The sequence below is a fragment of the Schistocerca gregaria genome, chromosome 8, assembly GCF_023897955.1.
Source record: "Schistocerca gregaria isolate iqSchGreg1 chromosome 8, iqSchGreg1.2, whole genome shotgun sequence".
Taxonomy (NCBI): domain Eukaryota; kingdom Metazoa; phylum Arthropoda; class Insecta; order Orthoptera; family Acrididae; genus Schistocerca; species Schistocerca gregaria.
This window is the reverse complement of record NC_064927.1, coordinates 472,662,548-472,950,905: the sequence shown is the minus strand read 5'-3', so window position 1 is coordinate 472,950,905 and position 288,358 is coordinate 472,662,548. Positions and strand designations below refer to the sequence as shown.

Below are 288,358 nucleotides of genomic sequence, written 5' to 3'. Positions count from 1 at the left end.
GCTGTTGGGTTTTCGTAACATTGTTGACTTGAAGTTGTATCAATCAAGAACTGATTAATCTGAGAAAGAACTTCCAGTTAAAACTTAATTACTGGTATAATTTTCAAAATTTAATCCAAATGTATTTTTTTAACTAGACTGACATCAACGAATTTGCAGAAAGTATAACGAGAAATTTAGCTTACAGAGTAGATGTTCTGAAAGCAACTGAAATGAAAGGAAAATCCAAGCCACCACTAATGAGTATAAATGTCACTGTGGTATAGGTATCCTTTGTAATTTTGTAAATAATGTTTCGTAAATAATGTCTATGGGTGTGAATATGGACAGTGTTGAGTTATCCACTGCGATAGAAACTTAAGGGCTCCTTAAGATTTCTTGGGAGTGAGTTTTCAAAGTATGTAATGCAGGTGCATGTTACGGAATTCCACTGCACAAACAGAGATAACAAGCTTGCCACTATGGCATGCACAACAATGCCATATCGAGACTAAGCCATTGTGCGATCATGACACTGCGGCGTCCTTTGTAAATAAGTGTGTGGAATGTGGCGTTTTTCTTTTCAGCACAAGCATTATAAAGCTTTGTTGTAAATATCATTTTTTATCAGGACAAAAAGTATCTAGAGTAAACATCGTAACTACGGAATTCTTATCTCGCTTCATACCGTTTTACTCATTTTTTGTATACCTCTGGCTTTGTTACTTATGTTTTCTTCTACAGCACTGACATGAAATTTTCATTTCAAGATGTAACTTTGTTGTTTAAAATATGTGATGGTACACTATGATGGTTTGAGTTGCAATGGCAATGCTATTACATGGGGCACACATAATTAATGAGAAGCTTAATGAGTAGTTAACAAAATTTATGTACACAAAACCAAATGCACACTTGCACTACCATTTGTATATCTTCAGCCATTCTCTTACTTTGTTTCCTTTCAGGAAGAAACTCATGGAATGTGAGAACCATGTAACACCAAAGATGCAGATAAAATATTTTCTGCATTATGCAAAATTTTCGCCATTTAATGTCCGTTGATAACTTGCACTGTACTTCCGATTCGGTATTACAGAAACTTCATTTAATATTTAATCGATGTAATATTGTATTTATTTTTGAATGTATATAATTCATTGTAATTATAATGAAAGTATTATGAACTGCTTGGTAATAGCTAAGGCAACTTTTTCGAAAGGTATCGAGAGCAGCGACAAAATGGTAGTGGCCGGCTGTTGTTTATCTTTGCGTATTGAGAGTCTCTGTCATGTTGCGAGCAGAGGGGAGGCAGAGCAGCTTGAGTCATGAAAGAGAGCGGAAGTGTTTGTTGGGCGCTCCTGCAGCTGCAGTGTGCAGCTATGCTCACGTCAATGTACATGCACCTCATTTGTTAGCCCGTGATTATTGAGCGCACAGTATGAGTGGACAGACAGAGGAAGCTGCAATTCCAACAATTGCCTGCCCCATAATTACACGTCACTCTGGAGACGACTTGTGGTTCTCATCGTACAGCAGCAGCAACAGTACTAGCAGCTCAGCATTGTCGTCAGCTACATTTTTCATCATCTGCACAGCTACAACACTGTAAGACTGTTAAGTGAAAAATTATATACTTACGTTGGTATTGCTCAGCAACATTTCTTTCACAAAGTATGAATAACTTTAATAATAACTTGCAATAGTTAAATCTTGTAGGGCACCTGTGTTGTCAGAGTCCTCAACATTACTACAAAGTAGGATCGTTTTCCTTTCCATTCCATCACCGAGTGTCATAAGAATATGACAATTGCTTAACTATTTACTGTCGGTTTTGTGTCTTTTCTGATGACCAATTTCAGTCTAAATGTTCTGCCTAAGTAACTGCTCATTCTTGTATTGCATATTTAGTATTTCATAATAAGTAACTGCAAACTCAGTGATTTCTGATTCATTTATTTTGTCATGAACTGTTGTGCTGAGGAAAAGCTTGACAGCCTTCTGTTGCCATTCCAGTGATTATTTGCTTAAATTTCTTTGCCATTACCTTTCTCAAGATTCTGGAGTTTCATTATGCTAGTGGGCTTGGTCCTGGTTGGATCCATTAACGATCACTTAAAAACTGAAAAAAGTGGACATTTACAAAATTCCCTTTGTGTGTGGTGCTCCATACATAGAACACATGACACAAACTGTCGAGGAGCATTGTACAGAAGACGAAAGGTACGTCCATCTTCAGAACACTTAAAATCAGGAGTAGCACACACTGTTTTCCACGGGACACTCAATGAAATACAATAGAACAAAAATTTGAGCTCCACTTTCCAGCTTTTGGTATTCAGTAATCAAAGCGTCGGTGCAAATAATCTTGCCAATAGTCTTATAAATCGTGACAATGGCTTTCAATTCGATAAAAATTGCGGTACTCAAAATTTTCAAAGAGTTTACAAAGCAAAAGAGTTTACAAACTTTCTCGACAGAAGAAGAACCTTTACCAAATTATGTCATTATTTCATAAATAAATCCAGGAACAAATTTAATAAATAGCATTAGAATGCAAAATTAATAATATGAATTTTAAGTATGCCAGAAATTTCGTAATGTCATTTATTCTTAAAAGCAACGTAATTTTAACTGTTACTACATATGGATTGTAATACATTGTATACAAAATCATATGAATTCTTTTAGTGAAAAAATCGACAAAATTTTACCCTATGCAAGAATCGATAGTGTACATGGTATCGGTTATTTCTATTAAAAAGAAGGCAATGTTAGAGGAGGGTAACTCGTTATTAAGGTCCAGGCCTGTCTGCTGACCCACTTGACATACCCCCCCCCCCCCCAAGCTGCTATTCATTTAGAGGTGTATAGCCACTGCTTCACCACACTCTAAATTTGGATCTCTTCACTTGTGTCTTTATTTAAACAAACACAAGGAGAGACATGGCGTTCCAGGCACATCTCAGTGCTGCCGCCACAACTTATTCCCTTAAGTTAAAGTACAAACTGTATGCTGTGTAGTAGAAGCAATTAAATCTTTGTTTAAGTACCTCGCTGGGGAGAGCTCCCTCTCAGTAATTGAGAAGTCAGCCACAATGCACCAGTTCTGTTCCCAGAATGTTGGGCAGAGCTGTCAGTAGCCAGGGTCTCTGTACTGTGTAAGACTAGAGTTGCACACTATCAAAAGTATGATTTGGAAATTTCAGTACAGTACAGAAATGATGTAGTAAATGGTAGGATTAGGATTAGTGGCAGTATAGATAGCATTAGTAGGGAATGGTACATAAATGAATGTGTGTGAGAGAAACTGAGATCCGACTACTTCTCTTTGAATTTTTTATTTCTTTTGCACATAATTAGAGCTGGATATCATTCAGTATTAGGCCACTGAGTGTTCGTATCCTTAAAAAATTCCATTTTATAAGTAGGTAATAAATAGACTACATTTTTATGACTACACATACCGAACGGATAATAACAGACTAACCAATCGGATCTTCAACTTCTTAAAGATCTACAAATCCAAACCCACACAGTTCACCGAAAATGATGAAGAAATGAAAAACACAGGAATTAGAATGACCATAATAGATAACAGAATACTTTCTAGAGAAGCAACACAAAAGGCAGAATTTCAGGAAAGAAAGAGGCTGCAAAAGGAAGAAAGCAGACCCATCAAGAAAAGGAATGATACTCTTGAATGATGATGGAAGTCAGGGAGCAGTGAAAATTAAACACAAAGATTTGATTTATTGTAGCCTGCAAAAGGGATGTTGTAATAAATAAGTAATAAAAATTAGTTTATCTTTTAACTTCTGCCCTTTTATCTAACCAAAACAATTACTTTTGATGCAAGTACAGTTCACATATATAAATATAATAGAATCTTTGTAATTATTGTTGGTATTTTGCACTTATTCACGTTCTTCATTATTGTCAAAGGCAAGAACTTCCTATTATTATTGATAAATGTGAAAGTTGTTTATGAATAACATAAACAGATTTTATATAATCTTGACAAAGTATTGAAGCGATATATGATAATGATTAATAAATCAGACTTTCAAAGCAGTGCGTTCAATTAACATTATAAATATTGCAAACTTTAGGGAAAGCCTACAGCAGCTAGACTGGGATGTGTATAAGGAACCCGATGCAAACTTGAAATATAACTTATTTCACAATACATTTTTAAGGGTATTTGAAAATTGTTTTCCCAAGAAAATAGTTAAACATAATTCCAAGAAAACATATAAAAAACCTTGGCTAACTAAAGGAATAAGAATATCTTGCAACCGTAAAAGAGAACTGTATCTAACAGCAAGAGGGAGTACTGACCCCGAAATTGTTCAATATTATAAAAACTATTGTGCGGTACTAAGAAAAGTTATTAAAAAGTCCAGAAGCATGTGTATCATGTCTGAGATCAGTAACTCTGATAATAAAATTAAAGCAATTTGGAATATTATTGGAAGGGAAACAGGGCAACCAAGAGCACAGGAAGACTTTAGTGCAATAAAACTGAATGACAAGTGCACTAACAAACAATCAGAAATTGAAAATATTTTGAATAATCATTTTTTAAATGTTGTGGAGAAAATAGGATCTAGATCTTCACTAGAAGAGGCAAGGCTATTAATAGAAGAGGCCATACCTGCGCAGTTTGAAACAACTGTAATTCCACCAACCTCTCCCTCTGAAATCAGTAAAATAATAAACTCACTGAAAAGTAAAAGCTCTTACGGAATTGATGGCATTTCCAGCAAAGTACTTAAAGCTTGTTCCCCACAGATAAGTAGGATTCTCAGCCACGTATGTAATAGCTCTTTGGAGCAGGGTGTTTTCCCTGATAGACTGAAATATGCCATTGTAAAACCATTGCATAAAAAGGGGGATATGTCGGATGTCAACAACTACCGCCCAATCTCTCTTCTGACAGCTCTATCAAAAATTTTTGAGAAAGTAATGTATTCAAGAGTAGCCTCCCATATTTGTAAAAATAAAGTACTAACAAAATGTCAGTTTGGTTTTCAGAAAGGCTTTTCAACAGAAAATGCTATATATGCTTTCACTGATCAAATATTAAATGCTCTGAATAACCGGACATCACCCATTGGTATTTTTTGTGATCTCTCAAAGGCCTTTGATTGTGTAAATCATGGAATTCTTTTAGATAAGCTAAATCATTATGGTTTGAGTGGGGCAGTGCACAAATGGTTTAATTCATACTTAACTGGAAGAATGCAGAAAGTTGAAATAAGTGGTTCGTGTAATGTTAAAACAACAGCTGATTCCTCAAACTGGGGTGCTATCAAGCACGGGGTCCCACAGGGTTCGGTCTTAGGTCCTTTACTGTTCTTGATATACATTAATGACTTACCATTCCACATTGATGAAGATGCAAAGTTAGTTCTTTTTGCTGATGATACAAGTATAGTAATGACATCCAAAAACCAAGAACTAAGTGATGTAATTGTAAATGATGTTTTTCACAAAATTATTAAGTGGTTCTCAGCAAACGGACTCTCTTTAAATTTTGATAAAACACAGTATATACAGTTCCGTACAGTAAATGGCACAACTCCAGTAATAAATATAGAATTTGAACAGAAGTCTGTAGCTAAGGTAGAATTTTCAAAATTTTTAGTTGTGTCCATTGATGAGAGGTTAAACTGGAAGCAACACATTGATGGTCTGCTGAAACGTCTGAGTTCAGCTACGTATGCTATTAGGGTTATTGCAAATTTAGGTGATAAGAATCTCAGTAAATTAGCTTACTATGCCTACTTTCATTCACTGCTTTCGTATGGCATCATATTCTGGGTTAATTCATCGTTGAGTAGAAAAGTATTCATTGCACAAAAACGTGTAATCAGAATAATTGCTGGAGCCCACCCACGGTCATCCTGCAGACATCTATTTAAGGATCTAGGGATCCTCACAGTAACCTCACAGTATATATATTCCCTTATGAAATTTGTTGATAATAATCCAACCCAATTCAAAAGTAATAGCAGTGTGCATACCTATAACACCAGGAGAAAGGATGATCTTCACTGTGCAGGGTTAAATCTGACTTTGGCACAGAAAGGGGTAAATTATGCTGCCACAAAAGTCTTTGGGCACCTACCAAACAGCATCAAAAGCCTGACAGATAGCCAACTAACATTTAAAAATAAATTAAAAGAATTTCTAGATGACAACTCCTTCTACTCATTGGCTGAATTTTTAGATATAAACTACATAAAAAAACTTAATCATTAGTGTCATGCAATATTTTGTGTAATGTAATTTCTTGTACAGACATCTTTTATTAACCTGACACGTTCCACATCATTACGAAGTGTCGTATTCATGATCTATGGAACAAGTATTAATCTAATCTAATCTAATCTGTGTATGAAATAGACAATTGAGAAGGGAAGTGAAAGGATGAGAGAGAAGCTAGTGAATTAAATCCACATAATGCATTTGAAAGTAGAAAATTTGTACTGGACCAGGGCTTGAACCCAGATTTACCACTTCTGTCACTGTTCCAAGTGATATCATCATAAGTCGGATGGTGCATTATCTGCAGATAGCCTACTACTATAGGCCGAAAGTAATCATATTTTTTATAAATGACTTTGTGATTGAGACTGTCTTTTATTAATTTTATGGAATAATGGTTGTTGGTGTTGTCTATATTTTTCTGCAGAAGACTTTGCTACCTTTTAATTTCGCTACCTTCTTTACCAAGTCTGATATTTTTCCCTACTCTTTGAAATGAAAATCTCACACACAAGATCTTTTATTTTTCTGCATTTATTTACAAAAAAATTGTGTCTGGCGCCAACAGTTCTATAACAACAGCCTTAAAACAATAACAACTTTGCCAGAAGTGTGTAACACCTGCAGTAATTATTTAACAACTGAAGAAAAACTACTGAATTTCTTTGATGTGACAGTGGATCATATATAGAATACGACAATATGTCGTGTTTTCACATTTACTGCAATTAATGTTTTATATAAACTTCAATAAAAGAAGATTAATCACACAATTTCACATGTGAGATGATAGCAGAACATACATAATTATGTTACTGTTTTATAGACTTATGCTGGTATTGCTCAGCAACCAAAGAAGAAGACTGGAGCAACATGATTTTACGCTAGAAAGCCCACAAGAAGAGGATGAAACAAGTATGAATACAAAAGAAGACAAATGCCCATCTATAAGTACTTTACATAGTCCTAAGTGGCTCATTTACAAATTAAAAAATTGTATCAAATTAATTTCTTTTGAGGTTTGGTTATTACTCTTCATGCCATAGTGTAATAATCACTGTAAGATAAGCAAATGACCTAACGTAGACACTATGTGATCAAAAGTATCTGGACACTCGCAAAACATACGTTTTTCATATTATGTGCATTGTGCTGGCATCCACTGCCAAGTATTCCATATCAGCGAAGTCAGTAGTCATTAGACATCGTGAGAGACAGAATGGGGCGGTCTACGGAATTCATGGACTTCGAAAATGGTAGGTGATTTTGTGTCACTTGTGTCATACGTCTGTACAAGAGATTTCCACACTCATAAACATTCTAGGTCCACTGTTTCCGATGTGATAGTGAAGTGGAAACGTGGACACGTATAGCACAAAAGCGTACAGGCCGACCTCGTCTGTTGACTGACAGAGACTGCTGACAGTTGAAGAGGGTCATAATGTGTACTAGGCAGACAGCTATCCAGGCATCACACAGAAATTCCAAACTGCATTAGGATCCACTGCAAGTCTACGACAGTTAGGCCGGAGGTGAGAAAACAGATTTCATGATCGAGCAGCTGCTCATAAGCCACACATCACGCTGGTAAATGTCAAACGACGCCACGCTGGATGTAACGCGCGTAAACATTGTACGACTGAACAGTGGAAAAACGTTGTGTGAAGTGACGAATCACGATACACAGTGTGATGGCAGAGAGTGAGTTTGGTGAATGCCTGGTGAACGTCATCTGCCAGTGTGTGTAGTGCCAACAGTGAAATTCAGAAGCGGTGGTGTTATGGTGTGGTTGTGTTTTTCATGGAGAGGGCTTGCTACCCGTTGTTTTGCGTGGCACTATTACAGCACAGGCCTACACTGATGTTTTAAGCACTGTGTTGCTTTCCACTGTTGAAGAGCAATTCAGGGATGGCGATTACATCTTTCACCACGATCGAGCACCTGTTCATAATGCATGGCCTATGGCGGAGTGCTTACACAATTATAGCCCTGTAATTGACTGGCTGCACAGAGTCCTGACCTGAATCCTATAGAACACCTATGGGATGCTTTGGAACGCCGACGTCGTGCCAGGCCTCACCGACCGACACCAATATCTCTACTCAGTGTAGCACTCCTTGAAGAATGGGCTGCTATTTCCCAAGAAACCTTCCAGTACCTGATTGAACGTATGCTTGCGATAGTTGAAGCTGTCATTATGGCTAAGGGTGGGCCAACACCGTACTGCATTCCAGCATTACCGATGGAGGGTTCCACGAACTTGTGACTCAGTTTTAGCCAGATGTCCAGATACTTTTGATCACAAAGAGTTTGTTTGTCACGAAATTTTTGTTTGTCAACATGCTTAATGGTAAAATGTATTGCTTAGTTTGATAGACTTTTCTCAGTTTGTTACATTACATAGAGATCTATGGACTATGGGCATGCTGGAAAAGAAGAGAATTGAATTTTTTGAGACATGATGCTATAGAGTGATACTGAAAATTTGATGGATTGATTTTGAAATGCTCCGTAGAATCAGGTAGGAAAGAGACATATGGAAAAGACTGACATGAAGACTGGGCAGAATAATACGTCAGGGAATAAATTCCATGGTAACAGAGGAAGCCAAAGAGGGTAAATACCATTGTGTAAGAGATTGAAATACGTCCAAAAATTGATGAGGACATAGGTTGCAAACGGTACTCAGAGTTGATGAGGGCTGCAACAGGCCAGGTAGACTGATGGAAAAAACGTCACACTATATACATGATGTCTCAGGAGGAATGGTCAATATTCAGAGAAATAACAGAAATGCCTTTTTGAAACAAAAAAACTTCATATGGACATATGTCGTGTTCTGGATGGTTTCTGGGACAGGACACATTTAATGTACATTTCTTTTGGGAGTAGTGATTTTAGAAGAGCGAATTACAGGACAGAATAAGTAACATTTTTGGAACATTCGTTTGTTGAAGACTTTGGTGACGTTCCTTTGGCCATACACTTCGCACTGTACTTCCAGAATGACAGAGCCACTCCATATTTTACCAGACATATGAGTGAACATCTTAACTTATCCTAATCACGGGATTCTTCTTGGTAGTACAATCAACTGACCACGAAGATCGTCAGACTTTATGATACTAGATTTCTGTTTTTGAGCTTGGAGGAAGTCAGAGGCGTAGAAACGAGAGGGGAATACCCGAGATGAACAGCTTGGTCGGATCACCAATGCTACTGTCCTCATCAGTGGATGTACAGAGGCGTTCAGACAAACAACACAAATTGATCTCCAAGAGGGCACACATGCACTGAAGCTGACAAGGGATGTGCAAACATTTAAGCTGAACTGTACAACAACTGAAATGTGACATATATGAGACTTAAAATACTTATTATTCATTTTTTTAAATATTAATAAGAGCTTCTCATATGTGAACCTGACAATGTATTGAATAATACTGATAATAAATAAGAATGTACATGAAATGTGTTCTATCTACAAAACCATTTCTAATATATGTCCATATGAAGTTTTCTGCTTCAAATGGTCGTTCCTATCAAACCCTGGCTACTAATCGTTACTTCTGAGGCATGCTGTATATTTCTTAACTTGTAGGAGGTTTCCTCTCAGCACATGTCTAAAATGTTATTACAAGCACACGCGATGCTGAAGAGAACAAGTTTTTGCTTACATTGAGGATGGTGTTAGATGTGGATGACAAAAATTTAAAGAAAGCTAGCAGATATTACTTTCTTTTGTTCCATCATGCCATAATAAATCATCAAACCAAGGTAAATTTTTCTGAGTACAAAAGCATCTAATATGAATTATAGGTTGTGTGCACTCAGGAAAGAAGGGGTTCAGTTAAATGGGGACACTTACTACTGCTTCTCATTGAGACTATTTCGTAATGAAATCTGTCATCAATGAAATATCTCTTTTTTTCAATCCATTATATCAGCTCATGGAGTCTGTAATACAAATATAAATTATCTACATAAAGATTAAAAGTCAATTACTTTGATACAGATAGTTGTAAATTATTCAAAAAGACATATTTTCAATAACTTCACAGCAGCCATACAAAACTGAGTTACTAATAATATACAGTTTATGAGAAGCTAAAAGAATTTGTTTGTAGTCACGTTCCACTACTCCATCGATGAATTTGGTTGTAGAACCAAATGATGCCATGGTGAGTGTTCATTAGACACAAGCGTATCGTCAGGAGTGCCCCAGGGAAATGTGATAGGACCACTATTATTCACTATATACAGAAACTGTTTGGCAGACAGGGAGGGAATAAATCTGCAGTTGTTCGCTGATTACACTGTGGTGAACGGTAAGATTTCTAAGTTGAGTAACTATAGGAGGATATAAGACGACTCAGACAAAATTTCTAGCTGGAATGATGAATGGCAGCTAGCTCGAAATGTAGAAAAATGTAAGATAATGCGGATGAGTAGGAAAAACAAACACATAATATTCAGATACAGTATTAATAACGTTCTGCTTAACAGCCACATCGTTAAATGTCTGGGAATATCGTTGCCAATCGATATGGAACGGAATAAGTATGTGAGGGTTGTCGTAGGGAAGGTGAATGGCTTACTTTGGTTTATTGGGAGAATTCTAGGAAAGTATGGTTCATATGTACAGGAGGCCATGTATAGGATGCTAGTGCGTCCTATTCTCGAATACTGATCGAGTGTTTGGGATCCATACCAGCTCGAATTGAAGGAAAATATTGAATCAATTCAGAGGGAGGCTGCTAGATTCCTTACTGGTAGGTTCAAGCAAAATGTGTGTTACAGAGATGCTTTGGGAACTCAAATGGGAATCCCTGGAGGGAAAGGGACATTATTTTTGAGGAACACTGTTGACAAAATTTAGAGAACCCACATTTGAAGCTGACATCAGAACGATTCTGCTGCCTCTAACAAACGTTGCACATAAGGTCCACAAACATAAGATACAAGACATGAGAATTCATATGGAGGCGTATAGACAGTCGTTTTTCCATCGCTCTGTCTGTGAGTGGAACAGGAAAGGAAATGACTTGTAATGGTACAGGATATCTTCCACCACACTCTATGCACTGGATTGCAGAGTATCTGTGTAGATGTAGTTGTAGAGGTATGTTATCCTAATAACAGCAAATAATGAGAGTGTTATGTAAAATGTTGTTTATGCACATTTCAGTGCAGTAGTGTAACCAGCATAATTAAATGTTGCAAAATAGTTTCCTGTCTGCATGACTCAATAGTTAAATAAATCTTTAAGTGTGATGAGAGAATCAGAATCCGCCAATGCGTGTTTACAGATAAAACACTTGTGGTTACTATAGACAATAATACACTGAACAAACACGTGAAAACCCGCGTATTGAAGTAGAGCAGAGAACATCAGCCAAAGGGAATGGTAGTCAAACAGCTGAGTTAATGTTTGTTGTCGAGAGTCATCGCAATTGTATGTACATCTTCATGTTTGTGACAAGTTTCAGTAGCTTCTCTAAAGGCAATTATGTCACATACTTTCTGACTCAGTTCCCATTCATGAGGACCATTCCATTTAGGAGGATATTTGGAAGTAACATTAATTTTTTTTCTAAATATTTTTTACATATTCTTGCACTTTTATTGTTTCACCAGTCACCAAGGTACAGGTATCAACTTGTTTTTTTATTGACCACTCTCTATCAAGTATTGCATTTATGTCACATATCATTTGCCTTGGCAGTATTAGATTCTGTTGAGAGTAATCTAAACTATCTAGGAGTGCATCATTGAAACAGATGCAAAGTAAGATTGTTCAGTTTATTTTTATTTTGTAATTTATTACCTTACTTGCAAAATAGGTGTACCACTGAATTTGTCTAATTTAGATCTGCTGTTTTGATGGGGAAATATCTTATGTTCCATTAAAAAAAAGATATTTAATATTTTTATCTCCGCAGATATAGAAGTTGTACAAAAATGCATTAGTCTTTGGTTCACCATCTCCTGGTCGCTAATCAAAATTATAAACTTCATCATCAACAACAACATTATTATCATTATCTTCTTTAGTGTCCTACCACTAGCAAGATCTGTTTGGGACATAAACCTCTCCCATCTTCCACCTTTATCTTGTGATTCTTCTTAGGCATCCTCTTCTCTTCATTTTCCAATAGCATTTTAATCTTCTCTATTTTTTAGCATTAACTGTTCCACACATAGAGTATTTCATTGGCTAGCATTACTGGTTGGTGTACAGTGCATTGCCATTTCAAACCCAACCACCAAAAAATGGTTGGTTATTTAGTTATTACCATTTGTAGAATGTTCTTGAAAGTTCTTATGTTTGTAAAGTTTCTATATTTTGAAATATATTATGTCTGTTAGTGATCTGCAGAACATTATGACAACCCACCTAGCAGCTGGTATGTCCACCTTTGGCACTGATAACAGTGGTGACGCATCATAGCATGGAAGCAATGAGGCCTTGGTAGGTCGCTGGAAGAAACTGACACCACAACTGCACACACAAGTCACCTAATTACCATAAATCCTGGGGAGGAGGGTGATGAGCTCTGACGTCACCTTCAGTTATATCCAGATGTGTTCGATTGGCTTCAGATGTGGCGAGTTAGGAGGCCTACACATCAGCTGGAACTCACCATTCCCTCCCTCAAATCACTCCATCACACTCATGGCCTTGAGACATGCCTCATTATCTTGTTGAGAAATGCCACTGTCGTCGGGAAACATGATTGTCATGAAGGGGTGTATGTGGACTGCAATCAGTATAAGATACTCGTTGGTTGTCATGGTGTCTTGCACCAACTCCACTGGACTCATAGTGTCCAAGTGAATATTTCCCAGAGTGTAATGGACTGCCACCAGCTTGTTCTACATCTACATCTACATCCATACTCCTCAAGCCACCTGACGGTGTGAAGCGGAGGGTACCCTGAGTACCTCTATCGGTTCTCCCTTCTATTCCAGTCTCGTATTGTTCGTGGAAAGAAGGATTGTCGGTATGCTTCTGTGTGGGCTCTAATCTCTCTGATTTTATCCTCATGGTCTCTTCGTGGGATATACATAGGAGGGAGCAATATAGTGCATGCCTCTTCGGTGCAGGTATGTTCTCGAAACTTTAACAAAAGCCCGTAAAGAGCTACTGAGCGTCTCTCCTGCAGAGTCATCCACTGGAGTTTATCTATCATCTCTGTAACGCTTTCGCGATTACTAAATGATCCTGTAACAAAGCGCGCTGCTCTCCGTTGGATCTTCTCTATCTCTTCCATCAACCCTATCTGGTATGGATCCCACACTGCAGAGCAGTATTCGAGCAGTGGGCGAACAAGCGTACTGTAACCTACTTCCTTTGTTTTCGGATTGCATTTCCTTAGGATTCTTCCAATGAATCTCAGTCTGGCATCTGCTTTACCGACGATCAACTTTATATGATCATTTTAAATCACTCCTATTTCGTACTCCCAGATAATTTATGGAATTAACTGCTTCCAGTTGCTGACCTGCTGTTTTGTAGCTAAATGATAAGGGATCTATCTTTCTATGTATTCGCAGCACATTACACTTGTCTACATTGAGATTCAATTGCCATTCCCTGCACCATGCGTCAATTTGCTGCAGATCCTCCTGCATTTCAGTACAATTTTCCATTGTTACGACTTCTCGATACACCACAGCATCATTAGCAAAAAGCCTCAGTGAACTTCCGATGTCATCCACCAGGTCATTTATGTATATTGTGACTAGCAACGGTCCTATGACACTCCTCTGCGGCACACCTGAAATCACTCTTACTTCGGAAGACTTCTCTCATTGAGAATGACATGCTGCGTTCTGTTATCTAGGAACTCCTCAATCCAATCACACAATTGGTCTGATAGTCCGTATGCTCTTACTTTGTTCATTAAACCACTGTGGGGAACTGTGTGAAACGCCTTGCAGAAGTCAAGACACACGGCATCTACCTGTGAACCCGTGTCTATGGCCCTCTGAGTCTCGTGGACAAATAGTACGAGCTGGGTTTCACACGACCGTCTTTTTCGAAACCCATGCTGATTCCTAGAGAGTAGATTTCTAGTCTCCAGAAAAGACATTATACTCGAACATAATATGTGTTCCAAAATTCTACAACTGATCGACGTTAGAGATATAGGTCTATAGTTCTGCACATCTGTTCGACGTCCCTTCTTGAAAACTGGGATGACCTGTGCGCTTTTCCAATCCTTTGGAACGCTTCGTCCTTCTAGAGACCTACGGTACACCGTTGCAAGAAGGGGGGCAAGTTCCTTCGCGTACTCTGTGTAAAATCGAACTGGTATCCCATCAGGTCCAGCGGCCTTTCCTCTTTTGAGCGATTTTAATTGTTTCTCTATCCCTCTGTCGTCTATTTCGATATCTACCATTTTGTCATCTGTGCGACAATCTAGAGAAGGAACTACAGTGCAGTGTTCCTCTGTGAAACAGCTTTGGAAGAAGACATTTAGTATTTCGGCCTTTAGACTGTCACCCTCTGTTTCAGTACCATTTTGGTCACAGAGTGTCTGGACATTTTGTTTTGATCCACTAACCGCTTTGACATAAGACCAAAATTTCTTAGGATTTTCTGCCAAGTCAGTACATAGAACTTTACTTTCGAATTCATTGAACACCTCTCGCATAGCCCTCCTCACACTACATTTCGCTTTGCGTAATTTTAGTTTGTCTGCAAGGCTTTGGCTATGTTTATGTTTGCTGTGAAGTTCCCTTTGCTTCCGCAGCAGTTTTCTAACTCGGTTGTTGTACCACGGTGGCTCTTTTCCATCTCTTATGATCTTGCTTGGCACATACTCATCTAACGCATATTGTACAATGGTTTTGAACTTTGTCCACTGATCCTCAACACTATCTGTACTTGAGACAAAACTTTTGTGTTGAGCCGTCAGGTACACTGTAATCTGCTTTTTGTCACTTTTGCTAAACAGAAAAATCTTCCTACCTTTTTCAATATTTCTATTTACGGCTGAAATCATCGATGCAGTAACCACTTTATGATCGCTGATTCCCTGTTCTGCATTAACTGTTTCAAACAGTTCGGGTCTGTTTGTCACCAGAACGTCTAATATGTTATCGCCCCGAGTCGGTTCTCTGTTTAACTGCTCAAGGCAGTTTTCAGATAAAGCACTTTAAAAAAATTTCACTGGATTCTTTGTCCCTGCCACCCATTATGAACGTTTGAGTCTCCCAGTCGATATTCGGCAAATTAAAATCTCCACCCAGAACTATAACATGGATGGGAAATATACTCGAAATATTTTCGAAATTATTCTTCAGGTGCTCAGCCACAACAGCTGCTGAGCTCGGGGGCCTATAGAGACATCCAATTACCATGTCTGAGCCTGCTTTAACTGTGGCTTTCACCCAAATCATTTCACATTTCGGATTTCCGTCAATTTCCTTCGATACTATTGCACTTCTTATCGCTATAAATACGCCTCCCCCTTCACTGTCCAGCCTGTCTCTGCAGTATACATTCCAATCTGAGTTTAGGATTTCTTTACTGTTTACGTCTGGTTTCTATCCCATAGTACAGGTGTCAAGGAGCTGCTCTCCTGGAAGATGCAGATTCCTACCCTCCCATTGAAGGTATTGGGATTCATCAGACAGTCGTTGTTGCAGATGTCGTGGTGTTAAGATTGGCACATGCATGGATCGTCGACTTGGAGAGCCATCTTTAGGAGTGTTTGGTGCACTGTGTGTGTTCAGACACACTTGTAATCTGCCCAGAATTAAAGTTTGATCTCAGTTCCACTACAGTTTTCTACCTGTCCTGTTCTACTAGTCTGTCCACACTGATATCTATAATGTGGGGTGGCTGTCCAACCTAATGACATCTGGACATGATTTCACCACAGTTTCGCCTCATGTTGAAGACACTCACCACAACACTCCTAAAAACACCTGACAAGCCATACTTCCGAAATGCTCGTGCTGAGTCTACAGCCATCATAATCTACCCTTGGTCAAACTCTCATAGGTTGTGTGCCTTCCCCGTTCTACACCCAGACAGCACGCTCACAGATGCTACAGGCACTGCAATCATTCCTTGCCAAGTGACACAGCTATTACCAGGACATTTTTATACCAATAGTAGGACAATGGTCATCATGTTCTGACTGATAAGTGTGGTGTATATAGCTGGAGTCTTCATCAAGGCAGGACGTTGGCATTTATAATAAATGTATTTCAGTATTAATGTTGTAGTTCATTGGCGACCCTGCTTTCAGATTTGGACTTGATTCTGATTACCATGTGAGAATTCTTCGCAGACAGACAGGTACTTTAAAACATTTACATCACTGTGGAGACGAAAGGGTTCGAAAACAGCAGTAAGTCAATTGTACATCAGCCACCCAACAATGTTTTCCAGAGACGCTGGGCCCTGGGCTCCGTAGCTGGGATAAATTCCAGGCTGAACTGAAGAAAAGATCTGTCAGCAATCAGCAGCAAGTTCACTTAGAAAAAAGACCAAAGGACAGGCTCCAATGTCATGAGGAAATGGCACAGTCCTTCACAAGGAATGTTTTGGCCCTATGGTACATGATGAATTTGAACATGAAACAAGCTGACAAAGTCTTGCACTTGATGAAAGGAGTTGCAGTAAACTTGTCTCGAGCTCTTCTCATAAAGGATGTCGCAACAATAGGAAAACTCATAAATTTTTGCCAACAGATTAGGGAAATGCAACATAAAAGTGTTGTGCGAAAGAGTTACGACGCAACCAACTGTGATAGCTATGGTAGTTGCACAAGATCACCAAGTGCTCACCTCTCTCATACACAGAACAGTAATAGAAGAGATGCAGTATTTTATGGTGACCAAAACCGTCAGATGGAGTATGCAAGAGATAGGCGCAATAAATGAAGTCCCCATATGTTTTGAGGTGATAGAGAATGTTAAAGAAGACGTGTATTGATCTTCAACATCAAACTCTGCCACAGTGGAATTTGCCTGAAAGAATCGACTTGGCCATCTTGAACCAATCCTGCAGCCGTCAAATGAGAGCCCAGCACCTGACCACTAAATGCACAACCACAACGCCAATATGTTTCAACAGTGGACACCATGGACATGCTGTACGCTGCTGCAGAGAAAGAAGATGAGTTTCTGAAGACTACTAGATTGTCATACTCAACGATCACATCCGATCTGTTTACACCAGTCAGTTGCAGAAAGTTTATAGCCACCTATGGAGTGAAGCCCATCTAAGTACCTGGATGAGGTCACTTCCCAACGTGCTGTAATAGCCATTTCCTGAGACATACGGAGGTACCAGCCCCTCACCCAGCAAGTGAATTCAGGAAAACGATGCAAGATGACTATCTATGAAAGTGAGGCAGTCAAAGAAAAATTTTTTCCAAAGACAGCGGTCACCAAGTTGTCAGGAAATCTGTCTGACATCATCATTGATGGCCAACATGTCCAGGAACTAGTCAACTCAGTGACTTCTCTTTCTGTGATGTTGGATGCTTATTGCACCTAACTAAAGAAGACTACATACCGATTGAGCTGAATGTCACAAATGGGGAAATAATTCCACCTGATAGGAAACCGTATTGCAAGAGTAAATATTACTGGGAGAACACAGCGTTCGAATTTGTTGTTTTATTAGAATGTGGTCATAGTGTTATTCCCAGATGGGGGACTTATTGCAGTCATCACATGCAGTCATAGACTGTGGAAGAGCAGAGCTCCGAATTGACGAGGTTATGTCAACAAGCACACATAATAAATACTTCTCTGGCTGGTTGTTCACTGTTGGTGATGTTGCTATCCTGCTGTCATCAACAAGACCATGTCCAATCAACCACTTTAGTTATATCACAGGTGATCGACGAGAACCTTGGATCACTACTTTCTGTGAACAGCCGTAACTCATTCCTTAAGGTATGTGTTTAGGGACTGCCGAATGAGCTAAATGCCATAGTGAAGAATTGAACACTTCTACCACTACAGAAGATACAAGCCTGACTGAGGAAAAACGTTGGAGATTGTTAGCCATTTTGTGCAAGTTTTCGAATGCTTTCAGACCAGGATTGGAGAAAAGACAGACCAAGCAGCCCACTGTAAAACACCATATCAACACTGTGGATAACTACAAATTAGCCAGCATTCATATGAATTGTCAGTGGCTAAACGATGGATAATATTGAAAAACTGAATAAGATGCTGTAAGATGGCATCATTGAACCTTCTGAGAGTTCTTGGTCCTCTCTTGTGGTTGTTTTGTAGTAGATCGATGACACATGGCGTCTCTGCATCGGCCACTGACAATATCATGAATAACGATGTTTATCCATTGCTGTCCATTGTTGACACACTTGACTTCTTGAAAAGAACGAAGTATTTCTTAGCTGTGGACATGGAGACAGACTATTGGCAAGTCAAGGTTGATGAGCTGACCAGGAAAATAGTACCTCCCAACTTTTGATGGCCTCTATGAGTTAAAAGCTGAATTGTTTAACAACCATGTTGAAATATATTCAGACTACATGCCTCCTCTGTATCCAAATAAGTGTCTCTTCATCATCCAATAAATAAAAGTCTTTTTGCATTTGGTGAATGGGATCCAGTCACACATTTTCTGACTCCATCACATTCATGATGTGAGACGTTTTCTCACTATGTGCTCATGCTGTCAGCAACTCATAAAGGTCTTATGTATCGAGGTACTTCCCTTGCAAGAACAAAACGAGAATTGATGGATAGTATTTTGCAGTATCTTGCTGCTACATAGTCACCACAGTTTTGGAAATTGCAAGGTCTCTTGCAGAAGACATCATTTTGAAGCACCCCTTGTGATGATCTCTGTTTGTGGAAATGTTTTCAAATTGACACTAGTATTTGAGGAAATTTCACATTGTGAAATCATCCACAGGATAATAACTGCTTGCCACATACAGACAAATGGTCTCCCAGAATGCTTTGATAAGACATTGGTAGATATGTTCTCGATGTACATTGATGTCAAACAAAGAGAATGGGATACTGGTCGTTATGAAATTTGCATACAGCACAGTGAAGACAGGCACGACAGACTTCATGCTATTCTTTCTGCTCCATGACCACAAGGTAGAAATGACAATGGATACACTATTTCTGTTTCAGCTGAATGATACTTAGGATGACTATGTGAAACACTTCATCACCTAGACCTAAGAAGCAAGACAGTTGGTTTCTCTTATAGACCCTGGACTCCCAGGAGGAAGAAGACGAAGTGCTATAACGCCAAGTACTGCGAGAGGGACTTGGCATGGATTTTTATGCCAATGTAGGAAGTGGACTAACAGAAAAGATACTTAAGTAATTTTTACAATTAAATTATTAGAATTTCAATTGCTCCATGATAGTTTGTTCAATTTTACAGGAAGGTAATAGACATCATATTGTTCATATACAAAGGAAAGATGCCCTATCAGCATGAGTGATCAATTGTTAAGAAAATAGTAAACTTTTATTACCTTTTTCAAAAAAATCATTTACTGCATAAAAGTTTTGCTCCAAAAGCAATTCTTTAAATTTATATGTGAAAACTCGCAGCATTTCTGTTTTTTTTTTTTTTAATTTCAGCTGGTAAGTTATTATATGGCCATATCCCAATATGTAGCACACTCATTTGGTAATAACTTGTTCTGAACTGAATCATATATAGGCCACACTGCTGTCTTGTATCATGGTTATGAATGTGTTCATTTAATATTAATGGGCAGTCTTTGTTTAATAGGTAGATTTCATCAGAAGATATATTACTATAAATGTAAAAAGATGGCAGTGCCAAATAGCCAAGTTTCTTGAAATATTGCCTGCATAACTCGTTATATCTCAGATTAGGTATTATACATTTTGCCTCTTTTCGCATTCTGAAGATCTCTCTGCTGAATGGTGAGTTCCACAAGAATATGATCCCATATTGTGGTATTGAGTGAAAGTAAGACTAATATACTTGTGTAAGCACTAATTTGGTAACTGCTTTGCTGAGTATCCTTAAAATGTAACACACAGTTGAAAGCCTATTTGAGATGTAACTAACATGGAGATGTAACTAACATGGAGAGCTCTTGGTTGTTTAGGAACAAGTCACAGATTTCTCGTTTTTGACCTGAGAGGCTGAGACATATGTAGATTTTTTTACACATTTATGATAATATTGTTCTCACTGAACATTTCCCTAAGTGATGACTGCCTGGTTGAAGGCACATGCGACCCTCATCATTGAAGAGAACGTGTTGCCAGTCCTTAGCAGTTCATTTGGTATGTTTTTGGGCCTATCTGTTCCGCGCTGCATGGTGTCATGGTTGAAAAGATGGACCTCACTACTCACATCAGAATTGAAATTGCTCATCATGCAGCCCTTTGCACATTGCACAGAGATTCGGTCGTAACATGACGTCCTGTGGCTGCACAAAAACCATTATTCAACATGGTGGCGTTGCTGTCAGGGTTCCTCCAAGGCATAATCCATAGGCAGCGGTCATCCACTTCAGTAGTAGCCGTTAGGTGGCCTGACAGTTCCTGTCTCGCTGTATCTCCTCCATGTCTGAACAAAATCGCTTTGGTTCACTTCGAGATGCCTGGACACTTCCTTGTTGAGAGCCCTTCCTGGCACAAAGGAACACTGCGGACACAATCGAAATGTTGTATTGACTTTCTAGGCATGGTTGAACTACAGACAACACGAGCCATGTACCTCCTTCCAGGTGGCATGACTGAAACTGATTGCTTCTCGGACCACCTCCATCTAATAACCGCTGCTCATGCATGATTGTTTATGTCTTTGGGTGGATTTAGTAACATCTCTGAACAGTCAAAGGGACTGAGTTTGTGATACAACATCCACAGTCAATTTCTATCTTCAAGAGTTCTGGGATTCACTGCGATGAAAAACTTTTTTTGTGTGTGTATTTATTCGAATCCAATCGCATATAAATAGAAAGATTTAAATGGTAAACAAATAAAAGAAAATTTGAATGAACAAGAGCTACTGAAAAAGAATTTTCCTCATATTTGCCTGTGCCGAATAAGATTTAAATAAGCAAGGTAATAAAGTTTATGTTCAATAGTTAGGTTTTGATAGTTCATAAAGTAGTTGGGTAAATAAAAAGAATGTAGTTTTATAGCCTTCCAATACTTAATAATAATGATTTTTTAATAAAACCTCGTTGGAGGATTTATTTTTTTATTAATAAAAATTTTCTGTATAAATCAAATTAGTTTTGAAACTTTAAACATGTTTGAGATTGAATATAATATTCATATCACTTATTGATTTATTAAAAAGATAGAGTTTAAATTAATTTTCAAATAAAAGTTAACAGAAAAGATGAATGTTAAAATCATTTGTAGATTTAAAAATGTGAGTTGATTGAATCACATAGTTTCAAAAAATTTTGTGTAATAGATACATATAAAAATTTTATGAATGTTTCTAATATTTGATTATAAAAATTACTTGAAAATTTAGTTATATATTTTAAGTAACTTTTGTTAGTTTAGTTCTATCTTTACACAATTTGATTATAAAAAATGTAGTTGAAAATTTAGTTATATATTCTAAGAAACGTTTGTTAATTTAGTTCTATCTTTACACAATTCATCTGGTGGGTATTCATCCAAAGCCCTGAAATAGTTTCAGTAGCAAATAAATCCTAAAGTCTCTTTTATGCATAGTGGTAAATTTACTGAATTTGGTATATAGTTAAATGTTAAAAATTCTTCACAGTTTAGATGACTATTTCTGATAATATCAATTTGATTATGTACATTTTTAACCGTGTTCAAATACTATAATATTTATAATTGAAAATATGTAATCTTAAAATAACAAAAGTTGTCTTAATTTTTGATCACTTAATTTAAAATCAATATGTGGTAATAATGTATTTATTTGAAACTTTCTGGTAGATTAAAACTGTGTGCCAAACCGAGTCTCGATCCCAGGACCTTTGCCTGTTGTGGGCAAGTGCTCTACCAACTGAGCTACCCTAGCATGACTCACGACCCGTACTCACAGCTTTACTTCTGCCAGTACCTCGTCTCCTACCTTCCAAACTTTACAGAAGCTCTCCTGTTCGCAGAATAGAGGCCAGCTTCATTAATAATAGAATAAAAACCAGGTTCATTAGCAAAATTAGTATCGGAATGTAAGTGTAATTGTTGGTACATTTCAGTACTTTGTACTTTTTATATATTTTCTTCTATCTTTATTATGTAAGCTTTTCTACAATTCGAATGTCCCAAAACGTTAGAAATATGTTTAACTTGCTTTATGTTTTGAATCAATGATTATTAAAACTGTTGGATACTCCAATTAAGTTTATTATAGTTTAAATCCACAAGCGATTACATTGGTTTAAAAAATTAAAAATATTTTTTATTTTTCCATTCCATTAAATTTGTTTCCATATAAATGAAAGCAAATATAAAAATTATTTGTCCAGTGTGCAATCGAGAAAAACAAATTTGTAAAGAAATTAAAATGACAAGACATAATCTGCTTTTAAAATCAGGTTGCAAAGATTCTAAAAGAGTGAAACAAAAAGGACTTCTTCATAATTAGCATATTAAAACTTATACTTGTGAAATAGGTGGAAAGGAAATTAAAAAATTCTTTTAAATATATTCATAAATGTGTGATTCAAAAGGTGAGAATTAGCTTAAAATATCAAAAATTTAAGTTAGAAACTGATTATGAAAAAATTGGTTTGTTAAACAACTAATTAAAATTCTTCTTTAATCTTCTGTGTAGCTATTTAACTCTCGCAAAAATTATTTTATCACCTTTTATTTTGTTTGGGTAATGTATCAATTCCACCTCGTAATACAACAAGTTTATCACCATGATAACTTAAAACAATTTTATTGTATTCAACTGTACATGATTCGTGTTTAAATGATATAATCAAATTCATTTTTCTATATTGTTTTATTTTGTCATTTCCACATTTTACATGATCATAGAAAGTATTTACATTTTTACATCTAATTTCTAATATCCTTTAGATCTTTTCCTCTTCTTTTTCCCATTTTAAAAGGATACATTTTCTATCTTAAACTGACATGTTCTAACATAATTTTTCCACAATTTTTGTCTTCCATTTTTCCTTAAAAGTCTTATTAACTTGCGAGTTTTAGAAAAATTATCTTAGAGATAGTAATTTCTATCAAATTCGTTTGTCTTTAATTTCATACCATTATAAAAATTTTCAGTTCTTATATTGTAAATGAAAGAATCAGTAATCATGTAAGAAAGATCTATGTTACCACCACATCTTGTTTTCCTAACATTGTGATGCAAAATCGTACATTTTTATTTTCGAAACATCTGGAATAGTTATTCCATTATATGGTGGTTTATTGAACATTATTTCAGTATTCTTGATATGAACTCCAATAGACTTTCTGGAGTACTGTAGTATGTTCGTATTTTGATTTTGTAACTTAATTCATATATTTTTTATCAATTATTATTTTAATATTTTGTTGATTTCTAATATATTGCATTGTTTCTCCACACACAGAGTTACTCATTAACTTGTAGAAATATTTTTCAAAATCGTTAGCTGCCTTTTTCTCATTTCTGTGTTAAAATCAAAATATCTTCAACAATTCCGATTTTTCAAATTATAAGATCCTATGAATTTTCTTTAATTTTAGTCCAAGATATAACCATAATTTAGGATTTCTACAATGTAACACATGTTTTTCTCTGTTACTTAAATTTGTTAATAATTTGTTTCCTCCTTCAAGCGCTAAAGGTTAATCATTATATAAATCAGGTAATATCTTTTGAAATTCCAAATTAACTTCTAAAATAAAACCATATTTATAATCATCTGAAATTCATATTTTTTTCAGAATTAAAACATTGTAGTTCAATCCAAGTGAACTTTTTAAATGGAAAGATTAAGACATTGCCCAACCATAGAAATTATCTGACTGTTATTTTAGTTCAAAATTTTTCATATATTTGTTATTTGATTTAGCACATGTTTTAATACTTTCAGAACTTCCATGTGGAATTCTTTTTCAAGAAATAAAATCATATCATAATCATGTAATAAATTTTACTTAATTTTTGTCATTTGTTACATGTAATCCCAAGATGATCCTAGAATTGTAAAATACCATGAAGGACCAAGTTTATAAGAATTAATGTAGGTATCTCTATTTGGTAAAATAAAAACATGAGACTTTGTATATAATTTAGTATATATATATATATATATATCTATTTTTTTATATTTAGTTACTCTAAATTGATTTTGCTCATTTTCAATCTATATCAGAAATTTCATCATATAAAGTTTGAATAAAAACACCCTCTTTTGATCATTTAGATTTTTGCAATTTTTCTTCTCAATCCATATATTCGTTATGGCAAATTATTTTTTAATTATTAAATGTAACTGTTCAGCTGCAAAATATTTTCCTGTTTCTCCAAACTATTCTTTTGTAAGATCAGAAGCTAAGTTATCAATACTTGAAGCCATAAATTTAAATGCATCTAAAAATTATAAAGTTAATCCATCTATGACATGCTTCCTAAAAGAAATATGTTTTTTTCGTAATTTGGTATTGCAACAATATCTTTATTGTCAATGGCAATTTTTTTTATAAATGAATGATTTTCGTAATTTACTAAATTATGTTTACAAACTGGAATAAATTTAGAATTTTGGTCATTAAGATTACGATCTTAATGCAAAAATGATGATCTTTCACTTTCTTTTCACCAAACATACATCCTTTTAAACAAATATGACAAATTTCTGAATTTCTAAAATCCAATTCTAATGCAAAGTTTTTATATTTACTCTTTCTGCATTGTGTTTTACAGAGTGTAATACTGATTTTATAGCTCACAGAAAACCATTTTCATCTTTGTCTATATGATAAGTACAGGTTTTTTGTCTTTAACTACTTTTGGTTAATTAGAATAAGAAAAACGCAAAATTGGCTCTTGTTTATTAGTATTAAATTCGAAACTATTGACGTAAAATACAGATCAAGTAGATTTTTCCTTTTATTTCTGCCATATCAGTTAACAGTTTATTCATTGATTTTTGATAACAATCTTCTAAATCAGTTGTTCTTAGTAAAACTTGCTTGTTTTAAAATTAAGTTCGCGTATTTTTCTTGACTTTTAAACTTACAGGTACAATAAAATTTCTTATTAATTTTCATTGCTCTGCATTGAAGTAAAATGTTCTATAATTTGGTGATTACTTCTTCTTTAATTTGATTAAAATAATTCTTGTGGTTCAACAACATTAACATTATTATTAATTCCATAAGTTATTATTCTTAATTTGAAAGTAAAAACTTTTCTATGAATTTGTTTAGTTGATTTGGAAAAATATTCATCATCTAGAACATTGACTCCTGGTATAATTTTCTGATAAAGTCGTAAAGTCAGTATTGCCTCATGTGTTCCAACATTTCCACGGAATCCAAACTGATCTTCCCCGAGGTCGGCTTCTACCAGTTTTACCATTCGTCTTTAAAGAATTCGCGTTAGCAATTTGCAGCTGTGTCTTATTAAACTGATAGTTCGGTAATTTTCACATTTGTCAACACCTGCTTTCTTTGAGATTGGAATTATTATATTCTTCTTGAAGTCTGAGGGAATTTCACCTGTCTCATACATCTTGCTCAACAGATGGTAGAGATTTGTCAGGACTGGCTATCCCAAGGCTGTCAGTAGTTCTAATGGAATGTTGTCTATTGCCGGGGCCTTGTTTTGACTTAGGTCTTTCAGTGCTGTGTAAAACTCTTCACGCAGTATCATATCTCCCATTTCATCTTCATCTACCTCCTCTTCTATTTCCATAATATTGTCCTCAACAACACCGCACCTGTATAGACCCTCCATATACTCTTTCCACCTTCTTTGGTTAGAACTGGGTTTCCATCTCAGCTCTTGGTATTCATGCAAGTGGTTCTCTTTACTCCAAAGGTCTCTTTAATTTTCCTGTAGGCAGTATCTATCTTACCTCTCGTGAGATAAGCCTCTACATTCTCATATTTGTCCTCTAGGCATCCCTGCTTAGCCATTTTGCACTTCCTCTCGATCTCATTTTTGAGACGTTTGTATTCCTTTTTGCCTGCTTCATTTCCTGCTTTTTATATTTTCTCCTTTCATCAATTAAATTCAATATTTCTTCTGTTACCCAAGGATTTCTAGCAGCCCTTGTCTTTTTACTTACTTTATCCTCTGCTGCCTTCACTACTTCATCCCTCAGAGCTACCCATTCTTCTTCTTCTGTGTTTCTTTCCCCCATTACTGTCAATTGTTCCCTTATGCTCCCCCTGAAACTATGTACAACCTCTGTTCTCTCAGTCTATCCAGGTCCCATCTCCTTAAATTCCCACCTTTTTGCAGTTTCTTCAATTTTAATCTACAGTTCATAACCAATAGACTGTGGTCCGAGTCCTGGATAATAGATCAGTGCACACTAGACTTCGAAACTTACATCTACATCTACATACATAGTCCACAATCGTCCATTCGGTGCGTGGCGGAGGGTACCTCGTACGACAACTAGCATCTTCTACCCCTGTTCCCCTCCCAAACAGAACGAGCGAAAAATGACTGCATATATGCCTCTGTACTAGCCCTAATCTCTCTAATCTTTGTGATCTTTCCGCGAAATATAAGTTGGCGGCAGTAACGGCTATTTCTAGCAAAAAATACATTATCTAAGCAATAACTGGCATGGCTGATTGAGTGCATTGCTTAACTACTATCGCAAGGTTGACTGTGAGAAATTTGGTCCCTATACAAAGCAGAATGTGTCATATTATGAATGTATTATGTATTCCTAAGAGCCATAAAAGATGGATATTTTTTTTAACTAGTTAAATTAATTAAAATTTTCCTACAGAAATGTGAATGTAGTGCATGTCATGAAATATGAACTCCTTAACAACTTGCTATATAATAATGTTTCGAAAAATAGTCTCACTTTTCTGATCAAGTAACAGCAGTGGATTTTGTCTTGCTGTCAAATAAAAGGATGATATGAGTACACTGTCATGACGTCTAATTTCTGGACTGGCGTCAGTGGGTTATGGAGAGATTTTCTTGCAATATTACACCTAGCTTTAATGCATATGTCCAAACACTTGTTTTTTGCGACTTACAAGAATTATACCATCTTAGTTCTCGATACAATGTTATATGTACACTATGTGATTAAAAGTATCCAGACACCAGGCTGAAAATGACTTACAAGTTCGTGACGCCCTCCATCGATAATGCTGGAATTCAATAGGGTGTTGGCCCACCCTTAGCCTTGATGACAACTTCCACTCTCGCAGGTATATGTTCAACCAGGTGCCAGAAGGCTTCTTGTGGAATGACAGCCCATTTGTCACGGAGTACTGTAGCCGTGGTCTAGCCGGCACGGTAGCTCAGCGTGTTCGGTCAGAGGGTTACATGCCCTATGTAATAAAAAAACTGAGTCAATCGATCAACAACGAACGTAAATGGATGTCTTACGACGTTCGCCCCGAGCAGATGCAACGATCAAAAGCGACAAAAATGAGATTAAAAAAAACGGGGTAGCGTCTTTGATTCATAATCAAAACGTTTTCGGTCCCGGGTTCGATCCCTGCCACTGCCTACATTTTGTTAAATTCAGGTATACATGCCGAAGACTTCCAGCATAAGAAGTCAGCCTCATTCTGCCAACGGCCTTGTCAAAGAGGGCGGAGGAGAGGGTAGAGGTTCAGGGCACTTTCTTGTCCTAGGGGTGGGAAATTGCCCCTAAAGGCGGAAGAATCAGCAATGATCAACGACATGAGGATGCAGAAGGCAATGGAAACCACTGCATTAAAGACATGTAATGTGTATCCACAGGACATGTGGCCTGTACTTGAAGAACTGTCATAATGATCTCTCCATTGGAGACTAGAAATCTACTCTCTAGGAATCAGCATGGGTTTCGAAAAAGACGATCGTGTGAAACCCAGCTCGCGCTATTCGTCCACGAGACTCAGAGGGCCTTAGACACGGGTTCACAGGTAGATGCCGTGTTTCTTGACTTCCGCAAGGCGTTTGACACAGTTCCCCATAGTCGTTTAATGAACAAAGTAAGAGCATACGGACTATCAGATCAATTGTGTGATTGGATTGAGGAGTTCCTAGATAACAGAACGCAGCACGTCATTCTCAATGGAGAGAAGTCTTCCGAAGTAAGAGTGATTTCAGGTGTGCCGCAGGGGAGTGTCATAGGACCGTTGCTATTCACAATATACATAAATGACCTGGTGGATGACATCGGAAGTTCACTGAGGCTTTTTGCGGATGATGCTGTGGTGTATCGAGAGGTTGCAACAATGGAAAATTGTACTGAAATGCAGGAGGATCTGCAGCGAATTGACGCATGGTGCACGGAATGGCAATTGAATCTCAATGTAGCGAAGTGTAATGTGATGCGAATACGTAGAAAGATAGGTCCCTTATCATTTAGCTACAAAATAGCAGGTCAGCAACTGGAAGCAGTTAATTCCATAAATTATCTGGGAGTACGCATTAGGAGTGATTTAAAATGGAATGATCATATAAAGTTGATCGTCGGTAAAGCAGATGCCAGACTGAGATTCATTGGAAGAATCCTAAGGAAATGCAATCCGACAACAAAGGAAGTAGGTTACAGTACGCTTGTTCGCCCAATGCTTGAATACTGCTCAGCAGTGTGGGATCTGCACCAGGTAGGGTTGATAGAAGAGATAGAGAAGATCCAACGGAGAGCAGCGCGCTTCGTTACAGGATCATTTAGTAATTGCGAAAGCGTTACGGAGATGATAGATAAACTCCAGTGGAAGACTCTGCAGGAGAGACGCTCAGTAGCTCGGTACGGGCTTTTGTTGAAGTTTCTAGAACATACCTTCACCGAAGAGTCAAGCAGTATATTGCTCCCTCCTACGTATATCTCGCGAAGAGACCATGAGGATAAAATCAGAGAGATTAGAGCCCACACAGAAGCATACCGACAATCCTTCTTTCCACGTACAATACGAGACTGGAATAGAAGGGAGAACCGATAGAGGTACTCAGGGTACCCTCCGCCACACACCGTCAGGTGGCTTGCGGAGTACGGATGTAGATGTAGATGTAGATTCCGGAATAGTCCCCCAGTCGGATCTCCGGGAGGGGACTGCCAAGGGGGAGGTTAACATGAGAAAAAGATTGAATAATCAACGAAAGGATAATGTTTTACGAGTCGGGGCGTGGAATGTCAGAAGCTTGAACGTGGTAGGGAAACTAGAAAATCTGAAAAGGGAAATGCAAAGGCTCAATCTAGATATAGTAGGGGTCAGTGAAGTGAAGTGGAAGGAAGACAAGGATTTCTGGTCAGATGAGTATCGGGTAATATCAACAGCAGCAGAAAATGTTAGAACAGGTGTAGGATTCGTTATGAATAGGAAGGTAGGGCAGAGGGTGTGTTACTGTGAACAATTCAGTGACCAGGTTGTCCTAATCAGAATCGACAGCAGACCAACACCGACAACGATAGTTCAGGTATACATGCCGACATCGCAAGCTGAAGATCAACAGATGGAGAAAGTGTATGAGGATATTGAAAGGGTAACGCAGTATGTAAAGGGGGACGAAAATCTAATAGTCATGGGCGACTGGTATGCAGTTGTAGGGGAAGGAGTAGAAGAAAAGGTTACAGGAAAATATGGGCTTGGGACAAGGAATGAAAGAGGAAAAAAACTAATTGAGTTCTGTAACAAGTTTCAGCTAGTAATAGCGAATACCCTGTTCAAGAATCACAAGAGGAGGAGGTATACTTGGAAAAGGCCGGGAGATACAGGAAGATTTCAATTAGATTACGTCATGGTCAGACAGAGATTCCGAAATCAGATATTGGATTGTAAGGCGTACCCAGGAGCAGATATAGACTCAGATCACAATATAGTAGTGATGAAGAGTAGGCTGAAGTTCAAGACATTAGTCAGGAAGAATCAATACGCAAAGAAGTGGGATACGGAAGTTCTAAGGAATGACGAGATACGTTTGAAGTTCTCTAATGCTGTAGATACAGCAATAAGGAATAGCACAGTAGGCAGCACAGTTGCAGAGGAATGGACATCTCTAAAAAGGGCCATCACAGAAGTTGGGAAGGAAAACATAGGTACAAAGAAGGTAGCTGCGAAGAAACCATGGGTAACAGAAGAAATACTTCAGTTGATTGATGAAAGGAGGAAGTACAAACATGTTCCGGGAAAATCAGGAATACAGAAATACAGTACAAGTCGCTGAGGAATGAAATAAATAGGAAGTGCAGGGAAGCTAAGACGAAATGGCTGCAGGAAAAATGTGAAGACATCGAAAAAGATATGATTGTCGGAAGAACAGACTCAGCATACAGGAAAGTCAAAACAACCTTTCGTGACATTAAAAGCAACGGTGGTAATATTAAGAGTGCAACGGAAATTCCACTGTTAAATGCAGAGGAGAGAGCAGATAGGTGGAAAGAATACATTGAAAGCCTCTATCAGCGTGAAGATTTGTCTCATGTGATAGAAGAAGAAACAGGAGTCGATTTAGAAGAGATAGGGGATTCAGTATTAGAATCGGAATTTAAAAGAGCTTTGGAGGGCTTACGGTCAAATAAGGCAGAAGGGATAGATAACATTCAATCAGAATTTCTAAAATCATTAGGGGAAGTGGCAACAAAACGACTATTCACGTTGGTGTGTAGAATATATGAGTCTGGCGACATACCATCTGACTTTCGGAAAAGCATCATCCACACAATTCCAATGATGGCAAGAGCTGACAAGTGCGAGAATTATCGCACAATCAGCTTAACAGCTCACGCATCGGAGCTGCTTACAAGAATAATATACAGAAGAATGGAAAAGAAAATTGAGAATGCATCAAGTGACGATCAGTTTGGCTTTAGGAAAAGTAAAGGCACGAGAGAGGCAATTCTGACGTTACGGCTAATAATGGAAGCAAGGCTAAAGAAGAATCAAGACACGTTCATAGGATTTGTCGACCTGGAAAAAGTGTTCGACAATATAAAATGGTGCAAGCTGTTCGAGATTCTGAAGAAAGTAGGGGTAAGCTATATGGAGAGACGGGTCATATACAATATGTACAACAACCGAGAGGGAATAATAAGAGTGGATGATCAAGAACGAAGTGCTTGTATTAAGAAGGGTGTAAGACAAGGCTGTAGCCTTTCGCCCCTACTCTTCAATCTGTACATCGAGGAAGCAATGATGGAAATAAGAGAAAGGTTCAGGAGTGGAATTAAAATACAAGGTGAAAGGATATCAATGATACGATTCGCTGATGACATTGCTATCCTGAGTGAAAGTGAAGAAGAATTAAATGATCTGCTGAACGGAATGAACAGTCTAATGAGAGTAAATAGGAGAAAGACGAAGGTAATGAGAAGTAGTAGAAATGAGAAAAGCGAGAAACTTAACATCAGGATTGATGGTCACGAAGTCAATGAAGTTAAGGAATTCTGCTACCTAGGCAGTAAAATAACCATTGACGGACGGAGCAAGGAAGACATCAAAAGCAGACTCGCTGTGGCAAAAAAGGCATTTCTGGCCAAGAGAAGTCTACTAATATCAAATACCGGCCTTAATTTGAGGAAGAAATTTCTGAGGATGTACGTCTGGAGTACAGTGAAACACAGACTGTGAGAAAACCGGAACAGAAGAAAATCGAAGCATTTGAGATGTGGTGCTATAGACGAATGTTGAAAATTAGGTAAGGAATGAGGAGGTTCTACGCAGAATCGGAGAGGAAAGGAATATGTGGAAAACACTGATAAGGAGAAGGGACAGGATGATAGGACATCTGCTAAGACATGAGGAATGACTTCCATGGTACTAGAGGGAGCTGTAGAGGGCAAAAACTGTAGAGGAAGACAGAGATTGGAATATGTTAAGCAAATAATTGAGGACGTAGGTAGCAAGTGCTACTCTGAGATGAAGAGGTTAGCACAGGAAAGGAATTCGTGGCGGGCCGCATCAAACCAGTCAGTAGACGGATGACAAAAAAAAAAGAAAAAAAAACTGCTCTGCAGAGAGGTATCGATGTCGGTCGGTGAGGTCTGACACGAAGTCAGTGTTCCAAAATGTCCGAGAGGTGTTCTATAGGATTCATGTCAGGACTCTGTGCAGGCCAGTCCATTACAGGGATGTTATTGTCGTGTAAGCACTCCGCCACAGGACGTGCCTTATGAACAGACACTCGATCTTGTAGAAAGATGCAATCGCCATCCCTGGATTACACTTCAAGAGTGGGAAACAAGAAGATGCTTAAAACATCAATGGAGGCCTGTACTGTGATAACGCCACGCAAAACTACAAGGGCTGCAAACCCCCTCCACGAAAAATGCGACCACACCATTGCACCACCGCCTCCGAATTTTATTGTTGGTGCTACACACGCTGGCAGATGACATTCACCAGGCATTCGCCATACCCACACTCTGCCATCAGATCGACACACTGTGTGCCATGATTTTATCTCTCCACTCAATGTTTTTCACTGTTCAATCTTCCAATGGTTACGCTCTTTACACCAAGCGAGACGTCGTTTGACATTTACCAGCGTGCTGTGTGGTTTATGAGCATCTGCTCGACCATGAAATCCAAGTTTTCTCACCCTCCGCCTAACTGTCATCGTACTTGCAGTGGACCCTGATGCAGTTTGGAATTCTTGTGTAATGGTCTGGATAGATGTCTGCCTATTACACATTACGACCCTCTTCAACTGTCGGCGGTCTCTGTCAGTCACCAGACAAGGTTAGCCTCTACGCTTTTGTGCTGTATGTGTACCTTCACGTTTCCACTTCACTATCGCATTGGAAGCAGTGAAATAGGGGTTTTTAGGAGTGTGTAAATCTGGCTTACAGACGTATGACGCAAGCGACACCCAATCACCTGACCACGTTCGAAGTCCGTGAGATCCCCGGAGCGCCCCGTTCTCTCTTGATGTCTAATGACTACTGAGATCGCTAATGTTATTGTCGTGTAAGCACTCCGCCACAGGACGTGCGGCAGTAGGTGGCAGCACAATGCACCTAATATGAAAAACATATGTTTTGGGGGGTGTCTAGATACTTTTGATTACATAGTGTACGTAGTTTTCCCCTTTCTGTACGAGTTAAACTTCTATTGTTACGTATTGATTATCGACACCTTTCTCTGATTGAACTTCTACTTGTTTTGTTGTAGTGGTAGCGAATGCTTATTCACCAATTGTTGTTAATTATTTCTGGAACATTTCTTAATTTTTCCTGCTTGAATCCTTGGGGCTGACCTGTTTACGCATATTCAAGAGAGTTCTGAGTATTCCAGTGTAGATACAGGCACTGTTTCGCCGCTTTTTCATCGAGATTTGGTGCCCCCTTTAATTCAAAGCCTTTCCACTGTATCTAAAATGACTGACATTCTTTTGCAAAGACTTTCAGGTGCACCGCAGTTCCCCCTCCCCCTTTCCCATAACAGTCTCATTGAGAGATGTGGGAATGTAATTACATTTACGTTCTTCAATGGACTGCTGAGAACATCAATATTGTACATGTTTCACGTTCGTTACCAGAATAACAACGCAAAGCGATGTAGTTATAGCGTGAAGGCACGGTGGTTGAGAAAGGAGGAAAAAAGGGGGGATTCTTAGAATACTGCCTCTCCTCACATTTAGGTTATCACATTGTTTTTGTTTTCTTAAATGTTGGATTGTTCGCTGAGTGGGGCGGACATTGTCGTAGCGGTGAGATGGGTCAGGCGAACCGACTGCAATTTCGGCATGTTGACCGGTGTGCATGGCCGCGAGACTACACTGATCAGAAAAGGTTGTGCACCACCTGTAGGTCTGAGAACGTCTCTCAACTTAGATTCCATTACTCTTGCAAATTTTCCACAGATAGACTTGTACAGTAACCACTTTCATGATTTACAGATCATGGTCGGTTGTACGCCATGTGTTTTTCTTTCTGTAATTGTCGTGTTATAAATTGAAAAATTTCCAGTGGTGTATTAATCCATAGTTATTTTTCTGTACTGGTAAACGCCCCCCAAAAATACAAAATTCGTGTGTTCTAATGACTGCTGCATGACTGCGAAGAAACACCTTATATTACAAAAGTTCTTAACATTCAATACTAGCTCCAGTACCTCCAATAAGGCTAGTGACCTGTGATAGGGCACTAGCCTCTCCCTCATTTAAGTTCCATAATGCTAACACTATCATAATGATCAGGGATCTATAATCACACTAGAAAACCTACATGTGAAGTTGAATGGTATTTCATGGAAGAAAGATAACAGCTTTCTGAAATGATTCTAGTCAGATGAAGTGGCATCTGACACGGTCCACGAAGGAATGTAAGTCAGACTGAGGGAGAGAAGTGGAAGAGCTCACAATTTCGCCAGGGAGAACAATGTTCTGGCCGTATACGAACTCGGCTATTGTGCCTTTGAGGTCTTCCCTACAGATCGCACGAATGAAGAGTAGCACAAGGGAAAGGGACTCCAACCATAGAGTGTCGTGGCATAGAAGAGCCGCCTTGAAAGTGCGGTGCCAGCGCTCAACTAGCCCATTACTTTGCGGGTGATATGCTGTGGTATGGATGCGCCGGATGCTGCAAATGTTACAAATCTCGTTGAACAGGGCTAACTCAAATTGTCTGCTCTGGTCAGTCGTCATGATAGCACGACATCCGAAACGTGATATCCATGACTCGACGAAAGCTCGAGCAACAGCTTCTGCCATGATATTGGGGAGGGGGACAGCCTCGACCCAGCGAGTTGTTCGGTCGATAGACGAGAGAACATAACGAAAGCCGTTTGAGGGGGGGGGGGGGGCGACAGTGTCAATGCGAATATGCTGGAAACGCCGATGAGGGATCTAAAAGGCGCCGAGGGGGGGGGGGGGTGAAGTGTGCTTGTGTACTTTGCAGCGTTGGCACGCGACGCAGGAGAGTGCCCATTGCTGGCAGTCCTTGTTGACATTTCTCCATACAAAGCTCTCCGCTACGAGGCAGGCGGACGCACGAACGCCGGGGTGGGCTAAATTATGCAGTGCATTGAAGACAGCTCGACAGAGAGTAGTTGGGATGAGGGGGCATAACGTGACCGTACTGTCGTCGCACCAGATCTCACCAGAAATGCCAGGGAAGGTCATGGGGACGAAGTGTAGCAAAGAGGTAGAGTCTGAAATCAGGTTTTGTGCGTCCTCGTCAGCGGGTTGGAGGTTAGGCAGTTCATGGAAGTTTAACAGCGAATGAACGGCGTCGACTCGTGAAAGGAAATGAGCAACTATATTGTCAGCACCCTTTATGTGTCTGACGTCAGTGGCGAACTGAGATATGAAGTCCATGTATCTGAAACGGCGAGGAGGCGGGTAAGCTGGCAGATTTGAAATGGCCGCAGCCAGGAGTTTGTGGTCTGTTAAAACATAGAAATGACGTCCCCCCACGTCGGTCTTAACATGCTTGATCGCTTGGTAGACCGCGAGCAACTCCCTGTCAAAAGTGGAATATTTCCGTTGCGCATTGGTGAGCTTGCGCGAGAATAACTGCAAAGGCGAAGTTTGGCCGTCGACTGTCTGGCTGAGGACAGCGCCGATGGCAGTATCGCTCACGTCTGTGGTGATGAAAAGCTGCGCATTGGGATGAGGATGCGTGATGGTGCAGGCCTCGGCAAGAAGATTTTTGAGGGCAGTGAAAGATTCAGTCATAGCAGGGGCCCATGGAACAGGCCGAGATCCAGAAGTCTTCGTGCCTGCCAAGGGGTCCGCCAGTGGAGCCTGAATCTCCGCAGCCTGTGATAGATGATGGCGATAATAATTAATTGTCCCCAGAAACCGCCGGAGCTATTTGAACGATGAAGGTCTGGGTAGGTTTAGTATTGTTTGTACTTTGTCAGGGGGCAGTGAAATGCCGTCGGCAGAGACCCGAAAACCAAGAAAAGTGACAGCAGGTTGATGTAGCTGCAATTTGTCTTGGTTGGTCTCGATGCCTGCTGCCAAGAGAGTGTCCATAACAGTTTGTACATGTCGAATGTTGTCCTCGATGGAGGACCTGTACACAAGAATGTCATCAAGAAGTGCAAAGCAGAATTTTAGTCTGAATAGCACTTCGCTGATGAAGCGTTGCCAAGTCTGGGTTGCGTTTTTCAGACCGAAGGGCATGAATCGAAATTGAAATAACCAGACAGGGTTGGTGATTGCTGTCTTCTCGATGTCTTCAGGAGCGATGGGGATCTGGTGGTAGGCCCGTTTGCAATGAATGACAGAGAACGTGGTCGCACCTACGAAGTAACTGGTAAAGTAGGCAATGTTGGGTATGGGGTAGGTGACCATAATTGTGAGTGCGTTTAGTTGATGGTAGTCTCCGCATATGCGCCAGGACCTGTCTTTCTTGGGTGTCATATGAATGGGCGTAGACCAGGTGCTGGTAGAGAGTTCGATGACGCCGGAGCTTAGAAGTTCAGAAATCTGCTTTTTAAGGTCGGAGAGGCACTCGGGACAAAGTCGATGTGGTTTACTGGAGATCAGGGGGCCCGGCGTGAGGCGATGCATGTGAACCATGCCGTTGGTGACGACGGAAATGTTGCCGGCGGCACGGGAGGCGGTTTGTTTACAATGTGAGGTGGGTGGGGCAGGCGTGCTGTTCGGAGCCACTTGGCGGATCCGATGGGAGCCGAGGCAGCGAAGTGTCCCAGGAGTCAACGTGACCAGATGGCCACCGGCCCGAAGCAGTGGCACTGTGTTTGGGTGAGCTAGGTAGAGCTCGTGAAACATTAGTGAGTCCATTGTCCGAGCATAGTTTAAGGTGCTGTCCCCGAGGGGGAGGGGTAGAAGCTCTCAGTACAGGACGCTCGTCACGCATGCGCACTCGTGTCCGGCCGAGTGTCAAATGCTGCTGTGTTAGGGGGGGTGTGGTCCTGTGGAACTGTCAGTACACGTTATCATAGGCTTGATAGCACAGTTGCGACGGGTAGCAGGAGGTAAGCACATGGAGGCCCGATTGCTGGGACTACAAGCATATTTGGCACACTTACTGACCTTGCTCTGTCCTTGCTGCAGTGTCTGTAATTCCTTTGCTGCGTCAGATAGCTGGAGCTGAATTTCGTGGAGCCAGAGAGAGAGCTCGAGATTTTTCCTTGCGTAGGCGAGCAACGTTTTCAAGCTCGACAAGGCACTTGTGCGTTGTTTCTTGTAACGTCGTCGACAGAGCCGAGCATGTACGGATGACAGGTGGGATTCGCTCGACGGAGCACAGGGGAAGTGAGTTTTGTAAGTTCAACACGTTGCGGGTGTGTTCGGATTGACGTGTTGCGGAAGATCGAGGCGGATGAGGCACTGAGCTGTGCTGAGAATGGGAGCGGAAGCACGACTGGAGTTGGCTCGGGGGCGAAAGGTGAGAAAAAGTTCAAAGTTTGAAAACGCATGCCAGTCTGCGGAAAACTCGACGTGCAATCAGAGTCAGAGCCAACTGTGTTGCAGGGAGGCTGCAGTTGTGCGAGCTGTCCAGAAGCACAGTGAGGAAAATGATGTCGAACATTGGGTGAAATGTGTGAATGTTCACAGTTCATAGATACTTCACTCAAAACGGTGTGTGGATGAGGTGAATGTCGTGGCACAAAACACTGAGGCTAGCAGTAGGACAGAGATGGAGGTTTGGCACAGATAACAAGTCATTGTTCCTGTTGCAGGCTGAGGTATTGAAGTAGGAAGGTATGTGCTGATGCTGAATCGAGGCAGGCGTGGGCGTGGTCGGATGCTGAGGAGGTTGACCTGTGAACAAAGCAGTTCCAGCCACGTGGCAGGAATCCGCGTGGTACCGCAAAGATTGCGGCGTGGTAAACCGTTGTCCTGGTGGTGGTAGGTTATCCAACGAAGCATTTGCAGAAATTGGCATTGATCCCACAGTGCACAGAGATCTGTAAGAGGTAACTGCACCGTCGACGAGGGAGGGCACATGTGGCAGGAACAAATGCATTTTATAGGCGGAGTCATGCACACTCCTAACCTCACTTATTGTTGCAGGCACGAAAACGTCCAGAAAAATCGGCGTAATCGTCGAGTGAGAGGCATCGTGTTGCAGTCCTGGAGGGTGTACATCACCCGCAACACGACACATGTCGAGCACAAAATCCGGCGTTAGGCGCTGGGCCGAAGCCATTGTTCGAATGTTGTGTTGATGTAATATATGCGAAAATAACCGACGCAGAGGCCGTGGACACAGTAAAACGGTTAAAACGGAAGACGTTACAACTCGGGGTCACAAGTGAAGTGGATGCTCGAGTGAGATACACCAAACAACACCTTATAATCGGGAGTTCATTTATTCATGTCTTCACACAAGAAAGGCTTACACAGAACTGGATGGCGGAACTACATAAAAATAATGTTTTTCTCAGTTCACAGATGATGCTCAGATCGATACTGGTGTCGATCTCATTGACGCCACAGATTCCAGACTGACAATCAACAATCATAAATCAGTGGTTGCAGTGTTTTGCAAGCCACTTCATCTTTTGTCGATGAATAACATTTCCTGACGCTGTACTTGGATTGTTTTGGAGTATTACTCCTAGGTATTACATGGTTACTACATTTTCCACTAATAGCATAACTAAACAGTAATATAGCTTTTCTCTTATTTATGTGGAATAGTTACATTTACCTGCATCCAGGTCTGTAAATCAGTTTACCTGCAACCATGTTCCTAAATCAATCATCTGTCCTCTGCAATTTGCTATAGCCCTCTGCCATTCTATTTCTAATAGATAACTGCATCACCTCAACCAGCCTCAATGAGCTCCCATATTTAGGTGCTCTACCTCCAGCTCACAACTTTTAGATATAATGTAACCATCCCTTTTAAACCCCGAAATGGACAAACCTATGTATAAACTGTACCAACCACAAATATCATTGTCTTTTACGGTTCCACTGTTGTCTTACAATTGTGATCCCATACCTATTCCTCCAGTATTGCTTCAGCCAACACAGTGAGAAATTGTGTTGCCATACATCAAGGAGAGCAGCAGTAATATAAAATAAACGGTGAGCTAAGTGAAGAAAAAATTTATGATCCAAGTAAGAAAGTTATCCATATTACCAACTAACAGCACAATCCCATTATGAGGCAGTTGCCTGTGAGATAATTAAGCACTTGGCTGGGATCTGATGCAACTTAACTGCTTAATACTTTGAAGGGCTCATTACTGTGGCATAGCTCTTGTATGTGGCAAGTGAAAGTTAATTGTATTACTGCTTAATTAAACAGTGCTTTGCTCATATCATGTAAGAGTATTTTATCATTGTTAAATTAAACTAACATTAGACTGTGATTTTGCCTTGGTAACATAAAGACAGCTGTTCTTTGCATGCATACAAAGAACGCCATGTGCCTGCTGCTGTTATGAAAAATGAAGCTTTTGCTTGAGTATTAAGCAAATCAAAATGTCTGATGAATGTTAATAAATGTTTTTCATGTTTTCTTTAGACCTTTGACTACCATTTTTATTTCAAAAACATTAGTTTGTGGATATTTTAATTAATGTCTTAGTTGGAAGTGCTAATATGCAGGATTATTTATATTTCAAGGATTTCAGAAGATGACTATATAAAAACTGCAAGACATTGTGAAAACAGACATCAATGGACAGAGCATTTCTCCAAGTTTGTAACTCATAGTATAGGTGCTCTCTATGGGTTTCATTTCAAGCATCAATTTGTGGGTGCAAGTAACTGACACAATGTGTTCAGGGGAGGTGCGAAGGCAGCCCGCTTTGAAAATCTGCTAACTGGGTTGTCTATCTGCAGGTGTGAACTAATGCAATGTGACAATATGGAGACAAGGGTTAACCATGAAGCTTGAGGATATAAGAATTCTGTTATCCATTAGGAGGCTTCCCTTTACCAGTGGAAAATTGATAAATAGTAATAACATGGAGCAAATCCCAACTGGTTCTCGGAAAACCTATCATGGGACACATACGTCCTGATGGTAATCAAACTGTTAATATAGTAAACGTCCATGAATCCACTGGTTTCTGTGAGTAATCCAATGTACAGCCACATTCCACTGGTATTGTCAGTAAATTCCAATACCTAGTATTGCCCAGTCATCTCCAGATTTTTGTAATAAGTGAGACTTTGTTGCAAATATGCAATGGCATGCTCTTTTCCAGTAGCAGTTTATAGTCTGACGTTATGGCAGCTGTTTTCACCATATACTCCAGTTTTCGTTTGTAGACTTTGTTCTCTGTTCCATTTCCAGTTTTCCTGTGCATGCATACACCACATTAACTGTACTTACAGGAAGAATTTTTTCAATAGGGAACACTTGTACATTTGACACAATGCTCCTTTTTCCTAAGACCTGTGGAGTAATGTTCTTTGTGGAAATGAATAATTTATATTTGATGGTATTGTAGACAATAATATCCCAAAGCTATACATACTGCAAAGCTGCATTCTATTTGTGACATTTGTGATGATTCCAATAGACGACCAAAGATCTGTGATCATGTGTGTGTATTACAACAATCAACCTGTGTCTATTTTGTTTGCAGTGCTACTCTACACCTCTAAAACACCTTCTTAGTGAAAAAATTTAACAGCATATATTTATTGATGTGTCAGCCTCAGTGTCTTTTTAATTTGAGGTGTAACTCCCCTCCCCTCTCCTCCCCTCTTCTCTCCCATCCAATCCTCCCCTCCCTCCCCTCCTGTTTCCTCCCCTCTTCTCCCCACCCCTCCCCTCCCCACCCTGTCCCAGTAGACAAATTGCAGAATGCAGCTAAATACAGCCCAGGTGCTGTTTTGTGGACTATCAGATAATTTACACCACACGAAAGTGATTGGCACTGAGGATAGCGAAGCACGTATTAAGAAAGTATTGTCTGTTAGGATTTAATACATTTAGACAGCCCTGTGAGTTGTAAAACTTGCACAGTATATTCCAAGGTTATAAATTGTATCTTGTAGGCGTATAATACAGTGTTTTGTAGCCAGGAAAGTTGTAAAAATTTCTACTAGATACATATAACCAAATTTATAAAATTGATAAAATGGTTTCTGATAGCTTCATTTACTCCAGGGTATGTGATTTGACATGTAAACTTGTTATATATCTTTACTCCATGATTGCAGGTGCTCCACATTAATTGGTCTTATCGTTGTTTACAATAACGTTAGTGATTTCCTGGTGTCTTCTTTTACAATTCAGTAGTTGTGGTTTGATGTTAGGTAACCACACTTCTTTATTTTGTTCAAAAACCTAGCAAAATCTTATTTTCACAACCATAAATAGTCTTCTATATGGAGCTATTACAATAGTCCAGGCAGCTATTGCATTATAACATCAATTTTAATGTCGAACAATTCCATATCATGTGGTTTAACCAAAAGGGTATTATATTTTCTCAAAATGATTCCAGTGTATCCTTTCCAATTGTTATCCAATATGCCTTTTGCCACCATGCAGGAGAAGTGTAGTTTTGTCTTAGCATCATGTCTTTAGAATGTATCATCTTTCCCTACTAAATTATATATCTATGTGGTGTCAACTCTCTCTTATATCTAGTGCCCACAGCTTCTGCCACAATTTCTTATTATTTTTTCCACTGAATAATGTTTTTCCCTAAACATATCTATTAAAATGGTGTAATACCACTGAAACGGGGATTACAAAGGACTCTAACATATGAGTGTAGGCAAAAAATTATAACTGTTACCTGGCAGATTCTGATATTCCCCATGGTATACATTCGTTCCACCCTCAAGTCATTACTAGGCCAGAGAAGTGTACAAGTTGCTTATGGAGTACGGTTTCCACATCACAATGCACTTGTCAACATATGATACAGATCTGTGTAATAGAGACCTGAATGTCTCTAAAATAGCACTCTGCACTCTGCAAGAAATAAAATGTTGTTTTTTAACCCTCTTGAAGACGGTCTGTGTCGACATGTGGTAGTCTTGTTTGTCAGTTCTAGATTTTGGCTCTAACATCATGGTTCCATAATGATGACTTTTTTGGGGGGGAGGGGGGGGGGGGGGTACGTTAAGATCACAGTGTAGTTGCAGCTATTATGTCAAGAATTGGCCTGTCTAAATATCATCTGTCTTTATATAGAATATTGATGTGTGGTGTCTAAAAACAGGTACATCCTTTGGGCATACATTATTATACATAATTTTTTTTTCATAACGCCAATGTAAGATTGAAACTACCATTTCTTCTGTATGGGAACAAGAGACATGTGGCGGAATAACATCTCTGATTGGGAGAAAGGAGGATTGCTTCCCCCAGAGGCAGTGGGGATTAGTACGCTTGTATGCTCACAATGACTACACAAGTTATGTATATTCTGCTTGCCAACAAAAAGCGTGTAAATCATACCTCTATGCTGTGTCACTATTCTGTAATCACACTGCCACTACTCTATTTCCCAAAGGCATATCGGAAAAAATTCGAAGTAACACATTCCAGACAATCAATGATAAGATATTATAAACTATTTTCTTACTCTCTATAGTTTCAATTAACTGGTTGTTAGGTATATGGAGATTGTTATATCAGAATCCAATAAAGATGAAGTATTATACAGAAATGTTATAGTAATGCAGGACAAATAAATTTTTCACAACTCCAAACACACTGTTCACTTCAACACCATCAAATATAGATATTACCAAATCAGGATCAGCTCATACAAACAATATTGTTCTACAGGTCTTAAGAAAAAGAACCAATCTGTCAAAGGCATGTAAACCATTCCATATTTAAGATCAAGTGTAAACACATATGTAACTGAACTGTTCAGTAGCATTAGAAAAATACACAGTGCTCACACATTGCCATTACTGGGGCAACAGCAGCCTGTATACATGCAGTGGTATTACTGTGATGTACAGGCAATATACATTAGTTTATATGATGAGAGACATACGTAGAGAGTTACAATTAGGTGATCATCTTACATAATTCCATGATATATATATCTTTCTAAGTAAAGAGTGTAGCTTTAAGAGATAGTTCATAATTATATGGTGGTGCTAGGCATAGAAGGTTCCTCATGGTAAGACATAAGTAAGATTTTACAGATTTCTTATGACAAACGAAAAATTCATTTGATTTTTGTGCCAGAGTATTCAATATTATTTCCACATCTAATCTGTCCATATTGGTTTATCAAAAAACTCACCTTAGTTGAGTTAAAACCTATATGAATACCATCCATATTTTGTAGTGATCACCATGCTAGGATAAATTATGTTATAGCTGACTGACATTCTTTTGCTTTTCACTTCACTTCTTTAAAATCATGCCTGAGTGAGACATCATGTTTGCTTAGGAGTGACATCTTGTGTTAAAAAGACACCCAGAATGATACTTTAATAGGTATAAGTCATTAAAATTCATCCCTAAGTTAGTGTTTTGTGGTGTAGAATAGCACTGTGAGTACAAAAGACTTATGTATGTTCCATGTCTTATTGATGTTAAGAAATGCTGTCATATACATCTTCTGGACTAAAGAATATGTTATTGGACTTCTATTTATAACTCTACTGTTGTGCTAGATTTTTTCATAGTAAAAAGTGGTATTTTTTATGGTGTACCTAGCTCGTATTCATAACTGTAATAAACATATAAGATTAAAAAATTTCCTCCATATTCTATAAAAGGGTAACACAGACAGCCAACTATTAAGATGTCAAAAAAATGTGTAGAACAAAAATATTTCTCTATGAGTCAGACTTGAAATCAGTAATTTTGTACTAAAATCAAGGACTCTTAAGACAAAATTGATATGTATAACAGATTTCTAACAGTAATCCCAGTTACAGAATTCTGACCGTTTATACCACAAGCCTCCACAAAGGAGCAAAATTGTTGAAAGTTACTCTGCTGATAATAAAATCTAGGTTTGAAAAGCTAAAGGATATGTCATAGTATATTACACCAAATGCAAATTACAATTGTGTCACTGATTGTTGTATGAAGTGTACAAAGCAGTGATAAATGCATGATTAAAAATAAATAAATAGTATCAATGTCTTTCTCTAAAAACTGAAGTTATTACTTTTCATTAGCAAACGAAATAGTGACAGAGTGGCAATCCTCTGTAAATAATAAAATGAGAAATGGTTTACATCATATCTTGTATCTACTGTGGAAAAGACATTACTACAGAACACATTTTAAATGTGTGCTACATAGACCATTGATCTATAACCCCAAATCTCCACACAGCATGCCGGCTCCCATAAGATCCAAGCAAATTAAATCACCAGTCACACTTATCAATTGTAGGTTGACACTATATAACATGCATCAAATTGGGCAAACTGGGAAGCTGCAACAGGTGGCTAACTAACCTTTTAAGTGCAGAAGAGAGCACAGCAGAGGGGAGGGGAGGGGAGAGCAGGAGAGGGGAAAGGGGGGAGAGGAGGTGCAGGGACAGGAGAGGAGGGGAGGGAAGGGGGTGGGGGGATGGGATCTGGATAACCCACATCAGAGCTTACCCCCAGCACATTGCCCCCATTCACGTTCGCAGCATGTGTTACACATGGCGAGGTGCTCATGACATTGGCAGTTGCCTGGGTGAGCCATGATCTTTGTTTATGACATCTCAAATTAAAATAAATATCCGCTGCTAAATTTCTTCACTAAGTAAGTGTTTTAGAGGTGTAGAGTAGCACTGCAAACAAAATAGACACAGGTTGATTGTTGTAATACACACACATGATCACAGATCTCTGGTCATCTATTGGAATCATCACAAATGTCACAAATAGAATGCAGGTTTGCAGTATGTATAGCTTTGGATATTATTGTCTACAATACCATCAAATGTAGATTATTCATTTCCACAAAGAACATTACTCCACAGGTCTTAGGAAAAAGGAGCATTGTGTCAAATGGACTTCAACAGAGAACAGAGTCTAAAAATGAAATTGGAGTAAATGGTGAAAACAACTGTGATAATGTAAAACTATAACCTGCTACTGGGAAAAGAGCATGCTATTGCAGATGTGCAACCAAATCTCACTTATTACTTTAAACACAATGTATGGAAAAATATGGAGATGACTGGACAATTCTAGGTACTGGCAATTACTTACAGTACCAGTGGAATGTGACTATACATTGGATTACTCACATAAATCAGTGGATTCATGGACATTTACTACATTAACAGTGTGACTAATGTCAGGATGTATGTGTTCCATGATAGGTTTTCAGAGAACCAGTTGGAACTTACTGCATGTTATTAGTATTTATCAGTTTTCCACTGGCAAGGGGAAGTCTGCTAATGGTTAGCAGAATTCTTATGTCCTCAAGTTTCATAGTTGACTCTTGTCTCCGTACTGTCACATTGCATTAGTTCACACCTGCGGGTAGGCAACACAGTTAGCAGATTTTCAAAGTGAGCTGCCTTTCCACCTCCACAAACACATTGTGTCAGTAACCTTCACCCACATATTGACACCTGAAATAAAGCCCCTATTGAGCACCTGTAGTGTGAGTTACAAACATGGAGAGATCCTCTGTCCACTGATGTGTGTCTGTTTTCAGAATGTCTTGAATTTTTTTCTGTTGTTGTCATCTGAAACCTATGAAGTACCTGTGAATAATCCTTATATTGTTACTTCTGTCTGACACATTAGTTACATTATCGTAAATTAATGTTTTTGAAATAAAATTGGTAGTCAAAGGATTAAAGAATACATGAATAAATTTTTATAAATATCTGTTCACATTTGGATTTGCTAAAAAAGGATGGTTACATTCTATCTAAAGAGGACTGGATGTAGAGCACCTAAATGTGGGAGCTCTTTGAGGCTGGCTGCAGATGCTGCAGTTGTCTATTAGAAGAAAGGCTATAGCAAATTGAAGAGAATGGATGATTGGTACAAGGAACTGGATGCAGGTAAATGTAATTATTTCACATAAATAAGTAAAAAGCTCCATTACTGTTTAATTGCGCTATTGGTGTGAATAGCTATAGCCCTGTAATACCAAGGAATAATAGTGCAGACCACTCCAAAGTAGAATGATTGCATCAGGAAATGGAATTCAGCAACAAAAAGGATGGTCCCTCTGTATATGTGGAGGTTCTGTGAAGAATAAACATTTTTAAGACTACAGTTATCAAGGCGATATGGGTCCAGTATCTGTTGTGATAATATGGATAGCCAGTGGCTATACAACACCATCATTCTGGTTTGTATAGCTGGTAACTGAATAGCTGGCTTTACATGTCTGATATACTGAGGTTTTTGTGAGATTACATGTGAACAATATATCCCAAGAGTGTATGTCCTAATGTACCCTGATATAAAGGGTGAGATGTGGGAGTGGCCTGTCATTTGCCTTCCCATGTCCATTTCTAGACAGAATATTATGCAATCCATTAAGTTGAGAGAAGACATAACTTATTGTATAATAAGTTGGAATATGTTATGGGAATTTTGCAATTTATTGACACAGTCTGCATCTGAGTTGTACATTGGGTCTGAGTATTATGTAATTTTTAATCAAGCAGAGTAACAGAATTCAGGGAGGAGGGAGACAGTCATGTTTGACCATTGCTATGAGAGGAGACAATGTATGGCAGCAGGAGAAATTAGGTCACTAAAAGTGGGCAGAAGCCAAGTGCCAGAGAGAGGCAAAAGGGGGATCTTGAATGGTCTAGAAAATTGGCATAGGAATACTTCAGTATGCAGTTTAAGGAGAGAGACTCTTGGCAACAGCAGAATGTACTTTTCCCTGCTCCTAAAAAGGAGCAAGGGATTGATGCAAAATAATCCATGAATAAACATATTATTTGGATAAGATAAAAATTCGCACAAGAGTTGCTAGTTGCCGATGGTACTAATAAAAGTATTTTAAATGTGAATGTTATGAAAAGTGACATATCTGCCATCACAGACAGAAAGTATGAGTAATGTTCTCTTGTTTGAGGAAGATTGTGATGGGAGGTCAGGCAGTCCAGCCTCATTGGTGCACTAAGCTGAATTGGTAGTTTATCTGATGTTGCAAAGTAAAACTATATACAGTCATATAGAAAGTGACTCTGATTGGTGCACAAAAGTTTTATTTTGAATGGTTACAATAACTACAAAGTTAGACATGGTTAGCACACATGAACAGAGCTTATGCCGTTTCACTGTGACATGTCCCTCTGCTGTACTGATTGATGTAGAAAGTAATATACTTACTATTGTAAATCTGTACATGTATGTCTTATCACTATACATTAAACTGAATCTAAAAGAATTTCAAATAAGAGGAGATATACGGTAGCACAGTACTATGGGAAAAATTGAAATGGAAATTCCAATGCATCTACTGGTAAATGCGGCCCACTACCCAATGGGTAGCACTCTAAAAATATTTAATAAATTACCACATTCAGCTCAATCCATGTCTTGTAAATTATTTCAAAGAAAACCATATAACTGGTGGGTTTAAAATCCATTTTCAAATATAAAAGAATGTTTTGATTTATTGATTGTGAACATATGTTGAAATTTAAAATATGTGGCTAAATATCCATAATTGTGTATATAATTAAATATCTCAGTATTATATATGAGAAATGAATTCCTTCATTCTATTAATGTCATTAGTGAATAAAGATGTGTGAGGAAGTTGCAGCAAACCACTTGGATGTGAGCATAAACTGTTAGTGATGCATATTTTCCAGTTCAGTGGTTAAACTTTGGAGTCTTTCTGAATGTAGTTAAGATTTCTACAGGCTATTTGTCATTGGCACTGAATTAGTGATTCATGGGTCAAGGTGAAGCTAATGAATCTTATTAGGGTTGTTTTTATATGTAGCAGTGTCAGTCATTGATTTGTGTCGCCAAACAAACATTTCCTGGCAAATGAGTGCTGCTATACATAGCTTCTGGATGTCACCACAACTGAGACTTACCACCACTCCATTCTATGACCAAGGATGAGCTGGAGAATATTTTTATAATAACCCACATTGTTTCTTTTGGAGTACAACAATAAGTATAAAATGACAATATTTTTCCAAGGTCACTGTAAAGAAAATGATTACCAACTTACATCACAATCAATTTCAGCATACATTTTCAAGTTGCATTCCAACATTAGGTGTGGAATAAATTGAACATCATAACCCTTACAGTTGTCTGGCAAAAGTATTATCATGTCATAACTGCAATGTGATTATGGAACTCAAAAGTGTTGACTCATAACAGCCAATGGTGTACAGATAATGTTGCTGTTGCACTGGAGATTCTTTTTTTGTGTGTGTGTTTTCATGAAAGTAAATTTTGTTCTACCAGTACTTGTGACATAAATCGGAAAGCTGGTTACATAATCACAGCAGTGAATTAATAATATTGCATAGGAAATTAGGAGGGAACACAGATGCCAACCTTGACAAATTATTTTTAGTAAATTACATTTATTTTTTTCATCAGAGCAAATTCTTTCTACAAATATTTGGCAAGAAAAATGTAGCTTATCTAGTAGCCATTTAAAAGGCTCAGAAAAAGTCATGACTATATTTATATATAAACAGTAAACTAGTTAAAAATTCTTAACTTTTGCACTTGTACTGATTTATTCCTTTAAATCGTGTAAAATGCTGACAGCTATATTTCTAAGACAAATTAATTGTAGAAGTAACACAGATAAATGGAAGAAATAATAACTAGCATGCTACTGACATAACCAAAATAAGTGGCAGTGTATCACTGTATTAGGAACATTATGAAAGTTACTCAAACATGTTGGGTGTATATGTGATTTGTATCATCTATCACTCATATCATGAGCCTAATGACTGGATATGGGGCAGTGTTTTATCAAAAACAATCTGAAAAACCACTTATCACCCAGTCAAACTAACTTTGTTTTACACTAATGTACAAAATAGTTAAACATAAATCAATTGCCTTATTTTAGCTTGAAATAATCTTCTGAAAAATTTATAAATGAATTTGGAAATCAGCAGAAGCTCAATTATTTTTTACACTACAAACATTATTGTTGACTGAAAGAGTATTTTACAACAATATATTTAAAGGCAAAATGGTATTATAGAACATATCACTCAAGTACACAATTGATTGAGTACATCTATAAACACAGTCACATTATTGATACAAAATACTTTTTCAAAATTAATTCCTATATTTTCAGCTAGTTTTTAATTGCTTTCAACATCCTAGTTAAGGATTAGGCATCTTGGCAGTGGGAGCATTTTCTAAATAGAATAATGCTGATTGCAAATTCTTAGGCCACTAGTAGGGAATGTATAATATTATGAAAAGGCAATGGCTGTAGCCTACATACTGTGGAGTAATACAGCTGTTATAATGACTACTTCTTATGATTGTTCAATTCTCTTATTAAAAGTAGTACCCTGGTAAACTTAGAATACAAATTTACTATTAATTTCTGAGTATTTAGATATATTTGTTGTTTGGAGAAATGAGACATCTGTAAACTACAAGTGGAAATTTACACTAAAAATTTGTCTCATTATAGTATTCTGGCAGGTCAAACTTTTTATTTGTTTGCTCTTTTTGTAGTGCGAATACCTCTTTTTTCAAAACATAGAAAACAGTAAAACAAGCAACTATATTCATTGTTGTCTAAAGAAATAATGCAGATACGTGAAGTTCATGAACACATTTTAATTTTAAAATTGACTTCACAGCCTTTGCATCTGGAGCTTACAGAATATACTCCTACAACAAACACTGACTATTAATACAAATATCTGAACACCACAAACTAAGAAAATGCAGCTTCAGAAAGAGACATGAGTGAAGAAACACTAATTGGGATTACACGACTGTCTTATTTCAGCCTTTCTTTTAAGGTTAGAATTTTGATTAATAATTTTCTACTTCCTACCAGTTGCATATTCTATTAGGAAAACATGCAATAACATCACCTGGAAGCTCTGTATATTATTCATCTATGACAAGAAAATAATCATAAGAAGTTACTTCTTTTCTATTAAACCACGTGTGAAATTTTGGCCTGTATTTAGGTAATGTGGCTGTCACTTTTTATCTATATATTCAGAATATGTATTCAGACCAGTTGACTGTGCTGCCACATGTAACTCAGTGATCAAATAAGTAGTTATTTTAAATAATGTGCCAGTGTCATATAATGATGCTGCAATTAAACTGAAAAGTAATAACTGTGCCAAAATGATGAATAACACAATACTTATTTTCATCTGAGTTCATTATTCAGCTAGTATAAAATTTACAAATAAGACAAATTGAAATATTTAAGGGCAAATGTGCTGTCCTGCTTTGCATCATATGCATCAAACAGGAATCCAGTTTTACTTCTCAGCTAATATTTTAACCATACATGTCAAATGTTGTGGTGTATTAAACAATGAGGAACACTTATTGTTCGCAGTTATAAGATCTGTACATGCGGTATTCTACAATCTACGTATTAAAGCAGAAAATTCAACACTTCCCAATTGTTCACACACCTGTGGTGACATCTTCAGGAAGCTGGCAGTGTAACATAGCCAGGTAGAAACAAAGCAATATCCCTGAAATCTTGTCAGGAAAAATATATAAGACATTTCTCTGTAAAACTAATACTGTGGCAGTGAGTACTGATAAAATATGTTTCATACACTTAAGCAAAACAAGAAAATAGTTTTAGTGTAAATACAGTATTACATCACTAATCCAAAATTTGAGATGTCTTGTCCGAATGAAAGAAAGTATCTAAATCAATGGCAAAATGTAATTATTAATTTTAAGTGAATGATGAACACAAAGTAAGAAATAACATATTATTAATGATAAATATTGGTACTTTCTTGACAGATATGGTACTGAAAGATACACTAATACTTCCAATTCAAAACATTAATGAGATGGAAACTACGCCACCTGTTGTGGCTTTGGTCCCAGTTATTTTGGATTATTGTAGTTTTACTGTACTGAAATATCAGCTGTTTATGGTATTCCTTATCTCAGTGTAACCATATCTACTTCAAGAGTAAAACCATTTATAAGTCATTCATGTGCCCATGACTCTACATACTCACTTGCAAGAGCTAGTACACTTGATGTGTAATTTGCTCTTGGGTTCATTCAAATACCCTTCACACACACACACACACACACACACACACACACATGCACACACACACTGTGCATAGATGCAAACTAACACTTATGAAAGCCTCTTCACATGTGATCAGACTCTAATATTTACAATTGTCACTACTTTTACTCATATATCTTGGGGTTATGGTACAAAACGACTGTTCTCCTACATCACATAAGCTGTGATTAATGTCCTAGTTGTAAAATTGTTCAGAGTCAGTTCACACTTTATCAAACACTGTTCTAGCTTATATTACAAACTATACAACTAGAATAACCTACTAAACACATAAACATCACAGTTTATCAAGACATCTCTAGTTTACACTTTTGTTTCACAGTTCTGTATGAAGGCATTGTTTCTACATGGATAAAAAATTATCCTCGTAGCTCTCCACGGTTCTGGCTACAGATCACAGAATTTTGGTATATTTTATTACCAATTTTCATGCTGAAAAACGTGTTTAACTGTAGTGCAGTTACACAAATGAATAGTGTCTGTCCAATAATTTACTGGTTCAAATGCATTGTTGCAGACATCATTAATTGATATGTGTGACATTGCTGGAGAAAAGTGCACACAAATACTGCACATACATTCAGCTGTAAAGTAGTAGGTCCTAGGCTATGCTATATGGACAATGGCTTTTATGTGTATTAAGGAAATATCTTAGTAGATGTGAATGGGGCTCATTATAATATAAATAAAATTTAAATGAAACGTTTATGGATGATAAGAAGAATCCAGCATCCTTTTCTTTAATATATATAATCTCGAAGGAAAAAGGTTACCACTGTATTTTTTAACAAACACATTTGTTGCAAAATACTGCATGATATAATGCAAAGTATCTGTGTAGCAGAATAATGAACTAAACTGATACCAGTAAAAGAAAGTGATGCTTAATGGTCCTGTTTAAGATTTACCATTCGAGTGATTTTTCTGTTTAAAATATGTGTAAGGAAAAAATCTTCTATAATGAATAGAGTAAACAGAGGCATCATATAACATCCAGGTGTGAGTATTTTTGTTCAGTTGTCACTACTTGTTATCACTATATGTCCTGAGATATAAATGTAACAATGTGATTAGAGGAATAAGAATGGCACTTAAATCTTGAAGGACTGTATTCTTGTAACAGTAAACTGACTGCATAAAAATATGAAGGCTTGTCATTGTTAAATTATCCATGACATTTGTTAGAACAGCTGTGCATATAAAAATCCACTGAAAATGATATGAGCAGTATTTGCCACACTGATTATAATTTATATGGAGAGCAATTTTAAAATTTATGTTAATGTGTATGTGTGTTATCATGTGGAAGTAGGAGTACAATGCAATACTGCAATTCAAAATATATTAGCAGATCCAGTTTTCTTTGCTTTTTATTAATGAAAGACAACAAGAGGTTTGAAATGCAAACTTCCTGTAGCTCTGTAAGATCAAGTGTAGTTAAAAATGTGAGAAGTTAGTGTATTAAAGTAATATTTTTTGGTGGTCTCTGAATATTGAAGGGCACTTGTGTCATCTAAAGGCAATACCTACAAAATTTTTACAAGTGCATTTCCAAGTGAAAATGCTGTAATAACTGATGCACTCACATTAAAAAAGTTATTGCTTTCACACATTGGTGTTCAGATATTCTTAATGGTGTTTAATTTACAAGGCACAGGCAGCAGTGCATTACCTGATCAAAGGAAGTTAAAATCATGTCATAACAATATGTGATGAATGAGTTGATAGATATGAAAATATATACATTTACTACTACAGTGAATAATGAAGCAGAAGGAAAAAAGAAATTTTTCAGTCAAAGAGTAATATAGCAGTCTCTGGATATTAAATGTATTAGAATAATAACTTCTGAAGGCTGCTGGATAGTTACTTTTCAGCAGCATCTGATGTATATACAATGGGGACATTGTTAAATCCTTTGTTGTACTAGAACACTGTATTTGTGGGAGCAAAGACAACTGTTAAGTCCCATAGTGCTCAGAGCCATTTGAACCAAGCAAAGACAACTGACTGTAAAATTGTGTTTTGCTGTGACGCTTCAATAATTAATTTGGTTAAATAGGAAATGAATTGTTACCTTCACTTTATATGGTTACTGTATTGGTAAGGGTTTTAACTAGCAAGAATGATATAAAATTATATCAATTTTGTAACTGATATAAATGAAGCAACATCCTTCATCTTTACAAACATTTAGCAAATTGTAATGTTAATAAAACAGGCATCAAAGCATTCTTACAAACCAATATATGTGCTGATTGTTGTACTGACGTTAACTACTGATTCAAATAACAGTGGAGTTAGGTGATCATATCACCTTTTAATTATGAAAAAAAGAAACCTGTGTAAGTTTAGAAAGTTCCTGAGCAATTTGTTTAAACATTGTGACCAGTTACAGGTAACATGGACGTAAATATTCTTCTTTCCCAGAATATAGTTTTCACTACATGAAAAGAGTGCAGTGCTAAGAATAAGACACCTGTTACAAACTCACTTGCTTACTTGTTTGTGATACATTTATGCTCAGTCAATACATTAATAATACTGTCACTTAACATTCATCAGCGTTTGTAGCCTTTGGCACATTTCCATCTGTGATCAAGAGAAAGTTGTTACAATGGTCACACGGATAACTGAATGCATGGTCTCAAATGTGCCATTCAACTATGACATTCAAATTCATGAGTTCTGCTGTGGAGTATTTGTGTGCACTTTTCTAGTATGATCAGTGCCGGAAGCACAAGATGAATAAGTGCACATCAAAATAATAAACACAAGCTGTTGGAGTTTCAAAGAGTTGTACCAAGAATTATTTCCTGCTCCACTGATCACGTGGTCTATTGCAACTCAAAACAAACGTATTTCTGAAGGGGTGGTGGCAGCCCCAGCTGAGCTGCACCACCTTGTGCAAGACGCTGAGGTCCGACTGCACCTCTGATGGCTTTGCGGCAAAGGAAACGCAATTCCAGGGGCTGTGTCCAGTAACGCTTCATTTGCGACTTCAGCTGTAGGAAGACTGGGCCTAGCACCTGTTATAGAGTACAAAGAACACATTCATTAATTCATCAAAAGGGAGAATTTCCTGGGATGTGGAATGAGTCAAGGTATATGTTAACAAAAGAGAAGTAAGTCACGGAAACTGAATTTATATACTGCATTAACAGTAAAATTAACACTATACTGCTTAAAGCTATTAACACTTATGACAGCTAAATTTTTTTATTAGAAGAAGGGTTCGGTTGGTAGGACATGTTCTGAGGCATCAAGGGATCACCAATTTAGTATTGGAAGGCAGCGTGGAGGGTATAAATCATAGAGGGAGACCAAGAGATGAATACACTAAGCAGATTCATAAAGATGTAGGTACTGGGAGATGAAGAAGCTTGCACAGGATAGAGTAGCATGGAGAGCTGCAGTCTCTGGACTGAAGACCACAACAACAACAACAAAGCTAAATTTAATCAAGTAAGTCAGAAAGAATGCTGGTACACTTAGAAAGCTGCTGCTTCTTCAGTTATGCTAAATAACTACCATGTATAATATTGGTAGCATAATATTTACTTAATTATGTTAGTATTTTACATCCGTAAATACAGAGCACTGTTTACAATACATTACTACTTGTCCTGCTGGTTTGCAACAAATACCACTACTTGCCATGTAGCTAACACAACTTTTCAGCCCTTGAATCTAGAAGTTTATTTAATTTGTAGGAATAGTAGCTAATGAAATATGATATTAATTTTCTTTTGCAATGACTGGGGTTCCCAATTTCTTGGTTTGTCTGATGTGAGCTTAATCAATACTTTTGGACCATAATGAGTCCTAGACAAAGTCTGTATGGAATGTAATGGAATCTAAAGACAGAAAATTGTTTTATTTGGCACAAACTTATCAGAACTTATTAAAATAGATAGTTAGAAGAGAAAAGAACGCCAAACCATTAGAGGTGAAGAAATGAAAGCTATTTTGCTTGCTTATGATGCTTGTCTGTGGGGGACTCTAAACAACACCTTCGACACCAAATAAACTCATGGGCAGAAGCTGCTGAAGTAAATGGTCTCATCTTCAGATAGAAGAAAAGTGAAATGATTGTTATGAAAAGATATAGGCTACTAATGGGACATATTGAAATGGGGGGAAACAACTAGTGATTACCATAATTTTGAATATCTTGGCAGTATTGTCTGCGATAGTAGTTCGATAGATAAAGAAAGCACTCATAAATTTAATCGGGTAGTAACTTCTGTCAAACAGTTATAGACCTAATGTGGAACAAGAAAATCCCACTAAAATATAAATGAGTCATCTATGAAACCTATTACATGCCCATACTGACATATAGTTATGAAACATGGACTATCATAAGTAGAGATCAGCAGAATTCAGGAAGCTGAGATGAGGTTACTAGAATGAATTTCCACTCTGCAGAGGACTGTGCACTGATTTGAAACTTTAGGGGAGATTAAAACCATGTGCCAGATAGGGACTCAAACCTGGGACCTCTGCCTGTCACATGCAAGTGCTGCACTGTCTGAGCTATCCATGACCTATTATGACTGAGCTAACATGACCCACTCTCACAGTTTTACTCCTGCCAGTACCTCATCCCCTACTTTCCACACTTTTAATCGGCCAGGAAGTTTAAAATTGGTGCACACTCTACTGCAAAGTGAAAAATCATTCTGGAAACAATCGCCCAGATTGTGGGTAAACTGTGTCTCCACACGAGATTTGGAAGGTAGAAGATGTAAGAGATGAGGTAGTAATGGAAGTAAAGTTGAAAGGGTGGCTCATGAGTTGAGCTTGGATAACTCAGTGCACCTGGCAGAGCATCTACTTGCAAAAGGCAGAGAGGCCAGGTGTGAGTCCCAGCAGTCCAGCACAGAGTTTTAATCTGCTGGAGATGAGGTTTGTTCGTAATGTGGTCAGAAAGACATGGAGGGGTGGAATTCAGAATGAAGAAATGCAGAAACAGGTTCAGTTTGTAAGATTCCAACACAAATAAACTGACAGTATCTGAGTGCTGTGGACACATACAACACAAGGATGCAAACAGGCTACCAAGACTAATGTATGATTTGATACTCAGAAACAAAAGATCAAGAGAAAGACGATGGTAAGGTACGAGGACACTGTAAAATCTGACTTCAAGCAGAGAGGATATACCTGGGATGGCATCGAAGAGGGCCATAATTGGTGGAGAAGCCTTGTTTGCTGACCCATCAAATAAGATGGAAAGATGGGGAGTTTGATGATGCATTTAGAAGCCCACTCATAATAGAAGAGTGTTAGGTCTAAATGTTGAAAATATAAGATAGATTACTATTCACCATAAAGATGACACACTGAGTTCCAGACAGGCAGAACAAAAAGACAATAATACATTTAGCTTTTGGCCAAAGCCATTTTCAGAAAAGGAAATACACACACATTCATTCATGCAAGCAAGCACACCTCATGCATGCATGGGCCCCATATCTGGCAGCTTGGACTAGTCCAAACTGGCGGAGACGGGGGCCTTTGTGCATGAGGTGTTCTTGCTTGTGTGAGTGATTGTATGTGTGTTCCCTCTTCTGAAGAAGGCTTTGGACAAGAGCTAAATGTGTAATAGTCTTTTCCTTATTCCTGTTTGTGACTCAATATTTCATATTTATGGTGAGTAGCAATCTCTCCCTCTCTTTATATTGTTGATATTCCAACCTGAAGTTTCTTTTGTTAGATCTAAATACAACACATACAGGACAATAAAATTTACATTCTGGCCATAGATGGGCCAATCAGGTCAAACTGACTGCCATGTAATCTTCTGCCAAAGGCATCACTGGAAGCAACATGGAGGGGCATGTTGTAAACACACCACTCTGCTGGTTGTTCTCGGGTTTCTTGACCTTGGAACCACTACTAATTGGTCAAGTACCTACTCACTTGGCCTCATAACCTTACAAAGCTCAGTGCACCTTGTACCAATGCTCCCATCAGTCCTCCCAGTACTGGGAATCAAACCCAGGTCCTTCGTGCTGATCGCTCAGCTATAGGGGCTCATAGAAAAAGCGTCAGTGATCATAAGTCAGCAATAATGGTTACCAAAATGTAAAGGCCAACCAAAACAACCAGAAAAAATATAAGTTCAGTAAACGTGATAAGGACTTACTACTGCCATTTCTCAAGGAAGAGCTCGAAACCTGTAGCTCTGGGCCTGAGTATGTAGAGGTACTGTAGCTCAATTTACAAAAGTGATTGATCAAGTGCTGGCTAGATATTTACCTTGTAAAATAGGTCAAGATGGCAGGAATTCTTCCCGGTTTCCATTCTTTGTAGAGGAACTTTTAAGGAAGCAATGACTACTGCACAATAGATGTAAAACAAAGCACAAGGCTGTACATAGAGAGATGTCTTTGGCTGTCAGAAGTGCAATGACTACCATATCATTATCTTACAGAAAGACTTCTTATAAAACCTAAAGAAATTCTGTTTGTATGTAAAAGTTGTCAGAATTTAATGTCAAGGCACTTGTGAATGACACAAGAAATGAAACTGAAGAAAGGGAAGCAAAAGCAGAAGTACTGAACTGTCTTCAAAACTTTCCTTATGGAGGAGGACACAGAAGTGCTGCCCCAGTTTAATTCTCATACTTGAGTGAGTGATATAGATATTAGTGTCAGCAGTGCAGAGAAAAGGCCGAAATCATGCACAAGGCTCCAAGGTCTGGTGAAATCTGTGTCAGATTCTATACAGAAATTGTGACTAAGTTAGCCCCTTTTTTTATTCATAATGTACCAGAGACATTTCTGACAAAAGACTCTGCCCTATAGTTGGAAAAAGCACAGGTCATACACATCTATAAGAACGGTGGCAGAAGTAACCCACAAAATCCAATATCACTGACATCCACCAGTCATATTATGATGGAGTGAATTCTGAACTCAAACATAATGAGGTATCTCCAATAAAATGACCATCTTCATGGTAACCTGCATGGATTCTGAAAACATTGGTCACATGAAACCCATGTTGCCTTTTTCTTACATGACATCCTGAAAGCTCTGAATCAAGACAATGAGGTACATACATTATCTCCTGATTTTCCAAAAGCACCCCACAAACATTTATTAATGAATGTACTGTTACATGGGGTATCAAGTGAAATTGGTGACTGGACTGAGGAATTCTTGTTAAGAATGATGCAGCATGTTATTTTGGATGGAGAGTCTGACAGATGCGGAAGTATCAGGCATTTCCAATGGAAGTGCATTGGGACTCATGCTCAGAAATGTAGTTTTCCTCTTCAAGAAATGTAGAAACATAGTATCCTATAACTACAATATCAGTTAATCACAAACAGAACCAGTGAACTCATATAAACAAGAACACGAGCCAAAAAAGTAGTCAAGCCTAGAGAAATTGAGACAAGCATAATTTAATACTGTGTAATTCCAACTCTGGACTTGATGACCAGTGGATTCAGTTAGGAAGTGAGACCACAAGGTTGGCCGGCCACTGTGGCTGAGCGGTTCTAGGTGCTTCAGTCCGGAACCGCGCTGCTGCTACATTCGCAGGTTCAAACCATGCCTTGGGCATGGATATGCGTGATGTTCTTAGGTTAGTTAGGGTTAAGTAGTTCTAAGTCTAGGGGACTAATGACCTCAGATGTTAAGTCTCATAGTGCTTGGAGCCATTTCGAACCACAAGATGCAGGTATGTTGCATCCAGGTTAAGCTACTTGCTACGGAATGGAATGTGCAGTTCCACCAAACTGGGGGGACGCTGATATCAGCATTTTACCACTGTTCTGACATGACCCACAGATTTTCTATGGGGTCCAAATCCGGTTATTTTGCAGGCCAGTTGAGATGTAATTGGGTGGGGAAGAGTTCATAAAACCAGTCAGATATCCTTCCAGCCTGATTAACTTTGCTGTCATTGTCTATATGTGCCTGTGTGAGCAATAGCCTCTTGTGAGTGTGACCATCGCCAAATGTTAATTGCATGCAGTTCCCATAGCACTTTTCTCCCACTAACAGGTAGGGACAGACTTTCATTCACTGCCTGCAGCAATTCTTGTAGGGTTGGGAAACAATGTTGATCCTCAAGCCAAGAAATGCATCTCAGACCCCTCTCACACAGGATCTTTTTCCAGCCACATTTCTGACATCACGTTTTGTGGCCATCTATGTTACATTATTCCTTGTAGATAAACTGGACAGTCTGTGGCCAAACATAAATATGTCCATCAGCTTCAAACCCGTATGGCGATCGGCATGGTCAAACAAGCTACTCTGTCACATTCTTACATTTACCCATGTTTACGTACAATGCCCGCTCGAAACATAAATGTCTCACTGATCACTACCGCCTTATGCTCATGTAAAGGCAGTATGTGCATTGTTGAGCACATGGCTTGATTGCTATGCCATCTGTAGAATTTTTATGTTTCTTCTGTGTGTTCCCACTGGAGTGATTGGTGTAAGGAGAATATATGAAAAGGCATACTGTGTAAGATTTAATGACCAGAATTACTAAATACTGGTTGAATAATGTACTGAAATGCACCTTTTTCCTGCCCAAAAGGCAAATGTCATTCCAAAAGACATACCCATAGATGATGAGACAGATGACAGCCGGTGTGGGAGCATTACTAGTGTTGTTATTGGTAACTTGGTAACCTGGTTATGTGACGTGGGATACTCAACAACATATTATCTTTGCAAACACCAGATTAACGAACAATGACACTATAGTACATCACGAAAATATTGTATAAATACTATGATTTCATCTGTCTGGATGCATGGGAATCTCTCATGCATGGTGTGCAATTTGTACTTGAGTCTTGGTAGATGATGTGTTCAGCTGTGAACCTGACAGATGCACCTCCTTTCCATGATAACTTCTAGCACCTCTGGCATTCCACCTGATACCATTGTCATAAGTTAAATGCAGTAACTCAAGCAATGACTTAGCTATAGACATCCTATACACCATAATACAATGGACACCAGACTGTCATTTACAGATGCTGCTAACTGATTGTTTGTGTTCTTGCTAAGTGTCAGTACATGTACTGTGCCCCACTCCATTCCCTCATCTCCCTTCATTTCAATTGCTGCAGTCATGCTATACCTAATAATCTAGGGTGTTGGGGTATGTTACATACAATATGTAGTAAACACACTCTTTTTACTAGACTGTGGCCTTGATGCATGATCAGCTATCTACATTTACTCTATACTTCACAGGCCAACTTTTAGTTTGTGTTTGAGGCTACTGCTGGTACTAATGTAATTAAAAGCCTTTGCTGTCCTAATCACAAATGGTCTGTGGGCAGAATGAGTGTAAATAAGCCTCTGATTTCTCTGTTTGTCCTATCGTGGTCATTTTATGAGATTGGTTATTCTTGGAATGTACACTGCCAGAATCTTAATAGTAAACTTCTCTGTGATGCACAAGATATTTCTTGTAGTATCTCCTACTGGAGTTCAATAACTATCTCTTTGATATTTGTGCACTTACTAAATGGATCTGCGATTAAACAAGAATCTCATCCCTATCCCCTTATTAATCCTGCACCGAGCGAGAAGGCGCAGTGGTTAGCACACTGGACTCGCATTCGGGAGGATGACGGTTCAATCCCGTCTCCGGCCATCCTGATTTAGGTTTTCCGTGATTTTCCTAAATCGTTTCAGTCAAATGCAGGGATGGTTCCTTTGAAAGGGCACAGCCGATTTCTTTCCCAATCCTTCCCTAACCTGAGCTTGCGTTCCGTCTCTAATGACCTCGTTGTCGACGGGACGTTAAACACTAACCACCACCACCACCATTATCAATCCTGCGTCTCATTCAGTTTCGCATAGCTTGGTGTGTTGCGATGCCAACCTCAGTATAAACTGATTGCTGAGGACAGGTAGTCAGGTTACCTTAACACATCTGGCATGCCGAAACATCGTGCGCATGACAGTGCGGTGCATGCGCGCTGGCTGCTCCCCCATGGCCTCACTGAGCAAGTGCAGTGTATTCTGTGCTCGACTGTCAAGACGGCGGCGGCGCATCACAGCACGCAGAAAGGCTGCAAATGTCGAATCCTCTGAATCCTCTTCTGTTGGACCACCTCCACCTGTTGGCAAGAAAATATGACTTAAAAATATATAGCTATATTCTTAGGCAATGATTAGTCAGTGAGGTTATTCATGCATATGAGATATTCATAACAAGATTATGTAACAATATCTTTAACATCTACTCAAGAATTTAAAATGAAGTTCGAAATTGAATACTATGATATATCTTGCCGAGTGGAAAAATTTTAATGTAAGATAAACAAGGAATTAAGAATCTCAATTATGCACTGAAATGCCAAAGACACTGGTATAGGGATACCTATTCAAATACAGAGATATGTAAACAGGCAGAAAATGGCGCTGTGGTCGGCAACACCTATATGATACGACAAGCGCCTGCAACAGTTGTTAGATCGGTTGCTGCTGCTACAAGGGCAGGTTATCAAGATTTAAGTGAGTTTTGACATGGTGTTACAGTCAGCGGATAAGCGATGAGACGCAGCATCTCTCAGGTAGCGATGAAGGGGGGGATTTTCACGTACAACCATTACACAAATGTACTGTGAATATCAGGAATCTGGTAAAACATTAAATCTCTGACATTGCTGTGGCCGGCAAAAGAACCCGCAAGAAAGGACCAATGACAACTGAAGGGAATCATTCAACGAGACTGTCAACAAGTACTGGTATGCAAACCATTCAATGAAACAGCATCAATATGGGCTTTTGGAGCCAAAGACCACTCATGTACTTTTGATGACTGAACAACACAAAGCTTTACACCTCACCTGCACCTGTCAACACTGACATTGGACTGTCCATGACTGGAAATATGTTGCCTGATTGGAGGAGTCTTGTCTCAAATTGCATCGAGCAGGCGGATGTTTATGGGTATGGAGACAACATCATATATCCGTGGATCCTGCATGTCAGCAGTGGACTGTTCAAGCTGGCGGAGGCTCTGTAATGGTGTGGGGCATGTGCTGTTGGAGTGATATGGGACCCCTGAAATGTCTAGATACAACTCTGACAGGTGAAACATGTGTAAGCATCCCATGTGATTATCTGCATCCACTCATGTCCTTTGTGCATTCTGAAAGACCTGGGCAATTTCATCAGGACAATGTGACACCCCACATGTCCAGGATTGCTACAGTGTAGCTCCAGGAATACTCGTCTCAGTTTACACACTTCTGCTGACCACCAAACTCCCCTGAAATGAACACTATTGAGCACAGCTGGGAAGCCTTGCAACTTGCTGTTCAGGCGAGATCTCCACCCCCTCGAACTCTTATGAATTTATGGACAGCCCTGCAGGATTCATGGTGTCAGTTTCCTCCAGCATTACTTCAGATATCATTTGAGTCCATGCCACATCTTGATGCAACACTTTTGCTTGCGTGACCCTACATTATATTAAGCAGGTGTACCTGTTTCTTTGCTCTTCAGTGTACAAATTACGAACTCAAGTTAACAGGTGGATTTCATTCTATACATTTCCAAAAAGCATTCAAAAGGTGGTAGTGCAATGTAAGTCTGTCATATCCTCCAGCCCGAGATGCTGGACTCGGATGTTGTGTGTGTGTCTGAGGCGTACTTGCTTGTGTGTGTGTGTGTGTGTGTGTGTGTGTGTGTGTGTGTGTGTGTGTGTGTGTGTGTGAATGTTCTGTGTGTCTCTTTTTTTACTGGTGGAGGCTGTGGCTGAAAACTTTATGTGAGTGTCTTCAAATTATGTCTGTCTGCAGCTTGACATGTCTTCTTTACGGTAAGTAGCAATCTGTCTTTTCCTACATTGATATTCCTGTCTGATGTTTCCACTGTTTGATATTCTCTACTCTTTTTGTCGAGTATTTTTGGTAATCTGTCACCTTCTACACTACTCTTTCCATTTCTTATGTAATCTTCTAGTGTTTTGTTTAGAGACATTGATCCAGTAGTCTTCTGGTTTTTGTATTTTGATTTTGTTCCTAATCTTATATTGTGTATCCTATTACATGTATGAAAAATCTTACTTACACACTCTGGGTTTTTAGTGTACTCATTCTTGTTGTTATTCAGGTTTGACTTCAGTACATTATGATGGGGATCAACAGTTCTTCGTAAAATTTCAGAAGTGTGCAAAGAACCAAATACTAAAACAGTGCCTGATACCTATTCGGTACAATGAACACAAACAAAAATTACAACTACATACTGCCATGTATATTAACTTTCTGCCGTGCTTTGAGGCAATGTTAAGCCAGATTTGAAAATGGTGATATCAGGTGTATTCATCTATATCACAACTGCATTCAGGAGCAATGAAGTGCCTGTCAGCTGGTTCAGATTGTTTTATCACACCCTGTTAGCTGTGTATGCCCGACCAACCACAAAGTTGGTTCACAGTTAGGAAAAATATTTTCATGCACCAACAAATTACTAATGATCATGAACAATCTACATTAGCAATCAGCAATTTAGACCAGCTGGCAACACCATTTGTTTCGGATATTACGGAGCACCTGCCACATCATCAAGGTCATCTTATTCTAAAAGCTGAATTAATTACTTGCTACACCAAATTGCCAGACTAAGCAAAAATGCTGTACTGAGAAACAAGGAGAGAGAATACTCTTCAGAATTTTGGTGGACTATATGCAGTGTAGTAGAAACAATTGTAGGTTTGAACAATTTATTGTTGCTTATTTGGAAATAGCATTTACTATTGCAAGTGCAAGTAACATTGGCACTGCATTAAGATCAAACAACAAACAAGTTTCAAAAGTGTCCAATAAAATATAGGCTACATTGGAGGCACCAGCAATAGTTGCCATGACATCATCGGCAGATGACCTTCCAGTTGTCTCCATACAGGAGACGCTCAACTTGCCTGACAAAATGATGCCACCACACTGTGCCACCACCACCACACAATGAGCATTTCTGTAGTGCTCCATAGTTTATGCACCACAGCTGAAATGCTGACTGGATGGGTTAGAGGGCAGTAGCAACAGGGAGGACCTACAATCTACACACATTACACTAGTGCTGTGCCGAGATTACCAGTACCTGTGGCCAACTTTATTGATTTGTATAGTCTGCAATTTGCTGAACTGGTCACGAATTAGTGAATTGTTGGATTGACGTAGGAATACTGGTTTCTAATTTTTTTTCTGCATTGCAATTCCTTCATGTGTGACAAGTTCAGCAAATTGCAGACTATGAAAACTATTCACCATGTTTGCCACATCCTGGGTATCTTTGTGGCACACCTTTGCGACTTTACTAATGTTTTCTGCTGCTACAGGCATTTCAGTTGACAGGCATTAAAAAGTATAAAACCATAAACTTACCTAAATGACAGTCACAATCTGGATTAGGGACAACAGATCACAAATTGAACAAAATGTTTCACCATCCATGGGTGCGACATAGACAACAGGCAGAAAATCATCATCTTGGAGTAAACAAACTGTACAACAACAGTTGGTTTGTCACAGCAGCAGTATGACATCTTCACATTAAATGAAATGTAAATGTAAAAAGTACATCCACACAGGCTCCAAAAACACATACATGCATATCTGGAGAAATGAGTGTTGTCCTTTCGATTACAGCTGTGGTAATTACAATGGGCATTCAATACGTAATGCAACATTTTTTTCTGAAACATGGTTGGTTTTACTTGGTGTTCCAATACATCGTATTATTCCAGTCACTTTTGGCTACAAAACCATATTTTTCAATGTAATCTTCATTCAATGTGATGGTCTTAAGGCACCTTACTGGGGGAGGGGGGGGGGGGGGGGGGGCTGTATGCCCATGTAGTACCACTCTAATGGTCAACTCAAAACCAATATCTTGCTGCATCAATAACCTCCCTGTCAGCCAGGTACTCCTTCACACGGAGTGCACCTTTCATTGGGCCAAACAGATGGGGCTGCAGCACAGATGAAGAAGAACAGTCCAATAAAGTTTTGTGAGATCCTCTCAGTTGCACAGACTTGTGTGAGGCCTTGTGTTGTCACAGAGAATGATAAGTTGGTTTGCATTTTTGTGACAGTAGAACTCACCTCTAATGAGACTGTTCACATGTTCCAACATTGTAGGAGTCACAGCTGTGTGTGTGGCTGGCTGACACATGGGATATTGGATACGTTTGTGCAACCTTGTCGGGTAGGTGACGGATACCTCGCCCGATGGCTCGCCGTGCTTTCATTCACTGCCAGGCCCCTGAAGACATTCTGCAAGTGCCTATCTGTGGTGCTCTGGTTTTCTGCCAAAAGAAACTCAAGGAAAGCTCTCAGTTTAGAATGTACCCTCGTTAGAGATGCCATTTTGAAGCCTATGTATAATTGCTGCTACTTATTGGAACCCTGTTAAACTATAGGGGCAGAAATGGGAATATTCCATAATCTCCCACAACAAATTTTTTCAACAGATATTGGCAAAGAAAAAAATGTGTTGGATTGCTCACTGAATGCTCCTCATATTATGAAATGGATTTGCATTTTGCAAATCTGTATTGACATCTGCTGTTTGCAACAAATGAAAATCAGCGTCAGAACTGGACTCGAACCCGAATTTCCACTTATTGTTTGTGGTCGCCTTAACCACTTCGGTTATCTGAGTCTCCAGGACCAACTTCCATACGTCACGGAGTCCAAAAGTACTACGCTCGTACATTTTGCGATTCTTGCAGAGGGAGAAACAAATATTTTGTCATCATTTTAGCCCATCAAGGCACGCACGCTTTATGTTGTTTCTGTATCGTCACGTTACAATGTCCTTCAAACACGAATGCGTAAACACAAACATTGTATTCACCAGAATGAGATTTTCACTCTGCAGCGGAGTGTGCGCTGATATGAAATTTCCCGGCAGATTAAAACTGTGTGGTGGAGCACTTTCCTGAGATATGCAAAGGTCCCGAGTTCGAGTCTCGGTCTGGCACACAGTTTTAATCTGCCAGGAAGTTTCATATTAGTGCACACTCTGCTGCAGAGTGAAAATCTCATTCTGGAAATATCCCCCAGGCTGTGGCTAAGCCATGTCTCCACAATACCCTTTCTTTCAGGAGTGCTAGTTCTGCAAGGTTCGCAGGAGAACTTCTGTAAAGTTTGGAATGTAGGAGACGAGGTACTGGCAGAAGTAAAGCTGTGAGGACAGGGCGTGAGTCGTGCTCGGGTAGCTCAGTCGGTAGAGCACTTGCCCGCAAAAGGCAAAGGTCCCGGGTCCGAGTCTCGGTCAGGCACACAGTTTTAATCTGCCAGGAAGTTTAATTGTATTCACCAGTAATGTATATTTTGGACTTTCAATAATTTACTTCAAGACGGTTGTGTCATTAACACATGTTTTTCCTCTCCCTGACTGCTCTCGCTTTAAACTGACGGGAATGGCAGTTTTGAAGGTGTCAGCTGGTCCCACACAACTTGTCGTCACACGGTCTCGTGTGAAGATCACAGGAAAGACGAGCTGTACATCACAGCGCGTAACACAGGAGGTGTTCCGAGAACACACAGCCATCTCTGGCAGGGAGACTGTTTCAGAAGAGTTTAATGATTCTTAACTGTGCATTGAAATGCGTGCGAGTTGTCGACAGCACACGACAAAGTTAAGACCTTTAGTGGGAGATTTTCATTGACATACTAATTTCCTGTAGGCCCTGCAGCGAGCTGAGGCGGACAAGGCGACTAATGTGACGTCACAAGGCCGTTGCGGGGCGACACGGCAGGCGTACTGACCCCAGACGGGCGCCCCGGCGTGCAGCAGCTCGCGCGTCAGGTCGGCCGCGTCGTCGAGGTGCCCGACGCTGGCGGCCAGCAGCAGCGCCGCCTCAGAGGGGCGGCGGCACACGGCGGCGGCAGCAACGCGCGCCACGGCCGCCGCCAGCGGGAACGCGGAGTCCCGCAGCAGCCTCCGGCACGCCGCCGCCAGCAGCGGCACGCACGCCGCCGGCGCCGCGCCCCCGCCACCCCCGCACCCGCCCCCGGCGCCGGCTCCCACCACCGCCGCCAGCTGCAGCGCCAGCTGGCCTGCGCACGATTCCCCTGCAAAACACGAAACAGCTCCTGTAATGCCCTGCTCTGCTGCTCACTTGTTACGACCTCTGCAGACAATTTGACAGACTTCGCGTGTTTGTCAAATTATTTGGCTACGTGCTGCTGTGTTTAACGTATTTTCCCCATTGTACTGAAGTTATGTAGAGTTGTTCCTCCGTATAAGAATGGAGATGGAATATATATGAAGACAGTAACATTTCTCGAAAGAACAGATTACTGTTGTTGACCGTGCAGCTTTTCCCAGCAATAAATGATGACTAACTGCAACCCTCAGCTGCCCACAGGTGTTGTTGATATACCTCGATGTGGACAGTTGAAAATGTGTGCCCCGACTTGGACTCGAACCAGGATCCTCCTGCTTACGTGGCAGACGCTCTATCCATCTGAGCCACCGAGGACACAGGTGATTAGCGCGACTGCAGGAACTTATCCCTTGCACGCTTCCCGTGAGACTCACATCCCCAACTGTCCACAACTCTATATATGTAATGTACCTTATAGACATTTGCCCATTCACTCATTACTCGCGCACGCTTTGGCATATACATATGGCATATACATATTCCAGACCGACAGAAAACAGGCTGGAGCGGCATGGATACATGTAACTGTAAGATTCTGGAGGAGACCTTTCTTCAGCAAAGAATTTCAAATAGCTGACGGTGGCGATGAAAACCTCTTTAAGTGATGTGTTGTTCAATAATAAATCTATGTTTCTGCGAAAAGCAACATTTCTGTATCTTCCTGGATCAGGCAGTTGATGCTATAATTACGTTCGCGATATAGATCTTTTGAATGTAATCATAGGAACACTTCAAAAGTTGTACTTCTAACAAAAAGTTGTTCCGTAATTTTTGAACAATATTGATGGCTGTGCGCAAAAAAAGACTTTGAAACTTGTAGAATTGTTATCTAAACATTGTACTGAAAGCAGTACTGCACGCGTACTGTGGGTGAAAGCGAAATAGTATGAAGAAGAAACTACGTTCTGACGTCGTATACAAAGGAGCAGCACATGAAGAAGAAACTACGTTCTGACGTCATATACAAAGGAGCAGCACACCACTCAGAAACATACGACAAATACGCAGTGATAGGAGCCAATAAGTATTATACAGGCGTTATTGTTTCAAACGTACCTGCGACAAGGGCGTCATAGAGACGATCGTAGGCATCCTGAATTCCTGCTCTGCCCAGAAGCGACACGCCCTTCTGAAACAAACAAATATTTTCTACAGTTTCTAGCTAAAAATCTGAATTTTGGAGAATAGGAGATTGCGTTACTTAAACAAAACGTCGGTACAACTTTAGCAGACATCTGGGACAGATTTAATGATACTAGTATGTATTACATGACAGACAGTGGAGAGTGCAAATAAATGTTGACTGTGCTCTTAAGGCCCATTGTAACCAACATCTGCCGGCATCTGTGGCCGAGCGGTTCTAGGCGCTTCATTCCGGAACCAGGCGGCTGCTACGGTCGCAGGTTCGAATCCTACCACTGGCATGGATGCATGTGATGTCCTTAGGTCAGTTAGGTTTAAGCAGCTCTAAGTCTAGGGGACTGATGACCTCAGATGTTAAGTCCCATAGTGAAACTTCCTGGCAGATTAAAACTGTGTGCCCGACCGAGACTCGAACTCGGGACCTTTGCCTTTCGCGGGCAAGTGCTCTACCATCTGAGCTACCGAAGCACGACTCACGCCCGGTACTCACAGCTTTACTGCTGCCAGTATCTCGTCTCCTACCTTCCAAACTTTACAGAAGCTCTCCTGCGAACCTTGCAGAACTAGCACTCCTGAAAGAAATGATATTGCGGAGACATGGCTTAGCCACAGCCTGGGGGATGTTTCCAGAATGAGATTTTCACTCCGCTGCAGAGTGAAAATCTCATTCAAGTCCCATAGTGCTTGGAGCCATTTGATTTTTAACCAACACCTGAAAAGCGTGACTTACAATTAAAGAAACGCCAAACCTGAGGCGCAGGGGCTGCTCCAGGAATTTTGCTACCCAATGTGAAAATTTCAAGACCCCCCCCCCCCCCCAAATCCTCTCATTTTCAGACACATCACACTTACTCGTACGCCTTTTTGACGTGAATACGTCCTTAAAATCAGAGCCAGGTATGGGCATCAGTCAGTGCAGCAACGAAACATTTTTCAGTGTAGTACATTTTGAGCTATAGCTCCAAAATTAATTACGGCAACTAAAATTAAATTATGTCAATCGCTGATTATACAAGTAAACAGCTTTTATCGTTCACTGAGTAGAGTGGAGTGTGTGGCGCGAGGCCTCTAACAACCAGCACAGCTGATTACTGCGTTGTCTGCTGTATCGGTCGTACAGAATGACATTTATTGAACTATATGATATGAAACCGTCATAATTTCTGAACGGTTTGCGTTGGGACGTTCAGACTACACGTTTGGCCGCGGGGCATGATGGGAAATGGTACGTGCATCATGGTTTGCTTTAGTAACGAAGTCCACTTTCATTTGGATGGGTTCGTCAATAAGCAAAATTGGCGCATTTGGGGGTCTGAGAAACCGCATTTCGGAATAATCGGATGCGGTATTCCTTGATGGCACGGTGACTACCGAATGGGGCGTGAAAGTTTTGGAAGATAATTTCATCCCCATCATCCAAAGTGACCCTGATTTCGACAAGATGTGGTTCATGCAAGACGGAGATCGACACCATTGTAGCAGGATAGTGTTTGATGTCCTGGAGGAGCACTTCGGGGACCGCATTCTGTACCCAGGGGCCACTGGCATGGGCCTCGATTGCCCGCCATATTCTCCGGATCTGAACACAAGCGACTCCTTTTTGTGGGGCTGTATCAAAGGCAGCAATAACACCAAAATCGTTTCTGAACTGAAGACAGTTACTCAGGAGGTCATCGACAGCATCGATGTTCCGACACTTCAGCGGGTCATACAGAATTTCGCTACTCGTCTGCGTCACATCATCTCCAACGACGACAACCATATCGAACATGTCATAACCTAAATCCGAATATCTGTAGTGACGTTTACAAATTGAAGAAAGTGTGTGCACGCCGTAGTTCGCAACTAATATACATTTATTCTTTTTCACATTGTTCAATAATTGTCACCCTGCACTTCTACTCTACATAGTGGAAAGTAATAGGAGAGCGAGAAATTTACACATGAATGTTTTATTTGTTGAAAAAAGAGTGTAAATCGCCATTACCTATTTATTATGTCCGTAGCTTACAACGAAAAACGGTCATGGTCGGATATCGAGAAGGCGTGCTTTCCAGTATGCCACAACCTCGACTTATGGCTCAAAACAAGCACTTTTGAAAGCAGCTTTTCTTTAATGTAGGGAAAAGTAACAGTTAAATTTTAAATGAAGTTGTTGGAACGCAAACAGTGTGAAATACGACGAAACTGGGTAAACAGTTCTGCCGAGCTGTTTAGTTGCTGCAGATCCAAAATAAAGTTTAATGGTATTTCCCGTATGATCTTAATATTAATTTTTACTGTTTATGGATTGAGCACCGAGAAAGAAACACTAATGAGTAAAAACTTAAAATAAGCTACAGACAAAGTAGGCAAAACTAATTTGCAGGAGCATGGCAAGACGAAGAGCAATCTAAATGGTATTAATGGCAGATCCAAAAGAAAGGGGTTGTGTGGGAAGGATTCCATGCATCTTCCCAAGTCCAAACGCAGTTTAATCACAATGTCTGGATTCAAAAGATTATGGAATGTGGCGGGCAGTGCAAATAGTACAGTACTATTCTTTATTTATCTACTATAAACTACTTTTCTCAGATATGCTGCTATAGTGCTCAAGGTTGCTGTATAAGAACTGTGAGGCCACCGTATGCTGGCATTTATCTTAATTTCTTTTCAGTAAGGTTTTCCACTTCTGTAGGTCCTTTCAGGCTGGTGTAGGTAAATTTCAATGTTGTTAGGCGCATGGTAGAAACCGAGTTAGCAACACTGCCACTAGCAAGCTTTGCTACTTTGAAAGACGCGCCCAAAGTGGCAACTGCAGCGCTTCATATATCTTCTGTTTCACAATACCGCAAATAATTTCCAGTAAGGTACTTGATTTTATGAATTATTTGTATTTCCAACTTATTTTTCACAATTCTTCATTTATGCAAAACTTTTATTGTGTTGAAACTTCCTGGCAGATTAAAACTGTATGCCGGACCGAGACTCGAACTCGTGATGTTAATTTATTTCTTAAAAAACATGCCGCCCTGGGTGGTGGCACGATCCCTCCCTCCTCCCACCCTCTTAGAAACGGCCTTGCGCGAGGGAAAGTGACGATAGGACAATTCATTGCCGCTGGTTTCACTCACAGGAGCTTAAGCCGTCTTCTTAGGTCCCAACCTAACACCCATCTTGGAAAATGCTACAGCTTCCGAAAAAAAAAATCTTATGCCATGCACCATGTGATAACGTCCTCACTGTAAATCACAGTTATTGTATTTTTATCGCAGTAATAGCACAACAAATCTCATTTAATTTACACTTTTAAAATACGCAAAATTTTAGACCATCTGAAACTACACTATGTGATCAAAACTATTCGAACACCCCCAAAACATGCGTTTTTTATATTAGGTGCATTGTGCTGCAAACCTACTGCCAGGTACTCCATATCAGCGACCTCAGTAGTCACTAGACATCGTGAGTGAGCAGAATGGGGCGCTCCACGGAATTCACAGACTTCGAACGTGTTCAGGTGGTTGGGTGTCAATTGTGTCGTATGTCTATACGCGAGATTTCCACACTCCTAAACGTCCTAGGTCCACTGTTTCCGATGTGATAGTGAAGTGGAAACGTGAAGAGACACGTACAGCACAAAAGCGTACAGGCCGACCTCGAATGTTGACTGACAGAGGTCGTAATATGTGTAATAGGCAGACATCTATCTAGACCATCACACAGAAATTCCAAACTGCATCAGGATCCACTGGAAGTACTGTGACAGCTAGGCAGGAGGTGAGAAAGCATGGATTTGATGGTCGAGCGTCTGCTCATAAGCCCCATCACGGCGGTAAATGCTAAACGACGCCTCGCATGGTGGAAGGAGCTTAAACATTGGACGATTGAACAGTGGAAAAACGTTGTGTGAAGTGACGAATCACGGTACACAATGTAGCGGTCCGATGGCAGGGAGTGGGTATGGCGAATGCCCGGTGAACGTCATCTGCCAGCGTTTGTAGTGTCAACAGTAAAATTCAGAGGCTGTGGTGTTTTGGTGTGATCGTGCTTTTCATGGAGAGGTCCTGCACCCCTTGTTGTTCTGCGTGGCACTATTACAGCACAGACCTACACTGATGTTTTAAGCACCTTCTTGCTTCACACTGTTGAAGAGCAATTGGGGAATGGCGATTGCATCTTTCAACACGATCGAGCACCTGTTCATAATGCACGGCCTGCGGCGGAGTGCTTACACGACAATAATATCCCTGTAAGGGACTGCACAGAGTCCTGACTTGAATACTATAGAACACCTCTGGGATGTTTTGGAACTGCGACGTCATGCTAGGCCTCACCGACCGATATCGAAACCTCTCCTCAGTGCAGCACTCCGCGATGAATGGGCTGCAATTGCCCAAGGAACCTTCCAGCAGCTGATTGAACGTATGCCTGCGAGAGTGGAAGCTGTCATCAAGGCTAAGGGTGGGCCAACACCATATTGAAGTCGAACATTACCGATGGAGGGCGCCATGAACTTGTAAGTCATTTTCCGCCAAGTGTCCGGGTTCTTTTGATCACATAATGTATGTAGTTCGTAGCTTATCCGAAACAGGCGCTACCACAGCTCCTGTTTCCTTTCTTCCGGGATAATACCAGCCTGAAGTTTAGCGTCTGCCCTCATTTTATCCATACTCTTCGATTGAGTACAACACAACCAAACATAATTTTAGAAATACATACGGTTAAGATTTGTATAATATACGATTACCTTCATTCTAGTAAAAGCGAGCGAGTTGGCGCAGTGGATAGACACTGGACTCGCATTCGGGAGGACGACGGTTCAATCCCATGTCCGGCCATCCTGATTTAGGTTTTCGGTGATTTCCCTAAATCGCTCCAGGCAAATGCCGGGATGGTTCCTTTCAAAGGGCACGGCCGACTTCCTTCCCCGCCCTTCCCTAATCCGATGAGACCGATGACCTCGCTGTCTGGTCTCCTTCCCCAAACAACCAACCAACCATTCTAGTAAAAAGCTGCTGTTAAATAAGTGACCCATGCGACAGTTGAAAATCAAATGACTCCAAACTATCAAAGATCAATGAAAGACCAAGCTTTTTAACCCATGTATAGTTCCTGTAGACTGACAATGATAAATATATTAAACGTTAAGTAGCGTATCGCAGTGATAAGATTATTTATATTTTTATGTATGAAATTAAAATGTATTTTATGTACAAAATCTGTACCACAAAAGCGCATTTAATCTGAAATAGTGTATCGGCCTACATGAATGCCGAGTTTTACGTATTTTATACCTTCGCTTTTATGCATATCATCTTTGCCCTTCAAACGTAAATGATGAATCTTGTTAACGTGCTACAGCGTAGCTACTGGTGTTTGTGGCGCGCGTTGCAAGCAAAATGCATTTCAAGCATGGGCCACCAGGCAATATTCGCGTAAGTACTGCCTAACATTACGTTTCATAGCAGCAATATAGTAACTTTTTAAATTTGTTTTGAAGGTATCACCATGCAAACATTCCGCTACAGACCGTTTCTAGAATTTCTTAATTACCTAAAATTGTAGGAGGAACATTTTAAGCTAGTGAATGTGGGAGTCATGCCGGAAACTGGTTTTGCAAATAAAATAATAAACATTACTATTTGCTATTACTACTGCTGTGTGTGTATGTAGTCCTACACTTCTACAACTAATTAATAATTATACGTGATAAGACAGTGTAATATATGCATGTTCTCGTAGATAGACTTGCGATTTAAACCGCGTGCAAAACTTTCGGATCTTTGCCCATGACGTAAACAGATGCGTGTGAAAGATAATCGTTGCGGAGTTAAATGTATTCGCGCAGTTGTCTTTGGTAGTGATTCATGTACAGCTGTCCATTTGAATAAGAGGAGACGATATTCCTGAAACGCGTCATGCTTAGAACCAGCAACATTGTTGACTGTATGCTTATCTTCAAGAACTAGTAAGTAAAAAGTGTGATTCATACAGAAAAAATTTCATTCCGCTGTTTTTGAACTATAACAATTTTGATCACTTTTACATTGTTAACACGCGTATCCGTAAAATACAAATACTGCTCAGCTATTGGATACTTTTTTTGATAAAATACACTCCTGGAAATGGAAAAAAAGAACACATTGACACCGGTGTGTCAGACCCACCATACTTGCTCCGGACACTGCGAGAGGGCTGTACAAGCAATGATCACACGCACGGCACAGCGGACACACCAGGAACCGCGGTGTTGGCCGTCGAATGGCGCTAGCTGCGCAGCATTTGTGCACCGCCGCCGTCAGTGTCAGCCAGTTTGCCGTGGCATACGGAGCTCCATCGCAGTCTTTAACACTGGTAGCATGCCGCGACAGCGTGGACGTGAACCGTATGTGCAGTTGACGGACTTTGAGCGAGGGCGTATAGTGGGCATGCCGGAGGCCGGGTGGACGTACCGCCGAATTGCTCAACACGTGGGGCGTGAGGCCTCCACAGTACATCGATGTTGTCGCCAGTGGTCGGCGGAAGGTGCACGTGCCCGTCGACCTGGGTCCGGACCGCAGCGACGCAAGGATGCACGCCAAGAGCGTAGGATCCTACGCAGTGCCGTAGGGGACCGCACCGCCACTTCCCAGCAAATTAGGGACACTGTTGCTCCTGGGGTATCGGCGAGGACCATTCGCAACCGTCTCCATGAAGCTGGGCTACGGTCCCGCACACCGTTAGGCCGTCTTCCGCTCACGCCCCAACATCGTGTAGCCCGCCTCCAGTGGTGTCGCGACAGGCGTGACTGGAGGGACGAATGGAGACGTGTCGTCTTCAGCGATGAGAGTCGCTTCTGCCTTGGTGCCAATGATGGTCGTATGCGTGTTTGGCGCCGTGCAGGTGAGCGCCACAATCAGGACTGCATACGACCGAGGCACACAGGGCCAACACCCGGCATCATGGTGTGGGGAGCGATCTCCTACACTGGCCGTACACCTCTGGTGATCGTCGAGGGGACACTGAATAGTGCACGGTACATCCAAACCGTCATCGAACCCATCGTTCTACCATTCCTAGACCGGCAAGGGAACTTGCTGTTCCAACAGGACAATGCACGTCCGCATGTATCCCGTGCCACCGAACGTGCTCTAGAAGGTCTAAGTCAACTACCCTGGCCAGCAAGATCTCCGGATCTGTCCCCCATTGAGCATGTTTGGGACTGGATGAAGCGTCGTCTCACGCTGTCTGCACGTCCAGCACGAACGCTGGTCCAACTGAGGCGCCAGGTGGAAATGGCATGGCAAGCCGTTCCACAGGACTACATCCAGCATCTCTACGATCGTCTCCGTGGGAGAATAGCAGCCTGCATTGCTGCGAAAGGTGGATATACACTTTTCTAGTGCCAACATTGTGCATGCTCTGTTGCCTGTGTCTATGTGCCTGTGGTTCTGTCAGTGTGATCATGTGATGTATCTGACCCCAGGAATGTGTCAATAAAGTTTCCCCTTCCTGGGACAATGAATTCACGGTGTTCTTATTTCAATTTCCAGGAGTGTATTTCCACGACTGCTGTCAAGGGCGTACTCAGTCATAGAGACATATAAGTTCAATATCGGTTTGGAAAAAGTCAGAACATTTAATGCAGAAGTATCCAGCCTTTTAGCTCACCTGGGCACCCTGGAAGACAATGAGTATTTTTGGGCCGCACATAATATACTAAACGCCAAAAAAAAAAAAAAAAAAAAAATCTCAGCGGTACACCTAGAAGTTTGTCTTGTCAGATAGGGCGGAAAATATAGTTTGTAGAAATACGATAACTGTTTCAGAGCAAAGCGGGTAGCGACAGTTCAGCTCTCCAACAAAGTCTGTTTCTCCAAACAGAGTGTCTTATTTGTAACTGCTGTGATTCGATGTCTTTAGCTGTTAGAGAAACAGACTGCAGTAGTCTAACCGACGATCAGCTTCCTGTTTCTTGTGGCACAAACACAGTTCTGCGGTTCTAACCATGGAAGTTGACAGACAAAGAGTATCGACAAAGAATTATTCGCCTACCCGGGAATGCCGCTGCTCTGGGAGAGAGAACCGTTTGCAGCTCCGCTGGTGTGCGTACCTGTGCTTTGATGGCGGACAGCTCGTCGTGGTCTGGCTTCCTGAAGAAGTCCTCGATAGTGATGGCTGCAGCACATTCCCGAAGCACTGCATCTTGGTCCTGGTCATCATCTGCCGAAACAGAGAAAGGTGAGCAATATTAACCTCTGACCGGACCAGCTGCTGCATTTACAGCTAGAGGAAGATCTCAAAATACGAATAATGATCTACATAATATAAGGGCAGACAGTCAGAAGGTGATGAAAATGCCGAAAGCTGTTGAAGCTTTCTTAAAAAATTGTTTTGTAGCAACGGACATTTGCTGACGTTCTGCCATCATATGTATAGAATAAACAATCAACTTCCGAGTCTGGCGATAAAGATACATTTCTACGGTCGACGACTCGATGTTTTACGATTTTGTGTAAGCTGAGACTTTGGCATCGGGAAGTTAGGCGCAAATATACACTTTTTTGATAGCTCAAATTTCGCTATTCGTCACAGTTTAGGCAATTACGTCCTTCGCTATCTATTGGCCTCTCTTATGGCATTCGTGCCCATACCCATTCAGCCTATCTATTTGTAATTCTAGTAATTCTTATCACAGCGTATTGTCGCATTTGTTTTATGATGATCAGTATGAAGACCCCAATAAAAAATATTGGAATTATAAATCAGGTGTAGCAGGTTTGTCTACACATGACATATCAGGCTCTTTATCTGTATTTAATAGCTGGTTTCGCGAATCTTTCAACGTAATATGGTTTAAGTGGTTCTTTCATGTTTATTGTAGTTATTCTGTTGTTCTAAATTTGAAATTGGTATGACGCAAAACGCTGTCTTGGATCCTTTATGTTCCTAATATATCGTGTAAGGGGCAGTCAAATGAAAGCGAGACAGATGAAAGAAAAGTAAGTAAACTATTTATTATTACAAAAGTAATCGCCATAACAGTTAATACATATATCCCACTTGGAGACAAGACGGTCAGTGCCCTCATGGAAAAGTGTTTGTCGTTTCCCAGGGATGCATGATTGTATCCAGACGTGCACCTCTTCGTCCGAAGCAAATCTACGGCCATGAATGTCTTTCTTCAAGGCTCCAAAATTTGGAAATCGCATGGGGAGAGATTGACTGTACGGTGGAAGCCTAATCGAAATAGCATCATTGTGTTGCAGGATAAAGCCCGTCCACATATTGCAAAGGCTGTATCGACCATGCTGCCGAAGGTTCGCTGGAAAGCCCTTACACAGCCTCCATACAGTCCCAATCTCTCCCCAGACGATTTCCATATTTTAGGAGCCCTGAAGAATTACATTCGTGACCGTCGATTTGCTTCTGACAAATAGGTGCACGCTTGGGTACAACCATGGTTCCGCAGGCAACGGCAAACATTTCGAAACAGTCCTTTGTTAAGCCTATGTAACTTTGTACCAGGGTACGATTTAAATTAATATCTACCATGAATCGTCAGGACAAACTGTAATATAACATTTCCTGTGTTGAGATGGCTGTACGGGGACGTTCCGAAAGGTAATAAATTATTAAAAAAAGAATATGTTCTATGAGGGCACTGAACATCTTGTCTCACACTAGGACACATGTATTAACAGTTAGGCGATTACTTTTGAAATAATTGTCTGCTTCCTTAGCTTTTTCTCCATCTGTCTCGTCTTCGTTTGACTGCTCTTTATAGATATAAATTTAGGCCTTCTTATCACTCAGAATTAGGAGCAGAATGTAGGCATTTTGATTGACGATTTCCTTCCCCCGCTTATAGAGTTTTTGTAAGGTTTTGTATTATGGCAGTACTTTTAGGAATGTCTCTGCGACGGATGTTGGAAAGCCCCGTCTGTCATGAGGAAACGACGTGTCATTAAAATCAGCCATTTTGACTCCGACCATCACCCATTTACGAGGGAGGAAACCGAGACGACTGCAATAGCGAACAAGGCTGACACATATGAGTGGTCAGAAAATTATGTTACATGCACATAAATCATTTTCTGGCGTGAAGTTCTAAGAGGGTTGTTCAGAAAGTATCCGACTTTTATTTATCAAATCATTTAGTACTCAGATGCAACTGTTTGACACTATTCGCCTGCAAAGTAGTGTCCTTCAGCTTCTATACTCCTCTCCCAACTCTGCTGCCACTTCTAGAAACATCGCTGGAAAACCAGTTTTAGTATGGTGTGCAGCTGCTCCTAATTCTGCATAATGTCTTCCCTGTCCTGAAATCTGGTCACTTTCAGAGTCTTTTTTTCAGTTTAGGCAAAAGTCAGAAGTTACTCGGTGCTAAATCAGGGGAACAGGGAGGCCGCCAAACTACAGCCTTGTTGTGTTTGTCCAGAAATCTCTGAATTAATTGACGACGAAGAGCAGGTTTGTTCCGTGGTGAAGGTTCGAACTGCCAGCTGCCCCAAGTTCAGCCCTTTGCGTCTCACTGCTTCACGAAGGCGACACAGAACATCTTCGTTGTACTCCTTATTATCATTACTACCTTGTGGGATGTATTCGTCATGGAACACTCCATTGGAGCCCAAAAAGATGGTCAGCATGACTTTCTCATAACTGCGGATCTGTCTCGCTTTTTTGGATCTCGGGATGCTTCCAATGCGATGACTGGAACTTTATTTCTGGGCCGTGCTCATAAACCCAGGACTCATCACCACTTATCACTGTGTCAATTACTGTTCACAGTATATGGAATGTCCTGTGCGATCTCCGAACGAAGTTCAAATGGCTCTGAGCACTATGGCACATAACGGCTGAGGTCATCAGTCCGCTAGAATTTGGAACTAGTTAAACCCAACGAACCTAAGGACATCACTCATCCATGCTGGAGGCAGGATTCGAACCTGCGACCGTAGCGGTCGCGTGGTTCCAGTCTGAACCGCCGAGAACCGCTCGGCCACTCCGGCCGGCTCCGAAAGAAGTTACTTCTGCTGAGTTGTTAGTAACTTTTGACAGAAACTTTGCTGAGATCCTTCCGAGGTCCAAATGTTCCGTTAAAATGAAATCAATAGATCCAATACTAATTTTAACCTCTGCTGCAACTTCTCCGATCGTGATTCGTCTATCACGCATCACCAGGGTCCTTAGGTGATCAACAGCAACCTCATATGCGGAATGCTGATGGCCTACATCAGGGGTTTCCAAACTCTTTGTCCGCGGGCCACATTGACTCCTCCATGAAGTCGTAAGGGCCAAGATTTACCTAGTGGGATTAAAGCACCCTAGCACTCCATGATCACCGTAATGTAAGGCTGAAGAAAAGATGAAATCGCAAAAATCTAAGGTTGTGGCAATAGCTAGCACTGAAACGAACTACGATTTTTATTTAATTACATAATTTTGATTGGTGGACGTACCTTACCGAAATTCTGGCGTATTTTATTCTGGCGAATTTCACCAACAAAAAAGTATGTCACTGCACATTCTTCACGAAAGCGTCCTGTAAACTTATCGAAATCTCAAAATCAATTTTAGCAACCCTATTACTGCGAAACGTATTTACAACGTAATGAAAAGAAAGTGAAACCTCGCTTAAGAAGCATCTTCCATAATGATTGATTACTAAGGCTATTCGCCGAAGTGCCGTCCATTTGGAAGACTTGCACCAGACTCGTGAGTAGAATAAAATGCAAAGAATTTTTTTACTTTAAATGTTTTCCCCAAACTAGTCTTTTAACCGTTCTTTTTTTTCACTATCGCACGGAGAATGGTCTGTCTGTTCATTGTGGATAGCCACATGTTTAAGCATGACCTTCCGCTTTGTAAAGATAGAGCTCCGACAATGTCGCGGTGTATTCGCGATAGGCCTCGAAACTCAATTGTTGGCAGTATAGGTACCACCTCAAATATTTGGCGGGCCGGTTTCGGCCCGCGGGCCGTAGTTTGGAGACCCCTGGCCTACATGAACTTGCTTCATTATTCTCTGATTAGTAGCTATCTTTGAAGCGGTTGTACCACTCTTTTATTTGTGTGGTACCCATTGCTTTGTCCCCAAACACTTGTCAAACCTTGCGGATTGTTTCAACTTGAGCTTTGCCAAGCTTAAAACAAAAATTTATGCAATAACGTTGTTCCGCATTTTCTGTCATTTTTCCCATAACACAAAATCCGACGACTGCCACTTACACGTCTTCACTAGTCGACGGCTAGCCAGGGACTGGTTGTTTCCGCAGTAGTGAAACAATCAGGCATGTGCACTACGTGTGTCTACAAACAGAAGGGCGCGCGCATCTTGGTACCATTGTTGATTTCAACAATGAAAAATAAAGTCGGATACATTTTTAACAGTCCTCGTATATGTTGTTTGTTGTTGTTGTGGTCTTCAGTTCTGAGACTGGCTTGATGCAGCTCTCCATGCTACTCTATGCTGCGCAAGCTTCTTCATCACCCAGTACTTACTGCAACCTACATCCTTCTGAATCTGCTTAGTGTATTTTGTAAATTTGTGATCCCACGATGCCTCAGCACATGTCCTACTAACCGGTCCCTCTTCTTGTCAAGTTGCGCCACAAACTCGTCTTCTCTCCAATTCTATCTAATACCTCCTCATTAGTTATGTGATCTACCCATCTAATCTTCAGCATTCTTCTGTAGCACCACATTTCGAAAGCTTCTATTCTCTTCTTGTCTAAACTATTTATCGTCCACGTTTCACTTCCATACATGGCTACACTCCATACAAATACTTTCAGAAACGACTTCTTGACACTTAAACCTATACTCGATGTTAACAAATTTCTGATCTTCAGAAACGCTTTCTTTGCCATTGCCAGTGTACAGTTTATATCCTCTCTACTTCGACCATCATCAGTTATATTGCTCCCCAAATAGCAAAAGTCCTTTACTACGTATATAGCTTCTCGTTGATTTATCGAATCAGTCCAGTGCAGCAGTTGCCTGCTGACCTTGTGTAATATAATCCCGCGTGTTTAGCCTATGCGGCCTCAGGTACGTAACCGGAGGCTTTGCTTACAAGAGCGGCTCCACACTGCAGTGTTTGTTTCTCCGCTGCGATCGCAAACGGAGTACCCGCCCGCTGCGTAAACTGTTTGGCCGAGAAGACGGGGGAGCACCGTTACGTCTGACCTTGACGGCGCTGTAACGGGGGCATCGGCGCTGCCACCGCGCGAGGCGAATGCACTGGCAGCGGCCCGCGGATTGCGTCCTTGAGGGCGATTATAATACCAGCAAAGCCGTTTAGTCCAGTCAGACAGTCAGGACAAAGCCTATACCTTGCAAAAGGCGGGGTAGAAGTTAACTCGGTCATATGACTGGGAAAACCAAGTTTTGCCAACAAATGTATGTAGGTTAAACTTTCTGTAGTCAAAAAACCTCAAAAATCTGTGACTTCCTCAGTTAAAAAAAAATAAACTCAATTTCTTGTGCTCCAATTGCTTTGGCGTCTATTTCCTTTTTGAAAGTGCACAAAATTATCTACAGATTTGTCTACTACAACTTGTTTCTGCACCCAAGTTTTTCAAACTTTGTGCAAAATGGCAAAACACCTACGTTTTTGAAGTGCGGTCGTAGTTTGAGAAGATGCCGACCTCGTTGCGCTCGTGACTCGTTTAGGCCAAGACATCGAAAATTTATTCTTTCGAAAGCCAGGAACTGCATCCTACAAATTCGTGGTCTTGCGGTAGCGTTCTCGCTTCCCGCGCACGGGGTCTCGGGTTCGATTCCCTGCGGGGTTCAGGGATTTTTCTCTGCCTCAAGATGACTAGGTGTTGTGTGTCTTTCATCTTCATTCACTCGCAAGTTGCCGTAGTGGCGTTGAAGAAATTGTGGAGCGGCGGCCGAACCGCTCCGCGAGGGGTCTCCCGGCCACCAATGCCATACGCTCATCATCATGCCATTAATGGATGTACTAAAATATCTGCTTTTTCCGGTCAAGGAAAAATGAGGTTTTGTAACATTAGTAACACACATGAACACCTAAACTCTGCACTTGGCGCACTCAGGGAACCAGACACTATCCGTGAAGTACACAACAGCTGTAGAAAAGTTTATTATCGCATTGTATAGTAGAGGTGTCAGTAGTTCAGCTACAACAGCTGTAGAAAAGTTTATTATCCCATTGTACAGTAGAGGTGTCAGTAGTTCGAAGACTCTAGACAATATGCAGTACCAACCATTTGCCAACTCTACCAGAAAGAAAACTGAATCATGCAAGGTTGCCCTCACGACATGATTTATTACGGAGTTACCAGCAAGTCCAATGAAGCTGGAAACGTCCTGAGAAATACGATTGGACTCCCAGTAGCCACGGTCGGAGACCTGTTGTAATGAGCCAAGATGCAACACCTGAGTTTGTTCTTCACGTTGTTTTGTGCTCATGTATGTTGAGCTGTGGCGGAGCGTATGCAGAAAACCCAGTTTGAAATATTCTTGCATTTGCAAGAACTGTAGTGGAGTCAACTGGCTCACTGTTGGAAGAACAGGTCGGCCTGTGACCCCCTCAGTCTACTTACCCTTATTCTACTATCAAGGCATTTCTGTGTCATCGAGGAACTTGGTCCATCAAAACGTTGGAAGTGACACAGAAGTCCACCTCAAGCCCGCCCAAGTTTGAAGTGCTAGAAGAACTGCGCACCCATAAGTGACAGTAGAAGTGTTAGTGAATGTTAATGCCTTCTTCATTTAATAAAGCTAGCTATGTTTCATTTGTATTGAACGGTTTCTTTATACAAGCACATTTAGCTACCAATTTCAATTTGCCCGTTTCAGCTAATAATTGTTCCGTTTTCTGTCATTGCTTATTTAATATATAAAATATAATAAGTAAATGATGTAGTTTTGTAAATGCGCATGAGTCACGGCTGAAATGCCTTCGACTATTGACATTCAATAGACAGATGCTAGACAACAAAAGATTGTTTCACATATTCAAGTGTAACCTAAACGCATCAGGCGAAAAAATATTAATCAAACATTAACCATAACATTGAAATATCCATAACTACCCATAACTAAGGAAATGTTACGTATTCGAAAAATCTAAGACCAGTTTTGGAAATACCACAAAAATTCTTTTAAGGCGAGCCATCTTACGCATCATTTTACAGTCGTTTTAAATTTAGTAAAAAGTTATTTTTATTTTATTTTGCTACGATGGTAGAACAAAGTGTGAAGGGAATAGTGGACTCATATATTTTTGTTACCACATTAATATACATTACGATTAATTTAATATACGAAGGACAAACTCTGTTATGTAAAAAGTAATGTAAATTAAAATAGTGCTCGCCATCAGACAGCTTAACGCCGCCATGAAGTACATATTTATACTTCGGTTTTTCGATCTCACATCCCCTAAACTGGTAGGGAGAAGCATGTCTATATATACATTTTTAAGAGACACCACAGGTAATTCTGTTAATGTCGTTTTGACGGACAGTACCTGTTTTTTGGCAATTGTCTTCCATAGTTAGGTTGGCATCACTGGGAAAATATGACCGATGCCTTTTGATTTTGTGTCAGTATTTGTGAACTGTGATTACGTAGTAAATGTAATAATATAGAGACATGTTTTGACTGGTTTCTGGTACATGGAACACAGTGCCAATACAAGTAAACCTTGGGATCAAACACCTGGGAAATTTTGCAGCCTGTGTAATTCCTTACTGTTTTTAGATGAAACCCATAAGAAATGGATTTGTGACGTAGTAGTATGTTGGCTCAGAATTTAACCCTTTATTGATCTCGAGTTTAGAAAAAACTCCACACTGTTCTCTTTGTATACCGTTCTTTAGACACAAAAATGTTTATGAAATATTGGAATTACTCGAAAAACTAATGAAGAAAATATCGTAGTTCTTACCGTTGGAAAGTGCAAAGAAATAGTGAAAAGTTATGCGTTTGTCTTCTTCACTTAACTAATTAACGTAAAACATTGACATTCAGAGTTATCAGCGGGAAATGGATTTAAGACAGGCGATTCTAGGCACTACAGTCTGGAACCGAGCGCCCACTACGGTCGCAGGTTCGAATCCTGCCTCGGGCATGGATGTGTGTGGTGTCCTTAGATTAGTTAGGTTTAAGTAGTTCTAAGTTCTAGGGGACTGATGACCTCAGAAGTCAAGTCTCATAGTGCTCAGAGCCATTTAAGACAGGGAATTTTGGAATAGGCAGTAGGCTCATCGCTGCTGCTCTGAAACACATCCCTTTATTTAGAACTCAGTGTCATGATTGAAGTTAGAGAGGGGGCCACAGCCGTCACAAACGCTGACGCGCATGAAAAACTGCCACTTCATACATGACGTTCAAATTTATTACTTCTTTGCTACTAACTCTATTCGCAACACATTTCTCACGCAGTATCCACATACGCCGCTGAATGCACCTAAAAAAAATTGTCGTTATGCGACACGTAGTTCAGGAAATTTGACATAAAATGCTTAGATGCTTGAAAAACTGTCGCATCATGCATGATGTTTTAATTTATTACTTTTTTCTTCTAGATTATCCACAACACGTTTACCAGGCAATATCCACAAATGCTGCTGAAAGAACCTACAAAAATTTATCGTTATATGACACATAGTTCAGGAAATATGATTTCAGATACTGAGATACATAAAAAACTCCCGCATCACACTTGACATTTTATTTTGTGAATTCTTTCAAAATGTTCAAATGTGCGTGAATTCCTAAGGGACCAAACTGCTGAGGTCATCGGTCCCTAGACTGACACACTACTTAAGCTAACTTATGCTAAGAACAACACCCATGCCCGAGGGAGGACTCGAACCTCCGGCGGGAGGGGCCGCGCAATTCGTGACATGGCGCCTCAAACCGCGCGGCCACTCCGGCGTCTGATTTCTTTACTGCTGACTCTATTTACAACACATTTTGCAGACAGTAGACTCGTATACCACAGAATATACCTGCAAAATTATATTAATGTATTTCAGGAGATACAAAGTCATGAATATCTTGCTGTGTGAAGATGTAATTGCAGGGTGAAATTCGCTAGGTGAAATAAGTGTACAAATACGTTTGAAATTTATTAAACATGTCTGAAATATGTTTCACAAGTGCGTATGCGGGAGAAGCCACGGGTAAAAAGCTCATCCCAAACCCATGAAACGATTTCAATCAAATTTGGTACACATGTACTATCTGATCAAAAGTATTTTTCATTTTAGGTGCATTGTGCTACCATCTATTGCCAGGTAATCCATATCAGCGACCTCAGTAGTCATTAGCGTCGTGAGAGAGCAGAATGGGGCGCTCCGCGGAAATCGCGTACTTCGAACGTGGTCATGTGATTGGGTGTCACTTGTGTCATACAGCTGAACGCGAGATTTCCACACTCCTAAACACCCCTAGGTCCACTGTTTATGATGTGATAGAGAAGTGGAAACGTGAAGGGACACGTACAGCAAAAATGCGCACAGGCCGACCTCGTCTGTTGACTGACAGAGACCGATGACAGTTGCAGAGGGTCATATTGTGTAATAGGCAGACATCTATCCAGACCTAACACACCGAAATTCCAAACTGCATCAGGATCCACTGCAAGTACCATGACAGGTGGGAGGTGAGAAAACTTGGATTTAATGGTCGAGCGGCTGCTCATAAGCCACACATCACGCTGGCAAATGCCAAACGATACCTCGCTTGGAGTAAGTAGCGTAAACATTGGAACATTGAATAGTGGAAAAACGTTGTGTGAGTGAAGAATCACAGTACACGATGTGGCGATCCGATGGCAGGGTGTGGGTATGGCGAGTGCACGGTAAACGTCATCTGCCAGCGTGTGTAGTGCAAACAGTAAAATTCGGAGGCGGTGATGTTATGGTGTGGTCGTATTTTTCATGGAGGGGGCTTGCACCCCTTGTAGTTTTGAGTAGCACTATCACAGCACAGGCCTACATTGATGTTTTAAGCACCTTTTTGCTTCCCATTGTTGAAGAGCGATTCGGGGATGGCGATTGCATCTTTCAACACGATCGAGGACCTGTTCGTAACACACGGCCTGTGGCGGACATCCCTGTAATGGACTGGCTACACAGAGTCCTGACCTCTGGGATGTTTTGGAGCGCCGACTTTGTGACAGGCCTCGCCCACCGACATTGATACCTCTCCTCAATGCAGCACTCCGTAAAGAATGGGCTGCCATTCCCCAAGAAACGTTCCAGCACCTGATTGAACGTATGCCTGTGAGTATGGAAGCTGTCGTCAAGGCTAATGGTGGGCCAACACTATACTGAATTCCAGCATTACCGATGGAGAGCGCCACGAACTTTTCATTTTCAGCCGGATACTTTTGATAACATAGTGTATTAGTTACTGTCTGAAAAGAAATGCTGTGGAGATAAGAAACACCAACCTCCTGTTGCGATGAGCGTGATAATATGGAGAGAAAGGGGGGGGGGGGGCAAACAGAGGGAGGGAAGGAAGATATGGACAAAGATAAGGCGGAAGAGGAAATGGACAGTGACAGGGGAAAGGAGGAATGAACTAATAGAAGACTGGAATAAATACTGTACATACCCGGACAGCGCCAGGTATTGAGCTGGTGTAAAATAAAAGGGAGCTTTAATCGTCACAATAACAGCCAGTCAGTCAAGTCATTGACAAGAGCTGAGGAATTCGGACAGAAGCAGCCCTGTCCTGTTTCACGCTTCGATGCCTTCGCCCCGGACCGTAACGGTGTGGGCAGGGCCGAACGGAGTGCGTCGCTTTTTCCGTGGTGCACCGCGTGTCAATGACCGCGGTTCCCGTCACAGGCTGACCCGTACTCTCCGGTTTAACGCAGCGTGCAGTACGCAGTGGGTGCCCGACGCGAGCATAGGTTTCCCACTTTACGTAATGGGCGAGCGTCCACACTGCGCCGCGCTTGCGTAACACAAAAACGTGCGAGGGAGGGGGAGGGGAGCACCGCGCAGGCGCCGTGGAAGGACGATGCCCTCCCTCTACCCGCCCTCCTTCCCCTTCGTCTCCAGGCCGCGCAGCGAAGGACTAGCAACAGCTGAGCTGGTGGGAACGCCGATAGGCCGAGAGCTGCCGTCGCGGAAGCACGAGTTCGAAGAACCGGGAAGGCCGATTAGTACCCAGTCGACGCCTTTGTAACTGGTTCCACATCTGACAAACCAGTTGCAAAAACTTGAGCAGCTCAGCTGTTTAGCGTGTACAGCGTGCGCCTGCAAAACTGTTCGAGATACCGAAATAAGGTTTTATGGAAATTCGTGATACATACAGTAGGCTTCTGAAAAAGGGGCGAAGCACCCTCTTACTTCCTTCGATTACCATTGACCGTAAAAAAATTCCGTTACCAGTAGATTTCATTGTTAGGATTGTACAGGGTGTGGCAGAAAAATGGGCTGTTTTGATTAGTCTCTGAAAGCGGAGTGGGATTTGTGGCAACACTGAATGTTTTTTACGTTTCAGATAGGTTTTCCATTTGCTGAGATGGAGCACTGGAGCAGGTCTGAACGAGCAGTGGCTATGAAGGCCTTTTACGGAAACGGTGACTGTGTTGCTGTTGCTAGATGGGGCATTTCAATCGTAGACGGAATGATTTTGTACCATCGGCACATGCGGTCAGGCTATGGATGAGAAACTATGAAGCAACAGGAAGTGCACTTGAGCTGTAATCTCCAGAAGGGTTCAGGAGTTGTTGCTTACAGGAACGGATAAACAAGGTATAAAATGTTGTAACCAACAGTCCACAGCGTACTGTAAGACAAATTACAGCAGAAGTGGGTATGTACCTGCTCCAGTGCTCCATCTCAGCAAATGGAAAACCTATCTGAAACGTAAAAAACATTCAGTGTTGCCACAAATATCACTCCGCTTTCAGAGACCAATCAAAACAGCCCATTTTTCTGCCACACCCTGTGCACAGAATTTTACTGAATGATTTTGAGTTGCAACCGTGCAAGATACAGGTTGTGGAACAATTAAACGAAGGTTATTATTAAAAACGAATGAATCTCTCTGTTGAACTCTTGACTAAAATTGGAGAACAATGAAGGCTTCTTAAATTTACTATGGGGAGACGAGGCACATTTACTTCTCACTGGTTATGTCTACATACAAAACTGCTGTTACTGGTTCGAGGATAATCCTCACCAACTCCTTCAACGCGCCTTACATAATCAGAAAGTCACAGTGTGTTGTGCTGTCTCTTCAGTGGGCATAATCGACCTTTCTTTTTTGAGGATGTACGTAGACGAGCAACCACAATCACATCTCAGCGGTATGCTGCCATGGTTGACACATTCCTCGCACCTGAACTTGAATAGTTTCCTGCGAATGATGACCGGTTTTGATTTCAGCAAGATGCCGCTACGGCTCATTGGCTCAAATTTCAATGGCGGCAGTGCACTGAGTGCTTGGTATTCACATCATTTCAAGGAATGTGGCATTTTATGGCTCCAAGATCTCCTGTCTTATGCAATTGTGATTACTTTCTTTGGGGAGTCCTGAGCAGGGTGCGGTACTTAAATCCGTACAGGTGAAACTTTTTTTTAAACCAAATTTATTAAAACAAAATACAAAAGAAAATCCTTCTGCATATAAGGGCTGGTATCTTTCAAGAGTAACATTACTCGAGGTGATCCCCGACAGCCGCAATGACCTCCTCCAATCTTGTCCTGAAGCGCTCGCAAGCACGCTTTAAAACAGCGCTGTCCATACTCGCGAATTCTGCTTCGATAGCGGTGCGCAGAGGTGCGGCTTTAGGGTACCTCGTCTCATTGGTAACGCTTTCAACGACGCTCGAAGCATAGTAGTCGACGTGGTTCAAATCCGGCTACTGGGGGGCCAGAAACCCATTTGTCTGGAACATGTCAACGTTATCTGAAAGCCGGTTTTGCACTAAAAGGCTCTGCCACCCACGCATTGTTCGCTCGCTGACGCACAATACTGACGCCAGTTTCCTCAGCGACTGCCCCGGGTCCTCGGACATCAGCGCCTGAGCCTTCTCGATGGCTGCCGCAGTTCGTGATACGCGTTTCCTCGAATGAGGTTTCCTCGCCGGGTTAGCGGAAACTTCCGAAGCATTATACTTGGCCACAATATCTATAAAAAGTTGATCTCCAGTACCCGAAAAATCGAAATATTTCAGGGGCGAACTCCCAGCTCGAAGACTTTCGATAATCGTGGCTCTGCGGTTGTACTCCGCTCTTGTCCGTAACGTCTCGGCCATTTTGAGATTCTGGCTGTTTCCTAAATGCCTTGGCTTTCAAGAAATCCAATCGCGACCTCCGGAGGATCTACGATTTGGCGGGAAATTCAAATTGAAATTTGTCCGATTTTAAGCGCCACTCCCTGTACAGACACTTGTGGAACTGAAAGATACTATTCCTGCAGAAATCAGAATCATTCCTATGCAGATGCTTGAACGTGCCGTGAACGATTTACATAGCAGATTGCATGAGTGTCAACGCAACAGTGGTGGCCATCTGCGAGAAAATGGCTCTGAGCACTATGCAACTTAACTTCTAAGGTCATCAGTCGCGTAGAACTTAGAACTACTTAAACCCAACTAACCTAAGGACATCACACATATCCATGCCCGAGGCAGGATTTGAACCTGCGACCGTAGAGGTCACGTGGTTCCAGACTGTAGCGCCTAGAACCGCTCGGCCACTCCGCCCGGCCCATCTGCAAGACATCATTTTCAAAGCACGAGCAGTTCGTGAAATGGCGATACGAAAGGGTTTCGTTATTGATTTGCAGTATAATTCTCTGCCTGTTCCGCTAGCTCCAAATCGGCTCGATATTCTGCCACACCCTGTATTTACTCGTTTACCAGATGTGACCTCAGTCTTTTATTTTCTGTATGCAGCAATAGTCGGGAAGAGGATAAAATGCATGCAGACATGATATCTAGGGGCACGGAAAACATCGATACTTCTGGGTATCAAATGGTTCAAATGGCTCTGAGCACTATGGGACTTAACATATGTGGTCATCAGTCCCCTAGAACTTAGAACTACTTAAACCTAACTAATCTAAGGACAGCACACACATCCATGCCCGAGGCAGGATTTGAACCTGCGACCGTAGAGGTCACGCGGTTCCAGACTGGAGCACCTAGAACCGCACGGCCACACCGGCGGGCCCTTCTTGGTATCGAGTATTTTCATCTCGATATCGGTACATTTTTACTCGATATTTTGAACTGATGCCATAGACGTACACATTTTTCTCTTAGCTTCTTATACGGTAACAAATTAATCTGTTCACAGTTACAGTGATTTGATGCGACTTTCATGTTTCTATCAAAATATAATGGCTAGGGTAGATAGACGGAGCCAGCTGGTGTGGACGAGCTGTTTTAGGCGCTTCAGTCTGGAACCGCACGACCGATACGGTCGCAGGTTCGAATCCTGCCTCGGGCATGGATGTGTGTGATGTCCTTAGGTTAGTTAGGTTTAAGTAGTTCTAGAGACTGATGACCTCAGATGTTAAGTCTCATAGTGCTCAGAGCCATTTTGATAGACGGCAATGTGACTGCAGAAACAATGGCCGCCAAGCACACGTTTTCACAGTGAATACCGGGCTACGCAGAGGGCCGAGTTGCTAGAACAACGTGAGTAATCTTCCGCAGTCCATATCTTCCAAAGACGCGTGAAATGGCAGCTCGGCGGCAGTGTTCTGGACCTTGCCCAGACGTTAAACGACGCGGGAACAGCGGGCCGGCTGATGGCAGCGAGCCACGCATTTAGGCGAAAAAAGAAGAGGTCGGTGGCGGAGGAGGACTCCCGTCACCGACAACGGGAACCACCCAGCGCGGCGGCGGCTCTAGCTGGCGCTTCCCGAGTCGACGCTCGCGCGACACCCGAAATAGACAGGTGGGCCAACTGGGGCGTCTCCCCGGGGCCCGGCCACAGGGGGTCTTCACCTCGGCCTCGGTGTCCGGCGGAGGCACACACGGGTAGAAGGCTTTCGAACTCGTAAACAACGTCGCCTGTAGAAAGCGGAGACCATTTGCTCCTCCAGTTTCTTTGTCCAGCATTTTACTTTACTTACTTATTGAACCTGATCGCCTACGTTAGAGCTAGGGTTTCATGCATGCAGTACGCTCTTTTATATCATTGTTACCTAAGCGATAACAATTTTAATATGACAACTACATCTACATCTACATCCATACTCCGCAAAGCACCTGACGTTGTGTGGCGGAGGGTACCTTGAGTACCTCTATCGATTCACCCTTCTATTCCAGTCTCTTATTGTTCGTGGAAAGAAGGATTGTCGGTATGCTTCTGTGTGGGCTCTAATCTCTCTGATTTTATCCTCATGGTCTCTTCGCGAGATATACGTAGGAGGGAGCAATACACTGCTTGACTCCTCGGTGAAGGTTGTTGTTTTGTTGTTGTTGTCCTCAGTCCTGAGACTGGTTTGATGCAGCTCTCCATGCTACTCTATCCTGTGCAAGCTTCTTCATTTCCCAGTACTTACTGCAACCTACATCCTTCTGAATCTGCTTAGTGTATTCATCTCTTGGTCTCCCTCTACGATTTTTACCCTCCACGCTGCCCTCCAATGCTAAATTTGTGATCCCTTGATGCCTCAGAACATGTCCTACCAACCGGTCCCTTCTTCTTGTCAAGTTGTGCCACAAACTCCTCTTCTCCCCAATTCTATTCAATACCTCCTTATTAGTCATGTGATCTACCCATCTAATCTTCAGCATTCTTCTGTAGCACCACATTTCGAAAGCTTCTATTCTCTTCTTCTTGTCCAAACTATTTATCGTCCATGTTTCACTTCCATACATGGCTACACTCCATACAAATACTTTCAGAAACGACTTCAGGACACTTAAATCTATACTCGATGTTAACAAATGTCTCTGTTTCAGAAACGCTTTCCTTGCCATTGCGAGTCTACATTTTATATCCTCTCCACTTCGGCCATCATCAGTTATTTTCCTCCCCAAATAGCAATACTCCTTTACTACTTTAAATGTCTCATTTCCTAATCTAATTCCCTCAGCAGCACCCGACTTAATTGGACTACATTCCATTATCCTCGTTTTGCTTTTGTTGATGTTCGTCTTGTATCCTCCTTTGAAGACACTTTCCATTCCGTTCAACTGCTCTTCCAAGTCCTTTGCTGTCTCTGACAGAATTACCATGTCATCGGCGAACCTCAACGTTATTATTTCTTCTCCATTGACTTTAATACCTACTCCGAATTTTTCTTTTGTTTCCTTTACTGCTTGCTCAATATACAGATTGAATAACATCGGAGAGAGGCTACAACCCTGTCTCACTCCCTTCCCAACCGCTGCTTCCCGTTCATGCCCCTCGACTCTTATAACTGCCATCTGGTTTCTGTACAAATTGTAAATAGCCTTTCGCTCCCTGTTTTTTACCCCTGCCACCTTTAGAATTTGAGAGAGAGTATTCCAGTCAAAATTGTCAAAAGCTTTGTTCTCGAAACTTCTACAAAAGCCCCTACCGAGCTACTGAGCATCTCTCCTGCAGAGTCTTCCACTGGAGTTTATATATCATCTCTAAATGATCCTGTAACGAAGCGCGCTGGTCTCCGTTGGATTTTCTCTGTCTCTTCTATCAACCCTATCTGGTACTGATCTCACACTGCTGAGCAGTATTCAAGCAGTGGGCGAACAAGTGTACTGTAACCTACTTCCTTTGTTTTCGGTTTGCATTTCCTTAGGATTCTATCAATGAATCTCAGTCTGGCATCTGCTTTACCGACGATCAAATTTATATGATCATTCCATTTTAAATCACTCCTAATGCGTACTCCCAGATAATTTATGGAATTAACTGCTTCCAGTTGCTGACCTGCTATATTCTAGCTAAATGATAAGGGATCTTTCTTTCTATGTATTCGCAGCACATTATACTTGTCTACATTGAGATTCAATGCCATTCCCTAGTATCAAAACAGATGTGTGTGTCTGAAGACTGTGATTAAAAAATTTGGAAATTTGTGGTAAATTCCTATGGGGCCAAACTGCTGAGGTCATTGGTCCCTAGCTTACACACTACTTAATCTAACTTAAACTAACTCACGGTAAGGGCAACACACACCCAAGTCCGAGGGAGGTCTCGAACCTCCGACGGGGAGAGCCGCGTGAACCGTTGCGAGGCGTCCTAAAGCGGCCTGTGAGTAAATTATACTGACTGTAAACTAATGAAGTTAATACTGGCAGCACTTGTATTACTGCGCCTGGTGCCATTAATAGTGATAACAGTAATAATAAAAGTAATGACAGTAATAACAAGAATTTATAGGTGTAGAAAATAGATGTTTCTGATGTAGCGAATTCTGGGGAAAGGAAACTGAAGGTGGGGTGCATCGACTAAGACTAATGGGAAATGAAGAAGGTTAGGTTGTAAAGACGGATGTACAAAGCTAAAGAGTGCGTACAGGGACAATGACTCTGACCACTATGGGACTCAACAGCTGAGGTCATCAGTCCCCTAGAACTTAGAACTACTTAAATCTAACTAACCTAAGGACATCACACACATCCATGCCCGAGGCAGGATTCGAACCTGCGACCGTAGCGGTCGCGCGGTTCCAGACTGTAGCGCCTAGAACCGCTCGGCCACTGCGGCCGGCACAGGGACAATGGTTATCCTTATTGTTGTTGTAGAATATCTGTCATTACCTGTCTTCGGAAGCTGGAGATGTCATTTAGTTCACTAAAATAATGCGGAGGTTATTTCGCTGTCGGATTCCTCCTACTAAGAAGGACTTCGAGAAAGTGGCTGAACGATGAAGTGGGATAGTGCTATGATGGGAGCGGTTGTTCAGACAAGAGCGATAAAAGTCGAGTCAGTAACCTGTACACTCCTGATTCTTTAGAGTCCAACTCCCATGTATAAAACAGCTTCAAACTTATATTTTGCAAATGAGTTAATGTGGTAAGCACTTGACTGAGAAAAAGTTTAGAACAAGTTTGAACTTACGTGTCTACTTCGAGGACGTTGCTGAGCGCTCTCATTATTAAATAATGGATGAGTATGGTTTAAACACTTCCGCTGGCCACTTAAGTCCCCAGACACGAACATTATTGAGCAAGTGTGGGATGCCTTGCAACGTGCTGCTCAGAACAGATCTCCGCCGCTCGTACTCTTACTGATTTATGGACAACCCTGCAGGATTCATGTTGTCAATTCCCTCCAGCATATCTTCAGGCATTAGTCGAATCCATGCGGCTCTTCTGCGTACTCGCGGAGTTCCTACACGATATAAAACAGGTGTAGCAGTTTCTTTGGCTATTCAGTGTACGTTACGTTAATATAGCTGTTTGTTTGTAATGTAATTCTAGCGAAAAAGTCCGATGTTTCTACCGTGAGGGGGCAGTATGTGCAGTCTGTGGTAACCGTGTTGCAGTGCTTGTGCTGTGTGTTATTTACGAGAGTTGTATTGCTTCCGTATGGTTCGGACAACGTTAACGTACGACGAGAGGCTCCGTGGTGTCACTCTAATGGAGCAGCGAATGAGACTGATGGCCGTCGCAGCGAATATCGCTGTGAGTCAAAGTGACAGCGGCAGCATCAGTTGAGGATCGTGAGGAAGAAAAACAGTAGGTGTGTGGGACCGATATCTGCGTATAACGGCAAGCAGAAACTCCCAGCACAGTGCTACACGTATACGGCGGCAGTTCCAAAAAGCTACAGTAGCGCAATTGTCAACACAAATAAACTCCATGAGCAGGGATTACGTGCCAGAAGACAAGGGTTCGTGTCGTACGGCCTCGACATCACTCTTTGTGGGCTACCAAGCAGTGCAAGACAACCCTCTTTTCCGACGAGAAGTATATCAGCCTAGACCCTGACAGTACTGATATTTGTGAGCGGAGGCAAAAGGATAATGTTTATACGCTAGTTGTATCGTAGACCCACCATCCTTATCAAGGCGGTTCAGTCATTCTTTGGGGTGGAATCATGTATGGCCGCAGGGAGGATGACTAGTTTGAAGTATCATGACGAGAGACTTGCACGGATTGTGGTTCCAATTGGTGAACATTCTGGAGTGGGATGCACGCTGACGGATGAAAATTCACGGCCCCATCGTCACCTTCGTAGTGGGGCATTTAGTCAGTCGGACGGAATGGTCTACGTATTTTCCAGATCTCATCCGCATTGAGAATGCGTGGGCCATGCTAAAACGGGCGGTTTGCAATCGTCCAGTCCAACCAGAGACCTTGCAGGGCCACATAGAGGCCGTTGAGAAGGAGTGGGAGGATATCCCACAGACTTATCTGGATAATTTGTTAAGGAATATGCCTAACAGTATTCAAAAGTGTCACCATTTACGAGAAAACCCAATTGGTACATAAACAATTTGTTTTGCTAGGTGACAGTGAGAAGAAACTGTAGCATTTACGATGGAATTTTTTGTAAGGTTTTGTCTTTGTGTTTATCAAGTGGAAAAGTGTTTATTTATTTTTGACAGAGAAAAATCAGTTTTGCTTCATTTTATTTCCAGTATTGACAATAAAGCGATATGCAACATTTATTTTGAGGACTGTATTTTACAGTAGACACTGTTCCTGCAATTTGTCATTAGTTGTATAATTGTAGAGTAGTGGATTTATTTTCCTGTGTGAAAAAACATTTTTCCTTTCATGATTTTGTGGAAAAAGTTCGTAAAGATTTGAAATTATGCCTAAAGTTTGTTGAACGTCAGTAAGTGCTCTCATTCTCAAATATTAGGAGAATATAATGTGGCATGCGGTGGGTTAGGCTGCCTCATGACGTATACACGGTTTCTATCTGCAATATTTGTCTTAATGTGTTAAACCTTCACCATAAAATTATACCTCTTAATGAGTAGGTTATGAGGGCATTTTAAATTTTTAAACTGGGTCAATAATTACGCGAAATATTGAAAATAAATTTTTATTACCCTTGGAAGTCATTAGCTAGGTAACCTGCAGCTGTGAATGTGAACCATGAACCGGAATAACCGTTTTAGCGATACAAATTGCATAAAATAATTTTGCTTTTCTTGCCGCATCAAATCTAGGCCCTTACCCTTTGTATCTAAATAATTTAAATTTCAATAACATAGCTTAAATTATGTTCTTCGGTAGATATGGCATGATGGAAAAATAAAATAAACTATTTTCCTTTAAATAACACATTTTTATTGAAAAAACGTATGTTGCAGTTCTGCAACATTGCGCTGTCGGCGCATAATTTTTGCTTATGAAGTAACTAATCTTAGGTGTGCTACTCGATCTGAAACCTCTTGAAACAATTGTTGGATTTGTTGAAACGGAGTTCAACACCATAATTTTCACTCGTGGTCTGTGAATAACCTACACATGTAGGGAATTTGCATCATACTAACCAATATTGATCAATGACCAACTTGGTCCTCATGTACATGTTTTGGTGGCACATGCCGTGTATGGCCGACCGCGGTGGTCTCGCGGTTCTAGGCGCGCAGACTGCTACGGTCGCAGGTTCGAATCCTGCCTCGGGCATGGGTATGTGTGATGTTCTTAGGTTAGTTAGGTTTAAGTAGTTCTAAGTTCTAGGGGACTAATGACCACAGCAGTTGAGTCCCATAGTGCTCAGAGCCATTTGAACCATTTGAACCATGAAGTGTGGGGCCTTTGTGTTTTTTTGTTTGAATATCCTCTTTCACTGGACCCCATTATTTTTTGCACCCAGGTGATATTTTGTTTAGACAACACAGTAGTTCTACCAAATAAAGTGGGATTTCTGCTGAATTCATCGTTTTCCCTGAAAATCCGTCTCCTTTTGCCCGTACATGTATAACAACAAGGAATGTCCTAGAGCCGTGTCAAGAGAATTGTATAAACATACGTACATGTCATTTCTTGTTCCTCAGAAGTGTTTTGTGTCTCCTCATTTTGTCGATCAGAGGCACCCAATCCAAGGGACGATCATAGTCTCCAACTATCAACGGCCTGTCAATGGAAATAATTTTTACTGAGATATGTCATAGCGCCGCTACTGTAATTTAGGTATCTCCCCTATGTGTTGACGGCAGATTTGCTATCTTATTATCCCCCCTACTAACCACAGAAACTTCTGCTCCACTCATGTCAGCTAAACGAGGATAATGGAATGTAGTCGAATTAAGTCGGGTGATGCTGAGGGAATTAGATTAGGAAATGAGACACTTAAAGTAGTAAAGGAGTTTTGCTATTTGGGGAGCAAAATAACTGATGATGGTCGAAGTACAGAGGATATAAAATGTAGACTGGCAATGGCAAGGAAAGCGTTTCTGAAGAAGAGAAATTTGTTAACATCGAATATAGATTTATGTATCAGGAAGTCGTTTCTGAAAGTATTTGTATGGAGTGTAGCCATGTATGGAAGTGAAACATGAACGATAAATAGTTTGGACAAGAAGAGAATAGAAGCTTTCGAAATGTGGTGCTGCAGAAGAATGCTGAAGGTTAGATGGGTAGATCACATAACTAATGAGGAAGTATTGAATAGGATTGGGGAGAAGAGAAGTTTGTGGCACAACTTGACCAGAAGAAGGGATCGGTTGGTAGGACATATTCTGAGGCATCAAGGTATCACCAATTTAGTATTGGGGGGCAGCGTGGAGGGTAAAAATCGTAGAGGGAGACCAAGAAATGACTACACTACGCAGATTCAGAAGGATGTAGGTTGCAGTGGGTACTGGGAGATGAAGAGGCTTGCACAGGATAGAGTAGCATGGAGAGCTGCATCAAACCAGTCTCAGGACTGAAGACCACAACAACAACAACTAATAGTACCAAGGCTAACGATCCCCTGTTCATGCCGCTGCTTCAACGAAGGAACTGTTGTGAAAACATTTTCAAAAAACAGACAGATAGACGCCTTGCCAAGCGTCAACTACACCTGAGGACGCTCCAAAAGCTCTTTTTATAACCCCAAGTCTGTAGTTTGATTGGCAGCCTTATATTACTCAGTGGGAATTATACCAAATGCTTCGTTGAGTTTGTTTGCCAGAGTTCTTATTTTGAACAATCTATAACAGGCAGGGACTGTAGCAGTAAGCAAATTGCTGTTATCACTGAGATGAGTAAGTTTTCTCATCTTGAGCGTCAAGCGCTAAATAGTCGGTTTTTGAGGACCATGTGTACACAGTGTTGCATTCCTGCAACATAGCAATAATTTCACTTTTATACGGAAAACGGTATAATTTTCCAAGTATATCTACTAGAATCTATAAAATGGATGCATACCTCTTAAATACGGTGCCGAGTTCAGTTATATATAATACTTCTTTCGGATTTTTCGCGTTTCCAAAACTGCTGACCTCAGATACATGCATCCTTGGAAAACAACTGACGAATACTCGCAGCACAGATTTGAATGGTATCCTGCAGAACAACATGACGGCACAGAGGGCTAAGGTCGCCTGTTCTCACGGTGTCTGATTTTTTGCGAGGCTTCACCTATGTCGCTCCCTTCCATTACCTTCGGGTAAACTCCAACGCCGATTGGCAAGCACAGTGAATGTCGTAATTCCAGACATGCTCGCAAAAATATGTGACGAATGTAATTATCCCCTGGATGTTTTTTGTGCGTCCGGTGAAGGGCAGTTTGAAGGTTTGTGAAAACTTTGATCCAAAACACCATTGTTAAACCTACATCGAGGTTGTGCGTCCATGAGTGTAAAAGGTATACATCTGAAAATTAAAAATAAACACTGTGGCCCCTTTTGTAATTTAAAATTTATACAAAATTTCTATCTTCAAGCAAGAAGAAGATTTAGTTTCATCAAATCGGACGAATATTTTTGAAACACTTCGAAATTAATTCGCTGCGCCGCGACGGGACTCGAATCCGCATTTCCTGTTTATGGCGAGCGGTAGCCTTAACAATTTTGGCTATCCGTGCACGCTTCCCGGACCGACCCAAACTTCCGTATGTTACACTGCCCACATCTTAGCCAACTAAATTTATCCCCTAATGCTGGCAGCATTACTTGGATTACTGCAGCAGGGAGAACGAGACAACGAAGAAATGAGACCAATGTTGTTATCATTGTGTGACCGCCTAGGCTTGTAATACTTACCTGCATGTCTGAAAGAGCAGGCACTGTTTGACTATCCACTGCTGTGCGAAATATTTTCGAAATTAATCTGCTGACGGCGAATTCCTTGACATCACCCGTATTTGGTATATATCTGCTACGATCCGTCAAAAAATTTCGTATGGCGTTATTGTGTAGTAGATCTATATCTAAAACAGCTGACGTCAAGGAATTCGCAGTCAGAGAATTAATTTAGAAAATACACGTATGAGCCAAAGCATTATGATCACTACCAAAAGCGACGCTGGATAGCACATCGTTGGTCGTACATTGTTGAACATGGAGCTCAGCTGCAGATCACCCTTATGCGTTCACACGTTGATCCAACGCAATCATCAGTTATTACTGCAGTGTGCAGGAGACCATCGAGATTCGACCGCCGATCAAAGGAAACGTGTCAGCTCTTCAGGTGAATCACATTTTTGCTACACTAGGTCGATGGTCGCCACAAACGCCGATGGACGGCGGCTCGAAACGTGCTGATGGGAACAGTATTAAGCTATGGGAGACATTCTCCTGCGCTTGCCTGGACCTGTGGTAAGAATCGAAGACACGCTGACAGCTAGAAATCGTCTGCATCACTTCATGTTGGATGTCTTCCTCGACGGCGATGTCATCTTTCACATAACAATTGTCTGTGTATCGGAGCCAGAACTGTGTTACACTGGTTTGAGCAGCATTATAGTACTATGCTATACTACGTCGTGTGACGAGGGCCTTCCGTCGGGTAGACCGCTCGCCTGGTGCAAGTCTTTCGATTTGACGCCACTTTGGCGACTTGCACGTCGATGGGGATGAACACACAACACCCAGTCCCTGAGCGGAGAAAATCTCCGACATAGCCGGGAATCAAACCCGAGCCCTTAGGATTGACAGTCTGTCGCTTGACCACTCAGCTACCGGGGGCGGACAGCATTATAGTGAGCTCCATTATAGTGAACTCAAGTTGATGTCTCGGCGACCAAATTCGCGTGATGTAAATCCTGTGGATCCCATCTGGGTCGCTATCAAGCGCCATCATCGCGTACGAAAATCAATGTGCCGTTATTTACGCGAATTACACGACCTATTCGTAGACATCTAATGCCAGATAGCTTCACAAACCTACAAATAAACTGTCGGATCGCTGATACGCATAATCAGCGATGTATTTCGTTCCAAAGACGGGCCGACAAGCTATTAAGCTTGGCTCATCAGTGTATTTCGCACAGATGTAGATCGTCAAACAGTGTCTATTCTTTAAGATATGTAAGTAAGTATTTTTGAAACATCCTGTGTATTTTTTCCAAGACATTTATACCAAGGAGCACGTGCCTCGCACGCGCTAGTCATTGAAGACTTGCAACCACATGAAAAATTTATTCCCTACTATTGCATCTTTATCTCAAGATACTCAGATTTAGACCCTAGGAAGCCTGTAAAATTTTTGAGTCTGAATTTGGGCCATTCTGTACTTGAAAGAAACTCTCTGAGATAGAGATTTTGATACCAGTGGAGGATGTAGGGACGTTGCCGAACGGCTACCGTCAAGACGACGCCCGTCTTGAAGATGGAGAGTGTAGGACATTCTTTTAATTCGTTCTTTATCTCTTTCTGTGCAGCTAGCGACATGAGCGAGCGTGCGGAAGTGCGTAAGCAGTTGCGTCTCGCACTCGGTGACGCGTACTTCGGGGAAGTGCTGTACAGGGAAGTGCCGCATAGACTGTGATGCAAGTGTCGCCTCGGCTAGATCCGGAAGCGGAGGGCGACGGAAGGAGTCGCCACGAGTTCAACGTCCTGCTGGTGACTTCCCAGATCTTCCGTCGCCGCCTCACTAATCTCCCCGAATACCCGGCCGAGATTGGACCGGCTGCTGTTTAAAAATACAGCGCGTGGCCACGCAGCCCCACTGGTAGGTGGCAGGAGGGGGAGGGGGAGGGGCAGGGGGGACACGCCGCGGGTCATCGGAGTGCACGAGTTTCGGGAACGGCCCTTCCTCCCTCCGGTACCAGCGTCCCCGTGGCGTCCCGCGAACTTTGCCTAGTATTCCCACTACCACCACATTCCACTCTTGGAGCTTCGTTTGGCACTTACTGACGGTGTTTCTCACAATCTAAAAGTTGCAGCCCGCCTTTTATCCTGATATAAATGTGATGCACCTTAAACACTTTGACGGACCAAACTGGAACTCCAGTGTTACGTGCCTGTGGCTTATGTCGATTGAAATTTCAAGGCTAGCTTGTTTTCAGTGCAGAGAGAGCCATTTCTACAGATGGACTAATGGCTTGAAGGGTGTTAGGGAATAAGAGACTCTTACGTGAAGAAATGAAGAAGAATTGCATTATATGCTGAATGGAATGAACAATATAATGAGTACAGAATATGGATTTAGAGAAAATCGAAGAAAGACGAAGGTAATGAGAAGTAGCATAAACGGGAACAGCGAGAAACTTAATATCACGCTTGATGGTCACGAAGTAGATGAAGTTAAGGAATTCTGTTACCTAGGCAGCAAAATACCCAACGACGGACGGAGCAAGGAGGACACCAAAAGCAGACTAGCTTTGGAAAAAAGGTCATTCCTGGCCAAGACAAGTCTACTAGTATCAAACATAGGGCTTGAGTAAGAAATTTCCGACAATGTACGTCTGGAGCACAGCATTGTATGGTAGTGAAACATGGACTGTGGGAAAACCGGAACAGAAGATGGTTCAAATGGCTCTGAGCACTATGGGGCTTAACTTCTAAGATCATCAGTCCCCTAGGACTTAGAACTACTTAAACCTAACTAACTTAAGGACATCACACACATCCATGCCCGAGGCAGGATTCGAACCTGCGACCGTAGCGGTCGCGCGGTTCCAGACTGAAGTGCCTAGAACCACTCGGCCGTACCCTCCGGTGGAACAGAAGAGAATCGAAGTATTTGAGATGTGGTGCTACAGGCGAATGTTGAAAATGAGGTGGACTGATAAGGTAACGAATGAGGAGGTTCTGCACCGAGTCGGAGAGGAAAGGAATATGTGGAAAACTCTGATATGGAGTTCGAGATGATGATAGCTCATCTGTGAAGACATCAGGGAATAACTTCCATGGTATTTGAGGGAGCTCCAGAGGGCAAAAACTGTAGACGAAGACAGAGATTGGAATACATCCAGCAAATAATTGAGGACGTAGGTTGCAAGTGCTACTCTGAGATGAAGAGGTTGGCACAGGAGAGAAATTAGTGGCGAGCCGCGTCAAACCAGTTAGAAGACTGATGACCGCCCCCCCCCCCCACCCAAAAAAAAGCCATCTATTGGTGTTGCATACAAAACTGTAGACTGAACTACCCCCTGCAGCATGTACATCTCAGTTGGGTGATGAGAGCCTAAACATCATTGCGACAGGAATAGAAGGTGCAATAAACTCAAGAGCCGTCATTCAAGGTTAGATATGGCACTGACGCCGGCTCACTTCCTAACTGGTGGCAAAATAGTAACTATTCCATGTAGGACAGAACCAGCAACTAGAATGGGTCTTGCCAAGGAGTTCCGACGACAAACGGTCAACGAGGACATCTGGCGTAGGTGGAAAAATGAATATCTCCAGCTGCTAAAAAGCTACCACGAGGTGAAGGGATACCCCTCAAGAAGAAGGCCAAGAGTTGAAGTCGTTGTACTGCAGGAGGACATCAAACCACGGCATTTGTGGAAGAAAGCAGTGGTGGAAGAGGTGCGGCACGGCCGAGACGATAAAATAAGATGCACCATTCTCTGGCAGCCTGATGGCTCGAAGAAATGTCGACCAGTGCAGTTGCCCATCCCCTCGAGATGGGCCAGGGTGCGGGAAGGATGTAGGGAAATAAGAGACTCTTACGCCATGTGTTGGTGTTGTATCTGTAGACTGTGGTGCCTTCTGCAGCGCTTGAGACTGGAACTGTAATGCTGCTGCACTTCTGTATTGACAAATCAATACTTCGCGCCTCGTTTTACACTAGCGGATCCGCCTCCCGTGATATCTAGTACTTCGGTTCCACATTGTGTAAGGGTGTCCTGATGCTTTTGATCAGATAATGTACACGACAGTAGCATAAGGTTTCAGACCTCGAGAAACGGAAGAATAATGGGCTTTTGGTACTGTGCGGTGGTTGACCTAGGTGCGAGGGCGCAAGAAGGGATGGTGACGAGTCGTACCTGTGCTGGTGCCGTGATGCAGCGTGTGGTGAGGCACCCGGGAGCAGCCCCCGTCTCTGGTGCAGCGCAGTTCCAGCTCCAGTTGCAACAGCTGGAGACTGCCGCACGCCTCCACGTCCACGCCGCTGCTGCTGGAACGAGAGGACGCAACGTTACTGGAGGCTGCCGCCAACTGCGTAATAAGCGCAGCGTCTGCAGATGCGGCGCACTAGACTAACGAGATAAGTGGCAGACGATTGCTGGATTTCTCTGCTGCCAGCAATGTTTAATCGTACAGTGCGGGCACGCTGAAGGGACGCAACGAGTAGCGATCGGGTACTCGTTAGAAGTCGGAAGACTTACGTGGGGACCTTAAGCTCGTTTCGTTACAGGTTCGTTTAGTAAGCGTCTGAGAGATGCAGTGAAATCGCTGCGAGACAGGCGTTCTGCATCACGGTCTGGTCTTACTGCTCATGTTCCGAGAGTGCACGTGCCTAGAATATTCAACCAATGTATTGTTTCGTCCTAGATGCAAATTTCGTGAAAAGGCCATGAAGCTCAAATTGGATGGATTCGATCTCACTTGGAAGACTTACTGACAATAGTTCTTCATGCCAATGATTCGCGACTGGAATGGGAAAAGGGGAAAATGACTGTGGTGTATCAGGTACCCACCGCCTCACACTGTGATATGATTGCCGGAGTGTAGATGCAGATCTGAATGTATGCACTGACCCTCGTTTATTTTCTTCGTGTTTATGAAATTTTAAGGTTAGTGTCCAGATACCGAGTTTCTAAAGCGAAACAACGCAGTTTGCAATAAAACTAAAAAAAATCACATTTGAAGATGAGAATATTTCCGAGCGCTGTTAAGCATAAAACGTTACTGACGTATCAGTACACACGTAGGTAGGTAAATGCACAGCTTAATAGAATTTTAATCGTAAAGTAGTTGCTTCGAATGTCGCTAGCAGCACGTATTTCTTTTACTTTTACTTACGTTCCATATTTATTAAAAATGAAATTGCTACTTACCAAATCTTTAATTATATTTTTCTAATAAAAATAACATCTTTTTTTGTTAAACACTACTGGTATAAAAACGCTAGCATTATCATAAATAAAACCTGCGACAAGAATGCAAAATACCTAATAGAAAATCAAATACTTTTTTTTTATTTCTAGAGGCTGAACAGTATTATGGATGTAAATGTTTTTTCCAGTTTAACAAAAGAGTGTTTCGCATGTCTGTATGACATTTTTATTCTATTTTCGTATGACCAGTAATTAAATATAAAAACGTGTTATTTGTATTAAAATTATGGATCAGTATTTGTTAATTAACATTTCCATTTGTTAAAAAATGTGGAATTTAAGAAAAAATGAAAAAAGTAATTTCTTTTACAAGCGAGATGGGAACCAGTGATTTCGCTATTAAATTCCTCTCTCACTAAGCATTTAGCTACCGGCGAATGAATTGATAGGCCAAAAATATTTTGTACTTAACAGCGCTCGGAAATATTCTAGCCTTAAAAGACGATTTTTAGAGTTTTTCGAGATTTGCGTCATACTGCTGTATGAAGTTGTTTAGGCATTGACCTTCAAATCTTGTAAGAGCACCATTCGGCAAGATCCTCTTATTAGCTCTGGAAGAACACACAGTCATCTATTCATCGCCATCCGTTGTGAGATCTGGAAAATGTCTCATTCACGAAATACAACTGGCCCCGAAACGGAATCCTACCTGCGAGAGGTGCACTCGAGGGAAGATAAGTCTGGTAGTTCGCAGATTCCACGTGACATTAGTTGGTCGGTATCGGAAGCTGTGAGACTTTTCACACGCCCCTTTTATCCCGTTCTCGCAGCTTCCGTGGCATCGAGTAACGTCTCACGTGTGGTGTGCAAAGCAAATTACGTGACATGTCGCTACGAAGATTCACTCGGAAAAAGGCAACTGACTACAAAATCAATAATGAATGTTCTATAGCTACCAGACTGCTTTTATAAAGGTTCCGACATCCGACTACTGGCCTGGAACAACGCACATTGCTAACAGTTCATGCACCGCCTCCAACTTGCTCTTGGCAGTATCGTCAATAATCTCAAAAACAAAACAAGAATACAGTTTAAAGCCAGTAAGAAAAAGGTCTCACAAAAACACCACACTCAAATTTCTTTGAGAACGAATGGAATTTATTAATCTACAACTAAACAACGCCCAAGTCTGCTTCTACATCTACGTGCATACTCTGCAAATCACATTCAAGTGCCAGGCTTCGTTCACGTAACACCACCTTCAGCTAGATATAGGATTTGTATTCTGATATGCTGGTTGACTTGGTTGAGGTCATACTGCTCGACAACGATAGGCGTGCGTGGCAAGTTAGGCGATATGTTTCCCCGCAGATTTCAAAAAATGGCTCTAAGCACTATGGGACTTAAGGTCTGACGTCATCAGTCCCCTAGACTAAGAACTACTTAAACCTTACTAACCTAAGGACATCACACACATCGATGCCCGAGGCAGGATTCGAACTTGTGACCGTAGTAGCAGCGCGGTTCTGGACTGAGGCGCCTAGAACCGCTCGGTCACAGTTTCCGGCCCCGCAGATTTATTTGCAAGTAGTTTTATATATCACATGTCAGCATTAGACAGGAAGCTGAGATGTTTCTGTAACCTCGCACACTATCAACCCTCGCCTGCATTTGATTTTTTTCTCTGCTACGCCGAAAGAGGCACGATTATCTCCCAGATCATTTATGTAAATCAAAAGGAGTAATGGCTCTACCACGCTACCGGTGTGGCTATAAACGCCGGATGGGCGTGTATATCTGCCCACATACATCGCGTTACTAACATGCGTGTAACGGACAGCTACATTGACCATTCTGTCCACAGTCGGATCGTTCAACAATTCAGACACAATCTGGCGGTGCGATCGTTATTTGTTTTCTTTCTTGGAGTCGCTAGTTCCAGAATTTCTGCAGGAAATTAATGGCTATGGTAAGGGAGCAGATAAACAACTAGGGAACGTGAATTCTTTTCGTTTCGTTTTTCGGTCTCAAGGAAAGGGCGGTGAAACTCTGAAGAAACTGATACGACGCGAGAAGGTGCGCTGGAAATGCGAATATATTTTGTAAGACGTTAGAGTGTCATGAAATCGAGGAAAGACAGGCAATCTCCCTGTGGACAATATTTATGCATTGAATTAGGAACTTTGCTATTTGCTTTTGACAGTTGGCAGAGATTATTAACTTTGATGGTGAGAGGGCGTAAGTAATTTGATTTATAAGAACTGATTAACTATATAGTTAACGAACTTTTTTCCCTCGATTATAACCAACAATTTATTCATTTTTCTGCTATATTAACACTAATGCAATACCAAGGCATTTTCCATAACGCTCATTGCCAAGGGGGATTGGCGAAGGGGGTTGCTTTATGCCCATCCGAAAAAAAAGAAGCAAAATTCGTTAATTGTTGTTGAAATATACTAACAACATACTTTTTAAAGAGATACTGATATGTGAGTAGGGTCCAAAACCTGAAAATACCTTTTAGCACAGTATTAGCAATATCAACTCACTTTCAATAACGTGTGCTACCGACTTCACGACCACCACAAAAAAGTTTAAAAATGTAGCTTTCTTTCGTTGTTGTTCACTTTTACTCTCAACTACTTTTTGAAGAGATGTTGATGTGTAAATACGGTCCTGAACCTTGAAATATGGAATACGACATTCATTGGCGAAAGTGACATCTACTACTGAGAGTTAACATTTTGGGCTCAGTTTAACTGAAAAATTTAAAACGTATTTGGAACTTAGTAGAAGAATTAATTAAAAACAATAAATCCTTTTTTAGAATTTTAACATATAATGTAACTGACTAGATTACAATTTTTGCAAAAGGTGGGCACAAAGTACCCCCCTCCCCCTTGATATTGCGAGGGTTAAGCACAAAAGATATCAATACTTGTCCTCAGCAATTCACATTAAGATGACTTGCACAGCAGAAGGTCGCAGGATAGGACAAGAAACACCGCGTCATTAATTGCCGCCCACGGCAGAAACCTGGTGAACCATCATAAACAAAACGTTCGTTCTGCATTCACTGTGCCACGCTCTGTATCCTTCCTGCCTCTTTCTTATTTTCATGTCCATTACCCAGAACTCCGTCCTGATACTTGCTATGGACAATTGTGCATAGACTTGTTTAAATCCTTCCATAACGGTTTTTTCTTTATATTTCTGCTGCAAGCGAAATATATGTCTGTGTTGCACGATCACGTCGTAATCATTGGACTACAGCGCGCAGTTGAAGGTAGTGAATTGGCGAGTGATACACAGGGCCTTCCGCACGTCTTTAGTGTGCCAATCATACAGCTGGCAGCGGATTTTTTCTCAGTACTTTGAAGTAAGGAAACAATGGTCAGAAATGTATATTTAGTTCTCATTGACATAAATAACTTACAGCCTATAGGAATAAATTGAGCACATATCAGTTCATAGTAACGACTTCTAGAGTCAGTGTACGCACGTTTCTATCCATGGGCGATTAATTTCCTTCCGTTAGGATGACACGTGTAGCGAAACTTTTCTCTGTACATCCGTAAGGCATTTCCGATTGCAATTTGGTGCTGCAACCAGCATACGTTAAATGCCTGTCTGGAAGTTCCCGTAACTAGGAACGCTGTAACGAGTCATGTGCAATAAGTAGTAATAAACGCCATCGTATGCGCGTCGCAGTCGCTTAGGTACTGATTTTCAAGGTAGCGCTGTGAAACAAAGAGTTAACAGAGGACGTGTCGCACGCATTGCCCTTTCAAGATCTCGTTGTTGTTGCTGATGCTGCTGTGGCCTTCAGTCTGGAGACTGATTTGATACAGCTCTCCAGGCTCTATCCAGTGCAAGTCTCTGCACCTCCGCATAAGCACAACGACATACGTTCATTTGACCTGCTTACCGTAGTCAAGGCTCGCTTTTCCTCTATAATTCCTACCTCCCCATTCCCTCCGTTACCAAGTAAACTATTCCTTGGTGCCCAACAATTTATGTATCAAATTATTTCATCTTTCAAACAAGTTTTGGCATAAAGCTCTTTTCCCACCAGTTTGATTATGCACCTCTTCATTAATTACTGAATCTATCCGTCTGCCCTCCACCATTCCTCTGTAGACTGTCATTTCAAAATATTCTATTGTCTCGTTTTCTTTTCATCGCTGTTATCGCTGTTTGTCTACCACTTTTCACTTCCGTTTAACGCCACACGAAAAACAAATGCTTTCAGAAACGACTCCCCATTTTTTTTTTTTTTTTTTTACATTCGATGGTACCAAATTTCTCTTTTATAGAAAAACTTTCCTTGCTTCATTAAATTTCGGGTGTGTATCAGCATAAATTCGGCTTCTTGTTCTTCTAATATTTCGCCTGTACATCGTTCAGCCATTTTCAGAGCGATCCGAAAGCCTGATGCTCAGGCGTTCCCTCTGTCGTAACTTTGAGGAGCGCGCCAGTGCCCATGTGGCCACAGACACAAACGGCAAGTACAGTACAATGTGCACGGGTTATATCTGTGCCAGCGCAGTCGATTCACGCTGGCACGGCTGTGTGTCACTGTGAGCTGCATTTTGCGACGTCTTTGTAAGTTTATTACACAAAGCGCCGGATTCCATGACTTTTACAATCTGAAGCCGCTATCTCTGTTACTTAAATTCGCCGCCAAGCGAATTTCAATTACCCCTTTCGCAACCGCGCCTCAGAAAATTTCGACGTTTTCGTACAACGTAGATTGACCATATCAATAGTGTTCTGCTACAGCTGATATATTTTGCTGTAAGAGGCGGATGTACGTGCGGTGTTCGTAAGTCTTTCATGGACGGTACGAACCCAATGTATGAGAAGCCACACTGATAGCAGAGCTTGTAAATCCCAGCCTTCCAGAGCATCAAGTCATCTTTAACGGTACCGAAGAGTGCTGATGTCTTCATTGGAGGACAAAATCACTTACTGACCTAAGGACATCACACACACCCATGCCCGAGGCAGGATTCGAACCTGCGACCGTAGCAGTCCCGCGGTTCCGGACTGCAGCGCCAGAATCGCACGGCCACCGCGCCGGCAGCGGCTATTCCCCTTACCAGATACTTAAGGTGCTAAGGATGAAATCAAAAGTGGCCTTAAACAATGCAGAAGAAAAAGTAAATGGCTCTGAGCACTATGGGACTTAACTTCTAAGGTCATCAGTCCCCTATAACTTAGAGCTACTTAAACCTAACTAACCTAAGGAGATCACACACATCCATGCCCGAGGCAGGATTCGAACCTGCGACCGTATCGGTCGCGCGGTTCCAGACTGTAGCGCCTAGAACTGCTCGGCCACCCCGACCGGCTGCAGAAGAAGAAACAGGAAGATTTAAATCCACGCACAGGTGTAACCTGTAGTTATAGGAATTCTGTAAATCATAAGCAAGCTTCCCTTTACCAGCGGACCATTCATATGTAGCAATAACTTGAATCAAACTCCCATCGCTTCTGTGATACCTAGTGTGGGACACACGTCGCAATGTTCGTGAAAGGGTTCAACGGCAGACTCAAAGATGTATACACTCACACAGGCTGACGCTGTGAAATTGCAGCGATAGGAGTAGCACTTGTGAATGAAACATCGCCGAAATCAGCTGATCGCGTGTTATAAATGACAGTGACTGTAGAAAAGCCAAGGTGGAAAATGGAAATCTCTTTAAATAAATTTTCGGTTGTGACATCTGATAGGAAAACGCTTGAGGCGTACCTGGGCAGCTAGGGCGTCAACCTTTAACCCTGCGGGCTAACGCCCACAGAGCCGGTGAACTACAAAGAGGGGGAGGGCGGCGGCTGCGTGGGAGGTCGAAAGTGGTGCAGAGGCAGCACTGGTGCCGGCCACGTGGGCTGCAACACGTGCGCCGGCGGTCCGCGCTGGGGGGGCGCTGCGAGTTGTAAACAAACTGCCTCTGACTGGCGCCGAGTGGCGGGTCGCCACACGCAAAGTGCTTCCGTGCCGCCTAGAGGTGTGGGAGGGGAGGGGGCGAGGGCACGCTGGAGGTCTCTAAGTCACTTCGGTCGCCTAGCTAGTGTGGTGCCTCAAAACTGCCGAAGCAAGATATTGCGAATTCGCGTAATAGCCTGAAACTTTACGTCACAGAAGTGGACCCGTCTTAACAATGCAATTCGTTTTTTTCCCGAATTTTTCTCTTTTGCGTACAGATTTCACGTCTTGGATAGTTGTACCCGTAACTTCCATCGCCGTAAGAAACCGTTATTAACGGCGCCGTCAGACGTTGCTTCCTCCATACAGATGTGTGGAGTGTGCTATATGATTTTTTTTATTTTTTTTATTTTTTATTTTTTTTATTTTTTATTTATTTATTTATTTATTTATTTATTTTTTTTTTTTTTTTTGCTGTGATGCCAGGAACGTAGCTTGGAAATGCCTGAAGGTACAAAGTTAGCGAATACCTAAATCATGAAATAACATGATCATTTCAAAATAAAAGCAGGCTACACAAGAAAATTCTTGGACTAACAATTGTCTAGCGGTTCAGGCGCTCAGTCCGGAACCGTCGGACTGCTACGGTCGCAGGTTCGAATCCTGCCTCGGGCATGGATGTGTGTGATATCCTTAGGTTAGTTAGGTTTAAGTAGTTCTAAGTTCTATGGAACTGATGACCACAGATGTTAAGTCCCATAGTTCTCAAAGCCATTTGAACCATTTGAACTAACAATTGATCAAAAAGCAACCTGAAACCCTCACCAACAAACCACCCAAAAAGAAAGCCCACTATAGATTAAAACTTCTAAAGTTATTAACCGCCCTCCGAAACCTGCAACGGCATACATTTCGCATCGCTACCCATATCCAACTACCTTTTTCCACTCTTACATTGTACCGGCTCTTAAAGTTACCACAACCCCTCAGACGCCTGTAAAACCTTCACTTTTCCGTCATCACCCTCAAACTTCAGTCCCAACACCATATAGGCTCCCACGGCTTTCAGAACCCAACTGTCATGGACTGTGCGGCTGATCCCAGCGGAGGTTCGAGTCCTCCCTCGTGCATTGGTGTGTGTGTTTGTCCTTTGGATAATTTAGGTTATGTAGTGTGTAAGCTTAGGGACTGATGACCTTAGCAGTTAAGTCCCGTAAGATTTCCCACACACAGAGCCCAACTGTTGAGCATGTGTCAATTCATCACGCCTTCCCTTCGTCTAATGTGTCCTTTCCCAACGTAATTCCAATCACCTTCCCCTTCCAGACCATGAATTGATCTCTGAAGTCTATCTTTCCTACCAGAACCTTTCCTACCACGCCAAATGATGGTTCCAGCACACACCTGCCCATCCGCAATCCCTCTCTTCTTTTATTCTAACTTACCAGTGCCTTCCCACCAAAACATTTCACATCTTTTTCCATTTAATATCCTCCTCAGTACTTTATTCATTCCAAACCTTGTCTACAGTTACAAGGAGCTCGATCTGATCATATCATGCACTTAATAAAGTGAGTGATATCGTCATCATCTTATCGAAACCATCGTCACCTATTTTACCTTCAAAACTGCCCGTAAGGGACTGATAACCTTGTAGCTTAGTCCCTTGAATCTCAAATCAACCAATCAATCAGCTGCACGTACCGCTGTCGTTTTGTGCAGCCCACAGTACTTCTGTATCAGGAACGGTAGCCAGACAGGCGATAGTCGAATAATCGATATAGATTCCCTCTCAGAGCTTTGGGTGACTGCTAGCAAATGGAATCATACTGTAACAAATACAAGTGAGGATTGTCCAGGAGTTACACGGTATTTTTGGACTAAGATGTACCTTAATTCTGCCATACTTATCCAAGTGTCTTCACTCTTTCTTCGTAAAATTAGCGGTTCAGTTATACAGATTTTGGATGTCTCTGAGTTTATTCCGTTTATAGTACTTAATCTTTTTTTAAATGGTTCAGAAACGTTGCCTTATACACTATGATTCAACAACGGATACAACGGTAAGTTTGTACCGGCTATAGCACTTAACCTTTTGTAAACGTTGCCTTGTATAGTGTGCTTCACCATCGGAAACAACGAAGTCAACGGAAGATAACAAAATTGGAAGCGTGGAAGTAACAACTCCCTGTTATATACAGAAAAGCCAAAGAAAGAGATACACCTGCTTAATATGATCTAATTTCTGAAGTAGTGCTGGAGGGAATTGAGACCATGAATCTTGCAGGGCTGTCCATAAGTCCGGAAGAGTATGATGGGGTGGAGATCTCATGCTCAATAATGTTCATGTCTGGGAAGTTTGGTGGCCAGCGAAAGTAAACTCGGAAGAGTGTTCCTGGAGCCAGTCTGTAGCAATGCTGGATGTGTGGGGTCTTGCTGGACTTGGCCAAGTCCATCGGAATGCACAATGGACATGAATGGAAGCAGGTGATCAGACAGCGTCCTTACGTGCGTTTCACCTGTCAAAGTCGAATCTAGACGTATCAGGGGTCCCATATCACTCCAACTGCACAAGCCGCACGCTATTACAGAGCCTCCACCAGCTTGAACAGTCCCTTTGTGACATGCTAGGGTCCATCGACATGACGTTGTCTCCATACTCGTACACGTCCATCCGCTCGATACAATTTGGAACGAGACTCGTCCGACCAGGCAACATGTTTCCAGTTATCAACAGTCCAATGTGTTTATTGACGGGCCCAGGCGAGGCGTAAAGCTTTTGCGTCGTACAGTCATCAAGGGTACACGAGTGGGTCTTCGTCTCCGAAAGCCTATATCGATGAAGTTTCGTTGAATGGGTCGCACGCTGACACCTGTTGATGGCCCGGCATTGAAATCTGCAGCAATTTGCGGAAGGGGTGCATTTCTGTCAAGTTGAACGATTCTCCTCAGTCGTCGTTGGTCCTTTTCTTGCAGGATCTTTTCCCAACCGTAGCGATGTCGGAGATTTGATGTTCTACCGGATTCCTGATATTCACGGTACACTCGTGAAATGGAGAGACGAGTAAAGCCCCGCTTCATCGCCACCTCGGAGATGCTGTGTCGCAGCGCTCGTGCACCGACTATAACACCAAGTTCAAACTCACTTAAATCTTGATAACATGCTATTGTAGCAGCAGTAACCGATCTAACAACAGCGCCAAACACTTGTCTTATATAGGTGTTGCCGCCCGCAGGGCCTTATTCTGCCTCTTAACATATCTCTGTATTTGAATACGCATGGTTATACCAGTTTTTTTGGCGCTTCAGTGTATAACCCAGCTTTTGCTTAACATATGGAGCGTCGTGTAATGTGCTAAAGTAGTTTGATAAACAAAATCCGTACAACAGGGCTATGACATCTTCGTATTCTTTACCAGTTATTGTGTGATATTTTGACAGCGTGCTCCGCATCTCCAGAGTGAACTGGCACAACATTATCGTGTCATTTGGGGTTGCATAAAACGGAATCAATCGCGCGCGCTCGCACACACACACACACACACACACACACACACACACACACACACACACACACATTAGATTATAATTATGTTACACAGTTGTTTCACGTACATTTAACATATTTCACTCACATTTCATCCGTGTCTCTAGTGAATTTCGCCCTGCAGTTTCATCTGAATTTTGAGGAAACTTTTAAATGAGCCAGTAAGTGATCGTCGTTTCGAGAAAAAGGACAGTCGCTGACAACTGTCTGGTTCTCCGCTGTTTCACACCACGCGACCCAGGAGTGTACGCTGAATGTATTATCTGCGATATTTGGCCCGAAACATGCGGGCGAAATTATTGGCTCACTGCAGTGCTCATTCTCGTGATGTAGTTTATACACTGAACAAGGCGAACAAGAGGCAAATTGCGCTTCATGCTTCTAAAGTATTAAAAGTTAACTAATTACAGAAAGCAAATACCAAAAGGTCTTTTCGAACGCTTATGCACTTTAGCCCTCCTCACTGGTACACCCACCCCTAGCGGTAGCCGGGCCGTATTCCGCCCACAGCATTTTTATGCGAATATTGAGTCATGTATATACGAAATTTGGTTGAAATTGCTCCAGACGTTCCTGAGTTAATCTTCTACGTCAGGGGTCTCCAAACTTTTTAGTCCGCGGGCCACACTGACTCCTCCACGAAGTCATAAGGGCCAAGATCTACCTAGCGGGATTAAAGCGCCCTAGCACTCCGTGATCACCATAATGTAAGACTAAAGGAAAGATGAAATCACAAAAATCTAAGGTTGTGGCAATAGCTAGCACTGAAACGAACTAGGATTTTTATTTAATTGCATAATTTTGATTGGTGGACGAACCTGACCAAAATTCTGGCGTATTTTATTCTGGCACATTTCACCGACAAAAAAGTATGCCACTGCACATTCTTCACGAAAGCGTCCTGCAAAGTTAACGAAATCTCAAAATCATTGTTAGCAACGCTATTACTGCAAGACGTAATAGAGGTAGAGTATGTCATCGCATTGTTATTTCAAGCGGCGCAACAATAAATTTAGTTATGTAGTTTTGTAGCGAGTAGCAGAGCCAGAGCATATATTTGATAGTTCTGTTGCGTGATTGTGTCTATGTCGCGAGTGTTTCTCGATTTTTTTTAGTGTTTTATGCGCTGTGCTAGTAGGTGAGACGACGAAGTGTGGGACAATTCAAAGTTTGAATTCGAAGAGACAAGGAAAACCTGAAAATCGAAATACGTATAGCACGACTTGAGTATTTTTTCACTGTATTTTTTAGTGGAACTACAGTGTAATTGTGAGTATTTAATTAAGTAATTAAAGTACCTTAAAAATAAATTCATTACCTTTTGTGTAGGCAGAGTACTCCTTAGTTTTATTAGTATTAAATAGCACAATTTTTGCAGATATCGATGCAAATTCAAACGATATCAAGATATTTCAAAATCCCTTTGACGTCAATGTAGACGCGTTACCCGCTGAACTTCAGTTTGAAATTATTGATTTGCAATGTAGCGACTTTTGTAGAGAAGAACATTCAAAGTCAACATTACTGGAATGTTAGAAGTGTGTTATATCCACACAGTTTCCAAATTTACATAAATTTGCCTGTGGCTTTTTTTCCGCTTTCGGCAGCACATATTTGTGTGAAAAAACTTTCCTCAAAATGAAACATGCAAAAAGTATTTACAGATCAAAGTTAAGTAATGAGCATTTGATGTCGCTGATGATTATCTCTACCAGTAAACTTGATCCACAACTGGAGGTAATTATGAAAGGAACGTTACAGCTACATAAAAGTCACTAATTATAACTAAGATGTTAAATTTCTTTACGTGAATATTCTAACACTGTGAGTTTTCAAGATATAAATTAATTACAGTTATTTTTATACATCAGTTGCGACTAAAATATCCAATATGATTATGTACACCAGGTACTGTATTTTCTTTAAATTGCCTTTAGATAGTAATATTTTATTCGATTTACTGACTATGTGTATTTTGCAACGTACTCAAAAGAAAGTGAAACCTCGCTTAGGAAGCATCTCCCGTAATGATTGATTACTAAGGCTAGTCGCCGAAGTGGCGTCCATTTGAAAGACTTGCACCAGACCCGTGAGTAGAATAAAATACTAAGAATTTTTTACTTAAAATGTTTTCGCCAAACTAGTCTGTTAACCGTTCTTTTTTTTCGCTATCGCACGGAGAATGGTCGGTCTGTTTATTGTGGATAACCACAAGTTTAACCATGACTTTCCGCTTTGTGAAGATAGAGCTCCGACAATGTCGCGATGTATTGGTCGCGATAGGCCTCGAAACTCAATTGTTGGCAGGATAGGTACCCCCCCAAATATTTGGCGGGCCGGATACCGGGGATGTCCGGCCAGCTAACACGGGCCGGTTTGCCAGCCCTCGCGGGCGTTTCGGCCCGCGGGCCGTAGTTTGGAGACACCTGTTCTACGTCACTCCCTTTTCAGCGCCACCCCTGTGGTGGTAGGCGGTTCTTATACCCACAGAAATCTTCACGGACGTGAAATTGCATCCTGATTGGATGAATGATATAGGAACGCATAGAAGACGAAGAAAGAAATATTCATTTTCATATATTTGATTATAAAATTTTATGATAGTGTGTGTGAAGAGTGGCAGTTTGGCCACTGCTGGTCCGCACCCAGCAGTGGGTAAAAAAAGCCCTCTGACAGACACCGGGCTGCGAAGTGGCAACAAGGTACGAGGGCGTCGGCGGCGCGGTGCTTGGCGGACCTCCCACACAGGGAGTGTTGGCGTGGCGCTGCTGACGTTGATGGAAGGGCCCTGAAGAGCGGCGTGGCCGGCGCCGCCCACATAGCCTGCCGGAAATTGGCTGGCGGCGTTTTGTGCTCCAGCCTGCGCGCCGCGGGCCTGGCCGGTTTCCCATTGTGTCCGCGGATGGACCTTCCCCAAGCGGAACGAGCCGTCGGCGTGTGTGATGTCGCAGCGGCAGGTGGACCCGAACTGTAGAACAGAGCGCGCTGCTTCTGGCGTCCACTGCCCTGATAGCCCTTCACTTCCGCGATCGCAGAGAAGGAGCGCAATGGGTGAAACGTCAGGTCGGTTGGGCGGTTGTTATTAATGAACTGATTTTCTAGGTCGTCTATTATAGCAGTGAACGAACTCAATAGAACGAAAAACCAGTCCAAGTTGCAAATGTTTTATTTTTCATTCGACGACTAGTTTCGGGCCGAGATCATTTTCAAATCAACATAACAAAGTCGAAAATGTCATTTCCGAAGATAACAAAAATGCGTAGTGTAAATTTACAGTTCCTACGAAATGGAAAACGGAATTTCAGAACATATCATAAAATCTACAGTACACATTTTATGACGTCATCGGAAATGCCATTTTCGACTGTGTTCTGTTGATCTCAAAATGAGTCTCGGCTCGAAACTAGTCGTCGAATTAAAAATAGAGTATTTGCAACTTGGACTGGTTTTTCGCTCAATTAATTAATAGAAGTTGCTGACCCAAGCTTCTCCAGCATGTTGGAAGTTCGTTAAGCTGTCGCCAGCACACCGATCGGCAAAGATGTAGCACGAAGATCGATAGCAGGCGCTGGATCGAGCGCGCCCATTACGAAAGAAGCCAGAGACAGACTCACAAGCAACTCGCCGCCAACGTCCTCTCGACGGCAAGTATTTGGGCCACCGCCCTTGACTGGAGGGTCTCAGTCACTCAATCGCATTCCAGTTGGCGTCTGTCAGTTCACATCCCCGGCTATGATAGTGCATAGCAACCAGAATTATGACAATAGCCAGATTACAGATATTGTCTGCTGGAGGACTATTACTGATGAGCTTGTACCACAGAACATGCTCGCCATTCTGGTTCAGTAAAACTCACAGTTCATGTAAATAAAGAACTGTGTTAATCCACGTGTGCATTTATGTTGTAGATAGAGAATACTGGCCACCCATAATAACATCCTCTCCTTTGTTTCCTAGAGTACAAGATACTACAGTGGCGACGGGGGTTCTAGACATATCGTACTTATTGTTGATGGTGTAATGTGATTAATCAAATGAGAGGTGCCCCCGCCCATAATGCCGCAAACGTACTCTAGACAGAAAGGTTATTGCGGAGACACAACATTCCTAATGAACAAGTGTCTAGTGACTTGGGACGGTGTCACTTCGTTCGGTAGCAGTGAGCACTGATGATGGAGGCAAGGACGATGACATCTCGTGACAGGAAAAGAGCTAGAAAGGGAGGTTGTGAGGTTCCAGTAACTCAAGAATCGCCGTTATACTGTTTCATTAAGGCGTAGTTTAGAATAATTTCTACTGAATAACTTTTAAAACTGGGCCTGTCGTTGGTGCTACTGTAATAATGTTAGTGGCGACCACAATTGCAGTTAATGTGCGACACCCCGTTGGCACGAAAAGTCATGGCCGCGCTGGGCATTTGTGCGTTAGCATTTGTACCCCTTGGTTTCTGAAGGCGCGTTGTGTGTACTGAATTATAAGGCCATTTTATAGAGATAAAGCTAAATGTCGAATGCTGTGGAATCGATTAATCGCAATGTCGTTTAAATTTACTAACGTTCAAAGGGACCGGAGTTTCATAGTCTTCGCAGACGAAATGTTATGGATATACAGAAATTTTTAAATAGTATGTGGACTTCACAATTTTAGAAAGCAGTAGGGCGTAACCTGGTTCCCATTAACCCTTTCATCACCATCGGGATGCAGGCGTCCTACGATAACCAGTGGGAATATTCTGCTTGTTGTTGTTATGTGCCCCCCCCCCCCCCCCCCCCTGGGAAAGCAGGCCGGTGTGGCCGTGCCGTTCTAGGCGCTTCAGTCTGGAACCGCGTGACCGCTCTGGTCGCAGGTTCGAATCCTGCCTCGGGCATGGATGTGTGTGATGTCCTTAGGTTAGTTAAGTAGTTCTACGTTCTAGGGGACTGATGACCACAGATGTTAAGTCTCATAGTGCTCAGAGCCATTTGAACCATTTTTGAACACCCTGGGAAAGGAAAATCCAGTAACGATTTGCAGAATTCTTATAATTACACCTTGCACCTGACGTTACACTGTTGTCAAGTTTCTTTGTTAACCCTCTGATCTGTTCTGTCGCATCGAATTATTCCGCGCCTGCAGAAGCGACCGAGTGGCCTGCACGCACATATTGACGTTTGCCGCGTCTCAAAGCATGTTCATACTGAGCAGCTGCAGTATGAGGTAAGAACATGGAGAGAAGCTCTTCCCATTGACGTCTCTCTGTTTCCTGTGTGTCTTGTTTCTGCACAGTCGGCTTTTGAAGCCCCTGAGCTACTTGGGATAACACTATACAGGGTGCTCCTAGAAACTTCGACAAGCTTACACCAAAACAAGAAAAAAGTGTTTAGCAAACATCGGGTGTCAGATGCAGAGCTTAAGAGATAGGAGCAATTTTTCAGTAGAAGAGATGTGTTTCACACTAGCGGAGATGAACAAATGCTCATAGCTCTTAAGGAATGTGTCCTAGCGGCCATGCTTATTAAACACTTTTTTATGTATATGCTACCCCTCCGTAACTGGAAAATGAAACAGTGCAAACAGATTTTTTCATGAAACTTCCTGGCAGATTAAAACTGCGTGCCCGACCGAGACTCGAACTCGGGACCTTTGCTTTTCTCGGGCAAGTGCTCTACCATCTGCGCTACCGAAGCACGATTCACGCCAGGTCCTCACAGCTTTACTTCTGCCAGTATCTCGTCTCCTACCTTCCAAACTTTCCAGAAGCTCTCCTGCGAACCTTTCATATCAGCGCACACTCCGCTGCAGAGTGAAAATCTCATTCTGGAAACATCCCCTAGGCTGTGGAGTGCTAGTTCTGCAAGGTTCGCAAGGGAGCTTCTGTAAAGTTTGGAAGATAGGAGACGAGATACTGGCGGAAGTGAGGAGCAGACGTGTGTCGTGCTTCGGTAGCTCAGATGGTAGAGCACTTGCCCGCGATAGGCAAAGTCCCGAGTTCGAGTCTCCGTTGGGCACACAGTTTTAATCTGCCAGGAAGTTTCAATCAGCGCACACTCAGCTACAGAGCGAAAATCTCATTCCAAGTTTTTTCATGTTGTTACTTCTGACTACAACATTAATTAAAATAACTGTCCAGTGATGTCTTAAGCTCTAAAAAGAAATCGCAGTGAAACGGTTAATTAATCTCACCTCGATGACGTGCACAGTAACCGTAAATACCATTTTCGTGTCGTAAGTAATTCGCTGTCGTCCAAGCGACGAAATAAAAGAGTAAAAAAGAAAATAAAAGAAGGTGGCGACAGAAAGGAAAAGTGACACCATTGTGGAAGAAATAGCGGGCATTCCGGGCGAGGTAAAACAGGTTTAGGAAGAGGGAGATCAACGGTGAGCCCACTCTCGACAACGGCCAGGGAATGAACGGCATGTTCTGTTATGTGGCACTATCATCTTTTCTGCATTAAATGTGGCTCCGAGCGCTGAACGGCGACGGGCGAGCCTCGTAATCCGAACGGCGCATCTGCGGAGACTGGACAAGCAGTGGATGCCCCCTCGCGCGACACCGGCTGAGTCACATCCGCCCGTTTGGCGAAGAGACAAACGGCGCTCGCGGCCCAAGTTAGTGGAGAGGGACCGGGCTGGAGCAGGGACCGGTTAACCTCGAAGTGCCCTGAACCCGGTGTAATACGGGCCGGGCAGTGCCCACGCTCCGCTGGCGGGGTTCAGGGCCGGCGCGAGGTCACAGCGGCCGGAGGAATTCCGCGAGCGCAGCCGCTTCTGCGAACCTCGGCTGCGGTGCGCGGGTGCGCCCCGGCTTCCTCCTCTCTGATTATACCCTCCGCCGCTGGAAATGGCTCCCCGCGCGGACAAACGAGCAGGTGCACGGATGCGGGCGACCTTTTTTGTGCGGACCGAACTCGCGGAATGTACGAGTCACAGACTTACAACGTGCTGATCATCCTCAGTACTCTAGAATGGATCTCCCGATACGCAGCGGACAGTGCGCTGGTTTGAACCTTCCTAGAGTGGTGTGCAAGTAAGGAAGTGGGTGCGCGATGCCTTCTACGGGGAGAAAGAATACTTGGCCGCGACGCCAGTTATCTCTCTGTCTGTGTTCTTTGCTGGTAACTGCCAACGCCGAAGTGTGTTCCAGGTGATGAGAACACTTGTTTCTGCTCCCCTTCAGTCAAAATAATGGTTTGATTAAGCTCTCCACCGTGGCCTATTCCACTCAAGCCTCTTTATCTCTGCACAAAGACTACAATCTACATCCACTTCAGCCTTCTTGCCGTAATCAAGCCGTGGTCTAATCCTGCCTTGGTTCCCCCTCCCCCCCTTTCCCGGCACTTCCCTCCAAAGAATATTGGCTCTTCTTTGATGCCTCACGATCTGTCCTATGGTAAGTAGGCTGTTTAGGTTTTTATGTTGGTAACGCCACGTAATGCTCTATATGAAAATCACTGACTGTGCTGTGTGAAGGCTGTGGTTGGATTGCATTGTTGGAGTATATGCTATTGTAGCGTTGGGCAGTTGGCTGTTAACAGCGCGTAGCGTTGCGCAGTTGAAGGTGAGCCGCCAGCAGTGGTGGATGTGGGGAGAGAGATGGCGGAATTTTGAAAGCGGACGATATATATATATATATATATATATATATATATATATATATATATATATATATATATATATATATATATGTGGTGTTACAAAAAGGTACGGCCAAACTTTCAGGAAACATTCCTCACACACAAAGAAAGAAAATATGTTATGTGGACATGTGTTCGGAAACGCTTGCTTTTCCATGTTAGAGCTCATTTTATTACTTGTCTTCAAATCACATTAATCATGGAATGGAAACACTCAGCAACAGAACGCACCAGTGTGACTTCAAACACTTTGTTACAGGAAATGTTCAAAATGTCCTCTGTTAGGGAGGATACATGCATCCACCCTCTGACGCATGGAATCCCTGATGCGCTGATGCAACCCTGGAGAATGGCGTATTGTATCACATCCGTCCACAATACGAGCACGAGGAATCTCTACATTTGATACCGGGGTTGCGTAGACAAGAGCATTCAAATGCCCCCATAAATGAAAGTCCAGGAGGGCTGAGGTCAGGAGAGCGTGGAGGCCATGGAATTGGTCCGCCTCTACCAATCCATCGGTCACTGAATCTGTTGTTGAGAAGCGTACGAACACTTCGACTGAAATGTGCAGGAGCTAAATCGTGCATGAACCACATGTTGTGTCGTACTTGTAAAGGCACATGTTCTAGCAGCACAGGTAGAGTATCCCGTATGAAATCATGATAACGTGCTCCATTGAGCGTAGGTGGAAGAACGAAACTAAAATGAGCTCTAACATGGAAATTAAGCGTTTCCAGACACATGTCCACATAATATCTTTTATTTATTTGTGTGTGAGGAATGTTTCCTGAAAGTTTGGCCGTACCTTATTTATATATATATATATATATATATATATATATATATATATATATATATATATATATATATAGTGAGTTTTGAACACTAGTAAGGTAAATACATTGTTTGTTCTTTATCAAAATCTTTCATTTGCTAACTATGCCTATCAGTAGTTAGTGACTTAACTAGTTAGAATCTTTTATTTAGCTGGCAGTAGTGGCGCTCGCTGTATTGCAGTAGTTCGAGTAACGAAGATTTTTGTGAGGTAAGTGATTTGTGAAACGTATAGGTTAATGTTAGTCAGGGCCATTCTCTTGTAGGGATTATTTGAAAGTCAGATTACGTTGCACTAAAAATATTGGCTGTCAATTTAGTGTTGATCAGAATAGGTAAAGAGCGAAACGTTCAGTTCTGCTCAGCTGTTTGAAAATCAAATAATGTACGATGTTTATCAGCACAGTAATTCATTAATTTTTCTATGGGGTCGTTTTACTAGCAACCTACTTCTTTTCATTAATCTCTATTCTCCTCAATTAGACACCTCTTTGTTTGTTATCTGATTCATCCATTTGAATTTCGGCGTTCTTCTGTAACACTACTTTTATCTTATTGTCTGTACTCTTTATCGTCCACGTTTCGCTTCCGTTCAAGGGTTCAATGCAGACAAATACTTTCATAAAAGCCATATTAATACTTATATTTATTTTCGATGCTAATACATCACTCTTTTATAGAACTTTCTTTTTTACTGCAACTCTGCATTTCATATTCATTTACAACTGCTTTCGTCAGTTATTTTGTTCCCCAAACAGAAAAACTTTTCTACCGCTTCCAGTGTGTCATTTCCTAATATAATTCTCACACCATCACGCAATTTAATTCGACTGCGCTCTATTACACTTGTTTTAGTTTTGTTGGTGTTCATCTTACAGCCCCTTTTCAAGACACTAACCCATTTCGTTACTCTGGTCTTCCAAGTCCTTTGCTGTCTCTGAATTTATATACTCGCTTGCTATCGAATGCATTTCGTATTAAATTTATATTAGCTGCAATAAACACCAAAATGGCTAAATAGCATCACCGTGGCTACACAAACATGGAAACCCACTCTAAATATTCTGCGGGCAAAAGTTCGCGCTCAACGGAACAATGTCGACATATGTAAAGGTAATGCACGCTACGGGGGGAATGAAGATGTTTTATACGTCGCGTTGTATAATAACCCTTGCTACAGCACATCCGTCCACTACTATTCGCCTGCTTACGTACAAACCACTCTAGCAACTTAAAACTGTTTGTTTGATCGGAACTTGAAGCCGGGCCCTTGGCTTTTGCAGGTATTGTCTTTATGACTTTTTGTTCACTATCATTCACATATTCAACAGCAATTGCTGGTGAGGAGTAGCCTTAGTATCAGTCTCAGTGAAGATAAACCACACTGTTCCATCCAGCAGCGAGACGGCTGCGTGATGAAGAAAGAGCGCAGGAAGATTAGGTTTTAACGTCTTGTCGACAACGAGGTCTTAAGACACGGAGGCGCTAACGCAGAGAGCAGGCGTGGATTGGGGAAGGATGGGGAAAGCAATTGACGCTCATTTTCAACGGAACCATCCCGGATTTCGCATAAGCGGTTTAGGGAACGGAAAACCTAAATCAGGATAGCTAGTCGGACATTTGAACCGCCGTTGTGATCCGAGCTATACTTGACAAATATCATTGGACGGGCCGTAGAGCTAAAAAGAAATCATTTGGTACCTATCTGAAAGTGACATTAGAAATTGTCAAGAAACTTTGCACGAGGGGACGCGACAAGGCCATGCAGTGGTGTATTGAGAGTATTTCTTCTCGAGTTCCTTGAGTAATCGCAGTCTTCTGACTGATTTGATGCGGCCCGCCACGGAATTCCTCTCCTGCGTCAATCTTTTCATCTCAAAGTAGCGATTGCGACCTACGAGCTCAATTATTTGCTGAATGTACTCCAATCTCTGTCTTCCTCTATAGTTTTACCCTCTACGGCTCCCTGTAGTACCGTGCAAGTCATCCCCTACTATCTTAACAGATGTCCTATCATCATCTCCCTTCTTCTTGTCAGTATTTTCCATACATCACTTTCCTCGCCTATCCTGTGGAGAACCTCCTCATTCCTTACATTATCAGTACAGTTAATTTTCAACATTCTTGCGTAGCACCACATCTCAAAAGCTTCAATTATCTTCTGTTCCGGGTTTTCCACAGCCCAGGTTTCGCTTCCATCAAATGCTGTGCTCCAAACATGTATTCTCAGAAATGTCTTCCAAAGTTTAGGATCTATGTTTGGTACTACTAGACTTCTCTTGGCCAGGAATGTCCTTTCTTCTAGTGCTCGTCTGCATTTCATCTCATCTTGCTCCGTCCCACATTGGTTATTTTGCTGCCTAGGTAGCGGAATTCCTTTACTTCTTCTACTTCGTGATAACCAATTCTGGTATTTAGTTTCTCGCCGTTCTCATTTGTGCTACACCTCGAATGCGAATGAAACAGCGCGGGATTATTCTTCTAGACTACGTATCTGCCGCCACAAACCGTACGGTGGTTTGCTAGGTTCACCTGTAGATGTAGAAATATCTTCACTCCAACATATACTTTCAGGACGTTCGGATATTTAATTCAGCCCGTTATCGGACCGTATGGCTCCAGGTTTGTGACGGGATTCAAGACTTCCTTACAGACAGAACTCAACACGTCGCTCTTAACGGAACAAAAACGACAGAGGTAAAGGTAATTTCCGGAGTTCTTGAAGGAACTGTGATAGGACAGTTATTATTTGCAATGTATATGAATGATAGAAAGCGTCGGATTCTCTTTAAGACCGTCCGCAGTTGGTGCGGTTTTCTGTAACAGAGCAGCAACGGCAGCGGTAGTGAATTGCAGGAAGACCTCCAGACGAGTGATGGCTGGAGTAGCAACTGTCACTTGAGTCGGATTGGGAATAAATGTACATATTGCGACTACATAGGAGAAGGAGTACACTACTGTACAGTTACACTATTGCTGAAAAATTGCGGGTTCGAATCCTGCCTCGGGCATGGATGTGTGATGTCCTTAGGTTAGTTAGGTTTAAGTAGTTCTAAGCTCTAGGGGACTGATGACCTCAGATGTTAAATCCCATAGTGCTCAGAGCCATTTGAACCATTTTTTTTTTGAGAAATTGCGGAAAGAGTAACTACTATAAAATGTAGGAGTCATCATCCGGAGTTACGTTACGTGGAATAACCACATAAAACAAATAATAAGAAGAGCAGATGCCAGACCGAGATTCGTAGGAAGAATCTGAAGGAAATGTTATTAATCCACGAAAGAGATGGTTTGCAGAACACTTGTTCGACCGATCTTTGAGTGTTCCTCTTCAGTTTGGGACGCTAATCAGGTTGGATTAATAGAAGAGATAGACAAAATCCAAAGAAGAGAGGCGCGTTTCGTTACCGTATCGTTTAGTCGGCTCGAAGCGATGCAGAGTAAACTCCAGTGGCACGCTCTACTGGAGAGGCGTTGTGCATCACCGACAGGTTTACTACTAAAATTCCTAGAGAGGACATTCCTCCCACATACGTCTCGCAAAATGACTACAACGAGGAAATTCGAGAAATTAGAGCTCGTCCCGAGATTTTGCCATTCGCGATTGGGACAGGGACGGGAGGATCTGATGATTGTACCATAAATACCCTCCGCCACACACCGCCAGGTGGATGGCTTCTGGAGTGCAGATGCATAGGTGTGGTGATCGTGACCAAGACCCTAACATATCTGCTGCCTTTGTGGGTCAAGCAGCAGTGACGAAATCTTGTACCCCCATCAGGATTCCAGCCGGGGGCCGCTGCACACACGTGCGGGTGTACCGAGGAAGGTTGATTGTGAGTGGTGGATCGCGGGTCACGTGACGCAGCCGATCGGTCGGGCAACGGCAGCGCGACGGCTGCTACGTGGAGACAGTGGTCGCTCCCAGCTGATGAGGCTGGCGGTTCACTCAGTTCAATGCACCGTAAGGCCGCCGCCAGCCCTAACGGTCTCTGCCCCTCGCCCCGCTCTGCTGCCGCCCGATCTTACCAGCAGTGTCCCTGTCAGAGGCAACACGGGCGTCGCGTAGTACCGGTTAGTGTGATCCACAGTATTAGAACTCGCATATATTTCAGCCGCGGCTCAGTTTCGTGCTAGGAAGCATGTGGGCTTGGGGCAGTGGTTCCCAGCAGGTGGTCCGCGGATCCGCAGGGATCCGCGAGCTATGCCAGAGGGGTCCGCAAGATGCTATTAGAATAAAAAAATATATTAAATACGAGGGCTATCCACAAAGTACATCACGTTTTGGAATTAAAAATAATAAAGTATTGGAATTTTTTTATTATATACAGATGAAAGCCACACTTAAATACTACTTTTCTACATAGTTGCCATTTAAATTAAGGCACTTATCGTAGCGATGGGCGAGCTTGGAAATTCCTTCGTCGTAAAATTCGGCCGCCTGCGCCTTCAACCACGTGGTTACCTCTTCTTGAAGCTGTGCGTCGTCGTCAAAACGCTGCATAGCCAACCATTTCTTCACTGCTGGGAATAAGTGGAAGTCGCTCGGTGCCAGGTCGGGACTGTACGGCGGATGAGGAAACAACTCCCACTTAAAAGATTCGAGAACTTCACGAGTGGCAATTGCCGTGTGGGCCCGGGCGTTGTCGTGAATCAGCAAGATCTTTGAGCCCAACTTTCCCCTGCGCTTGATTTGTATTGCTCTTCTGAGGTTGTGCAGAGTTTGGCAATACCTTTGATAGTTTATTGTAGTGCCTCTTTCCAGGAAATCCTTCAAAAATCACACCTTTTCTTTCCCAAAAGACAGTCGCCATCACCTTCCTTGCCGAGATTGTCTGCATGCATTTCTTGGGTTTTGGGGGGGAATCTGAGTTCCCCCACTGCACTGACTGAAATTTTGTCTCGCAGTTCACATGCTTAAGCCATGTTTCTTCTCCAGTAACGATGCGATCGAGTAATGAGTCGCCATCTTTCTCGTAAGCGTCCAAAAACGTAAACGCTGCAGCCACTCGCTGATTTTTGTGAATCTCTGTCAAGATTTTTGGTATCCATCTTGCACAAAACTTGTGGTAACCGAGCTTTTCGGTAATGATTTCGTGCAACAAACTTCGTGAAATTTGTGGAAAACTCATAGAGAGTTCCGTTATTGTGAAATTACGGTTTTCACGGACCGCGCTATCGACTTTTTCGACAAGTTCGGCAGTCACTATGCTGGGTCTTCCACTTCGCTCTTCGTCGTGAACGTTAGTTCGGCCATTTTTAAATTTTATGACCCATTATCACCTTCAGTGATTATGTTGTCCCCATACACTTCAGAAAGCTGCCGATAGATTTCTATCGGCGTACAGTTTTTTTGCAGTCAGAAACCTTATTACACCACGCACTTCACATTTCGCGGCATTTTCAATTAACGCTGACATTTCAAACTGTCACAGTAACTCAACGGAGTACAGCACGAACCTCTCACTAGCACGGCAGGACGCCGACTGAGCGGCGGAATGCCATGACACCAAGATGGCCGCGCTAGCCCCGCCCCTAACGGACACAAACGAAAACGTAATGTACTCTGTGGACAGCCCTCGTATGTTTGGTACGATAACAGATTTTTTGTTTTGGCCGCTTCCTGCATGAGCAGAGCTTTAGCGAACGCTAACATCTGCGCCTAGCGTCTGCCTAGAGCCAACTGACACTATCACACTCTAGCGCATCAGCACGCAAGGAGTGCAAGAAACTTGGAGATAAGGCACATATCGATGTGAGCGTGCATTTTCTTTCTTGCGTTTCATGAAAAACAAGTATAGGAATCGGATCGACATGCCGTCGGATTTCAGAGTGAAAGTTCCAAGTTTTGAACCTAATATTTCGGAAATAATGGACTCAATGGTCAGATTGAACTCATCTCATTAAGAACTGAAAATTAAAACTAACTGTATACTGGTGGAGCACTCTGTTATAACTGCATGTTTTCAAGTAAATAATACCTTGTATGAAATTAGTGTTTTCTTATTTTTTACCGGTCTACTCAATGCAATCTCAAGTGTATTACACTTGAAAGACCAATACACCCATTTTTAATTTTTTCCTGAAATTTTCAGTTCATACTCAATTTTTATTTTTTTAAGGAGTTTGTTATACTAAACACCCAGATTTGAAGACAAAGATTTTGAGCAATAATCAAAAATTTAACAATAACAATGCTGGCTAAATTGAAAAAGTTTTAAATTCAATATTTTTTCAATAACGAATATGTCAATGTTTTTTCCAAGTACCAAAAATAGAAAACGTATAAAAACAGTCTTAATTTGGCTTTTTTTTTAAGTACTTGATACTGTGATATGACAAGGTACCAATCATGCTCGATGAGGGGGTCCTGGAGAAAATTTTGTTGGGAACCCGTGGCCTGGAGCATCGAGTGAGCATCAACGTCATCGGCAACTCATCTCTTTCTCCAGCTGATAAGGTGACCGTCTACATCTGCATACTCCACAAGCCATCGTGCGATGCGCCGCGGAGCGTACCATATACCACTAACAGTTACTTCCATTCCTGTTCCACTCGCAAATAGAGCCGTGGAGGGACTACTGTATATATGCCACCACATGAGCCCCAATTTCTTGTGCCTTATCTTCGTGGTCGCTATGCGAAATGTACATTCGCAGCAGTAGGATCATTCTGCAGTCAGCTTCAAATGCCAGCTCCTCGAAAGGAACGCCGCCTTCCCTCCAGGGATCCCCATTTGAGTTCCCGAAGCATCTGCGTAGCACTTACGTGTTGTTCGAACCTACCGGTAAGAAATCTAGCGCTCTGCTTTTGAATTGCTTCGACGTCTTCCTTTAAACCGACATGGTATGGGTCCCAAACACTCGAGCCGTACTTCAGAGCGGGTTGAACCAGCGTCCTATATGCGATCTCCTTTACAGATGATCCACACTTTCCGAAAACTCTCCCAATAAACCGAAGTCGACCGCTCGCCTTCCCTGCCATAATCCTCACATGCCTGTTCGATTTCATATCGCTTTGCAACGTTACGACAAAAAAAAAAAAAAATTAATGACATGACTGTGTCAAGCAGGACACCACTAAAGCTATATCCGAACATTACGGATTTATTTCAAAAATGGTTAAAATGGCTCTGAGCACTATGGGACTTAACTACTGTGGTCATCACTCCCCTAGAACTTAGAACTACTTAAACCTGACTAACCTAAGGACATCACACACATCCATGCCCGAGGCAGGATTCGAACCTGCGACCGCAGCAGTCGCGCGGTTCCGGACTGCGCGCCTAGAACCGCTACACCACCGCGGCCGGCATTTATTTCTCCTAGTCATCCGCATTAACTTATATTTTACTAAATGTAGAGCAAATTGCCATTCATCTCACGAAACAGAAATTTTGTGTAAGTCGTTTTATATCCCCCTACAGTCTTCAAACTTCAACACCTTCCCGTTCACCACAATATCATCAGCAAACAACCTCAGATTGCTGTCCACCCTACCCGCCAGACTATTTATGTACGTAGAAAATAACAGCGGTCCTATCACATTCCCCAGGTGCGACACCTACGATACCTTGTCTCTGATGCACACTCGCCGTTGAGGACAGCATACTGAGTTCTGTTATTTAAGAAATCTTCGAGCCACCCACATATCTCTGAACCTGTTCCATACACTGGTACCTTCGTTAACAGTCTGCACTGCGTCACCGTGTCAAATGATTTTCGGAAATCAAGAAGTATGGAATCTGCCTGTTGCCATTCAGCCATAGTTCGTAGTATATCACGTGAGGAAGGGGAAAGCTGAGTCGATCTGAATTTTGTAATTTTTTTATGTAATGATACGTGAGGTTTAGAACCGAAACATCAATGTACCACAGCCGATAGATGCAACTCTCAAAAATTCTGGATAAAATCGACTTTGAAGATTACTAAAATAAGGCCATTTTCAGTGCGGGCTGGGCAAGGGGACTGACCACCTTCTGTGATAAAAAGAACTGAGTGAAGTTCTCACTAATAGGAGCTTAGAAACGTCAAGCAACGTCCCCAAAGAAGTGCTCTCCCCGAATAAAGAGAGACAAAGGACGACAAAGAAAAAGGTTAAAAAATTACGAAGAAAGAAAGACAGAAAAACAAAAACGTTGGTAGTCAGTGGATCGCTGACTCAAATCTCGCTATGGTCTTTTTTTTTACATCATGTAAATATAAAATTCATCAGATATCTGCTAATTAACCCATATTTCATCTTCTGTTATGAAAAATGCAAGTCTTTTTTTTAATTAATTATCACACGCGTTGCAAATATAAATTCTTAATAATTGTCATTTTATAACAGATTATTAATAATGATTGTTTAGATTTAAATTAGTTACATATTGACTAAAAATCATTTTAAAAATATCGATAATTAAGAATTTATATTTGCAACGCAATCTAGAGTTTTGCATGGAATACGTATAATAATTAACAACAAGATGTGCATACATCATAAAAATGGATTAAATATGCATTAAATATATTCTAATAATTTTATATTTAAATGATGTATGAATTAGAACTGAACGAAAAAGTAAAACGAGAAAAAAGACGGTAGCGAGATTCGAATCAGCGTTCTAATGATTACACGATTACTGTCTCCAACGCTACCGAGCGAATCACGCAGCCCGTAGTGAAGATCGCCTTAATTTTGGTGAATGCAAGTTCCTCGGAAAACTTCAGAAATGATTTTCTCGAGAACTTGATTAGGGTGACTGATACTTGAGTCCTGTACTTAATGTACCGTAGCTATAAAAAATTACAAAAATCATCAGATGGTGTTCTTCTCAGACAGAACTCGTGTTTGACGTGAGTAAAACTAGCGTTGGGCTTAATGATCTAATGGTAAAGTCCGCTCCTGGGGACAGTAAGGTCGTGGGATTTTTTTTTCAGTCTGCCTTTGCTCTGTCTAGCCTTCACCGCTTGATGGTGTGAAGATATGCCAGGAAAGACACGTGTTACGGATTCCACGTTAAACTGCAAGTCGTCTTTACCCAGTTTGCTTAGAGTGCGCGGGTCGCGGAAGTGAGGTCCAAATGAAAGAACTCTCAAAAAGGCGACTGATCATTGCTCTTGACGGATTTCTAGTCATGCCATACGAATTTACTTATTTTATTACAGTAATTCAACTTAGAACTTGCGGAAGTGCGAAGCACCTCGCAGTTCACAACCTGCCTCAGTGAAGTGATGAACTATGCATCAAGGCAAATTAAATAATAATGTTCCAACACAAAGAAGTTCAAATGGCTCTGAGCACTATGGGACTTAACTTCTGAGGTCATCAGTCCCCTAGAACTCAGAACTACTTAAACCTAACTAACCTAAGGACATGACGCACATCCATACCCGAGGCAGGATTCGAACCTGCGACCGTAGCGGTCACGCGGTTCCAGACTGCAGCGCCTAGAACCGCTCGGCCACACTCGGCCGGCCACAAAGAATCAAGTGCAACAAAATTCGTAGTTACTACGGAGCTCAGCATTATAACAAACTGTGTACATTCCCGAAAGCACATGTGCGGAATGGAAGATGAGGAGACACTGACTTTTAATGTGGTGTTGGAGAACAGCGCGGAGCCAATCGTCTTTCCGAAGTAGCGATCACAGTAAAAATAAGGCATCGGATTAGATCAAAGTTCCTACGAACATGACTTTGCTTTGAACACAAAAGACTAAAAGGCAACAGCCATGAACAAGATACACCTTACAGCAACAAATTAAGCTCATAGCAAAATACCACATGCATATGGTGACGAATACATCCAAAGGAAGTCGGTAGATTTTACAGCACGTGGACGAAGAAATGCATACACTGTAATAAATAAGAATTTGAATAGAGAAACGTTTTCTAATTGTATCGACATATCTATCAAAGTGAAAATGATTTGTCATGTTATTTGACACAAGAAAGTAAAAGACGCAAAGGTAAAGTAAAAGGCTATGCATTTCTCGAGCAAATAAATGTCGGCGTTTTGAAATATTTCAGCGACGCTCTTCCCTTTCTTTCAGTTTCCAGCAGTGCGAAGAATCTAACGTAGGCCTACCATCTCTGCAAAGGCCCATTGGAAACGTGAGAACAAGATTCGATTAATCACAGCACACACGGAGACATTTAGATGGTGATTCATTCCGCGCTCCTTACGTGTATGGAATAGGAAGAAACCCTAGCAACTGGTACGATGAGACGTACTCCCTGCCATGCACTTCACTGTGAGTTCCATAGTATATATGTAGATCTACTATATATTTTGCTTTGGTCGTATAAACTTGGCAGATCCTTAAGCCTACGGCCTTACCGCAGTGGTAACACAGGGACTCGTCAGATCAGCGAAGTAAAGCACTGTCGGTCTTGGTTAGCACTTGGATGGGTGACCGTTCAGGTCTGCCGAGCCCTGTTTACAATCGGGATGTGGTGCACTCAGTCGTTGTGGCTCCAATTGAAGAGCTAATTGATTGAGACGTAGCGGCTCCGATCACGAAAGCTGACAACGACTGGGAGAGCGGAATGCTCACCACACCCCAGTCCGTATCCGCATGTAGTGACGCCTTCGACTGAGGATGACACGGCGGTCGGTCGGCACCGTTGGGCCTTCTGAGGGAGTGTAGTTCAGTTTATTTTAGAGTTTAGTTCCTTAATTCTTGTACTATTTATCGAATTTTTACAAGAAGAATGGTCCTTCATTTGTTTCCTTTCTTTATTTTAAAGCATTTTTCGTAAAACATTTTGAGATTGAATTCCAAATTGTATCTAAACTGTTAAAGCTTGTACACAGAAATTTGATGTCCCTCAACAATAAAAGATGAAGGTGAACAACGCAGAAACTGGTCCGCTTCCACGTGGCAGGGACGGGCGACACCGAGGCTGGCCGGAAGCTAGCACCAACAGTTGAGCTAGGAGTATTATGACCTCCAATAGGAATTCAACCTTTTAATCCTATACAAATTCCATTACTTAATACAGCTATTCTTTTAGCCTCAGGTGTAACCGTAACATGAGCACATCATAGTTTAATAGAATCTAACCAGCCGGCCGCGGTGGTCTAGCGGTTCTAGGCGCTCAGTCCGGAACCGCGCGACTGCTACGGTCGCAGGTTCGAATCCTGCCTCGGGCATTGATGTGTGTGATGTCCTTAGGTTAGTTAGGTTTAAGTAGTTCTAAGTTCTAGGGGAATGATGACCACAGATGTTAAGTCCCATAGTGCTCAGAGCCATTTGAACCATTTTTTAGAATCTAACTACACTCAAGCATTACAAGAATTATTTTTTACAGTATTGTTAGGCTTATATTTCACAATACTTCAAGCATACTTGCTGCTACTCACGATGGCTAAGAGACCAGAAAACCTTGTTGGGTACATCACAAAAGTATTTTTTGTGGTAAAAAAAAGGACCAACCATGTACCCACAGGCGGCTGGTCACACACCTGGTTTAATGGAAAAAAAGAAGTTCTTCATTCCTCTCAGTTCATAAGCAAAGCTGCATAGTAAACAGCTCCCAGGACACACGCAATTTTGGCGCCGACGTGTAAACAAAAACGACCACTCGTTAAAGGCGAGACTCAGATCATGAAATGTAAATGAAAATAGGTCCTTCGTTCCTCTCAGTTCATAAGCAAAGCTGCACAGTAAACAGCTCTCAAGACACACGCAATTTTGCCGCCGACGTGTAAACAAAAACGACCACTCGTTAAAGGCGAGACTCAGATCATGAAATGAAAATGAAAAAAAGGTACTTCGTTCCTCTCAGTTCATAAGCAAAGCTGCACAGTAAACAGCTCTCAAGACACACGCAATTTTGCCGCCGATGTGTAAACAAAAACGACCACTCGTTAAAGGCGAGACTCAGATCATCATTAGTACGCCAGGGGTGTCGAAGTAGACTCACTTTCCACTAGTAGTCGGTTGAGGCAAGAAAGCAGCTCGTGTAAAAGTGGTCTAAGTTAATAAATGGCTTTATTTACTTTGCTTCTCCTACGACGGTCCTGCTTCAGGTAAAGCCGACACTCTCTCCCCCTGCGTGAAAGCCGTGCGTTGCCAGAGGGCAGGATGCTCGCTAAAACTTCTCAAGTTTTACGCAGAACCCGATACTCGGAACCCCGCGAACTGGGACACAGGAAGCGTAATTCGAAGAGAGAGAGTGAGTTGGTGTGTGTGTGTGGTCTCGCACATAGGAGGCAGTGTGCGTGCGTTTGGCTACGCGGAGAGTACGGGCGCGCCCGTCTGCGCATGCGTATTTGCTTGCAGAGTGGCGCGGCGCGGGGGTGAAGAGGCGAGGCGCGTCTGCAGAAGGTTCGGGTCGGCGGTCGCCGGCTGGTGGCTGCCGAGGTCCATGACCGGAGCACAAAGCGGCGCACGCACGTGCGTAGCGCGGAGCCGCGCTGCGGGCCCGCTGCCGGGCTGCGTGCGTTGCCGCCGATTACTCCAGCTCCAGCTTAAGGGGGAGCGAGCCCGACCACCCCGCGGCCGCTGCCGGGACACTTTTCCTAAGGCTATCGGCACACGGGGCGAGTCAGCTAACGCTGACGTGTGGCCCTCTACGATTTGTCACTTCCTGCTGTTTCGCGCTGAGGAGCCATTTCGTCACGTTAAAGACAAAATACACTGCGGGAAAAGACGACGTAGATTTTGATCTGATGATGGCATATGCCACTTGGGGGTGGTTACAATGTCGTCCACCACCAAACAGCGTAGTGGCATAACTAACAGAGCACCATCTGCGTGTACTCTTTAGTAAGCAGAACTCGAACCTCTGGAGGTAGGGGCCGTGCAATCCGTGACATGGCGCCTCTAACCGCGCGGCCACACCGCGCGGCGTTTGTTAAAAGATTACTTTGCGTTGATTAACATAACTTATTTATTACATTTATATAATGAAACAGTCTCGAAATTTGTAACGCTCTTTGAAACCAGTATAATCTTTTAAAGCAGTGTATGGTCATAAAACAGTGTAAACAACATATGGAAATGGGAATACATGCAAAGCATATATCAACAAAATATGCAGATATACCACAAGTCTTAACGTAAACCCACGGACACTATGTGATCAAAAGTATCCGAACACCTGGCCGAAAATGACTTACAAATTCGCGGCGTCCTCCATCGCTGATGGTGGAATTCAGTACGATGTTGGCCCTCCCTTAGCTTCAACTCTCGCAGACATAAGTTCAATGAGGTTGTGGAAGGTTTCTTGGGGCATGGCAGCCCATTCTTCACGGAGTACCGCTCTGCGGAGAGGTATCGATGTCGGTCGGTGAGGCCTGACACGAAGTTGGCATTACAAAACATCGCAAAGGTTTCTATAGGATTCAGGTCAGGTCTCTGTGCAGACCAGCCCATTACAGGGATGTCTATTATACTTGTCCGGGCTGTTATGCCGTGGTCGGTTGATGAATTTTGTCTCAATTCCCAACGTTTCGTCTCCGACTGCGCGAGACATCTTCAAGGGGGTCCGTAGGTCGATAGAAGGTCCAACACGTCCCAAACGTTGGGAATTGAGACAAAATTCATCAACCGACCACGGCATAACAGCCCGGACAAGTATAATGGACATGATATTTCCGGCCGTGAAAGTCTACATTTTAGTATCATTACAGGGATGTTATTGTCGTGTAACCACTCCGCCACAGGCCGTGTATTATGAACAGGTTCTCGATCGTGTTGGAAGATGCAATCGCCATCCTCGAATCGCTCTTCAACAGTGGGAAGCAAGAAGGTGCTTAAAACATCAATGTAGGCCTGTGCTGTGATAGTGCCACGCAAAACAACAAGAGGTGCAAGCACGACACGACCACAGCATAACACCACCGCCTCCGAATTTTACTGTTGGCACTACACACGCTGGCAGATGACGTTCATCGGGAATTCGCCATACCCGCACTCCGCCATCGGATCGCCACACTGTGTACTGTTCAATCGTCCAATGTTTATGCTCGTTACACCAAGCGAGGCGTCGTTTGGGATTTACCGGCGTGATGTGTGGCTTATGAGCAGCCGCTCGAACATAAAAGCCATGTTTTCTCACCTCCCGCCTAACTGTCATAGTACTTGTAGAGGATCCTGATGCAGTTTGTAATTCCTGTGTGATGGTCTGGATAGATGTCTGCCTATTACACATTACGACCCTCTTCAACTGTCGGCCGTCTCTGTCAGTCAACAGATGGGGTCGGCCTGTACGCTTTTGTGCTGTACGTGTCCACGTTTCCACTTCACTATCACATCGTAAACAGTGGACCTAGGGATCTTTAGGATTGTGGAAATCTCGCGTACAGACGTATGACACAAGTGACACCCAGTCACATGACCACGTTCGAAGTCCGTGAGTCCCACGTAGTGCTCTCTCACGGTGTCTAATGACTACTCAGGTCGCCGATATTAAGTACATGGCAGTAGGTGGCAGCACAATGCACCTAATATGAAAAACGTATATTTTTGGGGGTGTCCGGATACTTTTGATGACATAGTGTATATTAATCTGCAACTTTGTATTTATTCTATCATATTCCCGTAAGTCGCAATGAAGAACGCGCTCCCACAGACAAGCGTTTCTCGCGTACTGGCCTGGCAATGATCCTTATATAGCAAGATTTTAAACATGGCTGCAACAGCAGTTGAAGATCATTTTGCATTCGCGCGGTTCCCGCAGAAAATTAAATGTAGCAGTGAAACTGCTATGACGGACGGACGTGTTCTTGTGGGAACGATTGTCCTGTTAGTCTTTAGTATTGTCTTATAAAGCCGCACGCTAGATGACGTGCTTTTTCGGAAGACTTGCTGTCTCTCTGGTTTGTAAGCGGTGTTGTCCTTCGTAATGCAACGCGACCACAAAAAAACTTTTCTGTCCGCAGTCGTCGGTACTGCACGAAACCATAGAAAAATTAAATTGAAAACGGGTAGAGTGATTATTGGAAAGTAGTCGTGCGGTAACTGCAAGCGCTAAGAGAAAACTTTAAACTTACCGTGTTGGCATATTTCAGCTGCGTACTGATTATCGGGTTAGCAGTGTGGTTTATCCAAGTACATGCACTTCGGAATTAACTGCCTGATTTATAGCGCAGGGCAACACTCTGCAACCTTCGATTGAAGCTATCTTATCGCGAGTTCATCACGTGATTTGTGTATCTCTACACGTAGAGTTTTTGCGTTGGTTCTTGGACCTTTTCATTAACAAATTATATTAATCTTACATAAATTTTGCTGTCCGCGTAGATTGCATATAATTCTAATCTTGTGGCCGTTTTCGGTTCCACTGAACTATTTACTGGTCTGACTAAGTCGGCTACAAGAGTATCCGGCTAAGTTCACAAGCAGTATATATTGTACATCGTACAACAAAATGTTAGTGTGGTAGGGTTCGGGTTGTTAATATTATTATCGGTACGCATTGTTCCGAGATGTAGCATTACTTACGCAGACTGGCGGGTTACTCTTTTAGCCGACTTACTCTGATCCAGAACCAGAAACCTTCCGTACCATTCTTCGAGCCGGCCGAAGTGGCCGTGCGGTTCTAGGCGCTGCAGTCTGGAACCGCGAGACCGCTACGGTCGCAGGTTCGAATCCTGCCTCGGGCATGGATGTGTGTGATGTCCTTAGGTTAGTTAGGTTTTAAGTAGTTCTAAGTTCTAGGGAACTAATGACCTCAGAAGTTGAGTCCCATAATGCTCAGAGCCATTTGAACCATCATTCTTCGATCTTTGTCTTTTCCTGCTTTTCTTCAACACATCAGACATTACAAAAGGCGTTTTCTATGTCTGCGAAACCTTTTATGCAGTTAGATTCATTTCCAGTAGTCTCCATAACTTGATTTTAGAACTGGTATTGCTTCTCTGGTTCCCTCGTCTAAGATGTTTATACTGGAATATTTCAAAATACACAGTAAGCATAGGCGGAGTTGTGACGTGCATAAAATAGATCTACAAAAGGCGAAGTCGTTGACACGCACACTCAGACATTCGTATCACGCTGACAGGACACACTAGCCTTAATTGCCAGGCTCCCATTAAGTTTCTGCGGCTGAGCCAGCATTTCGCCGAAACTTCACTGCAGCCATTGTTCTTTTGTCACGTGACTCACCTCGGTAGGACCCCTGCCTGCTGTCCTCCACGGCCGCAAATGAGACCCTTCTCGTGTGGCACAAGTGCAAATACCTCGGTAGCTCATAATAATGAAATAAAGAAGGAGAAATCAATCCAGGCAGATCCCACCAATTGTGATGGCTCGGAGGTACTGCGTTGCATTTCGTCGCTCAGGGAGTGGAATTATATCGTATGAGATATACGAGGGACGTGCACCGTATACACAAAAAGCAGCGCATTGAGGGTTCATTGTTTCATATAGCAGTGTTACAGAAAAGCTGAAAAGTCGCACGTATTATATAGAATGTATTTTATATTCCCCCTGGCTCATCCCAGAACCCCCCTACAAGCCCGAATTTTTCTAGTCATTATGGCCGCACACCTTTCGCTGGTGGAATGGAACGGGTAGACAATACAGCCTCTACCATATACTCTAATGGTAGCTTGCTGAGAACAGATGTAGAATTAGAGCTAATATTGGTACTTATCCATTGTGATCGACTTAGGACCCCGCGATTGTTTGTAATATTAAATATAACTATATTTAGTTGTGACCAGCCGATTACAAAATATTTGTTTATTTTCGTAAACCAGTTTTCGAGTCCTCCCTGGCTCATCTTCGATTTAGGGGCGTATGAATATGTAAACTCCTGCTTTCCCTATTTGGAAAGGTACCTGAAAAGGTTCGAAAACTAGTTCATCAAAGAAAGAAATATTTGGTGTGGCCGCATTTGGTGAAACTGTAGTGTTTTGTATTTGGTACAGCTTTGTGCACTCCCCAAGAATGTTCTTAGCCCCGAAGACAGTGATCACACTGATCTGTGGTGTCAATTCGCGAACTTCGTGTCTCGGAATTCTAACATATATTCCGTCATGCAATTTGTTGTCGATAATATTGATTCGTTCGGCATAAACTGCTACATTCATTGAGTGAATACTAGACGACAAAACGATGTACACTCGAGCAACACATTTCTTAAGTATCGTACAGCAAGATGTGCGCTATTCAGCAGGTTTCATTTTCAGTACGCTTCCAGAATAACTGAAAAAAAATTAAGTAATAAACCCAAAGAATTCAATTGTAACATGAAAGGTTTCCTTCCTCGTTTCTGTACAGATGTAGTAGCAGTCAAGAATAAACCTCTGTAATGTATTATTTATTCGTAAATTCGCTCACAATTCCTGCGCGTTTCACTAATGCTTCAATTAACTTGATAATAAATTTTCGAATTAAAATGAAATGTCGTGTGGCTAGGGCCTCCCGTCGCGTAGACCGCTCGCCTGTGGCAAGTCTTTTTAGTTGACGCCACTGCGGCGAATTGTGGGTCGCTAGGGATGATATGACGATGAAGACAACACAACAGCCAGTCCCTGAGCGAAGAAAATCTCCGACCCAGGCGGGAATGGAACCCGGGCCCCTTTGCATAGCATTTTGCCACGCTGCCCACTTTTTTTTTTTTTTTTTTTTTTTTTTTTTTGGTTGAACTCTTTTTGTTCTACGTTGTTCGTTGAATTTGTTCGGGGTGGAATTCCGATGACACCCGTTTAGCTTCTTCGTTGATTCTTTTGATTCTTTCAATCAGGGTTTTTTTTGTTTTTTGTGTGGTTTTTTTTGTTACAGAGGGTAGCTAACCCTCTGACCGAACACGCTGAGCTACCGTGCCGGCACCATTCAGCTACCGAGGCGGTCAATTTTCGAATCAGCCTGTAAGTAGGCTGCTTAGATTTTTATATTGGTAACGCCACGTAGCGCTCTGTATGAAAATCACTGGCTGTGCTGTGTGCAGTCTGTGCCTAGTTTGCATTGTTAGAATTTGCTATTGTAGTGTTGGGCAGTTGGCTGTTAACAGCGTGTAGCGTTGCGCAGTTGGATGTGAGCCGCGTGCAGTGGTGGATGTGGGGGAGTGAGATGGCGGATTTTTGAGAGCGGATGATCTGGACGTGTGCCCATCAGAAACAGTACATTTGTAAGGATGGATGTCAAGAACTGCTATATATATTATGACTTTTGAACACTATTAAGGTAAATACATTGTTTGTTCTCTATCAAAATCTCTCATTTGCTAACTATGCCTATCAGTAGTTAGTGCCTTCAGTAGTTAGAATCTTTTATTTAGCTGGCAGTAGTTTGAGTAACGAAGATTTTTGTGAGGTAAGTTATTCATGAAAGGTGTAGGTTAATGTTAGTCAGGGCGATTCTTTTGTAGGGATTATAAGAAAGTCAGATTGCGTTGCGCTAAAAATATTGTGTCAGTTTAAGCACAGTCATGTATAATTTTTCTAAGGGGACATTTTTCTTCACAAGTAAGAGAGATTCTTCGATGAATTTTGCACAGCATACAAACCATACTTACAGGTGTATGAAACTCTAGAGTTTTTCAAATCTATTAAAAACTGTGGTAAGAATTGAGATAATTTGACTTCGAAATTTGATTTTTTTTCTAAACATGAAGTTCAAAACGTAACAGCTCATTCATTTTTTCGTAAATTAAATAGATTCTAGAGTTTCAGACACCTGTAAGTACGGTTTGTATGCTGTGCAAAATTCATCGAATAGTTTCTCTTACTTAACGAAGAAATGTGTACCTATAGCAAGAAATGCAGGCAATAGTAAGTGAAAAAATGATGAAATTTCACATGTAAAAAAAATTATTTTGCTATGTTTTTGCACTTCCGCTGCTACAAGTGTGAATCCTGGATCTTTCCTGGTGATGCTGACAAACTTTTATGAATTTACTTGTAAAATTATAGACAGTGGAAACTAAAATGTCCTGTGGTGCCTCTCCTGCTCCAAGGGGGGTAGGACGTCAAATGGGCCGACCTGGAGCAGGAGAGGCACCACAGGACATTTTAGTTTCCACTGTCTATAATTTTACAAGTAAATTCATAAAACTTTGTCAGCATCACCAGGAAGGATTCAGGATTCATACTCATGGCAGTGGAAGCTCAAAAACACATATTTTTACATGTGAAATTTCATCATTTTTTCACTTACTACTAGCTGCATTTGTTGCTAGAGGTACACTTTTCTTCCTAAGTACGAGAGATTCTTCGATGACTTTTGAACAGCATGCAATCCATAGTTACAGGTGTATGAAACTCAAGAAGTTATTTAATTTATGAAAAAATGAATGAACTGTTACATTTTAAACTTAATGTTTACAAAAAAACTCAAGTTTTATAGTTAATTATGTCAATTTTTTCCACAATTTTTTAATAGATTTGGAAAATTCTAGAGTTTCATACACCTGTAACTACTGTTTGTATGTTATGAAAAATTCATCGAATAATCTCTCTTACTTAGGAAGCAAAGTGTACCTATAGCAACAAATGCAGCCAGTAATAAATGAAAAAATGATGAAATTTTACATGTAAAAAAAAAGGTGTTTTGCTACGTTTTTGAATTTCCCCTGCAATGAGTGTGAGTCCTCAATCCTTCCTCGCCGTGGTGACAAAGTTTTACGAATTTGTTTGTAAAAGTATAGACAGCAGAAATTAAAATGACCTGTGGTGACTCTCCTGCTCCAAGTCGGCCCGTTTGACGTCGTACCCCCCTTAAGGGACTCTGCACCGGAAGTGACACTGTACTGATCGAGTCTCTGGCCTGGAGAGAGGGAGAGACAGGGAAGCTGACCTTTGGCGGCGCTGCTGGGAGCGTGGCCTAGTCACACCGGCAGGGAGGCGGCGCCGCGCCGGCCATTGGCATGCAAATGCTGGGGCAGGTGCCCGGCGCCGCCCCTGCACGCCCGCGTTTCCAGCACAAGCGCTCCACCTGCTTCCGCGTTGCCGCGCGACCTCTGCGCCCGGCACGCAATCACAGCCGGCCATTACACCCGCCGCCACTAAGTGGCGTACGCTATCCGGGCGCCGGCCCTGGGCTCCGAGGGACTAATGAATGCCTGCTCGGGCTCCTACCTACTACCTAGTCCATTAGTTACGTGTTCCGTACATTATTTGAACCATTTTTCTTCGAAATGGTGTGCAACGATTCACTTTACAGTATACAGGGTTTTACAAAAAGGTACGGCCAAATTTTCACGAAACATTCCTCACGCACAAAGAAAATATGTTATGTGGACGTGTGTCCGGAAACGCTTACTTTCCATGTTAAAGCTCATTTTATTACTTCTTTTCAAATCACATTAATCATGGAATGGAAACACACAGCAACAGAACGTATCAGCGTGACTTCAAACACTTTTCTTACAGGAAATGTTCAAAATGTCCTCCGTTAGCGAGGATACATGCATCCACCCTCCGTCGCATGGAATCCCTGATGCGCTGATGCAGCCCTGGAGAATGGCTATTGTATCACAGCCGTCCACAATACGAGCACGAAGAGTCTTTACATTTGGTACCGGGGTTGCGTAGACAAGAGCTTTCAAATGCCCCCATAAATGAAAGTCAAGAGGGTTGAGGTCAGGAGAGCGTGGAGGCCATGGAATTGGTCCGCCTTTACCAATCCATCGGTCACCGAATCTGTTGTTGAGAAGCGTACGAACACTTCGACTGAAATGTGCAGGAGCTCCATCGCGCATGAACCAGATGTTGTGTCGTAATTGTAAAGGCACATCTTCTAGCAGCACAGGTAGAGTATCCCGTATGAAATCATGATAACGTGCTCCAACAATGCCTGCCCAAACGTTCACAGAAAACCTGTGTTTATGACGCGATTGCACAATTACATGATGATTCTCGTCAGCCCACACATGTTGATTGTGAAAATTTACAATTTGATGACGTCGGTATGAAGTCTCATCCCTAAAGCGAACATTTGCACTGAAATGAGGATTGGCACATTGTTGGATGAACCATTCGCAGAAGTGTACCCGTGGAGGCCAATCAGCTGCTGACAGTTCCTGCACACGCTGTACATGGTACGGAAACAACTGGTTCCCCTTAGCACTCTCCATATAGTGGCATGGTCAACGTTACCTTGTACAGCAGCAACTTCTCTGACGCTGACATTAGGGTTATCGTCAACTGCACGAAGAATTGTCTTGTCCATTGCAGGTGTCCTCGTCGTTCTAGGTCTTCCCCAGTCGCGAGTCATAGGCTGGAATGTTCCGTGCTCCCTAAGACGCCGATCAATTGCTTCGAATGTCTTCCTGTCGGGACACCTTCGTTCTGGAAATCTGTCTCGATACAAACGTACCGCGCCATGGCTATTGCCCCGTGCTAATACATACATCAAATGGGCATCTGCCAACTCCGCATTTGTAAACATTGCACTGACTGCAAAAGCACGTTCGTGATGAACACTAACCTGTTGATGCTTGTACTGATGTGCTGATGTACTGTAGAGCAGTGAGTCGCATGTCAACACAAGCACCGAAGTCAACATTACCTTCCTTCAATTGGGCCAACTGGCGGTGAATCGAGGAAGTACAGTACATACTGACGACACTAAAATGAGCTTTAACATGGAAATTAAGCGTTTCTGGACACGTGTCCACATAATATCTTTTCTTTATTTGCGTGTGAGGAATGTTTCCTGAAAGCTTGGCAGTACCTTTTTGTAACACCCTGTATTTGGATACACGATCAGCTTTCATAACGTTCATTTCAACATTAATGAAAATATTTCTCTGTCCTAGTCATTGCAACTAAACTTTATGCTAGGGTATTTTTTAATTATAATTTTTTTATGTCCCACCAGATTTTAAATACAAATTCGTCAATGAAATAGGAGTAGTTACCAAGAAGAAATTACGAGGAGTGTCGCCTGCTTATCTCTCTAACTATTTTTCTGCGGCCTGATACGCCAGGTACTTTCGTTTTTTTGAAGCGTGGCGAGCTTTTTGCCCAGTATTTCAGTTTTACTTTTTGTGGCGGTGATTGTTTGTGATTTCCTTTCTTTTCTTCATTAGCGAGACGTGCTCCACTTTTTCATCCCGTGCTACTGCTCAATCCAATTCGGATTTCCCGCTGACGAATCTTACAGCGGGTTGGAGGCAGTTTACGTAGCGATGTTTTATGTTGCTTATTGTTTCCCTTTTCTGCCTTTTTGGCCCTCCTTTTTTAAACGCAAAAACAACTAAGTTTTTGGTTCTCTATCGCGGAATAGCTCTAATTTTCTGAAGAACTTGTAAGGTAAAAAAAAAAGAAATACACCGGTTCTCGTCCGACAGACTTAAATTATCACTATAGGTCCCGCTTACAAAATCTGATGAAATTACAAGTTTTCAGACTTACAATTTAAATAAGTTAGAACTAACCGTAATGAAAAGTAATGAACAATTTTGAGTTTCTCGTGTAGTGTTTTCGTCCTTTATGATAGCTGTAGACATTCCCTCAAAGCGTGCAGGGTGTTAAGTTGAACAGGTTTCTCGTTTTGTTGGTAGCCTTGTAGGCTGGTTTTTAACTTTTTAGAGATTCTCCTTCTGCTTGAGACGAGAATGAGGAAACTGTAGTGTATTACCTACCTGCAGTTGGATAAATCAGTACCATGTTCTTCTGAAAACGCTGTTCGTATTACATAGCTTTGACCGTTGTACATTTGCTTTGAGTGTGAGGAAGGGATATCACAGTAGGCGCGAGCAGTTGAACACTTTTGGCAAGCCCTTCGGCTCCGAAACAACAAAGTAAGCCTTGTCTAGGCAGTATCATATCTTTCAATAGTGCTAGCTCTAAGTTTCGCAGAGCTTTGAAAGGTACAAGATAAGGTGCTAGCGGAAGTAGACCTGTGAGGAGAGGTCTTGAGCCGCGCTTGGATAGCTGTTCATATTGGAGCAAGAGGGTGACAGGGCTCAAGTCTTAATGATATTTAGCACGTGTTGAGTTTGTTGATATAAATTTGGAGTAAAGTCTCGAAAACTTGCTGAAAATGAGGCGGTTTTTCGCGTTCGGAGGTTCCGATTATGAAACGGAGACTGTACATGATTATGAGCAGAATCAGCTCCCAACTGCCACAGAGTTTACGTTTAGTGATAAAGAAGAAGAAGATACAAAATGTTTTGTCAGATCTGAAAAGAAAAAAAGATATGAAGAGTTTACCAACATAATAAAGCAATTAAGGAACTACAAGGGCCGGCCGGAGTGGCCGTGCGGTTCTAGGCGCTACAGTCTGGAACCGCGAGACCGCTACGGTCGCAGGTTCGAATCCTGCCTCGGGCATGGATGTGTGTGATGTCCTTAGGTTAGTTACGTTTAAATATTTCTAAGTTCTAGGGTACTGATGACCTCAGAAGTTGAGTGCCACAGTGCTCAGAGCCATTTGAACTACAAGGATATGAGCAACTTGCTGCCGTCAGTTATGAAAATATCCAGCAAGCATTCACAAAAGCTATTCTTGTTACAAATAAGGAAGAAAATGGCGAGAAGCTACGATCTTTTACTCGTTGTCTTCTTGAAATGGAAGATTTCACATCTTTTCGCCAAAAATTGCGGAAAGACAACAAGGAATTTAGAGATGATAACATTTCCAGGTTTAGAGAAAATCCGTATCAGAATGGTAAGGAAGAAGGAGATGTTAAATATGATGGAGATCCTGAAGAGCATGAGAAGTCCTCAGCTATTTTTAAGAATGTTGGTTCAGAAGGTAGCACTTCTCAATCTGAGTCCTTGGAAAAAAAAAAAAAACGTTGATGCGGAACACAGTTTTAATTCGCCAGGAAGTTTCAAATCAGCGCATATTCCGGCGCAAAGTAAAAATGTTGTTCACACAAGGAAAGATGTAACTATTTCCGGCAATGGCGCAGCAGCTGTTTTGTTCTCGTATGCTTAACAGAACAATCTTGGGTCCCTAATAACACAGCTGTTAACGAAATTTCAACTTTCCGTGACATTCCCGCCTCCCCCCATTCCCAAAAGAAACTACCTCTAACGAAAAGCATTAAAATCAACTGCAGCCCGAAAGAGCCTGCCATATTTTCGTATTCATAGCAGGGATAATTATACTAGAGAAGGCCGGTTCTGGTTCTCGTTTAGGTCTCATTTGCTGCAGACAGCCACGTCGGGCCTTTGACGATTGCTGTCTCTTTTGTGTGTATTGCAAAAGCGCCAGATTTTTTTTTTTTTTTATGCAGCCCGCGGGCAATACGAGAACTCGTCACGAGAAATTTGCCAGGCACTGCTGTCACAGGCTTCGGTCTCCCCCGTCCCCCCTCTCTTTCTCTTGCACCCCTCGGCCTTTTTTAATCCACATATACCGGGTGTGGAGCACGCCACGAATGCGCTTTCCCGCCTGTTGAGTCTTTTGTGCAGCGGTCATGGACCCTGGCACGACGCATTGGCGCATGCGCGCCGAACGCGGGTCCTCTCTCTCTCTCTCTCTCACACACACACACACACACACACACACACGGGGGGCAGGGAAGAGAGGAAGGGTTCTCCGCCAAGATGCAATCACTCCGTCGGCTCTTGCATAAGTCTGCGCCTCCCCCATTCCCCGAGCACAATCGATGTTCCACCTAATGCGAGGCGGCAGGGGCTGTGTCTGGTGACGTACGGCGCTGCTCGCTGCAGCACAGATGGTTCTCAGCTCGCCTTGCTCTGCCCAACAGACCCGTCCCTGCACGGCCCACCACGTGCTCTTTCCAGCGACTCTTCCTGCGCTCCTTAAAAGGTTTGTCTTTCACGCCAGTAGACTCGAAGATATAATGCGGACAATTTTAAAACAATGACGCTTAGAAGCGTGAATATGTGGAGGTCTTTCGCGATGTAATGATAGACTGAGTGTGCGTAATATGAATATTTATTTGCAGTTTTGCCGATCTAGACAGTTACTGATTCACAGTACTTCGTTGCTAGCGACACAGTCAGTTCTACTAATGGCATTCCACAAAGCCACCTGTTGCTTACATTCCGTGATGTAAGAGTCCACAGCGTTTACTCATAATTTCGTATTTTGTACTGGTACCAACGATTTAGTTGATTGTAGTTTAGGGTGTGTTTGATTTTAGGACTGGAAAAACAATACTGTGTTATGGGTCAAAGCGACCGTCTAGTAGACAGAAATATATATAGTAACGCAGAGGAAAACTCGTCCACAATGTTTGTCGTAACTGCTTACTGAGAAGGCCCCAGGAAATAGGTCGCTTCAGCGCCATGCGAAAGCTGAAAGACTTCAGCTTTCATCTCCAGTGTACAACAGGGAATACAAAAGCGTGTTACGGGCTGTTACGGGAATAAGAGTGTTAGGCCGTGTTGTATTCTTAGACACCTATTCACGCAGGTAGAACGGAAAGTTAGTGAAAGATGTAAGATTTTATGACCCTCGGGATGTTCGTCTCATGCGTAGTAGCTGGAATAAGGGAGAAAGCTACGATGTCAGAAAGCTTAAGATATGCAGATATTTACAGTAAATTACTAAGAAAAGCCTTCGTAATCTATTCAAAGAAAACGAGCTGGTTTTTGCGTGACATGGTGCAAGTGAACCACGAAGAATCTAAATCCGGAAAGCTGGACGGGGATTTGAATCCGCTCCTCCCTAATGCGAGCCTACGGAATGAGAAATTAAAAACGTATTTAAGAAATATCTAAAAACGGTTTAACGGGTGGTAATTGAAACATTTTTTTAAAGAATTATCACTTTTGGGAGTGGACGAGGATTTCATCCAGTGTCTTCCCGCATGAGAGTCCTGTGGGCTACCCACCGTGTCACTTCGCTCGATGGACGCTATTTTGACAGTAACGATGTGCATCAGAAGATTATTACCAGAATTGTAAAAGAGTACGTCCTAGGACGAATGCTCCCCTCTCTCCCTCTCGTGTGTGTGTGTGTGTGTGTGTGTGTGTTTTTGCATACGCAGGTGAATTATATGCTTTTACTTGTTTGTATATATTTCTTTAAATCGCGAATGGCTGAAGCTTTAATAAGGTTGTGCTCAGCAGTGTGATTTCAGAACAGAAAAAATTGGCCAGGTGCGAGTAGACTCGCGTTGTGAGGGTGTGTATAGACAGTTCATCCATCACGGGAATCGAGAATGTGGGCGATTTTTACCTGTTATCGACATTGATACTGGCAAGATATCATTCGCGGGAGTTACAAGACATTCAAGAATTTTTTAGTTTTAAGTTTGAAGTGAGATAACAAATGTCAAGGAAATTTCTTGTTGTGATGTAATTACAGATTAATGGTTTTCCGGTTTTTTTTCCTTTTCTTGCACTGTGAAACCTTGCTTCTTCGAAATTTCATGATTGTAGGTCAATGGGAAGTAACCTACACGGTTTTAATGAGTGAGTTTGCGAGTGTCAATACAGGTGGCATAACAGACCGTAACTTTTCACTGCATTGACTTAGAAGCTTAAGTTTTTTACACAACCAAGGGACCATAGATCTTAGTGTGTGACATAAATTTCAACCAGACACGCGAACCGGTCCGCGATAAAAGGTGACATACCAGATGGACGGGGAGGGACACAGCCGGATAACAATGACAATAACAGTTTTTTTCTTATGATGTAATTACAAAACAAGAGTTTTAGATTTTTTCCTTGATTCTTGCCAAATTTCATGATTCTAGGTCAAAGCGAATTACCTTATAGTTTTGGTAAGGGAGTTTCCCAATATTAAAATATGTGACATAAATGGGGGTATCTTTTGACTGAATTGAATTAGAAACAAGTTTTTTACACCGCTAAGGGACTATTGATATTACTACGTGATAAAAATTTCAAATCCATAGTTTTTTTTTTCAACATCGAGGAAAACGGGTCTAATAGGTGGACGAACCGAGAGACAGTCGGATAACAAATGGCATTTTTTTGTTTTTTTCGTGTTAGGTAATCATCAATGAAAAATTTTCGGATTTGTTTTCTTTTACTCGCACTGTGAAACCTTGCTTCTTGCCAAATTTTTTGATGAGTGGGTTTGTTAGTATCAAAATGAGTGATATAAATAGCCGTGTTTTTTTATTGCGTTGATTTAGAAGTTTACGTTTATTACATCGCCCAGGGACCGTAGACTTAGTATATGATATAAATTTCAACTTGATGCGTCTAACCGTTCGAGAGAAAATGGGTTGATAAATAGTCGGACTACAAATTGATCCAATAAGTGTTCCGTTTTCACCGATAGAGGTACAGAGCTCTAAAGGGGTGACTTTTGCAATTGGGAGTGAAACACTGTTCGTGCCTCGTGCCACTCGCGAGACACTGTGCAGAGCAGTGAACCTGCAGTTCTTAAAACTGCGCAGTTGCGCAAGTGAAAGCTTGTTTACCAGCTGTCGGCGCTGTGCAGTGAAATACGGGCTGCTCGCTGCGCGGCGCTGCCCGGTGGAGCTTGGAATGGGACCAAGTTCACAGGGGGCGCTGTGTGCGATTTTGCAGAACTCGGCGGTCTCGCCCGGACCGGCCTGCTTTCACCAGCTGAAAGTCTGCTCGCCTGCCTGATCGACCGCTTTCCTTCCCTGTGCGAGAATGCTCCGTGGCGCCCAATTTCTCCAGGAAGTAAGCACCCTCCTAGGGAGCCACGGAACGCGTGTGCTAAGGGTGGTGTGCTTCTTTGGATAAGGAGCGTTATCTGGCTTTTTTGGTGAATTCCGTAGGTATTCTGAGCTCTTTGGACACTGAATTTATGTAGGTAACACGCGTACACCGATAATTACTCTGTAGCTGTTGGCTCAATATACACTGAGGTGACAAAACACGTGCGATACCTCCTAATACCGTCTCGGACCTGCTTTTGCTCGGCTTAGTGCAGCAACTCGTGGTGGCATGAACTCAACGAGACGTCGGAAGTCCTCTGCAGAAATATTGAGCTATACTGCCTGACAGCCTTGGGAGAGCCAGTCCTGACAAAACTCTACCATCTGGTGAGCAAGATGTATGAGACAGGCGAAATGCCCTCGGCCTTTAAGAAGAATATATAGTAATTCCAATCCCAAAGAAAGCAGGTGTTGACAGATGTGAAAATTACCGAACTATCAGTTTAATAAGTCACAGCTGCAAAATACTAACGCTAATTCTTTACAGACGAATGGAAAAACTGATAGAAGCCGACCTCGGGGAAGATCAGTTTGGATTCCGTAGAAATGTTGGAACACGTGAGGTAATACTGACGCTACGATTTATCTTAGAAGAAAGATTAAGGAAAGGCAAACCTACGTTTCTAACATTTGTAGACTTAGAGAAAGCTTTTGACAATGTTGATTGGAATACTCTCTTTCAAATTCTGAAGGTGGCAGAGATAAAATACAGGGAGCGAAAGGCTATTTACAATTTGTACAGAAACCAGATGGCAATTATAAGAGTCGAGGGGTATGAAATGGAAGCAGTGGTTGGGAAGGGAGTAAGACAGGGTTGTAGCCTATCCCAGATGTTATTCAATCTGTATATTGAGCAAGCAGTAAAGGAAACAAAAGAAAAGTTAGGAGTAGGTTTTATAATCCATGGAGAAGAAATAAAAACTTTGAGTTTCGTCGAAGACATTGTAATTCTGTCAGAGACAGCAAAGGACTTGGAAGAGCAGCTGAACGGAATGGACAGTGTCTTGAAAGGAGGGTATAAGATGAACATGAACAAAAGCAAAACGAGGATAATGGAATGTAGTCGAATTAAGTCGGGTGATGGTGAGGGGATTAGATTAAGAAATGAGACACTTAAAGTAGTAAAGGAGTTTTGCTATTTGGGGAGCAAAATAACTGAAGAGAGAGGATATAAAATGTAGAATGGCAATGGCAAGGAAAGCGTTTCTGAAGAAGAGAAATTTGTTAACATCGAGCATAGATATGTGTCAGGAAGTCGTTTCTGAAAGTATTTGTATGGAGTGTAGCCACGTATGGAAGTGAAACGTGGACGATAAATAGTTTAGACAAGAAGAGAATAGAAGCTTTCGAAATGTGGTGCTACAGAAGAATGCTGAAGATTAGATGGGTAGATCACATAACTAATAAGGAGGTATTGAATAGAATTGGGGAGAAGAGGAGCTTGTGGAACAACTTGGCTAGAAGGGATCGATTGGTAGGACATGTTCTGAGACATCGAGGGATCACCAATTTAGTATTGGAGGGCAGCGTGGAGGGTAAAAATCATAGAGGGAGACCAAGAGATGAATACAATAAGCAGATTCTGATGGATGTAGGCTGCAGTAGGTACTAGGAGATGAAGAAGCTTGCACAGGATATATTAGCATGGAGAGCTGCATCACACTAGTCTCAGGACTGAAGACCACTACAACAACAACAACTGCCTCTATAGCCGTCCATAACTGTGAAAGTGTTGCCGGTGCAGCAGTTTGTGTAGGAAATGACGTCTCGATAATGTCTCATAAAGGTTCGATGGGATTCATGTCGGGCGATCTGGCTGGACATATTATTTACGTGAGTGTTCCCCAAACTAATAGCTAACAGTTATGGCCCTGTGACATAGCTCACTGTCATGCGTAAAGATTCCATCGTCGTTTGGAATCCATGAATGGGTGAAAATAGTCTCCAAGTAGCCAAACATAACCATTTCCAGTCAATGATCGGTTCAGCTGGATCAGAGGACCCAGTACATTCCATGTAAACACAGCCCGTACCATTACGGAGCCACCAGTAGCTTGCACTGTGCCTTGTTGACTACTTAATGCAGTCGCGTCCGTCGTTTGCTGCCATAGTCCATTAACACCAGATTTCGCCGCATTGACATAACGGCTAAGTTCTTCGTACGTCACACATTGATTTCTCCAATTATTTCAAGCAGTGTTCCTTGTCTGTTAGCACTGACAACTATGCAAACGGCGTTGCTCTCGGTCGTTAGGTGAAGGCGTTGCCCGTGGTGAGAGGTAATGTCTGACATTTGGTATTCTCGGAACACTGTTGACACTATGGATCGTGGAATACTGAATTGCTTAAGATTTCCGAAATGCCTCTAGCTCCAACGACCATTCCCCGTTAACCTTCGTGCGGCCATAATCACGTAGGAAACCTTTTAAATGAATAAAAAAAAATGGTTCAAATGGCTCTGAGCACTATGGGACTTAACTTCTTTGGTCATCAGTCCCCTAGAACTTAGAACTACTTAAACCTAACTGACCTAAGCACATAGCAGACATCCATGCCCGAGGCAGGATTCGAACCTGCGACCGGAGCGGTGGCGCGTTTACAGACTGTAGTTACATGAATCACCTGAGTACGAATGACAGCTCCACCAATGCACTGCCGTTTTTCATACATTGTGTACGCGACACTGCTGCCGTCTGTACATGTGCGTATCGCTGTCCTGTGACTTTGTCACCCAGTGCACCAGACTCTTTTCGTATATGTAGTGGAATCACTCAGTGCCACGCCATAGTAGGCCACTTTCGAGTCTCACAGAGAGATTCTAATGACAGCATCATTTCTAATTCAGATTGTCTCAGAGTAATAACTACAACCTACGAAAGTGACCCTGTAGTAATTAGTAATATAATGGGTACGTTTTTTAATTCTTTGTGTGTGTGTGTGTGTGTGTGTGACAGAAATACGTCAACTGTTTCAGAATAAGCGATCTACGCAGATTAAATCTTCAAGCAGTAATGAGTCTGGCTAACAAACAAAACTTGCACTCTGCAGCACTCGAACCACTATTCTTGAGATTAAGTTGCGACCGTTATATAAATACAGAGCACGTATTTTTTCATCGCTGTTTGGTCGATAAAAACAACAGTCCACTTGCTGTTAAAATTTTATTCATTTATTTAAGAATAACGCATCTCCTGCCGGATCTATGTCACTACTCCGCAATTCACACTTTACTGCCTCGCGAATGGTCCATCGAACCAGTTTCACACTATTTTTCTACGGTTCCACTCTAGATCAACGCGCGGAAGAAATAAACTCTTAAATTTCTCAGTCCGAGCACTGATTTCTCTTATTTCATTTCGTTGATCATTTCTCCCTACTTAGTTCGATGTCAACAAAATATGTTCGCATTCGAAGAGAATGCTGGAGATCGAAATTTTGTGAAAAGATTCTGCCGCAACGAAAAACGCCTTTGTGTTAATGGTTGCCACTCCAATTCGCGTATCATATCCATGAACCCCCCCCCCCCTATTTCGCAATAGTAAAAAACGAACTCCCCTTCTTCGAACTTTTTCGATGTCCTCCGTCAGTACTAAATGGTAAGGATCCCATTCCGCACAGCAGTACTCTAGCAGAGAACGGACAAGTGAAGCGTAGAGAATTTCTTTAGCGACTTGTTGCATCTACAAAGTGTTCTGCCAGTAAAACACAATCTTTGCTTGAGAACATTAGATAACAGGGCTTATTAGAGAGCCTCGTGTCACATTATTATAATCTTATCATTGGACGACCAAAAAGCGCCGAAAAAGAGGTGCTCGATATTTCGATATCCTTGGAATTCGCAGCAGTTATCTTATCAGTAAGCTGTCTAAACTCTATCCCACAGCAGGGCCAAAAACTAATGTGTTCCAGTAGCACCGTTTCCAAACACAGTTCTGTCATATACTGCTCTACTAACACCCCCTCGAGAATGGCTGTGGAGAATGAATACGTCAGATACAGATTACTGGTTGCTTTTAGTATGAATTGTTCTCCCTGTGGTACAGTGTAGTGTGTGGACAGGCAATCAGGCTTAAAGCCAGGGGAAAGCTTATCGCTAGACAGCGACCTGTAGCCAAGATTCCACAGGGCAAAGTGGTTGCTTGTCAGACGGACCTGACCCAAGACTTGTTATTGGAAAGCAGGTCCGCACCAGTAATGTACAGCGGATGGGCGAGTGTAACGGCCTTGTAAGATTTACGATGCAACAAAATACGGAACACTCCTACAGTGGAAAATTTCAATGATAGTCCTGATGTGAGGTATTTTGACTTTTGATGGAATGTCGCTCAAGATTTTGGTCAAGTGTATAAGCGATGAGAATCAGTTTGTCAGTGCTGCTGTCTGGACCACAAAACAGGCTGGAACCACGAATACACAGAGCTCGTTGCCTGCCATCACAAGCATGCAATTATTCAACACCAGCACGTCAGCATTGTAGAGCCTGGAGATGCAGTATACTACAGTACTGCCCCAAGAGTCGACCTGCCCGTGTTTCAGTTGTCACACACTAATAATGATTACCAAGAAAAGTTGCTCTGAATTGTTAATAGAATTTTCTCGTTTTGAGAGTAATGAAGGGCGATCTTTTTTAATGGCTGAAAACTATTCGACAGGCATCGTTGTCTTCAGTAAAGACAACAGGTTTCAACAGAATTTGCTGTCATCTTGAGGTCTGAAACTTTTTGTTGTAAAACATGTTCATTTTACGCTGAACGTCGCGCACAAGACGTCTTCTGCGTGAGGTTCAGCGTAAAACAAACATGTTTTACATTAAAAAGTTTCAGATCTGAAGAGGAAAGCCTCCCCCTGAACAAAATTAGTTTTGAACCGATCTCACCAAGAATTGAGTTTTTACAAGTTATGAGCTATATATATTAAGGCAAATCCTGTTTTTGAAGCAGATGCAGTTAAAGCGTACGTTAAATACTGTTCTGACGTTCGCACCATACCACTGCGATTTTAAGCCTGTGGAGATAACCTGAAAAACAATGAAACAAAACACTGGAGATAAAAACATTTCGTCCATTAATTTAGCTACCCTACAAAAATGTCGGTAATGATCGTATGGCGTTGATGGCCAGGATTCCCCGCCTGGGGCAGCTCGGCCCTCGAGGTAATGCCAACTTGGGCCACTTGCGTGTCGATGATGATCAAATGATGATCATGGCACCACAACAACCAGCCCCCGAAGGGAGACAATCTCCAACCCGGCCGGGATTCGAAAACGAACCCGGTGCATGGCAGTCCAACACTCTGACCACTAGGCTAAGAATGCAGACATTGTGAATTAAAGCATTTTTATATAAATTTACTCAACGTGACTGGTTAAAATTTCGCGACATGTGAAAGCACCGAGCGAGGAGGACATAAATAGCAAAAAAATGGTTCAAATGGTTCTGAGCACTATGGGACTCAACATCTGAGGTCATCAGTCTCATAGAACTTAGAACTACTTACACCTAACTAACCTAAGGACATCACACACATCCATGCCCGAGGCAGGATTCGAACCTGCGGCCGTAGCGGTCGCGCGGTTCCAGACTGAAGCGCCTAGAACTGTTCGGCCACACCGCCCGGCCCATAAATAGCAGACCGGCACTAGTAAAAAGGCATTCTCGGCCAAGAGAAGTCTGCTAATATCAGACATAGCCCTTAATTTGAGGAAGAAATTTCTGAGAATGTACGTTTGGAGCATAGTATTGTATGGTAGTGAAACGTGGACTATAGGGAAACCGGAGCAGAACAGTATCGAAGGGTTTGAGGCGTGATGCTACAGAAGAGTGTTGAAAATCAGGTGGACTGCCAAAGTATGCAATGAGGAGGTTCTTCGCAGAATCGGTAACGGAAATATGGAGTACACTGACAAGAAGAAGGGACAAGGCGGTAGGGCATCTGTTAAGACATTATATGATAACTTCCGTGGTACTAGAGAGAGCTGTAGAAGGTAAGCCGCGCGGGATTAGCCGAGCGGTCTTAGGCGCTGCAGTCACGGACTGTGCGGCTGATCCCGACGGAGGTTCGCGTCCTCCCTCGGCCATGGTTGTGTGTTTTTGTCCTTGGGATCATTTAGGTTCAGTAGCGTGTAAGCTTAGGGACTGATGGCCTTAGCAGTTAAGTCCCATAAGATTTCACACACATTCAAACATTTTTTGTAGGAGGTAAAAGAGGGGAGGAAGACGGAGATTGGAATACATCCAGCAGAGAGAGAGAGAGAGAGAGAGAGAGAGAGAGAGAGAGAGAGAGAGAGACAGAGAGGACTGGAAACGAATATTGGCGCAGAAGCAGTAGAGAATATAATAATCGATCTTGGTCTGGATATTGACGACTTGCATGCAGCGCGTGACGACGTCAGCGATATGGAAACTGAAACGGGTTCCAGTGAAACAGATACAGAAGATGAAGAACTAGGGGGCCAGTCTTCGTGTGATGGACATCCGCTTCATAACTGTAATCACCAGTGTTAGTGCAGTCATCACTCCGTTACTGTAGTCCGTCCTTCGTTCCCTCTGCAACCCTGCTCACGTGGTCACTCACGATAAGCCGATAGAGGCGCCCTCAGTCTCAGGTGCAATAATATTGTGGTTGAGTAACACACAGCGGATCTGTGATTGTGTTTGTTTGCACTTCTTCGCAGACAGGTCAAAAGAGCCATGGGAGAGAAACGCTGTAGTCAGCAGTAGGCGGCTAGCTGCGCCGGCAGCTTCTGCGTGTGGTCTCGGGTTACCGCTCTGCTCCCAGGCGTAAACACTAGCCAGTCACGCGGTACGGGGCTGTTTGTGCCTCTTCTTCAACTGGAGACAGAGGGACGCGACACCGTGCTTCCTCTGGATCTCATGAGAAGTGTGAGGCAACGAGTTGGGCTGAACTCCATTGCCTTAGCGTTCTGTTGGATAATTACGCTAGACTCATGACAGCTAATGACTTTTCTACTGAAACAATAATGTCCGTTCTTTTTTGTGAATGCGCACTTTACACGACTACAACTAAATACCCTATCTCGCACATCCCCCCCTCCCAACCCCCCTCCCCCCGCACCCCGCAGACTTCTCTCATGTCCCTAAGTCCTTAGCTTAAGGCCCGTCTTAATTTCTCTCTCTTAGTAGGAAAAATCACCAAACTGATCTCATCTTTTAAGGAGAACAAAACCACCCTTCAAGAAAGTTCTTCTCAGAACTCGCTTTTGAACTTATATGAGAATATGTTACGCCAAAATCGCTTAATTGCCACAATATTCATATTACCGGTGTGGCAAATTGTTGCCATTTCCAGATGTGATAATTAATCCACAAACAGTTTTTCATGATATGTAACGTCAAGTTATATGCAATCTGAACGCCATGAAAAGGTATAAAAGATGTCGGTGATATATGCAACTATCATCACATTGCTGAGCACTACTACATCATCACAATTTTTTTTAAGTATGGTGCTAAAGAAGAATCCTGAAGATTATTTTGGTAGATCGAGTAACTAATGAGAAATTAGTCAATCGAATGTCCGACTCCCCGACTCCTGTAGTGAGTGGTGAGCGCAGCAGACTGCCACGCGAGGAACACGGGTTCAACTCCTGGCCGAGTCGGAGATTTTTCTCTGCTCGGGGGCAGGGTGTTGTTCTGTCTTCATCTTCATTTCTTCCTCTTCGACACGGTAGTCGCCGAAGTGGTGTCAACTAAAAAGACTTGCACCAAGCGACAGGTCTACCTGACGGGAGGCCCTAGGCAATTACAGATAACATTTCCAAGTCGCATTGAGGAAAAAGAAATTTATGGCAAAATTTGACTAAAAGAAGCGTTCGATTTATAAGACACATTCTGAGGCATCGAGCAATTTTCAATTAGGTAATAGAAGTAAAAACCGTAGAGGGAAACCAGGCTGTGAATGCCGCAAGCAGCTTCTAATAGATGTAGGTTGCAGTAGTTATTCTGAGTTGAAGAGGCTCAGAGAGGATATGCTAACGTGGAAAATTGCATCACACCAGTCTTCGGATTGAAAACTACAGCAACATTCCCAACTCTGTCTTCTTCTTCTACTACTACTACTACTACTACTACTACTACTAATAATAATAATAAATACAAATGTTTTTGAAGAGTAGGCATATTATCAAATGGAAGCATACGACCTTATAAATATTTATTTAACAATTTATTAAGTGAAAATCGCCTAATTGCTACAATATTCACAAACGGTCGAGGTTCACAGTCATGTAGCATTTCTTAAAGGACGTCGTATTCACCGTTGAGTGTAGAAATTATTTACTTCACAATTGCAGTTTTGGCCTTTGGGCCATTTTCAAATGGTACTGCAAAAGATTTTGTTTCAGCACATGTCAGACTTTAAAATCCTGTACATGTAAACCTGTCGAAGGATTTTAAAATCTGACATGCGCTGAGGCAAAATCTTTTGCATTACCTCTTGAAACGGGCCGAAAAGGCGAAACAGCAATTGTGAAAAAAATAATTTCTATAATCAGCGTCGAATATTATGTCCTTTCAGATATGCAAGTCTTATTTCATATAATCTTTTCACTCCTGTTATTATTCATGAAACACATTCGCAGTTGCGAATAAGAAGAACCTTCGGCTGTATAATGAAATGACGACAACGAAAATTTGTGCCCGGCCGGGACTCGAACCAGGATTTCCCGCTTTACGCGAGCTGTCTTCTCTTGGGTATCCTCGCACGACTCACATCCAGACCTAAACTTCCACAAGTGTTCGTTCCTACGTCACAGCCTGTACTCTTACGCATATTATGTAATTCCTGTACGGGCGAAGACATTTTAATTGCGTGCATGTCTGAAGCAAGGTTGCATCGTTCTTCTTAACAACTGTTACTATTGTTACTATTTTTTAAGTAACGTGCGAGGCAAGAAGTATGCGTAAAAACCTGGGCCTTTATAAGAGGCGCTTTGAAAGCCTGGCCCTGGTGAGGCCAAATGAAGAACAAATAAAGTGAGATGCAAAGAACACAGAGGTATGCAATTCTGATTACTTATGCCCTTTCTTTTTATAACGTGGTACGTACATCATAAGAGCAGCTGCTAGTTCCGAGAGGAGAGCAATTTGGGTTTAGGCATAATCGACACAAACTCTGTTCGAATTGTATGGGCTTGCCAAAGTAGTCAAGAGACTAATCTGTCTCCACTTCGGCTTCAACAGCAAAAAACTACATCATTGATATTCGTAGCAGCTACTTACGCCAAACCGAATTGTGGTAACTATCAAAACTCAGATTATTTATTTATTTTATTTTGCGTATGGCAATACATAGACAATATTTTATATAAGTACAACAATATGGAAACGAAATGTATAACACAAAACAATGTGTAAATAGTACATGTGTAAAAAAAGGGAATAGCACAAAAGGATAAATTACAAACACTCAAGACAAAATAACTACACGTTAAAAGCTTGGCAAGCCTGCCTAAAAACTCATTCATATATTTAAAGCTCAATATCTAGATTGCACAGCCAATCCAAAGCAGAGGGTTTCACATATATAACCTCAGAGACATGTCCGGAGTATCTTCTTAAGGGGCATTCCTCAGTAATATGGCGGACGTTCTGTTCTGGTGCTCCACAGTCACAGGCTGGTGAGTCGCATAGACCCCACTTGTACTTATATGCATTGCACCTTGCATGGCCCGTTCTGATACGGTTTAATTTAGTCCAGGTACATCTCTTCAGGTCAAAGCCCGATAATTCCAGAGTAGGATCTTGGATACCTTGTTTATTAATTCCGGGATCATTCCACAAGCGCCGCCATTGTTCCTTGATGTCAGGTTGATGTTCTTGTGTATTAACCCATATAGGCTTCCGTGACTTCAAGCGGGTCGATGGATTGGTAGATTCTGTGGGTAATCTGAGTCGTGAATTTTTGACCACTTTCTTGCAGCTGCTTCTTGCCTTCTCAATTGTGGAAGTGGGATATTGCTTAGAGTATGCAGATAAGGGACTGGGGTGGATTTAATAGCACCCGTTATCATCCCCATACACTCGTTCAACTGGACGTCGATTTTCTTAGTATGCGTGCTCGAATGCCAGACAGCAGAGTAATATTCGGCAACAGGATGTACCAGGGCTATTGCGGCAGTACGTAAGGTGGATGCTTGGGCTCCACAAGTCGAGCCAGCTAATTTTCTCAGGATGTTGTTGCGACTCTTTAGCTTTTGGATTACGTGTTCTAGATGTTTTTCGTAAGTCAGGGAGCGGTCTAGTATTATGCCAAGGTATTTGGGGCTGAACTCGGATCTGAAAATGAAAGTGAGTGTACTATGTTTAGCGAACAAACACTTCTCATGCGTGTTGATACCGAATCTATTAAAAGTTCAGAGTGGCCTCGTCTGAAGAGCTGTTGACCTGGTTCGGAGAGACCTGAAATAAACCCATTCGACATATCTTTCATTCGACATTAGTTGACCGCCAATTGTTGTGTTTCATTGGTTGGAATAAAAAAATAGCACAAATAGTAGACTCCTTGGCACAACGTTAGTCAATTCTTTCCGCAGTCACAAAGCTAATTCCTCATTCATCGAATGAAATATGAAGTAAACTACCTTTTACTTGTACATTCAGAGCTATAAATTGTAACACTGACTTTATAATTTGCGGAGTATTATTCCACTTTTGTACAGACTGCAGAGCTTGCCCGAATTCCAGCATTCAGCAAAAAAGTGGTTCAAATGGCTCTGAGCACTATGGGACTCAACTGCTGTGGTCATAAGTCCCCTAGAACTTAGAACTACTTAAACCTAACTAACCTAAGGACATCACACACATCCATGCCCGAGGCAGGATTCGAACCTGCGACCGTAGCAGTCGCACGGTTCCGGACTGCGCGCCTAGAACCGCGAGACCACCGCGGCCGGCAGCATTCAGCAGCGCCACCGGAAATTCGTCCTCTATCCATTTGGCTGCACCATATCGCAGTGTTTGCTGTGAGTGCCGAGGCTAAACAAAAGAATTAACGGCTCCCGCTGTTGTAAGCAGACTGTGCTACCTCGTGCCGTCTCTCACAGACTATATTGCTGCCTAGAACAGCTCGGGTCTAACACAGAAATATCGTCAACCCTGATCTGAATTTTGTGTCGCAGGGTACAGAAGTAACGTAATGAAAAATACCGAGCATTGTGTTTTCTTTCATCAGCACTACTCTCACATCATCCAGGATTTACGAGCATCATTGGACGATAAAAAAATGCCTCTGAGCACTATGGGACTCAGCATCTATGGTCATCAGTCCCCTAGAACTTAGAACTACTTAAACCTAACTAACCTAAGGACAGCGCACAACACCTAGTCACTTTGGACGATACTTCAGATCTTCTTCCCCACTACGAAAGGACTGTAGATAGGATAGCTTTTGCAGACTGAGAAGAAATTATTACTGGAGTTTCACAAGATCTAGTCGAAGGTCTACTGCTGTGTCTCATGTAGTAAATATAAAGATAAATGGGCTTCGTTCTTTTTACAGGCAACACATTTAGAATTAGCCCAAAATAATCAGACATTGAGCAACAGAAGAAAGTCTAAATAATGGCATTAAAAATAATTACTGACTACAGCGATTTCAGTTCTACATCTTAAATGGTGCAACAACTGTGATAAATTTAGTGTCTTGAGAGGATATTAATAATCGAAGTTAATTTACATAGGTTTTGGATGTAAATATTGATAATATTTTTAAACTGATGAAAACGTTATAGTACTTTTCAAACAAGTTAGTTCATAAACGGCAGTCTCCTAGAGGAAAGTAACAGTAAACGCTCTTTGCTAATTTTCACTCAATAATCTGCAAAGGGATTATATTCTGGAGTAGTATGTCGTTAAACTTCACATAAACATTCAGTAATAATAACATGCGGTGCAACATTCGGTAATAATAACATGCGGTGCTGACCTATGATTATCTTGTAGAACCATGCTTAAGAAGACCAAAGAAGTATATTCCAGAACATGCAGTCAGCGACTTAATATGCAAGGAGTGCAAATCGTTATAAGAGCGCTACAACGAGTGATTATATTTTATTTTTATTATTTGTGTTATTTATTCGTTACCCTTATTCACATAGGTGTTGTTCATAACCAAATACTGCAGATATACATCAACGGACTAAATTTCACTGTTATTTTCGAGTCGTCTGTATTAGGTAAACAATTGATCTGAAATGCTGTATGGATGAGGCTGCTTCGTAGAAAACCTGAAAGATAAAGACTGGTGTGAGGGAATCACTTGGGCATTTTTTTAAAAGGTCCGTATCCGCGTATAAATAGAACACATGACCAAACCAGTGGCTTGTGATGTCACATGATTCAGCTGAGTATGAAAGTAAAGCTGCCCTTAACTCGAAGGTTAGTTTAACTATTACACTGCTTTACTGGGAGTGGTCTCATTGGAGATGATACGTCCTCGTCTTCCTCCTACATTTTAACTGATTTTCACAGTCAGTTAAAGGAGGTCCTACAATGTAACTTAGACCCAGAACCACGGAGCAAATAGCCATTTTCCACGCCAAAAATAATCATTGCCAGAGGTGACACAATCTTCAAGTGACAGAGAAAGTCCTACGACAGATTGGGTACAGACCAACACCATTAGATTCGTGTGACGCTTACTCACTTCGCCATCGAGCTGATAGACACGAATACCAGAGACGAACGCTTTTCATTGCGGCCCTGTGGACGATTTCTCGTTCCTGGCATTATTTGACAAATTCGTAGCCTTAGAACCTGTGTTTGATACTGCTCGTAAGTCGGTCTCGTCTTATCCCACATGCGCGACGCGGCATTGCTGACATTTCACGCGCCTACTCCATAGACAACCATTCACACACAGTAGTTAATAGGGAAGCTGGCATTAGGCGCTGATCGACTCCTGTGACTCCTGTTCGTTCCACTTTCCAAGAACAACATTAACGATCGGCAAAGATGTGGCCTCCCATACTGCTATCAAAAGGGGCTGCGGCGGTAGGAGTCGCATTCATGGAGCCCAGTTTTTATTTTAGGAGAAAGAGTTCAGCAGCGCGATTTCCAGCATAAAATTTGGACAATGTCTTCGTTACAATGACCTCAAAATTACCTCGATTATTTTTGCAATGTTTGTGCGACGTTTCTGTGGAAAGCCAATAGTTTTTGAATTTATGTATTTCAAATTTCTCAAATGGTAATGAAAGATGTAGAATGCTCTGCATCAGTTACTGAAATTTCCTTCAGCGACAATCATTTGCAACTAATTATCAAAAGTAGCAGTACGGGGCACTTACATCTACACTAGTATATAAAAGTATGTTTTGTATGCCTGTGTGTGTGTGTGTGTGTGTGTGTGTGAATCAAATACGGGTGAACTACTGAAACGGTTGAGCTGCAACTTTGCATGAACATAGCTGATACATCTAGTTCATTGACAAACATATTGCCCTTTTAAAAATGTTCAGCATTTTGAAATTATCTCTACTTACATGACGCTACTGCAAGAAATTCCCAATTTCTTGGAAGTCTGACAGCCAGGTTCGAACAATCTCATTCCTCACAACCCGCTAGTGATTCAGAAGCTAATTTTTAGCTACAGAAATTCATATACAAAGACAGCAAATGACTTGGAAGTGCAGTTGAAAGGATTGGACAGTACTTTGCGAGGAAAATATAGGATGAACATTAACAAAGAAAAAACACTGCTAATGGATTGTAGTCGAATTAAAGACTAAGATATGAGACACTAGAAGTTGTAGATGAGTTTTGCTGCTTGGTCAGTAAAATAACTGATGATGGCCGAAGTACAGAGGATATAAAATGTAGACTACCAATGGTAAGAAAGCGTTTCCGAGAAAGAGAAACTTGTTAACATCGAGTAGAGAGCTAAGTGTTAGGATGACTTTTATGAAAGCATTCATCTGGAGTGTAGGCTTATACGAAAGTGAAAGATGGAAGATAAGCAATTCAGACAACAAGAGTATTGCAGCTTTTGAAATGCGGTGCTACAGAAGAATGCTGAAGGAGAATGCTGAAGGTTAGATAGGTAGTACACTTCGCTAATGAGAACGTATTGAGTAGAATTGGGGAGCAAAGAAATTTGTGGTATAACTTGACAAAAAGAAGGGATTTGTTGATGGGACACATTTTGAGACCTCAAGAAATCGTCAGTTTAGTAGTAGATGGGAATGTGTGCGTGGAAAGGGGGAGGTAAAAATTGATGACCAAGAGACGAGTAGAGCAAGAAGGCTCAAATCGATGTGGGTTGCAGTATATATTCGGAGATGAAGAGGCTTGTACATGATAGAGTAGCGTGGTGATCTGTGTCACACCTATTGGGACTGAAGACCACAACAACCTTCTACAAAACACATTTTGATATAGCCTGCTGAAATTTTTGTTGTTCTGCAATAGTACGGCCACGTCTAGCAGACTTTAATATATTTTAAAATGGATTTTTATTGCAGCCAAGTCGTATACACCGTTTTTAGCAGGTTTGTGTTGGTTATGCATCAAACGAGTTGCTTATCATTTCCTATCTGAAGTGTGCAAGTAAACCACCACTGTATGATAATTCCGCGAAGCAGTGCGTCGAACATAAGGCAGTTCATCATTCGAAATAGAGCGGCAACCGAGTTCCGCTACTGGTACCTCCGACATGAAGTAAGGGTGCAACGCACTCTGGCGCCAGTCAGGTTTTTTCCCTACTACTGTTTTATGTTTCGCCATGTCCGATGTCGAAGATGTCCCTTTGTTCTGCTGCTCTCTTACAGCTTCTTTCCTCTTTTTTTGCGTTCGTTCGTTTGGGTTCTATCTTAAGAGTGCCGCCGTCGGGACGAAGAAAATAAAAGCGGCCGCATACTGGAGCAGCCCACAAATTCGACTTCAGAAGAATTTCGCGCACGCTCTCGCCCTCTCCACTGAGCCGCAAAAAGTGAGCCGGTTAAAAGGACCCGCAGGCCTCTATCTGCCGCCATCATCGCCACATGCGGCCCGGCAGCTGCACCCGCCGGGGGAAGACGCGCCGAAAATCAACAAAAAGAGGCGCCCGAGATCCGCGAGTCCGGCGGATGTCTGTCACATCCGGCGTCAGTTAACAAAAGCGTGCGCTATTAATTACGCGGTAACGAGGCGCGCTTAAGCAAATGTGCCCACCTCCCAGTATAGCCTGGAGTTCGTCAGTGGGAGGTATAAATAAGGAAGGCCAGCGTTTATCGCTTCGCCGAAAGCAAACTTCTAACTTGTAAACTGTTTGTATCCTTGTTTCAGGCTATCTCAGAAGCTCTCTAATAATATTTTTTTCTCTGCGTAAAATATATTGTGGAAAAGCAACATTGTTAACCCTACCGTTACCAACGCATTTCCTATAATACGCATCACCAAGGGGGAGGGGCGGGGGGTGCTTTATGGCCACCCTCAAAAAAGTTTACAATAAAAGCAAAATTTGTTATTCGTTCTTGACTTACATAAGCAACATACTTTTTAAAGACACCCTCACGTGTAAGTACGGTCCAGACTCTGAAAACATCTTTTACCACATTCTTAGCAATAAAACGCACCTTCAGTAACGTGACCTTCCAAAACCAGCGTAGTTTATTCACACTGTAAAAAAAAAAAAAAGAGACGCAAATTTCGTTAACTGTTGTCAACTTTTACTCACAGCATACTGTTTAAATAGATACTGTCGCGTAAGTAAGGTCCTGGACCTGAAAATACTGAATACAGCGTTCATTGGAAAAGTGACATCTTCTCCTAAGACTTAAATTTTTGCCTCACATTTAAGTGAACATTTTGAAATATTTACAGAACATGCCGGAGGAATTAATTAAAAACAATAAATATTTTTCTACATTTTACAATGTGAAGTAACATTTTTGGAAGGTGGAAATAAAATACCCCCCCCCTCACCTTGAGGCTTAAAGAAGGGGGATAGATACCCCATACTAATGGAAACCAAAAATATTCCAATTGTACATACTTTATGATACATTACCTAGCATGTTACTGCAATGCATCTACTCTTTTGTGGATGTTCTTATTTGAACATTTTCACTAATTAGAGGTTGACTTTGGTTGTATCCGTCCATAGGAGCAGAATGTTATGAGAATTGTTATTTTGCACCATGTAGTATAGTCCTCATGTGACAGACCGACGCCAGCATTGTGTGATGTAGTTACCAGTGTCCAGTTTTATGGGTATGTAATTTTTATCTTTGAGCTGTTATGAATGCCCTACTGCATTTATTTTTTGACTGTAAGCTTGTAAACTCGAAATATTTCATTTTTATGTATCTGAGGATGGCAATACTTATTGCCGAAACTAGAAATCAAATATTGTGTTTACATAGCGATCTTGACAAATGGATTGGTTTTCAAAAGGAGATTACAATACAAAATGATAGATCGCCTCCAGCACTGACTGAGCATGTCAGGTAACCATTACCGTACTAATTGTCACAATATCTGTACCCATACCCCCATATACCAGGTGATCAAAAAGTCAGTATACATTTGAAAACTTAATAAACCACGGAATAATGTAGATAGAGAGGTAAAAATTGAGACACATGCTTGGAATGACATGAGGTTTTATTAGAACCAAAATGCAGGATGGCGCTCCACCCCATATTGCTAGACGCGCGTCGTTTGGTGATGATCGTGTGCTCAGCCAACACTTTCGTCATGCTTGGCCTCCCAGGTCCCCAGACCTCAGTCCGTGCGATTATTGGCTTTGGGGTTACCTGAAGTCGCAAGTGTATCATGATCGACCGAGCATCTCTAGGGATGCTGAAAGACAACATCCGACGCCAATGCCTCACCATAACTCCGGACTTGCTTTACAGTGCAGTTCACAACAACATTATTCCTCGACGACAGCTATTGTTGACGAATGATGGTGGACATATTAAGCATTCCTTGTAAAGAACATCATCTTTGCTTTGTCTTACTTTGTTATGCTAATTATTGCTATTCTGATTAGATGAAGCACCATATGTCGGACTTTTTTGAACTTTTGTATTTTTGTGGTTCTAATAAAACCCAATGTCATTCCAAGCATGTGTGTCAATTTGTACCTCTCTATCTACATTATTCCGTGATTTATTCAGTTTTCAAATTTATACTGACTTTTTGATCACCCGGTATACATATGGGCACTCCGTTGACTGTCTCTGTTTCGGAAATAAAGACTTATAAAACCGAAATACGAAGAGTCGACGGACTCCTATTCGAAAAAAAAATTGCTTCTATCTTAATTTACACACACGTGATAAAAATTCGAACACTGACAGAGGAATATAAATCAACAACCGTTTTCTGGGCTGGACTGAGCGACGTATACAATCGGAAATATAAAACTATTTCGTGCTTAAGAATTTTTGAAAAGATCTCAATGTTACTGATGCCGCAATAATACACTCAGTCCGAGGGAAAGGCCGAGGTCTGATGGCTGAATACATGTGGGAAAATATAAAATAATTGATTAGTCCTGGAAGAGCACCAGTTACAAACTTCTGCGGAAGAACTTCGAAGTTTGGTGAAGTTCGAGATGACTTTCTCAGCAGAAACTGGTATGAGGCAGTATATGTTTTCTTGTTTAGAAAGAATGATAAACAGAATTCCATCATTATTTTGTTTTTAATAAGTATAAAAAAGATTGTACAGATGTCCGCAGCATGTATGTCATTCGTGGACCTGCCATTTTTCAGACGTTTTTACGAATTTTTTCTGTGTTTGGGAACTGAAATATGGGCTAGTAGAAGAAGGCTTTTAGTTAACTGAAGTTTATTAAGCCATTCATTATTGCTTCTGCCATTGAGAAAGTTGTAAGCAGAGAACATTTAGAAGGCGAAGATTAAAGAACACTTGTCACGCAATAGAGAAGCTACTGTAAAATTCTGTCAGTTAATGAATTGTCCGTGATTGAAACTCACAGGCATGCGGTAGCGCAATGGATGTAATGTTAGCGCCAAAGAACCAGAGTAAGAACATAGTCATATTTATACGCAAAAAATTTCATAGTGTATTTTACAGTAGTGTGAACGGCTGCTTCATGTTATTAGAATATACAGAGCGCAATCGACATTTGACAAAATCAGCTTTCCACTGGGCAAGAAAATGAGTAAACGCAGATAGCTGTATTTCTGCACAACTATATTTCTGCGGAGGATTACCGTATTAAATATTATTCAACCTAATGGACTTGGTGTAAGTTTTACGGGAAGTAGTGAAAGACTCCTATGGTCTTCAGTTACACAAATTGGCTGAATATGAAACCCCTGCTTCAACATGATTCAAGTATAAGCTTTCTCATTCGTCGGGTGATTATTTGAGAGAATTCATATGGCAAAACTATCTCTCACGAGTTTCTGTTATAAGTGTTCAAAATTTACAACAGATCTAGTGTAGGCAAATACTTGACTTGTATTGGAGAAAGTTATGCACCGACTCCCGTAGTGGTTATTTGTTTTGTCGGTTAAAGCTTTTCATCGCTTTAGAAAGAATTCTCTCAGGAGATCTGCGATCATCTCTAGCACTAAATGGTAATACGCTTACACTCGCCTAGGTAGCCAATATAATTTTTAATTTATCATCTCATTACGCGTTCCGGTATAGTCCAATCCACAAACCAGTCAGAATCAATTCGCAACACCATCGAATGTGTTATGGTTTACGAAATGGAGTAGTACTTTGATTTTAACGGATCTAATGATGAGGATATCCAAAAACGTGTAATGAGATGATAAACAAAACATTACAGTGACGACCACGACAGGTATAGTACCATTCAGCGCTAGAACGTTTCAGGTAACCGTACAGAGCTATCTTCGGAAATAATCTTGCCATCATTTCCGTGCCATGTACTGGAGCATTCTTCATTGTGATGCTTGTTCTCTCTACCCTTTTCTGAGACAAGTTGGAGAAGTTATCGATGAAGACGGAGTATTACTATTCCCTAAAAGAAAAAAAAAATACGGCATGTCTGCGATTCTAATATTTCTCTTCTATGAAAAGGACCTCATGGTTTACACTGCCTCATCTCAGTCTGCCTGACTTAGTGTCTGGAGTGGTGCAGTAATTAGCGCACTGGACTCGCATTCGGAAGGACACGCCAGGCCATTCATATTTCGGGTTTCCGTGATTTCCCCAAATCGCTTAAGGTAAATACTGGGATGATTCTCTAGAAAGGGCACGGCTGATTTCCCTCCCGTCTCTCCCAACTCTAGATTGGGTTCCGTCTCGCAGTCAACTTATTTCCTTCCTGACTCTCCCACTGGAATTTTGGGAACTCTTGAACTAGGGAAATACATTAGAGAGGCGTAGACCAGGATGAATATATCATTCTGCAGCGGAGTGTACGCTGTTTTGAAACTCTTGTGTGGAGGCTCAGTCAAAAAGTGCATTGCCCGCAAGAGGCAAGATTCCGGTCCAGTATCCAGTTTTAATCTGCCGGGAATGTCTAATACCTTTAAAAGGGCTCGAGACACTCAACAAAAACACACAGTCTAAAAAGACGTGTCGAATCAAATATCGCTACAGCATTCAGCCACTTGTTGTTTGCTGGCTTGTAAGTGTATACCATTTCTAGCTGAGTAGGTAAGAGACAGCAAGCTAAGCTCACATGGACTTTGCAGGTAATAACCACGAGGTTGCATTTATGCTGCTGCTATAACGAGCTGTGAGGTAGCCTGTTCGTGCAGGCAGAATCCACCAGCTACCGTATCTGAACAAATTCACTGCGAAGCCGCCCTCACAGGCCTTGATTTACAACCAGAACACTGCCTTATTAGCAACTTAAATCACTGGCTTCGCATCCTTTAGACCCCGTTCGATCGCCATTCGCTAGCGCCTATTACGACAACAGAGGCAATGAACCCAGGACTGCACTAGGAGAGTAACTATTTGCGGCAATAAATTAATGTTGGCGGGAGAGAAACATGCAAAGGCGATAGAGGTGGCGAGAATTTTTCTGGAATACGCATGCACATCGAGTCGTTCAGTAATCACGGACATTTCGTGATTTTTGTACAAAATTGATTTTCAGAAACAATCGTAATATAGTTGCGTAGGCTTCCGCGGCCAGCCAGTTGACATAAAAGTTTTCTGAATATCGTACCGCGTCGTAATGTAAAAAACTGTGCTGGAGAAACTAACCTTTCGGGCACGATTACTGTGGCCTTCTTCTGTGTCACTGGCCGAAGCGTTGGCTTCTCCAGTATGGTTATGACGCGGTGCGATACTCAGAAAAGTTTTATGTCAAAAACAGTGGTAGTTTGTAAGTAGTCGTAAGGAAGTAACAATGAAACACGCAAAAAAAACCTCGGTTTACAAACTCTGAAGAGGCTGGACTGGATATGAATTAGAAACGGACATGGTGGCTAAGAACAGTTCGTACTTCACATGATAGAGAAAATGTGCTGATATTACTCTTTCGTAATCCCCGATTCGTCTATAAGTAGCTGCGGTCATGTTGTCAGATTGGTCGAATCGCCACGCATTGTTAACTTACCACGGGCAATCAGCACAGCATGTTGGAGTACCTCACTATGGGCCAAGGAATTACATATCAATTGCTTATCGTTATCGTCTAGAATTCCACAGCATACTAAGTGGATACCACTATTTGTAATCGTCAGTAAAACCGACTAAATACAAGGATGCAATTACATCAGGGGGATGACAGACAGCACAACGGATAAAATAATGAGAAAAAGAATTCTAAGACAGTTGCATAAACCAGTGGCAGTTACATTCAAAATATATGACTGAGAAAAAAGGACCATAACATCTGGAAACAAATGCAATACTCAAATGTTTTAAAAAGAGCTGCTGTCTACAGGCTGAGAGAATAAGGGACACAGCAATTACGTAAGGAACAGAAAATAAAATCATCAACGAGCAGGTTACTGATAGTAATATAAGGAGAGAAAAAGGTACACGAATGAAACAAAATAGGATACACAAAACAATAACGAGCTATAGACCAACAGAGAAGAAATTATTGCGCAGAAGAAGGAAGAGGTGGAAGGACAGAAAAGAAATTATCTTCGTTTATTAGAGGTATATAACAAGTTGACGTTACAGGCAGAAGCTTTACACCTGAAGGACAACAGACGTGTTATTGCCATCAGCTATACCGTGCTGAAATGCGAGCTATGTACAAGACAAAGCATATGCGCTTTGTTCGCATGAGCCTGCCGACTCTCAGGCCGAACTAAACAGCTTGTGCAGAAAGTTCAATGCTCCCATGAGAGAAAAAACAGAGAAAAGAGAAACGACATCCTTCCCGTTTTCCGAGGGGAAAGGCGACCCAGGTCGCTTTACTTTATGCAGAACAGAAAAGAGCGATAGACTTAAAGGAAAAGCGAGAGGGGAGGGAAGGGGAGGCTGTTTTCTCTCCAGCAGAGGTCTGCGCGCGCAGGTCACTGATCTTTGTTCCAACTTTCTACTCGGCCAGCCGCGGCATCTCGGCAGGTCAGCGCCTCCGGGGACGTCCGACTCACCGCAGCGGTTCTCCACCTTTTGGTCCAAGTATATACCCTTGGATCACATCCAGCACTACTTTTGTGCTGTTTCCTTGATTCTCTTGCCGCAACTGCGATATCTGCTCGACGAGCAGAAAAGTGTATAAACACTTCGCGGATCTCGTAGATTTAGCTAAACGTTTGCGTGTTTCTGCGTTGAGCGCGCTTGAAGATGCTGCAGTTAGCGGCATGCTACTTTATATTTGAATAGTTGTATTTTGAGTAACGTTGATATAACTGACATAGTAAACCATCTATGAAACTTTTAATGTAACCAGGGCTTTTTTTCCTTGGGAGCAAACATTTGGTAACCAGCTGAGAAGATACATGCGAAGATAAAGAAAACGAAACCACAAATTTTCAGACTTTGGTAAAGCACAGAATTGTCTTTCTCCCAGTTTCGATTTAGCGGACTCTCTCTCTCTCTCTCTCTCTCTCGAAGCCTATTCACGATTATTTTTGTAAAACAATTTTGTACAAAAAGCGCGAAATATCCATGGCTACTGAACGACTCGATGTGCATGAGTATACCAGAAAAATTCTCGCCACCTCTATCGCCTTTGCATGTTTCTCTCCCGCCAACATTAATTTATTGCCGCAAATAGTTACTCTCCTAGTGGGGTTCTGGGTTCATTGCCTCTGTTGCCGTAATAGGCGCTAGTGAATGGCAATCGAACGGGGTCTAAAGGATGCGAAGGCAGTGATTTAAATTGCTAATAAGGCAGTGTTCCGATTGTAAATCAAGACCTGTGTGTGATATATATATATGTCTGTTCAAACATTTATTAAGGATCGTGTAAATATTTGAAATAACACAGAGAAGAATTTATCGACTGTTGTGCCATTTTCAAGTAAGAGCTCACTACGAAGTGCGTCCATGCATAATAAAACAGGATTCCTCGCCATCTAAACAAAAGGACTTAGCATTTCATGCACTGGTTCCTATTGAATTCATGTCATATTGCAGTATTTTTTAATTAGTGCAAGTACAACAAGCGAGACATATCAAAACCATATATAGATCGTAAACGCATACGTCGTAAATAAATATAGTTCAAATGTGACCCGGCCGGATCACCGCGCGCGTTATAACGCCGCTTCCGAGATTCGGATTAACGAGGGGGCCCGGTGTGCCAGCCAGCCTGGATCTGGTTTGTAGGCGGTTTCCACATCGGAATAGGTGAATACCGAGTTGGTACTAAAGTTCCGCCTCCGCTATACGATTCTCAAATACTTCGAAAATGTTCTCCGTTTTGTTACATGTTGTAACACTACACACAGATGAGTTGAGGGACTGTAACCCAGAAGCTGAGTCTCTTTACTTCCCAAACCAACCAGCCAACCAGACGAGTTGCACAAATTTCATCTCGGGAGGAGGGAGGAGGGGGAACAACATGTCCTCTTCCACTGACGATGCCGAATCCAGGTTAACAAGTCAACCCTCTGCCGATACAGCCCATGGGAGGGAAGATGAAAAGAAAGTGCTGTTCGCAGTATTTATGTTTAACGGTCTACTATGCCTTGTCCTTCAGACAGGCATGTCAGAAGGAACAGGCACTGCGGCGACTACAGCCAATATGAAAGTCGTGAAATCTATTCGCGGTTGTGAATATGGACGACTATCAGCTGCGTAATGGAATGACGACAATAAAACTGTGTGCCGGAATCTAGATTTCCCGCTTATCACGAGCAGTTGCCTTCCCCCTTGGGCATATCCCAGCACGATTCACGGCAAGAGCCAAACTTTCACAAGTCGTCAACCATTTGTGTAAAGTGTGCACTTGTACATTCATTGTATGTATTCCCATATAGGGGAGACATTTTAATAGAAAGGCGCTAACCCAGTGTCGGCAGATAAATACAACAAATGGTTGACGACTAATGGAAATTTGACTCCGGTCGTGAGTTGTGGTCATATAGCCTAATGGTAAGGCGATCACTTGCGATAAGCGGGAAATCTGGATTCGATTTCCGGTCCGGCACAAATTTTCATTCTCGTCGTTCAAATGGTGCAAATGGTTCTGAGCACTATGGGACTTAACATCTGTGGTCATCAGTCCCCTAGAACTTACAACTACTTAAACCTAACTAACCTAAGGACATCACACACATCCATGCCCGAGGCAGGATTCGAACCTGCGACCGTAGCAGTCTCGCGGTGCCAGACTGAGAGCCTTAACCGCGAGACCACCGCGGCCGGCTTCATTGTCATCATTCCATTATGAGCAAGCAGTAAAGGAAACAACAGAAAAATTCGGAGTAGATATTAAAATCCGTGGAGAAGAAATAAAATTTTTGAGGTTCGCCGATGACATTGTAATTCTGTCAGAGACAGCAAAGGACTTGGAAGAGCAGTTGAACGAAATGGACAGTGTATAGAAAGGAGGATATAAGATGAACATCAACAAAAGCAAAACGAGGATAATGGAATGTAGTCGAATTAGGTCGGGTGATGCTGAGGGAATTAGATTAGAAAATGAGACACTTAAAGTAGTAAAGGAGTTTTGCTATTTGGGGAGCAAAATAACTGATGATGGTCGAAGTAGAGAGGATATAAAATGTAGACTGGCAACGGCAAGAAAAGCGTTTCTGAAGAAGAGAAATTTTTTAACATCGAGTATAGATTTAAGTGACAGGAAGTCGTTTCTGAAAGTATTTGTGTGGAGTGTAGCCATGTATGGAAGTGAAACATGGACGGTATACAGTTTGGACAAGAAGAGAATAGAAGCTTTCGAAATGTGGTGTTACAGAAGAATGCTGAAGATTAGATGGGTAGATCACATAACTAATGAGGAGGTATTGAATAGGCTTGGGGAGAAGAGAAGTTTGTGGCACAACTTGACTAGAAGTAGGGACCGCTTGGTAGGGCATGTTCTGAGGCATCAAGGGACCACCAATTTAGCATTGGAGGGCAGTGTGGAGGGTAGAAATCATAGAGGGAGACCAAGAGATGAATACACTAAACAGATACAGAAGGACGTAGGTTGCAGTAAGTACTGGGAGATGAAGAAGCTTGTACAGGATAGGGTAGCATGGAGAGCTGCATCAAATCAGTCTCAAGACTGAAGACTACAACAACAACAACATTCCATTATACAGCTGATGGTTGCCCATATTCGCAACTGCGAATACATTTCATGTATGGAGGTTTGATCGAGCCTGGAAGCGTGCACTGTTAGCCAGAGTCGTTAAGGCGTTCGCTAGCGTGAAGCGGGAATTCTGTGTTCGAGTCCCGGCCCGGCACAAATTTTCATATGTGGCCAATAAATTGTACAGCTTGAGTGTCATCTAATTCGCATTTACGAATAAAGAGCAGTCCTAGCGTTAAATGTTGTCGTACACAGTACGGTACGTTTATAAGTCTGGAGAAGTTGCTCACAAAACAATCCAGGTAAATGGAGGCTTCAAACGAATACATAAAGAGAGAAAGCGAGCCAGAGAATACCAGCTATCCGAACCTGAACGTAGCAGCGTCACCTTTGTCTTATATGGGCGCGAGTGCACAGCAGCGTGGTCGTAGGCCAACGCAATTGCAGCGCCACGCCCCCGCAGGGCGCGGCCTGTGCTACACGCACAACCCCCCGCGTGGAGCCTCCGGTAAGAGGCGTGGGAATTGCCAGTCCCCGCCCTGGGGTACTCGCAGCGGAGGCTGCGGGCGCGCTAACGCATCGCGACGTAACGGTAGCCGTGCCGCTAGCGGCCACCGCCTCGCCGTTACTCAGTCGCGTCTCCGCAACTGCCGACCCTCCGCGGATCACGTGCGCTAACACCGGCTGCCTTACACGCACCCGCCGCAGGTACCGAGCCGCGCTCAATGTCCGTTCGCGCGCATACCACTCCACTGCGCGGTCAGCGTTCTCGGAACGAGCCGAGGACACAGCGAATTACTGCAACTAATGCTGCCTGCAACTGTCGATTTTTGTCTTATTTTCATATTACCGTACCGTTTCGACCTCACGCGCTTTTCAAGTATCCTGTTACAAGATTAAGAAAAAAACACTGTTGGACCCTTTTCTGGATTTCCAGCAAGCTCGGTTAATAACAGGATGTAGATGTAGATGTGGGAAGATGTAGAAGAGCATATGGACTATCAGACCAATTATGTGATTGAATTGAAGAGTTCCTAGATAACAGAACGCACCATGTCTGCAACTAATGCTGCCTGCAACTGTCGATTTTTGTCTTATTTTCATATTACCGTACCGTTTCGACCTTAAACGATTTTCAATTATCTTGTCAAAAGATTAAGAAAAAACAGTGTTGGACATTTTTCTGGATTTCCAGCAAGCTGGCTTAATAACAGGGTGTAGATGCAGATGTAGATGTAGGAAGATGTAGAAGAGCATATGGATTATCAGAGCAATTGTGTGATTGGATTGAAGAGTTCCTAGATAACAGAACGGAGCATGTCATTCTCAATGGAGAGAAGTCTTCCAAAGTAAGAGTGATTCCAGGTGTGCCGCAGGGGAGTGTCGTAGGACCATTGCTATTCACAGTATACATAAATGACCTTGTGGATGACATCGGAAGTTCACTGAGGCCTTTTGCCGATGATGCTGTGGTATATCGAGACGTTGCAACAATGGAAAATTGTACTGAAATGCAGGAGGATCTGCAACGAATTGACGCATGGTGCAGGGAGTGGCAACTGAATCTCAATGTAGACAAGTGTAATGTGCTGCGAATACATAGAAAGAAAGATCCCTTATCATTTAGCTACAAAATAGCAGGTCAGCAACTGGAAGCAGTTAATTCCACAAATTATCTAGGAGTACGCATTAGGAGTGATTTAAAATGGAATGATCATATAAAGTTGATCGTCGGTAAAGCACATGCCAGACTGAGATTCATTGGAAGAATCCTAAGGGAATGCAATCCGAAAACAAAGGAAATAGGTTACAGTAAGCTTGTTCGCCCACTGCTTGAATATTGCTCAGCAGTGTGGGATCCGTACCAGATAGAGTTGATAGAAGAGATAGAGAAGATCCAACGGAGAGCAGTGCCCTTCGTTACAGATTCATTTAGTAATCCCGAAAGCGTTACGGAGATGATAGATAAACTCCAGTGGAAGACTCTGCAGGAGAAACGCTCAGTAGCTCTGTACGGGCTTTTGTTGAAATTTCGAGAACATACCTTCACCGAGGAGTCAAGCAGTATATTGCTCCCTCCTACGTATATCTCGCGAAGAGACCATGAGGATAAAATCAGAGAGATTAGAGCCCACACAGAGGCATACTGACAATCCTTCTTTCCACGAACAATACGAGACTGGAATAGAAGGGAGAACTGATAGAGGTACTCAAGGTACCCTCCGCCACACACTGTCAGGTGGCTTGCGGAGTATGGATGTAGATGTAGAAAAGAGCTAAAGCTGCGAAATTCTGTTTTTCTTTAATTTAATTGATGACTGGTTTCGGGTATCCGAATCCATTCTCAGATCACGCAATCAGAAGAAAACGTGTATTCCGTGATAGCATGCAAAACAAGTTCATAGTGCACATACTTGTCTCTAAGTCACGTTTTTCTGTCACCAGAGGCATAACAAACAAGCTTTAAGTCCATTGGAATGCCCAATGGACATGAATGTATGCAGGTGGTCAGACAGGATGCTTACATACGTGTCACCTGTCTGAGTAGTGTCTAGACGTATCAGGGGTCCCATATCACTACAATTGCACACGCCTCACACCATTACAGAGCCTCCATCAGCTTGAACAGTCCCCTGCTGGCATGCAGCGTCCATGGATTCATGAGGGTATGTCCATACTCGTATACTTCCATCAGCTCGATACAATTTGAAACGAGACTCGCCCGACCAGGCAACATGTTTCCAGTTATCAACAGTCCAGTGTGTTTGTTGACGGGCCAAGGCGAGGTATAAAGCTTTGTGTCGTGCAGTCATCAAGGGTACACGAGTTGGCCTTTGGCTCCGAAAGCCCCACATCGATGATGTTTCGTTGAATAGTTCACAGGCTAACGCTTGTTGATGGCCTAGCATTGAAATCTGGTGCAATTTGCGGAAGAGTTGCACATCTGTCACGTTGAACGATTCTCTTCAGTCGTCGTTGATCCCATTCTTGCAGTATCTTTTTCCAGCCGCAGTGAATTCGGAGATTTGATGTTTTACCGGATTCCTGATATACCCTGTACACTCGTGAAATGTTCGTACGGGAAAATCACCAATTCATCGCTACCTCGGAGATGTTGTGTCCCATCGTTTGTGCGCCAACTATAACACCAAGTTCAAACTCACTGGAATCTTGATAACTTGCTATTGTTGCACCAGTAACCGATCTAAGGACTGCGCGTTTCCGACCGCTGCGTCGTATTCTGTATGTATGTGTATTTGAATACGTACGACTATACCAGTTTCTTTCTCGCTTCGGTGTACAGGAACGCTTTTAGTAAAATACACTACTGGCCATTAAAATTGCTACACCACGAAGATGACGTGCTACAGACGCAAAATTTAACCGACATGAAGAAGATGCTGTGATCTGCAGATAATTAGCTTTTCAGAGCATTCACACAAGGTTGGCGCCGGTGGCGACACCTACAACGTGCTGACATGAGCAAAGTTTCCAACCGATTTCTCATACACAGACAGCAGTTGACCAGCGTTGCCTGGTGAAACGTTATTGCGATGCCTCGTGTAAGGAGGAGAAATGCGTACCATCACGTTTCACACTTTGATAAAGGTCGAATTGCGGCCTATCGCGATTGCGGTTTATAGTATCGCGACATTGCTGTTCGCGTTGGTCGAGATCCAATGACTGTTAGCAGAATATGGAATCGGTGGGGTAAGGAAGGTAATACGGAACGCCGTGCTGGCTCCCAACGGCCTCGTATCACTATCAGTCGAGATGACAGGCATCTTATCCGTATGGCTGTAACGGATAGTGCAGCCACGTCTCGATGCCTGATTGAAGAGATGGGGACGTTTGCGAGACAACAACCATCTGCCCGAACAGTTCGACGACGTTTGCAGCAGCATGGACTATGAGCTCGGAGACCATGGCTGCGGTTACCCTTGACGCTGCATCACAGTCAGGACCGCCTGCGATGGTGTACTCAACGACGAACCTGGGTGCACGAATGGCAAAACGTCATTTTTTCGGATGAATCGAAGTTGTGTTTACAGCATCATGATGGTCGGATCCGTGTTTGGCGACATCGCGGTGAACGCACATTGGAAGCTTGTATTAGTCATCTCCATACTGGCGTTGGTTACAATTGTCGGCCACCTCTTGTTCGCATTGATGACACTTTGAACAGTGGGCGTTACGTTTCAGATGTGTTACGACCCGTGGCTCTACCCTTCATTCGATCCCTGCGAAACCCTACATTTCAGCAGGATAATGCACGACCGCATGTTGCAGGTTCTGTACGGGCCTTTCTGGATACAGAAAATGTTCGACTGCTGTCCTGGAAAGCACATTCTCCAAATCTCTCACCAACTGAAAACGTGTGGTCAATGTTGGCCGAGCAACTGGCTCGTCACAATTCGCCAGTCAGTACTCTTGATGAACTGTGGTATCGTGTTGAAGCTGCATGGGCAGCTGTACCTGTACACGCCATCCAAGCTCTGTTTGACTCAATGCCCAGGCGTATCAAGGCCGTTTTTACGGCCAGAGGTGGTTGTTCTGGGTACTGATTTCTCAGGATCTATGCACCCAAATTGCGTGAAAATGTAATCACATGTCAGTTCTAGTATAATACACTCCTGGAAATGGAAAAAAGAACACATTGACACCGGTGTGTCAGGCCCACCATACTTGCCCCTGACACTGCGAGAGGGCTGTACAAGCAATGATCACAGGCACGGCACAGCGGACACACCAGGAACCGCGGTGTTGGCCGTCGAATGGCGCTAGCTGCGCAGCATTTGTGCACCGCCGCCGTCAGTGTCAGCCAGTTTGCCGTGGCATACGGAGCTCCATCGCAGTCTTTAACACTGGTAGCATGCCGCGACAGCGTGGACGTGAACCGTATGTGCAGTTGACGGACTTTGAGCGAGGGCGTATAGTGGGCATGCGGGAGACCGGGTGGACGTACCGCCGAATTGCTCAACACGTGGGGCGTCAGGTCTCCACAGTACATCGATGTTGTCGCCAGTGGTCGGCGGAAGGTGCACGTGCCCGTCGACCTGGGACCGGACCGCAGCGACGCACGGATGCACGCCAAGACCGTAGGATCCTACGCAGTGCCGTAGGGGACCGCACCGCCACTTCCCAGCAAATTAGGGACACTGTTGCTCCTGGGGTATCGGCGAGGACCATTCGCAACCGTCTCCATGAAGCTAGGCTACGGTCCCGCACACCGTTAGGCCGTCTTCCGCTCACGCCCCAACATCGTGCAGCCCGCCTCCAGTGGTGTCGCGACAGGCGTGAATGGAGGGATGAATGGAGACGTGTCGTCTTCAGCGATGACAGTCGCTTCTGCCTTGGTGCCAATGATGGTCGTATGCGTGTTTGGCGCCGTGCAGGTGAGCGCCACAATCAGGACTGCATACGACCGAGGCACACAGAGCCAACACCCGGCATCATGGTATGGGGAGCGATCTCCTACACTGGCCGTACACTTCTGGTGATCGTCGAAGGGACACTGAATAGTGCACGGTACATCCAAACCGTCATCGAACCCATCGTTCTACCATTCCTTGACCGGCAAGGGAACTTGCTGTTCCAACAGGACAATGCACGTCCGCATGTATCCCGTGCCACCCAACGTGCTCTAGAAGGTGCAAGTCAACTACCGTGGCCAGCAAGATCTCCGGATCTGTCCCCCATTGAGCATGTTCGGGACTGGATGAAGCGTCGTCTCACGCGGTCTGCACGTCCAGCACGAACGCTGGTCCAACTGAGGCGCCAGGTGGAAATGGCATGGCAAGCCGTTCCACAGGACTACATCCAGAATCTCTACGATCGTCTCCATGGGAGAATAGCAGCCTGCATTGCTGCGAAAGGTGGATATATACTGTACTAGTGCCGACATTGTGCATGCTCTGTTGCCTGTGTCTATTTGCCTGTGGTTCTGTCAGTGTGATCATGTGATGTATCTGACCCCAGGAATGTGTCAATAAAGTTTCCTATTCCTGGGACAATGAATTCACGGTGTTCTTATTTCAATTTCCAGGAGTGTATATTTGTCCAGTGAATACCCGTTTATCATCTGCATTTCTTCTTGGTGGCGCTGTTTTAATGGCCAGTAGTGTGTTTTTTGGAGGAAGGGGAGGATTGTGACGAACCCCACTGCTCTCCCGCGCGATGACGTTGGCGGCGCCCGGCTGTCAGCCTGTAGGCACGCTGGTCCCGTCAGTCGGCCGGCAGTGGCAGCGCGCGGCTGCCGCGCCAGTATTTATAGCGGGGGACGACCCGGCTCACACACACACACACACACACACACACGCGCGCGCGCGCGCGGCCGCCGGCTCGTTCGTCGAACTCTGTCCCGCGGCGGCCGGACCGCGCGCTATCGCAGGCAGGGCGCCTGCGCGCCACAGGACGGGCACGGAAGGCACGGCGGATCGCCGCTCGCGTGACCCGCTGGACGATGACCGCCGGCGGCGGAGCCACTGCTCCCTCCCCGGGGCTCGCAGCCCGAAAAACGCGGACTGGTTCCCCACTGCGCCTCGTCTCATTAGCGCCGTCGTCAGGACGTGCTCGCCGCGCTGCCGACCCGGTGGCAGGTGTCTCCACTGCGCCGTTCTGTGACGCTCTGAGGATAATCCGGCGACAACATTCCCCTCTGTATCTGCAGAGAACCACGTGACGTTTATAGCGCAATTAACGTGCGTGCCAGATTGCACGTGTCATTATACCGGATCGAATTTTCGAACATCTTTTATGCTAGCTTATTATGACATTCCTGGAGACCGAAAATCTCCCCTGTAGGAATGATCATGAGTTTTGAAAAACGACGTGTGAAACCCATCCTAGACACTTAGACAGCAATAAATAACGGCGTCTGGGTTGATGTTGTGTTCCTTTACATCTGGGAGGAGTACGATAAAGTTCCGCACTGCCGCCTAACGAACGAGAAACGAGCGTACGGTACCCAGCAAACAGAACACAGCAAGTCACTGTCAACGGAGAGAAATGACGTTTATGTTGATCTGTATTTCAATTTTCTGTACAGGTTCCGGAACTCTTGAAACCGATGCGATGCAAAACTTTTTGATGTGTGTATTATTACGTGAGTACCTATACACAATTTTCTGCATGTTACTGTTATGACGGTTATTTATTTAAAAATAATTGTACAGTTTCGCCTTTTCTTCGGTAATACGTCTGTCTGAGGATCTTATCATTTGGGACGGTGCTTACCATCTGGGGACTCCTACTTTAGGAAAACTTGGTTCTCTGCGTAGCCGATGTCGTTCTGCGATCTTATCGAAGGAAGACCATCACGGGGGAAGGGAGAGGGGGTGTGGCAAAGCTCGGAACAACTTACAGAACTACAGCAGAGGAACATGCTGCTCGACTAACACTTTGTAAGTAGGCTGTTTAAGTTTTTTTTATTGGTAACGCCGCCGGCACGTAGCGCTCTGTATGAAAATCACTGGCTGTGCCGTGTGCAGTCTGTGGCTGGTTGGCATTGTTGTAATACTCGCCTTTTTGGTGTCGGGCAGCTGCAGCTGGATGCTAACAGCGCGTAGCGTTGCGCAGTTGGAGGTGAGCCGCCAGCAGTGGTGGACGTGGGGAGAGAGATGGCGGAGTTTTGAAATTTGTAAGAATTGGTGTCACGAACTGATTTATATATTATGACTATTAAGGTAAATACATTGTCTGTTCTGTATTAAAATCTTTCATTTGCTAACTATGCCTGTCTGTAGTTAGTGCCTTCAGTAGTTTGAATATTTTATATAGCTGGCAGTAGTGTTGCTCGCTGTATTGCAGTAGCTTCAGTAACGAAGATTTTTGTGAGGTAAGTGATTTGTGAAACGTATAGGTTAATGTTAGTCAGAGCCATTCTTTCGTAGGGATTTTTGAAAGTCAGATTGCGTTGCGCTAAAAATATTGTGTGTCAGTATAAGCACAGTCTTGTATAAATTTTTCAAAGGGGACGTTTCAACTTATGTGGTGACATTAGCGAACACGACGCATGCGCCAGCGGGGTTTTAAACAGCAATGCTCAGTGTGCTATCGCCAGAGCACACCTGAAGATGACCAGAAGACTCTGACCTGAAATCTCGTGGCAGAAATTTATCAACATTTATCAGTTACCAAGACTTTTCTGGGACAGCCTATAGGTTTGGAAAGTCTCACAAGTGGAAATCGGTGGGGTGACCCACAATTAGAATCAACAAACCCATGTAAATACCTAGGTGCAACAGTGTGTGTGGTTGTTGATAGAGTTGATCACATAGCCTCATTTGTAAATTGTTAAGCTACCAAAGTAAATAAATTACTCCTAACCTTTCCTATCCCACCGGACACTGAGTCCAAAGATTAAAAAAAAAAGTCACCTGCTTGTAACAGGATTTCCTTTGACCAAGACAATTTGACACTTAATTAAGCATTACAAATATGGATTTTTGTATGGTTATATCACTTGTTATGTATTTCACTGTTATTGTCTAACCTGCTTTCAGAACACACTTGATAATGGCACTTTTGAAGCCGAAATCATGATTGTGTAAGTGTAACACTGTAAATAAACAACTGTCTAATGGCGGTACTGACTTTAAAGAAATATATTATGACTGTGGCACGTGTTGTGAATAAAAGAGAAAAACTTGGTAAATAAGATAGTTGGCAGACTTCAGTTTGTTGAAAAAAGTCAGTTAGGCATTCTACAAAGCAGAATGCTTACAACCTCTCGTGCGGCTTGTCCTAGGTTAATGTATAAGTGAGTAGGACTCATATCAAGTAGGAACAACAGGGTATATTGAACGTACACAAAGAAGGACAGCAGGAATCGTCACAGATTTATTCATTTCTCGCTAGAGAGCCAAAGAGATGCTGAAACATCTGAGATAAATCTGGTTAATTAAAAGGAGATTCGAATAGCCGTCCTCCCAAATAGAGTACAGTTTCTTACCACAGCACCACCTTCGTTCGAAACTCCTTGCAGCTTTACAAGAAGAGTGGACCATGTTCCCGCAACGAGTTTCACTGTCTCCCTTCCCCTTTCTTCATCCATGACAGGACAATTCACATTTATGTCAGAGCAACCGCGTTTCGAAAAGGAAAGGTAGCATTAGATGCGAATGAAGTAACACTTTGCAGGTAGTCGATCAGTCAGTCGAGACTGGCTGTTTGCGTTTGCATGCAGCCTGCAGTGAGGGCAGTTGTCGATCTATCGGAATCTCGGACTTCTCTCATTAGTAAAACTGCGACCAACTGTACCGTCGCAACTTATCGGACAACATTGAAACACAGATCCGGAATGATGCCCGATTAGGTAAACCCAGCAGCAGCTGCAGTTGGCAGACGCCAACCCCGCACTGCCTCTTGGCTGGGTCATAATCGCCTGTGACCGTGACTGTCTGTCCCTGAGAGAGCTAATGGCATGACGTCTGTGGCAGCCAAGGACCGCCAACTGAAAGACGCGGTGTCGTTATTGTCTTTGTGGCTTTCGTTGCGCAGACGGTGACGAAGGGGCTGTCGCATGACTTCGCTGTCACGCAAGTCTCACTCCTCTGGAACTCTGCCAGGGTACTCCAAAGCTTCCAATGTTCAATACGTACTTCTCTTGTGTCGTTAGTGGAATTACATTTCTATATATGAAGCTCCTTACATAGCATACTGTGCGCAATAGTAGTTATTTCATCCAACTTTCGCAGATATACGAGGGTGTGCTGAAAATTAATGCCTCCGAATTTTTTATGTGAAAACTGTTAAAGCGGGCAGCAGCACGTGGATAATTGTGAGGTTACCGATGCTGCAAGACACTGACTCTGACGTCGAAAAATAGAATGGTACCGTGTGGGCGTACAGGCCCTCACAATAAGGTGGCACTGATCGGAGATTATGTTGAAGAATAGGATTTTGTAAAAAAAGAGTAGGGAATGATATGGTATTTTGGAATCCTGAATAAAACCAACTTGCCTTCAGGAAAAAAATGATGCGATACTTATTGAACTCCCCTCGTAACACGCACATCAAAAAAAGTTTTGCATCGCCTCGGTTTCGAGAGTTCCCGAACCTATACAGAAAATTGGAATAGAGATCAACATAAACATCATTTCCGCCCTTTTTACTGCTCAGGAAAAACCACACGTTGCATGTTGTACTACCATAGAGCGAGACATCCAGAGGTGGTGGTCCAGATTGCTGTACACACCGGTATCTCTAATATCCAGTAGCACATCCTCTTGCATTGATGCATGCTTCTATTCGTCGTGGCATACTATCCACAAGTTCATCAAGGCATTGTTGGTCCAGATTGTGCAACTGCTCAACAGCAATTCGGCGTAGATCCCTCAGAGTGGTTGGTGGCTCACGTAGTCCATAAAGAGCCCTTTTCAGTCTATCCCAGGCATGTTCGATAGTGTTTGTGTCTGGAGAACATGCTGGCCACTCTAGTCGAACGATGTCGTTATCCTGAAGAAAGTCATTCACAAGATGTGCGCGGTGGTGGAGCGAATTGTCGTCCATGAAGACGAATGCCACACCAATATGCTGCCGATATGGTTGCACTATCGGTCGGAGGATGGCATACACGTATCGTACAGTCATTACGGCGCCTTTCATGACCACCAGCGGCGTACGTCGGCCCCACACAATGCCACCCCAAGACAGCAGGGAACCTCCACCTTGCTGCACTCGCTGGACAGTGTGTGTAAGGCATTCAGGCTAACCGGGTTGTCTCCAAACACGTCTCTGACGACTGTCTGGTTGAAGGCTTGTGCGACAGTCATCGGTGAAGAGAACGTGATGCCAATCCTGTGCGGTCCATTCGGCATGTTGTTGGGCCCATCTGTACCACGCTGCATGGTGTCGTGGTTGCAAAGATGGACCTCGCCATGGACGTCGGGAATGAAGTTGCGCATCATGCAGCCTATTGCGCACAGTTTGAGTCGTAACACGATGTCCTGTGGCTGCACGAAAAGCATTATTCAACACGGTGGCGGTACTGTCAGCGTTCCTCCGAGCCATATTCCGTAGGTAGTGGTCATGCACTGTAGTAGTAGCCTTTGGGCGTCCTGAGCGAGGCATGTCATCGACAATTGCTGTCTCTTTGTATCTCCTCCGCGTCCGAACAACATCGCTTTGGTGCACTCCGAGACGCCTGGACACTTCTCTTGTTTAGAGCCCTTCCTGGCACAAAGTAACACCGCGGCCGCGATCGAACAGCGGTATTGACAGTCTGGGCATGGTTGATCTACAGACAACACAAGCTGTGCACCTCCTTCCTGGTGGAATGTTTGGAACTGATCGGCTGTCGGATCCCCTCCGTCTAATAGGCGCTGCTCATGCATGGTTCTTTACATCTTTGGTCGGATTTAGTGACATCTCTGAACAGTGAAAGGGACTGTGTCTGTGATACAATATCCACAGTCAACGTCTATCTTCAGGAGTTCTGGGAACCGGGGCGATGCAAAACATTTTTTGACGTGTGTATATATATCTCAATGGAGGAGATATCTTCGCAGTATCTTACTTTCTTTGGCGCAGTTCCTTAGTTTAGGGTTACAGAAGACAGATGTTAAACGGCTTGGCAGCTGTAGGCTTGAGTTCAGTCGGGCATACGGCCCCTGCAGCTGCGGCTGTGGGACGCCTGTTTGCCGTGTCTGTCTCGGTGCCAGTGCAGCCCCACCTACTGCTGTACCCTCAGAGTGGGCGCTGTGTAGACGACGGCGAGTTTTGCCGAAAACGCCGGTGCCAGAGGGGTCGGCGGCCGGTCGCCATTGCCGCCTGCCGCTACCCTAACGGTCCCTGGTATCGCATCTCGACGGCACCGCGAGGTCGCCGGCACCATCCGAGCAGCTACACCTCAGCACTCGTCCCGAGGTGAGCAACTGTACTCACGAGGCCGCGCTACGGTCTTCACACTTAGAGAACATGAAGGTCGGTGGTGGCACTTCAACTCCACAAAGTAAAGCATTCGTGACCCCCATCTCGCTGACTGGTACGCGAGCTAAATAAAGATTATTTCTGAATGAAACCGTCTTGGTTGCGAAAATATTGTTTCAGTGACATGTTTCGCCTTTGCAGGGCATCATCAGATTATCATGGTCTGAGAGAGATACGTAGAACTACACTGATGGCCAAAATTACAGCGACAAACGGAAATTTTGCAAGATTGCTTTTATTTTGCTACAATATAGTATACACAGGTGATAGTAAGGTAGAAACAATGTAATGAACACAGAATTTAAACAACTGCAACAAGCATAAAGGCATACAAAAATGTACTTCGGTTTTTCCAACTTAGCGGATTTGCACACACATTCGGGAAACTGGTTAATTTGCTCAGTGTGGGGTGTGACCACCTCTGGCAGCAATACAGGTACGACAACGACGGGAATGCAGTGAATGATGTCATCAATCTCATGTTGAGGCAATAACGCCAGTTCCTCCTGCAAATCTGCTCGCAGTTCTGGGAGAGTGGTTTTAATTAATCTCATGCTATTCATAATTAACATATGCTGTTTCTGATGAAAATCGTGTTGCAGTATTTGTTAATTAACATTTTCATTTGACCATTACACAGAATTCAAATGAGATTACAAAAAAGTTCCTACCAGCGAAAATGGAGCAAGCGAATTCCCGGCTACAAGACTTTTAAGTTCTACTGTCAGTTACCAACAGTTGTGTTAAAATGCTCGGAGTGTTCTGTACTTCATAGCGCTCGTAAATCTAATCCTGAAAGGCTTGCTTTTTAGTTCTTTTAGAAGTGCGTCGTACTGTTTTAGGAAATTAATGCCTGGTCAGTGACCTTCAAATTTTTCTATGTATGTAGGACATCGAAGAGGACCAGTACACCTATAGTTCATCTCACGAAGAGCGCTACTGATACTATGTTCATTACCATAGTGTGCAGCTTCGTACACATTTGTCGACACATACATAGTGTATCGTTATTAAGAACGGGTGTGATGATGCAAACAAAAATGTTCCATTAAACATGGGTACGCAAACACGTTGAGAGTGTGTGGTTACGAGCGGTCACAGACTTCATATATATGGCTCTGAGCACTATGGGACTTAACATCTGAGGTCATCAGTCCCCTAGAACTTAAACTACTTAAACCTAACTAACCTAAGGACATCACACACATCCATGCCCGAGGCAGGATTCGATCCTGCGACCGTAGAGGCAGCGCGGTTCCGGACTGAAGCGCCTAGAACCACTCGGCCACTGCGGCCGGCTGTCGCAGACTTCGGTATGAAATATTGTCCTAGTAAGCTTTTCGATTAAGTCCCTTCTAGCTGCACTAAAATTTTACCTACGCCATATGGTTGGGGAAAATATGGAGGAAGGATGGTCAGATAGCACATATTACTTCAGTATATATAAATTTTCACAATATATATAAATGACCTAGTAGATAGTGTCGAAGTTCCATGCGGCTTTTCGCGGATGATGCTGTAGTATAGAGAGAAGTTGCAGCACTAGAAAATTTTAGCGAAATTTAGGAAGATCTGCAGCGGATAGGCACTTGGTGCAGGGAGTGGCAACTGACCCTTAACATAGACAAATGTAATGTATTGCGAATACATAGAAAGAAGGATCCTTTATTGTATGATTATATGATAGTGGAACAAACACTGGTAGCAGTTACTTCTGTAAAATATCTGTGAGTATGCGTGCGGAACGATTTGAATTGGAATGATCATATAAAATTAATTGTTGGTAAGGCGGTTACCAGGTTGAGATTCATTGGGAGAGTCCTTAGAAAATGTAGTCCATCAACATAGGAGGTGGCTTACAAAACACTCGTTCGACCTATACTCGAGTATTGCTCATCAGTGTGGGATCCGTACCAGATCGGGTTGACGGAGGAGATAGAGAAGATCCAAAGAAGAGCGGAGCGTTACGGAGATGTTTAGCAAACTCAAGTGGAAGACTCTGCAAGAGAGGCGCTCTGCATCGCGGTGTAGCTTGCTGTCCAGGTTTCGAGAGGGTGCGTTTCTGGATGAGGTATCGAATATATTGCTTCCCCCTACTTATACCTCCCGAGGAGATCACGAATGTAAAATTAGAGAGATACGAGCGCGCACAGAGGCTTTCCGGCAGTCGTTCTTCCCGCGAAACATGCGAGACTGGAACAGAAAAGGGAGGTAATGACAGTGGCACGTAAAGTGCCCTCCGCCACACACCGTTGGGTGGCTTGCGGAGTATAAATGTAGATGTAGATGTAGACGACGTCTGACGCGCCATTATGGCCCAACGTGGAAAGATCGAGCAAGTTTTACAACTGTGAATCATCTTTTAAGTGTTCACAGTGGCAGTCCCTTTTTCCCCTTTGGTTTGAAACAGCTCTCACCACTCTCGTAGGAAAAGAATTAATTCGCAGTTTTTCAGAAAGAACCACTTGGCTTAGTGACGTTAGGCCTAAATTATTGTAATTCGGTGGAAGATTTGTTGGGAAGGTGGATGGCGACGTACGTTCCAGTGGTGCACGTGTGATGCACTCGGTCGGACCCAGTGCGTGCACCGCCGCGCGCTATTGGGGTCGAGAGAGCGGTCTGCGGTACTAGGGGCAGGCAGCCTTGGCTGTCCAGGGAGCGCCCATTGCCAATGCAGCGATCAGCCGCCAAGGTCGTCCTTGCCGCCACTTGCGAGATCCCGACAAGACCGGCGCCGCCCGATCTGGGTCGGAGGATCTGCCAGCCGCGCCGCGCGCCACCCATCGACCCACTTACCCACAGACAACCGGGTCACGGCCGGCGCAGCCCCAAATGCGACCCCAGCCAGTCCCCACCTGGGCTGTTTTCCCTTCCAAGGAGTTCCTCTGGTTCCCTCTTGTTAGCGCCACACACTCTATTCCAATCTACTTGCTGTCGCCTTGTTGAGAATGATCCTGGCAGAAACTGAAAGTGTTACACCGTGAAAGTCCTGTCGATCTTGATAAGATTTCAAACTGGTGCGAAGATTGGCTACTAGCTTTAAATGTTCAAAAATGTAAAACTGTGTACTTAATAAAAGGAAAAAAGTAATATCCTATAATATTAGTGAGCCACTGTTGGAATCGGCCAACTAATTCAGACATCTGTGTGTAATATTTCGTGTTGTTGTTGTTGTGGTCTTCAGTCCTGAGACTGGTTTGATGCAGGTCTCCATTCTACTCTATCTTGTGCAAGCTTCTTCATCTCCCAGTACTTACTGCAACCTACGTCCTTCTGAATCTGCTTAGTGTATTCATCTCTTGGTCTCCCTCTACGATTTTTACCCTCCACGCTGCCCTCCAATGCTAAATTTGTGATCCCTTGATGCCTCAGAACATGCCCTACCAACCGGTCCCTTCTTCTTGTCAAGTTGTGCCACGAACTCCTCTTCTCCCGTATTGTATTCAACACTTCCTCATTAGTTATGTGATCTACGCATCTAATCTTCAGTATTCTTCTGTAGCAGCCGGCCGGAGTGGCCGTGCGGTTCTAGGCGCTACAGTTTGGAGCCGAGCGACCGCTACGGCCGCAGGTTCGAATCCTGCCTCGGGCATGGATGTGTGTGATGTCCTTAGGTTAGCTACGTTTAATTAGTTCTAAGCTCTAGGCGACTGATGACCTCAGAAGTTAAGTCGCATAGTGCTCAGAGCCATTTTAAATCTCTTTTTAATCTGTAGCACCACATTTCGAAAGCTTCTATACTCTTCTTGTCCAAACTATTTGTCGTCCATGTTTCACTTCCATACATGGCTACACTCCATACAAATACTTTCAGAAACGATTTCCTGACACTTAAATCTATACTCGATGTTAAGAAATTCCTCTTCTTCAGAAACGCTTTCCTGCCATTGCCAGTCTACATTTTATATCCTCTCTACTTCGACCATCATCAGTTATTTTGCTCCCCAAATAGCAAAACTCCTTTACTACTTTAAGTGTCTCATTTCCTAATCTAATTCCCTGAGCATCAACCGACTTAATTCGACTACATTCCATTGTCCTCGTTTTGCTTTTGTTGATGTTCATCTTATATCCTTTCAAGACATTGTCCATTCCGTTCAACTGCTCTACCAGGCCCTTTGTTGTCTCTGACAGAATTACAATGTCATCGGCGAACCTCAAAGTTTTTACTTCTTCTCCTTGGATTGTAATACCTACTCCAAATTTTTCTTTTGTTTCCTTTATTGCTTGCTCAATATACAGATTGAATAACGTGGGGGAGAGGCTACACCCGGGTCTCACTCCCTTCCCAACCACTGCTTCCCTTTCATACCCCTCAACTCTTATAACTGCCATCTGGTTTCCTTACAAATTGTAAATAGCCTTTCGCTCCCTGTATTTTACCCCTGCCACCTTCAGAATTTGAAAGAGAGTATTCCAATCAACATTGTCAAAAGCTTTCTCTAAGTCTACAAATGCTAGAAAGGTAGGTTTGCCTTTCCTTAATCTTTCTTCTAAGATAAGTCATAGGGTCAGTATTACCTCACATGTTCCAACATTTCTACGGAATCCAAACTGATCTTCCCCGAGGTTGGCTTCTATCAGTTTTTCCATTCGTCTGTAAAGAATTCGCGTTAGTATTTTGCAGCTGTGACTTATTAAACTGATAGTTCGGTAATTTTCACATCTGTGAACACCTGCCTTCTTTGGGATTGGAATTATTACATTCTTCTTGAAGTCTCAGGGTATTTCACCTGTCTCATACATCTTGCTCACCAGATGGTAGATGAAATCGAATAATCACATAGGATCACTCTCAGATAAAGCAGGTGGTAGCCTTCGGATTATTGGTAGACGACTGGGGAGTGCAATCAGTCCGCAAAGGAGACTGCTTACAAATCACTTGTGCGACTGGGTCTAGAATGTTGCTCAAGTGTGTAGGATCCATACCAGTTAGGACTAACAGGGAATATTGAACGTATACAGAGGAGGGCAGGATGAATGGTCACAGATTTGTTTGATCAGTGGGAGAGTGTTACAGAGCTACTGAAGAAAATGAACTGGCGGACTCTGGAAGATAAGAAGTAAACTGGCTTTGAACGATGACTCTAGAAATATAATACAAACCCCTACGCATCACTCAGGCGGAGATCGTGAGGATAAAGTTAGAATAATTACAGCACGCCCAGAGGCATAGAGTCTTCCCGCACCGTACGTGAATGGAACGGGAAGAAACCGTAATAAAAGGTACAATGCAACATATTCTCTGCCATGCACTTTACGGTGGTTCTCACCAAATCACAAACACACTCTGTGGATGGTAAACCAGATGACTGGGTAACTAGATCAAGGATTAGTACATTTCTCGAGGCATTTGTGATATGAACTGCAGTGTGGGGTCTTGAATTATCCCGCTGGAATAAGCAGTTTCGAACTCTAGTCATGAAGAGTATGAGACAGCATTCTTGCCCCATACTGGTGAGCATTCACCCTCCCTTCGACAGACACCTCACCACGCCACGATTCCAGGAGTTGGTGAGATCTGGGTATCGAGAATCGCAGCTGTCTGCGACCTTTCACGCGCTGGCCCGTGGATGCATTGGTGTCTGTCTTAGTGATGGGAAAAATTGACCGGTTAAAAGCGATACCTATATTTAAATACTGAATAATTGGCGTTTTTCGGTTTTTGTTTGGTCTCGATTATAACAGTTTTGTCAAGTTTAGGTAATAACCAGGTAAAAAAAAAACCGCATATCAGTTTGCATTCGTAGCAGTGCTAAAATTTTCGGCTTGTAAATAAAACTTTAAAAAAAATGATGTTTACTCGTAAAAATCCATTCTTTTGAAATATTGGGTTCTCGCAGAAACTGAGAAAAGTAGTCATCACAATTTTAATAACAATGCCTACAGTTAGAAACTAGTGACAAACACATTACGTAAGAGTCAGTATGCCATTACAGAGACAACAATGTACCTTTTGCAGTGAGGCATGCCGCATTGAGCCGGCCGCGGTGGTCTCGCGGTTCTAGGCGCGCAGTCCGGAACCGTACGACTGCTACGGTCGCAGGTTCGAATCCTGCCTCGGGCATGGATGTGTGTGATGTCCTTAGGTTAGTTAGGTTTAAGTAGTTCTAAGTTCTAGGGAACTAATGACCACAGCAGTTGAGTCCCATAGTGCTCAGAGCCATTTGAACCATGCCGCATTGGACGCGCAAGACTTGTCTCCCATTTTCTCTCTACGATAGCTTGTCGCTGCCGTTATTGGACGTAAGTTGCACTGCAGAAAGGTACCATCCCAAGTTTGGAAATGTTTTACAAACTAAAGTAGCAACGAATTACGAGTACAATACTTCATTTGCTTTAAAAGATTGAAAACGGGAAGAGGCACAAACGAACTTGCGATATCATACAAGGAGAAAACATCTACAATGTTCCTTGGAAGAGAAGGTGCGCTTGAGTGACACACCTAAAATATTAATGACGTGCTACAAATTTGGAAATACTGAACCCCTAATTTTGTGTGTTTTTTTTTTTTCTTCAAGATGAAAAATTAATACCATCCGAGAGTGATGATAGAGGGCAGTTATCAACTTATGACCTTTCTCTCTCTCGCTGTCACCGTGCCCATCTACTTCATCTGCGCAGTCTTTGCCGGAGACAATGATTCCTTTTTTGTGCTACACTGTCAATCTCATATCGACCGTGTCCTCCTATTCCTTCACCTTCATTAAAATTTTTCAGTGTTTGTTCGAAGTCTACGTTTGTTACTGAAAGTAACAGCAATAAAAACCGGTTGTTTGAGCGGTTTTGACAGTCGAATTAAACTAGAGACTAAAACGAGTTGTTTCAGTATAACCGCCACAGGTAGATGGGTAGCTCGTACCTGAACACCACTGAGCGTTCTAGTTGACTACACTAAGCAAATCTCTGTTATTTGTGGTGTAGTTTCAGCGGTAAACGACGGAAGGCAGCTCGAGATCTCTGTCCATCTGCCAGTTCGTGTCGCCACTGTGCCTGTAACCTCTGTCAGCTGTTTTCACCTGTCTACACGTTACAGCCACTAAACCAATCTTTTAGTGATGTACTTCTTCTGGAATGACCTGCCCCTACTTTTCTCTGTACTCTATTGCCCTGAGCCCATCCCTTCAACACTCTTTCTGGCGTTGCAATCTTCACCTTCGGCTTCTGTCTGTGGGGGTCAAATCGACACCAAAGTGTCCCTTGACGACCTAGTGAGACGTTACAGGAATTATCGATTGTAAAGAGCCATACCTAACACCTGCAATATCACAGCCTGCGAAGCTACTGGAAAATGGTAACAAGATTGATTTGGTAATTGTTGAAGCGAGGCTGAATGCTCGCCAGTGCGCCAGGAATGGTAAACCTTGAAATTACAATGAAATGAACGCCCTTATCTGCTTATAGGCGATGACATACGTCAACGGGGACAGATGAAAATGTGTGCCCCGACCAGGACTCGAACCCGGGATCTCCTGCTTACATGGCAGACGCTCTGTCCATCTGAGCCACCGAGGACACAGGGGATAGCGCGACTGCAGGGATTTATCTCTGGAACCCCTCCAGCGAAACCCACATTCTCAACGTATTGTCCCGCACTACATTCGTAGTGCCCCCGTCCATTATACTCATTACTCGCGGCGCGTTGCCGATTCCCGTAAGAGTTCGGGCACTGTTTGTGCATTCGCACAGAAGAAGAAGATGGTCAAGAAACCGGTGAGCCTAACTATACATATACTAAGATGGTATCTGTTCTTTCGGACATGTCCGAAAGAACGGATACTATCTTAGTATATATGGTAAACCTTGTCGTCCCATCCTTCACGAACAAGATACCAAATGGCAATTCCATCAGGATAATGCAAGATACTACATTGTAGCTTAAACGACTTACGGATTGCACCAGTCGTTGAGTAGCCTGCAGAATACCTGATTTGTCTGTCAGGGAGCATATCAAGGACGCGATAAGAAGTCGTACTTTAATATCATCCTACTGCAAGGATTCTTCCTGAACTGAAACTGCACGAGTTTCCCGTCTACATCTACATCTTCACTCTGCAAGCCACCTTACGGTGTGTGGCGGAGGGTACTTTGTGTACCACAACCACTCTCCTCTTTTTACTTTTCCTGTCGCGTATGATTCGCGGGAAAAAATGATTACTCCTAAGCCTAAATGTAGGATTAAATCTCCCTGATTTTATCTTCATGTTATTTTCGCGAGATATACCTAGGAGGAAGGAATAAATTAGCTGACTCTTGTAGTATCGTACAATTTCGCAATTTTAATAGTAGACCATAATGCGGCAGAAAACGCCACTTCTGCAACGTCTGCCACTGGAGTTCACGCTTTCAGGCTTACTAAATGAATATGTAACGAAACGTGCTGCTCTTCTTTGGATGTTCTCTAGTTCCTCCCTACATCCTAGCTGGTACAGCTCCCAGACTGACCAACAGCACTCAAGTATTAGTCGAACGAGTGTTTTGTAAGCAAGTTATTTCGTTGGTGGACTACTTTTTCTGAGGATTCATCGAATGATTCTCAGTGTGACATCTGCCTTACCCTCACTTAATTTTATATGACCGCTTCACTTCAAGTCATTCCAAACGCATATTTCTAGATATTTTACGGAAGTAAATGCTTCCAGTTATTGTTTTGCAATCTTTAATCATACAACAAAGAGTCTTTCTGTCTGCGTATTCGCAATAAGTTACATTTTCTTCTGTTATGGGTCAACTGCCGCTCCCTGCGCCAAGTGTCGACCCTCTGCAGGACCTCCTGCATTTCGCTACAGATTTCTAGCATCACGACTTCACTCTATACAGCGGCATCATTCGCAAAAAACCTCTTGGAACTTCCGACGTTACCTACCACGTCATTTATGTGCATGGTATAGCAATAAATCTCTTTAAGATGCCATTTGGAGGTTTCTTTGCTTCCATGCCAGTGGACGCCACGCCTCATACCGAGGTTAATGATGGAAATCTGCTTCGAACGGAATGAATCTTTAATCATTTAATGCCCGTGTATGTGATGATCTCCACAAAGGTTGATAAATACCGAACGGGTGTTCAATGGCTCTGAGCACTATGGGACTTAACATCTATGGTCATCAGTCCCCTAGAACGTAGAACTACTTAAACCTAACTAACCTAATGACATCACACAACACCCAGTCATCACGATGCAGAGAAAATCCCTGATCCCGCCGGAAATCGAACCCGGGAACCCGGGCGCGGGAAGCGAGAACGCTACCGCACCAACACGAGCTGCGGACCCGAACGGGTGTAAAACTTTTTATATCCGTTTGTTTATGTCTACGCATGTACTGCAGAGGGAGTTTTGACTGTCGGAGAAGAACTGAGCGGACGGAAAGAAGAGCTACACGTGAGGCGAGACATTTGCAGCGACCACTGTGTGCTGCGCTACGCCGGCATCGGACTTGCGGTAACGTGGCTGGCAGTACAAAGGCGGCTGGTCCGCCTCGTTACGTCATTAACCTAATGGGCAAATTGCGGGACACGGTGGAGGGCCCTAGCATTGAGCCTTGGGGGACACCGCGGTAAGGACGAAACCGCCGTGTCTAGCCTCTCGCTTTTTTTAACCGGTTCTCGGAAACTCGCGGCAATGAGTTCGCGGAAGCGCTTAACGACACTTCGTCTGCAAGAGCAAAAGAGGGAGTCACTTTCACCTTCGCTAATGTGTCTGTTGAGCTGCGTTTCAGTTAACACCCAGCGACTGGGGTGCAAGCTTAACAGGTCTCATAGTTCGCGGTAGCTTTCTGAGCGAAACAGTGATGGACGATTCGTGTCTGTCGTTTAAGGAAGATTACTACCGGTGACTTCTGTCCATCATTTTCCTCACTGCTTCTTCTTCCTCGTTCTTTACCTGTCCTGCCTTCATCTTTCTCACTATTGCTTGGCATTCCATCTACAAACTAAAATAGTTCTGATATCTATACCTCGGTATAAACTATGCAAGCCACATTTCGATGTCAGGCAGAGGGTCTTTTTGGTTTCTCTGTGTTTTACTTCTTTCGTTCCACTCGCAGATGATGCAGGGCACCGACTGATCGTAAGCCTCCACATGATATCGAATTCCTCTCATTTTCTACTCTTCATTTCGAGAAATGTATGTGGGAGCAGGTTATACACTGATGAACCAAAATATTGACAGCACCTGGTTAATAGCACGTTGGCCCAACTTTGGAACACAATACACTAGCGATTCTGCTCGGATCTCACAAGTGCATGTAGGTTCCAGAAGCATGTGGTACCAGATGTGTACGCATAAGTCACGCAGTTTCCATAAATGGCGGGCCAGCGATATGTGAGGGCGAAGCTGGTGTCCGATAACGTCCTGGTTGTGTTTCATTTGGTGGTCAAGATACCAACGTTAGTTCACTGTCATGCTCCTGAAACGACTGTAGCATGATTCCATCGCCATCATGGAGACATCAAACATGACGGGATGCAGGTGGTCCACAACAATGTTCACTAGTTCACAGCAGTCATGGTGCTCCTCTTGGAAGCTCAGATATTACTTCCCCATAGCATAACACTGCCCCCACTGGCCTGCGTCCATGGAGCAGTTAGAGTGTTCAGCTGGATGACTGAGCATCTGGACACGACGATTGGCTGTACAAGAAACATGATTCATCCGACCAGGCAACACGTTTCCACTGATATGCGGCCGAAACTCGATAATCCTGTGCGCACTGCAATCGTAATTGGGATACCGTTGAGCCAAGATGGGAACACGTTTCCACTGATATGCGGTCGAAACTCGATAATCCTGTGCGCACTGCAATCGTAATTGGAATATCGTTGAGCCAAGATGGGAACACGTGGCCATTGCTTTCTACGGAGCCCCATGTTTAACATTGTGCGATGAACGGCGTGCTCCGAAACACTTGTTCCTTTAGCCTGTCGACAGTAGCCCCACAGATCGCCGCTTGCCTGGGGCGTGGACGTCCAAACGCATTGTCACCTACTCTTGGTTTTGCCGTCCTTCAACCAGTTTCCGTAGATGCTCACGACAGCAGCAAGCGAACAGTCTACCATCTTCGCTGTTCCCGAGATGCTCGTACACAGACACCGGGCCATAACATTCTGACCTTTGTGAAAGTTGCTTACGTCAGTGGATTTCCCCCTTTGCTGTTCGTATCGTCGCTACAGTGATTACCCATTCGTCTCTGCTCCGCTTACATGACTTTCCTTACCGCGTCGTGATTGGAACACCATCAGGAGAGTCGGCCGCTGTAGCCGAGCGGTTCTAAGCGCTTCAGTCCGGAACCGCGCTGCTGCTATGGTCGCAGGTTCGAATCCTGCCTCGGGCGTGGATGTGTGTGTGTGGTGTACTTCTGTTAGTTAGGTTTAAGTAGTTCTAAGTTCTAGGGGACTGATGACCTCAGATGTTAAGTCCCATAGTGCTCGGAGCCATTTGACATTCTGTGACAGACAAGAGAGAACGTAGATGCACTACGCTATAGAACAGCCGAGCTCCTTCTTTGATCAATAGGAAACATATATTTCCTTATTGGCAATATTTTCGCGCTGTTCCTACAACTACCTAATTTCGTGTTTGCAGGCTGCAACGTAACTTCATGTCGGCTCGTGTTTACATAGAATGTTATTGTTCTTTTTGGATGTCAGCTATGGCAGGGTCTTCTGCTAATGGCAAGATGTTCATCGTCGGTCTGAAAATAATTCTTATTTTCTTTTATGACACTAAAAGAGGAAAATCGTCAGTGCCAACTGCTAGTGAATCTAGTAAATTTTATTCTGCGTCTATGCCTAATTTGTCTCTGAGGCGGATATGGGTCACGAACGAGGAGTTACGTCGGCAAAGGGAAAACCGCCTAAATTCCACATTCAGGCTACTTGGTGTACCTGATCAGCAGTCGTTAACCGGCGTACGAATTCGACTCTAGTCTCTCGCACGCTTCTAGTAAGTTGGCACGTTGCCCGGTGGAATTTACTAGTAGGTAATGGAGTTAATGTCATGTTTAATGCAAATTACTGACGTAATCTGTGTTGCAGTTTCTAACAGCAGGCTACAAATGATCCAAGTCTCCATAAGTAAAAGGCAAGCAAACGTGAGCAGTCAGGTTATTTTGAATGCAAGAATGCAATAGTACACGCTTGCCTTTCTCCGATTCTCGGCGTACGCAGCTAGTTATGAGCAGGTCTACAGCTCAGGTCGGAATCTAAACCACGGTTTAGACTGGCGATGTTAAACAAAGTAGCCCAGTCATTTTGGAGAAGATATTTGTAATATTTGTATGGTGTGGGAAAAGGTAATTGACTCTTAAATAACGAAAAGTGTGAGGTCATCCATATGAGTACTAAAAAGAATCCGTTAAATTTCGATTACACGATAAATCAGACAAATAGAAAGGTTGCCACTCAACTAAATACTTAAAATAGACCGAACACATAGCTAATGTTTTGGAGAAGGCGAGCGAACCAGAGACTGCGTTTTATTGGGAGAACACTTAAAAGATGCAACAAGTCTACTGAAGAGGCTGAGAACACTACACTAGTCCGTCCTCTTCCGGAGTACTGCTGCGCGGTATGGAATCCGAACCTGATAGGACTGATGAAGAACATCAAAAAGTTCAAAGAAGGTTAACTCGTTTTGTATTATCACGAAATAGGGGAGATAGCGTCACCGATATTATACGGGAGTGAGGTGGCCATAATTAGACACAAAGTGATTTTCGTTGCGGAGAGATCGATTTTCGTTGCGGAGAGATCGTCACATGTAATTTCACTCAGCAGCTTTCTCCTCCGAATGCGAAAATATTTTGTTGAGATCAACAAAGGGAGAAGTGATCATCGTAATATAGTAAGAGAAATCAGAGGTCGCGCTGAAGTATTTAAGTGTTCGTTTTTCCTACGGTGTTTGGGAATGGAACGGCAAAAATATAGTCCGAAGACGGTTCGATTAACTCTCTGCCAGGCACTAAAGTGTGAACTGCAGGGCAATCATGTAGATGCAGATGAAGGGGAGATTCGGGGCAAATGATGCAATTAAACGTTGACGTATAAGAGTAGTCTCGAACTGCGACCCTCTGAATTAGGTTCTGAACCCGACACAGCAGCCAGAGATGCCGTGCGGAATACAGGATAATGTTGCTAAAAGGGGAGAAACTGCAGGAAACGATCCCGGAGAGGATAATGAGCACAAAAAAAGAAAAAAACTCGTACCGATTTTTGGCCGGAAATGTGTTCCAATGGAGGTGCACAGACTTTAAGGTGAAACTACAAGGGTTGTTTGATAAGTCTGGTAAATAAAAAATAATATTTGTTTCGTAAGCAGCTCGCTTTATTTCTCGACGAGGTCTCCTTTGAGGGATATACACTTGGTCCAACGGCCATTTAGCTTTTTCGTACCACCGGAAAAATAGGTTTTGTCAAACTACGCAAAATACTCGTCCACTGCAACTGTCAATTCCTCGCCTGAAAAAAATTTCATTCCAGAAAGCCAAAGTGTCAAGTTAGGGAACAGGAAGAAGTCACTTGGGCTACGTCTGGTGAACCGGGTGGATGAGAAACCAATTTGCCACTGTTATCGATACCAATTCAAAGCCTAATTCATGAACTTTCGCCATTGTTATCGATGATGTGTGGGATGATAAATTATTCTGGTAAAGAACATTCTGTTGCGTGTCAACATTTGTCTTTTTCCAGGCAACGCAAGTTTCAAACGATCCAACAGTGAAGCACACTAGGGTCTGGTTATGGTTCTGCCTTTTTCCAGGTAATCTACGAGGATTTTTCCATGGGAATCCCAAAAAAACAGTGTCCATCACCGTGCCAGCGTATAAAATAGTGTTTGCCTTCCTCGGAGCATTTTCACCAGCTTTTGACCATTGTTTTGACTGCCATTTAGGCTCTGCTGTGTAATAATGGATCTAGGTTTCATCAACAGTCACAAATCGTCGCAAAAAGTCTTGCTGATTGCGATTAAACATCGCCAGACATTGTGCTGAAGTGCTGTGCCGGATGCGCTCTAGGTTGACAGTGAGCAAACGCGGCGCCAACCTTGTACGCAGCTTCTTCATAGCCAGTTCTCTATGCAGAATTTTAACACTCACTCAGCTGAGGTGTCTACAGTATCAGCAGTCCCATGAATTTTTATTCGGCAGCCTTGCGTTATCGTACCGTGAATTTTGTCAATGGCTGCTTTGTGGTGACCTCAGTCTGGACGGCCGGAGAGCGTTCCGCCCGTCTTCGATGCTTATCAGACCACATTTAAATTCGCTTATCCAAAAGTAAATGGTCTTCAGTGATGGCGCAGAGTCTGCGTGAACGTCATACAGTTCCGTTTGTTTTGTGTGGCAGCCCAATCCTTCAAATGCAAATGTTTAACAACAGGACAAAACTCGGTTTTCTCCATTTTCAATCGCAGTCGACACACTCACCCTTCAGGCAGGTGTCAACAATGAACTGTATGCTGTACAATGTTGAAATCCTTTGTACGACCCTTGGAATAATAAAATTTACCAGCCACGAAGGCACAATAAAAATGGTCCATTCTGCCCAGGAAATATTCCAGCGTTATCAAACCAGCCTCGTAAACGATTTTCGACAGCGTGATTGTAAGCACACACGAGAACACACCAGGCACGTGGGTATGTTCCCTCCGTACCAGTGCTTTAGCTTTATACTCAAGTGCGCATGCATAGTGTCTATGCTACAGAGTCGCTGCACAGGTAAGTCCGCAGCTAATAAAACCTTCACACGCGGTAAGTGACACGGCGAGTGGAAGTTGTCGTGGCCTCTACTACTACCCTCTTGAATGAGGAGCTACGCCACCAGTACAAACAGAACATATCCACTTGCCTGGAGTGCTTTCAGTCAATGTAACCTAGACTGTCAAATATCTTTCACCCCCACACTGAAGTAACTGTACCTCCCTTGGAGCACACACTTCTCAGGAATAGTTTCATGCTGCATATCCCATTTAGCAAAATCACCCCCCCCCTTCCCCGTATATGTAATTTTTCCGAAATTAACCCTGAGATGAGAGATAAAGGGTCGGTGAATGTCAGGGAGTCGATCGCCGACCCATGATTTCACACAACAGCGCCTTGCTGAAACTGAGCTGCGCCGGCGGCCATTGGTGAAAGTCAAATGTCGGCGCAAATTTTCCGCTCCGATGCACACTCTTGATCTGCCGCCATATATCAGAATCGTGCGCATAATCAGCGCCGGGTGAAAGGCGTTCGTTTCTACCGAAGCCCGCTTCGTAAATCGCGCGCCCGAGGCGGCGCGCCGTTCCCCAAAGGATCTCTTCGTTGTCGTCCTCTGGTGTTTACCAGCCGACAGGAGCCGGTATTGCCCACACAGCCGTATAAATACCCCATCTTTTTTGGAAGCTCCTCAGTCAGCTGCGGTGCAGCTGAAGTCGAGTCTGGAGGATTTCCTGGAAGATAGAGTTCCAGGTTTATCTTTAAGTCCGCCGGCCCCTGAGCTGTGGAGAGGGTCATCGCCTCCAAGTTATTTACGGAACGCTGCAGCGAGTAACCGAATCACATTTCTCCGAGCTGTCAATATCCGTGACGAGTCGTTGAGATATGTGGTGTGAGGAGTCTTTGAGATATGTAGAGCAACGATCGCTTTCATTGCAGGCTGCTCTTATCTATGTGCTGAGACACGCAAGTTTCATTTCCTGTTTCATTACAGCCCATGAAATTGTTACTCTGATTTTCTCACCGCAAAGAAAGTACTTACGCAACTACATTCAATCTCGATGATGATGATGATGATGATGACGATGGAAATGATTTTAGGATACTCAATGGCATGGTTGTTAGCACCTTTGCTGGATATGGATTTATATGTTTACTGAACTGCGATTTTAAAACAGAGACATACGGATCAGCGCAGACAAAATGTCTGTTTATAGTAAATAAACAAGCATCGCCTGGAGCACAACTTTCATTTAACAGTGTGGATTAGCTTCAACGAAATATTTGTAAATGAAAAAACAGTATTTTGAAATTAGATTAAAACCTTTTAACGACACACAAGTGACACATACTAACACGAACTGTAACTTTTCCACGGCACTGTCCGACAGCAGAAATTTACTCTTACGTACGATATTTAAATTACGTCAAATATACTGTTTGGTTTCATATTGAAGTACTTGTAGCCAAAAATGTAGGGAGGAAACTAATTAGAATACTGAACATGAGATTAATAATTCAACCAGGATTCCAACACTTAGATATTGTAAAATACAATGAAATCTTTGCACTAAAATAATTAGTCGGCTAGCTTTTGCAGCAGAGAAGCTCAGTGGCAGTTACCTTTTCCCAAATCAGTTTGTCACTGAAATTCTCGTAAAAATCATCCTTTATCTTTAATTCTCAATTACGCAGGGACATGTCCAGCACCCATGCTCCTTACTATACAAACATCCAACTCTCTACCTCTCTCTTTCTCTGTCTCTGCAACTGACTCACTCGCTGGTCTGAGCTCTACTCAATAACGCAACCTCTGGTAGCCAAAGAATACGTATCAGTCATGTTTTCAGTCTTGCAAAGATACTTATAGCTGTAAACATACCAAACAAACTGATATTTCTTTATCAGCTTTTGCTACAAAATGGCGTCATTTGACTTGTCACTTGACTTACGTGACAATATACTTAATAACAGAACTGTTTAAATATTTGTATAAAATGCCAGCGCCAGTTGCCCTTTCCATTTTATTTGAAAAACCACGACCGGTTCTGGCCCCCAAGGTGACCAACCGGTGGTATACTTCAGGTGTCCTAAGAGAACGACTCGTCTTTCGAGTCACCAAAGACATTACTGGCTAGGAACTAAACATCTATGGTCCATAGAAGGCTAACACGACAGTACTGGCGAGCCCCTGCAACACAGTTATTACTGGGAGCCCAGATGTGCAACCAGTTGAAAATCAGGCAACCGCAGGGAAACCGTACAGTACACAGCACGCAAACCACCCACACACACCCCCTACACCGTCTGTGAGCCGATCTATGACCGACCGACCACTAATATACAACAACCTTGAACTGTTGCAGGGACGCAGCAACCGCAGTAAGCGCCGCAACAAGCTCCAACAAAGACAAAGGTAACGATGCACGATACCTCGAACTAACACAACCACACCTTGCATGCACTGTCACAGATAGCAGGCCGCTACTGCCCTTACTACCCGTCCTACTGTCGCAGAGGTTTTTTTCCCTTGGCTCTTGCCTTGGCACTTTATTTCCTCTGCCCTTACAACCGCTACCCTTCAATCGTTTTCGACCACTTCTATCTCCCGATGGACCATGGTAATGAGTAATCTTACCCAGACGCATGGACAACATCACAGCCCGCATCCTGTGACACCTGATTCAAAAAAACTAACGTGTTTACGGAGGTGACAGTAGAACTTTTGGTTTGGTCACCACGTTGGTGTGGGCGTGGAGGGGCCCCATCCTTTATCGTCTTTCGAGTCGTTTTGAATTCATTGAGGACGCCTGACATATACCATAGGATAATGGCTATGGGAGCAGGAGTCGGTCGTGGTTTCGTGAAATAAAAAGGAAAGTACGACTGGTGCAGGTATTTTATGCAAAATCTATACCACAGTTTCGGGACCTCCATCAACATGCTCCGTATGATGGAGAAGAAATTAAATATTTGTATCACTGTTATCAAAATAGGTAGTTCTTTTGGTTTTATGGTCAGCTCTGCTAACAGAATACATTAATAATCATATTAGAAATAAATAACACTTGCGTCCCTAGCAGAGTCGCTGACGGCTGCGGCGCTTGATTAGAAACTAGCCGGTTAGGACCCTCCTGTTCGAGAAACTTTCTACTCCGAGTACTAGCTCGGGAAGTGGAGGAAAGGTGATGACGTAAAGTCTTTGATCGCCGGACTTTTCCATTCGCTGGATTAAATTCGAAACCTGTTCGCAGTGTCTTACAAAGTGAATGCATGTGAAAGTGTTGACGATGGGCAGGAGTTCCCTTGAGCTATATGAGAGGATTAGGCCGTGTCGTCGAAGGCTCTTCCAAAGCCACAGACAAAAAATATAGAGCTCTCTTTAAAAAATGTGCTGTCTTAATTCTGCAGTGTAAAAATAACTTAGGCAAGTAAAAAAATACCGCATATTGTCAGATATATGCCAATAAACCATTACAGAGGCTTACCGACAGGCATTCTTCCCACGCACTATTCGCGAGTGGAACAGGAATGGAGGACTCAGTGCTACAAAAGCACACTTCGCCGCACACCATTAGGTGGCTCGCGGAGTATGATGTAGATGTAGGTGCAAAGTAACGATAATTGTTGTTCGAAACATGTACTCGTTCTAGATGTATTATGGGGGCCCGTCTTAGCTGCATCCTGTATATGCACCTGACGACTCTCAATACACTGAAGAGCCAAAGAAATTGGTACACCTGCCTAAAACTGTGTAAGGCCTCTGCGAGGACGCGGAAGTGCCACAACACGAAGCGGCATGGACTCGACTAATGTCTGAAGCAGTGTTGGAGGGAATTGACACCATAAATTCTTCACGGCTGTCCATAAATCCGTAGGAGTACGAGAGGGTGGAGACCTCTTCTGAACAGTACATTGCAAGGCATCCCAGATATGCTCAATAATGTTCATGGCTGGGGAGTTTGGTGACCAGCAGAAGTGTTTAAACTCAGAAGAGTGTTCCTGGACGTGTGGGGTGTCGCATTGTCCTGCTGGAATATCCCAAGTATGTCCGAATGCACAATGGACACGAATGGATGTAGACGATCAGAAAGAATGCGTCCGTACGTGTCACCTGTCAGGTGTCCTATGTCACTCCAACTGCACATGCCCCACACCATTACAGAGCATGACAGTCTCCTGCTGACATGCAGGGTCCACGGATTCATGAGGTTGTCTCCATACCCGTACACGTCCGTCCGCTCGATACAAACTGAAACGAGACTCGTCCGACCAGGCAACATGTTTCCACTCATCAACAGTACAATTTCGGTGCTGACGGGCCCAAGCGAGGCGTAGGGCATTGTGTCGTGCAGTCATCAAGCGTATAAGAGTGGGCCTTCGACTCCAAAAACCCACATCGATATTGTTTCGTTGAATGATCCACACGCTGCCACTTGTTGATGGCCCGGCATTGTAATCTGGAGCAATTTGAAGAAGTGTTGCACTTCCGTCACGTTCAACCATTCTTTTCAGTCGTCGTCGGTTTCGTTCTTGAAAGATCTTTTTCCGACCGCAGCGATGTCGGAGATCTGATGTTTCATCGGATTTCTGATATTCACGGTACAGTCGTGAAATGGTCGTACGGGAAAATCCCCACTTCATCGCTACCCCAGAGATGCTGTGTCCCATCGCTTGTGTGCCGAATATAACAGCACGTTCTAATTCACTTAAATTTTGCTAATCTGCAATTGTAGCAGCAGTAACCGATGAAACAACTGCACCAGACACTTGTTGTCTTATATAGGTGTTGCCGACCGCAGCGCCGTGTTCTGCCTGTTTACGTATCTCTGTATTTGAATACGCATGCCTATACCGCTTTATTTGGCGCTTGTGTGTATATCCGCAGAGAAGCAGGAGCTTGGTCACAGCACTGGAGCCGGGAGGCCAGTTTCTCCGTTGCGGCACTCCCAGGTCTGATCTGCCAACGCGGCCTACGGTCCAGCGCCAGATGCGGCCTCGCATGCGACACTTTTGGAGGAGTGTTGCGGAAATAGCGGCTTTCCCCGCTGCACTTTCGTTTAAAGAGACACGCCCACTTCGGCACCGGTCTCGCGACTTTCCCGTTAAGGCCGCCTCGCTAGGAGAGCAGCGCTACCAATTATCTTTTATTGACGCCGTGCTGCTGCTGGACTGCACCGTAACTTCGCCGAGGCAGCTTGACATCCGACGGTCCGGCGACACACACACACACACACACACACACACACACACACAAACAAACAGGGACGGAGGGGCGGGGAGAGGGACGGGGAGGGAGGGAGGGAGGGAGAGAGAGAGAGAGAGAGAGGAGAGTAGCTTGAGCAGCCAGTACCTACTCAAATGTAATGGTGTTACTCTCAAACCTAAATTTGGTTTGTGTGTGTGTGTGTGTGTGTGTGTGTGTGTGATTGACACGGAAGCTTAGGTAGTATTATTTTTCTTCCTACCATTTACACATACTGTCCACGTCCGTAGCTGTGTGGCCAACGTAGATGGGTGCCATGCAGAGGGACCGAGTTCGATTCCTGGTACTGCCAATGATTTTTCCTTGGTGGAAGGACTGGTACAGGGTACTCTCAGTCTCCTGATGGCAACTGAGGAGGTACTTGACTATTAGCGGCTCCATGCTCTGGAAAGTCAGCAAAACATCTGGGAGAGCGGTGTGCTGAGCAAATGCTACTCAACACCGCTTCCGCATGACACCTCAAGGGAGAGGATGACACGGCAGCCGATAGACATCCCTCGGGTTTTTCAGGGCCTGGACGAGAAGCTCGCTCATTTATACATGTTTTTCCAGAGTTCGTAGTGAAGCTAAAAGGCGCATAAGTTTTTTTTCAAATCGGTTGCCACAGCCCCATATACACTCCTGGAAATTGAAATAAGAACACCGTGAATTCATTGTCCCAGGAAGGGGAAACTTTATTGACACATTCCTGGGGTCAGATACATCACATGATCACACTGACAGAACCACAGGCACATAGACACAGGCAACAGAGCATGCACAATGACGGCACTAGTACAGTGTATATCCACCTTTCGCAGCAATGCAGGCTGCTATTCTCCCATGGAGACGATCGTAGAGATGCTGGATGTAGTCCTGTGGAACGGCTTGCCATGCCATTTCTACCTGGCGCCTCAGTTGGACCAGCGTTCGTGCTGGACGTGCAGACCGCGTGAGACGACGCTTCATCCAGTCCCGAACATGCTCAATGGGGGACAGATCCGGAGATCTTGCTGGCCAGGGTAGTTGACTTACACCTTCTACAGCACGTTGGGTGGCACGGGATACATGCGGACGTGAATTGTCCTGTTGGAACAGCAAGTTCCCTTGCCGGTCTAGGAATGGTAGAACGATGGGTTCGATGACGGTTTGGATGTACCGTGCACTATTCAGTGTCCCCTCGACGATCACCAGAGGTGTACGGCCAGTGTAGGAGATCTCTCCTCACACCATGATGCTGGGTGTTGGCCCTGTGTGCCTCGGTCGTATGCAGTCCTAATTGTGGCGCTCACCTGCACGGCGCCAAACACGCATACGACAATCATTGGCACCAAGGCAGAAGCGACTCTCATCGCTGAAGACGACACGTCTCCATTCGTCCCTCCATTCACGCCTGTCGCGACACCACTGGAGGCGGGCTGTACGATGTTGGGGCGTGAGCGGAAGACGGCCTAACGGTGTGCGGGACCGTAGCCCAGCTTCATGGAGACGGTTGCGAATGGTCCTCGCCGATACTCCAGGAGCAACACTGTCCCTAATTTGCTGGGAAGTGGCGGTGCCGTCCCCTACGGCACTGCGTAGGATCCTACGGTCTTGGCGTGCATCCGTGCGTCGCTGCGGTCCGGTCCCAGGTCGACGGGCACGTGCACCTTCCGCCGACCACTGGCGACAACATCGATGTACTGTGGAGACCTCACGCCCCACGTGTTGAGCAATTCGGCGGTACGTCCACCCGGCCTCCCGCATGCCCACTATACGCCTTCGCTCAAAGTCCGTCAACTGCACATACGGTTCACGTCCACGCTGTCGCGGCATGCTACCAGTGTTAAAGACTGCGATGGAGCTCCGTATGCCACGGCAAACTGGCTGACACTGACGGCGGCGGTGCACAAATGCTGCGCAGCTAGCGCCATTCGACGGCCAACACCGCGGTTCCTGGTGTGTCCGCTGTGCCGTGCGTGTGATCATTGCTTGTACAGCCCTCTCGCAGTGTCCGGAGCAAGTATGGTGGGTCTGACACACCGGTGTCAATGTGTTCTTTTTTCCATTTCCAGGAGTGTATATTTCAAGACTATTCATTTTCCATCTTAGCTGTCATACGGTCACAGTCGTTAATTTTACTCGATCACCTGATGTCTGCGCCGGCCGGAGTGGCCATGGTTCTAGACGCTACAGTCTGGAGCCGAGCACCGCTACGGTCGCAGGTTCGAATCATACCTCGGGCACGGATGTGTGTGATGTCCTTAGGTTAGTTAGGTTTAATTAGTTCTACGTTCTACGCGACTGATGACGTCAGAAGTTAAGTCGCATAGTGCTCAGAGCCATTTGAACCATTTTGAACTTGATGCCTGCAATGTGTCAGTTTCCAGTGCTTGGTCATAAGATGTACGGCTCTCATTTAAATACATAAACGCTGTCGTAGTAGACACGAAAGAGAACAACGTTCCCTACTCGTCAAAGATTTAGAGAACACTGCAGCAGGCGTGACACATCGCACAGGACATAGCTGTCCATGGGTCATTGGCCGCTGCTAGTCTACAGTAAACAGTAATAACAACGCCACCGCCAAGCTATTGGAGCCTGTCGGGAATGTGGTGCCTAAATATACGACGGGGTGCTGAAAAGCAATGCGTCCGAAGTTTTGCTACGAAAACTGTTAAACCTTTTTACATAAAAGAAACTTTACTAACATTCTACGTTTTATTCTTCATATTTATTTCTGAACATAGTCAGCCTGGCGACTAACACATTTCTCCCAAGGAGAGAGACCAGTTTTTTGTTGTGACAGGAAGCGCATCCGGCCACCCTCTGACAGTAGCATCGCCAAATCCATAGCAACACGGCCGACCCCGCGTTGAAGCGGGACATAGGCGCAAAGAAAATAATGATGACGTTCAAAAACCTTCTGGAGCTTGAAAAAGCTGTAATATAATAACACACAAGTAATTACAATACATCTGGGCATCACTCTGTTGACATACTGAAAAAAAAATCCTTGTGATATGTGATTCTGTCTGTTCGTTCAACATATTATCTCTATTTATTTCAGTATGCGTGTATGTTCCAATTTCCTGTGGTACATCCATAAGTCTTCTTTTCTTACTTTCTAGAGCTTTAGCAGCCTCAGAGACAGCATGGGTGGTCTCTTTCAAAAGTGTTGCCATTAGGGAGTTATTGTTATCAGCTGAGCAGAGAAGGCCGTTATCATTATTTCTTTGAACTGCTGTTTACTGTAAGCTGGACAGCATCAAATCAATCCTTGGACAGCAATATTCAATGCGATGTATGACGAATTTTTATTTTTACTGACGTATACCACGATGGCAACAGACTTCTTCAAATTGTTGATGAGTATGGAACGTTGTTCGTCTTCGATCTGCTACGACACTAGCTACATAGAGGGTGTTAGGAGTATTAATGCAGATATTGTGATCAATGATACCTTAACTTGTACCCACTCCAGTGTGTTAGTTGTTCGTTCTCTGCGTCTATCAATCTTCCTGAAAACACATCACATAATGTACTACCTGATGTTTTTTGCACGGTCGTAACTGAAGCACTAAGTGGACTAAGCCAGTCAGTATAGACTAACAGTTTACACTTCAACATTTGGAACTGGTGAAAATATGCATTAAAGGCTTACTCTTGCCACGTGTACCTGAAGGTACTAACGAATCTGAAACCATATTACTCCGATTAGCTGTAATTATTAGTGTGCAAATGAAGTAAATACTAATGTCATGTTGTTCAGTACACTACATGTAAATGACTGATGTACATTGTTATGAGTGAGCACTTCAAAATAGCTCATCGATGAAATAAATGACTGTGATCTATGCCAGATACATATCCGGAATGCTGTGTCGCGATTACCAATCTCTCGTGTTAAATACCGATGAAATGTATACTACTCTGACAGGAATACGAGGGGGGACCCAAAAGAAACCGGACACCGAGGGCGCTGCCAGTCGTAGTGGAGGGTTTTCACGCTAGATGGTGTTAGTAGAGACGCTCATGAAACAGCTGTGCAGACGGCGTCAGTGTGGAGCTGAAGGTGCAAGTGTGGTATTGTGTTTCTCTGACTGATGGCGGCTTACCTCTGCGAAGTCGTTATGGCAACTTTAAAAGAACAAAGGGTGTGTGCGAAATTTTGTTTCCTGCTTAAAAACAACTGCAACGGAGACCCACCAAATGCTTCAGGAAGCTTTCCATGAGGACGCTATGAGCCGCACTCAGGTTTTCGAGTGGTCTGGGCGCTTTAAACGTGGTGAGGTGTGTGTTGAAGACCGAGCTCATTCTGGACGCCCTTGAACATCGCGAAATGAGGAGAACATTTAAAAGGTCCGCCAAAAGATCAACGAGGATCGTCGCCAAACAATGTACCAAATTTCAGGAGAGACAGGAATCAGTTGGAGCTCGTGCCAGCTGATTTTGAGTGAGGATTTGCACATGAGAAGTGTTGCTGCTAAATTTGTTCCGCGCCTTCTCACAGAGGAGCAAAAAACCATCCGCATTAATGTGTGTCAGGACGTGAAAACAGAGATTGCACGCGATCCAAACTTCTTGAACAAAGTTATTACAGGGGATGAGAGTTGGTGTTACGGGTATGACCCAGAAACCAAGCAAGCGTCAAGCCAGTGGAGAACTCCCAACTCTCCCAGACCAAAAAAAGCGATGCAAGTGAGGTTAAATGTGAAGACGATGATCATTGTCTTTTTTGATGTTCGTGGAATAGTGCATCGGGAATTCGTGCCCAGTGGCCGGATGTTAACCAGCACTTTTACTTGGATGTTTTAAGGCGTCTCCGAGAGGATGTGAGGAGGAAACGCCCGGAACTTTGGCGATCAGGTGACTGGTTTCTGCATCACGACAACGCTCCAGCACACACGGCCTTACGAGTGACCCACTATTTGGCATCTCAGACGTGGTCTGTCGTTCCCCACGCTCCATATTCGCCGAACCTAGCCCCGTGCGACTTTTTCCTATTTCCACGAATTAAAAAAAAAACGCTAAAAGGGGATCGTTATGACGATGCGGAGGCGGTAAAAACAGCTTCGCAAAGGGCACTGGACAATATCAAACTCGAAGAGTTCCAAACATGCTTCCAGCAGTGGGAAAAGAGACTTGACAAGTGCATCGCATGTAATGGAGAGTATTTTGAAGTTGACTGAAGTAATTTTGTGAAAAGGTTCATCAATAAATTTTTTATGACAACAACCCGTTTTCTTTTGGGTCCCTCCTCAAATGTCGCTATTTCGCACTGGCAAAATGGTGTGGGAAACTTCGACCTGGCTACAGCAGAAGCCTATCTGTACGTCGAAGTCGGAGTCTGCTTGCTGCGGTCTTTTTCACAAGCACAATAGCCCGGCAGTTCTCCGTTGCGACACTGGTGCCGCGTGGTTATTGCGAAAGATGGCTGCTTCACGCTCCGATGACAAAGAGGGCACTGGGGGGTGGACGGGTTGCCGACACAGCGGACTGGCCAGCGCCTAGCGCAGAGCGAACGCCTGCAGCTTCCACCTCCCTCCCTCCTGACGTAAACACTGCGCTGACAGCGCCGAGATCATTTCACTCGCCCTACTCGTGCTTGCACTCCTCCACCCACACATAGGGCCGATCGTAGGCATGAACCAGTAAACCCCGATTCTTTAAAGAATCGAACTCGCAGCTTCAAACGAAAGTACGTTCAGTACAGTACATTGCAGGTACATTTAGTGACACACGAGGTGTGTGAGAAATGAAATGATCGTGTGGCAGTGATGGTCGGCAGGTCCAATTCGAGGAAGTTCGGCCGCCGAATTGCGAGTCTTATTTCAGGTGACCCCACATTGGCTGACTTGCCAGTGGGTGACGATGAAATGATGATGACAACACAACATCCAGCCCACGAGCGGAGAAAATCTCCAACCCGGTCTGGAATTGAACCCACCCACGCTGCATGGTAGGCAAACAGGTTAACTCTCAGCTAAGCAGGCAGATTAGGTGAGTGAGAAAAGTAATGAGATAGAAGACACTGTTGTGTTGTTATAACTGTGTAGAGAGGTGTGTTCATCCCTTCCAGATGCTCTGTCCGAGTTTCAATTTCACCTCCGTACAGCCGACACGCGATTTTCGAAGTTGTGTTTTTGTTGTGCGTTTCGAAAATGGAACAGCGAAATTTAGAGCAATGTTATGCCATCACGTTTTGTGTCGAACTTAGGAAATCCGCGAGTGTGACATTTGAAAATTGAAAGAGGTGTACGGGGAACACTCCTTACCAACAGCACAAGTTTTTCGCTGGTACAGATCATTATAGGAATTTAGAAAACACTCAGGGAGATCTTCAACTTCAAAAATCGACAGAAAAGTCGAACGTGTACTTACTCTTCTGAGATCAGAGCGACGTTTAACAATAAGGAAGATGGGTGACCTGATAAACACTTTCAACGCACATCAAATGTTCAAATGTGTGTGAAATCTAATGGAACTTAACTGGTAAGGTCATCAGTCCCTAAGCTTACACACTACTTAACCTAAATTATCCTAAGGACAAACACACACACCCATTCCCGAGGGAGGACTCGAACCTCCGCCGGGACCAGCCGCACAGTCCATGACTGCAGTGCACATCAAATTTTGACTAAAGTTTTACAAATGCCGAAGGTTTGTGCCAAATCGGTACGGAAAAACCTCACAGCGGAGCTAAAGGTCAATCTATCACACGTGTGCATTGATCTTGAGAGGACTGCCAATGCGCACGAATGGTTCAGCCGTATGTTCACAGGTGATGAATCCCGGATGTTTGAGTGCGATCCTGAGAAAGTGAGAAAGCCAGGAAATGTACAATGAGACATGTCTTCGACTGAAAAAAGCTCGTATGAGCAAATCAAACAATACTGATTTGCTTTGGCAGTAGGGGTATCGAGCATAAAGAATTTGTACTTCCAGGAAAAACTGTGAATGCAGGTATTTTAGAAAGATGTCCGTGAAAGACTCGGGAAAACGGTGAATCGAGTGAGACCGGACGTTGCAGACAAGGGGATGCCGCATCACGACAACACCCCATGTCACACGGCCACTTCCATCACGAATTTTTATACCTCAAAAGGCATTCCTGTTGTGCCACAGCCCTCCTTCTCACCTGATCTGACTCCTTGCGACATTTTTTCTTTTTCCAAAATTGAAAAATATCTCAAAAGGACGTCATTTTGCGACTCTCGAGAACACTCAGAAGATTGTGACCGGCATATCCGAGGCCATACCAGTTCAACCCCTTCAGCGCTGCTACCAAGATTGAGAACAACGGCCGGCCAGGGTGGCCGAGCGGTTCTAGGCGGTACAGTCTGGAACCGTGAGACCGCTACGGTCGCAGGTTCGAATCCTGCCTCGGGCATTGATGTGTGTTATGTCCTTAGGTTAGTTAGGTTTAACTAGTTCTAAGTTTTAGGGGACTGATAACCTCAGCAGTTCAGTCCCATAGTGCTCAGAGCTACTTGAACCATTTGGGAACAACGTCGCCGCCGCTGTATATTTGCCGAAGGGTACTACTTCGAAGGGGACAATTTGATGTTTGAAAACATAAAAACTTTAGTTGGTACAAAGTCAGTCTCATTACTTTTCTCACACCCCTCTTATGTTGATACTGTCTGAAAATGTGCTGCGAATAGGGTGAGTAGTAAAGAAGGAGTAAATTAAAATGTGATGTCTGATTTTGAACTTCTACTGCGCACCGTTTTAAGCAGTAGCTATTCTTCAAGCATCTAGATGGTCTGTGACGTCATATCTCCTGAACTGTAATTAGTACAGTGATATAATTTTGCAGGTACATTCAGTGATATATGTGGATTTTATTTGCAAACTGTGTTGGGAATAGTGTCGCTAGTAAAAAAGTAATAAAGTAATCTGTTTTACTGCATGAGCGGTAAGCAATAAACTTTTCTTCCTTTCGTCCTTTGGTTGGGTTGACAGCGAGAAAAAGTCTCGTAAAGTTTTGAAATTGGGTGCAAAGTTTCTTGGGAGTAGCTAAGTGCTCTCATTCCCAAATAATGGATGTATAATGTCCGGGTACTTGCGTGACCTCAGTACACTGCCTCAAGACAAACACGTAGTTTCTAATAGTAATACGTGTCTTATTGCGTTAAAATTTTAAGACTAAACTATCCTCCTACTGAGTAATTTCTGACAGCATTTTAAACTTTTAAATGTGGTCAATAACTGCGCGAAATGGAAAATCAAGTTTTTGTCGCCCCTGGAAGCCGTTACATAGGTATGCTGCAAATGAAACCATATTCCGAGAGAATCAGCAACGCAGAATAAACTAATTCAGTCCCTGGTGACAGATATTTTCGCTATATGGAAGGGCTTCCTGCAACTATACCTGCGGGTTTTTCTTAGACATTACCAGTGAAATGAAGTTCCAGCACAGATACGTAAAGTATCAAGTCAGTCGAGTAATAGAGAATTTGTCGGCAGGCAAATCATATTATTGTACTCTGACGTAAAGTATACATTATCTCTGGAAAGCGTGTCAGAGCCGTTGTTGCATGTGTTAGCAGAACGTGATAGTTTTCACCGCTGATTACATTGTTATTCCATCTACGAATAAACAACGAAATATCAACTCCATGCAAAGACTGGCCCATAGCTCTTTAAGCAATTGAAGAATACTGAACATTATTTGTTGAGTCATCAGACCAACTGGTTTGATCTGGTCCGCCATTATTTCCCCTTGCTTGCCAATGTCTTCATCTTAGAGAGAAATTTACGTTCAGAATACTCATTGTTGTATGTAGTCCAGTCTCTGTCTTCACCTACAGTTCCCCCCCCCCCCCTCCCCCCCCCTACGGCTTCGTCCAGCTCCGTGGAACTTATTCCCTGTTGTTTTAACTCTTGTTCTGTCATTCCGTTCCTCCTAGATATTGTTCATATATTCCTTTCCTCGCAGATTCCGCGGAAGAAGGAGGAATACAAGACGTCTTAACTCTGTTTACAGAAAAAGAACTACGTATTTGTCTGGTGTTATTGTAGGCACCACGAGGGATTAGTATAAGGGAAAAGGTAGAGTAAACAGTATCCCGTAATTGGTTTTCTGCGCAAGGTTTCACTGTCGATTGTATCTTGCAAAAAAATGGTTCAAATTGCTCTGAGCACTATGGGACTCAACTGCTGTGGTCATTAGTCCCCTAGAACTTAGAACTACTTAAACCTAACTAACCTAAGGACATCATACACATCCATGCCCGAGGCAGGATTCGAACCTGCGACCGTAGCAGTCGCACGGTTTCGGGCTGCGCGCCTAGAACCGCGAGACCACCGCGGCCGGCTGTATCTTGCAGTAGATCGGTAGGTGTAGCTAGGTGAAGAGTAGGCTGTGGTTAATTTTGTGTGGCCGGGGAGAATGCACTGTAAAAACTATTTATTCATAAAATCCGCAAGTGTAATTTCAGTCGTTTAGCTATATTCAAGTGGAGTATCGCTAAAATTTTGTGCTTACGTCAAAATAAAAAAAGGATATGTGACGTTTCTGTTGTAACCATCACATACTTTGAGAGTTTGATACGACGGGAACCATAATTAGAAGCAAAAAAGTCCAGGAAACATAAGCTCTAGCTGCGTAGCTTAGGAGCTATCAGCACCACTTCTTCTTAGATGCTCTGAAATGAATCTCCTGTACTGGAAGCGCTGTGCTTTTCACATTTTCTGAGGAGTTAATATGGACGAAAACGAGGAAAGTTCTCTAGTAAACAAGGGCTCTAAAATGCATGTGACAGTAGAAGAGATGTGTCTCACAGTAACGAAGACGAACATGTGCTCTTAGTTCTTAAGGTATGCATTTTAGGGCTGATGTTTACTCGACAGTTTACCTTGGTTTGGCCCATAGTGACACCTCTAAAGGTATGAAAAACAAAGGGTTTGCAGTGGAAGAGATTTGTTTCACTGTATCGAAGATGAAAAAGGCTCATAACTCGTGAGGTATGCATTTTAGAGCTCATGTTTTCTGGACGTTTTTGCTTCGAGTGGTTGTTGCTGCCATACCCACGAATATTGAAATTCCTCCTGGGGCACGCTGTGTACATCTCGTACACTTTTTAAAAATCTGAGCTTCTGAAAAACAGAATTTTGTCACTACTGTTCTGGAAAACGGCTTACACGCTGAAAACGAGTAAGTGAATTCTGTGAATGCATAGAAATGATGTTTACGTCGGCGACTAAAACTTTTTTTTTTTTTAACAAGCTAGGTACAAATCATTTAAAAATACGTTTATGCATGGGCATATTTCGGTAGATCCTGCTCTGTATGCAGCTCTGAGCCAAGACTTATAACATCTAATTAAGACAAGAACTACTCGGCAATTAAGTTGAGCCGCTGTTTCTGCTGGGCGGCTCCTTCTATCTCCTGGGTCTCGATCGTAAATGCTTCTTCGGAGATCCGTATTGCTACAGTGGAATTCTAATGCCCGAGCAATAAAATGTCCGTCATATAAATAACTAATCTGAGGCTTGAGGTGCGTTGTTCATGACGGTATCCTTCCGCAGGTATAATGACCGATAAGTGGAGTAGCTTGACTGGTTAGTCAAATTAGCGTATCATCAGCAGGCAGTATAAATAAATAAATAAATAACGGTGTGGAGGCGCAAGAAGAAAAGCGGGAGAATGAAGACGCCATAAACTTGTCTTCACATCTCGAGGATGCAATTAACATGCTAGAGTACCGCTTGTTAGCGTGCTAGTGTACTTCAGACGCCATTTGTTGAAAACGGCTGTCGTTTCTGACAGGAAGTAATGAGTGAAACTTTGTTATTTTTGCTGATGTACTTCCTCCATATAGCGGCAGAACCATTTCGGGATTCCACGTTGTCAATGCTTCCTTAAGGTGCAGCGAGTCGAAGAGGCAGTTCATGCGTTTACGAAACTGTGTAGAGACAGTCCATATTGCGTGAGGGGTTGAGGACAATAGCAAGTATAACAGATGTGGATAAAAGAACAAAACGTTTTGACCATATTGACTGGAATACAATTTTTGACATTCTGAAATTATTATTTATGTCTCCTACAGGAACTAGATTGCAATTATAAAGACTCGGACACCAATGGTGAGGTACCGGGCAGAATAGAAACTTATGATACAACGCAACTGAAGGAAGGCGATACGATACAACCTGATTTATTAAGGAATAATCAGTTCGTTAATGGGGCGATGAGTGGGGGGGAGGGGGTAATGGCTGTAGATAGAGATCAAGGTTTGACTACAATAAGCGGCTTTAGATGGTTGTAGGTCCATTGTCAGGCACAAATCGTCGTAATGTATTATTTAATAATTCTTCTACTGAATCAGTTGAGGCGAAATGTACGTTCTGAAAAAACAAGGACCAAGATTTTTAACATTTTAATGCCAGCAAATGTTGATTTATCCATTCTGTAATCACACGTCACTCAATGCGCGTACTCTTTTATACACTGTCTGAATACAGTCACGCTCACTACCGCAAAATAAGGATAAAATTTAAAGAAAAGTTTACATTACATTGTTTCCATGCCTTGGCATAAAGAATCCATTCTCCAAGTTTTTAATTTGTTTTTGTACGTTTTGTTCAACAACAATATAAATGGAACGAACTTTAATCCCTGTGGTACACGATTAGTGATTTCTCTGTGCTCTGTCGGCACCGATTTACAGTGAACAGCCAAAGAAGCTGGTACACCTGCCTTATAACGTGTAGGGCCCCCGCAAGCACGCAGAAGTGATGCAGCACGACGTGGCAGGGACTCGACTAACGTCTCCAGTAGTGCTGGAGGCAACTGACACCATGAACCCTGCGGGGCTCTCCATAAATCCGTACGACATATCAGGGGTCCCATATCACTCCAAATGCACAAGCCTCACACCATTACAGAGCCTCCACCAGCTTGAACAGTTCCCTGCTGACATGCAGGGTCCATGGATCCATACCCACAAACGCCCATATGGTCGATACAGTTTGAAACGAGACTCGTCCGAGCAGGCCAAATGTTTCCAGTCATCAACAGTCCAATGTCGCTGCTGACGGGCCCAGGCGAGACGTAAAGCTTTGTGTCACGCAGTCATCAAGGGTACACGAGTGGGCTTTCGGCTCCGAAAGCCCATATCGATAATGCTTCGCTGAATGGCCCAGCATTGAAATCTGCAGCAATTTGCGGATTGGTTGCACTTCTCTCACATTGAACGATTCACTTCAGTCGTCGTTGGTCCTGTTCTTGTAGGATCTTTTCCCCGCCGCAGCGATGCCGGAGATTTGATGTTTTACTGGATTCCTGATATACACGATACAGTCGTGAAATGGTAGTACGGAAAAATCCGCACTTCATCGGTACCTCGGAAATACTGTGCCCTATTGCTCGTGCCCCGACAACGTTCAAACTCACTTAAATCTTGGTAACTTGACATTGTAGCAGCAGCAACCGATCTAACAACTATGCCAGACGATTATTTACTTATACAGGCTTTGCCGACCTCACCGCCGTATTCTGCCTGTTTACATATCTCTGTATTTAATACATAGGGGGGGGGGGGGGGGAGGACACAAAAGAAAACGGGTTGTTGTCATAAAAATTATTGATGAACCTTTTTACAAGATTACTTCAGTTAACTTCAAAATACTCTCCATTACATGCGATGCACTTGTCAAGTTTCTTTTCCCTATTCGTAGAAATAGGAAAAAGTCGCACGGGGCTAGGTTCGGCGAATACGGAGCGTGGGGAACGACAGACCACGTCTGAGATGCCAAATAGTGGGTCACTCGTAAGGCCGTGTGTGCTGGAGCGTTGTCGTGATGCAGAAACCAGTCACCTGATCGTCAAAGTTTCGGGCGTTTCCTCCTCACATTCTCTCGCAGACGCCTTAAAACATCCAAGTAAAAGTGCTAGTTAACAGTCTGGCCAGGGGGTACGAATTCGCTATGCGCAATTCCACGAACATAAAAAAAGACAATGATCATCGTCTTCACATTTGACCTCACTTGCGTCGCTTTTTTTGGTCTGGGAGAGTTGGGTGTTCTCCACTGGCTTGAGGCTTGCTCGTTTCTGGGTCATACCCGTAACACCAACTCTCATACCCTGTAATGACTTTGTTCAAGAAGTTTGGATCGCGTGCAATCTCTGTTTTCACGTCCTGACACACATTAATGCGGATGGTTTTTTGCTCCTCTGTGAGAAGGCGCGGAACAAATTTAGCAGCAACACTTCTCATGTGCAAATCCTCACTCAAAATCCGCTGGCACGAGCTCCAACTGATTCCTGTCTCTGCTGAAATTTGGTCGACCGTTTGGCGACGATCCTCGTTGATCTTTTGGCGGACCTTTTCAACGGTCTCCTCATTTCGCGATGTTGAAGGGCGTCCAGAACGAGTTCGGTCTTCAACACACACCTCACCACGTTTAAAGCGCCCAGACCACTCGAAAACCTGAGTGCGGCTCATAGCGGCCTCCTGGAACGCTTTCTGAAGCATTAGGTGTGTCTCCATTGCAGTTTTTTTAAGCAGGAAACTAAATTTCGCACACTCCCTTTGTTCTTTTAAAGTTGCCATAACGACTTCTCAGAGGTAAGCCGCCATCAGTCAGAGAAACACAATATCACACTTCCACGTTGAGCTCGACACCGACGCCGTCTGTCAGCTGTTTCATGGAGGTCTCTACTAACACCATCTAGCGTGAGAACCCTGCACTACGTCTACGAGTGGCAGAGCCCTCGGAGTCCGGTTTCTTTTGGGTCCCCCCTCGTATGCCTATACCAGTTTGTTTGGCGCTTCAGTGTATTATGCATTAAAGCCGAATGTGTTAACACGAAACTCTGCATTCGGTATGCCCAGTTAACCGATACACTGCTCGTAGCGAGAATGATTGAGTCGCTAGTTGTGCTCTTTTCTGACCCGGGCAGTGCAGAAGCGGCGTGCTTTCGAGACTTTGGAAAGTGCCCGGGCGCCTCGCTTTGTCACGTCACGTCAGCTCGCCTCGCCGCGGTGGAAAGTGTGGCTCGGCCCGGCCCGGCCTGCCGGGGTCAACGCTCCACTGACGGGCCCCCGGGCTGCCGGACCGTACACAGCCCGGCGACGAGCAGACCAATCACGTCCCCATTGAGCTTCTTGAAGCTCTCTCGTAGCAAATTCCACGAAGTTTCGTGATTGCAAGCGAACGACAGCGACTTCTCGCCACGATGTGTCGGCTAACAACCATTCGGCCATCTTCAGGTGAGTGTTTAACACTGGAGATTGCTGGTGCACGTCGCTAAGTTTTCACGCGGTGACGCATACGCATAGGCTGCTGCTACGTGAGCAGCCGCTGTCACGTTTAGTGACATCTTCGAATACTGCTCCACCTAAGCCGCGCAGGTGCATTCTAGTGACGATAACTTAATATTCGTATTTATTCTCCGTCACAATGCGGGCTTACAGTGTTAAAATTCACAAGTAAATTTAAGGGGGCTACGACGTCAAACGGGGCGACTTGGAGCAGGAGAGTCGCCACAGGACATTTTAATTTCTGCTGTCTATGATTTTACAAATAAATTCGTAAAACATTGTGACCATGACCAGGAAGGATTGAGGGCTCACCCTCATCGCAGTTCAAAAACGTAGCAAAATACCTTTTTTTTACATGTTAAATTTCATCATTTTTTCACTTACTACTGGCTGCATTTGTTGCTATAGGTACACTTTTCTTTCTAAGTAAGAGAGATTCTTTGATAAATTTTGCACAGCATAAAAACCATACTTACAGGTGTATGAAACTCTAGAATTTTCCAAATCTATTAAAAACTGTGGTAAAAATTGAGATAATTAAGTATAAAATTTGAATTTTTTCTAAACATTAGGTTTAAAATGTAACAGTAAATTCATTTTTTCATAAATTAAATAACTTCTTGAGTTTCATGCACCTGTAACTATGGATTGTATGCTGTGCAAAAGTCATCGAAGAATCTCTCGTACTTAGAAAAGTGTACCTATAGCAACAAATGCAGCCAGTAATAAGTGTAAAAATGATGAAATTTCACATGTAAAAAATGTGTTTTGTTACGTTTTTGTGCTTCCACTGCTATGAGTATGAATCCTGAATCCTCCCTGCTCATGCTGTTAAAATTTTATGAATCTATTTGTAAAAGCATAGACAGTGGAAATTAAAATGTCATGTGGTGCCTCTCCTGCACTAAGTCGGCCCGTTTGACGTCCTACCCCCCTTAATAAAATTAAGTGGCTCTAGACGTGTTATTAGGCATAAAATATTTTCTCTTTGAAGATATTAAAAAAACCACAGAGTCGCAAGCTCTGTCCAGTCAAAAGCCGCTATCCCGATTAATGAGATCTTCCGCCAAACGTATTTCCATAGATTCTTTCGTAAGCAAATTCCAGGGGATCTTGTCGAGGCCAAGATTTTCGTGGCAGATTAACACATAGAATATCTTGTGAAAATACGATGTTCGTCTGTGGCTGACTTACTGGCCTGCGAAAGGCGAGTGTGGGGATCATGTTCAAAGCACCTTCCACGTACGGTGTGTGTGCTTTGACCAGTGTAGGCTCTGTCACACTGACAAGGCATTCTGGAGATTCAAGCCTTCCACAATCCCAGGTCGTCCTTTACCAAACCGAGAAGAGCACAGGTCTTTGTAGATGGCGGGAAGATTGCTGTAACATATTGCTTCCTTAAGGTTTTGCCTAAATTCGACGAAATATTTTTAGAAAGAAAACAGTTTATGCCTAATAACCTATCTGTTTTAACTCTCTGGGCCGGAATTCTCACAGAGGGCGTACATGTAGTATCACCATCACGCCCTCCCCTGCGCGCCATAGTTGGAGCAATATTCGGAGAGGACGCGCTAAACTTGACGATAAACTTGAACAGATGGCGCTCATGTAATGGCTCTAGGCGCATGCGTCTCTGCGCTGCTTTTTTGTATATTGTTGTGAACTAGCGACCTCTAATGTAAAACATTTACCTGAAGATGGCGAAATGGTTGTCAGTTGAAAAATCATTGCAAGGAGTCGACTTCAACGGGTGCAATTTCGCAACTTCATGGAGTATAGGTCCTTATTATTCAGCTCCGAGTAAGCCTGACACCTGAAACTATGCTATTTCCGTATCTTCTCCAACCATCTGATACTGCCGGCCGCGGTGGTCTCGCGGTTAAGACGCTCAGTCCGGAACCGCGCGACTGCTTCGGTCGCAGGTTCGAATCCTGCCTCGGGCATGGATGTGTGTGATGTCCTTAGGTTAGCTAGGTTTAAGTAGTTCTAAGTACTAGGGGACTGATGACCACAGATGTTAAGTCCCATAGTGCTCAGAGCCATTTGAACCATCTGATACTTCCACTTCTCTCTCTCTCTCTGTCTCACATCCTCCAAAACCTCCACATCCAATGTTAAGGAAGCTTCGACAGGCTCCTTCTTCCTATCCTAAAACTCAATCTCTACATTAACTCGTCCTACCGCTCACATCCTTAGCCCCCACATCCTCTCCTTAAGTTCTGAATGTCACTTATCGACCACACTTTTCGGCTCAACACCTCCAGTCCCCCACTTCCTTCTCGGGTAGCCCTACGGCACTTACTGGGACCTGACCTCCATTGTCTTGCCATAAACAGCATAGTCATCTACTTCATAGCACCAGTGACACCATAGCCATTTGTTTTTTCTAATAATATCAAAACGAATCCGTTTTTATTTTCGTATTGACCAAACAGGATCAAGTGCCAACTTGAGTTCCTCTTCTTTCTTTATTTCCCATTTTCCAGTATTCCATCTTCTCTCCAAGTTGTCTTTTATATTCTTCTGTCCATGATGTTCCTGATCTCATTTCTTCTGCACTGAATGCCTTCTAAATTTATTACGCTATTCTTAAAAAATATTTCTTTCTGTTATTATCGATTCTTTGATGTTTCTTGTTAGTACTTTTCTTATACACATGATATTGTTGATTTCTTTTTCAGAAATAGAGAAGCATTTGTTTAGTTAGACTCTTCTCACACACTAAGAAGATTAACCTTCCTGTACCCACTATTTCTGATATTTTCCGTATAATTATTACTTCGCGTTTTCCAGCCATATTATACTGCGCCATATTTTTCGTCTGCTGATCCGTCTTTAAAATATATATATTTTGCTCAGCTTATACTTCATCGTTAAGCATTCACCTGCGCTGAATATTGTGGTTTTTATTTCCTTTTTTCATAATTCTGATTGCATTATTTTGCTCGTACGTCGATGGAACAATGAAGAAAATGAAAGAAAACCTCACGATAATAGATAAAAGTGGCGTGGGAGCAGATTTCAGTACTAAGGTTTACAGACACGTAGTCCTAATCGGAGAAGTTAAGAACGATTTAGACCTATTGGAAAGAATATGTGTTAGAAAATACTTCGCAAAGACGAAGGTGATGGAGAGTAATATAAAGGAGAATAAAGACGAGCTCAAAGTAAACATTGTGAACGTCAGAAATGTGAAGAAGTGGCAGAATTCTCTCAGCTAGAAAGCAAGATTACACGGAATGGTTGAAGCAAGGATATCAGGATTGTGGCAGAAAAATAAAGCTGTATCCAGTCAGCGTCGACAGAGTAGGGGGAAGTCAATATTTGTGTACCGGAGGGACTAAAGTCGAGTCTGTTTTTATTATTATTGTGCAAAAACCTGGAGAATGGATTTCTCACACCAAAACACGAATCCAGTATACTGAGCTGCGGACATGTGTTCCTGACAGTGTATGTCTGGGGAACAGCATTGCGTGAATGTTAAAAGTGGACCATTCGAGATCTGGAGAAGAAGAAACTGGATGCATTTCAAACGTGGTGTTACCCGACTGCTAAAAATGAAGTGGACAGATAAAAGTATTAAATGAAGCAATTCCACAAAGAGTGGGCGAGGCAAGGGTTTTGTGGAAGAGCCTTGGCGAGACAAGAGACAAGTTACTGGGGCATGCGCCACGGCGAACGGCGTAGTTAACTTGGCGCTGGAACGAGCGGTAGAGGGGAAGAGCAGCTGGGGCAGGAAAAGATCGGAATATGCAAAACTGATTATAGGCGATTTCAACTATAGTAATTACGTTGGAATGAAAGGGTTATTACAATATAGGAAGAGATAGAGCATCGCCAGGCCAATTGGAAGACTGGTGTCTTGAAATGATTACTCGTTTTTGCTACACAAAATTGTGGGTATTTCTGTTGTCTTTAGGCTGGAAAGCTGCAATAAGGCTGCTGTCGTCCGCCTCCTCCCGCCTCTTATCTGAGGAACGAAATTACCAAAAAAGGAAAAAAAATATATACCCCGTCTCTGTGAGCTGCTCGCTCGGCAATATGAAAATATATGGCAGCTAATTATTTCCTTGCCATTCTAGACCAGCTTGCAAAGTCTGCTGCAGCGTGTCCAAGTTCACCGTTAGCGCCTGAGTGATACAGTTAACCAGTCTTACTTTGCATACTGCCCGCCGCCGTATATGCAGTCACCATAACGAGCTGGTGAGGTGACGCTTGACTCGGAGGTATAGGGTTCGAAATCTGCAGGTGGTAAAAAGGTCTCACTTCTCGTATTTGCCCCATAAGAGAAGAAGAGTTGTAAGCATACAAATCACTATACTGTACGCCCATGCCCTGGGTTAATTTCAAACCTGTTCGTATTGTGTAATGGCATGAGGGAATGTAACACGATTATTTAAAGTAAAATCCTTATCTATCAGAAAGCTGACAGCCTTGCCAAAAAGCAATTATTTATAAATGTTAGCATTATTTTGATTCTATCAACACACGTCGATTTCCTTGCAGTATCAGGAAAAAGAGGGTATACAAAATGCAAGACCATAGGACAGTAAGTAGTTAACAGAAAGGTCAAGTCAGTTGTATGGATGCATCCAACCTGGTATTACAAGTGTCCTGTGATCAATAATTTCAGATACAGGAGGAAATAATCAATAATCAAGATGCTATTCAATAGTGTCTTTTTAGAGTTCCGTACCTCAATAGCTAAAATCGGATCTATTTGTTGTCTGTCTGTCTGTTCGTCCTTTTGTTATGATCCCTATTCCTCAGGAAAGGGTAGAGGTAATATTTTTGAAATTTGTGTCAAGGTCTACAATCTCTCGGCGGTGTAAAAACGTTAAGATTCTAAGTCAATGCAGTCGAAAGATACGGCCCTTTCTGTAACGTATTTCGATATTCGCAAAACTCACTCATCAGAACCTATAGATGACCTACACTGAAGAGCTAAAGAAACTGATACTCCGGTCTAATATCGTGTACGCCCCCGCGAACACACAGAAGGGCCGAAACACAACGTGGCATGGGCTGGACTCATATCTGAAGTAGTGCTGGAAGGAATTGAAAACATGAATCCTGCAGGGGCTGTCCACAAATCCGTAAGAGTACCAGGGGAGGAGGATTTCTTCTGAAGAGCGCGTTGCATGGCATCCTAGATACGCTCAATAATGTTCATGTCTGGGCAGTTTGATGGGCAGCGGAAGTGTTTAAACTCAGAAGAGTGTTCCTGGAGCCACTCTGTAACAAGTCTGGACGTGTGGGGTACCTATATACATAATTAAGAGTGTACGGAACCATCAAAACGTGAGTTCTACTCTCATTTGTCCGGTCTTAATTAAGCCAAAAATAAATGGCATCGGTTTCTGTGACCATGGCAATAATTCGCAGGAACACATAAATCAGGTATTATAATCTTACTGGGAGTAAACCATGTATATTTATAAACTATTTGTTAGCCTAAAATATTTAGAAATACACTGAAGCGCCAAAAAAACTGGTGCAGGCATGCGTATTCAACTATAGAGATATATAAACAGGCAGAATACGGCGCTGCGGTCGGCAACGCCTATATAAGACAATATGCGTCTCGCACAGTTGTTAGATCGGTTACTGCTTCTAGAATGACAAGTTATCAAGATTTAAATGAATTTGAACATGGTTTTATAGTCGGCGCACGAGCGATGGAACACAGCATCTTCGAGGGAGCAATGAAGTGCGGATTTTCCGGTGCGACCATTTCACGAGTGTACTGTGAATATCAGGAAGCCGGTAAAACATCAAACCTTCCACGTCGCTGCGGCCGGGAAAAGATCCTGCAAGAACGGGACCAACGACTTACTGAAGTGAATCTTTCAACGTGACAGAAGTGCAACCCTTCCGCAAATTGCTGGAGATTTCAATGCTGGGCCATCAACAAGTGTCAGCGTGCGAACTATTCAATGAAACGTCATCAACGTGGGTTTTCGGAACCGAAGGTCTAATTGTGTACCCTTAATGACTGCACGACACAAAGCTTTACTCCTCGCCTGGGCCCGTCAACACCGACGCTGGACTGTTGATGACTGGAAACATGTTGCCTGTTCGGACGAATCTCGTTTCAGATTGTATCGAGCTGATACGTGTAGGGGTATGGAGACAACCTCATGAATCCATGGACGTTGCATGTCAGCAGGGAACTATTCAAGCTGGTGGAGGCTCTGTAATGGTGTGGGGCGTGTACAGTTGGTGTGATGTGGGACCCCTGGTACGTCTAGATACGACTCTGACAGGTGACACACACGTAAAAGTCCTGTGTGATCACCTGCATCCATTAATGTCCATTGTGCATTCCGACGGACTTGGGCAATATCAGCAGGACAATGCGACACCCCACACGTCTAGAATTGCTACAGCGTGGCTCCAGGAACACTCTTCTGAGTATAACGCTTCCGCTGGCCACCAAACTCCCCAGACATGAACATTATGCAGAATATCTCGGATGCCTTGCAACGTGCTGGTCAGAAGATATCTCCTCTCTCTCCCCCCCCCCCCCCCCCCAGTACTCTTACGCATTTATGGATAGCTCTGCAGGATTCATGGTGTTAATTCCCTCCAGCACTACTTCAGACATAGTCGAGTTCAAGCAATGTAGTGTTGCGGCACTTCTGTGTGCTCGCGGGGCCTACACGATATTAGGCAGCTGTACCAGTTTCTTGGGCTCTTCAGTGTATACTACCCCACCGATTTAAAGTATACTCTAGTAGAATACAGATCCGAGGTGTTGTGTTTAGCAAATCGGTTATGGTCATGCTGCCATCGCAGTACATTTGGTCTCGCGTAAGACTGTTGTTAAGGATAATCATCCGATCAGTTGACTAAGCAGAACAGCTGCATTAACCCAGCGAATCCATTATAGGTGTCAACGTGCTTCTCGATGGCCCAGAAAATTGGGTATTATTCTGCAGCGTACGTCTTCAGCAAGTTTCTTCGAGAACTGGAGCCAATAAATGATTAAATGCTTACCTTCAAAACCAAGATCAGAGGTTTTTCACGAAATGAACTGTGGTCAGATGTTCTTCTGTACCTCACACGCCATCTTGGTCTGCACTGTTAAGGTGAACTGCGTACACTAGACAGAAACGGAGGAAAAGTGTGGTTTCTTAGCTAAGCGAGGGTCGAAAACAATCCAGAATAACTTGATTTTTCCTAATGACTGACGAGTAATGAATCATAGACCCTTGTTAGGCTACATCCTCTCACTATATGCGAAAGAAAACGTAGAGAAGATTCATTAAAAGCGTAGCAACTTGCTATTAAAAAAAGAATGGAAAGGTTCGTAGTAGGAAAAATTAAATAACAGGAAGTGAAAAAAAAAGGTGGAACGATAGGAATGGTTGGGTCCCTGGTTCGCTTCCGTAATGGCCTACCAACATTAATACAATAACGTAGCAGTAATGTGGAGAAGGCATAAGAACTAATGCAAATATGCTGTAGCTATAAGCGCGTGTTTGGACGATAAAAATTACAACATGGTGTAAGTGTCTGTTAGTATCAGAGCTGCCTGGAAGCGAGCAGCATGTGCCTTGGCGTTTTTACTTGCCTCCCTGGCAAAGGTTGCAGGAAGTGGCAGATCCTCTTCTGGCGTCAGGCCAGCACGCATTCTTCAACGGACAGTCTCGCGGTCCGTGAGGCATTATTAATAAATTAAAGAGCCGACCCAGATGGAGAGCTGAAGAGGGTATTGCGCACGCGCGCAAAAACTCAACGAGGTTCACTGTGCCCCTTCTGGGAACCGTTGGTGACGTCAGCTGGACTTCGCACTGCCTGCGCTTACACACACACACACACACACACACACACACACACGAGTGGGTATATTGGGTGACTGCCTTAACGGTCGTCAGGTGCATTTTCTCTAATGTTTCGGCAGATTTTTGCAATATCGCTTTCGCAACGTGTATTTGGAGTCAGCCCTAACAACAGTTAGATGTTCCAAGCGACGTCCAGTGTCAACGGAAAGCGTTGGTCCGTTTCCTGTTGCCAACAAAATGATTTTTAAAAGCGTGTCCATTCGATAGAGCGGTCGCAGATTAATGTGTCGCGATATTCGTTTTGTCGACATGTATTAACAGGCATGCTGAAACACGAAGAATAACCTCAGCAGCGAATCTCGTACCGCCCTTGCCCACGCCGGCTGCTACCGGCACACAACAGTGCTACTCAGTCGCTGCTGCAGTACCGGTTATTTTTCGGGTCTTACTAGCTCTCTAAATATACCTTTGCCAAAACGAATACCGCAGTAGACTAGTCTGCGACTGCTCTGTCGAATAGGCACGTAAAATTCCGTATTAGAAGTCATTGTAACTAGATACAAACCGACACCGACGCTTTACGTTGACACTGATCGTCGCGTTAGAAATGTGTCGAGCAGTACTTGTTAGGGCTGATGCAATCTACGCACTGCGAAAACGACTCAATTGAAACTCCCAGTACCATGTGGAGCCTTCGTCCCGTGACGTAACGATGTTGTAGCGTGCGTCACACCACGGTCTAATCGCGATACTCCCGTTGGCTTTTGCTATAAGCTGCCACAGATGAACGCCGAGCACTGAATACGTTATCTGATAAAAGTGGAGAGGATCATCTGTATTGATTTTTGGAATGGATTTTACAAGACGCAGAATGTGTAACACAATACATTACAGCTCCAACAAAAAGTAGAAACAACATTTGTCATTCTATAGTTTGCTAAGGGCCATCAGAAGAATTAAACATCACATTACAAGACTGTTGCTATTCTCTTGTAACATTCATACGTTTAGTGAAGGTTAATGTTTCATCTTGGGGACAAGAGAACGTTCGTAAACAGGTTAAGACCTTTCGTAGGAAGATGTATTGCTGTGAATAACGTGGAGTTTCGTTCGCTACACTTTGTGCCAAACCAGTCTGTCAATCAGGAAAATAAAAACGGAAATGAAATGCAGTATATTTAAGGTACCGTATGAGCCGTGGTAAAAACTGCTGTTTTGAAGAGCGCACCGCAGCGCGTAGTGTGTAGCAGTCGCCCTCCGTTTCTGGCGGTTTCATTTACTTGTTAAATTCTGCTTGTCTTCTTGGTCAGTCTCTCGTCCCCAGCTTGCTCGTCTGTCTCTTGTCCGCATTTCTTAGGCAGTTAGCCTCTGTCTGTCTGTCTGTCGGTCTGCCGTACGTTAATAGCTGCCTCTGCTTAAGGTGTAACGGTCGAATTCCTGAAATATGTTTCTATCTAGCGTATCATCTTGAGAGGCGGTATATGTGTAATGCAGAGCATGTTTGTACATTTTATGTAAGTCTGCATTTCATGAGTTTTTATTTAAATGGTCATTTTAGTATATAAAGTTGCCACCCTTCCACCGTAAGAGTTTTCTTTAAGAACAAGTTACACTTTTGGTGGCAAGTAATTTTTTTTAATGTGAGTGTTTTGTACCATTTCCATTTCTCCTACGGGGTGCATAGTTTGTGTGTTTGCGTGAGTTGTTAAAATTTTTATTTTAAAGTAATCTGGTGTGTTGCAGATTTTCACCAGTGTAGTCTTTCAGAGGTTGTTGTGAGCGGTCGTCACTACGGCCGTGTTAAAAGGGAGCGGCAAGGTTCTCAGCCCGAAAGCTCGTACAGTCAAAACTTTGTTTCTTTCTGCCTCTGAATAAATTGCAACTTGATATTTGGAGGGTGCTTTCTGATTATATTTTTAAATCTGTGTTTTTTAAAGAAAAGTTTTTTAGGAATACAATTTCCATTTGTTGAAAGAAATTTGTTTTCATCAGTTACCACTGGCAACTACTTCCACGCTCACATAGTGTGATTAAATATGTTAATGTTCTTGATGAATCGCTAGTAAATAAAGTAATTTCTTTAAGAAAAGGTTTTGAAAGAAAATCCACGGTTCACCGTACCAAATAAGCCAATGTATTTGTTGCTGAAGATAAAATTGCCACACACGGGTGAGGCGATAAAGCTGTTTCCCGACATAGGGAAAAAAAAAAATCTTTCATCACAGGAAGAAGCAGAGCCAATAACCACAGTACCTTCAACATAAGCGTCTTTTGAATATGAAGTAATTAGTGTAAGTAAAATATGGCAGCATATGCTAACAGCAAAATCAGAACATTTCGGGTAAATCGCGGAACGTTCCACCTTGAGGTATTTTATTTAATATTGTTGTCATGTGCTGAGTGATTGTATAAACATCTATGTCAGTTGAACGGTCGTTCAAACTTGATTAGCTAAGGAAAGAGAGAGAGAGAGAGAGAGAGAGAGAGAGAGAGAGAGCGATGACTGTATCTCTGACAGGGATAATTTAAAATTTGTGGACCAGTTGACAGACGGTACCTTGTGAGTCACGTATCTTCTGTCAGAGTTCATATTAGACGTCTTTCACCTAGCCGAGCCCTGCTAAAGAGAGAGATAACTGAAGTGGTCAAGGGCAATAACCTTGATAAGAAATCAATTGCTGCTGCTCCCACACTGAGTGACAGCCCGACATGCGCAACGTGATATTAACGAACCGATAATAGGACAACGATCCATAAGCAAACTCAGAAATTTTTCCCGCAATTGGAATTTATTGGTGAATAGTTCACTTGAAATGCGTGAAGTTTATTTTTGTATCACTAAGAACGACGAAATGCCGACAGCTGTACCAGCATACAGACCAGAGAGTTGTCCTTTCTCTAGGAACAAACGCTTTCACTTTCTTGCCAGCAACCACATAAAGTTTAGTGACTAATAAAATATAGCTAAGAGGGGCCTAACAGATTTATCAGTGGCCAACTCTTCTCCTCTACATTTTTCTCAGAGGTAAAGGTATAGCAGTCATCCACCTGAAGACTAGATTGAACACAGTACTTTACGAGGCATGGTCATATGGCCTAGCTGCCTGCCACCATCAAAAGTAATAACATAAAAATGGCGGAACTTATTGCAGCAGTTACTATGTATCACATAACAACGATGCGGGGAAATACCTGAGTTCCCCACAGTTTCAGTATAGTAATGTGATCCGACCAATTAAGCCTTGCAGACTATCTTGGTGTTGGTTGATGTCTGGCAGCAACAGCCTGGGAATTATCTTGTGAAAGTTAATATTCAGATATGTCTGGTAAGTTTTTTAACAATTTCCAGACTCTTGAGGACAATCCCACTTACAGCCAATGCAAGGAACGTGAGTATGCATGTTCTTCTGTAAATATAAGGGGCAGTCAAATGAAAACACTCAGTCGGAAAAAAGTAAGTAAACTGTTTATTATTTCAAAAGCAATCGTCAAACTATTAATACATATATCCCAATGTGATGCAAGACGGAAAAATGTTTGCCGTTGCCTAAGGAACCATAATTGTACCCAGACGTTCAGTTCTTCGTCCGAAGCAAATCCATGGCCACGAATGACTTTCTTCAGGGCTCCAAAAATACGGAAAAAATGACTCTGAGCACTATGGGACTTAACATCTGAGGTCATCAGTTCCCTAGACTTAGAACTACTTAAACCTAACCAATCTAAGGACATCACACACATCCATGCCCGAGGCACGATTCGAACCTGCGACCGTAGCAGCAGCGCGGTTCCGGACTGAAGAGCCTAGAACCGCTCGGCCACAGCGGCCGGCCAAAAATACGGAAATCGCATGCGGCGAGATCAGGACTGCTTGGAGGATGTGTAACGGGTTCTCAGCGAAACTTCTGCGACATACTCGAAACAACCTTGGCAACATGTGGGTTGGCCCATAACCCTCCTACATCCTTTGATATCTCTGGAACCCTGTCGATCTGATTCGGAAGAAGAGATGCACGCCAGGATACAACCATAGTTCAGGAGACAACGGCAAGCAATTTTTCCATATAGGCATTGACCGTCTGATCTCACAGTAGGATGAATGTATGAACAGTTATGGCTATTACTTTTGAAATAATGTACAATTTACTTACTTTTGTTCCATCTGATACGCTATCATTTGACTTCCCCTTACAGTATGTTGCGATTTCCTAACGTGTTTCACGATTTCGCAATGAGTTTATCGAATGAAAAGTGTATCCAGTTTAATCTTCTTTATATGGCAGGATATAATGGTGCGGGCTGTGTGGGCTGTTATAAGCTAAGAAGGGAGGGAAAAGGAACACCAACATCAACTTATTTGAAATCGTCCTGGTATTTGCCTGAATTGATTACTGAAAGTCACAAGAAGCACTATTTCTTGATAAATTTGCATCTTAGTGCTTCTTTGATAACTTCATTCATTAGTCAAGCTTCTGAACGACGTAAAAGGATTGAAACTAGAAAATTAAATATTGGAGACTAGACTACAACCAGAAATCGGCAATTGTTTCTGCCTTGCGTCGTATTACTCAGTCGCGCTATTATGAATTAATTGAACTCGTCTGTCTTTAGACTGGTTTGAAGACGTCATGCTGCTCTCCTTATGCTATGCCACTCTTTTTCACTTCTACCAGCATTAAGTAACAAATGCACTGGTCACCTTAACAATCTCCCGCAAGCTGATTCGCACACTGTATTTCAGCGTTTGTTTCTTGCAACTAATTTTCCTCTCTGTTGCACCTTTCAGTGCGGGGTTTACTTATCCTGGATTCCACAGCAAATGTCCCATTTAACTTCTATAACATTCCGATAAACCCTGTTCCACTGAAACCTGTCCTCACCTATGCTTTCAAGCTCCTCTTCAGTTCGTGGCTTCTCTGTCCATTCTATTTTTAGCGTTCTTCTTGTGAAATCAAGTACTGAAAACAATTACAACACATTCCTATAGTATCACGTGGTTCTCCAGGAAACATAGCGTTAATGAGACGATTCACAGTATTGTCGGTTAGTATTACTTCACATAGTGGGAAAAGGAAACCCCTCTCACCAATCAAGTAACAGGTGCACTGATCACAAAGTTGACACTGTTAAAAAAATAAAAAAATAAAATAAAACAAAACAAAAGGAAATGAAGCAAATTCCTGAGGTGTTCGTTCTCTGCAGAAATTTTTTAACAAAGGGAAAGACCGTTACGTATGAGAGTTTTCCTTGAGTGGCTGTCCCACCAGTTGTTTCATGAGTCATGGCAGAAGTAAAATGAGTCAATTTATGGCAGTAACGTGTCCGTCTTTTTATTTTTTTTTCAGCTTATGAATACATTGTAAAATAAAAACAGTAAAATGTTAACTTAATTAGAGGCTCTTCGCAGTCATAAAAATTTTCCCTTCCCATGATACCATCGCATTTGCCGATCTGTCAATTGTTGGCAGTTTGAAACTTATCATCGACCTTCCCGAAAATAATCGCGTATTTTGAGTACAGCTCTTTGACATTGTGCGGCAACGGCGATTTATGATGTGATAACGTAGTTATTCCTCGCAGGAGTACTCGTAATGGGCTGCATATTCGATTTCTCGTTTTCACAGTCTCATGGTACCTGTATCTGCTTCCTCTGATTTCATATTCATAAACCAATTACATGTGCAAAAATAATACATTATAGTAATAAAAACGCATTGATGCATCTAATTAATAGTGCACTGTCATTACCTAATGCGATGATACAATACAACAAAGACACAAGCCTCATTGCGATGTTATAATTTGTAGTACAAGCACAAAAACAAAACCTGACGTAACTTAAAAATTTAAGTAAATCAGTCTGCTGGCTTAATTGGTTCAAATGGTTCTGAGCACTATACGACCTAACTTCTTAGGTCATCAGTCGCCTAGAAGTTAGAACTAATTAAACCTAACTAACCTAAGGACATCACACACATCCATGCCCAAGGCAGGATTCGAACCTGCGACCGTAGCGTCGCTCGTCTCCAGACTGTAGCGCCTAGAACCGCACGGCCACTGAGGCCGGCTGCTGGCTTAATTACTTTGCAAGTAAATACACCCGAAAAGTTGTCAATGCCGATCTCAAAGGATTTTATTTTGTTGACATAATGCCTTCAGCACGCCGTGGAACGTGAATACTGGAGCAAAAGTACATCAATAACCTGAGTAGCACGGCGAGGAGCAAATTTATTACGTCCCTGCACTTCGTTACGTTACGTCCCTCTAGCATACCAGCAGAAATTTTTAATGTGTCTGTTCTTTCATTTGTTTTCCAATTACCTTCTCTAGACTGGTTGTTTTCCTTCTCTCATGAATAACTTGTCATCATCTTCCATGTTGTTGACTACTAACAGTAAAGTATTTGTGTCTTATTTTCAATGCACTTCTCATACATTTAAATTTGGTTTTTAATTCCTTGTTTTGCCGTACATCTCTTCTAATACCCTTCGGTTTTAGTATTTCGTGCAGAGAGGCGGAAGTTATTCTCCTAATGTCCTGTTGGTACGAAGCACTTCAAAAGACTAGGTAACTGCCATATTTCAAATGGCAGATATCAAGAGTAACTTTGACACTGTCCGTTCACAGGATAGCTTCTTAGATCAGGTTATAGTAATATATTTCTACGAGCATTCGCATGTGAAGGACCTACAATTATACTCTGAGAATCACTGAAGTGAAAGGCAGAGGGTACTTTTTATTGTGCCATATATCAAGGTTTCTTCCACTTGCGTTCACCACTTGTGTGTGAATCGAATGACTTATTTGTACGTCTCTGTGCGGGATGTGATTTGTCCAGCTTTATATGGACGGTTTCTACAGAGTGGGTACATAAGAGACTGGAGAATACTTACGGTTTCTGAACTGAAAGAACGTTTTTGAAATTTTCTAAGGAGGTTTACGCCAAATGTACGCTGTATTTCTACGACTGTCTGTCATTTTTTCTGTTTTCTGTTCTCGCCTGTCAAATAATGTGTGTGATAATTTGCTCCATCCTTCTTTGTGAACGATCGACAGCCCTGTTCGTCAGACCCTATAAAGTCACAGCACCGTACAGGTGTTGTGCATGCTATCACACAGCAGGCCAACTGGAGTTCGTCAGTATTCTACCAAGAATCACAACCTGCTACTTGCTCCATCTACAACTGAGCCTGAGTCGCAGCCTAACTTCACATATCTACACGCGTTTAATCCAAAATATTTGTATGAAATGATTGACCTGTTGTGACTCACTAAACACGTAATTAAAGGATACTATATCGTTGCTTTTCGTGGAATACACATAACTTTTACATTTCTCTACATTAAGAGTACGTTGCCAGTATTTGAGTCTGGTCGATGTTTCGTCGGTATCTAACGGGATGTACCATACATTACCTCCGTGTCTGTGGTTGACTCTGAACCCAGAATAACTTGGTGCCTGTCGTGAAATTTTCGTCTTTCAAGATACGAAGAGGAAAAAGTCTAATTTTGAAAACGTGCAACTACACGTTTCTCTGGAAAAAACCAGGTGACCCAATTAGTTTTTTATTCTTAAAACACCCTTTATCTTTATTTACAACAGGAGTGTGATTCCATATTGCTGTATAGTCAGAGCCGAGCAGAATGATTTCCACTGCCTTGACTGCCTTGCAGGAGTATTATTTTTTTTTCTCTCTCTCTAAGAATTAGCGAGAATCTCTTAACACGTCTTACCGCGAATCGCGTGTCGCAGTAGATAAGGCTGAAAGCACATCAGGGCGCTGACCGATACGCCTTATCTGCTACATTGTCCTTCTGCTGTCAGACGTGGCTGCGAATTTGTCCAGAGCAACAGGCGACACCTTGTCGATTCATTTCCCGTGTCGTAATCCCAAGGCATATCTGCAGGTGTAAACGACTGTGGTCCTCTGTGGGGCATTGACATCGGCCTTGAAACCACCCAACCAGCATAAACCTGATGTGAAACTGCTTTCCATATCTGAAAATGTGCTCTCGTGGCGAAGGATTCAATGCTGCAGTCCGTGTTTCTTCGTTTTCGGTAGGCATTCGAAACAGGTCCGCACTGTCCTTTAGTGAACAAGATAGAAGGTTACCGAGTATCGGAACAGCTTTGTGAGTGGACCTCGAATTACTAGCTAAGGGTGTCGGCCTTTTAGTGACTTTGGTCTCATACACAGACAGTTCGTGATCAGTAAAGATAAAATCGCAAAAATCAAGAATTATTTTTCCTATAACTGTGATTATCTCAACAATAGGTTTGATTTCAACATCAACTTTAACTTCATTGTGTTAAGGACTTAAGTTAATTAAACTAATAATCTTCAAAGTTATAATTAAAAGAATAATCTTTTATGCCTTAGTAAAACTTTACACCTCTAGAATTGCAGTCTAGAATCATAATTAAATATAAGACCAACCTGACAGAAAGTGATTTTTTAAAACTGTTGAATAAATAATAAGGCAGAAAATTCAACAATCTTTTCGTTTTACTTGTTACGGTACGTTATTGGAAATTAGCTTAAAATGAGATGTCTTCAAATGGCTCTGAGCACTATGGGACTCAACATCTTAGGTCATAAGTCCCCTACCACTTAGAACTACTTAAACATAACTAACCTAAGGACATCACACACACCCATGCCCGAGGCAGGATTCGAACCTGCGACCGTAGCAGTCCCGCGGTTCCGGACTGCAGCGCCAGAACCCCACGGCCACCGCGCCGGCAAAATGAGATGCTTATAGTAATTTGATAATAAGTAGGCTCGATGTTTTTAAAGCGCAGTTGTGTTTTATAACAAAAGCTTGAAAACGATAGAATTTGTTTATTGAAATTTTCCCGAAGAGTAACGTCATTTGAACATCCAACCGCTGTCGTGTAATGCAAAATACTGAATATTGGCTGTCTCTTAACGGTTGATCGCGGTCTGTTTCTGCGGCTGATGATCGCTACCTCCGAATCGTGGCTCGTATCTACATCTGCATCTACGTCTACGTCTATACTCCACAAGCTGCCATAGGATGTGTGGCGAAGAGTCTCTTCTCCGCTTTCCTTTTCCACTCGTGAGAAGTTCACAAGAAGTACGACTGTTGGTTAGCCTCTTTGTGAGCTCTGATCTCTGTAACTTCACCTTCATCGTCTTTTCGTGAGATAAACCTGGGATGAAGCAAGAAATTAGTTGACTATTTTAGCTCTCGGAAAGCACACCGTGATCCAGAAGGTCTCTCCTGCAGCGTCTGCCGCTGGAGTTGGCTGAATATCTCCGTGACGCTTTGATGCTTTTGATCATCTCTGTTTCGTCTGTCAGTCGTACCTGGTACGGATCCGAGACTGACGAGCAATTTCAAGTATTGGTCGTAAGAAGGTTTCGTAAGCTACCTCCTTTGTGAGTGGACTACACTTCCTAAGGATTCTTCCAAGGAACCTCATTTTGGCCGCTGCCTTATCTGCAATTAGTTTTATGTCGTCGTTTCATTTTAAATCGCTCCATATCCACACTCACTGATTTGTTATGGTCATGACTCGTTTCAGTGACTGCTCAACAATCGTGTAATCATATAACATTGCCGAACAATCACTGTAAGCAGTCACAACCACGAAATATGTAGGACTATGCGTACAGAGCGATTTAAAGTAGAAAGACTGCATAACACTGATCGCACCTGAGGCAGTTGCCAAGCATTTTCTTTGGAAGAATCGGGAAGTGCAGGAAGTAGTTTATGTAAGCCTCGTCCGACTAGTACTTCTGCGCGCCAGTCTGGGATCAGGACTCCGAGGAAAATGCAACATAAATGCGCAATGCTTCTACATCCAGAAACACTGGAGATTTAGAGGGTTCCAGGAGAAAAATAAACTGCAGATGGAAACCTGTATCCCAAACCGTAATCCACGGAGGCAACAGAGCATCGCATTCATACAAGACAAGGCCTCTCTACGCAGCAGCTAGCTCCGTCTTGTCCACTGGTGATCGTGGCAATCAGTCACGATCGCTGAATAACAAACAACACTGCGAGACGTTCCGCTTATGCTCTATAGTGGTATAGTCCGTCGGCGTGCAAAGTCACTTCTGCTGCCGAAGGGGTGGCCTAATGGCAGGCGCCGGCTCCTACAACTTCGACGATCTGTACCGTCTTTGGATGACGTATCCGGACACCGGTTTCTGCCCTCGATTCGTTCCTGAAGACAGCCTCTACAACCCCTCGAAGTTCGTTGCAACACACTGAATCCATCCAATATAATTCACTGAGGTATCAGAAATCATGGGATACTTCCAGTATCAAGTTGGACCTCCTGTTGCGCAACATACTGCAGCAACTCAATGTGACATGGACTCAACAAGTGGTTGGAAGTCCTCTAGGGAAATATTGAGCCATGCAGCCCTTTAGTCACCCTGAAATGCGAAAGTGTTACTGGCACAGGATTTTGTGCACGAACTGACCTTTCTATTATGACACATGAATAATCGATGTGATTCATGTCAAGCAGTATGCGTGACCAAATCATTCACTCGAGTTGTTCAGAATGTTCTGATACGGCGCATTGTCATCCATAGAAACTTCATCGTTGTTCGGGAACATGAAGTCCATGAATGGTTGCGAGCAGCCGAACATAAGCATTCCTGTCAATGATACATTCAGTGGGAGCAGGGGACCCAGTACATTTCATGTAAACACAACTCACATCGTTACAGAGCCACCACCAGCTTGCACAGTGGCTTGTTATACAACTCGGGTCCATGGCTTCGTGCTGTCCGAGTCACACTCGAAAACTAACATCAGCTCTTGCCAGCTGAAACCGGGACTCATCTGACAAGGCCACTGTTTTCCAGTCGTCCAAACGTTGTGCTGACAGGGCCAGGAGAGGCGCAGCAGGCGATATCGTGCTGTTAACAAAGGCACTTTCGTTGGTCGTCTGCTGCCATAGTCAGTTAGTGTCAATTTCACCGCAGTAACCTAACGGATACGTTCTTAATACGTCCCACATAGATATCTGCTGTAATTTCACACAGTGTTGCTTGTCTCTTAGCACTGACAGCTCTATGCAAACGCTGTTGCTCTCGGTCGTTAAGTGGAAGCCGTCAGCCACAACATTGTCTGTGGTGAGAGGTAATGTCTGAAATGTGTTCTCGGCACACTCTTGACACTGTGGAGCCCGGAACATGAATTCACTAAACATTTCCGAAATGGAATGTCCCATGAGTCTAGCTCCAACTACCATTCTGCGTTCAGAGCCTGTTGATTCCGACGTGCGGCCATAATCAGGTCGAAATCCCTTCACATGAACCTCCTGAGTACAAATGACAGCTCCGCCAATGCATTGCCATTTTATACCTTGTACACGTGATATTACCGTCATGTGTATGTGTGCATATCGCTGTCTAATGGCTTCTGCCTCCCCAGTGTATAAAATCTAGCAAATATGGGTTTCAAAAAAATGGTTCAAATGGCTCTGAGCACTATGGGACTCAACTGCTGTGGTCATTAGTCCCCTAGAACTTAGAACTACTTAAACCTAACTAACCTAAGGACATCACACACATCCATGCCCGAGGCAGGATTCGAACCTGCGACCGTAGCAGTCGCACGGTTCCGGACTGCGCGCCTAGAACCGGGAGACCACCGCGGCCGGCTATGGGTTTCAACTGAAAGCCTTTACGGCCCGGAGTGATATTTTCACTCTGCAGCGGAGTGTGCGCTGATATGAAACTTCCTGGCAGATTAAAATTGTGTGACGGACCGAGACTCGAACTCGGGACCTTTGCCTTTCGCGGGCAAGTACTCTACCAATTGAGCTACCCAAGCACGACTCACGACCCGCCCTCACCTCTTTACTTCTGCCAGTACCTCGTCTCCTACCTTCCAAACTTAACTGAGGTAATCGACCAACAACGAACTTAAACGGGCGTCATGGGACGTTCGCAGCGAATAATTGCACCGAACTCTAACGAGAAAAAAAAAATAATAAAAATGGGTAGAGCCCTTGCCCGCGAAAGGCAAAGGTCCCGAGTTCGAGTCTCAGTCCGGCACACAGTTTTAATCTGCCAGGAAGTTTCATATCAGCGCACACTCCGCTGCAGAGTGAAAATCTGACAATCTCATTCTGGAAACGTCCCCTAGGCTGTGGCTAAGCCATGTCTCCGCAATATCCTTTCTTTCAAGAGTGCTAGTTCTGCAAGGTTCGCAGGAGAGCTTCTGTTAAGCTTTTACGGCGTCTACCGACTCTGTGCCGAAGAGAGATGGGGTGTATGTGGCGTAGGGGTCGTTCATCCATCTCATTTGTCAACATTGAAACGGACGTTCAGAATATCCGTCATGCTCGATATGGCCATACACGTTTCGAAAGGCTCTCCAGTCTGCTTTGGCGTCAGAAACGCGTGCTGTCCAACTTTGACGTTCGAAAGCGTGGTCCGTGTGACAACGGCATTAGGGAGGTATGCGCAAGGTGGGGTGACGTGTGCCTCGGAAGAGGAGGCGCGCCTTCGAGAAGAATGGCGGGGAAGCTCATCAGCATTCAGGTCAGCGTCCCGGGGCGATTTTCCGGCTGGTCGCGCCGCGCCGCGCCGCGCCGGGCGTATCTGCGCCGACAGAGGCGGCCGCGGCTGAGCGATGACCCGCGATCATTGATCCTGGCTGAGGTGCCGGCCGTTGACTCTGCCGGCCGACGACAGCTGCAGCTGCTCGCCAGCCACGGGCGTCGCCGCTTTTTCCTGCCGGGCCGTAGCTTTCCGGCAGCTAGACACGACACGCCGCCTCTCGGAGACGCGTTGGAAATCGGCAGGGGGCAAGGCGTATGCCGATATATCTCGTTAGCGCTCGGCTGCCGTAAGGCAGGAGTCGTTAGTCGCAGTGCTGGCCGCTAGTTAGCCGTTCGGGTGAACGGCCGCGGAAAGAAATGCAGCTAACGACGTGCCGACGTCCGGGCGCTGCTGGCTCACATTCAGGACGGTGCGAGCTGGACTCGCCGGCCTGCCGATCTGCGTGCCACATCTGCTCGTGGCGAACCTGTGCTGGCGGCTGAAAACTTGTGCCAGGCCGTGGCTCGAAATGCGTTTCCTGCTTGTGGCGAACAGCCGCCTTAACTATAAGGCCATCTAACAAAGGGACAGTACGAACGTCCCTTCACCGATTCGATTCGTATTGACAGTGTGTGCAGGGCACGACCAGGACTTCAACATATCTGAAGTTTTAATAAACATTTTTTGAAGAGCGATCAAAAAATTTAAAAAAAAAGTCCTTTTTAGAATTCAGTCTTGATCGCACCACGTATGTTACAAGAACATACGTGACTGGTTTCGGTCATATCACATGACTATTATCAGAGCTGGAATTTAATTTAGAAAGTAATAGAAACCTTATTAGAAAGTCAATAAAATATGACAAAATGCTTATAACGATAAAATACAGTAAGACTTGTTATACCCATGGCATCCTTCAAAGATGGTAGGTGGAGCACTCTACTCAGCTGCTGTGATGTCAACTGGTACCAACAAGTGACGGGCATACACTTGAAAAAGGAGATGCTCCCCGTACCTCTTCTCCCTCTACCTCACGTCAACCAAAAAGTGTAAAACGGGTTCACATAATCGTCAAAAACGTTAAAAAAAGTCATCTTCATGGTAGTGGCGTCTACATATGCAGTGTGAAGCGATTTGTAACACTGATGGATAATATGTTGTACAAATTCAAAATCATAAGATCGGATGATGATAGCGTAACTCTATCGAAGGAATCATCCAATAAAATGCTTTCTTAGAGATATCAGCTTGTGAAGTTTTCTTCAGTTACCACACATACAATTGTCATTTTTATGAAAGACATTTGTCTTCTTATTTATAATTATCACACACAAAAATCCCGTTTTCATTCGATAAAAACTGATAGTTATCGATTTTTAATAAAATATTGTTTAAATTAAAAAAATATACACAAATTATATCTTGTCATTTTTATGAAAAACACTTGTGTTCTTATTTATAATTATCACACACAAAAATCCCGTTTTCATTGCGAATATAAATTGATAGTTATCGATTTTTAATAAAATATTGTTTAAATTAAAAAATATACACCAATTATGTTTTTTTCATCGTTGTGTATTTCTGACTTCACAGACTTGTGCACGTACACCTTTGTTTAAAATTTACCATCGGCCGGAGTCGAACCCAGGCACTCCATAATGCAAGCGAGCGTTGTATCTCAGAGCCGCACATCCCTTTCAGAGAAACGTCCATACCGTAGAGTATTAAATAAGCCCGAAAAACTTTCAAGTCGATTTTCTCGATAATAATTGAGACTCGCATCGTACTTCTTAGGCGATCGATTTTTGAGTTCTGAACGTCACGTGCCATAAATATAAAAATAAATAAATATAAAAATACTATAGCCGTGTGGTCTCCTTGTGAGATGTAGAGGTTGGCACAGGAGAGGAGGGTGTTGCGCACCTCTGTCTCCATCATAACCCCTTCTCCAAGAAAAGTGTTAGCTAATTTAGCAGAGCAAGAAGCATAAACATTTCACAAAAGGCGAACACGCCAGAGCGGCCTAGGGACAGCGGTTATCGCTGAAACAAGCGCTTTTCGGTATATTCAAGGCCAATTTAATCGGGCTGTTAAAACCGCTCAAAATAACTGGTTTCTGAAATAATCGATTTTCGGTTATCGTTCTTATTGTTTCCTGTAATAAAAGCACAATCGAACAAAGATTGAAAACATTTGACTCCCCTAGTTTCATGATTGTATTGTATATTGTATTGTATTGTATTGTATATTGTATTGTATGTTAACCGGGGACCTAGAAACGACGGAGAGGCTCCGTCCCCGCCGCAGCCGCAGTGGTCCACAATCCCACGACGACTACCGCAGGCCACTTCACCCCTCCGCCGCCCCACACCGAACCCAGGGTTATTGTGCGGTTCGGCCCCCGGCGGACCCCCCCCCCCCCCCCCCCCCCCCAGGGAACGTCTCACACCAGACGAGTGTAGCCCCTATGTTTGCGTGGTAGAGTAATTGTGGTGTATGCGTACGTGGAGAACTTGTTTGCGCAGCATTCGCCGAAATAGTGCAACTAAGCCGGAATAAGGGGAACCAGCCCGCATTCGCCGAGGCAGATGGAAAACCGCCTAATAACCATCCACAGACTGGCCGGTTCACTGGACCTCGACACAAATCCGCCGGGCGGATTCGTGCCGGGGACTAGGCGCTCCTTCCCGCCCGCAAAGGCGTGCGTTAGACCGCACAGCCAACCGGGCGGGCTACTGTCATGATTGAAGAGTTATAAGTGACTACTGTAAAAATCACCAGTATTCTTCTATTTATTCCAAGTTTTTGAAACTGTGCTCAAAAATCACTGTTTGAACGTTACGAGTAGTCATTGCTAAGAGGCGAAAACTGATGTTGAAGATCTCTATTTTTCGTATTAATTAGTCCATTGTCAAGAACTACCAGCAGATAAAGGCCTGTTATGTAGACACGGGCAGCAGATCAGCTGTTTTCTATTGTTATTCTAACTATGAATGAATGAATTTTTCTCCTTATATTATGTCACGATTTTATTGTGGCTTCTCCCGTTTTCATTCTTTTAAAGCAAATAGATTCTTGTCCTTCACTGATACCGCACTTCGTAAAATGCTTACAGACTATATAGGTGGTGCTATTCTGTAATTCTGATGTCCGACGATGACAGTGCGGAACTACCGTATAGACCCGATGGGGCAAGTGTTGCACACCGCATGTACACGAGTACCATCTAATAGGCCATGCCACATGCTATCAGGTTTATTATTCCAGAATGAGATTTTCACTCTGCAGCGGATTGTGCGCTGATATGAAACTTCCCGGCAGATTAAAACTGTGTGCCGGACCGAGACTCGAACTCGGGACCTTTACCTTTCGCGGGCAAGTGCTTTATCAACTGAGCTACCCAAGCACGACTCACGCCGCGTAGGAGGCGAGGTACTGGCGGAAGTACAGCTGTGACGACGGGGCGTGAGTCGTGCTTGGGTAGCTCAGTTGGTAAAGCACTTGCCCGCGAATGGTAAAGGTCCTGAGTTCGAGTCTCGGTCCGGCACACAGTTTTAATCTGCCAGGAAGTTTCAGGTTTATTATTGTGTCAGCAATGCTGTACCAATTCATATGTCATGTGTTTTTTGCTCGTTTCAGGCCGGCATGGTAACTCAGCGTGGTCGGTCAGGGGGTAAACTGCCCTCTGTAATAAAAAAAAAAACTGAGTGAATGAATCAATAACGTACTTCAACGGGCGTCAGGGGACGTCCGCCACGACAATTGCAACGAACTGTAACGAACAAAATGAGATATAAAAAAAATTTTAAAAAGTTGGTAGAGCACTTGCTCGCGAAAGGCAAAGGTCCTGAGTTCGAGTCTCAGTCCGGCACATGGTTTTAATCCGCCAGGAGGTTTCAGGCTTATTATTGTGTCAGCAATGCTGTACCAATTCTTATGCCATGTGTTTGTTGCTCGTTTCTGTCGGCATTGTTACTAAAATAGCACTGATCGCTTCTCCCATGTTCTACAGTCGACAATAACACAATATTTCAAAGCCGTGCAGCAGTTACTCGTTCTTGAAAACAGGTTTATTTAAAATCGCAAAATTTTATCTCTGCTGCTGTGGCTAATTGATATTTTTTACCCGCTTGTTAGTAAAAAATAAAAACACCTGTTATAACCGAGACCAAACAAACACCGAAAAATACCTGTTATTAAGAAGTAAAATACCGGTATCGGTTTTAACCGGTCGGTTTTTCCCATGCCTACAGCGCCCAACAGTGAGATGTGTCCAGCGGGCAGAACCACAGAGCCACGCCTTAGCGTCTCAGCTGTCAGGCTCCTCGGCAGTTTTTGCTCGCGAGATCGCTTCAGAGCGAAGTGCTGAGCGCGCTCGACATTATGCGGGAAGCCTTTTAAGGAGAACGCCCGCCTGCTGTTGGGCCTCTGCCTTCTGCAGAGGACACACACACACACACACACACACACACACACACAGAAGCGGCAGAAGGAAAAATGCGGTCGTTCCTCCCAGAGGCGCGTTTTGGGGTCTAGGGTCATCTGCCGGCTGCGTTCCTTTGCGCCTGTCACAGATCTGCTCTCGTGCTGCGTTTCTCGTCGGCGGCAGCCAAGCAAAACATCGGAGCTTATTCGTCCTCAATGTCCAAGTGTTACAAATATTGAGTAATGCTTTGATACTGCGTTATTTTTAAACGATATTCGTGACTACCAACTTTCTAAAAATTTCTGCTGTCATAAACACCTCAAGGTTGTCTCCGCTATTAACTATTCTTTTTTTGTTTGTCCACGGATTGGATGTTGCTATTTTAATTTCTATTTTGCCGGCCGAGGTGGCCGAGCGGTTCTAGGCGCTACAGTCTGGAACCACACGACCGCTACGGTCGCAGGTTGGAATCCTGCCACGGGCATGGGTGTGTGTGATGCCTTTAGGTTAGTTAGGTTTAAGTAGTTCTAAGGTCTAGGGGACTGATGACCTCAGAAGTTAAGTCCCATAGTGTTCAGAGCCATTTGATTTTTGCTTTTCTCTTCCTCTTCTGGGTTAGAATTGCGGAGTGGGAGGTAACGGGGGGGGGGGGGGGGGGGGAGCAGACTGCTCTAAGGACTGAAGATAGTGCAATACTTCGAAAGCTCCATTTTCTTCACACTGGCATAATCGCCTTTGGGGGGGGGGGGGGGGGAGGGGGGGACTACTTCATTAACTCTGTTCGTCAAGCCTGATTTCTCAGTAGAGCTACCATTCTGAAAAGTAAACTGTGAAAAACTGACTAAATAGCATATACTTAAGTGTCACGTTGTTTTTAACGCTTTCAATCCTTGAATGTTTTAGAATAAGTCAGTGGTTCGCAACAGGTGGACAGTGGACCCCCAGGAGTCCGCGAGCTATGCCAGAGGGGTCCGCAAGATGCTATTAGAATAAAAAATACATAAAATATATTTCGTACGATATCAGATTTTTAGTTTTGGCCGCTTCCTGCATGAGCAGAGCTTTAGCGAACGCTAACTTCTGCGTCTAGCGTCTTCCTAGAGCCAACTGACACTAGCACATTCTAGCGCAAAACTAGAATCAGATAGATGCAAATAGTTCTGCTGTATACCGTTAGACTACGAGCGCTGCCTCTTTGCAGGTGACAACTGACAGTCACTTTACACAGAAACTCGCATTTCAGACGACAATCGACCATTGTTAATTTATTTGGAGTTCTTTCACAGGCCGTATTGTTTACATATTCAATATTCTGTATTAAGACAGTAGTGTTGGTAAAGCGTTGTTTTTTGGGGAAGCTACAGTTCGCGTAGTTAAAAAATGGCCCTTGGGAATAAAAGTGGTTCGTTAACACGAGAAAGGCAGTAATGCATTTTTTATACTAAACACCCAGATTTGAAGACAAAGATTTTGAGCAATAATCAAAAATTTAACAATAACAATGATGGCCAAATTGAAAAAGTTTTAAGCTCAATATTTTTTCAATAATGAACATGTCAATGTTTTTCCTAAGCACCAAAAGACTCTAAATTTGGCCTTTTTAGGTACTTGATACTGTGATATGACAAGGTACCAATCATGCTCGATCAGGGGGTCCTCGAGAAAATTTTGTTGGGAACCCCTGGAATAATTTATTAAGGAAATTAATGTGGAACTGAGGCCTTATCGGCGAATTTCAACGTTTGAGTTGTTCTCGGGTTATCAGCCGAGTCGAGACGCCGTGTTGTATTAATGTTTCGACGAATTTCCTAGTCGTCATGTTCAGACCTGAAGATGACGAATAGGAAACTAGTCGGAACTTTGCGACAACACGGCACCGCGCCTGTGCTGGTGACTCGAGAGTATTCCTTGAAAGAAATTAATAATTTAAATTTTTCCTGTACCTTTCTTATAAAGCAGTTTAGCAGTGATCATATTGCAAGTACTTTTTCGATGAAGGTACTGTTAATGAAAGAGGAGGTGGAGATTAGTGTTTAACGTCACGTCGACAGCGAGGTCTTTAGAGACGAAGCTCAAGGACGGAGAAGGAAATCGGCCGCACCCTTTCGAAGGAACCATCCCGGCATTTGCATTAAGCGATTTACGAAAATCGCGGGAAATCCAACGCTGGATGGCCGAACGCGAGTTTGTACCGTTGTCCTCCCGAATGCGAGTCCATTGTGTTAACCATTGCGCTACCTCGCTCGGTGGCACCGTTCACGTCACGTGGCTGTTATATGCAGCCTGCTTCTCAGAGATTCTCATTATTTCACCTAGTCGTTATTTTCAATTACAGCTATTTCAAGTTTTCTAGTGTAGAGAAGCTGAGATGTTAAAAGCGTGTGAGCATATGTAAGAGCGTAACAGTGCATGGAGAGGTACATTTAGCATGGCGGGGTAAGGCGTATGGAGGGAGCGGTGAAGAGTAACGGAGCGCCGGTCACGGCTCAGAGAAAAGCGCCGTAAATCCACGCGCGCCCACTGTGCTGCTCCGGACTCCTGATGAATCAGAGTCGGGACCGGTTGCTTCGTCGTCGCCTTTTTCTTGCCTCTCAGTTTTCACGCTGCCCACCCAGTTTTCGGCAGCTCTGTGTGGCCATACTTCACTGTCAGGCGCTGTCCCCGCTGCACACGAGACAGCCATCGCACCGGGTTCTTTAATCGCTGAAGGCCGCGCTACGGTCTGGATGAGTTGGACAAGCGTTGAACCTATCAGTCACCCGACTATACCTTTGTTCGACAAACGTCATCTACGCCAGGTTAGTCGTAGCTGTCATCTTGTCAGTAAATGGAAACCGTATCGGGTCTACACTGCTGTAAGTGATAAGTAAACTCAAAAGTACAGCCGATTAAAATTTTCTCACCGAGACACGTGCAAGATGGTATTGATATGCCCGTCTATAACGAAAGCACTGTTAAATGTGCCGGCCGGAGTGGCCGAGCGGTTCTAGGCGCTACAGTCTGGAGCCGCGCGGCCGCTACGTCGCAGGTTCGAATCCTGCCACGGGCATGGATGTGTATGATGTCCTTAGGTTTGTTAGGTTAAAGTAGTTCTGAGGACTGATGACCTCAGATTTTAAGTCTCACAGTGCTCAGAGCCATTATTAAATGTATCCGGATCATAGAATACGTCTTGAGACGTCGGAGTTCGAAGACACTCACAGCTCTAGAGGGAATCGTAGTAGACTTGAATTGTGGGAGAAAACAAAGATTAGAATACACAGAACAGGTTTTAGGAAGCATTCTGCGAATGAAGCGCAAACAGCGATCGGTATAAAATTTTAAAATTCAGTAAAACAGTTTCGATCGCAACAGATGTTTATTTTGATTGGCACCACTCTTACTTCATTGCTTCTATCCTTACCAAAGATAAAAATTTTTAGTTGTGTTGACGACGATTCCCTGCTCTGGTAATGAAAAGAATAAAAAATACGTAAGTCGCGGCAGATAAATTTGCTTCCTTGGTACAAATAACACTTCTGAGTTTGATCGTCGTGATGTGAAACTCTAGCGAATATGTGACAACTATTAGGAGCGACACCATAGAAAAATGGGTCGATAGCCCGGAAATTTCCAAAAACCACTTCAAAGGCACTTGTGTATGGGGAATGGTGGCTTCAGAGATTTATCATAATGCCATTCTCCTACGGAGTGGTTCTTATGCCATTTTCCTTACCCAACTTGACCAATACTACACTCTATCGGCGATTCATCACCCAACCTTTTTTTTAATGGTTATTTGTGTTATCAATATGTAATACACTGTTCCGAACCCATAGATGTGAGTATTCCGTTCTGCATTTTAATTGGTGATTTTGTACCCATTTAAGTTTGGCTGCTCCTTAGGACGAGATTTCAGCAGTTACCGAGGCGATAGTAGAATTTCCATGAGACGTTTAATAGTCTAAGGGCTAGGGGTGCCGATGGGATGGTCTTCCCTATTTTGAAGCGGTTCACAGTGCACGCTGATAAAGTGTTTGGAGGGTACTAGGTAGCCTTAGGTCTTAGAGGGTCTGGTGACGTCAGATGTGCTCCTAGAAACTTTATATGAGAATAATAGCTCGAGAAGTCCTGCAAGGAGGCAGCACTTTCCAGATGAATGCAATTATCGCCAGAGAAAGTATAACCAAGGAGAGTGCTTGTGTTTGAGTCAAACACCAATCAGTCTGCACCTCACTTCTATATGGTAACATTTATACAATTTCTGATGGCGCAGATATTGGGAATCGGTCGTCAGCCTTGCTGGAGGGAGAAAGGGTGTCTTATGTACCCTCTAGCGCAGGGATGCTGCTTGAAGGTGGCAATAGCTTCTAATGTCTCAAATTAGAAACACCACATTATTCGTTTTATAGGGAAAGCTCAAAGAGTTGGTAAAGACTTTAGCGTGCTCAACTGTGGAATTTATGACCAGTTTTTTTTTTCTCGCCCTGGTTTTACAGGCGAATGAAGCGCCTTAGAGCGGGTTCCACGTGGTTGGTCGGCGCAGGTCTCGTATTACGGGTGATGAAGCGGTTAAGACACTAGATTTGCGCTCAGGAGGTACTGGACTTAAATTATTTTCTATCATCTAGATGTAGATTTTTCATGGCTTCCAGAAATCGCTTCAGGTGAATGCTGGGATGGTTCCTTTTAAAATTACATGTTTGATTTCCTGCCCCAACCTTGTCCATTCCGAGCCTGTGTTCTGGTTTTAATAACCTCGTCCGTCCAGTGACGAAGAGAAGTACTGTTGTGCTAACTAGTTAGTGTTATGTACTGGGGAACTAGTTAGTGTTATGTACTGGGGAACTAGTTAGTGTTATGTACTGGGGAACTAGTTAGTGTTATGTACAGTTAAACTAGGCAGTGTGATGTACAGGGGAACTAGGTAATGTTATTTGTGTTATGTGCAGAAGAACTAGTTACTGTTATGTACAATTGGGGGGTGGGGGAGGGGAGGGGGGCATTCAGCTCGCTTTTGAAGAAAAAAAAGAAAAGGAGACAACGGAATCTGAATGACGACTTTGTGTGGATTAAATCCGTTTCAAGACAAGGCAGCTGGAGCGAGAGACGAACAAATATGCAATTTTAGTGCTATGGAAAATAATACTTTTGCTGATGAACTCTTCTCGTGTGAGGATGTCAAAGTAAAAAACCTACGGAAAAGTTGCTACACATCGACTAGTTTACTCGGCTGATATCCCGCTAAATTAGGCGAGAAAGCCTGCATTCTTATTTAATAATGACAATAAAACGCGGAAACGCTCACCGAAAATTGGAAATCGGTTCTGTTCCATCGACTGCACGAGATCGGCACCATGAAAAAGGCAGTGGCCGCAGAGGAATCGTCCTGTTACAAAATTCTGTCCTTGCCATTCTGAATCGATGAGAGTTCCCAAGTCGAGCATCACGTGGATGGATACCAAGTCGCTTAGCAGCCGAGCCGCTTACAACCTTAAGACAATCGTCAGACGCCCGCATCTCGTGGTCGTGCGGTAGCGTTCTCGCTTCCCACGCCCGGGTTCCCGGGTTCGATTCCCGGTGGGGTTAAGGATTTTCTCTGCCTCGTGATGGCCGGGTGTTGTGTGATGTCCTTAGATTAGTTAGGTTTAAGTAGTTCTAAGTTCTAGGGGACTGATGACCATAGATGTTAAGTCCCATAGTGCTCAGAGCCATTTTTGAACCAATCGTCAGACACTGTACGCTTGGCTCAAAATAATGTGTGTTATTCTTTGCATAATTTAAGAAAGAAAGTGACTTTAGACACTGTGAGATCTTCCTTCACACCCGCAATCAATTTCAAAGTTCTGTCCATAATGGAGACATGGCGAGTATTCCTGATGCTTTAGGAATGTGTTCTGGAGAAGACCATCCGAAACTGACAAACGGAACTTAAAAAGTAAAAAGACAAAAAAAAAACCGTGGCTACACAACTCTGAAAATAGAAACCAAATTTAAAAAGATCGTGGCAGACTGCCTAGCTTTTGCCGCCGACATCGAAAATCGTGTCAAACATAAAAGCCCTCAGGGTTCAATAAACTTGCTAAAGGAAATCACCGATCGAACCAGCTCAACGATATCCTCTGAGCAAACAAGTAATGACCAGCATCAAGTGCCCCATCAAAACAAGAAAGGAGAGAAATTTACGCACCAAAGCTAACATCATAATGAAGACGGTTTGGACATAGAAATTACTTGAACAAATACGCAGCTTTAACATCACGAACCATTTACCACAGAAAATGCCTTTGCCACAATAGTAGGATCCGCCGTAACATAACAGTGTCGAAATCAATAGTTTCGTGTGCAAATGAAAGCCTGTTCCTCAGCAGCGATAAAGTTCACCTTGGAGAACTGGAGAATAAAAGGCGCAACATCATCAGAGGTATATTGCGACCAATTACAAGAACGACATTTATCAGGAAAAAAATCCAACAAAACGGATTACCGTCAAGTAGTAAAGCACGCTGAAATGATCCGCAAAAGACGAACGCGATTTTATGGTTAGCTCAAAGGAATGGACAGAAACAGAGTAGGATGTTTTCGGTACAATATCAGAACCAAAGAAGACCTCCAAAAAATTGAAATCGAACTCGAAGACGCTTTCACCAGAGATATTTTCAGCAGCAACAACAGAAAAATGAGAGATGTGATAAATCAAGACCACAACCAGAAAAAGGTGCGGTGCATCATGGAAAAAGGAGTTCTAAGAAAAACACGCACGAAGAGTCAAGGACTTTCTGGCGTAGGACGAATGGCACTGCCATATGCAATAACAATTAATGTGGTCCGAGTCGGCACCAACGAATAAATGTACAAATAAATGAAATCATGCACTACTTGCATATGATTATAAGTCTTAGCCTCAGGCTGACTGAGTAGATGAAGTGAATGCTCCATTTTTCTGTATTACTCATGGAACACTGAATCTGTCCTTGCGAATGCAACTGCGAATCAAAATTAATTTTTTCAGAGAAAAGGGCGAACACTTTGCTAGTCTGCAGATAAGCTAAGAGCTCTGTAAATATCTGTGTGAGAGGTCTTCTTGAACGTAATGGAAACGTTTCACACCGAGATTGCCATTTAGTCAGAGAACGATTCATTCTAAAACCGTTTCAATTAACGTCTCACACTGCCAACCACATCTCTTCAAGACTCTTTCATTTTAAATTAGCATTCACTTACCTTCTCTGCTCTCGAGAGCAGGAACAAGGGAACAAAAGCAGTGTTTATCGGCCGGTCTCATAAGTTTATCGCCGTTACTCGCACTTTTAGAACAGACGTATAGCCTCCTGAGTAAACTACGACGTGCAAGGTCGATGAAATTGTAGCTTGCGTTCCGCGTTACGTGCCGAAAGTGAAGAGCCATTTGCGGCGCGGTGAACTAAAATTGCAGAACTCATTAGCGGACGTCGGAACACGATGGAGACCCCGTCACGGCATGCAGCGAGCAATGGCGAGGAAAAAAAAGGAAAGCTAGGATCGCTGGATGCTAACTCCATTTTCGTGTACGAATAGCCGTTGAGGACGGGTTCACGGTCAACCGCAAATCAGCACTTTGAGGGCAGCGCAGTCACGGAATGCCGTGACTCTAGCGAGAAGCCCCACCCCGATTACTTTGCGTGTTCTTTTTACTTTTCGCCGAACCTTTATTAACTGTTTCACTTGCAACACCGTCTCTGGGAAGACAGACGTAATGCCCTTGTCGTAACATCCGCTTTAAACGAATGCAACACAGGTAATAAAGGCAGGTGAAGCAGAATAAGAAACATACGAAAACACAAACGCAGCGATGATAAGAGCTGGCGGACTCCCTAAGCAAAAACGATAAAACGTTGTTTGTAGACCATCCTGCGAATCTGTAGCAGGTCAGTCGCTGAAACACTGCGCAGGGTAATATTAATAATGTATGTTTTGAATAATTCTCTTAGGTGCCCATGTTAACATTATAGTATCGATATCGGAGTTAAATTGCTCCAATCCTCAGACGCACATATTGTTGTCTGAACCGACCATGAGGTACATCGAGCAATCAGACAAGGCAGAGATACAACATATGCTATGCAACCTAACTTTAGAGGAAGATGAGTCAAGCAGAGACGTACGCCTGCCAAGCAGAACATCATAAATAAATACAGCGGAGCATGGAAGACGATCATTCAGAAAGAGGGATTTCACTAAAAGCATGACTTATGAGCACATAAAGCGTGACTGACTGGTAAAGAGTAAGTTGCTGTGATCAGATTTTTTTGAGACAAATGAACAGGGAAAGCCGGCCGCTGTGACCGAGCGGTTCTAGTCGCTTCAGTCTGGAATCGCGCGACCGCTACGGTCGCAGGTTCGAATCCTGCCTCGGGCATGGATGTGTGTGAAGTCCTTAGGTTAGTTAGGTTTAAGTAGTTCTAAGTTCTAGGGGACTGATGACCACAGCAGTTAAGTCCCATAGTGCTCAGAGCCATTTTAACCATTTGAACAGATTCACACGATACACAGACAACTCTGACGATTTCGCTGTCTTAGGTTACCTTGATGAGTGTGGCGTTAGATAGGGCATCCGGCCGCGAAGTTAAATAGAAGAATAAAATCTGCCAAATTACGAAACTGCTGATTCCGTACTTGATGGGATAAACCCTATGAAAAGAAGATACTGTAGATGACTGTTGCCAACAGAAAATATGAGGGTCATGCAGAAAGTAACGTCTCGTTATTTTTCACCTTCATTCTTCAACCCACTTCAGTAACAACGTCCTACATCAATAGATGGCAGAAATGTAAATGACGGAAAAAAATCGCAACACCTAAAAATAATTAATGTAGAGTAACGCAATTTCCTGAAAACATTTGTCTAGGTGACACATTTAAGTGTTAACATTGCAAGATCACAGGTTAACGTAGGAGCGAAATAGGCCATTGCAAATGTGAAATGCTGGTACATTTATAACCGGTGTAACCGCCACAGTGTTGAATGCAAGCACGCAAACGTGCATACATTGTGTCGTACAGACGCCAGATGTCAGTTTGTGGGATGGACTTCCATGCCTGTTGCACTTGGTCGGTCAATGCAGGGACGGTTAAAGGTGTTTGTGAATGATGCTGGAGTTGTGGTCCGATTATATCCCATACGTGTTTGATTGCACATAGATCTGGTGATAGAACAGGCCAAAGCAACATGTCAACACTCTGTACAGCATGTTGGGTAACAATAGCAGTATTTTGGACAAGTGTTATCTTGTTGGAAAACAGCCCCTGGAATGCTGTGCACAATGGGCCTAATCACCAGACACACGTACAAATTTCCAGTCAGGGTGCGTGGGATAACCACGAGAGAGCTCTTGCTGTTATACGAAATCGACTCCAGACCATAACTCCAGATGTTAAGTCCAGTGTGTCTAGCACGCAGACAGGTTCGTTGAAGGCCCTCAACTGCCCTCCTAGCAACGAACAAACGGCCATCACTGGTACCGAGGCAGAACCAACATTCATCAGAAAACACAACAGACCTCCACTCTGTACCCCAATGAGCTCTCCCTTGTGCAGTCTGGAACCGCGAGACCGATAAGGTCGCAGGTTCGAATCCTGCCTCGGGCATGGATGTGTGTGATGTCCTTAATTTAGGTACGTTTAAGTAGTTCTAAGTTCTAGGGGACTAATGACCTCAGAAGTTGAGTCCCAAAGTGCTCAGAGCCATTTAAACTATTTTTAGCTCTCCCTTGATACATCTGAAGTCGCAAATGGCAATGGTTTGGGGTCAGTGAAGTGCACGCTACAGGGGTGCGCAGCTGTCCTTGAAGTAGCCGCTTTATAACAGTTAGTTGTGTGACTGTGGAGCCAACTGCTGCAGATGCAGTACGATGAGCCAGAGCCATATGACCGAGCGAAGTGGCGCAGTGGTTAGCACACTGGACTCGCATTCGGGAGGACGACGGTTCAATCCCATCTCCGGCCATCCTGATTTAGGTTTTCCGTGATTTCCCTAAATCGTTTCAGGCAAATGCCGGGATAGTTCCTTTGAAAGAGCACGGCCGATTTCCTTCCCAATCTTTCTCTAATGACCTCGTTGTCGACGGGACGTTAAACACTAACCACCACCACCACCACCACCACCAGAGCCACATGCGGAACACCATGGCCTTGCATTTCGGTAGTGCCACGTGGCCATCGGGAGGCCGTACATTCTCATGACCACCGCTGACAGCAATCAGCAATCATATACAGTGACTACATTCCTGCCAATCCTTCTTCAGTGTCAAAGAAGGAAAGTCCAGCTTCTCGTAGGCCTATTACACGACCTCGTTCAAAGCCAGTGAGGTTGATAACGGCGTCTTTGTAGCCTTAAAGGCATTCTTGGCCAACATCAACTCACAACATGTCCAGTCTTTGCTAACTAACGCTCACGACCGTTACAACGAGCATTTAAAGCAAACTTGATTTGCATCCCCATAGAGGCGGTACTAGCGCCACTCTTATGCGACTGGCATGAAATCTGAACGGACATCATATTTCAGATGTACGAACGTGCCCACCAACTTTCGTTTTTGTCGCACAACAGTCTCTTGGTGTTGCGATCTTTTTCCGTCATGGTATAAGTTTAGAAAACTGGCAACACTGACATACGTATAAGACAAAGTTCCGTCATAGAATGCGTTACCACGCTACGGCGGACGTCAGCACCGTTACACCGTGCGTTCGTTGCTGTGGGGAAGTCGAAGGGCGAACACAGCTGGCTGATGCAAATGCGGCGCGGTCGGCCAGCGACTCAGCGACTTCACGTAACATCTAGCCAGCGTGTCGACCAGATCACCCGTGACGACAGCCGGGAAACAGCAGGTGAATTGTGTCGGTAAAGGCTGCGTGATGGCCGGTACAGTGGATGAAGAGACAAAGAAAACAGGTACCCCCAATCTGCTGCAGCGCTTCATTGTAGAGGAGGAGGCGTTTTTGGTGAAAATCGTGCATGGAGACGAGACTTTGGTTCTTTCTTTATGCAGGAGCATCATTTTTACCGCATACATGTATGTGCTCTCGTTTCAAGGCGGAAAAAGTGTGGAAGAATGTTGTGGTTATATTGAAAAGTGTAAAATAATCGTTAATATTGCAGCTATTGTCCTACGTACAAGGTTTACATTCCTTTCAAAATAAAAATAGAGAAATAGGAGGCATTACTTTCTGATTGACCCTTGTATCTTGAATTAATAGGCCAAGCTTGTTTACAAACAAGAAACACGCACTGTAATGCTCATATATAAGCATAAATGAGGGGGGGTAAGAAATCAACGAAATGCAATTTACTCTCTTACGACAGTGCTGGTCCGTTTTTACTACAACGCAGACCTACTGTAAATTTCCAAACGTATTTATTTTCCGAAGCATTAATAGTGCAAATATGACTGATGCATCAATAGAACCATAAACTCACCGAGTTTGCATTGTGGCCACCATTTGGCGTTACGAGTGCACTGTCTTGACAAAATGATGACAAAAGAAGAAAAGGGAATTATGGAAACTGAGCATTCCATTTTCCAACTGGATTGGGCGTAGCGGTAAAGATGTTGTGGCTGTGTTTCCTGCTGCACTGGCCAGCACATTCTCTTGATCTCTCACCGCCTGAAAACGTCTCGTCAATGGTGGCCGAACAACTGGCTCGTCACAACACGCCAGTCAATACTCTTGATGAACTGTGGTATCGTGTTCAAGCTGCATGGGCAGCTGTACCTGTACACACCATCCAAGTTCTGTTTGACTCAATGCCCAGGCGTATCAAGGCCGTTATTACGGCCAGAGGTGGTTGTTCTGAGTACTGATTTCTCAGGATCTATGCACCCAAACTGCGTGAAAATGTAATCACATGTCAGTTCTAGTATAATATATTTGTCCAATGAATACCCGTTTATCATCTGCATTTCTTGTCGGGGTAGCAATTTTAATGGCCAGTAGTGTAGTAGCCCTGTATTCAGAAAATATCTCTGAAGAATTCCCAGAATTTTGTCGACAGAGTTCGGGTTGACCCTCTAGATAGATGGTGTGTGGAGGAGGGCGTTGTGTTAGGGATTGTCGGTCTGAGCGCGTGCACAGCGGAGGCGTCGGCGGGCGGCGCCAGCGGTGCCTACGTGCTGCCCCGCGGTTCTGCCGGCCGTTGACTTCCCGGCGGCTGGCGCGCGCTTTTTCTGCCGCTAACTGGGTCGGCGGGCGCTTTCAGCCGCAGACAACAACATGAATCAGCTGCGGCGCGGCGCGGCGCCACGCCGCGCCCGGCTTATCGGCGAGGCTCGGGTGTCGCCACCGGCCGAGCGAGCTGCTCGGCGGAAGCAGCGCCGGCCGGCTTTCCTGCGCCTCCGCCCCCACCAGCGGGGCCGGCCCGCTTTCCCGTCTCGCCGCTCCTCCGGTGGCGAAACTGGCGGCGCGGCGCGGCGCGGCGCGCGGTCCTCGCCCCGCGGGGACGCCCGACACGCAGCCGCGGTCTGCAGCCGAGGGCCGTCGTGTCGAAAGGCGCCTGTATCTGCGTTAACTAGCGCTGGGAGGTCGGAAGCAACGAGCTGACCTTCCGATGTGGAAACCAAACACAGAACTGATAGCTTCAAGAGATTTACGTAAAAAAATCTCAAACACCTTCCGCCTGGAGCTCCATTTCGCATAAATCATACGTTTCTTTTTCTTAATCGTCCGTTATGTCAAGGCTATATTTACTCTAAGTATTCTCTCACCAGGTTAAAAAAAAAAAAGCTCCTCTAATCAGCTTATTATCTAGAATGATATTTTCACTCTGCAGCGGAGTGTGCGCTAATATGAAACTTCCTGGCAGATTAACACTGGTTCAAATGGCTCTGAGCACTATGGGACTCAACTTCTCAGGTCATCAGTCCCCTAGAACTTAAAACGACTTAAACCTAACTAACCTAAGAACATCACACACATCCATGCCCGAGGCAGGATTCGTACCTGCGACCGTAACGGTCGCGCGGATCCAGACTGTAGAGCTTAGAACCGCTCGGCCACTCCGGCCGGCATTAAAACTGTGTGCCGGAGCGAGACTCGAAGTCGGGACCTTTGCCTTTCCGGGACAAGTGCGCTACCATCTTTTTTTTGTGTTAATTCTCATTTTGTACGTGTTCGTTCGTTGCATCTGCTCATGGCGGACGCCGCAAGACACCCATTTCAGTTCCTCGTTGATCCATTAACTCAGTTTTTGAGGGCAGCTTACCCTCTGACCGAACACGCTGAGTTAACCGTGCCGGCTACCACCTCAGCTACCCAAGCACGACTCACGCCGCCTCCTCACAGCTTTACTTCCGCCAGTACCTCGTCTCCTGCTTTCCAAACTTCACAGAAGCTCTCATTTTGGAAACATCCCCCAGGCTGTGGCTAAGCCATGTCTCCGCAATATCCTTTCTTCCAGGAGTGCTAGTTCTGCAACCTTCGCAGGAGAGTTTCTGTAAAGTTTGGAAGGCAGGAGGTGATGTACTGGCAGAAGTAACGCTGTGAGGACGGGGAGTGAGTCGTGCTTGGGTAGCTCAGATCGTAGAGCACTTACCCGCGAAAGGCAAAGATCCCGAGTTCGAGTCTCGGTCGGCACACACTTTTAATGTTCCAGGAGGTTCAGTTTATCATCTGTTAAGTCCTGCATCAGATGACTAAAATATTAAACTCGTTTTTGGCTTGTGACGCAGCTCTGTCACAGAATGCTTCCTCACTTCCGAACTCAATCAAAGTAACCAAATGCTTCGTCACGAAGTCTCTCAAGATAACAGCACAGAGAAGCTCTAAATGTCAGTTTATACTGCGTATCACTTTACAAATTCGGTAATATGGTTGATTTTATTACGATGGTCATCTCTGATGAGCGCTAATATCTGTTATCTTGCGTACGCAGTCGTTCCGCAGAATGTATGTTGGCGGTGGTAGAATCCTTCTGCTGTCAACTTCCAATGTCAGTTCTCAATACCGTTCCTCGAAAAGAACTATGTCTTCACTTGAGGGGTTCCCATCTTAGCTACCTGGCGAGTGCAAAAATAAAAAAATAAATTTAAAAAAAATTGCTCGCCATGCAAAATTACTCTCATGATGAATGTAATTTGATAGATTCAGTTTTATGAATAAAAAGTGAGGTGAGGTGGTCTGGCCTGGGCTAGCGAACCATACTTGTAATGTAAATACTGAAATCCTCAATCCAGCTGCGCTCTCTCTCAAGAGACGAGTCTATTCTTCCTAAATAACTGTCGGCTGTATAATGGGAGAGCGACAGTCAAAATTTTTGCCGGACCGGGACTCAAACCCGGATTTCCTGCTTATCGTGAGCGGTTGACTTACCATTTGCATATCCGTGATTGACTCACGGCCAGACCCAAACTTCTGTATGTCGTCAACCACGTGTCTACAACCGATACTCGTGCATCCATGATGTACATTCGTGTATAGGGGAGACGTTTCAGTTGAAAGTTGCTTGCTCGGAGTCGGCGGATAAATACAATGTAACACGTGATGTTGGACGCTGGGCTGGAGCGAAGTCGACGTCCAAACTGATCCCAGAAGTGCTTCGTTTGGTAGAGACCTAACTCTGGGCAGTTCAGTCCATCTCAGGAATGTCATTGTCCCAAACCATTGCCTCACAGATACTGCCGACAGGTGCACTGACATACTGATACAGTTGTCGGTTCCAAACGGTCCCTCTACTGCATGCAGCACAAAATGCTGTAAAATGTCGTCGTATCATTCCACGTTAAGAGTTGCTTAAGAGCAAAAGATGGACCACATCACAATCACGAGAAACGTCTCCATACCGTAAGACCTCGTCCTGTGTATTTTATTGCCACACTGCCATGGCACCACACATTGCATGTTGTAGCACCATACAGCGAGACCTTCAGAAGTGGTGGTCCAGATTTCTGTAAACACCAGTACCTTTAATACCCCGTAGCACTTCCTCTTGCATTGATTTATGTCTGTATTCGTCGTGGTATACTATCCACAAGTTCATCAAGGCAATGTTGGTTCAGATTGTTCCCACTCCTCAACGGTGATTCGGCGTAGATCCCACAGAGTGGTTGGTGAGTCACGTCGTCCATAAACAGCCCTTTTCAATCAGTCCCAGGCATGTTCGATAGGGTTCATGTTTGGATAACATGCTGGCCACTCTAGTCGAGCGATGTTGTTATCCTGGCGGAAGTCATTCACAAGATATGCACAATGGGGGCGCGAATTGTCGTCCATGAAGACGAATGCCTCGCCAATATGCTGCCGATGTGGTTGCACTATCGGTCGGAGGATGGCATTCACGTATCGTACAGCCGTTATGGCGTCTTCCACGACCACCAGCGGCGTACGTCTGCCCCACATAATACCACCCCAAAAAACAGCAGGCAACCTCCACCTTGCTGCACTTGCTGGACAGTGTGTCTAAGGCGTTCAGCCTCACCGGGTTGCCCCTAAACACGTCTCCAACGATTGTCTGGTTGAAGGCACATGCGACACTCTTCGGTGAAGAGAACGAGATGTTAATCCTGTGCGGTCCATTCGGCATGTTGTTGGGCCCACTGTACCGAGCTGAATGGTGTCGTGGTTGCAAAGTGGACCTCGGCAAGGACGTCGGGAGTGAAGTGGCGCATCATGCAGCCTATTGCGCACAGTTTGGGTCGTGACAAGACGTCCTGTGGCTGCGTTCAATAACTCCGCTTTAGCGGCACAGCCGGCGGTAACAGTACCATCGGCACTGCGCAGCGAAGGTATTGACTGCGTCTTGCCGCTTGTGTACTTTATACACGACCATAATTTCTTCGGATTTTCTACCAAATTTCGTGACAATGTTTCATTGTGGAACCTACTAAGGGCATCTCGCATTGAAGTCCGTGGCAAATTTCGCGCGTCTGTAAATTTTAGCCAATCTTAGGGATTTCGCGTTCTTCTGATCTTCGCCAGCTTTTTCCGTTGCCTCTGCAACAGCGTTCGGACCTGTTTTATGTACCATGGGGGATCAGTTCCATCTCTTACCAATTTATGAGGTATGAATCTCTCAATTGCGATCTAGATGGCTTTTTTTTTTTTTTTTAAATATCCAGCCCTCCAACCTTCCTTCTTAGTTGGCGAACTGGCAGAGCCCCTGACGAGTGTGTAGCCCATTACAAGGTGTTTATATGTGAGGGACACCAGTGTCGGCCTGACTCGGAGGACCCCAGCGTGAAAGCGAGCAGCGGCCGTGGTCGGCGCCGTGGGCCCTGGGTTCGACGGCCGCAGGCTCGTGGAGAGGGAAAGCCGCGCTGTGACCCCCAGGCGTTTCGCCACCGGCGATTTCTCCTCACCAGGGACCGCCCTGTGGGCGCCATTAGCACCGTTCCAGGCGCCTCGCTTCGCAAGCCAATGACCGCCGAGGCAACGTCCCGCAGACACGTGGAGGGCCCTGTCGTTTCCTCTGGACGATCGACTGACGACCAGCGTATCTCGCTGGTCCCACAATGAAGTACCACTGTATTTTGCGTGACGGGAAGACTACGCCAGTGGACGCACTCAGAAGGAGAAACCGAGCGAGGAGGCTCACAAGGACACCACACAGCAATCCGATTTTTTGTAATTTTTTTATACTTATTGTGCACTAACTACGCACCGTCCTTCGCAAAGGAAGTTAAAGAGAGCACTTTGCGTACAGTCTCGTCTCTCTCGTCTGCTTGGGGAAGGAGACAAGACAGCGAGGTCATCGGTGTCATCGGATTTGGGAAGGACGGGGAAGGAAGTCGGCCGTGCCCTTTGAAAGGAACCATCCCGGCATTTGCCTGGAGCGATTTAGGGAAATCACGGAAAACCTAAAACAGGATGGCCGGACGCGAGATTGAACCGTCGTCCTCCCGAATGCGAGTCTAGTGTCTAACCACTGCGCCACTTCTTTTTTTTTTTATCTCATTTTGTCGCTTTTGATCGTTGTGTCTGCTCGGGGCGGACGTCGTAAGACATCCGTAAGTTCGTTGATGATGGATTAAATCAGTTTTTTTTTTTTTTATTACAGAGGGCACGTAACCCTCTGACCGAACACACTGAGCTACCGTGTCGGCTAGCTCTGTTGCGTACAGTCGCTTTTTGGGATTCTTTTTTATTCCTTTATTACGCTGCTCTGCACCCTACAGACTTTTTAAAATGTAAGAAAGAAGATAAGAAACAATAAAAGCAGGCGATAAATCGGTGACTGAAATTGTAAAACGGCGGAAATATGTGGAAAGTTAAAACATAAAGTAAAGAGGTGAAAGGGCTAATAAAATACACAGGAAGCAGAGAGGGAACATAATAGACAGACAATTAAAGAAACATGGCGACAGTCTGGTTTCTGTTCGCAAGAAATATAAAAATGACACCCAGCGACAGTATGATGTCCGTTCGCAACACTTCGGAGAAGACACACAACACTGAACACTTACTGTAAACACTGCACTAAAATGCCGGCACAAAGATAACACACCATAGCCGAGGGCAGATGGAGGGGGGGGGGGGGGGTACATGGAGGGAGGAGAGGAAAAACGAAAGGGGGGGGGGGAACCAAAGGAGGAAGAGGAATTATAAGGGGGGGGGTGTTGGTATTCCGTTCCTCAGTGCCTCAGAACGTGTCCTACCAACCGGTCCCTTCTTATAGTCAAGTTGTGCCACAAACTCCTCTTCTCCCCAGTTCTATTCATACGTCCTCATTAGTTATGTGATCTACGCATCTAATCTTCAGCATTCTTCTGTAGCACCACATTTCGAAAGCTTCTATTCTCTTCTTGTCTAAACTATTTATCGTCCATGTTTCACTTCCATACATGGCTACACTTCATCACATACTTTCAGAAACGACTTCCTGACAAATCTATACTCGATGTTTACCAATTTCTCTTCTACAGAAACGCTTTCCTTGCCATTGCCAGTCTACATTTTATATTCTCTCTACTTCGACCATCATCAGTTATTTGGTCCCCAAATAGCAAAACTCCTTTACTACTTTAAGTGTCTCATTTCGTAATCTAATTCCCTCAGCATCACCCGACTTAATTCGACTACATTCCATTATCCTCGTTTTGCTTTTATTGATGTTCATCTTATATCCTCCTTTCAAGACACTGTCCATTCCGTACTACTTCTGTTCCAAGTCCTTTGCTGCCTCTGACAGAATTACAATGTCCCTTTCTCACTCCCTCCCCAACCACTGCTTCCCTTTCATGCCCCTCGACTCTTATAACTGCCATCTGGTTTCTGTACAAATTGTAGATAGCCTTTCGCTCCCTGTATTTTACCCCTGCCACCTTCAGAATTTGAAAGAGAGTATTCCAATCAACACTGTCAAAACATTTCTCTAAGTCTACAAACGCTAGAAACGTAGGTTTGCTTTTCCTTAATCTTTCTTCTAAGATAAGTCGTAAGGTCAGTATTGCCTCACGTGCTCCAACATTTTTACGGATTCCAAACTGATCTTCCCCGAGGTCACCTTCTACCAGTTTTTCCATTCGTCTGTAAAGAATTAGCGTTAGTATTTGGCAGCTGTGACTTATTACACTGATAGTTCGGTAATTTTCACATCTGTCAACACCTGCTTTCTTTGGGGTTTGAATTAGTGTATTCTTCTTGAACTCTGAGGGTATTTCGTCTGTCTCATATAACTTGCACAGGTAGCAGAATTCCTTAACTTCGCCTGCTTCGTCATCACCAATCCTAATGTAAGGAAATGTAAAAATCCGGCTGCCGTTTGGTCTTGTCAAGCGTTAAAGATACTGGACTCGCATTCGGGCCATTGGGTGCTGGGCTGGAATACGTACATCGCATTCAGCCACAGATCGGAATTACACAGTTTTCGAGCTACATGGAAGAATCGGTAGCCAGTGAGTGGCGAGCGCAAGGCTGTTTGTCCAGTAGGCTGACCACACCGCTCGGTTAAACGTGCTCCCCCCTCCCCGCCAGTATCCTGTTTACAGCCCCTTGGCGTCGCGGACAGGTGGTGAAGTGTTGCCTTGGCTACGGGAACAGCTGAGCGCTGCCAAGGCAGTGAGCTGGCCGCCCTCTGACATCGGCAGCTGCTGCTCTGGCTGCGTGCCCGGGACGTCGACGCCCGCTACACTGGAGCTAACGGCCGCTGCTACAGTTAGCACCCACCACGTGGTATCTACCAGCTTCTCACGGCTCTCGTATACGGTCTACGCACTGTCATAAAGCGTTCTGAAATCAATCAGCCATGGAAAAAATATAATGAAATCTTCTGGTAGATTAAAATTGGGCGCTGGGCCGGTTCTCAAACCTGGGACCTTTACCTAATATAAGGAAGTGCTCTGTCAACTGAGGTATCGGAACACGGCTCACGACTTGTCCTCACAGACTTACTACCGCCAGTACATCACCTACCTTCCGAAATTCACTCGAGGGGTACAGACGGAAGTTCAAATGGTTCAAATGGTTCAAATGGCTCTGAGCACTATGGGACTTAACTTCTTAGGTCATCAGTCCCCTAGAACGTAGAACTACTTAAACCTAACTAACCTAAGGACATCACACACACCCATGCCCGAGGCAGAATTCGAGCCTGCGGTCGCGTGGTTCCAGACTGTAGCGCCTAGAACCGCTCGGCCACCCCGGTCGGCTTGACGGAAGTGAGGCAGTAGGGGGGGGGGGGAGTGGAGGGGAGAGAGGGGGATGTACGCGACTGGGTACCTCAGTTGGCATAGCACTCCCCTGTGAAAGACACAGGTCTCAGGTTTGAGTCCTGATCCAGCACGCAATCTGTCAGTAAGTTTCAAATCAAAGCACTTACTCCGTTGCAGAGTGAGAATTCACTCTGGAAATACCTTTTAGTATCATAAAACGAAGAAATAAGGCTAAATTATATAATTTGTTTACGTCAGGCGTTGTCGCTGAATACTACAAAACCAAATGGTGCTGGAAGTAACCAAGATCGGAACAACTATCGTTATGAGGTTATTCCACTTGCAGTTCTGATAATCATTCCCAGTTATTCTACGGTTGTGGCGATGCATCACCGATAGTCGAACAAGATCCCAGAAGTGCGAGAATTATTGCACTATCAGCTTAACAGCTCACGCACCCAAGTTTCTTACAAGAGTAATGTCCAGATGAGTAGAAAAGAAAATTGAGGATGTATTACATGACTATCAGTTTGACTTTAGAAAAGGTAAAGGCACGATAGAGGCAGTAATGACGTTACGGTTCATAGTGGAGACAAGACTAAAGAAAACTGAAGACACGTTCATAGGATTCATCGACCCTGAAAAAGCGTTCGACAATGAACAATGGTGCAAAATGTTCGAAATGCTGTGATAAATAGCGGTAAGCTCTAGGGACAGACGCGTAATATGCAATATGTACTCCGGCCGGAGTGGCCGTTCGGTTCTAGGCGCTACAGTCTGGAACCGAGCGACCGCAACGGTGCAGGTTCGAATCCTGCCTCGGGCATGGATGTGTGTGATGTCCTTAGGTTACTTAGGTTTAATTAGTTCTAAGTTATAGGCGACTGATGATCTCATATGTTAAGTCGCATAGTGCTCAGAGCCATTTGAACAATTTTGCAATATGTACGTGAACCAATAGGGAGCAATGAGAGTGGCTGACCAAGAACGAAATGCTGGGATTAAAAAGGGCGTTCTATCTATCTATACATTGAGGAGGAATGACGGAAATAAATGGAAGGTTCAAGAGTGGCATTAAAATTCAAGCTGAAAGGATACCATTGACAAGATTCGCTGATGACATTGCTATCCTCAGCGAAAGTGAAGAATAATTACAGGAAGTGCTGAATGGAATGAACAACCTACTGAGTGCAAGTATGGAATGAGAGTAAATCGAAGAACAACGAAAGTAATGACAAGTAGCATAAATGAGAACGAGAAACTGAACATCAGAATTGGTGTTCACGAAGTAGATGAAGTTAAGGAATTCCACTGCTTAGGGAGCAAAATAACCTACGGCGGTCGGAGCAGGGAGGACATAAAAAGCAGCCTAGCACTGGCAAAAAGGGCATTCCTGACCAAGAGAAGTCTATCAGTATCAAACATAAACCTTAATTTAAGGAAGAAACTCCTGAGAATTTATGTTTGGAACACACCATTGTTTGGTAGTGAAACACGGACTGCGGGAAAACCGGAACAAACGAGAGAAAAAGTATTTGGGATGTGATACTACAGAAGAATGAGGACAATTGGGTGGACCGATAAAGTAAGGAATGGCGAAGTTCTCCGGAGAATCGGCGAGGAAAGGAATATATGGAAAACACTACAAGAAGAAGGGACAGATGGCAGAACATCTGTTAAGGCATAATAGCTTCCAAGGTACTAGAGGGAGCTGTAGAGGGTGAAAACTGTAGAGAAAGACAGTGATTGGAGAACATCCAGCAAATAATTCAGGACGTAGAATACTTTGAGATGAAGAGTTTTACACAGTAGAGGAATTCGTGGCTGTAGAGGGTGAAAACTGTAGAGAAAGACAGTGATTGGAGAACATCCAGCAAATAATTCAGGACGAAGAATACTTTGAGATGAAGAGATTTACACAGTGGAGGAATTCGTGGCGGGCAGTATGAAACCAGTCTGAAGACTGACGACAAAAATAGTCGAACAATAATGGATCTTTACGCCTATTATGCACTATACAGCACACTGAATTACGTGGGGGGTCAAATCACGTCCCGCAAACAAGCGTCGACCCTGTGCAGGAGTTCCTGCAGCTAGCTCAAATTTCCTGTCCTTGCGACTTTCACGTTCATGTCGAGCACTCTGAACCGTACGTCACTATATATACATTCGTCAGGCTTTTTCGCTTCACATATGATCTCTCTTAGTGACCTCGACTTCAACCACTCAGTCTTTTTACAGTTTTCAATGTCGTTATCCGTATAAACTGTGGATGTTATTACGGATCTGAGGAAGCTGAACTGAGCATTTGGTCTTATACAGGTAAGTGACATGAAATGAAAGTGCTGAAATGAATGGATCTGTGGCGACGAAAATCAAAAAAGGTGTAAGGTTGAAAATGGACACACAACGAATGCCGCGATCGCAGTGTAGTAATTTTTATTGTTCCAAGATGACCGATTTCAATAGTCTTTGATCTTATGCAACTTGTTATTAAATTACCATGTTACATTACATGAAGTCAAAGCATAAAAGTCACTCTCAACATATACATGTCTTGATCAAAATACAGTTGATAAAATGTACACAGATGATACAACGCGCACAGATGATAAAATGTACACATCTGTAGCCATTTTATCATCTGTGTGCATTTTATCAACTGGATTTTTATCGAGACATGTATACGCGTGGAGTGCCTTTTACGCTTTTATGCACGCAGATGATAAAATGTACACAACCGTGCGCATTTTATCATCTGTGTTCTTTGTATCAACTGGATTTTTATCGAGACATGTATACGTGGGGCGTGCCTTTTATACTTTGACATCATTTAATGTAACATGGCAGTTTTATAAAAGCTGAATAAGAGCATATGAAGGCAGCATAAGACTGTTGAAACCGATCGTCTTGGAACAATAAAAGTGTCTACCTTGTGATCGCAGTGTACGAAGTGTGTTCATTAAAAAAAAATGCAACGCGATGAAATAATGATGTGAGTGCAAACCACACTGATATGCCGAACCTGGGATATAATGACGCTGTTGACATAATGCTGCTCTAGTGTGTCGATATGCAGCTCCAGCGCATCTGCGCCACCAGGACAACGTTTTACGAACCATAAACAACACTCCACGACGCACAGGCACCGCAGACATCAAATTAATTCCACCTCGAGACCACTGTCTAACTATAGTTGCGGTGGCTGTAGTTCAATAGTTGCAATGCATATACTCCGTTTTTGTCTTACTGATTCTAAGTCATCTGCGTTCTAGCGGCGTACGCTAAGCATTAGCGTCACCTTAAATTTCTGGCAGATGTTCTGCTTTTAGAACTGGGTCACAAGCATGTATAACTGTCAATAGAGTTGGTTTCTGTAGACGTTCTGTGATGTAGTTCATGACCAAATTGAAGAGCAGTGGACTAAAAGCAGATCCTGGGCGAACCCCAAACTTTAACTCAAATTCTTTGCTGACACCTGCATTGCTTACTTTTGAAATAGTTTTCCTATCCATGTCCTTGACAATATAGATGTAGTACTCTAAGACGTACTTCCATGCAAGCTATCTTGAAACTCCTTCGAAAGCTTTTTGGAGGCCAGTAATCACAAGACGGTGTTTCTTGAGATCTTTGTACTTTTATAATAGGATTTTAATGGTATGAATGAGGTCTGGTAAAATCCCCTCGGTTGTATATTTGCAAACCTGTTCGACGACCCTTTTTAAAAACAGGGATGACCTGTACCTTCTTTCCTATCACTTAGAACACTTCGCAGTATCCTCGATCCACCAGCGATATCGCTTAGTATCCTCCATACTGCAGAAATACACTAAGATGAAAAACGTCATAGAGCATCAATATGCATGTATACAGACGGCGGTAGTTTCGCGTACTCAAGATATAAAATGACAGTGTGTTGGCGGAGCTGTCATTTGTATTCAGGAGATTCACGTGAAAAGGTTTCCGAACTGCTTATCACCACACGACGGGAATTAACAAATTTGTTCGCGGTGTGTAGTTAGAGGTAGACGCAAGGGACATAACATTTCGGAAATCGATATTCCAAGTCCACAGTGTCAAGAGTGGGTCTAGAATACCAAATCGCAGGCTTTACCTCTCACCACAGACACATAACGACCGATAGCAAACGGAGTCTGCCCATAATTGTCAGTGCTAGCGGACGAGCGGATTTATGTGAAATAACCACAGAAATCAATGTGGGACATACGACGCGCGAATGAGTTAGGACAGTGCGACGACATTTGGCGTTTATGGGCTATGTCAGCAGACGATCGACGCGAGTGCCTTTGCTAACAGCATGACATAGCCTGCAACGCCTCTCCTACCCTTGTGACCATACTGATTGGTCTCTAGACGACTGGGTAACCGTGGCCAGGTAAGATGAGATCCGATTGCGGTTGGTAAGAGCTGATGGTATGGTTCGAGTGTGGCACATACCCCACGAAACTATGGACACAAGTTGTCAACAGGGTACTGCGCAAGTTGGTGGTGGCTTCATAATAATGTGGGCTGCGCTTACATGCAAGGGGCTGTGACCTCTAGTCGGATTGAAGAGATCATTGGAAATTGTTATGTTCGGTTACTTGGAGACCATTTGCAGCCATCATGGACTTCGCGTTCCCAAACAACGATGCGCGATGTTACCGGGCCACAATTGTTCGCGATAAGTTTCAATAACTTTCTGGACAACTCGAGCCAATGATTTGGCCACACAGATAACCCGACACGAATCCCATCAAACACTAGTGGGACATGAAACTTCCTGGCAGGTTAAAACTGTGTGCCGGACCGAGATTCGAACTCGTTATCTTTGCCTTCTCGCGGGCAAGTGCTCTACCAACTGAGCTACCCAAGCACGACTCACGCCCCATCCTCACAGCTTTACTTCTGCCAGTATCTCGTCTCCTACCTCACCCGCGAAAGGCAAAGGTCACGAGTTCGAATCTCGGTCCGGCACACAGTTTTAGTCTGCGAGGAAGTTTCATACCAGCACACACTCCGCTGCGGAGTGAAAATCTCATTCTGGAAACTAGTGGGACATAATCGATAAGTCAATTCGTGCACAAAATCCTGCTCCAACAACACTTTCGCAAAATGGATGACAATAGAGGCAGCATGACCCAGTATTTCTGCCAATGGCATGTTGAGTCCGTGCCACGTCGAGTTGCTGCACTACGCCGAAAAAAAAGGGGATCCGATGCGATATTAGGAGGCGTCATATGACCTGTCACCTCAGTGTGTACCACTGCTTGAAGCGCCTAACATCCCATTATCGCCTAGTACGGTTGATCTGTGTGCAATGTGGGAATAGACTGGCGCAAGGATCGACCGCAGCAAGCATTGCTGGTTCCCAGCGGTGCACAAAGGTCAGCAAGCCCCGCCCAACTTGTAATCCTGTGGCCAGTTCGCCAAGCCTCTGCAGCGACCGCTACCGTTCGAAGAGGCTGGTGCCGTGTAGGGTCTTATTCCCACCTCGCCGAAACCACTGTTCTAACTTCTATCCTCCCCATTGTCTCTGTTTTTCCGTCCCATCTTTAAATCCGAATTCCTAATGAAGACTTGTACAACATCCCACCTGATGTAATGAATAGCAGGTTAAGACCAAATAGAACACGTAGAAAGAATCCTATTGTATCTTACTGTAAGATTACAGGTAAACATCTGGGTCACGTCACTATCGTATAAATATTTATGAGTAATAATGGAAAGCGCTATGAAAAGTGCACGAAAACATGAAATCAGTTGTAGAAAAGGTGAGTGGAAGGCCGATTTATTGGGCTCGGATCTTAAGAGGTCGACATAGATCAGCGAAGGAGCAACAGGGAATCTCGGAGGACAAACGGAAATCTATGGATGAAAGACAATATTATCGCTTTGAAACCCTATTGGGTGCATTTAGAGTGCTTGATTAGGACACATACTTAGGCGTATAATGCCTCTCTCATTCAATAAGCAAATGGAATAGATATGAAAATCGCAAATAATGCTGCGAAGTACCCTTCGCAACCCATCGTACAATCGCTCACAGAGCATAGATGTAAATTAAATGTACGAATTCTCTTTGCAATCCACCTCTTCATTTAACTGGAATTCATAATCAACTATCTGTTTGTTTTGAATTTTTGTTAGAACTGAATAGAAAATTTGGTCATTTCGAATTCTTTGGGAACAAAAACAATTTTCTTCTAGATGCATAAGCTAACACTCCTATCTGTAGTGCAAATCCATCCATCTGTTTAAATCTGAGATCTCAAACTACAATACTTGCAATCAGTCTTACGCCATATGCTCCCATAGATTTAAGCAAAACCTGCTCCACTCAAATCCTGAACTGATTGTATTGTTAGTCTATAATCCTATATGTATGTATTGTGTAATATTTAGCTTGTAGAAGCCGTCATATAACCATAGCATTATGGCACAATAACTTTTAAGAGCAAATATGTTAATAATATAAAATAACTGTCAGTTGGTCAGCCTATCTGTCGATGGTGACATGTATAACAACCGAAATAATTATTGTGCCGGCTGTAGACTGCGAACCAGCAGTACACACGTTGACAGCTAGATAAAAGAATTGTTGTATGAGTTAAATACCATCTTTTGCAAGTGCAGCTGCAAAAGACGGTATTTAACCTATACAACTTGTATATCTCTGCAACTGCAAAAAGAAAAAAAGAGGCCGATAAACAGGAAAGAGAACATGCAAAAGAATTGTATTTGTCACCAGTTGCTATAAAATGCAATGATGATCTGTTATCAGTTACTATGGTTTCGTCATGGTCTCACACTATTTTTGTTGATCATTAGCTGCACTTATTATGTAATAAGGATTCTGCATATTCGGTTCGCTTGCCCTCACAGCTCTGTGCTCCTCGAAATTTTATTTACTCACATGCAATTGGTTCCTGCAAATAAAACTTCAAAGGGCTTAGCTGTGTGGACAAGCGAATCGATATACCAGAGTCAAATATCACACATGAGTTGCCCCCTTTCCATCTTGCTATGGCTTCTCAAACACAATGTGATAAGTCGTTGACTGCGGAGAATGTACATCAAACACGAATTTAAAAAAGTAACATTTCATTACTTAGTCCCCGTGAAGAAGATATAACTAGCTTTGCTGTCACTGCCATGCAACAACATCTGTCCTTCAGAATCGCTGAACACCCTCCTTGAAATACGTTACTCGCATGCGCCATACTGACATAAAACGTCCTAAACTATTTCACATAGAAAACCCACATGGTGACCCTAGCCACTGTACGCTTTAGCAAATACATCATTATGTCCAACGGTTTCTGTGTGTTCTTCTCTATCAAGCAGTACGATTCTTTAATTTATGAGCTTAAAAATACACGTAGATAGTCGTATGGAAAGAATAGGTAAACAATACATTTTTCCGGTGTAGAAGGGAGACGGCGGTGCTTCAAGATTGTAATACCGTCTCTTCCGTTTTGTTTCCTACCAGGCTGCCTCAGAAAACAGCCGAAAAATTGTAATAAAAAGATGCAGATAGAAATATAAGCACAGTGTGTTTTAAAGTTTAATTAGTGCAGGAACATGATAGGAAATTTTATCTGAGCGCGATCAATTATGACTGATTAGATATTTTATTGCAGCAGTGTATAATTACAAACTACTGTCTTCATTGTCGTTGTATAGAGTCGGAAGCCTCCATTAAATGTCCCGGAAACAAGTTTGCCAAAAGCTTTCTGAGCGTGTGGTATAGTTACATGAATGCACTTTAGAAAGGTAAATGAAAGCAGTAAAATACTCCTCTAATTTCTACTGTAATCTTCAGTGACGAAATGCCGTTGCTTTACGCATAGCTAGTATCATATATTTCGTGTTAAGTGCCGAACTAACAGCACTAAAATAATTACACAGACAGTGGTCATCAGGGAGCAAGTAGCTTGATTTTCTGTTTCTCTAGTGTTGTATGTACACTTCGTCTTAGAATCCTTTACGTATGAAGGGTGACAATCATCCCCTCCATATTACGCTAGGCCTTGGTAACTTATTGCTTAATCCTTCTCTCAGCAGTTCGTCTTCTCTAACTTTCACCTCAAAAGAATTGTAGGACTGTTGCTTGGTCACACCAGTTGCTGACAGTTAAAAATATGTGTGACGTACCGAGAAGTTTAACACTCCCATTTGCGGCATCTGGAGCGATGAAAACCATTTTCGCATGCCAGCCTTGAGGTCATTCACTTGCTGACTCAGAAGCGAGCGGAAAAACCGCATAAGGGCGACGTACGAAGGCCTTTCTGTATCGCCAGGAAGCTGTTGCGGCCACATCGTGGCTTACCGCACTTCCCGAACTCAAAAATAGTGGTGATGAGCAGGAAGTATTGCTTCACAGCTTTTTTCATTTTCTCCTTTATATTAAATTTTGTTCCTGCTCTCTGGCTCTGTTGTCTATAGCTGAGAAAATCAGAACAAATTCTGCGCCGAAGCATAATACAGAAAATATCGAGAACTTCGCAGAATCATCAGTTCATCTATCCAGATAGTACCGAGTGAGGCAATTTCTCGAAATCATTTGCGAAAACGCCGGTATGGTTCCTTCAGAAATACACAACCAATTTCCTTCTCCGTTCTTCTGTTGTCCGAAGTTTGGCTTTAAGGAACTCATCATTGACGGGACATTAAGCCCTTAAACATTCCTTCTTCCTTCCGTCCAGCTGATGAACTACAATCTTGTTCAATGCAACTACGTATATAATTATATCTCCTCGTCTATTGGGGAACCGAGCGGATGCGCCACTAGTAGTTGTTGTTGCTGTTTCTACACAGAATTTAGTTTGGTTCCTATTCTCACGTGCTTCTACGAAGAAATGAATTGTATCTGAGTATTTTACTCTGTTGACTAGTGTACGAGGTGTGTATGGAAAATAACGGTACTGATCCTGTCACAGGGTAAGAACGGATGTGGCAAAGGTGAACGACCAATAGCTGCGCAGCATGAAGCCTTCTCAGTCGGGTGAGACACGTCTCGCATCTGTAGACAAGTCACTGTGGCCGTGGCTTTTGTTTTGGCGGAAAAATGATAAGGGTAATAAGAGAGCAACGAATTGAAGTGAAGATTCAGATGAATCTTGGAAAAAGTGCTACTGAAACCCATCTTTTACCGAAATAAGTGTATGGTGGAGGGTGTTTATTACGTACGCGAGTTTTTGAGTATTGCAGGCGTTTCCAAGATGACCGAGAAGACGCTGAAGATGACTCACACTCGGGACGACCATAAACATAAAAAAACGGACGAGAATATCGAAAAAGTAGGTAATCCGTTTCGATCTGACCATCGGCTGGGTATTCGATCGACTGCTGAAACTGTAAGAATTAATAATGAATACGTAAGGCAAATTTTACGTAACCAATTTAAGACGAGAAAATTTTGTACGACAGTGCTGCCGAAAATTCTTAACAATCGAACAGAAAGAAGCTTGTGAAAATGTTTTAATACCATTGAAAATTTTCTCCTGGAAAAGAGTGATAACATGTGACGAATCTTTTTTTTCTACTTAAAATACAGAAAATAAGCGCCAATCCATGCACTGGAAGGGCCCAACTTCATCAAGAGCGAAAACCGTTCGAATGGGTAAATCCAGATTCAAAGCGATGATGATCAAAAATGGTTCAAATGGCTCTGAGCACTATGGGACTCAACTTCTGAGGTCATTAGTCCTCTAGAACTTAGAACTACTTAAACCTAACTAACCTAAGGACATGACACACATCCATGCCCGAGGCAGGATTCGAACCTGCGACCGGAGCAGCAGCTCGGTTCCGGACTGAAGCGCCTAGAACCGCTCGGCCACAGCTGCCGGCCATTGAAGTAACCTCTAAGCAAAAAAGTAAAAGGAAGTCTCGCTTATATTTGAGTCATAGTTCGCGGGAGGCGAGGATCAAAGTCTGGCACTTTGCTTTCACTTTCTTACGCCGCTAAAGAGAAAAACAAGCGGAAGAGTCAGTGACTTCTGCCGTTGCATTCTCTGCTCGTTGCGACACCGAAAACCGTGCGCCAGGAGTTAGGGCGTGCATTCTGGCTAACAAGCGCGAAGCGATTAACATCGCGCAACTTTGTTCCTTTTGTTTGCCGAGTCCTTAGACGGCGAGGTCATGCGGGCGGATTAGCGCCTCAGACTTGGCGTGCGCTGAGGGCGGCGCACAGCACTGCTTACGAAGGCTTCGTAATGGACGACCGACAAGGTTAACCGTCCTCGGAGTCAAATAGGCAAACAGGCATGCAGAAGCAACGACATACTCAGGAGCGGTATGGTAACCACGAGTAGAAGTCTATTCATCTCGAACGTTACCCCACAATCATTATTCTGGACTCACTTGGCAGTGATCTCAACGATTCTGCACTGGCACCACTGTAGCTATACAAATGGTTCAAATGGCTCTGAGCACTATGGGACTTAACTGCTGTCGTTATCAGTCCCCTAGAACTTAGAACTACTTAAACCTAACTAACCTAAGGACATCAGACACATCCATGCCCGAGGCAGGATTCGAACCTGCGACCGTAGCGGTCGCGAGGTTCCAGGCTGTAGCGCCTAGAACTGCTCGGCGACCCCGGCTGGCATTTCGATATATTCCAATTAGTTATCGTTCTCAAGCGAATGGAAAAGAGACGGCTTAAAAAGGAAATGTAGCAATTACAGAGGGTGATCGCTTCTCTAGGTGTAAAATAAACAATCAACTGGAATAATTCAAATGGTTCAAATGGCTCTGAGCACTATGGGACTCAACTGCTGAGGTCATAAGTCCCCTAGAACTTAGAACTACTTAAACCTAACTAACCTAAAGACAACACACACATCCACGCCCGAGGCAGGATTCGAACCTGCGACCGTAGCGGTCGCGTGGTTCCAGACTGTAGCGCTAGAACCGCTCGGCCACCAGCGGCCGGCAATTGGAATAATTACATATAGCAATTTACTGTTCAGTTATTCAGAGTAAGGCAGTAGATAATGATGTGTTGTATTCACTATATTACATCGCGTAAGTCAGGTGAGTACAGGTGCTCGTTATGTTCTATTTTGTGAACGGGAAGGTGGGGCGAGGAACAGGAAATAGTGAAACTGTAAAATAGCTGTATCTGGAACTGTAGACACGCAGCACTCGTATATGCTAGACATGGAATACCTACTGTTTAGAACAATTAATAGAATATCTGGGGGCGGCCGGTGTGGCTGAGCGGTTCTAGGCGCTTCAGTCTGGAACCGCGCGACCGCTACGGTCGCAGGTTCGATTCCTGCCTCGGGCATGGATGTGCGTGACGTCCTTAGGTTAGTTAGTTTTAAGTAGTTATAAGTTCTAGTGGACTGATGACCTAAGATGTTAAGTCCCATAGTGCTCAGAGCCATTTGAACCATTTTTGAGAATATCTGCGTTCAGGTGAAGAGCGGAACAGTTGGTAAAAAATAAATATAGAGAAAAACACTCGGGACCATGGGAAGAAAATGTAAAGAAGTGCTTTGGCGTTGTAGTTGAGAAGTAAATTGTACTCCCTTATAACTGTGGTGCTGGTATAGAAATTCGGTCAACTGATTTGTACGTGTGAATAATACCAAGTAGCACTGTGATTTCGAGTCCACATTAAATTGCAAGTCCTCTTCTAATTAAATGACTAGGTTGATCAAAGGTCAGTGCAAAGCAAGGGTGTACAATCTCTTCGGCCCACGGCTAGTAAAAGTAGGGCGGTATTCAAACCTTACATTTTAATTTAGGTACAGAAGGGAAATATCATACAAATTTACTGACAGGGTTGTCGTCTCCGACGGGCTCTCACTTTTTCCGGCCATTCCTATTATTATCTGGTAAGTGTAGCTCTGTCGGTGAGGCCGTTATCCACGAGAGGGAACGGTTCACTTTCGAAGCCCCGTCCAGCACAAAGTTTTAATCTGTCACGTAATTATTCACACATACCAAAGAAGAATGAAAAGTTCGTTATGGAATCCAATTAAAGTGTGATGTTTTTTAGAAATACTTTCCTGTTACATTTATGCTTTCTGGAAATATTCGACGAATCTATTCTGCCACACAAATATCAGTATCGTTTATGTGGCGAGCAATTTTACTTCTTTAATTATAGTAAATGAACATAGATTAGCTGGACCAAACTCAGTTTCCTAGCAAGCCTTCTTTGCCGATAAAGTTGTATCGAAAAACGAATTTATTTCCATTTCTGTTGAAACTATTTAAAAGATCATTTACGGCACAAAGTACGGTATGGAACATCGCTAAACTTTTCTTAGACAATGGTAGTACGAATAACACATATTATAAGACAGCAACGACAAATAACGACAGATAGCAAATGTCAGTGATGAGCACTTCACTGTATTTTAACAAGTAGGGAAAACGTATGAAATGAACTATAAAGTAAAATAATAGTGGCTATTCATATTATTTTGCCCAATGGCTGTGCAATAGATTACCAGGGTTACATCAAACTGTCTTCTACCTTAAGACACATTTTATTGCGTGCCTACTCTAGGGTCGCTCCACAATTTCAGGCGTCTACATTTGTCTTTGCATATCCCTTTCCGCGACAGGCAACAGAGGACAGAACCTGTTTCTTCTACTAGTTCTACGCATTATGCATTAAAAGCGCCAGGATGTGAGGATGGGAGTGAAACTCATGGTGATATTGTGGACCCACGCTTCATCGTATACGTAACACATTTCTTATACCTCTATTTGAGCAAGACTAGAATAATTACTACCATTCCTTGATACATATAATATAAATTAATAATTAATAGGACACAGCTTTCGTGCAACATGGTATATTCTTTTAACCAGCCAAACAGTTTTCGGTTCCTTATTACCGTCCTCGGAAAGTGACCCTTTGATTCTCAAAATGGTACATACAATTCGTTGACAAGGCTGTTTGTGGGAAAAAATTTCTTGTCGTCGTCTAGGCAATGGTCACAATTTGGTACCAGTTATTTGACAGCTTAATCTACGTTACATCGTGTGAAGTGCTGTGTTGTCTGAAGGAAGATTAGGTTTTAATGTCCCGTTGAGATCGAGGTCATTAGAGACGGAGCAGAAGCTCGGAATGTGTTAGGGATGGGGAAGGAAATCGCCCGTGCCCTTTCCAAGGAACCATCCCATCATTGGCCTGGTTAGTCGGACGCGGATACGAACCGTTATCCTCGCAAACACGATTTCAGTGTGCTAACAACAGCGCCACCTCGCTCGGTCAGTGACATCTGAAAAGCAGGTACGCATTTGCAGAATTAGAAATTTGCTGTTCCTAAGAAAGTTACCTACTGGAACGAAAAACGTTTGCATTCGTGCAAATGTACTGGCTTCAGAGCTAAAAGTTGCAGTTGCTGGGTGAGTATGTAGTTAAAAAAATTATGTTACTATTTACAAGGCGAGTTCTATTAAAACGTGTTTTGTCGTCGTTGCTGACAATGCTCAAACCGTCGCAGAAGAGGGGTGTAAATATAAACGTAGCCATGTTCTAAGGTGCCTCGAAATAATAAACGCGTTTCCAGTGCATTCGTGGCATTTATGCAAAAATACTCGATTAAGGTGACAATTATTCTCTGTAATGGTGCACGTATTACGAAGAACATTTTTGGTGACTTAAAAACTGTGTGGCGGACCGGCACTCGAATGCAGAGATCGGAAGGTGTGGAGTGGAGACTATGGCTTGCTACATTCCTCCGATAGCGGAACTGTGAGGGGCTGTGAAATGACAACGAGACAGCTGGAAAAAAGTTAGTGAACTGTTTATTATTTCAAAAAAAAAATCCCCATAACTTTTAATAAATTTATACTACTGTGAGAAAATACTGTGAATGCTTTCATGGAAAAATGTTGCCTACGGAATCATTATTGTATCCAGGCGCTTAGCTATTCGCCCCAAACAATTCGACGACTACGAACGTCTTTTTTCAGGATACCAAAAATACGGAGATCGCATGGTGAGAGATCGGGGCTGTTTGGACGAAACTAAATAAGAGGCACACCAGCTCTGGGAGTCATGATGACGTTTTCCTTTGACTGAAAGGGCCCTTTGCTCGTTAAATTTCTGGATAACGGCGCCGCAAATAACGGACAGCGGTACGTGGACACATTGCGAAAATTGAAGCGTCCAAGAATGATTTTTTTAACACGGTTCGGAGAGTCAGCGATCTAACTTTTGATAATTATTTGTGAAGGAAGAGTCACGACCACTAAATATCATTTATTTAAAATGACCTGTTTCGGCACATCTTCAGACTGATTGTGCCGTTTGCTGGAGCTGCCGACATTCTTAGCAGCTGCGTGTTGCCGCCTCGACAACACGCAGTCGCTCAGCGCGCCCAGGAATGTTGACGGACGGAATCATTCTGTTGCAGGGTAATGCATATCCACGTATTGCCAGATTTGTTTCAATACGGTGCAGAAAATTCACTGGGAAAAATTACTCATTCTGCATATTAGTCTCTATGTCTCTCTACGCGATTTCCATATTTTTGGAGCCCTGAAGAAAAACATTCGTGGCCGTGGTACAATCGCGGTTCCGCAGCCGACCGCGAATACCCTTCCAAGAAGGCATCACTCTGCTGGGAGACGAAGCTCGAGGTAATTCTTCCGAGGCTGCTGTCGTGCTTATGGCGCAGGCAAATGGAAAAAATAATTGCAGTAACAAATAATACTACCACACCTCACACACAAACCATGTAGAGCTAATCTCATATATAGTAAGCGTAGTAGACTATAATATGCTGATTGAGGTGAGATAGGTTCGAAGTGTTTACCGAAGCCGTTCGGCTTGAAATACCCCAGGTAAAGGGAGCTTCTTCTATGTCAATCTTTCCTATCGTCTATTATTTTTGTCTTAACAACGTAGTTAAATTTGTCTTCCTTTCCAAAAATTTTTTATGTACCGGTATCAAATATGTTTTTATGTACAATGCAATTTTTTAAAAGAGATAGTAACAGCAGTGAGAGAAGCTGCAGAAAAAGACGAAGAGACCATCTGTGCAGCTTTGTTAGTAGTTTTTAGAAGCAACCGATTCACGACATAGTTATCAAGGGGGCGGGTCACTCTGTAATGTTAATAAATAGATAAAATGTAGCTTTAGACAACATTATCTGTGGAGTGCAGCGATCAGGTGCTAAGTTTAATTGAAACAACAATCGAGATTGCAATACTTTTGTTAATTATTACCGGTTTCGGCTTAGATTGAAGCCATCATCAGATGATACGACGGCAGTGCACGATCGTGGTATCACGTGAGCCGCCAGAAGCAGCCGTAGAGAACACCCCCACCCCCACAAATAAATAAATAAAATAAATAAATAAATTCAGACGACGGCTTTAATATAAGCCGAAACCAGTAATAATTAACAAATGTTACTCTGATCACGACTGTTGTTTTAATCGAGTAAATAAGGTAGTTGACAGTCTTGTCTCAAAGTGGGATACTTGTTTTAAGGGGGTAGAACGTCAAACGGGACGACTTGGAGCAGGAGAGACACCACGAGAACTTTTAATTTCTACTGTCTATACTTTTAAAAATAAATTCATAAAACTTTGTCAGAATGACCAGAAAGGATTCAAGATGTACACTTATAGTGGTGTAAGTTCAAAAATATAAGAAAATAATTTATTCTTTTACATTTGAATTAAACCTTTTTTCACTTACGATTTGCTCCATTTGTTGCTATAGATACACGTTTCTTCATAAGTAAGAGAGATTCTTCGATGAATCTTGCACAGCATACAAACCATACATACAGGTGTATGAAACTCTAGAATTGTCGAAATCTATTAAAAACTGTGGTAAAATTGAGATAATTAGCTATAAAATTTGTGTTTTTTCTAAACACGAAGTTTAAAATGTAACAGCACATTCATTTTTTTTATAAATTAAATAATTTCTAGAGTTTCATGCACCTGTAAGTATGGTTTGTATGCTGTGCAAAATTCATCGAAGAATATCTCTTGCTTATGAACAAACGTGTACCTATAGCAATAAACGCAGCCAATAGAAGTGAAAAATGATGAATTTTCACACGTAAAAAAATTATTTTGTTATTTTTTTGAACTTCCACTGCTGTGATTGTGAATCATGAATCCTTCCCACCGAGCGAGGTGGCGCAGTGGTTAGTACAGAGGACTCTCATTCGGGAGGACGACGGTTCAATCCCGTCTCCGGCCACCGTGATTTAGGTTTTCCGTGATTTCCCTAAATCGCTTCAGGAAATGCCGGGATGGTTCCTTTGAAAGGGCACGGCCGATTTCCTTGCCCATCCTTCCCTCACCCGAGCTTGCGCTCCGTGTCTAATGACCTCGTTGTCGAACGGACGTTAAACACTAATCTCCTCCTCCCTCCTGAATCCTTCCTGGTCATGCAGACAACGTTTTATGAATTTATTCGTGAAAGTATAGACAGTGGAATTTAAAATGTCCTGTGGTGCTCTCCTGCTCCAGGACGGCCCGTTTGACGTCCTAGCCCCCTGACTCCCATTAACAGTTATGACCATCGATTTTGAAAGAACGAAAAGTTTCCAGAATGAGATTTTCACTCTGCAGCGGAGTGTGCGCTGATGTGAAACTTCCTGGCAGATTAAAACTGTGTGCCGGACCGAGACTCGATCTCCGGACCTTTGCCTTTTGCGGGCAATTGCTCTACCAACTGAGTTACCCAAGCAGGACTGACGCCCCGTCCTCACAGCTTTACTTCTGTCAGTATGTTGTCTCCTACCTTACCCGCGAAAGGCAATCGTGCCGAGTTCGAGTCTCGGTCCGGCACACAGTTTTAGTCTGCCAGGAAGTTTCATACAAGCGCACACTCCGCTGCAGAGTGAAAATCTCATTCTGGAAACATCCCCCAGGCTGTGGCTAAGCCATGTCTCCACAGTATCCTTTCTTTCAGGAGTGCTAGTTCTGCAGGTTCGCAGGAGAGCTTCTGTAAAGTTTGGAAAGTAGGAGACGAGATACTGGCAGAAGTAAAGCTGTGAGTACCGGGCGTGAGTCGTGCTTCGGTAGCTCAGATGGTGGAGCACTTGCCCGCGAAAGGCAAAGGTCCCGAGTTCGAGTCTCGGTCGGCCACACACAGTTTTAATCTGCCAAGAAGTTTGTTAATAAAAAGTTTAGTTCCTATTTTTCAGTGTGTCTCCTTTTCGCTCGACTGCCCCTTGCAGCTTCTGGATTCGAACCCGGGACCGTGACAGTTTCTAACGAGTGCTTAGGAGAACTGGAGCAGGAGACTCACCCCTTGATGCTGGACGTGGTGGTGACGCGGAGCGCGCGCACGCGGTGCTCCTTCATGGCGGGCGCGTCAGAAGCGCAGCACGGCGGCGCACAGCCGCAGGTAGTCGAGCGACTCGCCGGCGCGCTTCGCCTTGCGGCCCCCCGCCGCCCCCGCGCCTGCGCGCCGCCCCCGGGGGTGGCCCGCGCTGCTCGAGGGGCTGGCGCCGGCGGCCGGCGCTGCTGGCGCGCTCTGGCTGCCGCGGCTGCTGGTGCTGGAGGCGCTGCCGGCTGCGGTCGTGTTGTTGCTGCTGCCACTGGTCGCGTGCAGCTCCGGACGGCACATGACCGTCGCGCCGCCCCTGTCTGCGAGTCTCCTCAGGACCGACTGTCCCCGCCGAGCAGACAGAGAGAGCCGGGCTTCAGTCAAGTATACCACCTATTCGATACTGACGCCTCTGGATGGCGAATGTCTCCTGTACGCCGACGTGCTGTCTGCTGCTCGCTATTCTGCCGTAGGAAAATGTGCTTTCGGGTGACCCGCGCAGTGAGCACGGCGTGCGCGCCTGTCAGGCAGTGTGGACGGACCGGTGAAGGCACTGGACGCTGCGATGTGTAGGCTGCGGCGTCGAGCCCCGACTGAGCGCAGCAGGCAGGAGGTCCCCGGCAGAACTAGCGGCGCTTCCGCGAGTCAGCGCGCCGACTGGCCCGTGTGGCGCCCGCGCCGCGCCGCGGCCGGCCTCGCCACCCCTCCCCCTCTTAACCGCTCCCTTCCCCACCGCCGGGCGGCTGACTCCCACACCTGCAGTGCCGCCGCCGCCGGCCGTTGCCGGCACTACCAGCGTGTCGCGCTGCCTCCGAGACTCGGCCACTGACCACTGCCTGCAACAATGGTTCCCAACACGGGGAAATGAGGGGTGAAATGAAATTTTCTGACAAGGGGGGGGGGGTTGTTGGGGGGAAGGGGACTAGAGAGCGAGGTCATCGGTCTCATCGGATTAGGGAAGGATGGGGAAGGAAGTCGGCTGTCCCCTTTCAGAGGAACCATCCCGGCATTTGCCTGGAGCGATTTAGCGAAATCACGGGAAACCTAAATCAGGATGGCCGGACTCGGGATTGAACCGTCGTCCTTCCGAATGCGAGTCCAGTGTTTCTGACAAGGCAATCTCCCGATCGCACCCCCCTCAGATTTAGTTATAAGTTGGCACAGTGGATAGGCCTTGAAAAACTGAACACAGATCAATCGAGAAAACAGGAAGAAGTTGTGTGGAACTATGAAAAAAAAAAATAAGCAAAATATACAAACTGAGTAGTCCATCGGCAATATAGGCAACATCAAGGACGATGTCAGGACCGGACCGCCTTGGTCCCGTGGTTAGCGTGAGCAGTTGCGGAACGAAACGTCCTTGGTTCATATCTTCCCTCGAGTGAAAAGTTTAATTTTTTATTTTCAGACAATTATCACAGTTCAGACACTTACACATAATCAACTTCGCTCTCCAAAATTCCAAGACATGTACAGATTTGCTTGGACATTTGCAGGATTTGACGGTCTACACACGGAAAAATTTGAAACCGTCAAAAACATATGTTTTGACAGAGCACAGAGAAAACTGTGCGACTGTGAAACTGTTGCATTCATTTGTTGCAGTTTATGTGACACACTCTTATGTTTTCATCACTTTTTTGGATGTGATTATCACATCCACAAGAAAACCTAAATCGGGCAAGGTAGAAGAATCTTTTTACCCATTCGCCAATTGTGCAACTTAGGTGAGTCGACAACATATTCCTGTCATGTGACACACATGCCGTCACCAGTGTCGTATAGATTATATCAGGCGTGTTTTCCTGTGGGGGAATCGGTTGACCTATGACCTTGAGATTAAATGCTTCCGGTTCCCATTGGAGAGGCACGTCCGTTCGTCTACTAATCGCACGGTTTTGCGGTGCGGTCGCAAAACAGATACTAAACTTATTACAGTGAACAGAGACGTCAGTGAACGAACGGACAGATCATAACTTAGCAAAAATAAAGTAAGTAAACTTTTCGTTTGAGGGAAGACTTGAACAGAGGACCTCTCGCTCCGCAGCTGCTCACGCTAATCACGGGACCACGGCGCTCCTGTGCTCACATCCTCCTTGATGTTGCTATGTTGCCCATGGTCTACTCAGTTAGTGTATTTTGATTATTTTTCCATAGTTCCGCACAACTTCTTCCTGTTTTCTCGACTGATCTGTGTTCAGTTTTTCAAGGCCTATCCATTGTGCCAAATTATAACTAAATCTGAGGGGGCTGCGATGGGGAGGTTCCCTTGTGAGGGGTACAAACTAGACTGTTCCATCCTGTTTCATTCCGAAACTAAATTAGTATCTAATCTGATCCATTATTGGCGGCCGGAGTGGCCGTGCGGTTGTAGGCGCTACAGTCTGGAACCGCGTGACCACTACGGTCACAGGTTCGATCCTGCCTCTGGCATGGATGTGTGTGATGACCTTAGGTTAGTTAGCTTTAATTAGTTCTAAGTTCTAGGCAACTGATGACCACAGAAGTTAAGTCGCATAGTGCTCAGAGCAATGTGAACCATTTGATCCAATATAAATGGTTTTTAAGGCCTGCTACCGTGAAAACAATGTTGTTGTTGTTGTTGTGGTCTTCAATCCTGAGACTGGTTTGGTGCAGCTCTCCATACTGTGCAAGTTTCTTCATCTCCCAGTACCTACTGCAACCTACATCCTTCTGAATCTGCTTAGTGTATTCATCTCTTGGTCTCTCTCTACGATTTTTACCCTCCACGCTACCCTCCAGTACTAAATTGGTAATCCCCTGATGCCTCAGAACATGTCCTACCAACCGATCCCTTCTTCTAGTTAAGTTGTACCACAAACTTCTCTTCTCCCCAATCCTATTCAATACCTCCTCATTAGTTATGTGATCTACCCACTTAATCTTCAGCATTCTTCTGTAGCACCACATTTCCAAATCTTCTATTCTCTTCTTGTCCAAACTAGTTATCATCCATGTTTCACTTCCATACATGGCTACACTCCATACAAATACTTTCAGAAACGACTTCTTGACACTTAAATCAATACTCGATGTAAACAAATTTCTCTTCTTCAGAAACGCTTTCCTTGCCATTGCCAGTCAACATTTGATATCCTCTCTACTTCGACCATCATCAGTTATTTTGCTCCCCAAATAGCAAAACTCCTTTACTACTTTAAGTGTCTCATTTCCTAACCTAATTCCCTCAGCATCACCCAACTTAATTTGACTACATTCCATTATCCTCGTTTTGCTTTTGTTGATGTTCATCTTATACCCTCCTTTCATGACACTGTCCATTCTGTTCAACTGCTCTTCCAAGTCCTTTGCTGTCTCTGACAGAATTGCAATGTCATCGGCGAACCATAAAGTTTTTATTTCTTCGCCATGGATTTTAATACCTACTCCGAATTTTTCTTTTGTTTCCTGCACTGCATGCTCAATATACAGATTGAATAACATCGGAGAGAGGCTACAATCCTGTCTCACTCCCTTTCCAACTACTGCCTCCCTTTCACGTCCCTCGACTCTTATGACTGCCATCTCGTTTCTGTAACCTAAATTATCCTAAGGACGAACACACACACCCACGCCCGAGGGAGAACTCGAACCTCCGCCGCGACCTCCAGAGGGGTAATATGAAATTTTCTGAGGGGTACAAATTAAACAATTCCATTCTGTTTCAGCCACGAAACTAAATTATTATCTGATTTGATCCATTATAAATGGTTTTGAAATCCTGCGACTGTGAAAACAGTAGATTTGTTTATAAATAATTCTCGTGGTTCAAAAATGGTTCAAATGGCTCTAAGCGCTATGGGACTTAACATCTGAGCTCATCAGTCCCCTAGAACGTAGAACTACTTAAACCTAACTAACCTAAGGACATCACACACATCCATGCCCGAGGCAGGATTCGAACCTGCGACCTTAGCAGCAGCGCGGTTCCGGACTGAAGCGCCTAGAACCGCTCGGTCACAGCGGGAGGCTAATAATTCTTATGCTACCAGTCGCTATTTTCTTTATTTACTTTTCACACGACGCGGTACGGGAAAAGATTCCCATTTTCAAGTGCGTTTTTTGTGTGTATTATGCCATTTATATCTGATGTTGTCGATGTGTGGGAGTCTGCTTCATTTCGTTGGCTTTACCGGGGCGATTTTAGTTCGTTATCGATCTTTTGTGAAGTTAGTGGCCAAATTTAGAAGAATTTGTACTTACAGTTCTCATATGGTCCATTTGTGCAGACTCTCACACACACTTAGTGTTCGACCAAAAAGATCGACAACAAACTAAAAATCACGTGTTTCTTATATATTGCAGTTAAGTCAACGAAATAAACAGACTCCCAGCCATCGACCGCATCACATAGAAATGGTATAATACACACAAAAAATGCACTTGAAAGTGGGAATCATATCCCGTAACGTGTTGTGTGAAAAGTAAATGCAGAAAATTGTGACTGGTTGCAGAAGAATTATTTATCAACAAACCTATTATATTATTTTCAGAAGATCATTACTACACTCCTGGAAATTGAAATAAGAACACCGTGAATTCATTGTCCCAGGAAGGGGAAACTTTAATGACACATTCCTGGGGTCAGATACATCACACGATCACACTGACAGAACCACAGGCACACAGACACAGGCAACAGAGGATGCACAATGTCGGCACTAGTACAGTGTATATCCACCTTTCGCAGCAATGCAGGCTGCTATTCTCCCATGGAGACGATCGTAGAGATGCTGGATGTAGTCCTGTGGAACGGCTTGCCATGCCATTTCCACCTGGCGCCTCAGTTGGACCAGCGTTCGTGCTGGACGTGCAGACCGCGTGAGACGACGCTTCATCCAGGCCCAAACATGCTCAATGGGGGACAGGTCCGGAGATCTTCCTGGCCAGGGTAGTTGACTTACACCTTCTAGAGCACGTTGAGTGGCACGGGATACATGCGGACGTGAATTGTCCTGTTGGAACAGCAAGTTCCCTTGCCGGTCTAGGAATAGTAGCACGATGGGTTCGATGACGGTTTGGATGTACCGTGCACTATTCAGTGTCCCCTCGACGATCACCAGAGGTATACGGCCAGTGTAGGAGATCGCTCCCCACACCATGATGCCGGGTGTTGGCCCTGTGTGCCTCGGTCGTATGCAGTCCTGATTGTGGCGCTCACCTGCACGGCGCCAAACACGCATACGACCATCATTGGCACCAAGGTAGAAGCGATTCTCATCGCTGAAGACGACACGTCTCCATTCGTCCCTCCATTCACGCCTGTCGCGACACCACTGGAGGCGGGCTGCACGATGTTGGGGCGTGAGCGGAAGACGGCCTAACGGTGTGCGGGACCGTAGCCCAGCTTCATGGAGACGGTTGCGAATGGTCTTCGCCGATACCCCAGGAGCAACAGTGTCCCTAATTTGCTTGGAAGTGGCGGTGCGGTCCCCTATGGCACTGCGTAGGATCCTACGGTCTTGGCGTG

The 288,358-nt window shown here is 43.2% G+C and overlaps 1 protein-coding gene across 2 annotated transcripts; it reads right to left on the bottom strand.

The window, feature by feature from the left end:
- Window positions 1-48,724: 48,724 nt before the first annotated feature.
- On the bottom strand, window positions 48,725-283,005 carry LOC126284297 (uncharacterized). 2 transcript variants are annotated; one of them, XM_049983128.1, is made up of 7 exons: window positions 282,847-283,005; window positions 104,021-104,151; window positions 76,858-76,967; window positions 68,697-68,769; window positions 67,240-67,545; window positions 61,376-61,572; window positions 48,725-54,487 (listed from the first exon to the last, which is right to left on the bottom strand). In XM_049983128.1, exons 1-7 carry the CDS (start codon window positions 282,900-282,902, stop codon window positions 54,296-54,298), a joined length of 1,065 nt encoding a protein of 354 aa, XP_049839085.1. In that variant the 5' UTR covers window positions 282,903-283,005; the 3' UTR covers window positions 48,725-54,295. The 2 variants fall into 2 exon arrangements, with proteins under 2 accessions (XP_049839085.1, XP_049839086.1); XM_049983129.1 differs by having other exon boundaries at window positions 104,021-104,148.
- Between the last annotated feature and the right edge of the window lie 5,353 nt (window positions 283,006-288,358).

Bases quoted from the DNA above. Each gene is read 5' to 3' on its own strand.
- LOC126284297 (XM_049983128.1), bottom strand. From the start codon at position 282,902: ATGAAGGAGCACCGCGTGCGCGCGCTCCGCGTCACCACCACGTCCAGC. The intron at 76,968-104,020 runs GTACGACTCGTC...CTGTTTCGGCAG, and splicing joins GCATCACGGCACCAGCACAG to ATGATGACCAGGACCAAGAT. The intron at 61,573-67,239 runs GTCAGTACGCCT...TCTTGCCAACAG, and splicing joins CGCCGGGGCGCCCGTCTGGG to GTGGAGGTGGTCCAACAGAA.